General features: G+C 44.6%; 1 protein-coding gene across 2 annotated transcripts; it reads right to left on the reverse strand.

Moving 5' to 3' along the window:
• Nucleotides 1-54,386: 54,386 nt before the first annotated feature.
• LOC141087265 (bone morphogenetic protein 8A-like) lies at nucleotides 54,387-227,951 on the reverse strand. Of its 2 annotated transcripts, XM_073572963.1 has the most exons (7): nucleotides 227,235-227,951; nucleotides 113,524-113,716; nucleotides 112,335-112,483; nucleotides 107,633-107,827; nucleotides 105,583-105,662; nucleotides 98,021-98,131; nucleotides 54,387-54,649 (listed from the first exon to the last, which is right to left on the reverse strand). In XM_073572963.1, exons 1-7 carry the CDS (start codon nucleotides 227,617-227,619, stop codon nucleotides 54,500-54,502), a joined length of 1,263 nt encoding a protein of 420 aa, XP_073429064.1. In that variant the 5' UTR covers nucleotides 227,620-227,951; the 3' UTR covers nucleotides 54,387-54,499. The 2 variants fall into 2 exon arrangements, with proteins under 2 accessions (XP_073429064.1, XP_073429065.1); XM_073572964.1 differs by lacking the exon at nucleotides 98,021-98,131.
• Between the last annotated feature and the right edge of the window lie 60,407 nt (nucleotides 227,952-288,358).

Here is a 288,358-nt window from a genome sequence, read left to right on the forward strand (position 1 = left end):
AATTCTTGGATCCGTGTCAGAGTCTGGGTTCCCTCATGAAAACATTTATTTTCAGGCTTCTGGGGGCTTGATATGGGTTTTTGCCCCCGGTGGCCACAAGTGTCATTACATCTGATACTTTCTTTAGTTTACCTTTTTCCCCCAGTGGTCATTGGGGTTATAGCAGCTTTTGGCCCCTGATCATTTGACCATTCCCTCTTCCTATATAGGGTCACATGGTCTATGAGCAGGTGTTGGTAATAGCAGCATTTTCCTTTTGGATGCAAACCACAGTGAAGTGAGCAGTGGGCTCTGAGGTGAAGAGCCACTGCTGAAACTGGTGTGAACTCTGACTGCCCGGTGTCCACAGCAGGGTTAGATGTGAAGGTGGCAGCTGGCTCTTAGGTGTTGAGCCACTGCGAAAAGTTTATCTGGTGATTCACTCTGCTGCCTGATGACTGCAGCAGAGCAAGATAAGTGTTTTGGTGTTTTTCCCTTTTTCCTTCGTGTGTTGTGCAGTACACTTTATTCTCTGTCTCACCTCCTGGGGAGGGGGTTGGTGGTTTAGCTCAGGGCTAAACAGGAGATAGGGACAGGTCGGGGACTTGGGCCTCACTACTTTCAAATGTACCCCCAAGTTAAGGAAAGTCATGGCACCTCCTTAGTGTTAGGGGTAGTTCAGGTGCCCAGGTTCCACGTCTCCTGCTTTGTCCCAACTGCCCCGTGACATTATTACCAACCATCACAGTTTTTCCTGGTGAGCTATGGCCCTAATGCAGACCTGTCTCCAATTGCTGCAGACCCTTACTGAAGAGCGTGGGGTGCTGCGTGGTTTGGTGGAGCAGCAGTGGGGGGGGGGGGGGGGTACGTGGCCTCAGCTCAGATGCAGGCTCAACCAGAGCCCAAGTTACCTCTCCCAGACAGATTTTCTGGAGGGAGAGAGAATTTTTTGTTTTTTCAGGAGGCCTGCAGGCTACACTTCAGGCTCTGCCCTCGTTCATTAGGGAGTGAGGAACAGCGGGTGGGATTCATTATAGCCCTCCTTAAAGGTGATCCTCAATCCTGGGCCTTCTCCCTGCCGGCCGATTCACCATCTCTACTGTCGGTGGACGAGTTTTGTGGCTTTGGCAAATAAGCCCCCTGTGGTCTCTGCCAGGGAGCAGGACTTGCTCATAGATGCGGACGCACCCAGGCAGGTGGGAGGAGTTGGGGTCCCCATGGTGCTGTCTGGGGTTCCCCGAGGTGAAGGGGTTCGTCCCTGTAGTGAGCACACTGGTGATATGGTCCGCGGGGCTCACGCCGAAAATTCTTTACCATCTAAGAAGCCGTCCCCTCCTGGTTGTGTGGAGGAAGACGACCAATGAGTGTATTTTTCCTCCATATCCCCATCCCCTTCTCCTCCAGTAATGGCAGCAGGGGTGCTGCCAGGGAGTAGGGATAAGTCGCAACCCTCACCTTAAGCTGCCCCTCTGAGTCGGAGTCCTCCTAGGAGGGGGGGGGGGGCAGAGAGGAGAGTTTGCCTCTGAGCCTTGTGGGGGTGTGAATGTTACGACACGGGGGGACGCCTCTGTTGTCGGTGCTGTGAGGAGTTCACCATCTAGTGGCAAGAAAGTGAATGGCAATAAACGTTCAGGTCCGGACCTGGGTGCGTACGTGTTTGCATGGGTGTCTGAGTTATCCTTTGTTATACCCAGGCCTAGCTCGTTCCACAGGTCGGCGCTCTGGAGATTTGTGGTGCCTCCAGAGTATACGTCTTCGCCTCCATCTACCTTCTCTTGCTATGACCCGGAGTGTCAGATGATGGTTGAAGTGAACTCTCATGGAACAAGGCATCCGCACTGTAGGTGTTATGCAGTGTAATACGGTGTTGAGGGTCCAGAGGCCCCTCATTGAAGGAGGGGTACTGTTATGGTCCAATTCTTGGATCCGTGTCAGAGTCTGGGTTCCCTCAAGAAAACCTTTTTCAGGCTTCTGGGGGCTTGATATGGGTTTTTGCCCCCGGTGGCCACAAGTGTCATTATATCTGATACTTTCTTTAGTTTACCTTTTTCCCCCAGTGGTCATTGGGGTTATAGCAGCTTTTGGCCCCTGATCATTTGACTATTCCCTCTTCCTATATAGGGTCACATGGTCTATGAGCAGGTGTTGGTAATAGCAGCATTTTCCTTTTGGATGCGAACCATAGTGAAGTGAGCAGCGGGCTCTGAGGTGAAGAGCCACTGCTGAAACTGGTGTGAACTCTGACTGCCCGGTGTCCGCAGCAGAGTTAGATGGTGAAGGTGGCAGCTGGCTCTTAGGTGTTGAGCCACTGCGAAAAGTTTATCTGGTGATTCACTCTGCTGCCTGATGACTGCAGCAGAGCAAGATAAGTGTTTTGGTGTTTTTCCCTTTTTCTTTTGGGTGTTGTGCAGTACACTTTATTCCCTGTCTCACCTCCTGGGGAGGGGGTTGGTGGTTTAGGTCAGAGCTAAACAGGAGATAGGGACAGGTCGGGGACTTGGGCCTCACTACCTTCAAGTGTACCCCCAAGTTAAGGAAAGTCAGGGCACCTCCTTAGTGTTAGGGGCAGTTCAGGGGCCCAGGTTCCACGTCTCCTGCTTTGTCCCAACTGCCCCGTGACATTGGCAGTCTGCAGAGAACGAATAGTCACTGCCCACGGGTCCTTGGGCTGCGCCTTTATTTGGATCCCAAGGGCTGGCAGCACCTCTTCCAAAGACCTCACAAGCTTCTCCATTTCGGCCCGGTGCCTTAGGACGATGTTATGGTCTTCAATGTTGACGCAGCGCACCAGGACGGTCCCCCTTCATACAGTGGCCAGGCTGCGGTCTACCAGTATGCCAGGGTGCAGGCTTTCTGAAAAGCATGGCTCCACCTGCATCTCCACACCCTCCAGAGGCACCGGATCCCATATAGGTAGGGCCACTACCATCTGCCCAGGTGGCAGCACAAGTGGAGGAGCTGCTGGCGTGATCACTTTTCCCAGTACTTCACCCTACTGGCACTCCTGGAGAATTCGCGCCCCCCCCCCCCCCCCGCACCAACTGCTGGAAGACCTGTCCTTGGGGCGTGCGGGAGCCCCACTGGTTCAGGATCTCTTGTGTGGGGTCATTAAGGAGTACATTGCCAAATTCCGGCAGTATATTCATACCCAGGGTGACTGGGTGTTTGTTGTTGGTCTCCCCCTGGGTTAGGATCACTCCCCTGCGGCCGAGGGATTTGCCGCACAGCGTCATCTGCATCCAAACCACTCCGGCGACAGGAACCGGTTGTTGGTTGGCGGCTACCATTCTAATCATGGACCCCCACTGGGGCCTTACTGCCTCGGGAAAATGCTGCCGAAAATAAGCTGCAGGCATGGTCGTTACTTGTGAGCCCGTGTCTACTAGGCACTGTACGGCATGGCCCCGACCTCCGCCCATACCACCGGACACCTTGTGACTAGGTCTTCGGGACTTCCACCACTCCATGTCGTGGCTTCTGGCTCCGTGTGGCGTCCCCCCAGCCCGGAGCCCTCTAGTTTAACGGCCGCCAGGGTAGGCATCTCCCACGCCGTGGACACTCTCATGCGAAGTGGCCCAGCTCCCCGCACTCATAACACCGGAGTTGCAAGAGCCGGCCGCAGTAATGCGGAGTGGCGGACTGGGATGCAGCGGTGTTCTTTGGTCGGTCGGCTCGGTGCTCTCTCCCTGCGGTCCACCGCGAGTCTCCCTCACGTCTCTCCTGCCGCTGTCTTCCTCTCTGGTGGCTACTGGAGGCTCTTGCTCTCTGGCGCACTTGAGGTCTCCTGCTCCTCCTCTGCCGAACTGCTGACTCACCCTCGCTAGTGTCCTCCGCCCCTTTTATATTAGCTCCTCCCCCAACCGTTCTGGAAGTCTCTGTCATCACCCGTCCTCTAATTCTGTCCCCCGGAAACAGACCCCCTAGGAACCTTGGTGACGGTCCCCTTGGTTCCGGCCCGGACATGCGGCAGGGGCTCTTCCTCCTACATCTCTTACCTCCTATCCTGACAGATCAAACAACCCCATTGAAGGTGGGATGGTGTATAGAGAAAAACATTAAGCAGTGCCCTTATAATAGGGGTTTGGAGATTACAGGTATATGCCAGCTTGGGTCTGTGAGTATAGTTATAAGCATGAAGATATTTTTTCCCAATAGATTATTATGGTGCATGTGCTACAGTTGTGGCCAAAAGTATTGACACCCCTGCAATTCTGTCAGATAATACTCAGTTTCTTCCTGAAAATGATTGCAATCACAAATTCTTTGGTATTATTATCTTCATTTAATTTGTCTTAAATGAAAAAACACAAAAGAGAATGAAGCAAAACATTAATCATTTCACACAAAACTCCAAAAATGGGCCAGACAAAAGTATTGGCACCCTCAGCCTAATACTTGGTTGCACAACCTTTAGCCAAAATAACTGCAACCAACCGCTTCCAGTAACCATCAATGAGTTTCTTACAATGCTCTGCTGGAATTTTAGACCATTCTTCTTTGACAAACTGCTCCAGGTCCCTGATATTTGAAGTGTGCCTTCTCCAAACTGCCATTTTTAGTTCTCTCCACAGGTGTTCTGTGGGATTCAGGTCTGGACTCATTGCTGGCCACCTTAGAAGTCTCCAGTGCTTCCTTTCAAACCATTTTCTAGTGCTTTTTGAAGTGTGTTTTGGGTCATTGTTCTGCTGGAAGACCCATGACCTCTGAGGGAAACCCAGCTTTCTCACACTGGGCCCTACATTAAGCTGCAAAATTTGTTGGTAGTCTTTTGACTTCATAATGCCATGCACACGGTCAGTCAGTCCAGTGCCAGAGGCAGCAAAGCAACCCCAAAACATCAGGGAACCTCCGCCATGTTTGACTGTAGGGACCATGTTTTTTTTCTTTGAATGCCTTTTTTTTTTTTTTCCTGTAAGCTCTATGTTGATGCCTTTGCCCAAAAAGCTCTACTTTTGTCTCATCTGACCAGAGAACATTCTTCCAAAATGTTTTAGGCTTTTTCTGGTAAGTTTTGGCAAACTCCAGCCTGGCTTTATGTCTCGGGGTAAGAAGTGGGGTCTTCCTGGGTCTCCTAACATACAGTCCCTTTTCATTCAGACGCCGACGGATAGTACGGGTTGACACTGTTGTACCCTCAGACTGCAGGGCAGCTTGAACTTGTTTGGATGTTAGTGGAGGTTCTTTATCCAACATCCGCACAATCTTGCGTTGAAATCTCTTGTCAATTTTTCTTTTCCGTCCACATCTAGGGAGGTTAGCCACAGTGCCATGGGCTTTAAACTTCTTGATGACATTGCGCACGGTAGACACAGGAACATACAGGTCTTTGGAGATGGACTTGTAGCCTTGAGATTGCTCATGCTTTCTCACAATTTGGTTTCTCAAGTCCTCAGACAGTTCTTTGGTCTTCTTTCTTTTCTCCATGCTCAATGTGGTACACACAAGGACACAGGACAGAGGTTGAGTCAACTTTAATCCATGTCAACTGACTGCAAGTGTGATTTAGTTATTGCCAACACCTGTTGGGTGCCACGGGTAAGTTACAGGTGCTGTTAATTACACAAATTAGAGAAGCATCACATGATTTTTCGAACAGTGCCAATACTTTTGTCCACCCTCTTTTTTTATGTTTGGTGTGGAATTATATCCAATTTGGCTTTAGCACAATTCTTTTTGTGTTTTTTCATTTAAGACAAATTAAGTGAAGATAATACCAAAGAATTTGTGTTTGCAATCATTTTCAGGAAGAAGCTGAGTATTATCTGACAGAATTGCAGGGGTGTCAATACTTTTGGCCACAACTGTATCTTTTAATTGCTTTGAGGGAATTGAGGGCCCAAAAGGAAGATGTTGCCTTCCTACAGGAGACCCATTATGATGTAGGAGGAGGAGTCCCCTCTGTGTATCTGGGCCGGAACCAAGGGGGCCGTCACCAAGGTTCCTAGGGAGACTGTTTCCGGGGGACTCAATAGGGGGATGGACCACAGATACTTTTAAAAGGTTGTGGGAGGAGCTACTATAAAAGGGGCTGAGGACGCCAGCAGGAGTCAGTTGACGCAGCAGGAGAGGAGAAGAGAGGAAGCTAGAGGGCGCCAGAGAGCCAAAGCGAGAGCCAGAACCAGAGCAAGGAAAGCTGCCACCCGTGGCTGCCATCGCCCGACTCCACCCCACGGGTGCGGCCTGACCGCTCCTGCCCACGGCAGCCGACACCCGACTGCAGCCAGCGGGTACGGCCCATAAGCTGCCGCCCGCGGCAGCTGCCGCCCGACTCCAGCCCGCAGGTGCGGCTCGACTGCTCCTGCCCACGGCAGCCGACGCCCGACTCCACTCCGTGGGTGCGGCCCGTCTGCTGCCGCTCCAATCCAGACCGCAGTTGTGGCCTGTCTGCTGCCACCTGCGGCCCCATCAGCTCGGCTCCGGCCCGCGGCTGCGGCCTATGCCGTCAGGACCCAGGGCAACGCCATCCCACCTCCCCCGGGAGGTGCGACACAGAGGAACTCTTCAGGGGCCTGCTGTGCCCCCACTTCGCCGGGGCGTAGGAACGCCCGAAGTCTCCGCCAAATCCTCATCGGCTGGGCCCAGTGGCTGATACGCCGAAGCATCATCGACCATCACTCTGCCGGACATCAGAGAGAATAAGTGACACGTTGTAGTTAATATTCTGGATCCGTAGTCGGCCATACCGCGGCCCTATAGTGACCGGTCTTTGACGTGTTATCAGTGTATTCTTGTGTTGATCCCTACGAGGATAACTGCTGTTAACTTGTTTGGTTGCTCGAGATAGCCCCTATAGAAAATATATATATATATAATATATTATATTATAATATAATATGTGTTACATCTTAAAGTTCCTCTCGTCTCCCGCCTCGTCACTTCATGCCGCATACCTGCGATTACTGCATTTGGCGTAGTCGGCAGGATGCAGTCTCCGAGCGGAGATGGTGTGGGTCAGGGCAGCAACTGTGGGCCCCTGCCCAGCCTATCCTTGGGGGCTATGCTGGGCAATCTACCCAGGTCTCCGGCATCAATACTATGCTGTGGAACTGGATGGAGCGAATGCGTGGGCTATTTAGGATGCATCCCCTGACCTAGAGGCAGAAGTGGCCCTAATGGCGTTAGACGAGGAGGCCCGGGATTCCGTAATGTTGAGGCTCCCGGGCCAGTGAAACACCTTCATCCGGGTGTTACAGATTTTAGGTGAGACCCATGGGGACCCGACTGATGTGGGAGAACTGAGAACCTGGATGTTTAGTAGCATGCAGAAAGAGGGGGAAACAGTAACGCAATATATGAATGTTTTGCAGGAATTGTTTGTAGCCATTGAAAGGAAGGATGGGGTCGGCGTGGGGACCGTGGACATTACGTGACCTTTTGGTGACTGGGCTATGAGACTCCCTGACAAAACAGGCTCTGCGAGAGCGGGTGCGAGTAGACCCGCATCTGACCTTTTCAGAGATAGGAAAGGAGGCACGTGTTTGGAACAGGAGCAAGGGGTGACGGTCCCTGTGGGGATGGCTCGGAGTATCGAAGCATCCATAAGCGCCCTGCGTGAACCCCACTGGGTACAAGAGATGAAGCAAGAGATACAAAGTATTAAAGGTGAATTGGCCGAAGCGAAAAAAGGCCACAAGAAGTCAGCTAGGGCCGGGCAGAGAAGGCATGAACCATCGCGGCCCTCACCAGAGTCGGTTCCCACGACCACTCGCCACGCCGCCCGAGAGTGCCCACGTTGCAGGAGGAACCTGCCCTGCTGGCCAATAAAATCAGAGGACCCTGAGCTGGGGGGACACCACTCAGGGCCAGATCCCACCACACGGAGTGGTGGAAGTCACGAAGACCTGGTCACGCAGTGTCCAGTGGTATGGCAGAGGTCGAAGGCCGTGCCGTACAATGTCTAGTAGATACGGGGTTGCAAGTAATGACCATGCCAGAGACTTATTTTTGGCAGCATTTTTCCGAAGCAGTGAGACCTCAGTGGGGGTCTGTGATAAAGTTGGTAGCCGCCAACCAGCTACCGGTTCCTGTCGTCGGAGTAATCTGGATGCAGATTTAGCTAAGCACCAAATCACTCAGCCGCCGGGGAGTGGTCCTGACCCAGGGAGATGCAAACACCAAACATCCGGTTACCCTGGGTATGAACATACTGCGGGAGTTCGGCAACCATCTCCTCAATGAGCCCACGCAAGAGACTCTGAGCCAGTGGGGCTCCCACACGCCCCATGGGCGGGTCTTCCAGCAGTTGGTGCGGGGAGCGCGAGTCCTCCAGGACTGCCAGGAGGGCGAGGTACTGGGGAAGGTGATCGCGCCGGCAGCTCCTCCACTCATGCTGCCGCCTGGGCAGACAGTAGTGGCCTTGCCTATCTGTGCCCCTGGAGGGAGTAGAGATGCAGGTGGAGCTGTGCTTCTCGGAACGCCTAACCTCTGGAGTCCTGGTGGCCCGCACCCTAGCCACTGTGCAGAATGGAACCATCCTGGTGCGCAGTGTCAACCTAGAAGATCAAGACATCGTCATGAAGCCACGAGCCGAAATGGCGAAAGTGGTGAGACCTTTGGAAGAGGTGCTTCCGACCCCTGCATTCCAACTAAAAGTGCAGGCCGGGGATCCTTGGGTGTTGTCTATCCGGTCTCTTCAGACCACCGGGACCTCAACCGAAGAAAAGGGCCGAGCCATCCTGGAGAGAATGTGAGCAGAACTCTCTGGCCTAACTCCGGCCCAAATTCTCCAGGTAGAAACGCTTTTGGGCCAGTACCAGGAGGTATTCGCCAACCATGAGGATGATTTTGGATGTACCACAGCCATTACTCACGGCATTCCCATGGCAGGAACGGCTCCCATCAGAGAGCTGTATTGGCAGATTCCCCCACAACTATATCAGGAGGTGAAAACTTTACTGGGCCAAATGCTGCGGAAAGGAGTTATCCGAGAAAGCCAGAGTCCCTGGGCGGCCTCCATCGTGTTAGTCCACAAGAAGGATGGCACCTTGCGGTTCTGTGTGGACTATCGGAAATTGAACGCTTGTACCATCAAAGACTCAAACCCCTGCCTCGGATAGAGGAGTCCCTATCCACCCTGGGGAAGGCGACATACTTCTCGACTTTAGATCTGGCCAGCGGGTACTGGCAGGTGCCAATGTCAGGAAGACCGTGCCAAAACCGCGTTCATTCTCCCCATGGGACTGTTCGAATTTAATCGTATGCCGTTCGGGCTGGCCAACGCCCCCGGGACCTTCCAACGGCTGATGGAGCGGTGTCTGGGAGATCTCAACTTCGAGGCCACACTGATATACCTGGACGACATCCTCATCTATGCCGCCACATTTGAGGACCACCTGCGGCAGTTGGGGCAGGTGCTCGGGCAGCTGCAGAAGTACGGGTTGAAGATAAAGCCCCAGAAATGCCACTTGTTTCGTACACAGATCGACTACCTGGGACATACCGTCTCCGCTGAAGGCGTTAGACCATCCATGGAAAAGGTCGCCGCGATCCAAGGGTGACCTACTCCCGAAACGGTAAAAGATGTACGAGCCTTCCTGGGGCTGGCCGGATATTACTGTCGCTTCGTAAAGAACTTTGCACGATACGCTCGAGCCCTGCAAGACCTGCTGAAAGGGGCCCCTGCCTGATCGAATGGATAGAAGATTCAGTGGCGCGAACCGCAAGAAGAGGCCTTCCGAGATCTCAAAGCCGCCCTCTCGGACGCCCCGGTGTTAGCGTATGCGGATTTCTCGCAGCCGTTCATACTGCACACTTATGGGAGCCTACACGGGCTAGGAACTGTATTGTCCCAAGTCCAAGATAGCCAGTAAAGAGTGATCGCTTACGGCAGTCGATCACTCCACGACTCCGAACGTAATCCCGACAACTACAGCTCCTTTAAGCTCGAACTCCTCGCAGTAGTGTGGGCTATGACGGAGCCGTTCGCAGAGGTGGTGGTACGAACTGACAATAACCCGCTGAACCACCGCAAAACTCCCAAATTAGGGGCTCTAGAGCAACGATGGCTGGCCTGGATGGCCAAATTCAAGTACAAAATCATCTATAAAAGGGGAGCGGAGAATGTGCATGCTGACGCCCTCTCCAGGATCCATATGGAGCCCCCAAGAGGCATGCTAGAACAACCCCGTGATAAGGGAATCCAGCAACAGCAGGAAGATGGAGAAATTGGACCCCTACGTCAATGGGTGGCCACCGGCAAAATACCTAACGACTCCCAGAGGCAGACCTTGACTCAGGACACGTTGTTAATGCTGCGCCAATGGGAGAAATTAGTGATCAGAAAGGGACTATTGTACCGCAAGGCAGTATCGCGGACGACATCAGCAACAGCTTGGCAGGTAGTCGTGCCGGGAGCCCAACTTGAACTAGCTTGAGAGGCCCATGAAAAAGGGGCTCATTTCGGGGCTCAAAAGACTTACAGCAAATGGCGTACCATCCTCGCTTACAAACTGCAGTGGAAGAGGCTTGCTGGGCGTGCCGCCTATGCGAGCTAGCTAAACCACCCGCACAGTGGGCCCCAGTACAAACAATAGTAGCATCAGCACCCCTCGAACTCTTGATGATTGACTATTTGACCATTGGCCCCACGCTCCAGGGGTATGAACACTGTCTCTTCATGGTGGACCATTTCACCAAATTCGCCGTGGTAACCCCTACCCGAGATCAAACTGCAGAGTCGGCCGCCTACGCGATTTGCAAAAACTTTATCCAAGTATATGGCTGCCCCCAACGAATACACTCAGATCAGGGGGCGTGTTTCCTGGGAAAGGTCATGGAAGAACTACACCATCTATATGGTATTGATAAGTCCCGGACCACTCCGTACCACCCGCAGGGGAATGGAGCCTGCGAATGATTTAATCGAACGCTAGTTCAAATGTTACACACTCTGGAGAGCATTCGCTGGCCTGAGTACATCCCTGAACTTGTGTGGGTTTATAACAACCGGGTACACCGAGTCACCGGTTATACCCCTTACTCGCTGCTATTTGGCCAGGAAGACAAGGGGATTACGGAGGTGGAATTTAAATCCAGAAGAGCAACAACCATGGTCTCGTCGTGGGTCCGGAACCACCGGCATCGGCTACAAATCCAACACCAAATCGTCCACACAAAACTCCAGGACCTGGAACATCCAGGGGGACTCTGCCTCAACCCATTGACCTCTGGGCCGGGGATCGGGTACTCGTACGAGATCAGCGCCCTCAGAACAGGCTGGAACCCCACTGAGAAGAGAGTATATATTGAGTGTTGCGCCGAGTAAGCCCCGACGGGCCAGTGTACAAAATACAATCTGAGAAATACGGGGATCTCCCTACCCATACCGTGCACCGTAATATGTTCCGGCCCTGTACTTCCACCGACCCCACACGACCGAGATCATGCCTCGGGTCTCAGAACCTCTGCCAGCAGTATGGGATGAGGACGACGAGGAAGACCTCCCAGGAGTACAAACGGAAACTTCAAGGAATAATATCCCAGCGGACCCAGTCGACCCACCAGGCCCGACCGATCCGCCACCTTCCACCACCCCAGAAGATTCCACCACAATCGAACCAGGACTCTCCGAGCGGTCAACAGCTGGCAAACTCCCAGAACGCTATGAACAGGATCAGTTCATATGGCAAAGGAAACTTTCATCTCAAGACACCAACCCAGGCCTCGCTAAGCCCTCGCCCGAGGACTGGCGAGCATACAGGATGGGGAAGTGTAGGAGGAGGAGTCCCCTCTGTGTATCCGGGTCGGAACCAAGGGGGCCATCACCAAGGTTCCTAGGGAGACTGTTTCCGGGGGACACAATTGGGGGACGGACGACAGAGACTTCTAGAAAGGTTGGGTGAGGAGCTACTATAAAAGGGCGGAGGTCGCCAGCAGACTGAAGGGAGACTCACCGCTAACAGAAGGGAGATGGCACTGAGCCGTCCAACGGAGGGACACCACCCAGCACAGCCGGGTGTGGCCTGTCCGCTGCCATCCACGGCTGCCACTGCCCGACTCCACCCCATGGGTGTGGCCCGAACACTCCCGCCGACGCCTGACTCCACCCCACGGTTGCGGCCGTCCGCTCCTGCACGCGGCAGCTGCCGCCCGTCTCCAGCCCACGGGTGCGGCTCGACTACTCCTGCCCAAGGCAGCCAACGCCCGACTCCACCCCGTGGGTGCGGCCCATCCGCTGCCGCCTGCGGATGCCGCCGCTCCACTCTAGCCCGCAGTTGCGGCCTGTCTGCTGCCGACTGCGGCCCCAGCAGCTCGGCTCTGACCCGTGGCTGTGGCCTACGCCGTCCGGACCCCAGGCTGGGCTCGGCGGCTGATACGCCGAAGCATCATCAACCATCGCTCTGCCAGACGTCAGAGAGGATAAGTGTCACGTTGTAGTTAACATTCTGGACCCGTAGTCGGCCATACCGCGGCCCGATAGTGACCGATCTTTGCCGGGTTAGTTGTGCTTGTGTTACCAGTGTATTCTTGTGTTGATCCCTGTGAGGATAACTGCTTTAACTTGTTTGGTTGCTCAAGATAGCCCCTATAGGCATATATATATAACATCTTAAAGTTCCTTCCTCGTCACTGCATCCCGCGTACCTGCAAATACTACAATAATACGGAACCTTTCAATTTGCTGCTAATCATTTTCCAGTTACATACTCTGTGTATAGTGATAATAAAAAAGAGGTGAGGTTGCTATTTTAATTTCTTTAAACTGCCCCATTCAGGTGATTAGATTCTAGGGGGTAGATTTATTATATTGGAGGGCCTAATTGGGGGCAAGCATATTATTTTATGTAATTGTTATGGGCTAAATACAGGTCTGTTACACTTTATACGTAAAGTATTCTCTGTCTTGCAGAGATTACCTCCTGCAGCCTTGTTAGTGGGAGGAAATTTTAATGTTCCATTTTGGGAAATTCCTGACAAGTTGTCAGTGGGAGGGACCCCTCCAGCGGTAGGTTTAAAAAGATTGTCAGCTGAGTTTAAGAAATGAAGTATAATCTATATAATCTTTTCAACATGTGGAGAATAGACCACCCTAAGGAAAAGGCATACTTCTTGTACTCCCCCCTCCTCACTGTACACGAATACAATAATAGATTTATTTCTTGCAAATATTTTAGCTCTCGGAACTCTCAAAATGATGAAGGGGACTGAGGTGGGTACAATTACCTGGTTGGATCATGCTCCGAATACACTAGGCCTAAAATCAGCATACCTCTCATCACAACCTTGTCATTGGTGACTGAATTAATGTCTACTTATAGAATCTACAATTAGGAGCTCATTGCTTGACCACCTAGAAGAGTTCTTCCATCTCAATACTGGCTCTGTTTCTTCTCCAGCTGTTTTGTGGGAGGCTCGGAAGGTGGTGATGGGGGGTGCTGCATAGTGGAGGGGGCTAGGCTAAATAGAAATGTTAATTTTTTTTACACTCTAAACTTACTAATCAGCTTTAATTACTGGGGAGAAATTGGCCCCTTTACCATTTGTGAAATCCTGAGGAAGGTTATTTCAACCAGAGATAAGTTAAAGGAAATGGCTATGCGCAAAGTCTGGAATCTGCTTCTATACACTAAGCAAAAATATTATGAAAAAGGCAATAAAGATCATTTGATTATTGATTGCCAACTTAAAAATAGATCTGTTGCTTTGGTTCCCCAGGCTTTTAGAGATGATGAAGGTACACTCCATCTGTATAATAAAACATTTGCCAAGGAGATATCTTCACATGAGACCAAGTTGTTTAACTACTTTTTAAATTGTTCTCATATACCGGACACTTTATCCCATTCCTACTTGATTTTAATCCCTAAACCAGGAAGAGATCCTTTGGTTTGTTCTAATTACAGACCAATTGCCCTCCATATTGCAGGCCTGAAGATATTCAGTTGCCTCTTGGTGAAAAGACTTGGTCTTTGGCTCCTGCATGTAATAATTCAGGACCAGGTCGATTTGTCTCGTTCCGTCAGAGTGGGGACAATATCAGGAGAGTAGTTGACTTGATTGATGTAGTTAATAGAGAGAATAACCAAGCTCTCCTCTTAAGTCTAGATGCAGAGAAGTAATAGTTCTCATGTGCAGCACCATGGAATCAATTGTGCTATATAAATAAATATATAATAATAGCGTGGAAACTGGGGAGCAAAATAAGCGCAATAGGATCTTAACTGGTAACACGATAAGGAACCAAATAGTGGTGCTAAGTCACCTGGTATGGCTGCAAATTAGCAACATGTTAAACAGATAAACCAGCTTCAGCAGGACATAGGTCAGGAGACCCGAGAGGATACTTGATCAAAGAAAAAAGTGTCTGAATCTGCGCTGCTGAAGAATCCAGGATAACGACCGTATCTTGAAAAGTATTTGAGGTTTTAAAAGTCAACGCGTTTCAAAGTCACACTGGACTTCTTCCTCAGGACAAAAACCAAACACAGAGAAGGCCTTTGACCGATTTAACTGATCCTTTGTTTGAGATGCAAAAGGCTTTTGGACTCAGGTCCCTTTCTTACGGCTATGAGAGTTCTCTATAGAGCCCCTTCAGCCTGATGTGCAAATGCTGCGCTTTTTTCCACGGCGGAATCGCATCGCGGAAAAAATCGCAGCATGCTCATTCTTTTGTGCGGAATCGCAAAGAATTGCCGCGATTCCGCACCCATAGGAATGCATGAGAATCGCTTACTTCCCGCATGTGGCTATGCCCACCATGCGCGAAGTTAAGCGTCTCATGTACGGTTGGTACCCACGGTGTGGAGGAGAGGAGACTGTCCTCCAGGCCCTGGGTACCATACCCCTGTAAAAAAAAGAATAAAAAATCGGGGTATATTTACCTTCCGGCGTCCCGCGCTGCGTTCCCAGTAATGCCTTGCGGCAAGGCCCTGTAATGACGTAGTCTCGCGTGACTCTAGCGGTCTCGCGAGATCGCTATAGCAACGCGAGACTACGTCATCACAGGTCTCGCAAGGCATTACTGGGAACGCTGTGGCCCGGGATGGCAGCGCGGGACGCCGGAAGGTAAATATACCCCGATTTTAATTTTTTTTAGGATTTTTAACATCCTATCTTTTACTATTGATGCCGCATAGGCGGCCTCAATAGTAAAAACCTGGTCACACTCGTCAAACACTGTTTGACGAGTGTGACCAACCTGTCAATCACTTTCCAAGCGATGCTTGGAAAGTGCTTGAATATCGCACTCGAAAATCGCGATGAAATCGCGCGGAAAAAAACGCGCGATTTCTGGGAAGGAGTCCGGTTTTTAGTGAGCGTTTTAAAACGCTACGTGGGCACATAGCCTTAAAATGTTTTTGTTTAGAGATGACGTTCTGCTAACCCTTACTAGGCTTAACATTACCTTATGCAATCTTAAAGAAGCTCTGAGAGAATTCAGACACTTATCAGGGTATAAGATTAATGTCTCAAAAACAGAAGCCTTAAATGTTTCTCCCGAGAATTTGGAGTATCTTAAAATAAACTATAAATTTTGTTGGAAATATAACTCCATTAAGTATTTCGGGGTCAATTTAACGTCCTCATACAACACTTTGTATTCTGGTAATTTTCCCTCATTATTCAGGGATCTGAAAACCACACTAGTTAAATGGATGTCACACTCTATCTCTTTACTCTTTCGAGTCGCAGCGGTGAAGATGTCCTTGTTACCCAAATTAATATACTATTTTGAAACTCTTCTTGTAAAGATCCCCTTTAGAGAACTTAAGACACTTCAAGCGGCAATAATGAGATTTATATGGAATAATAAATGTCATAGAATTGTTATAGGAAATCTAACTGCTTACAAATCTCGGGGATGGGGGGTGGCTGTCGGTCACGGATATACTTAAGTACTATTGGGCTACCCATTTGAGAAGAGTTTCATCCAATGGGGCTCATTCTCCAAAACATTCATATATGACCAGGTAGGAATTTTTTCTGGGGAAAGAACTGTCATCTCACACCTGGCAGATAATATGGAATAAGGCTGTAAAAGCCTCAATGTGAACTCTTTATAAAGAGAACCAATACAAGATTTTGATGTATTGGTATCTCACACCAGTTTTACTACATAAACTCTATCCACATCTCTCCGATATTTTTTGGTGCTCTTCCACACATTTTTTGGTCCTGTTCCGGTCTGATTGAGTTTTGGGATTTGGTTAAAAATCTGATTCAAAAGGTACTATATATTGACATACAGTTAGACCCATTGATATATATCCTAAATGTTACCCCTAAGGGGATGGATATGAATTCAGCTAAGCTGCTCTTGCATCTTTTAAGAGCGGCCAGGTGTCTTATTGCTCTCTATTGGAAGCGTACTGCTCCCCCTTTTTACCAGGATTTACTTAAAATAATCTGATGCTCGTAGAATGGAATATATGAGATTTATTGGGAGAATCTAGAAAAGTTAATTTATTGTTGTGCACCGTTTCCAGATGGGGTCTTTGCCCTCTTCAATATCAGCTCTGTATAATTCCATTTTTGAGCCACTTCAGTCTACTGACATAAAACATCTACCTCTCAAGGTCCGCTTCCTATTAGCCATAAGCTAAATGGGTTAGTGAAATACAGGCCTTAGCTTCCACTGACCCATATCTGATTTCCTACATTATGTTCTTTGTGAACATTGCCTGTGCTGATTTGTAAGGTGCCGTTCTTCATCAATATAAACCAACAGATTGAGTGTATGTATGTGTGTATATATCAAGCCATGTCCACTCCACATAGCCCCACCCACTGGTGGCTGGAGAGTGGGGTTGCAGAGGGAAAGTGCGGGACGCGGGTGGGGAGCGGAGCTGTGAGGGAGAGAGCAGGACACGGATGGAGAGCGGGGCTGCGGAGGGATAGAGCATGACATCGTGTTGAGTGGGGCTGTGGAGGGAGAGAGGGGGGCTGTGGAGGTGGAGAGAGAGAGGGGGGCTGTGGAGGGAGAGCGGGACACGGATGGAGAGCAGGGCTGCGGAGGGATAGAGCAGGACAGCACGTGGAGATCAGGGCTGTGGAGGGAGAGAGTGGGGCTGCAGAGGGATACAGCAGGATTACTGGAGAGTGGGGCTGTGGAGGGAGAGAGGGAGACTGCAGAGGGATAGAACGGGATGGTGCATGGAGAGCGGGCTGCAGAGAGACCGGGACTACAGGTGGAGAGCGGGGCTGCGTAAGCAAAGAGCATGATGATGAGTGGAGAGCGGGGCTGGTAAGGGAGAGAGCGGGACGTGGGTGGAGAGTTGGGTTGCTGAGGGAGAGAGCGGGAACGGCCAGTGGAGACGGGCTGGGGAGGGAGAGAGCAGAATGGCTAGTGGAGAGCGGGGCTGCGGAAGGAGAGAGTGTGATAGCGGGTGGAGAGCGAGGCTGTTAAGGGAGAGAGCGGAACACGGGTGGAGAGCTGGGCTGCTGAGGGAGAATGCGGGACGGCCAGTGGAGACAGGGGCTGCGGAGTGAGAGAGCAGGACGACGAGTGGAGAGTAGGGCTGCGGAGGGAGAAAGCGGGACGGCCAGTGGAGAGGGGGCTGCGGAGGGAAAGAGCGGGACGGCCAGTGGAGACAGGGGCTGCTGAGGGAGAATGCGGGACGGTGATTGGAGAGTGGTACTGTGGAAGGAGAGAGCGTGATGGTGGATGGAGAGCTGGGCTGTGGAGGGAGACAGCGGGGCTGTGGAGCAAAAGCCGGGCTGCTGAGGGAGAGAGCAGGACATCCAGTGGAGACGGGCTTCGGAGGGAGAGCGCGGGACGGTGGATGGAGAGCGAGACTACTGACAAAGAATGCGAGACAGCGAATAGAGAGCTGGTCTTTGGAGGGAGGAGCGGGACGGTGAGTGGAGAGTGGGGCTGCGGAAAGAGAGAGCGGGACGACAGTTAGTTACTATGCCTGGGCAACGCCGGGCTCCTCAGCTAGTGGTTCATAAAACCACACCCTAAATGGTTACTTTTTAAATCCCAATGGTGCTTCTGCTGCAGGCCAACAAAGAAAGTGTAATTTTTTACTATCAATTCTCTTTCCTTTAGTCCACAGCAGCAGCACAGCTATTCCCAATAAACTCTATTGAGTCAGGGAGGCACTCAAGCTACAACCCTTCTAATAGCAATAGAACAGATTGTGTCTGCTGATTAAATGCAAGAAAATGTGCAATGTCTTACAGCTTAGGTGTTATAAGTACACAGTTAGACTTCTTAGAAGTAGAACTACAGTGGCTTGCAAAAGTGTTCACCCCCTTGGCTTTTTTCCTATGTTGTTACATTACAGCCTTGTATTTAAATATTTTTGTAATACAATTTTTGTGTGATGCATCAGTGCTCAGTAGTCTAAGTTGGTGAGGTGAAGTGAGAAAAATATAGGCATGAATTGGGATCAAATAATTAAAAATTGGCATGTGCATATACAGTATATTCACCCCTTTTGCGATGAAGCCCCTTGCAAATTCTGGTGCTAGCAACTACATTCATAAATCTCATGCTTAGTGAAAGGAAGTCTACCTGTGTGCAATCTAAGTGTCACATGGTCTGTCAGTATATACACACATCTTTTTTGAAAGGCCACAGAGGCTGCAACACCATTAAGCAAAAGGCACCACTAATTAAACAACACCATAGAGACCATGAAGATGTCCAATACAAGTCAGGGACAAAGTTGTTGAGACGTACATGTCAGGGATGGGTTATAAAATAAAGAAGAAAAATCTCTATCTCTGATGACCCCCCCCCCCCCGAGCACCATCAAATCAATTATCATCAAATGGAAAGAATATGGTACCACAACAAAGTTGATGAGAGGGCCGCCCACCAAAACACTCAAGAAGGACATTAATCAGAGACAGCACCGAGACTAATGGTAACCCTGAAGGAGCTGCAGAGTTCCCAAGCAGAGACTGGAGAATCTGTCAGTACCACCACAATAAGCCACCCACTCAATAGATGTGGCCTTAATGGAAGAGTGAGCAGAAAAAAGCCTATCCTTTTACCAAAACAATTGTAATGCTCATTTTGACCTTGCCAAAAGACATGTGTGACACTCCCCAAATGTATGGAGGAAGGTGCTGTGCTCAGATGAAACCAAAATTGAATTTTTTGGCCACCAAGATAAACACTTTGGCATCAAACCAACACAGCTCATCAGCCCAAGAACACCATCCCCACAGTGAAACATGGTGGTGGCAGCATCATCATTTGGAGATATTTTTCAGCAACAGGAACAGGGAAAATGGCCCTAGTTGAGAGGAAAATGAATGGTTGAATGGTGCGAAATACAGAGAGATTCTTGAGAAAAACCTGTTTCAGTAGTTATTTTGTCCTATTTGTTGTTTGCTTCACAATAAAAAGAAAACCAAAGGTTCACAGTTGTAGGCAAGTTCTTTACATGAACTGATGCAAACCCTCAAAGTGTGAAATTCCAGGTTGTGAGGTAGCAAAACCCAAAAAAAGTTCGCAAATGGGATGAAAACTTTTACAAGCCACTGTTTATACCCTGACAATTCATTTCATTATCACCTGTCCTAATTTTTGAGGAGGATTGAATATCACATTGGTGCTGCTGTTTTGGACTAAGAGAATTTGTTAAAAAAAATCTACTGTTGTGAGTTCATTTTCCCCTTCACTACTGAGGCCTGAGGAACTCCCTCTTCTGGTAAAGAAAGGTAGTGAGCCTGATTATCAAACACCTGAGCCTGATGATGATGACTGGCTGAGTGGAGTTACTGACTGGATATAAGGCTGCCGACGCCCTTCTGCCCTGCGGGTGATTTCTCTGTGGGATCCTTGGAGACCAGTCTGAATTCCTGCTCTTCTAAAGCTAAGTTTTCTGCTCGGCTTTTTGCATTTGTGCTTTGACTTTGTTTTGCTTTGTTTTTCTGGATTTCTGCCATTCCCTGCTGGGGTGTGCTGAATTCCTTCTGAAAATACCTGAGTGCTGATTTAGTTTTTGAAGCCTAGCTGCTTCAGGGTCTTTTTCCATATCAGCTTGTTGGCTTATGTCTTTGATAGGGTTTTGGCAGATTGCAGACAGCAACCTTCCTTTCCTTTTCTGTTTAGTTAGCTTGGGCCCCATCGTTTGCTCAGCCTATCTTTCTGTGTGAGTGTTTTTTCATCTTGCTTCACCGTCATTATATGTTGGGGGCTGCCTTTTACTTTGGGGTCTGCTCTGGGGCAGTTTAGATTTCCTTTTCTGTCTTTAGGCTATTTAGCTCTCCGGCTGTGATCGAGGGGTCTAGGGCATCGTAGGAACCCCCCACGGCTACTGCTAGTTGTGTTGATAGGTTCAGGGGTCTGCAATCTGATAGTTGCCAACTTCTCTGGTTTTCTGGACGTAGCTTCTATTTTTGTGTCTGCCTCCTACGGTGACTCAATCATAACAATCTACCTTTGTTCTCGTACCTTGATCATTTGACTTAATGGGTTAGAAGTTTGAGGTATAAATGTGTACAAAACAGTATTTCTAGTACTTTTATCCATATGGCTCACCTGTATCAGGACACACCTTTAAATCATTGAATTTAGTTTTTCATTTAATCACATTGCCGGGTGTATAACATCAAGCTCTTAGTCAGTCGGTCTGACTTTACTAACATTTGTGAAAAAATGGCTCTCTAAGGAGCCCACTGTAGTCAAGCATGACACTAATCGTATGCCACCATTGTAAGAATTTAGCTATAATTTCTTCCCTCCTTAATATTTTATGATAAACTGTGATTGGTGTGAACAATGGGGTATTTAATGGCAGCTCACAATCCTCCATCATCATGTATTGCTGTAACAGAACACCTCTCTTAGCAGGTGGTCCAGCCTCACCAGCTAGTATCCAAGCTCATACAAGTGACCACCTGCGGAGCTCACACTGTGTAACTGCTTTGTCCAGTCAGAGGGGAATTTCATAAAGAAATTTAAGATGAATATGGAATTATTATACATCTTAGCCACATACCGGTTACATTGTTGAGATCTCTGGAACAGGCCGAATACCTGATTCTGCATTGAAGCATTACAATGAAACACTTCAAAGTGCCCTGGATGAATTTTCTCCTCCTATACATAGAACACCACAGCACAGACGGTGACAACCCTGGCACTACCTGCAAACACATTTCCTGCAGCGGTGCTCCAGGTGCGCCGAACGTCTGTGGAGAAAATCCAACCTACCCGAAGATTTCATCCATTATAAGTTTATGCTTCGAACATACAACACTGCCCTTCACCTCTCAAAACAAACCTATTTCAACACCCTCATCACCTCACTGTCCAATAACCCTAAACGTCTCTTTGACACTTTTCATTCTCTACTCAACCCAAGAGTGCAGGCCCCAACCACAGAGCTCCGAGCTGACGATCTGGCCAATTACTTCAAAGAAAAAATTGACCAGATCCGACAGGAAATTATCTCCCAATCCCCTCATACCATGCACTGTCCTCCCTCCCCCACTGCATCTAGCTCACTCTCTGACTTTGAACCAGTCACAGAAGAAGTAAGCAGGCTCCTTGCATCTTCTCGCCCAACCACTTGCACCAGTGACCCATTTCCGTCACATCTACTCCAGACCCTTTCCCCTGCTGTCACCCCTCACCTAACTAAAATATTTAACCTCTCTCTCTCTTCTGGTATCTTTCCCTCCTCATTTAAGCATGCCGTCATACATCCACTACTTAAAAAACCATCCCTTGACCAAAACTGTGCCGCTAGCTATAGACCTGTTTCTAATCTTCCCTTCATCTCTAAACTCCTGGAACGCCTGGTCCATTCACGTCTTATCGGCTATCTCTCAGAAAACTCTGTTCTCGACCCTCTCCAATCCGGTTTCCGCTCTTTACATTCTACTGAAACTGCCCTCACTAAAGTCTCTAATGATCTACTAACAGCTAAATCAAATGGTCATTACTCCATGCTAATTCTCTTGGATCTCTCTGCAGCATTCGACACTGTGGATCATCAGCTCCTCCTCACTATGCTTCGTTCCATTGGCCTCAAGGACACCGTTCTCTCCTGGTTCTCCTCCTATCTCTCTGACCGCTCCTTTACTGTATCTTTTGCTGGCTCCTCCTCCTCTCATCTTCCCCTTACTGTTGGGGTTCCTCAAGGATCAGTCCAAGGCCCCCTCCTCTTCTCTTTGTATACTGCCCCTATTGGTCAAACAATCAGTAAATTTGGTTTCCAGTACCATCTCTATGCTGACGACACCCAATTATACGCTTCTTCTCCTGACATCACGTCAGCCTTTCTAGAAAACACCGGCAATTGTCTAAATGCTGTGTCTAACATCATGTCCTCACTATATCTGAAACTGAACCTGTCAAAGACTGAACTCCTTGTGTTTCCTCCCGCTACTAATGTACCTATACCCGACATTGCCATTTCCGTGTGTGGTTCTACTATTACTTCCCAGCAACATGCCCGCTGTCTTGGGGTCATGCTTGACTCCGAGCTTTCCTTCGCCCCCACATCCGATCACTGGCTTGCTCTTGTTATCTGCACCTCAAAAACATTTCTAGAATTCGACCTTTTCTTACTTTTGACTCTGCAAAAACTCTTACTGTTTCTCTTATTCATTCTCGTCTCGACTATTGTAACTCCCTTCTAATCGGTCTCCCTCTTACCAAACTCTCCCCCTCCAATCTGTCTTGAATGCAGCTGCCAGGATCATATTCCTCGCCAATCGTTACACCGATGCCTCTACCTTGTGCCAGTCATTACACTGGCTACCCATCCACTCCAGAATCCAGTACAAACTTATTACCCTCACCCACAAAGCCCTCCATGGCTCAGCACCACCCTACATCTCCTCCCTTGTTTCAGTATACCATCCTACCCGCGCCCTCCATTCTGCTGATTACCTGAGGTTAGCATCCTCAATAATCAGAACCTCCCAATCCTGTCTTCAAGACTATACACGTGCTGCGCCAATTCTTTGGAATGCACTTTCCAGGTCAATACGATTAGTCCCCAATCCCCACAATTTTAAGTGTGCCCTGAAAACGCATTTATTCAGACTGGCCTATCGCCTCAACATATTAACCTAATCTATCCCTGTGTGGCACAGCCAAAAGTTTTTTTATCATAACCAGGTTCCCCGCATCATGTTCCCACATGCTTTATGCATCCATTAGCCCTCTGCATCCGTACTGTTACACACTTAACATTATGGCTGGTCCATACAATCAGGGCAACTGTTACCATCCACCTTTCGTGTCTCCACTTTTTTCCTCATAGATTGTAAGCTTGCGAGCAGGGCCCTCATTCCTCTTGGTATCTGTTATGATCTATGTGATTATTGTTATGCTGTAATGTATATTGTCTGTACAAGTCCCCTCTGAAATGTAAAGTGCTGCGGAATATGTCAGCGCTATAGAAATAAAATGTATTATTTATTATTACCTTCCAGGGTCTTGTTCCGTTCTAGCATCCCAGGGTGGGGAGAACGCAGAACAACTAATAGAAGCCAGGTAGCGAAGCCGTGTTTGATCTACAAGCGTAATGGGGGCCCAACCGGATCTGATAGTGCCTGAACCACTGCCCTATGATCTTCCGTTGGAAAGTTATAATCCTTCATAGGTTTTGGGAGTTTTAGCTTCAAACACCCAGAGGAGTGGGATAAGGCCGCTCACGAGGATGGAAGGGAATGACCAACCAAGGGGTTAAAAGGATTGCATAAAGCCATGTGTTCTTTGTCATACTTTGTCATGCTCTCCATACCCTTTTCTTATTAGGATGCTTTGGAGAACCCCTTTTTGAACATAATTTAGCGGTGCCCTCCATACCCCTTTTCTTCCTAGCTCTTTGTCATACTTGCTGTTCACATCTAAAGGGGGGTTATATCATGTACCATGCTCGAAGGAACTTAATAAGCTGGCAGCCCATGCCCACATGTGGCCCAGCACACGTGGTTGAACATCAAACCGGTACATGATTTCACCTGCTTTTAACTTTTGTACGATCACCTGTATTTGCATATCTGACCAATGTACGGTATATGTAACACCATTGTGTATATAGTGTATTGTCTAGTGTGCCATTAAGGCAATTAAGTATATAATTTAACCTTGGGCTACTCTTTTATCTCTATCAATAATACGTCTGTGTTCTTGGTTCTAAGTTTCCATGATACAGAAGCTGGTTTCTGGTCCGATATATTCCCGTTAACGGACCGGAATTTTGTCTAACAAGGAACTGGTGGCATTCCTACCAGGCTGATAAGGTTCTGTTTCACTGGTGCTAGTAAAAGGGCCCTCTCAGCCTGTCACTGGTTGTGAATGAGTGTGGTACCACGCAAGTGACTGCGTGGGCCACATCCTTTCACTCCCTGGGCCTGTGTGGATTGGGGGGGGGGTTATCTGTGTAAACTGTGCCATGCTGACCTTACGTGTCCCCATAGGGTGCAAAATGTCACATTAGTGCAAGTGAGGAGACCTTACCATGTGATCCCTCCAACGTAATATTGATGTCAGGCTTGATGGTGAGGTGTGGGTTCTTCACAATTGGTATTGAAACGTTTAGGAACCACAGCAATATATGCACAAAGTGGCAGTTCACTCCAAGTTACAAAGTGAGATCACCGTGGGTTGTATTGCACGCTGAATAAATGTCGACAATGTCAACATGTTGAAACTGTAGAGAATTGAATTACAAATCTGGGTTTGGCAAATGCCATGAGAGCTATGCCTGCCTGACTGCATATTACCAACTGTAAAGTTTTGTGGATGAGGGATAATGGGACATTTTAAAGGTGTTGGCCTAGACCCTTAGTTCAAATAAAAGGAAATATTCATATTTGGGCATACGAAGTCCTTTTTGACAATTGTATGCTTCCATCTTTGTGGGAACATTTTGTATTCCATTTTAAAAGCAAAGGCCATAAAGGCATAGTTGGTTGAACTAGATGTGAAAGAACTTGACTGACCTAAATCAAATCACCTTTGAGATAAACTAGACCGACTGTGGTTGGATTAATTGATAAGCTTTTTGGAAGTTGCCTTAATATATTCACTGTAACTAATAAGCATACAGTGCTATGTGCTTTTATATGTTATAACTTAATTACTGCTATACTATTATTTGGTATCTCATGTAACTCAAAAATGGGATATCTTATTTTTTGTTAAATTAAAATATTTCACATAAATTATAGGTAACCGTTTGTTTCACTGTTCTGAGTGAGCTCTCAGTTTTTAAATGGTACCCACACCACCAATAAAAAAATATTACAGAAATATAAAAAAAAAATCTTATAAATATAAAAACAAAACTATGGTGGACTAAAGCCTCATTGGAAAATTATCTCACTCATAAAATATTCCCCACTGGCCTTCATGTACAAATACGAGTATACAGGACTTTTGATCTTGAAGATGAAGGATTGATTAAAAGGTGGGTGTAAATAGTCTCTCCGTGTTCATTTTCCTTCATATAAATTTCCTTCATATAAATAAATTGAAAGAAATACCACATTTTTAAATTAAATGGATAAGCAACTTGAGAAACTCCTTAAAGTGATGAAAAAGGAAATACAGGCAGATGTGCTCCAAAAATTCTATGTCGATTTGGAAAAAAAATTGGGAATGTGACATTAGTCAAAACAGGACCAAGAAATTTCAGCATGATTTAAAAGATTAAAACCAATAAGATTTTCTGCTGGTATTGTGAATTAAAAAATTATTCTGGACCACCATCAAGGAATACATCCTCAACATTGTTATCATTGTCTTCTGACACTACAAACTCCATCTGTGACCATGGATATAAGAATGAGAGCATTTCAAGAACTAGATATGGAGGAAAAAGAAAATACCATGAGAACAACCTGTGCCAATAAAAATAGACATGAAGATCATCACAAGGTAATAAACTTTTCCACACGTGTTTATCTGAGATGTAAAAGAAAATGTTAGAAAAAGGCTTCACTTTCACTCCCTCCCAATTTAGACTCTTTTATGACCATAAAGGACATTTATCTATTCACCTCAAAATTGATCTTGAAGTGCTTTCATCACAGACCTGACATGGAAGTTCAGTTTAACAATAAAGAAGTAGAGGCTTTGGACATTGCTGAATCATTGACTGATGAAGAAGCCTTCACAAAGGCAAGTACCTTTCACCTATACCTATAACAAATAAAAAAAATTCCATCTCTTCTATTTCCCTGCTGTTGAGATTTTGGTCAAACTAATATCAGAAGACATGAAGCAACTTGAGGAGAAGCCATTGCTAATCTCTAAGATAAGTAAGCAAGAGTGAGGCTTTAAAAGAAATCTTGAAGTGACAGTGTTTAAACCTGCAGATAAGGGTGGTAAATTAGTTATTTGGTTGATATACATGTATAAAGTGAAGGGCAATAAACTCTTAAAAGACTCGATGTTATAAGGGTACCGTCACATTTAGCAATGCACCAGCGATCCCGACAATGATACGACCCGGTCAGGATCACTGGTGCATCGCTAAATGGTCGCTAGTGAGCTGCCAACAGGCAGATCTCACCAACGATGCAGCAGCGGTCGTTACTTACCTGTCAGACGCGGAGATGAACACGTCCTCCCACGCGTCGCTCGTCAGCGCCAGCAGGAAGCCCAGCAAGAAGCCGCCGACGAGAAACTGCCCAGGACGTTCTCGCGCGATCAGCAATAGACAGCGGGGGAGCAAGTCGGAGGTAATTATCACACATAGCGATATCGCTAGCAATATTGCTGCTGCATCACAAAATCGGTGACGCTTAAGCGATATCGCTAGCGATATCACTTACGCGTAGTGTGACGGGGCCTTAAGAAGTTACTCAGTAGTCCTTTGGTTTAATCTGGAGTTGACTTATTGACTTATTTTGTATGTCCAGAGTGTTATCTTAGTTACCAGATGTGTGTCTATAGACTGGAGGGTTTTTTGACTTGATTGAGGCCATCTCATACAACATCAGTGTCTGACCTCACAAATGCTCTTCTGGATGAAAAATATTCAGGATTGAGAGTCCTCAGTAGTTGATACCTTTTAATGGCTAACTGAAAAGATGGTAATACATTGCAAGCTTTCGAGACTACTCAGGTCTCTTCATCAGGCTAGACTAATACAAAATCTGAAGTCACATATTTATGCACAATACAGCCTAGAAAAAATGCAATGGATAAGACAAGTGACGTGAAGCAGAACTATCAATATGGGAGAGGGAGAAACATAAATATAAACATTGGACCAGTTCATAGATAAGGAGTCTGGATGTTTTATGGTCCTCTGATTGGGGTCTAGTTCTGTGTTGCCCCGCAAGGTTTTAAAAGGAAATTCCTTAATTGATGTAAAAAGACATAAATCCATGCGACACATTCATTCCAGCACTGAGAGTGTCAAAGTTCGTCATAAATTTGTACTCCCAAACTCGTCTCTCTCTCTGAGATGTGAAGTTACCTTTCAATACCAGTAATTTCATATCCATGCTGCTGTGATCAGGGATACAGAAATGTTTTGCCACAGGTAGATCCATTCTTTTTTTCTCTTATTGTGTGACGATGAGCATTCATCCTTGTTCTAAGCTTTTGCCCTGTCTCCCCCACATACAGACCCCCAGTTGGACATTTAGTACAAATAATTAAGTACACCACATTAGATGTAATGCAGGTGAAAGTACCTGGGATCTTGTAGTCCTGATGTGAGTTGGGGATCTTTATCTTGTCCGTGGTCATTATAAATGGACAGGTTTTACATTTTTTCTGGTTGCAAGGAAAGGTTCCTGCAGCTGTTGGAGAGGACAGGGAGCTTCTGACAATGATGCTTCTTAAATTTGGGGGCTGCCTAAAACACAGCAGTGGGGGGTCTGGAAAAATGGATTTTAATCGGGCATCTTTTTGTAGTAAAGGTTGTAATTTCCGTGCAGCTCCCCTTAGCACCTCCAGATTTGGGTTGTAGGTGACTACTAGAGGCACTCTGTTATTTTCTTCTTTAGCTTTGTAATGTAGCAAGTGATTCCTTGACAATCTGGTGGCTCTTGTAATTTGGTTTTCAATTGTTCTTGGATGGTAACCCTGATTCAAAAAGGTCTTTTTGAGGCGACCAAGGTGTTTGTCTCTATCCATGGGGTTGGAACATATACGATTGTATCTGATGGCTTGGCTATAGATAATAGAGTTCTTTATGTGTTTTGGATGGAAACTGTCCCATTTAAGGTATGTTGGACGGTCGATTGGCTTCTGATACAGGGATGTCTCTATTTCATTGTTTTTTAGCTTAATGATGGTGTCCAAAAAATTAATCTCGGTACTGGAGTAGTTGAGTGTTAAATTGATGGTGGGATGAAATTGATTAAAATGTTCGTGGAACGTCTTTAGCTGTTGCTCAGACTCCGTCCAGATGATTAAAATATCATCAATGAAGCGGTAGTAGGCCAGGGGCCTGATGGGGCATGAGGACAAAAAATCGCTTTCAAGCTTGGCCATGAAAAGATTTGCATACTGTGGAGCCATTTTACTTCCCATAGCTGTGCCAGTCTCCTGTAGATAGATCCTGTTGTCAAATTCAAAGTAATTGTGGGTGAGGATGAATTTTATAAGTTTCACCACAGCATCAGCATCAGTCCCTGTGTTTTCCATGAAGAATTTGCAGGCATGTAAACCATCTTGGTGTGGGATATTAGAGTACAAAGATTCCACATCCATGGTGGCCAGGATGGTTCCTTCTGGTAGAGGACCTATTGATGCTAGTTTATTCAATAGGTCAGTTGTGTCCTGAATGTAGCTGGGTGTATCCTTCACCAGTGGTTTAAGAATACCCTCTACCCATCCAGATACCTGCTCAGTGAGGGTGCCCACACATGAAATAATTGGTCTTCCTGGATTTCCAGATTTGTGGATTTTGGGAAGCATGTAGAATGTCCCTATTCTTGGAGTCTCTGGTATCAGGTCATCGCCAGCTCTTATGGACTGGTCAGGCAGACAAGAAACCAACTTGTTTAGTTCCTTGTAATAGTCCTGTGTAGGATCCGACTCCAATTTTCTATAGTAGCATGTGTCCATAAGTTGCCTGTTTGCTTCCTTCATGTAGTCTGACGTATTCATCATGGCATCCATTCTGGATGAATGGACTCAGACAGAATCCGAAATCTTCTAGAAAAGGCTCTCAAAAGAATGGAAGCTGTTTTAGCTACAAAGGAGGGGACAAATTCCATGTTAATGACTATGGTTTCAGTATGTGATGTTATAACTGCAGCATGTTTAGCATAATTCTGCTCATGAGAGATTTCAATTTGATTCGTTCATAAAATTGCCAGTGTGTGTTGTCATAGAGAATATTAAAAACTCTACACCACATGGAATTGCAGGGATGAAAATGGCTGACAGTCAGATTCAGACTGATACCAAGCCACATTCACTCAACCCCCCCCACCCTCCTCTCCTGTCTCTTTTGCAGTAGGACAGGAGATGGCAATCTAGCTGACAAGTAGCAAATTGGATGTAGCTAAAAAGTGAACCAGCTTAGCTAAAACCCCGTCACACACAGCGATCTCGCTAGCAAGATCGCTGCTGAGTCACAAGTTTTGTGATGCAACAGCGATCTCACCAGCGAGATCGCTGTGTGTGACACTTATCAGTAACCGGCCCCCCTGCCAGGTATCGCTGATCATGCTCCAATGGCCTGGACATTTTTTTGATCGTTGGTCTCTGGCTGGCCAGCATGCATTGCTGCGTGTGGCAGGCGGGAGATCAGCGAGCTGAAGTTGGTAACCAAGATAAACATCAGGTTTCTAAGCGCCGCGTGGCGCTTAGAAACCCGATGTGTATGTTAGAAACCAGCGCGCTGGTGCAGGGAGCTGGCAACCAAGGTAAACATCGGGTTTCTAAGCTCCGCTCGGCGCTTAGAAACCCGATGTTTACCTTGGTTACCAGCTCCCTGCACCAGCGCGCAGGTTTCTAACATACACATCGGGTAACTAAGCTACGTGCGTCGCTTGTTACCCGCGTGTCGCTGTCCTGATCGCTGCTGAGATCTGCCTGTTTGGCAGCTCACCAGCGATCATGTAGCGACACACCAGTGATCCTGACAAGGTCATATTGTTGTCGGGATCGCTGGTGCATCGCTATATGTGACGAGGCCCTTACATGCAAGAGATCCTTTTGGGACTGTAAACCCTGGTCATACTAACTAATATGTCCATTGTGCATAGACAAAGGGCTATAGCTTAAACAAGTGTTTAAAGCAGGAGGCCTTTTGTTCCCAGGAAATGCATTGTCTTTTCAGGGAGATGTTCTACATTTACACTAGACACCTTTTGTCCATGCAGCAGACTTATGCTTCTGAAAGAAAATATGGAACATTCGAGTTTGTATAAATCCGATAGGGGTGGGACATACATTTTCAGTCTCAGGGCGAACCAGGGAAGAAGATGAATATTTTGTCATAACTGTAATCTATGCCTATAAGTCACAAATTAATAGTGGGCAGACCGCTGACCACAGCCAGATCATTTTTGATCTTGGGGTATCCATAAAATCCCAATAACAAATATGGTGGTGATCTCAAACTTCTGTGATCATCCGGAGAGGAGTTGGCGCATAATTTGGGATTTTCAGGTCATCACAGGAGGGTGTAACTCACATGCTCATCAAAGATCAAGGCAAATCATGATATTGATTCCTGTAGAGAGATCTAAATCATGTATGCATGCCATTAGCTGAACATCCTCCAAATCTAAGTGCTCTCCTTCGGCTAAGCTGGCTCATCTCTGTGAGCAGACTAGTAAGTTCTTTTGTTAATCGATTTTTTTTTTTTTTTTTTTTTGTAACTGAATATGCTGTATTTGTTTCTTTTGCAAAAGCTTTTGTACTTTTTTTTATAAACACTGCCTATCGTTTGTATAAAATATAGAATTTAACCCCTTCACAACATGCGCCGTACATGTGCTGCGCATGTCATGTCTCTTCCTTTGATGTGGACTCCGGCACTGAACCCACATCTTTCCCGATACGTCAGCTGCTTTAAACAGCTGACATGTGCCCCTAACAGCGGCGGGTTGAATCGTGATCCACCCGCGGCTTTTAACCTGTTAAATGTCAATCTCTGACAGCAGCATTTAATGTGATTGCACCGGAAGCGCGTCACTAATCCCACCTATCTGCGCCCATGTAACATGACTGCGGGTCGCCGATGGGTTGGCATGATAACCGGGGTCTGCAGCAGATTGCTATGTCATTGCCGGATTGCTATGAGCACCATCCAGCAGTCAGAGCTCATAGCAAGTGAGCATTTCTGCTACACACAGGTGATCAGAAGGACACCGCTTCTAGTCAACCATGGAGTGAAAAGTAAAAAGTAAAAAAAAAAGTTTTAAAAAAAAATAAAAGTTCAAATGACCCCCCCATTTTCCCCATTCAAAATAAAACAATTTAAAAACGTAAAAAGTAGTAAAAAATACACATATATATCACCGCATTCAGAAATGCCTGATTTTATAAAAATAATTAATCCGATTGGTAAATGGCGTTGAGAAAAAAAAGTCAAAACACCAGAATTACATTTTTTTTGGTCACCGCAACATTGTATGAAAATAAAATAATGGGCAATCAAAAGATTGTATCCACACCAAAATGATATCAATAAAAACGTCATCTCGGCATGTAATTAATAAGCCCTCACCCAGCCCCAGATCAAGAAAAATGGAGATGCTACGGGTCTCGGAAAATGAAACCATTTTTTTTTTCACCACTTAAATAAAAATGAATTTTTACATGTTTGGCATCTGTGAACTCGTATTGACATGGAGAATCATGATGACAGGTCAGTTTTAGCATTTGGTGAACATGATAAAAAAAATCCAAAAGACTGTTGTGGAATTGCACTTTTTTTTTGCAATTTCGCCGCACGTAGAATTTTTTCCCCATTTTCCAGTACACGATATGGTAAAACAAATGTTGTTGTTAAAAAGTACAACTTGTCCTGCAAAAAACAACCCCTCACTTGGCCATATTGACGGAAAGATAAAAAAGTTATGGCTCTGGGAAGAAGGGGAGCGAAAAACAAACGCAAAAAATGAAAAAGGGCTGTGGTGTGAAGGGGTTAATAGTTGTGTTCCTTTTGTTCTGTAAACCGCACCTCAAAGCCATACTCTACCTATCAGGTGCCAGTCAGCCTGTAAAAAAGACTGGTGGTGGCAGTGAGTATTCTTGAGTTATCGTGGAATTCGCAGTGACTGTATTGGAGGGTATATACACTTATTCAATGCATTGAAATCAGAGGGGTTTATACTATACGCTCACTGCTAGTTTCCCAATAACCAGCCTATTAGAGGATACAGCCTGCAGCCTCCTCCATTCATCGCTGGTCAATCATGTAATTGTCCAGACAATAGAGGGCAGCAGAGTTGTTCAACAAAGATCACAGCAGGTGGTTCTGCATGACATTCCAGGGCTGCGATATCGTGACATGTGTAAAATATAATAAATGTGAAGAGGCTTTGTAGAAAACATAGCTTGAAAAGCTGGCCGGGGACCATAGACAGAGAAGAGGAAATTCCGTTGCTGCCCCAGATGACTTTTACCAGTGTTTTCCAGATGATTGAGAGATTTCTCAGGTCTCTTCTTATCCACACATATCTATCAATCACTTGGGGCAGTCCTGGAAAAAGCCAACCAGGCGCAATGCCAGACTAGTTGCCCTCGACTGTTAACCTGTTAAACGCCACTATCATTCTATGAGACCATCTGCACCACCATGACGTGATCAAAGGGATCTGATGAGATGCTATTACTGTAGCCGGTCTGTTCAAGACCTCTGTGACTGTCACTATTGAAACCCAACCTGTTGCTAAGCTTCAAAGGAGACCACGATTTTTACTAAATACTGCCAAACTGTGCTATTGCTGCATAAAGTACAGGCGATCAGATGATCGTCGGTTCAAATACCCTAAAGGGACTAATAAAAACATTAACAACTATAGCAAAGTTTTAAAAAATATGGAGAAAATAAAAAAACACAAGTTCAAATCACCCCTCTTTTTACCCATCAAAAATTATTATAATAGCAAAGAAAAGAGTCCAGAAAAGTCTAATCTATTAAAATATATAAATATATTTATCCCAATTGCTAAATATCGTAAAAAAAAAAAATTAAAAACACCAAAATTGTGGGATTTTTGGTTTTTGCAGTACCCTAGAAGATGCTGTAAAAAATGATCAAAATCTATCCTAACATGATGGCAATAAAAACATTGTCAATCCCCACAAAAACAAGCCCTACGCACAGCTTTATAGATTAAAAAAATGAAAACCTACTGGTCTCGGAAAATGGCGACAAATCAATATAATTAAATTTTACAAATTTCTTTTTCACCACAAAAATAAAAAAATCTGGACATGTTTGGTATGACCATAATCACATCAATAAGGACAATGTTGCCAGGACATTTTTATTACAAAATGTACTCCTTAAAAAAAATTTTCAAAAAAGCAATGTGAGAATTGTGGGAGGAGGGTGGGAGCGTTCACAATTTTACAGCACATGGAAATTTTTTCTTATTTTCCAGTAGACTATGTGGTTAAATGAATGGTGTCGTTCATAACTACAGCTTCTCACACAAAAAAGAAAAGCCCTCATACGTGTATGTGGACAGAAGAATTAAAAAAATGAAAATGGAAATTGGCCATGTTGGGAAGAGGTTAACAATTATAATGACATCAGATAGCTACCAAATTGAGTCATTGGATCACGGTCTATTTTGTATTAGACAGAATGATAAGCTATCCTTTGTGTATACAGTGGGTAACTAAAATTTTGTGAACTCTCCATAATTTTCCATATTTCTTCATAATTTTTACCTAAAACTACATCAGATTTTCACACAAGTTCTAAAAGTAGATAAAGAGAACCAAAACAAACCCCAAACTATTATTTAATTATATAAACAGTAAAAAGATTAAAATTGATGGTGTCGGCCCTTTAAAGAACAATGAGGGTGAAATCCTAGAGAGCGATGTGGGAAAAGCAAATGTTTTAAATACTTTTTTCTCAACAGTGTTCACACAGGAAAAGGATCTGCCAGGGGAAAGGCAGAGTGATAATGTAAACTCCCCATTAACTATTACCTGCCTAACCCAGGAAGAAGTGCAGAACCGCCTTAGTAAGATTAAAATTGACAGATCACCAGGCCCTGATGGCATTCACCCTCGAGTATTAAGGGAGTTAAGTAATGTGATAGACAGGCCTCTATTCCTTATATTTAAAGACTCTATAGAAACAGGGTATGTTCCTTTTGATTGGCAGCAAGCAAATGTGGTACCAATATTCAAAAAGGGGTGTAAAAGGGAACCTGGAAACTATAGGCCGGTAAGCTTAACATCTGTTGCGGGTAAAATTTTTGAAGGGTTTCTAAGGGATACCATTATGGAATATCTCAATGTTAATAAATGTTTAACTCCATATCAACATGGATTTATGAAGGATCGCTCCTGTCAAACTAACCTGATCAGCTTCTATGAGGATGTAAGCTCTCAAATGGACCAAGGAGAATCATTGGATGTAATTTATCTCGACTTCTCTAAAGCATTTGACACTGTCCCACATAAAAGATTGGTAAGTAAGATGAGAAAGCTTGGGCTAGGGGAAAATGTGTGTAGATGGGTAGGTAGCTGGCTTAGTGATAGAAAACAAAGAGTGGTTATTAATGGGGCATACTCAGATTGGGCCAGGGTTACTAGTGGGGCACCACAGGGTTCTGTATTGGGCCCCCTACTATTTAATATATTTATTAATGATCTAGTGGATGGCTTACACAGTAAAATATCAGTATTTGCAGATTATACAAAACTATGTAAGGTAGTTAACACAAAGGAGGACAGTTTGCAACTACAGACAGTTTTGAGTAAATTGGAGAATTGGGCTGAAAAATGGCAAATGAGGTTTAACACAGATAAGTGTAAGGTTATGCACATGGGAAGGAGAAACAGATGCTATAATTACTTACTAAATGGGAAACTGCTGGGGAAATCAGACATGGAAAAAGACTTAGGCATCTTAGTCAATAAGAAGCTAAATTGGAATGTCCAGTGTCAGGCAGCTGCCACCAAAGCAAATAGGGTCATGGGATGCATTAGAAGTAGTGTTGAGCATTCCGATACCGCAAGTATCGGGTATCGACTGATATTAGCTGTATCGGAATTTCGATACTTAGTTCCGATACTTTTTTCATATCGAATACCGGAATCGGAAGTTCCCATAATGCTAGGAGCCCGCTCGATTTGATTCAGCCAATGGGGATCCTCAGAAGTGTGGGCACATCCTGTTAGGCATGTAGGCATGTTAACTACTGGCATGGCTGTGATTGGCTGCTGAAATGATGTCATGATGCACTATAAAAACCGCAGCAGCCGCCATTTCTGGTCACTCTGCTGTGAATTCAGTTAGGGACAGGCTGCTGTTGAAGACTGTGAGGGACAGTTAGAAATAGCGATCATCAAACATAACTATTGCTCTACCCAGGCTACATAATCCACCACTGTAGCATTTTTGTAGCCCAGCAGCGCTGTTTTAATAGCTGTCTGCAAGGGCTGTGTGAGTGCAGACCCACGCTGTGTAGTGTGTCCTGCAGACACGTCTGCTTGTAGGCCGCCCAGCGTGTGTCTCTGCCTCATACACATTTTTCTTTTATTGCTGCTTTTTTTTTCTCCTGTATAGTGTGCTTCCATACGTATCCATATACGTTGGTTGCAAACACTAAAGGAGTGGACAGCGGAGCCTTTCAGCAGCCTTTCAGTGCTATAGCCCATTTCTCTGCACTGTTGATGGGTCTCTCTGTGTGTGAGTGTAGCTCACGTTGCAGTGTGTTCTACAGCCACCGCTCGTTGTAGTCCGCTCAGCGTGCATCACTGCCTCATACATAGTCCTTTTTTTGCAGCAAATTTAGCCAGATTTTTGCTCCTCTATTAGTGTGCTTCCATCTGCATCCATTGTCATTGGTTGGTTGCAAACACTATATAGGATTAGATAGAGGAGCCTTTTTGCTGGCTTGTGCCCTTCAGGGCCAGCCAGACTAGTATCACCCTATTTTTTGAAGCCTCATCAATTGCATTGTAGGTTAGCTTCCTGCATTGTAATCGCTCCAAAAAGTTTGTGATACTATGGCTTTCAAACTTTGGTCACATCCTTTTCTTTCCCCCCCCCCCAAAAAAAAGGAAATAAAGTTCACCAAACACTCCACCTTACAGTTGTGTAGGCCACATTAGATCATATTAAAGTGTAGTACACACACTCTTAGCCAAACTAGTGTTTCTTATACTGGTTAGCAGGTGTTCAGGAATAAGAACACTAAGCCACCCCTTTTTTACTTTTCTGCCTATCTTTATCAGTCTACCAAGATGAAGAAGGCAGGGAGTAAGGCACGTGGTCGTGGAGTTTCAGCAGGGAGAGGACGTGGGGATTCGGTGTCTGCTGCGGCCACCAGTGACCCGGCATCCCCCACTTTTACCAGGCAACAGTCCTTCATGCGCAGCTTTGTAGGACCTCGCCGTACCCCATTGCTGTGTGACAAACAAATTGAAGCCGTTGTCGGATGGATGGCAGCTAACGCATCCACTTCAATGACTTCCGCATCCTCCCAGGGCCAGAGCACTGAAGAGCAACCATCTGTCTCTTCACCACCTGCCAAATTGCCCAGGCAGTCTGAGAGCCCTGGACAGGAGCCATCTGAATCTTTACTTCTGTTCTCAGAATCTGTTGGCTTGGAAAGAGGTGGCCAGCCAAGCAGCATTCTAGAGCGTGAAGAGGGAGTATGCAGTGATGCGCAACTGCTTTGTCCCTCTGAATCTGAAGAGGCGGGTGGGCCAGTGCCTATTGTCAGCACACCTCAGTGCTCATCTGATGATGATGAGACTCAGTTGCCAATTTTTGGTGCATACGGTGCTGGCGAGGCAACCCAGGACCAGCCGTTGCTTGAAGAGGGGAGTGGAGATGATGAGGTCCTTGACCCATCATGGCGTCAGCCACAGGAAGGTGGTGGGAGCAGCACTGAGGAAGAGACTCCCCGAACGGCCAAAAGAGGAGGGAGAGGGCGGGGGCAGACTTGGTTGCCTGTAGCCTCCACTTTGGCACCCGTGAGGAGCAATCCTCTTCCAAAACAGAAAACGGGCGCTCCCAGGACTTGCAGTGCGTGGTCTTTTTTTGACACAGTTGCAGATGACATTTGCTTTGTCAAATGCAAGCTGTGTCATCAGAAAGTTAAACGAGGGAAAAATGTGAGCAACCTCAATACCACAAATATGTGGAAACATGTGCGTACCAAGCACGAGGTGGAGTTACACAGACACACTGAAGATGTAGGCCAACCTTCAGCAGCACCTACCACCTCTTCAGCTCGTGTTGGGGCCTCTTCCTCCAGCTCACACACAGCTGGTTCGGCTTCCTCACTGGAACGCCATGGAAGAACCTCTGCCACTGTTGTCCAGAGACCCAGTGAAATTCCACCCACTGAACCACGTTCTCAGTCATCAGCACACTCCCAGGCCACTCGCCAGCAATCGGTAGCACAGGCATGGGAGAAAAAGCGGCCATACTCGGCAAACCATCCCCGAGCACTGGCTCTGAATGCCGGCATTGCCAAACTACTGGCCCTTGAGATGCTGTCATTCAGGCTGGTGGAGACTGACACCTTCCGGAACTTGATGTCATTGGCAGTTCCACAATACAATGTGCCCAGCCGCTTTTATTTCAGCAGGCAAGCCGTCCCTGCCCTGCAAAAGCATGTGAAGGTAAAAATAAAAAATGCGCTACTAAACGCCGTCAGTAGCAAGGTCCACCTGACCACCGATGCGTGGACCAGTATCCATGGACAGGGACGATACCTTTCCCTCACTGCCCATTGGGTCAATGTTGTGGAGGCGGGTACAGATCTGGAGAATGGCTCTGTACGAATTCTGCCAACTCCAAGGATTGCAGGAATGCAGTCTGTACATATTGAGTCCTCCTCCTACTCTAGTTCCTCGGAATCAGCACTGCATGAGCCTGTTAGGCCAGATATGAGCACAGGTGTGGCCAAACGTGAACAGGCCGTCCTTAAATTAATTTCTTTGGGGAATCGGAGCCACACAGCACAGGAGCTCTGGAATGCCATCAAGCAGGAGAGCGATGTGTGGTTTGTGCCAGCGAATCTCCAGCCAGGTTTGGTAGTGAGTGACAATGGCCTAGGCAACCTCACTCACATACCATGTCTGGCACACGTGCTCAATTTGGTTGTGCAGAGCTTTCTGAGGGACTATCCGGATCTTGATGCACTGCTGCACAAGGTTCGCCTAGAGTGTGCTCACTTGCGGCGTTCCAGCATGGCAAGATCTCGCATTGCATCTCTGCAACGCCGATTCCGCCTGCCAGAACATCACATCATATGTGACCTCCCCACCAGGTGGAATTCAACGTTACATATGTTGGAGCGGTTGTGTGAGCAGCAGGCAGCAGTAATGGAGTACCAGCTGCATCAGGCGCAAACAAGTCGCACTGTGCGCCGGACACACTTCACCACCACTGAGTGGGCCACTATGAGGGACATCTGCCAAGTTTTGCGTGCCTTCGATGACTCCACGCGGATGGCCAGTGCAGATGATGCACTAGTCAGCATGACTGTCCCCCTTATCTGTCTGCTTCAAAAAACCTTACAAGCACTAAGTGAGGAGGTTTTTGAAGAGGTCGAGGATGAGCAGTCAGAAATGCCATCTGCTTCTGGCAAGTCTGCGCAACGTGCCTCCACACAAAGGCCCAGGCAGGGGACACTTAGTGAGGAGGATGACGAGGAGTCAATGGAGGAGGAGGAACACATCTCTCCAGAGGAGGGAGGTACACAAGGCTCTAGTAGTCAGTGTGTACAGCGAGGGTGGGGTGATGCTGAGCAGGCTGAGATGCTGCCTCAAGCTGGGGACAGCGTTTCCGGTCCAGTTGGCAGTCTGCAGAACATGGTTGATTTCATGCTGCAGTGCTTGTTAAATGACCGCCGCATTGCCAACATTCTCCATACGGCTGATTATTGGGTGTACACCCTCCTAGATCCTCGCTATCGGGACAACTTACAAAGCCTCATACCACAGTTGAACCGGGAGCGAAAAATGCAGGAGTACCAAGAAACACTTGTGCAGGCCATCATGTTCTCCATTCCCCCCGCAAGTGTTGCTGGTAGTGCTTTTCAAATGTGGGTGGGTAGAGGCAGTGGAGGAAGCTCTGCACAAAGAGGTAGCAGAGGCAGTGCCGCAGGACAAGGCAAGGCCAGTATGGCCCAAATGTGGAAAAGTTTTGTGGGACCGCCACAAACGGCTACACCATCACAGACTGCTCCAGTCAGCAGGAGGCAATGTTTCCGTCAGATGGTGACAGACTACTTGTCTTGCCCTGTTAGTGTACTCCCAGACGGCTCTTCCCCGTTCAAGTTTTGGGTCTCTAAGCTGGATACATGGCCAGAGCTTAGCCAGTATGCATTGGAGGTGCTGGCTTGCCCTGCTGCCAGTGTATTATCGGAACGTGTCTTTAGTGCTGCAGGTGATGTGGTAACAGACCGTCGCACGCGACTATCCGCCGATAATGTTGACCGGCTTACTTTTCTGAAAATGAACAAAGCCTGGATCTCACCTGAATTTGCCAGTCCTCTTCCAGAATAAATAATTGGCTGGCAACAGGATCCAGGTCTCCTGTTGTGTTCATGTTTCTATGACCTGAACTTTATTTCCTGGGCTACACCAACGCCCGTTGTTGCTCAGAAGTGCTGTCCGCACAGACAAAACACTCGCTCATGTGTAAGTGGGGTTCGGTAACGTCAGCTGATCCCCTGCTGTGTGTACGGCAAACTCTCCTGCTGCCTACAACTTCTGACTACCTCTGATTTAATATGTTCTCTGATTTGCCCTCTGTCTCCACTCTGTTTTAAGTATTTCCTCCGGCCTACAACACCACCTGTTTCTGCTCTCAAGTGCCGTCTGCACAATCCACACTTGTTCCTGTGTTACCTGGGTCCTGTAACATCTGCTCATCTCCAGAGGTGAGTCCAGCAATGTCTCCTGCTTTGTCTACATTCCCACTACTTGTAGTGGAAAAGTGGACAGAGCAGGAGACATTGCCTGACTCACCTCTAGGGAGAAGCTGCTGTTACAGAACCCCAGTAACACAGGAACAAGTGTGGGTTGTGCAGACGGCATTTCAGAGCAGCAACTGGCGTGGTTGGAAGCCAGAGGAAATACTCGAAACAGAGTGAAGACAGAGGCCTAATTGGAGTACGTTGACAGTTAGTAGTAGTCTAGAAACAAACAATCGAAAACTGCCACCAAGTAGGCCTCGGCCTACTACCTGATTTTCCCTGGGCGCCGACACCGCCAGTTGTTGCTCAGAAGTGCTGTCCGCACATACAAAACACTCGCTCATGTGTAAGTGGGGTTCGGTAACGTCAGCTGATCCCCTGCTGTGTGTATGGCAAAGTGTCCTGCTCCCTCCACAGTCAAACAACCTCAGATTTACATCTGGCTCCAAGTAGGCCTCGGCCTACTACTTGATTTTCCCTGGGCTCCGACACCGCCAGTTGTTGCTCAGAAGTGCTGTCCACACAGAAAAACACACTTGTTCATGTGTAAGTGGGGTTCGGCAATGTCAGCTGATCCCCTGATGTGTGTACGGCAAACTCTCCTGCTGCCTCCAAATTCAAACAACGTCTTATCTTAAACTGCCTCCAAGTAGGCCTCAGCCTACAAAATGACTATCCCTGGGACTAGTTCCTGCTCACAGTTGCCGTCCGCGCATTCCACACGTGTTCCTGGTGTTCTGTTACGTGAGCAGATCCCCCAATGTGTGTCTGACACTGTCTCCTGCGCTGTCCACCTTCCCACTGCAAGCGGTGGGAAAGTGGACAGAGCAGGAGACAGTGGCAGACACACATCAGGGGATCTGCTGACATTACAGAACCCCAGTAACACAGGAACACGTGTGGATTGGGCAGTCGGCTACTGTACGCATAAACTGGCGGTGTTGGTGGTCACGTGAAATCCTGGAAACAGAGTGGAGACAGATGCCTAATTGGAGCACGTTGACAGTCTGTTGTAGCCTACAAACAATGTAAAACTGCCACCAAGTAGGCCTCGGTCTGCACCCTGATTGTCCCTGGGCTCCAACAACGCCAGTTGGTGCTCGGAAGTGCTGTCCACACAGAAAAACACACTTTTTCATGTGAAAGTGGGGTTTGGTAACGTCTGCTGATCCCCTGCTGTGTGTACGGCAAACTCTCCTGCTGCCTCCAAAGTCAAAATACCTCAGATTTACACCTGGCTCCTAGTAGGCCTCGGCCTGCACCCTGATTGTCCCTGGGCTCCAACAACGCCAGTTGGTGCTCGGAAGTGCTGTCCACACAGAAAAACACACTTGTTCATGTGAAAGTGGGGTTTGGTAACGTCTGCTGATCCCCTGCTGTGTGTACGGCAAACTCTCCTGCTGCCTCCAAAGTCAAAATACCTCAGATTTACACCTGGCTCCTAGTGCACCCTGATTGTCCCTGGGCTCCAACAACGCCAGTTGGTGCTCGGAAGTGCTGTCCACACAGAAAAAAACACTTGTTCATGTGAAAGTGGGGTTCGGTAACGTCAGCTGATCCCCTGCTGTGTGGAGGGCAAACTGCTGCTGCCTCCAAATTCTAACTACTTCAGATTTAAACATTCTCTGATTTGGCCTCTGTCTCCACTCTGTCTCTAGTATTTCCCCTGACCTCCAACACCGCCAGTTCCTGCTCACACTTGCCGTCCACGCATTCCACACTTGTTCCTGTGTTCCTGATGTTCTGTTACGTGAGCTGATCCCCCAATGTGTGTCCACCACTGTCTCCTGCGCTGTTCACCTTCCCACTGCAAGTGGTGGGAATGTGGACAGAGCAGGAGACATTGGCAGACACACATCAGGGGATCTGCTGACATTACAGAACCCCAGGAACACGTGTGGATTGGGCAGACGGCTACTGTACACATAAACTGGCGGTGTTAGTGGTCACGTGAAATCCTGGAAACAGAGTGGAGACAGATGCCTAATTGGAGCACGTTGACAGTCTGTTGTAGCCTACAAACAATCTAAAACTACCACCAAATAGGCCTCGGCCTTCACCATGATTGCCCCTGGGTTCCAACAACGCCAGTTGGTGCTCGGCAGTGTCTTTGGCACGGGTATTCCCTGTTGCTGAGCCTGGTTCCAGCACGCCAGCTGTTTCCGGGTAGTGTCAAGGTCACTATGCCACCAATCCGTTGTCCTGTCGTCTTGCGGCCGGGTTAGCCGACTCTACGGTGCCTGCAGTTTAGGTGACTCCTATGTGGGCTGCGGGAACTGGCACTGAAGGCTGGATCCGTAGTGCCAATGGGACATGGACCCCCTGTAGGACTGTGGGTTTCGGTAACTGCGGCCGGCTTGCAGCCTGGCTACTTTGCTTTGGATGGGTACCTTCTGCTACCCACCCGGGTACCAGCACTGTCAGCTGGTTCTCGCCAGAGCCTTTGGCCTAGGTGCCTCCATCTCGGTATCCGAAGGTCCAGCTCCGTCAGCTGGTCCTTGGTAGTGCTTTCTAGCACAGGTACCTCCTGCCTAGTAACCGTGGTCCAGCAACGTCAGCTGTTCCTCAGTAGTGCCATTGGCTCTTGTAGCTTTTGCTACCCATCTGGGTTCCAGCACCGTCAGCTGGTTCTCGGCAGTGTCTTTTGCACAGGTACTCCCTGTTGCCCAGCCTGGTTCCAGCACGCCAGCTGTTTCCGGGTAGTGTCAAGGTCACTATGCCACCAATCCGTTGTCCTGTCGTCTTGCGGCCGGGTTAGCCGACTCTACGGTGCCTGCAGTTTAGGTGACTCCTATGTGGGCTGCGGGAACTGGCACTGAAGGCTGGATCCGTAGTGCCAATGGGACATGGACCCCCTGTAGGACTGTGGGTTTCGGTAACTGCAGCCATCTTGCGGCCTGGCTACTTTGCTTTGGATGGGTACCTTCTGCTACCCATCCGGGTGCCAGCACTGTCAGCTGGTTCTCGCCAGAGCCTTTGGCCTAGGTGCCTCCATCTCGGTATCCGAGGTCCAGCACCGTCAGCTGGTCCTTGGTAGTGCTTTTTAGCACAGGTACCTTCTGCTTAGTAACCGTGGTCCAGCACCGTCAGTTGGTCCTCGGTAGTGCCATTGGCTCTTGTTCCTTCTGCTACCCATCCGGGTTCCAGCACTGTCTGCTGGTTCTCGACAGAGCCTTTGGCCTAGGTGCCTCCATCTCGGTATCCGAAGTCCAGCACCGTCAGCTGGTCCTTGGTAGTGCTTTTTAGCACAGGTACCTCCTGCATAGTAATCGGGGTCCAGCACCGTCAGCTGTTCCTCAGTAGTGCCATTGGCTATTGTTCGTTCTGCTACCACTACGGGTTCCAGTACTGTCAGCTGGTTCTCGCCAGTTTCTCAGCCTTCTTGTACATTCTGCTACATTTCCAAGATCAAGCTTTTTGAAATTGTCTTTGGTAATCCTTATTGATCTCCATGACGACGACCCTGATGACGACGACGACGACGACGACCCTGAAGACCACACCAAAGAAGACCAGAAATATGACCCTAAATAATAAGACCAAGAGGACAAAGAACATGAAGACAACCACCAAGATACAGAACAAAAGACAGATGAACAAGAAGCAGAAGAAGCAAAAGCAGAACAGAAAGCAGAAGAACATTAAGCATAAGACTAAAAATCAGCATAGAAGAAATCAAAATTATAAGCAGAAGAAGACTAAGCAGTAAATGGGGGGTGAGTCCGTTCCTCCTCGTGGTGCCCCTGGAAAATGCTTGCTGCTGCAGGCCAAACTGAACGCGGACAAATCCTGTTGTAAATCTTTTGTGACAGGCAGAACGTAAGGTGTAATCTTATAACTTTTATAGATAAGTACTACAGGAATGCCTGTCACCATAAGAAAATGAAGAAAAAGAAGAATAGGAAGAGGATGAAGAAATAGCATATGAAAATTAATAATAGCTGAATAAGAAGAATATGAAGAATGGGAAAAAAAAAATTAATGGGAAGAAGGTGAAGAAGATGAATAAGGTGAAGAAAAAGTTGATGAAAAAAATGCTGCTGCGGATCATGAAGGAGAAAGTGTGGGAGAAGTACAAAAGAACGTGAAGAGCATGGAAGTTGTGAAACATACATATCTGACTAAATATAAAAAGTTAACATAGTCAATATCTTTTTAACTCCAAACGTCTTGAAAATAAAAATTGGAATTAATGCTATGCCATGTGATTTGAATAAACCACTATGCCTTTAATGTCTTCTCCACCTCCCACAATACATTCTACATGATTCTTATTTGTTTTCAATTATGTAGAATTAGCCAACACGGAAATAAAGGGCTTTTTTAAATTCCGATACCGGAAGTCCCATTGACTTGAATGGGACTTCCGGTATCGGAATCGGCGATACCCGATATTTTTTTCATATCGGGCGATACCATCCGATACGATATTTTTGGGTATCGAACGGTATCGCTCAACACTAATTAGACGTCTGGGGACACGAGATGAAAACATAATTCTCCCTCTGTACAAATCACTCGTCAGACCACACTTGGAGTATTGTGTGCAATTTTGGACGCCGGTGCTCAAGAAAGACATTACTGAACTTGAAAGGGTACAAAGGCGGGCTACTAAAATGATAAAAGGAGTTGGTTCACTACAATACCCAGAAAGGTTATCAAAATTAGGTCTATTTACTCTAGAAAAGAGAAGACTTACGGGAGACTTAATATATATGTACAAGTATATCAGCGGGCAATACAGAGATCTCTCCAATGAACTGTTTGTACCAAGGACTGTGACAAGAACAAGGGGGCATTCTCTTCGTTTGGAGGAAAGACAATTTCTGCACCAGCATAGAAGAGGGTTCTTCACGGTAAGAGCAGTGAGGCTCTTTAATTCTCTTCCTGAGGAAGTGGTGATGGCCAACTCACTGACTGAATTTAAGAAAGGAATGGATGCTTTTCTTGTGAGTAACAGTATAGAAGGTTACGAATAACAGAATATTATAGGTAGATGGTTAACCCAGCTTAGGGGAAGGAATTTTTTTCCCTATGGAGAAACTTGGCTTCTACTCTGTGGGTTTTTTGCCTTCCCCAGGATCAACAATGCAGAACAGCTGCACTAAAAATAGGCTGAACTAGATGGACATAAGGTCTTCCTTCAGCCTTCAAAACTATGTTACTATGTATGTTACATGAAACAAACAAGTCAGAAGTAGAAGACTTTTGTACCCTATATACTCAAGTATAAGCCGACTCGAGTATAAGCCAAGGCCCCTAATTTTTCCACGGAATACTGGGTAAGCTTATTGACTCGAGTATAAGCCAGGTATGCATTGTCCCCTCATCCCTGTCCTGCTCTGTGTAGCTCTCCCCCCTTCCAGTATGCATGGCTCGGCTCCCCGTCACGTCCTATGTATGGCTCAGCTCCCTGTCCTCCCCCATGCTCCTCCATGTTCCTCAGTGCACCCCCATCCTCCTTAGTGCTCCCCTGTCCTGCTCCATGCTTCCCCATTCTCCTCTGTGCTTCCCCTTTCCTCCTCTGTGCTCCTCCATCCTCCCCTGTCCTCCTTCTGTCCTCCTCTGTGCTTCCTCTGTCCTCCCCATCCTCCTCTGTGCTCCCACCGTCCTCCTCCATGCTCCGCCATCCTCCCCCGTCCTCCTCCATGCTCCCCCATCCTCCTGCTCCCCCCCGTCCATTCTCACCCTCCTGTGGCAACGCTGAACATCCCCTGCATCCTCCGTTGTCTCAGCACTGACAACTTCTTCCTGCACGGAGCAGTCACATGGTACCGCTCATTAAGGTCATGAATATGGATGCCACGCCTATGGGAGTGGAGTAACATCCATATTCATGACCTTAATGAGCCGTACCATGTGACCGCTCCATGCAGGAAGAAGCTGTCAGCGCTGGGACAACGGAGGATGCAGGGGACGTTCAGCGCTGCCACAGGAGGGTGAGTATGATGTCCCAGCCACCGGCTCCTGCCGCCGCTCCCCCTCCCCCTCTGGTTTCTGCAGAATGACTCGTGTATAAGCCGAGGGGGCAATTTTAGCACAAAAAAAGTGCTGAAAATCTTGGCTTATACACGAGTATATACGATAAGTTATTTTATTATAAAAACGTTAATGACTAGGCCAATTTTTACAATTCTGATTACTGTCCCTTTATGAGGTAATAACTCTGGAATGCTTCAATGGATCCCGGTGATTCTGAGAATGTTTGTTTGTTTTTTGTGATATATTGTACTACATAACAGTGTTAAATTTAATTGATATGATTTGCGCTTACAGTATTTGTGAAAATAAAACAGAAATTTGGCCATAATTTTGAAAATGTTGCAAATTTCCAACTTTGAATTTGTATGCCCTTAACCCCTTCATGACCCAGCCTATTTTGACCTTAATGACCTGGCCATTTTTTGCAATTCTGACCAGTGTCCCTTTATGAGGTAATAACTCTGGAACGCTTCAACGCATCCTAGCGATTCTGAGATTGTTTTTTCGTGACATATTGGGCTTCATGTTAATGGTAAATTTAGGTCGATAATTTTTGCGTTTATTTGTGAAAAAATCAGAAATTTGGCGAAAATTTTGAAAATTTCGCAATTTTCAAATTTTGAATTTTTATTCTGTTAAACTAGAGTTATGTGACACAAAATAGTTACTAAATAACATTTCCCACATGTCTACTTTACATCAGCACAATTTTGGAAGCAAAATATTTTTTTGTTAGGAAGTTATAAGGGTTAAAAGTTGACCAGCGATTTCTCATTTTTACAACAAAATTTACAAAACCATTTTTTTAGGGACCACCTCACATTTGAAGTCACTTTGAGGGGTCTATATGGCAGAAAATACCCAAAAGTGACACCATTCTAAAAACTGCACCCCTCAAGCTATTCAAAACCACATTCAAGAAGATTATTAACCCTAAAAGTTGTTGTCCAGTTTGTCCTGAGTACGCTGATACCCCATATGTGTGGGGGAACCATTGTTTGGGCACACGTCAGGGCTCGGAATGGAAGTAGTGACGTTTTGAAATGCAGACTTTGATGGAATAGTCTGCAGTCGTCATTACGTTTGCAGAGCCCCTGATGTGCCTAAACAGTGGAAACCCCGAACAAGTGACCCCATTTTGGAAACTAGACCTTCCAAGGAACTTATGTAGATGTATGGTGAGCACTTTCAACCCCCAAGTGCTTCACAGAAGTTTATAATGCAGAGACATGAAAATGAAAAAAACATTTTTTTTCCACAAAAATAATTTTTTAGCCCCCAATTGTTTATTTTCCCAAGGGTAACAGGAGAAATTAGACCCCAAAAGTTGTTGTGCAAATTTTCCTGAGTACGCTAATACCCCATATGTGGGGGTAAACCACTGTTTGGGCACACGTCGGGGCTTGGAAGGGAGTGAGCACCATTTGACTTTTTGAACGCAAAATTGGCTGGAATCAAAGGTTGCACCATGTCGCGTTTGGAGACCCCCTGATGTGCCTAAACAGTGGAAACCCCTCAATTCTAACTCCAACCCTAACCCCAACACACCCCTAACCACAACCCTAACCCCAACACACCCCTAACCCCAACACTAACCATAACACTAACCACAAGCCTAACCCTCTTTCCAACCCTAACCCTCTTTCCAACCCTAACCCTCTTTCCAACCCTAACCCTCTTTCCAACCCTAACCCTCTTTCCAACCCTAACCCTCTTTTCAACCCTAACCCTCTTTTCAACCCTAACCCTCTTTCCAACCCTAACCCTAACCCTGATGGAAAAATAAAAATAAAAATATTTTCTTTATTTTATTAGTTCTGCCTACCTATGGGGGTGATAATCGGGGGGTTCATTTACTTTTTATTTAATTTTGATCACTCTGAGTGATCAAAATGAAATAATGGAATCTGCAGCTGTCAGATTCGGGCGGGCGCACTGCGCATGCGCCCGCCATTTTCTAAGATGGCGGCGCCCATGAACCGGACCCGCCGGACACCGGGAGCGACGGGGGGACTTGGAAGGTGCCGGGGGCGGTGAGAGTGGGTGAGGGGGGGATCGGAAGCTGGCGGGGAGCGAAGGGAATGGGAGGGGGGGCAGATGATGACAGCGGCGGCAGATCGCCGCTGTCATTCAGTGGCAGGGAGGGCGATCGCCGGTGGGGGGGTCAAATCGGTGTCTCCAGCCATGTCCGATGCTACTGCAGCATCGGCCATGGCTGGATTGTAGTAATTCATCAATTTTCATTGATGAAATATTACTATCGCTCTGATTGGCTGTTAAAAGTGAAACAGCCAATCAGAGCGATCGTAGCCACGTGGGGGCGAAGCCACGCCCCCTGTGGTAAATTACAAAGCCCCCTGTATCTGCGGGTCAGGTGACCTTTCATTGACCCCGGTCACCCGACCTGCAGGGGGGCTTTGAATTCATGACACAGGGTATGCGTCATAGGTCGGATTGGCACCGACTTTCATGACGCATACGCTGTGTCACAGGTCGGGAAGGGGTTAAAACACAGATATGTCATACAAAATACTTAAGTAACATTTCCCACATGTTTACTTTACATCAGCACAATTTTGGAACCAAATTTTTTTTTTTTGTTAGGAACTTATAAAGGTTAAATTTTGACCAGTGAGTTCTCATTTTTAAAACATAATTTTTTTTTAGGGACCATATCACATTTGAAGTCACTTTGAGGGGTCTATATGATAGAAGATTCCCAAAAGTGACACCCCTCAACGTGCTCAAAACCACATTCAATCAGTTTATTAACCCTTCAGCTGCGTCACAGGAATTTTTGAAATGTGGAAAAAAATGAACATTTAACTTTTTTTCCCAAAAAATTATTTCTGATCCAAATTTTTTTATTTTGACAAGGGTAACAGGAAAAAATGGACCTAATAATTTGTTGTGTAATTTCTTCTGAGTACACTGATACCCCATATGAGGGAGAAAACCACTGTTTGGGCGCACAGCAGAGCTCGGAAGGGAAGGATTGCCATTTGACTTTTTGAATACAAAATTTGCTGGACAACATGTCACGTTTTGGAGAGCCTCTTATGTGCCTAAACAGTGAATATCCCCCACAAGTGACACCATTATGGAAACTAGACCCCTCAGGGAACTGATCTAGATGTGTGGTGAGCACATTGAACCGTCAGGTGCTTCGCAGAAGTTTATAACGTTGAGCCGTAAAAATAAAAAAAATCTTTTTAGCACAAAATATTGCATTTTCATAAGGGTAACAGTAAGGATGCAATTTCTCATGAGTACGCCGATACCTCATATGTGGGGGAATACTACTTTAGAGGCACAGTGCAAAGCTCAGAAGGGAAGAAGCACCATATTGGAGTTCAGATTTTGTTGAAATGGTTTGAGGGTGCCATGTCACATTGGCAGAGCACCCCGAGGTGCCAGAACAACCGAACAGAAACCCCCTTTATGTGAACTTATTTTACAAACTACACTTTCCAATGAATTCATCTAGGGGTGCAGAGATCATATTGACACCACATGTGTCTCACAGAGTTTTATACCACTGAGCGGTGAAAGAATAAATTACATTTTACCACTAAAATGTTGTTTTAGCCCCAAGTTTTTAATTTTTCTTAGGGCTAATAGGAATTCTTTTTACAACAAACTGATGTCCATGTTTTCCTGAGTGCATCAAGGCCCTACATGTAATCAGGAAATAAGGAAATATTTTTCAGGCACAGTGCAAAGCTCAGAAGGCAAGGAACACAATATTTTACTGTTAAGGTTTGCAGGTGCCATGACCCACTGGGAGAGCCCATGAGGTGTCAGAACAGCAGTATCCCCCATAAGTGACCCCATTTTACAAACTACACCTCTCAATGAATTAATCTAGGTTTGCAGTGATCATATTCACACCATGGGTGTGTCACAGAATCTTATACCATTGGGCAGTGAAGACAAAATAACTACATTTTTACCACCAAAATTTTGTTTTAGCCCAAGATTTTGCATTTTCGCACAAGAAGTGGGTAAAAATTACACCAAAATGTGTCCCACAATTTCTACTGAACATGGCAATGCCCCATATGTGGCTGTACAGTACTACTTAGCCATACAGAGAGACTCTGAACAGATCACTATTTGCCTCCTGGAGTGCAGATTTTCCTAGAACAGTTTGCGGACTCCATGTACAGAGCCCTTAAATGCTAGAAGAGCAGCAGAATTCCCTCTCAAGTGACACCATTTGGGAAACTATACACCTTGATGAATTTATCTACAGGTGTAGTGACGGTTTTGACTCTATGGGTATTTTCCAGAAGCAAGCAGCAATGAATGTTGCCAAGTGCAAATTGCAAACTGTTGTAGTGACCAGTACACTGTAGTGACCAGGACATTGCAGTCACCAGTACGTTATTTCCAGCCCGTGCTTTTTAAGGTATGAACCAGTAAGTAAGCCGGGCTCTCATTGCTTCAGAAATGCCAAACGTGAACGTATTATGTGGTTTAGGTACACTGTGTGGCTCGGAAGGGAGGGGGGAATTTGGATTTGGAACTTAGAACTTGCTGAATTTCTTTGCGAGTGAGGAGCCATTTTGCTTTTCAAGAGCCTTTGTGCTAACAGCAACATGGAAGCCCCCTATATTTCCATTGATGGATGATGGATTTGAATGAGGCCTTGCTTTTTATGTGGACCGAGTTGAAGCTTTTACTGGGAACATTTTACATAACCTTAGGGATAACATTTATATGGCGCTCTACGCTAACCACTTACTTTGGGGTTTCCATCTAAATCTCCGAGTGACTTGATTCAGATGAAACCCCCGAGGGATTCATTCACTATAATGAGGCAGCAGAGTTATTCTGGGCTCCATCTGGCTTCTATTCAGTGTTGTCCTTCTTTTCAGAAATGCATAAAACTGTGGACTACGGCATTTTTGTGCAATCCTAAAAAGACAGACACCGCCGGATCACAGGTCACCATCTGCCTCATTATAGGGAATCTTTTGCCAGAGGTTCTGTCTGAATCATGTATTTCAGAGATTTACACAGAAACTCCGGTGTGAGAGCTCAACGCAGAGCGCAGGATAAATGTGCACCAAGCCTTACTGCAATCTTTGATTTTTGTGAGGCAGACGAACAAAAGCCAGCAATTCAAGAATTTTAGGTTTTTTTTCGGGTCTGTACGATTACAGAGATGACACTTTTATATTTTGTTTATGTTTTGGCACTTTTATACAATAAAAACTTTTATAGTAAAAATATTTATTTTTGCATCTCGTTATTGTGAGAGTTATACATTTTTTATTTTTCCTCTAATGGATCTGTGTTATGGCTTGTTTTTTGCGTGACACTACGTTTTTAGCAGTACCATGTTTATTTATATCTGTCATTTTCATCACGTATTGTTTCACTTTTTGTGTGGACCGTATGATGATAAAGCATTGTTTTTTGCCTTGTTTATTTTTTATGGTGTTCACTAAAGGGGTTAACTAGTGGGACAGTTTTATAAGTTGGGTCGTTGCGAACGCAGTGATGCCAAATATGTGTACTTTTATTTATTTACTAGATGGTGGCCCTATTCTAACGCATCGGGCATTCTAGAATATCTCTCTCTCTCTCTCTCCCTCTTCCCCCCCCCCCCCGCGTCGCAGATCTCCCGACGGAGGCGTGCGTTGTTCGAATGCGCTGACTGGTTGCACCCGGCCAACCGCGACCAATCAGCGCCGCGGGATTTCCGTTACAGACAGACAAAATTAGACGATTATATAGATTTTTCAAATATTTATTTAGATACATTATCTTTTGATTTTTTTAATATTTTTTATTTTATATATATTTTTACATTTATTTAACATTTTTTACTTTTTTACTTTGTCCCAATATGGGACAATAATTTTTTGCATGCTGATCACTTCTACAGCATCCCCATGCTGCAGAAATCATCAGCTCTGTACTGACAGACAAACTTGCTCATCATGCACTGGGCATGATCAACAATTTTGCTAGATCTTGATGATATTGGGTCACCATGGCAACGATCAGGACCCCACGTTCGTCATGCCTCGGGGTCTTCGATCCAAAGGCAGAGGGGGGCTGTCAGATCTCTGCTGGCTTCCGGAATGCTGCGATCTTGTTTGTGTTTGTGGGTGATCACTCAGAAGTAATATTCTGTTCCTGGTCAAATAGGCCTAGGGCAGAGGGACGGAATATTACGTTCAATGTCAGAAAGGGGTTAAATAAAAAAACTATTTTTGACGACTTTGTTTTATTTGGTTCTCTTTATCTACTTTTAGGACTTATGTGAAAATATGAAGGTAGTTTTAGGAAAAATTTAGGCAGAAATTTAAAAAAAAAATTATGAAGGGTTCATAAACTTTTAAGTACCATGTACATGAGGAATAACAATGTTTCTGGCCATTAAATGATTTGTATCCTCCATTTTTAGCATTTTGTTTCCCTTTAACATTAGAAGCCTCAATAGTTTCTCCTTGTGCCTTTCTGTTTTCATTTTCCAGCAGCTTCTCCCTTCTCCATAGAGTTTTATAGCAACAGGTTTGATTTGATCCCTCACTGCAGACAGATTTGTACACATATTTGAGCAGTTTTTGAGAGAGAGTGATCTCTCTAATTTCTGGTTTGTTACAAAAATAACCTGCTTTGTGCAGGATATAACCAAGAAAGAGGAGACGCAATCAGTCCGCTATACAAACAATAAAACCCCATGCTCAAATGGCTTTCCAAGCAAACCTTAGAAAATTCTATCCAGGTAAATCACTTCTTATTAAACACTCTTTAACTTTGCTTATAAACATTTGGCAACAATAGATAACTTTGTAGAAGCAAGTGCGCCTGTCTAATCCTGACCATTCATTTACAGACAATTTTTTTCTAGTATTATTACCGGTATTTTAAATTCAACAGGACTTCTTCACCAACTGTCAGTCAAATAAGAATATACACAAAACAATCACGACAGTGATATATGTGATGATTAACTTCAATCTTATTTCAATGTTACTCGAGGCAGAAAAGGCCTTTCATAGGGACACGAGACCCTATCTTTGTCACTTTAATCAGATGTAATTTTTCCTTTTGTTACTTATTTACATAGAAATGAAGGCGCACACACTATCTTGACCATCAATGGTAGAAACACTCAACCGATAGATCTTTTTCTATGTATCAGGCAGTCAGGACTTTTCCATTCACTTCTATTCAATTTGTCTATTGATTCTTTATAATACCATATTGAACGATATAGTCTAGTTTATGCATTGATTTCAGGGGGCAAGAGGGTGTTAAGGTGGTAGCCTTTCTCAATGTACTCATTCCGATGGTTACTGTCAGCTTTCCTATTTCTATAAAAGCTATCCTTTCTATTTCAAATCAATTGGGTAGAAGCCTCTGTACTTAAGGAACCTTGAGTCGAGAATTCATCACAATGAGAGAGCATTTTATAGCCATTCTGCCCTTGAGAATTTAAAACAAAATAAATACACTTTGAAACCACAATCTCATACTTAGAAAGGGAAATATAAGATGGCCCACCCATGTAAATCTTGAAAGGCACCTTTCAAAAAATCACACAAACTTTTCCTTCCTTTTTCCTCTTCTTTTTCATTTAAGGGACTTTATAATTTTCGGAAACTTCAAGATTACCAAGATATATCTTATATTGCTCTTCTAGCTAGAACTTATAATTTGTAAAGCTGCTACATTTCCGACATTATTTCATTCTATGCAATAACAATAAGAACTAATTGAAGTCTAATACACTATATAACACAATGTTTTCCACAGACTCACAGACATGAATCGACAAGTACCATCCGATGATCAGAGGCAAATTGTGCATGTTGCAATTTTTTTCCTCAAACTTCTCAATCTGAAATGTTTTGACAGATCGCACTCAGACCGAAACATAGCATAGCCTTTTTCCTTGAATTCTAATCTGACCTCTTTGAACATGATATCATTCTAGCTTTACACGCACCTTGCAATGTGGCAAGAAATAAGCTAACACAGGATATGATTTCAGGTGATATAATGGCAGATACGGACTGGGACTGAAATCCAGCCCTGGCATTTGTAATCATACAGGCCCATGTTGTACCCGTCTCCAAGCACCAGATGGGATATATTACTAATATTACCCTGGATGGAGGAAAGAAAGATTTGCTACAAGACCAATATTTCCAATGATACCTGTGGCCTGCTGGGGTAAGTGACAGAGTCAGCGACTTTGTGCTCAATCACAACTGTTAAGATTATGGGCATCTTCAGAACAGCGATTCAGTTAACAACTTAGCAGACAAGGCAGCCCATAACCAGAGAGGCCCTTCTGGTATTTGCCAGAATTGCCAGATGGCCAGTCTGGTCCTGTATAACGGGCACTCTGCTAACTCGCTTCAGAACGCAGCTAAAAATCAATCATATATTTATTATTTAATAGATCAGTACATGATCGTTCTTCATTATATTTAAAAACTGAATTTATTCTCTTGATTGATTTATTGCAACATTTTAACAAGTATCATAAATATTTTCAGCAAATCTTTGTATCAGTGCAACTCCCATACATCTTTCCTCTTGTTCAGTGGCATCCACAAGACTTGACCACCATGTTTCTGTGTTTTTTTAGTATTACATTGTTATTGTTGTCATAATAAAGGACTGATGTTGCGGAGAGTTTGGTAGGAGCACAGCATGCTTTGGGAACGCTCTCTGGCTTCATAAGGTGAACCTGGAAGAAAATGCAAAAGTAAAATTCTACAGTATGTATCATTTAATATCTCTTGAAAGTAAAACAATGCATAAATATCATGGGCATTTAGCTAATAAAACACCAGAAGAGGGTATAAAAGACATGCAAAGCATAAAAAGAGCCTTTGTTCTTAGCAAGAAAGGTACAATTCAGTAGTCAGATTATTTTCAGTTGTTTCTTGACTGTTTTCCTTGGCAGAATATTTGGTGGTTTACATTGGATTCCGTGTTCTTTTTAAAAGCCCTGCTCAGTAATATACCGGCAGAGGGCTTCATGCCGACGTGCCAGTGACAGGCACACATGCTGGTTTGTCTCTTGTGTGTTTTTTCCTTTTGTAGTGAATTTATTAGGCTCAGATTCACTTGTACTTTTGGTGAAAAGAGATCAGCCTTTCATGTAGAAGTCCTCTTGGATACTTACAGAATTTGACCGTTTTCATCAGTTTATTTGCTCTCTCCATATTAAATAAAAACAACAAAAATAAACCCTTGCACACTGCTGTTACTGTTTTAACCAGCTTCTATTCATGTTTTATTTTACTAAGTCTGGAGAGAAGTTGAGTAAACGGTACCACCCCCCCCCCCCCCCCCCCCTGAAATGAGGCATATCCTGAATGTAACCTTGTATTTGTATGCAAGGAGAAAAACAACACACTTTCTGATCTTAAACTGCAAAGGAAGTTCTTCTGACCAAAGGGATTAGTCAACCAATGACCACAGTAGCAGTAATAATATTGCAATAGGGAAAGGGTTTGGGCTGCCTGATTTGGTTAGTTGTGACCCTTGTCTGACTATTTTTCTGTGGAAACCTGAGATATTTCCGTCAATGACAGCTATCTTACCAATTGAATACATTTGCTTCACTACTGGCAAAGAACTGTGTTAAAACAAAGTATTCTACAAATCATTTTACATATATAAAGAACAAAGTAATAAAGCAAATATAAAAGAACAACACTAATGTATACATAGTTAGTAAGTAAGGCCGAAAAAAGACATTAGTCCATCCAGTTCAGCCTATAAAATTCTATCAGAATAAGTCCCCAGATCTACGTCCTTCTAAAGAACCTAACAATAACTGTAAGATACAATATTGTTATGCTCCAGGAAGACATCCAGGCCTCTCTTGAACCCCTCGACTGAGTTCGCCATCACCACCTCCTCAGGCAGGGAATTCCAGATTCTCACTGCCCTAACAGTAAAGAATCCTCTTCTATGTTGGTGGAAAAACCTTTTCTTCTCCAGACGCAGAGAATTCCCCCTTGTGACCGTCACCTTCCTTGGTATAAACAGACCCTCGGAGAGATATTTGTATTGTCCCCTTATATACTTATACATGGCTATTAGATCGCCCCTCAGTCATCTTTTTTCTAGACTAAATAATCCTAATTTTTTAATTTTGTTGCCCTCCTTTGTACCCGCTCTAGTTCCATTATATCCTTCCTGAGCACCGATGCCCAAAACTGTACACAGTACTCCATGTGCGGTCTAACCAGAGATTTGTACAGAGGCAGTATAATGCTCTCATCATGTGTATCCAGACCTCTTTTAATGCACCCCATGATCCTGTTTGCCTTGGCAGCCGCTGCCTGGCACTGGCTGCTCCAGGTAAGTTTATCATTAACTAGGATCCCCAATACTCAGAAGGGAAAGATGCATGTTAGACACTTTTCCATTTCATATTAAAAAGTTACCCAGTTACTGGAATTTTGGGAGAGAAATGTTCTTGTCTGATGTAGGATTCTATCTGCTCAACAGTCCTAGGTCGTCTTTTCCAGATATTTCATTTTATAATTGGTGAAAGGTCTGGACTGCAGGTGACCAGTTAATCACCCAGACTCTTTCTCTGTGAAGCCACTGTTGTGATGGGTGCAGTATGTGGTTTAGCATTGTCTTGCTGAAATAAGCAAGACCTTCCCTGAAATAGGATTTGTCTGTATGGGAGCATATGATGGTCTATAACCTCTAATTCCAGTCCTCAAGTGCCACCAACAGGTCATGCTTTCAGGATTTCATTAGTATTGCCCAGGTGATGGAATTATTGCCTGTGCAAGGTACTGCAATTATCACCAGGGCCATACTAAGGAAATCCTGAAAACATGAACCGTTGGTGGCACTTGAGGACTGGAGATGGGGAACACTGCATCTAAATAATGCTCAGCATTGATGTTGCCTTTCAAGATGTGTAAGCTGCCCATGCAATAGGTACTAATACAAACATACACCATCAGATATGCATGCATTTGAACTGGGGGATGATAACAAGCTTGGATGGTCCCTCATCTCTTGAGTCTGTAGGACATTGCATAAAGGATTTAAAATTTTGATTCATGTGAACATGGAACAGTTTCTGTTTTGCCTCAGTCCATTTTCAATGAGCTTTGGCCAAGAGAAGAATACAGCATTTCTTGATTGAATTGATATGACTACTTCTTTGCATGATAGAACTTTAACTTGCATTTGTAGATTGCATGGCAAACTGTGCTCAAAGACTATGATTTCTTGAAGTATTCCTGAGCCTGTTCAGTGATTTGCACAATGGAATCAAGCCTGTTTAAGGCAGTGCCCACAGATCATAAGTATCCAATATTGTCTGTCGGCTTTGTCCCTTGTACACATGAATTTTTTTTTAATTTCTGTATCCCTTTGAAATTATGTGCTGTAGATTGTTGTATATTCAAAGTCATTGCAATTTTACAATGAAGAACATTTTTCTGAAACTGTTCCACAAGTTTTATGAGCAGTTGTTCACAGATAAACCTCTGACCATCTTTGCATCTGAGAGACTCTGCCTCTCCAACATGCTCTCTATACAGTCATGTAACTTATTTCACAGTTGAACCTCCTGCTGTTAGTCATTAGTACCACTTAATTTTGTAGCTTTTTCCTAACCCTGTCACAACTTTTTGAGATGTATTGCTGCCATCAATTTCTAAATTAGCTATTTTTTAAAATTAAATGGAAGAATGTCTAATTACTTCTGATATATGTTCTATGTTTTGAATAAATTATGGCTATAAAGATTTCCAAATAAGAGAACTTCCAAATCATAAAACTGGTGTGTACAGTTGCAAACTAGGAGTAGCCATCTCTCTATATAACAAACAAAGTATCACTCTGAAGTGCTAAAGCATGTAAATGTTATATATGAAATATGAATAGCATTACTGCTCTAGATAATAAGAAAAAATGGAGATACTTAGCACATAACTCGGCCAATTCATGCATGCCCAGCAGCTAACGACAAGACGATCTTCGGTTTGCTGGGAACCAAAGTGTCTAGTATGAATACCTCTTTTAGGCTAAAGCCTGAATTTATGGGTAGGTAGGATCCCACGGCAATTAAAATAGCCACAGGCTGGAGGGCGAAGTGCTTTGTCAGAGAGCTATTATACAAATAACAAAAAACTGACTCAGCAGCAGATCTAGTAGCCTCAGACCCCGCCAAAATGTGATTTGCACTATCCAGGAGGGGTGAAAGTGCATACCCCCATAGAAGTCCAATTGTCTAGACACGTGGTCACATTTAAAATCAAAATAAAATATTGGTATATAGGTAGGAGGTTCTTTTTAAGCTGAGGTTGAGATGAAGTTCCCGAAACTAGCCAAGGAAGCAATAGGCCATGGTAACAATCCCCTGATGAATTGACACACAAGAAATAAATTGACAGGCAAAGTTCCTTATGACAAGGGTTGTGTGGGCATCTCAAATAGGCTCCTACCCCTGGCAAGCCCAAAGAATCATTATTCTACACCCAACAATATCCTGTGGGGATCTGGGTGAAATCTTTCCTTATTTCATTCATCTTATGAAGTTGGTTATTGATTTGATTCCATTAGGCATCTGAACTTGGTTCTGCACTTTGGTTTATGACACTATTGATACTTTGTGATTAAAGTGCCTATGGAGATTCAGGTTGTCATTTTAAATGTTTGTGTATTATATGTCTATGGCTTTTAAGAGCTAATTTTTAATGGCTGAATTAAAGGTTACATTTTATTACCCAACACTTTGCTAAAGCAGATTTGACAGATATGGTTGAGTGCTTCTAGTTTGAGAAACTACCACTTATTGCTTTTTTTTCATCCTTTAAAGAGAACCTGTCACCAGGTTTGATTGATATGAGATACCGCCACCACCTTTCAGGACTGTCATACAGCATTCTGAAATGCTGTATATATACCCCCAAGACAAGGAAAAGACCTATTATTAACAGGGCGGTCTGGTCTGAGGGGTGTCGCTGGTCCTGGTCCGGAGTCTCCCTTCTTCTTGCAATGCTGTCCTTCTTGCTTCGTGTGGATGATGAATCCCTATTTCATCCCAACAGTCTCCCCATCATTGCGCTCCTGCATTAGCATACTTTTCTGCCCAGACTAGGGCAAAGGAAAGTACTGCAGTGTGCAGGCGCCAGGAAACTTCAAAGAGCCTAGGAGCATGCGCACTGCAGTACTTTACTCTGCCCTAGTCAGGGAAGAGAAGTACACCTGCACAAGAGCGTAACTCCAGGGAGACTATGTGGGTGACGTAAGGACGTGTCATACACATGAAGCAAGAAGAAGGACGGCATCGCAAAAAGAAGGAAGGCACTTGATCAGAACCAGCGACACCTCTCGGACATGACCGCCCCGCAGGTAAGTATAAAAAAATAGGTCTTTTTCTTCTCTTACAGGTTGGGTTAGGGGCAGATATACAGCATTACAGAATGCTGTATTTCAGGCCTGAAGAGGGTTGGACTGGGGTGTCTGTGGCTCACGGGAGGAATTGACCCTAGGGCCCACCCTATAGCTATATGCAAATATCTATTAGCCATTTCCCCTGTTATAGTGGAGCATCGACTGTAAACCACATGTGGCTTCTGCACATCTACTGTTCACACACTATTACTGGCTATTCCTTCCTTCAGCGGTCACGTGGTACCGCTCATTAAAGTCATGAATATGCATATATTCATTACTTTAATTAGCGGTATCACGTGACCGCTGAAGGAAGGAGCCTGAGACCATGGGGAGGCTGCAGAGATGCGCCGGGGTGGTAAGTATGATCTGACACCCCCGCTCCCCCTCTGACCCCCTGGCATATATGACTCGCTTATAAGCTGAGAGGGGGACTTTCAGACCAAAAAAATGGGCTGAAAATCTCGGCTTATACGCAAGCATATGCGGTACTGTTTGTGGACAGTAAACTAAAGTATTAAGTATTTGTGGACAATAAACTAAAGTATTATTCTTTTATAGTGAAAAGTGAGGAACATAATTTATTTAGGGTCCAATTAGAGAAATTGTTACTACTGTAATATAATTTAGTTTTTAGGAAACTGCTTTCCATGGGGGGAACAAAAGGCTATTTTCTGTTCCACGCTATCACCACCGGTAAGATACCTTATTGTCACATACTTCTCGACCAGCAGCATGGCGCATATAGGTCACCTGAGTACCTTTTTATTTTTAGGCTCTTTTTAGGAGACAATTAACCCTCTATGCTCTAGCATTATTCTCTATGGTATGTAGCATCATTTTTGATATTATGGGCACATGGTGACTTAGGTATGGGCATACATAATAAACATCTACAATCTTCTCTTTATAGAACAGGTTGCCCTATATACAAGTGCAGTCAGTACACTATATAGGTACATGCGTATATATAATTTTGAGTCTTTCAGGATGTCTGTAATCATTAAATTCTGTATTACAATTTTTGCTATAATCTGTTACTGGTATACGACATAATTTCAATTTTTGCATATATTTTTACCCAAGATTATCTATATTGTATATACTTTGTTTGATTTATTTGAAATTTTGTAATTTTTATTTTCAGTACATTGACGAAGGTCGTTGTGACCGAAACGTTTACTGTATGTACTGCATCTTATTAAACACCACCCTTTCCACTTGCAATCATTCACGTGTGTGTGCCAAGTTTATTTATACTGTTACTGTGCAGGGCAGCACTACGTTACTTTTTTCTTCATCTGATGTAGCGTAGAAGTCAGGGAAAAAGTAGAGAATGTGGTCTGGAAGTGATCAGCTTTAGATATGTGTGTTATTATTATTATTTATTTATAATGCACCATTGGTTTCATAGTGCTGTACATGAGAAGGGGTTACATACACATCACAGATATCACTTACAGTAAACAAACTAACAATCACAGACTGATTTAGAGGGGAGAGAGGACCCTGCTCTTGCGGGTTTACATTCTGCAGGATGGTGGGGAAGGAGACAGTAGGTTGGGGGGTTGCAGCAGCTCCAGTGATGGTGAGGTGGTAGCTCCAGTAGTGGTGAGGAGGCAGCGGGATCATTGCAGGCAGTAAGCTTTCCTTAAGAGATGGGTTTTCAGGTTCCGTCTGAAGGGTCCAAGTGTGGTTGATAGTTGTACGTTTTGGGGCAAAGAATTCCAGAGGATGGGGGGCTATTCAAAAGAAGTCTTGGAGGTGGTTGGGTGAGGAGCGAATAAATGTGGAGGAGAGAAGGAGGTCTTGGGAGGATCAGAGATTACGTGAGGGAAGATATTGGGAGATTAGTTCAGAGATATCTGGAGGAGACAGGTTATAGATGGCCTTGTAGGTCAGTATTAGTAATTTGAATTGGATACGCTGAGGGAATGGGAGCCAGTGAAGTGATTTGCAGAGGGGAGAAGCGGAGCAGTAGAAAGGAGAGAGATGAATTAGTCAGGCAGCAGAGTTAAGGATGGACAGGAGAGGTGCGAGGGTGTTAGCTGGGAGTCCACAGAAAAGGATGTTGCAGTAATTGAGGCGGGAGATGATGAGGGCATGCACAAGCATTTTAGTAGATTGAGGGTTGAGGAAGGGATGGATTCTGGAAATATTTTTGAGCTGGAGGCAACAGGAGGTGGAGAGAGCTTGGATGTGCGGTTTGAAGGACAGGGCAGAGTCAAGGGTTACTCTGAGGCAGCGGACCTCCGGTACGGGGAAAGCGTGATGTTATCAGTTGTTATAGCTAGGTCGTGTAAGGAAGATCTGTGAGATGGGGGGGAAAGATGATCAGTTCAGATTTGTCCACATTGAGTTTGAGGAAGTGGGAGGAGAAGGAGGATATGGCTGATAGACACTCTGAGATTCTGGAGACCAGAGAAGTGAAGTCTGGGCCAGAGAGGTAGATCTGTCATCAGCATAAAGGTAGTACTGGAATCCACGGGACTTTGAGTTGCCCCAGCCCAAGTTGATAGATTGAGAAGAGTAGGGGTCCTAGAACAGAGCCTTGGGGGACTCCAACAGAGAGAGAGTGGGATGAGGAGGTAGTGTGGGAGTGTTATTTTCTGCAGAGATGAGTGCTGGCTAGAAGAAGTGATGTGGCTCTGCACTGGATGAAGAAGAAAAGCAAAAATAAAGGACATCAACTGCAGACGTCACTGGTGAGTCAGTGTATTACATTGTATTCGCATACTATATACAGACCTCTTGTGTACAATGTCACTGGTGATCCCCTTATTACCTGTACACTGACAATATATACAGAGCTCCTGTGTATAATGTCACTGGTGATCACAACATTACATTGGTGGTATTTGTCCCTTGTATATGGTGTTATTTGGTTACTATGTGGTCTGGTCATGGTGTTTCGGTACTCATTCTTTGCAGTGGTATTATTTGTTCACTATGTGGTGGTTATATTTTTTCTGGTCATGGTGTGGTGGTATATGTTCCTCGTATGAGGTATTATTTGATCACTGTGTTCTGGTCATGGTGTGGTGGTATTTGTCCCTTGTATGTGGTATTATTCAGTCACTATGTGGCCTGGTGGTATTTGTTCCTTGTATGTAGTATAAGCCAGTCACTATGTGGTGGTAATATGGTAATAATGGTGGTATTTGTTCCTTGTATGTGGTAGTATTCGATCACTATGTTGTGGTAATATATGGTTTGGTCATAGTGTGATGGTATTTGTCCCTTGTATGTAGTATTATTCGGTTGCTATGTGGTCTGGTCATAGTGTGATGGTATTTGTCCCTTGTATGTAGTAGTATTCGGTCGCTATGTGGTCTGGTCATGGTGTGGTGGTATTTGCTCATTGTATGTGGTATTATTTGGTCACTGTGTGGTGGTATTTGTCCCTTGATTATGGTATTATTCGGTCACTGTGGTGTGGTCATGGTGTTTCGGTATTTGTTCCTTGTATGTAGCATTATTCGGTCACCATGTGATGGTTATATGTTGTCTGGTCATGGTGTGGTGGTATTTGTTCCTTGTATGTGGTTTTATTCGGTCACTATGTGGTCTCTTCATGGAATGGTGGTATTTGTCCCTTGTATGTGATATTATTCAGTTACTATGTGATCTGGTCATGGTGTGGTGGTATTTGTTCCTTGTATGTGGTATTATTTAGTCACTATGTGGTGGTAGTTTGTGGTCTGGTTATGTCATGCACAATGTAGGAGAGACTAAGTGCAACACGAAGGGATGAGGGGAAGGGAGGCTAACACTAGGGCAGGGTGGAGTTACCCACAGGCAGACCTAAAGTCACCCTGTCTGCCCTAAACATCCCTATATAAGTTCTGCACCTATCGCCAAGCAGGAACCTAATCCCTGCCTAACCCTGGCAATAAACCCTGCTTAGGGAAGGATAGGATGGGCACTAATCAATCCCCACTACAACTAAAGACAGCTGGGATAGAAAAACAAGGGGAACACTAATTTTGAGTAGTCTAAGAGAGGTAACACAGATATCCTCCAACAGCACCAAAGAGGAAGATAGCTGACTGCTATAGCCTCAACAGTGGAAAATCGAATTTTCACCAGCGATTCCCAGAAGTAAACAGGAAGTCTATAAACACAACCAGTCCAGGTGTGTCAATCAGAGTCGAGGGGAGGTTGCCACTGGGTCCAAGAGTCAGAAGGACTATGAAGGCTTTTCCAAAGCCATCCGCAGAGACCTTCTGCAGCCAGATTTTGTACCACTGTTTGCAGCCTTTGACACACCCGTGACAGGTCATGGTGTAGTGGTATTTCTTCTTGTATGCGGTCATTTGTTCTCTCTGATATTAATTAGGAAAAGATTCTTTATTTCCATTGGAGAGGAAATACTAGGAACACAGCCGCAGGGGTTCTCCTGTGAAAAAAATAATCACCTCTCCACAGGATAAGTGATAACATATCGATTAGTTGGGGTCTAACTGCTGGGACCCGCGCCAATCAGCAGAATGTGGAGCTTTTATCCCCAATAGACTGAAATGTCATGTGCGACTTGACCACTGATACATTCATTCCCTCAGTGTCAGCGAGCACTGCACTTTTTTTCTGGAAGCCCCAAAGAGAATGAATGGAGCTGCAGTTAGACATCCCACCTGCCACTCCAATTTAAAATGGGGATAAGTGTCCTGTCAGGAATGAATCTTCCCAATTCTTCTGATTGGTGCAGTTACTAATGGTGTTACCTAAATGATCATCTATCCTGTGGAGCCCATGCCATGGATCAATGATAACTTGTTTTAACCATAGGTCCCCTTTAATGCAAACTACCGTAATTGTACATCCCAGTAATAGTGTGTGAAAAGTAGATGTGCAGGAGCCGCATGTATTTTACAGTCCATGCTCCACTATAACAGGGGAAATGGCTAATAGATATTTGCATATAGCTATAGGGTGGGCCCTAGGGTCAATTCCTCCTGTGAGCCCCAGACACCCCAGTCCAACCCTCTTCAGGCCTGATAAACAGAATTCTGTAATGCTGTATTTTACTCTTCGCCACGACAGCACCCACTTGGAGAGAGGGATCCGCCCATAGGAACAGGAAACCTACAGAGATAAAAGAGGGCGGTCTGCCTCTCCTCCGCAGTTGGTTTCCTGTTCCTAAAGGAACCGCAGGATCTCTACAGAGACATACCTGGGCCAAGGAACCGCCTGTGCAGTGTCCATGCGCACGGCAGGAGCTCCGGTCCAGAAGCAGCGTCGGGGGAGTACTGGAGTCCGGCTCCCCCCTCGTCTGAGATAGCGGCAGCGCAAGAAGAAACACCGGTTCCGGATAGAGCCGACCGGGAGTTTTCTTATGTGGATACACATCACCGGGATCTTGGAATACAGCCATCCCGGTCCGTGTGGGAGTGCGGAGCCGAGAGGAATCGGGGGTCTCTGGCGTCCCGGGGCTTCAGCGTCCTGATGGGCGGCGCTGCCAGGAGGTAAGGAGGAACTTCCGGGTTACCGGAGGTTCCTCATTGTAAAGCGCATGCGCGGTCTCGCGGAACCGCGCGAGATTAGAACTGGAGCAGCACTCCCCGCCCCCTCCAAAGAAAAAAAAAAAAAAGGCGTTTAATATGGCGGCTGTATTGCAGGCCGGTTGAAGATTAATTAGCGACGCCGCAGGCAGGCGTACCTGGGAGGGGGGAGGTACCAGGTATAGAAGGGGCTATATAAACCGGTGGGGATAGGGATAAAGCGTTCAAGCATGTCTTCTCCAAGACAGGACACGCATCCCCAGGCAGGTGATACAGCGGCAGCTAAAGAACGTCGTGGCTCCTCGGATAGAAGCCACAGAAGCCATGCCAGCAGAGCCCCTTCTCAGCCTGAGCCGGTACCTACAGCTTCTCTCTTTCTCTTTCTCTTTCTCTTTCTCTTTCTCTTTCTCTTTCTCTTTCTCTTTCTCTTTCTCTTTCTCTTTCTCTTTCTCTTTCTCTTTCTCTTTCTCTTTCTCTTTCTCTTTCTCTTTCTCTTTCTCTTTCTCTTTCTCTTTCTCTTTCTCTTTCTCTTTCTCTCCTCCGCTATGTGCACTGTAGGCTAAGAGGAAGGAGAAAGCAAAAAATAAGGAATGTGCCCTCTGTACGCGTCCCTTACCGGACTCTTGTACAAAGAGACTGTGCAAAAAAATGTATTAACGAAACCGGAAAGCAGGCTTCAACATCAGCCACAGATATAAGGGAGGAATTACAGGCCCTAACCCAGTCAGGCGGCCTACCTAAGGAAACTAAGACTAACAAGCCAGCAACAGTTAGATTAGATACGGACGAGGACGAAGCAGTGGTCTCGGGCAGTTCCAATGCGTCCACATCATCATCTTCCTCTGATATTGAGGGGCGTTCAGGAGATTATGTTTGCGGGATTAACAGATAGGAGGAGGAGGAGAGCTTTTCCCGTTATACCAGCTATAAAAGCCTTAGTGAAAAAGGAGTGGGAGAAGCAGGACCAGAGAGGTCATCTTCCCTCGGCGTCAAAAAGAAGGTACCCCTTCAGCGACGAGGAATTGTCAACTTGGTCTAAGGTTCCGAAGGTTGATGCGGCAGTCGCCTCAGCCTCAAGACAGTCGGCCTTACCAGTGGAGGACGCAGGGATTCTGAAAGACCCACTGGACCGGAAAGCTGATGCCTCACTAAAAAGGGCATGGGAGGCAGCTACGGGCACGTTCAAACCAGCAATAGCCAGTACGTGCACAGCTCGCTCTATGCTGGTCTGGATTGATCAGCTGGACCAGCAGATAGAACAAAAAGTCTCCAGGGACAAACTACGAGCTGCTATACCACTAATTCGGGGCGCAGCGGCATACATGGCGGATGCTTCGGCCGATTCCCTACGCATGGCAGCCAGAACAGCAGGCCTCCTTAATAACGCCAGACGTAGCCTGTGGCTTAAGAGCTGGAAAAGTGACACCCAATCCAAGGCAAAGCTATGTGCCATACCTTGTGAGGGTGAGTTTTTGTTTGGGAAAACCTTAGACGAAATCCTTACAAAAGCAAAAGAAAGGAAAAAAGGATTCCCTAACCCCTCTCTCCCGTTTTATAGGAGGGCGTTTAGGAGACGACCATTTGGCAGGGGAAGACCAGCAGAGAATCAAAATCGCTGGGCCACAAAAGAAGAAAAAGGCAAAGGTGCTATGTTTAGAGGATCCTCCTTCCGCAGAGATCGGAACTAAGGAGCCGGTCCCTCCAGTAGGGGGGAGACTAAAATTGTTTCTTCAGGAATGGGAAAAAAATCACAGCCAGCCCTTGGGTCCTAGGCATTATTAGGGAAGGATTAAAATTAGAATTCCATCACGTACCACGTAATTTAGTCATTGTAACATCCCTCAGCTCCCCAGTCCAACAGCGGGCCTTAGAGGAGGAGATTGTCAGTCTGCTGGACAAAAAAGTCTTGGTCCAGGTACCTAAAGGGCAGGAAGGGAGAGGATTTTACTCCCCTCTCTTCCTGATACCTAAACCAGATGGCTCATTCAGGACAATAATTAACCTGAGGAAACTAAATTCATTTGTAGTAAATCATAAATTTAAAATGGAGTCCATTAGATCGGCAATTAAACTCCTCTTTCCCAATTGTATGATGGCAGGCCTGGATCTGAAGGATGCCTATTATCATCTTCCCATCCATTACAGATTCCAGAAATACCTCAGAGTGGCGGTCTTCCTCGAGGGCACCATACGACACCTCCAGTTCACAGCCATGCCATTCGGCCTTTCCATCGCACCAAGAGTCTTTACAAAGGTGATGCTGGAAGTAATGGCTTTCTTACGCCAAAAGGACACACTGATAGTTCCCTATTTGGATGATTTTCTGATAATAGGGAACTCGGCTAGACAATGTAAAAAGTGAGTGGCTGATGCAATCTTATCCCTACAGGCTCTTGGTTGGATAATAAACTTCAAGAAGTCCAGAATCGAGCCACAGTCAGTTCAGTCCTTCCTGGGTCTCCAACTAGACTCCATAAGCCAAAAATGTCTGCTGCCATAGGTAAAAATTACAGCAATTAAAACGAAGGTCAGGTCAACAATAGACAAGCCACACATATCCTTAAGGGAAGCAATGTCCCTCCTAGGGTCCCTTACTTCCTGCATCCCGGCAGTTCGGTGGGCTCAATTCCACACGAGAGAATTACAGCATCAAATTCTCTTAGAGGAAGCTCAGGACCATGGAAATTTGGGGAAAAAGATCACTTTATCTCACACGGTCCTAACCTCCCTAGCATGGTGGCTAGAGGAGGATAACCTATCGGGAGGAGTACCATGGGTGATAACACCCTCCCGTATAATTGCTACTGATGCCAGCCCCACAGGATGGGGAGCTCATATGGGAAGTACCTTCGCCCAAGGCCTATGGGATATAAGTGAGAATCAGGATTCATCAAACTTGAAGGAACTAAAAGCAGTCAGTCATGCATTATATCATTTTCTTCCGCAGTTACAAGGAGAAAACGTGAGGATCCTGTCAGACAACACCACAGTGGTCGCATATCTGAACAGGCAAGGCGGGACTCGATCAGTCGCATTAATGTCTTCCACAAGAGAGATCTTGTCTTTAGCCGAAAAACATTTTTTGTCTCTCTCCGCCATCCACATAAGAGGGAGAGACAATTCAGAGGCAGACTTTATAAGCCGCCATACGCTTCGGCAAGGAGAGTGGTGCCTGAGCCAACAAATATTCACACGCATTGTGTCACTATGGGGTCTTCCAGAGATAGATCTCTTCGCCACCAGGGAGAACAGGCAGCTGCGAAGATTCGCCTCTTTAAAAATGGCAGACAATCCGGAAATTCTGGATGCCCTCCAAGTCCCATGGCGGTTCAAACTGGCATACGTATTTCCCCCAATCATACTACTACCCTAGGTGATCAGGAAGATCAGGGCGGAGAAGGCACGAGTTATCTTGATAGCGCCATTCTGGACCAGGAGGCCATGGTTCTCTTGTCTCCAAGCAATGTCAGTGACCGACCCTTGGGTGCTTCCTTCAACCCCCAAGCTCCTCTCGCAGGGGCCATTCTATCATCCTCAAGTGGACAACCTCCACTTGACGGCTTGGAACTTGAAAGGGAAATGTTGAGAGCAAGAGGATTCTCGGAGGGGTTAGTCAATACTCTCTTGCAAAGCAGAAAATTGGCTACGACAAAAATTTACACCAGGGTGTGGAGGAAATTCTTGGAGTTTCACACAGCTCCTGATTCCAGAGAAATTACTATAATAGCAATCCTAGAGTTTCTACAGAAAGGGAACGATTTAGGACTATCGGTTAACACACTAAAAGTCCACGTGTCGGCTCTAGGGGCCCTCTATAGTTATAACATGGCAGGCAACAGATGGATAGGCAGATTCATCTCGGCCTGTGAGCGGAGTGAACCAGTACACATACCCAGAGTTCCTCCTTGGGATTTGAATCTAGTGCTGGAGGCCCTAACACGTCCGCCTTTTGAACCATTGGACTCAATATCCCTTAAACACCTATCTCTTAAAACAGTACTGCTAGTTGCACTAACCTCAGCCAGAAGAGTTAGCGACATACAAGCACTTTCAATAGAACCCCCCTTTCTGTTGACATTTCAGGATCAGTTAATATTAAAACCAGACCCCTCATGTTTACCAAAGGTAGCAGGGAAGTTTCATAGATCACAAGAGATCCACCTCCCTTCATTTTTTAGTAACCCTTCTACTCCAGAGGAACAAAAGTTCCATACACTAGATGTTAGAAGAGCAGTATTACAATACATTGAGAGGTCTAGTAGCTGGAGGAAGAGTAGGGCTCTATTTATTTCCTTTCAAGGCCAAAAGAAGGGATATGAGGTCACAAGGGGTACCTTGTCTCGGTGGATCAGAGACGCGATCAGTCTGGCATACTCTGAGAGCAATGAAGATCCTCCGGAGGGTATCAGAGCGCATTCCGCCAGAGCTATGGCTTCCTCTTGGGCAGAAAGAGGAGACATCGCAATCGAGTCTATATGTAAGGCGGCAACCTGGTCTACACCCTCTACCTTTTATAATCACTATAGGCTTGATTTATCATGCTCATCCGACCTAGCCTTTGGTAGAGCGGTCCTCGGCACGGTGGTCCCTCCCAGGTGAAGGCCTCTGAAAGTCTCTCCAAGTGGGTGCTGTCGTGGCGAAGAGTAAAAAGCCTGATTACTTACCGGTAATGCTCTTTTAATGAGTCCATGAAAGCACCCGTTCACTAACCCTCCCTAGAAGTTAACATAATGTATATACACCTTCTTAGTTGTAAAATTAATAAATTTAGAATATTGGATAATAAAATGGCCTAATAATTGGCGGTCCTCTGAGTACTCTGAAATCCAACTGAGGAGGAGAGGCGGACCGCCCTCTTTTATCTCTGTAGGTTTCCTGTTCCTATGGGCGGATCCCTCTCTCCAAGTGAGTGCTGTCGTGGACTCATTAAAAGAGCATTACCGGTAAGTAATCGGGCTTATCTGCACTTAACCCAACCTGTAAGAGAAGAAAAAGACCTTTTTTATTATACTCACCTGCGGGGCCGTCATGTCCGAGTGGCGTCGCTGGTACTGATCAAGTGCCTTCCTTTTTGAGAAGTCGTCCTTCTTGCTTCATGTGTACGGGGCTGCAGAGACCGCGCCATGAGGGGGTAAGTATATGCGATATTCACCTGTCCCCGGTCCATCGCTGAGCGCCGCTCTGTCCTCCGCGTCCTCTGCCAGTGACGTTCAGGCAGTAGAGGGCGCGATGATGTAGTTAGTGCGTGCCCTCTGCCTGGACATCACTGACAGAGGACCCAGCAGACAGAGCTGTGCGCAGCGATGGACCGGGGACAGGTGAATATCGCAGGTGCCAGGGCCCTGAGCTAGCTGTGACACCGGCACCTGTCCCCCATAGCACGCCGGTGTCCCCGCATGCTCTGTACCCTGGCCCCCAACAAGGAGAGGTGAGTATGTCATTTTTTTTATTTGCATAAGCAGCATATGGAGCATCTTATGGGGCAGCATATGGGGACTAATCTATGGAGCATCTTATGGGGCAGCATATGGGGCATAATCTATGGATAATCTTATGGGGCATAATCTATGGAGCATTTTATGGGGCATAATATATGGAGCATCTTATGGGGCAGCATATAGGGCATAATCTATGGAGCAGCATATGGGGGCGTAATCTATGGAGCATCTTATGGGGCAGCATATGGGGGCATAATCTATGGAGCATTTTAAGGGGCAGCATATGGGTGATAATCTATGGGGCATTTTATGGGGCAGAATATGGGGGCATAATCTATGGAGCATCTTATGGGGCAGCATATGGGGCATAGTCTATGGAGCATCTTATGGGGGCATAATCTATGGAGCAGCATATGGGGCATAATCTATGGAGCATTTTATGGAGCAGCATATGGTGCATAAAATATGGCGCATCTTATGGGGCATAATCTATGGAACAGCATATGGGGCATAATCTATGGAGCATTTTATGGTGGCATAATCTATGGAACATCTTATGGGGCCATAACCTTAATGGAGCAGCATATGGGGCATATTATTTTATGAAGCATCTTATGGGGCCATTATTAACCTTTGTGCAGCATTATATGGGGTGTATTTTGTATTTTACTTTTACTGGTATCTATTTTAATTTTTGAAATTTACCAGTAGCTGCTGCATTTTCCACCCTAGGCTTATACGCGAGTCAATAAGTTTTCACAGTTTTTTTGTGGCAAAATTAGGGGGGTCAGCTTATACTCTGGTCAACTTATACACGAGTATATATGGTAATTAAGTCCCTCATCCTAGCCCCCTTTATTTAATAATGTCATCCAGCCTGGTCCCCTTAACTTAATAGTATGCACAAGCCTGGCTGCCTATGTCCCTTCCTTGTCCACTCTGGCCCCCATATGTGCATTCTGGACCCCAGATATTTATCCTGGCCTCTATTTGTGCATCCTGGCCCCATAGGTCCCTTGTCCTGGCCCCCATGTACCCATTGTGGCCCCCATATGCCCCTTGTCCTGCTCCCCCCATATATCCATCCTGGCCCCCATATGCCCCTTGTCCTGGTCTCCCCATATGTCCATCCGTGCCCCCATATATCCATCCTGGCCCCCCATATATGCATTCTGGTCCCTTGTCCTGGCCCCTGCACTATGCCGCATCCACCAAAGGAAAAAAAAAAGATTCCACTTACCTTCCCGTTCTTCTGCCATCGCGTGGCGTTCACCTGTACAGAACCGGTGTGCTCATATTAAAATGGCTGCCGACCTAGCAGAGCCCGGGACAGACGTGAGTGCACCCGTCACACGGGGGCCCGGTGCATGACAGTGACATTATACGCCGGCTACTAGAGTTGAGCGACTTTGGTCGGATCGGGTTTCATGAAATAAAATTTGTTTCAGATGAAACTGGTCCGACTAGGGCATCCGCTCAATGCCGACTTTTAATCCCCATTGACTTGCATTGGTGTCGGGTTTCGGATGAAACTCCGACTTTTTTTGCCCTAGTCGGACCAGTTTCATCTGAAGCAAATTTTGTTTCATGAAACCCGATCTGACCAAAGTCGCTCAACTCTACCGGCTGCATCACTGTCATATGCCACCTGCGACGGGCGCGCGCACACAAGTCTGCTGTCTGCCTTTGCAAGGTCGGTGGTCTATTGCGAAGGGACAATACATTTCAACTTAATGTGCGTCCGAAAACGCACATTTAGTTGACACAACCAGGCCCCCTCTGACTCCTGGGGCCTGAAAGGTGGTGGCCGTATCTCATATCGGCGAAACCTGGTGACAGGTTCCCTTTAAATGTAAACAAGTGTACCATTCACTGACAACAAACATATTGAAAATGGTGGTATAAAAGCAAAATATAAGTGCTGAAATCTCGTGAAAAATTCAGATTGTGAGATCTGAAGAATTTTTAAGCAAACTGTAAACTTTGTAACTAAACTTTCTGTGAAGTCTCAGCTATAATAAAGGTAAATCTGAAACATGCTTGTATTGGACAGAGGCTTCTATGGTAAAAATATGGTGCCACATGGCGACGGGGTAGAGGCACTAGGTGTGTATTCACACAGATAGGATTGGTTGATCACTATGGACTCATGTGTCTTGAATTATTTCCTTGCTTTATAATACAGTTGCATTTCAGTTTCACTGAAGATGCATATTAGTTTCTGATACATGTTGATTATGATGTTTCACTCTTGGACTATGTCAGTAACTCTCATGATGCATATCAAACAAAAACTGAAAAGAGACCAGCTGGGAGTGAATCTTGTAGGTAAAAGTCATACACCCCTAAAGATATGAAGTACATAAGTGAGTTGGATAAATCATTAATTTAAAGGGAATATTTCTTCAGAAAATAACTTACTATTTAAGTCAGGTTTTTGTGTTAAATGTATTCTGTAAAAGTTTTGGACAAAGTTTTTTGCCCTGTATATTACAATCTTTATTAAAAATAAAAATTAGAAATCTATTCAAACTGGCCGCTGGAGCTTTTTTTAGACTCTTGCATCTTGTTGCTTCAGTAAATTCACATGTACATTGGCCGTAATGAACATACTCTATCCTTGGTATTGTAACATCTAATGAGCATGTGCAAAAGTTATTTTGAACAGAGGGAGAGCAGGGTCCTGGGTGACATTGCTTATTGTGATTGATGGATCCTGTGTTGTCAGCTGTATACACAGGCATTATCAGTCATTGTGGTCCTGCCTGGGAATGAAAAGAAAACTACTATAGACTAAGAATAGGGAGTACAGTATGAGTCTAAAATAGCCTCAGTGGCCAGTGTGAAAATTACAAGATTACAATTTATTTTATTTTCTTTTTTAAATAAATCGTGAAATGAAAGAAATTGCCAAACATTTTTTTTAAATCATAATTAGGGATGGGCGGGCCTGTAAGAGTTTGGACCCATCGGGTTCAGCCGAACTTTATAAAAAAAAAAGTTCTGTTTCGGTACCAGAACGGTACCCGAACTTGATCCCGAACCCCATTCAAGTGAATTGGGGGCCGAACATGCAGCGGTGACATCAGTAATGTGACTGCTCAGCATGGCAGCCGGGTCACAATGGCAATAGTGTGTGAATCCAGTTGCTGCGATGAGCACTGACGTCAGTAAAGCCCCCGTCACACACAGCGAGATAGCTAGCGAGATCGCTGCTGAGTCACAAGTTTTGTGATGCAACAGCGATCTCACCAGTGATATCGTTGTGTGTGACACGTATCAGTGACTGGCCCCCGTGCCGGGTATCGCTGATCGTGCTCAAAAGCCCTGGAAACTTTTTCGATCGCTGAGGTCCCTCTGCGTAGCATGCATCGTCATGTTTGACACCTACCCAACGACCTCGTTAGCGACTCAGAAGCGCGAGACAGGCGTGGATTTTCGTTCCCTTTTTCACGCCCCCTCAACTCCGATTGGTGGTCGCTACCGTGTCCTGATTGGCGGCCTTGCCTTTAAAGGAAGGTAACATAGTAGCGCTTCAGTTCTTTGTTCCTGACCGAGTGCGTCCTAGTTTGCAGATCCTAGTAGTGTTTACCGGCTGTGACTCCACATCGTCTCCTATTATTTCATCTATATTCAACGGTACACAAATACTCTGTGTTCACGGTAGGTATGGTTTGGGGTCTGAAATGCGTTTCCATTTTACTTAATTTATAGTATACTACCAATTATCTGCTATCATTGCTCTGGAGGGAGGGAGTTGGTGAGGGCTTGACTCTATCTGTGTACATAGGCTTTTGCATGGGCAGCCATTTTAGGGTGTCTCGAGTGCACACACCCAGCAAACAGTATTCCGTTTCAAACGGAATTTTTTAAATTTTTTTACTTTTTACAATGTTCCATGTATGCTCACTGTTTGCTATTCTTCATTTCTTTATTTCAGATGTCTCACAATAGCGAGGAATTTGTCTGTGAGCTGATTGAGCTGTATCGGTCTCTTCCCTGCCTTTGGCAGATTAAATCGGCCGACTACAGCAATAGAATTAAAAAAGGGAGGTATATGAGAAAATGATTGCCTTCTTTAAGCGGCATAATCCCAGCGAGAAGGTGGATGAAACCCATGTTCAGAAAAAGATCCAGGGTCTATGAACCGTATATAAATAAGAGCTCAACAAGGTGGAGAAGTCAAGGAAGTCTGGTGCCGGCACAGATGAGGTTTATGTGCCCTCGTTGTGGTACTATGACTTGCTTGGCTTCACCCGTGACCAGGAGCTTCCTCGGAAAACAGTTTCTTCGATGTGGCCGACCATGGAACAAGACCCAGAGATCCAGAATGATCCTGACTCCCCTGTTGGAGATGTAAGTACCTTCTTTGTTCCCCAGAAAATAGCATTTTTACTTTGTATGTACATGCCATGGTTGAATTGAAAATAGTAACTATGGTTTTACCTGTTTAATTTAATTCTGCAGTTTACTAAAGTTATCTCTGCCAGTTCAGATAAGTATACTCCTTTACTATTTTCACCCCACTCAGTTCTCATAACGTAGAATGACATTTCATATCCTGTACAGCTAGTGCCTCCCTTAACAATTCTCTCCAGTGCACAATAACCCATGCTGGTCATTTTTTTTGGGTGTGGCACGAAATGTTGTAAAATATTTTTCGGGTTTTGCTTAACCTTTTTTTTTTTTTTATTTTCTTCCCACAGCATCGGCAGCAAGATCTGGCGACCCAAGGAAGTGATAACATCACAGATAGTGAACGGAGTATGGAGGAGGCTTGTGAGGGGTCGAGTCAAGACCCTGCTCCCTCAACTTTATCTCGGCGGCTACCAAATTCCCGTAAACGAATGGGTACCTTGGCGCCATCACCAGATCTAGTGTCTTTGGCAAGCCAAATTTTAATTCATCAGGCCAACACTGGCATGGACAGCTTTGCAAACTTCGCAGCTGATAGACTTGGTAAGCTGGATGCAAGACAAAGGAGCCACGCCGAAAGGGTCATTTTTGAGACTTTAAGTAAAGCGGCAGCCGGTCAACTTGATGAAACATCGACCGTAAAAAGTGGGATCGATCGTGACCCTTGTTGTCAGCATTCATGGACCCAAATGCCAGAGCCACTTCGGAGCACACCAGTGCGGAGGATTGGGCCACCGCAAAACAACTCTCTTCTCTGCCCAGGCGAGGATTTTTCAATGCAGACAACCAATATGAAGATTTCTAGTTTTTTTTTTTTCCCTTTATAAGTTGTATTTTTTTTTAAGTAATTGTAAATGTAATATTTTAAATATACTATGTAATTGTTCGCATATTTGTTTGATTTTAATAAAATATTTTTGCTTAAAATTTGCTGCCTTCTTTCTTTAATTCTGCATATGGTTATTATAAAACAACTAGTCGGGTTAATGAGCTGGTGGGCATCTACACCGATGCATAGCTATATAATGCTTGTGACCGATGTTTTTTTAAAAAAAAGAGAATACACAACAACAGGGGAAATAACATTAAAGTTTTTTAATAGCAACGCTACAATAGAAAAATGAAAAAAAAAAAAAACATAAAAAAATTAGGGTCTGCCGCCCTGCTGTTGGGCCGCCACAGCCCTTAACAACATCCGAGTATGTTGCTCGACTGCTTGGGTCACTCTCCTGAGTGAACCCAGGAGCTCTTCATTACTTGGGTTTCCTAGAGGGGGGAATGGTCAAACTTAAATTCTGTACATGCATCAAATTAAAAGGGACTTGTTTGTTAGTAATCACTTACGGATTTGAGGTCCCTCCTGTTCTTCAGAGGATGATGGGCTGAGGTTCCACCCGGATCCTCTGACATCCTCTGACTCCTGTTGGGGCTCCGGTGACTTCTGCTGGGGCTGCGGGCCTTTCGGTGAGTTCTCATGGTGCTCCGGGTCTGCAGGTGCATGATGAAATAAACCTTATTACCAACCATAGTAAATACATGATCAATAAAAACACTGTGCTGGCCTTTGCAGGTACTTTTCGGGGACTATGCGGGGCTGTGTGGGACTGTGCTGGCCTTTGCGTGACTATGCTGGCCTTTGCATGACTATGCTGGCCTTTGCAGGTACCTTTCAGGGAATATGCGGGGCTGTGTGGGACTGTGCAGGCCTTTGCGTGACTATGCTGGCCTTTGTGTGACTATGCTGGCCTTTGCAGGTACTTTTCGGGGACTATGCGGGGCTGTGTGGGACTGTGCAGGCCTTTGCGTGACTATGCTGGCCTTTGCATGACTATGTTGGCCTTTGCAGGTACCTTTCAGGGACTATGCGGGGCTGTGTGGGACTGTGCAGGCCTTTGCGTGACTATGCTGGCCTTTGTGTGACTATGCTGGCTTTTGCAGGTACTTTTCAGGGAGTATGCGGGGCTGTGTGGGACTGTGCTGGCCTTTGCAGTGACTTTTCAGGGACTATGCGGGGCTGCGTGGGACTGTGCAGCCTTTGCGTGACTATGCTGGCCTTTGCAGGTACTTTTCAGGGACTATGCGGGTCTGTACTGGCCTTTGCAGTGACTTTTCAGGGACTATGTGGGGCTGTGCTGGCCTTTGCAGGTACTTTTCAGGGACTATGCAGGGCTGTGTGGGACTGTGCTGGCCTTTGCAGTGACTTTTCAGGGACTATGCGGGTGTAGTGAAACCTCCACCAGGGGGAGCTGGTGAGGGAAGAGAGGTTACACACTAAGAGCAGCAACCCTGAGCAACAGCACAGGTTCCACAGGTAACGAGAGAGAATAGTCAGACGAACCGAGTCAGAAACTAGCAGGAGCAGACGTACCAGAAGGAGCAGCAATACACGTAGTCAAAATACCAAGCCGAGAGTCAGAAAGCCAGAACATGAGCACGGGGTCCAAAACGTGAGACGAAATACGTGGTCGGGGTACAAGCCGGGGGGTCAGATGCCAGAGAGGGAACGTAACAGCAGAGACGAATACCAAGAGACGGGCTCAGAGATCAGTCCGGGTCATACACGAATATCAGTCAAAGGCAGGAGGATCACCAAGGTACAAGGGTCAGAGGCTCTAAACTGGAAGCTTGAGCTATCACTAACACTGGTCAGCAGGCTGTGAGATACTGAAATAGCCCAGCTAGCTCCAGAACGAGGCTGAGGAGATTAAACCCCACATGACCAGTCCGGAGTGAAGACAGCAGAAGATAAACTCCGGACTGGACCATGACAGTACCCCCTTCTCAACGGGGGGCCACAGGACCCCCAGGCTTCCCTGGATGACGAGCGTGAAAGGCCCGGACCAATTGATCCGCATGGACCGATCGCGCCAGCACCCATGACCGATCCTCAGGACCGTATCCTTTCCAATAGACCAAGTATTGAAGAGAACGACGGAGCATGCGAGAATCCACCACCTGTTCCACCTCGTACTCGGTCTGACCATCTACTATAACAGGCGGCGGGTGCGAGGGAGACTCATCAGAGGAAGGCACCGACGGGTTCAGAAGCACCTTATGGAGCACATTAGGAATCCGTAATGACGGAGGCAAACGCAGGCGAAAGGCCACAGGATTAATCACCTCTAAAATCTCATACGGACCAATAAATTTGGGACCCCACTTAGCAGAGGGAATTCTCAGCCTTGTGTTTTTGGTGGATAACCATACCTTATCCCCCACCTGATAAGTCGGCCCCACCGAGCGTCGTTTATCCGCAAAAAATTTATATTTGTCCTGAGCCTCCCCAATGTTTTTCTGAACCTTCCTCCAAACCTCCTCCAACCGCAACAAGGCCGAATCAGCCCCTGGACACTCTGAATCTAGTCTGGAGAATTCACCAAAATGAGGGTGAAACCCATAGTTGCAGAAGAAAGGAGAAGTACCAGTAGACTGATTGACACAATTATTGAAGGCGAATTCCGCTATAGGAATCACAGAGCACCAATCATCCTGTCTGGATGTGACAAGACACCACAGGATCTGCTCCAAAGACTGATTGGTCCTTTCAGTCTGACCTTTGGTCTCGGGATGGTAGGCCAATGAAAAGGTCAGACTGATGCCCAGCCTTTTACAAAAAGCTCTCCAGAATTTTGCCACGAATTGCACCCCTCTATCAGACACCACACTGACAGGCACACCATGCAACCAAATCACATGCATGCTCAATGAATAGCTTAGATAGAGTCTCAGCATTAGGAAGGCCCGTTAAGGGTACAAAATGTGCTTGTTTACTGAGCCTATCCACAACTACTCAGATCACGGTTTTGCTATTAGAGGGTGGGAGATCGGTGATGAAATCCATGGACAGGTGAGTCCACGGTCTATCCGGAATAGGCAGTGGCACCAATTCCCCAGCCGGCCGGTTGTAGGAGGCTTTAGCGCAGGCACAAATTTCACAGGAGGACACAAAACCAGTGACGTCAGAAGTCAACGAGGGCCACCAGAACTGCCTAGTGATGGCTTTACTTGTGGCCGAGATTCCAGGATGCCCACTCAGAGCTGAGTCGTGGAACTCCCGAAGCACCCTTAACCGATACTGGACAGGCACAAAGAGCTTATTTTCAGGTATGGACAGAGGAGCAATAGATTGGGCCTCACGAATCTCCTGCTCCAATCTCGGGGACACCACAGCCACCACCACCCCGCGCTGAAGAATGGAGGAAGGAGGCTCAGGAGGCGATACCGGATCTAGGCTGCGAGACAAGGCATCTGCCTTCACATTCTTGGAACCTGGTCTGAAAGTGATGGAAAACTGAAATCGGGGGAAAAAAAAGTGACCACCTTGCCTGTCTCGGAGTCAGACGTTTGGCTGATTCGATGTAAGACAGGTTCTTGTGATCTGTAATGACAGTGATACGATGGACAGCCCCCTCCAAAAAATGCCTCCATTCTTCAAAAGCCAATTTAATGACAAACAACTCTCGGTTACCCACATCATAATTTCTTTCAGCAGAGGAAAATTTTTTAGAAAAGAAGGCACAGGGTCTTAAGTTAGTTAATGTGGTGGGCCCCTGGGACAACACAGCCCCCACTCCCACCTCCATAGGTTCAGATGGAAGCAAAACATCAGGGTTAGCAGAGAAAAACGGAAACCCTCGCTGAGTAACCCCTCTCTCCCGCAGTCTCCGATCCATACGGATAGCCTGAGTCATGACCTCCTCCAATGAGCTGGGAGGTGGATGGAGAGCCAGAGCGTCCTTCAAGCAATCCGACAGTCCCTTCCTGAACAGACATCTCAGTGAGGAGTCGTTCCAGGACACCTCAGTGGACCATTGACAGAATTTGGAGCTGTACCATTCAGCTGAGTGCTTCCCTTGCCCCAGACCCATAATAATGTCCTCTGCCACCCTAACATGGTCCAGTTCATCATAGATAGGTTCTTTGAGGCCCTAGGACTTATCTACTGACATACGTTCAGGGGCAGTAGGGGGCAACGAGAAAGCCCAGGATTGGGGACCCTCCCTAAGTAAGGAAATAACAATCCCCACCCGCTGAGTCTCATCCCCAGACGATCGGGGTCCAACAGAAAACCATAATTTACAACTCTCCTTGAATATGTGAAATTTATCCTTTTCGCCAGAAAATGTGTCAGGAAGTTTAACTGAGGGTTCAGGAGAGTGCAAAATAACATCTACAGAGTCACCTGGTGAACAAACAATATGAGAGATGTTTCCCTGCATGGTCTTAATAGTTTCAGTCAGTTCTTTCTGTAAGTGGGTATGAGACATGAAAAGGGACTGATGATTCACAGAAAAGTCCTGCACCATCTCCGTCAAACTGGACACTTGATCTGCCGAGTTATGCAGCAGATCCATGACCAAAGAAAAAAAAAAGTGCAAAATCCCTTTTAAATGTATAGGTTAGTGATAATGTAGTGAAACCTCCACCAGGGGGAGCTGGTGAGGGAAGAGAGGTTACACACTAAGAGCAGCAACCCTGAGCAACAGCACAGGTGCCACAGGTAACCAGAGAGAATAGTCAGACGAACCGAGTCAGAAGCTAGCAGGAGCAGACGTACCAGAAGGAGCAGCAATACACGTAGTCAAAATACCAAGCCGAGAGTCAGAAAGCCAGAACATGAGCACGGGGTCCAAAACGTGAGACGAAATACGTGGTCGGGGTACAAGCCGGGGGGTCAGATGCCAGAGAGGGAACGTAACAGCAGAGACGAATACCAAGAGACGGGGTCAGAGATCAGTCCGGGTCATACACGTCAATATCAGTCAAAGGCAGGAGGATCACCAAGGTACAAGGGTCAGAGGCTCTAAACTGGAAGCTTGAGCTATCACTAACACTGGTCAGCAGGCTGTGAGATACTGAAATAGCCCAGCTAGCTCCAGAACGAGGCTGAGGAGATTAACCCCCGCATGACCAGTCCGGAGTGAAGACAGCAGAAGATAAACTCCGGACTGGACCATGACAGCGGGGCTGTGTGGTACTGTGCAGGCCTTTGCGTGACTATGCTGGCCTTTGCAGGTACTTTTCAGGGACTATGCGGGTCTGTGCTGGCCTTTGCAGCGACTTTTCAGGGACTATGCAGGGCTGTGATGGCCTTTGCAGGTACTTTTCAGGGACTATGAGTGGCTGTGTGGGACTGTGCTGGCCTTTGCAGTGACTTTTCAGGGACTATGCGGGGCTGTGTGGGACTGTGCAGGCCTTTGCGTGGCTACGCTGGTCTTTGCAGGTACTTTTCAGGGGCTATGCAGGTCTGTGCTGGCCTTTGCAGTGGCTTTTCAGGGACTATGCGGGGCTGTGTGGGACTGTGTAGGCCTTTGCATGACTATGCTGGCCTTTGCAGGTACTTTTCAGGGACTATACGGGGTTGGGTGTGACTGTGCAGGTACTATGAGGGTCTGTGCTGGCCTTTGCAGGTACTTTTCAGGGACTATGCGGGGCTGTGTGGGACTGTGCAGGCCTTTGCATGACTATGCTTGCCTTTGCATGACTATGCTAGCCTTTGCAGGTACTTTTCAGGGACTATGCGGGGCTGTGTGGGACTGTGCTGGCCTTTGCAGTGACTTTTCAGGGACTATGCGGGGCTGTGTGGGACTGTGCAGGCCTTTGCGTGACTATGCTGCCCTTTGCAGGTACTTTTCAGGGAATATGCGGGTCTGTGCTGGCCTTTGCAGGTACTTTTCAGGGACTATGCGGGGCTGTGCTGGCCTTTGCAGGTACTTTTCAGGGACTATGCGGTGCTGTGTGGGACTGTGCAGGCTTTTGCGTGACTATGCTGAGCTTTGCAGGTACTGTACAGGGAATCTGGGAATGTGCACTCACCACGATGGGAGACGATCTGGGACCGGATGCTGGCGATGCGATCGCTGGATCTGTACCGCAGATCTGCCAGCTTTTTTCTTATTTGCCTTGTTGAGCGCTGGACCTCAAATCTTCTGGCCAGGCCCCGTTTAATCCTCCGTAGCACAGCCTGTTTGTGGAGGACTGGTTGATCAGGGTGTTCGGTGCAGGCATAATCCCTGGCATCCATCTCCCTGATAAGATAACACATCTCAGCGTCCCCCCATGGAGTTGCACGCCTCCTGGCCGCCATTTTCCCGCCTCAACAGACAAGCTAGGCCGCATTAAGGTCATAAAACCCGCCCACGATGCAACAGCTCCGCCCACAGTGTTATCGACATGTGGCGGCTTGGAGGACGCTACTGCGTTCTCGAAAGAATCGGTGCCATTCGGTCAGTCGCACCGGAGACGCTACTGTGTCCCAAAACTGTAATTTTTTAAAATAGGCGCATATTCATAGGATAAAGAATATATATATGTATGCTTACCTGTATGTGTTTATTTAGGTTTCGGTATATGATTGTATATGTGTTGATTGGTATGTACCTGAATATATATGTGTATATGAATGTATCTGTATATTTTTGAGTAATCTTATGTATATACGGGACCATATTACACAAAGAATGAGAAAAAAGCTTTTTCAAATTAAAACACAAACTTTATACAAATCAGTTAAAATATTTAAACAGTTTACATTAAAAAAGGTGTAGTAGGCAGTTCTGATGCTGCCAAGCAACAGCACCAGGACCATTGAAATAATCACAGTACTTGTCACGGCAGGTCTTGGCATCGTGGGTGTTTCTGCCGGGTCCCAACGGTCGAAGGCCTGCAATTGCGGGTTCGTTTGAATGCCATTCACTCTGCTGCACTTCGCCATTTGTTTGGTCCACAGAGTCCACGAACCCAGGCGGACAGTACGCACTATAATCTCACCGGTGAAGAAAGTTGTGAAGCACACAACAGGCCAAAACAACAGAGTCAATTGGTTCCAGCTTCGTGTCATGATCCAGGTTGGATTATGACAGATTTTGCACAAGTAACCTTTTTTTTTTTCCTTTAAGCTGTTTGCTTAAAGTTAGTATTGCCCACAGTGGCCATTAGGGTCATTACACTGTGGTTGCTTCAGTTCAACTTTTGCCCCTGGTGGCCATTAGGGTCATTACACTTTGGTTACTTTAGTTTAGTTGCCCCCCGGTGGCCGCTAGTGTTATTGCATGTGATAATGAAGCAGGTGTGATTCCCTGGCTGCTACCTATAAAGGAGTAGCAGGTGGTCTCATTCACTGTTGGTGATATTGCTGGGAGCAATAGCAACAGAGCAAAGCTAAGTGGTGTTTTTCCCTGTTTGTGACTTTCCTTGTTCGTGTGTATTGGTGCAGTGGTGGGATTAGTTTCTGCACCGTCCAGTGCACTAGAAAGGGATAGGTGCAGGGCGAGCTAGGGATTTGAGGTATCCAGCTCGTCGCCAGGTGCAGAACCTGCCTAGGGATCGTCAGAAGTGTAGGGACACTGACTCAGGGGAGTGCAGGAGGTCTCCACATCCCCGTTCCCTACTGGAGGTGGTGTATCCAGTCACACGTGACATTACATTATCACCAACCTTGACATTTTTCTCTGGTGAGCCATGGGCCAACTTCAGACCGGTGAGCAGTTGCTGCTGGTCCTCACTGAGATGAGTGAGGAGCTGAATGATGTGTTTAAGCAACATCTGCAGCAGAATTATGGGTCTGAGGCCTACCCTCTGCCTCAACTAGAGGGTCCATTTGCGGCTTTGGCGAAGATGCGCCTTGGAGTCCCTGCTGGGGAGCAGGACTTGCTTATACATACGGACGTACCCAGGCAGGTGGGAGGAGATGGTGTCCCAATGGTGCTGCCTGGTGTTCCCCAAAGTGAAGGGGTACGTCCCTGTAGTGAGCAGACTAATGTTTTAGTCCTTGGCGCGCACGTCGAAACTTCTGTAATATCAGAGAAGCCGTGTCCCCCTGGTCGTGTGGAGAAAGACGACTTGGGAGTGTATATTTCCTCCTCGCCCTCAGAAGGTACTATGTCAGCAGAGGTGATGGTTGGTGCGGTACCTGAGGGCATACCGGTGCTTGTTAACAGTGGAGCAGAAGTCAGTCTACTGGATGCTCAGTTTGTCCAGACTCCTGGTCTGAGGTGTGAGACGCCGGACAAACCCATAAGCGTCCAAGCCATTGACTCTGTCCCACTGAGCCAGGGAGGGTTAAACCAAGTCGTAGAAGACATTGTGCTGCATAGTGGCCATCATGATAATTCCCAGTCATACTACGTCTTGGAGGGAAATCCAGCACCTATTGTTGTGGGCCCCCTTTTTCTAAAAAACACAACCCGGTCTTGGATTGGTGGACTAGGGAAGTAGTCAGCTGGGAGCAGTCGTGTGAAGGCTGCTGCCTAGGGGCTACTGTCTCTGCCGTCTCTCTACAAACATCCCCTTCCTCTCCAGTGGTAGCAGCTGAGGTGCTGCAGGAGAGTAGAGGCAAGGTTCAACCTTCGCCATTAGCCAACCCTGAGAGGCGCAGACCTTGTAGTGGGAGGGGTTGGAGGGTGGTGTTTCCCTTGGTGAATTGCGGGGGTGTGAGTGTTGTGACACAGGGGGACGCCTCTGTTGTCAGTTCCAGAAAGAGTTCACCGTAATGTGACAAATGAATATTTGGCAATAAACGTTCAGGTTCGGACCTGTGTGTGAAAGAGCATGTATGGGTGGCCACCAAAAACATCAAGTGGAAGTGTTGCGGGGGTCAGGAATTTTCAGGTGATCGGGCCGTATCTGGTGTCGGCCATCATCGGCCCGGAGACTTACCAGCTGGAGTTACCCACAAACTTGCCCATACACCACTCGTTCCCCAAATCGGTGCTTTGGAGAGGGGTGGTGCCTCCGGAAAATACATTGCAAATACCAGCGGTGCTCGTTTGTCATAAACCTGAAGTTCAGGTAGTTGTTGGGGTGAACTCTGGATCTGGGCGTCCCCACTGTAGGTGTATTTTTTTTTTTTGGTGAAGAGCGGTCTTGAGGGTCCAGAGGCCCCTCATTGAGGGAGGGTACTTTCATGATCCAGGTTGGATTATGACAGAATTTGCACAAGTAACCTTTTTTTTTTCCTTTAAGCTGTTTGCTTAAAGTTAGTTTTGCCCCCGGTGGCCATTAGGGTCATTACACTGTGGTTGTTTCAGTTCTAGTTTTGCCCTCGGTGGCCGTTAGGGTCATTACACTCTGGTTACTTTAGTTTAGTTGCCCTCGGTGGCCGCTAGTGTTATTGCACGTGATAATGAAGCAGGTGTGATTCCCTGGCTGCTACCTATAAAGGAGTAGCAGGTGGTCTCATTCACTGTTGGTGATATTGCTCATTTCCAACCAAGTCTGGTGAAGGAAGGAACTACTGAGAGGAGTTGCTGGTAGCTCAGGGGAGCTCTGGTGTAATAGCTTCAGGTGGAAGCTGAATTCAGGTGTCGAGCTTCAAGGGTGAAGCTGAACTTTGGTGTTGTACTCTGTTGCTGGGAGCAATAGCAACAGAGCAAAGCTAAGTGGTATTTTTCCCTGTTTGTGACTTTCCTTGTGTGTGTATTAGTGCAGTGGCGGGATTAGTTTCTGCACCGTCCAGTTCACTAGAAAGGGATAGGTGCAGATCAAGCTAGGGATTTGAGGTATCCAACTCGTCGCCAGGTGCGGAACCTGCCTATCGTCAGGAGTGTAGGGACACTGACTCAGGGGAGTGCAGGAGGTCTCCACGTCCCCGTTCCCTATTGCAGGGTCCTCCATTGTAACGGTTTCCCCGGGTTTCTCTTAACTCTGTTTTAAATTCGCCCTGCTGGAGGTGGTGTATCCAGGTTCATGGGTGTTATAGAAATTTACCCTGCTGGAGGCGGTGTATCCAGTCACACGTGACATCACACATGTTTATAGGCGTGTGCAAAACGCGGAAGCGATTGGCCATGATACCGAAGGCATTTTCTACCACCCGACGTGTAATTGAAAATCCTTATTTCCCTGTCAGAGTTTTTTGGGGGAACGGTTTGATCAAATTGGAATGAAGCGGGAAGACCTCGTCACCGACAAACAAAGTTCAGGTTTCCTCTAGTCTCAGAGTTGGGAGGCAAGTGAAGGTCACAGCTACATAAACGTTCTCCAAAAAGTGTATGCTCCAAAACTCCACCATTGGAAACCCTTCCATTCATGCCAACGTCTACATAAATGAATTCATAATTTGCGTTCACAAGGGCCATCAGGATGATGCTGAAATAGCCCTTGTAATTAAAGAAATAGGACCCGCTGTTGGGTGGTTGTGTGATACGGACATGTTTCCCGTCCAAAGCCCCACCACAATTAGGAAACTGCCAAAGTTCCTCAAAATCGGAGGCAATCTTTTTCCAATCGTCCTCTGTATTTGGAAACTCCATGTAGCTCCATAGACAATTGAAAATAGCTTTACATGTCTTCGGAATAAGAGCGCTCAGCAGGGCCCTTGAAATAGCAGCAGAAAAATGCAAGTTTTGAAGTGAGCGTCCGGTGGCCAGGAATCGCAGCGTGACTGCCAATCTTTCATCAGCCGGGATGGCAGCGCACATCGCTGTATCCTTGCGTTCAATAAGTGGAGTAATTTGCTCCAGTAAATAGATGAACGATCCCTCCGACATCCGCAGATAGTTACGGAAATCATGTGGATTTTTGTCCTGCAGCTCTCTCACTAATTGCATGTGGGACAATTCGGACCTCCTCTGCAACCATTCTCTGGTCCAGATGCGACGCTTTCTTTTTGAACGCCTCTCCAGCATCCGTGCCTCATCTCGACGCTGAGCTTCCTCAACCAGCAAGGCAGCCACCACAACAGAACACTGCGCATTGTTCATGATGGTGCAAACTGAAGAAAAAAATAAGAAAAAAGATTATAAAAGTTTCAACAAAACAAAAAAGCAATTATTAAAACTGTACATGCTACGTGTGATGCAAAATTGCATACTATTCTGTTAGCGGGAGTGCCAGTAAACGTGCTTTGACCAACTAAAATGGCTGCCCATGCAAAAGCATATGTACACAGATAGAAGACAAGCCCTCTCTCCAGAGCAATAATAGCAGATAATTTAGGTGTCCTATAAATTAAGCAAATGGAAACGCATTTGAGACCCCAAAGATACCTACCGTGAACACAGAGTTTAGGTGTCTGAAGAACCGTTGAATAATAGATCAATTGATGTGGAGTCACAGCCGGTGAATGCTACTAGGTTCAGCAAGCCAGGACGCACGCGGTCAGGAACAAAGAACTGAAGCGCTACTATGTCACCTTCATTTAAAGGCAAGGCTGCCAATCAGGATGTGGTAGCGACCACCAATTGGAGCTGAGAGGGCATGAAAAAGGGAATTTTTTTTTTTAAAGGTAATAAGTGGGTAAAAGAAGGTTTGAAAGTATTTTGTACAATTAAAGGACTTTTCTGTGTTTGTGTATTTATTACTTTTGACTATGAGGTTACCATTACCCCGCTTGCCAATGCACCAGGGCAAGTGGAAAGAGCCAGGCAAAGGGTCAGAATTGGTGCGTCTAATGGATGTGCCTTTTCTGTGGCTGCAGGCTGCTATTTTTAGTCTGTGGAGTGTCAATATCTGTGGCCCTTCACAGCCTGAGAATACCAGCCCCCAGCTGTCTACTTAAGGGGCACCCCATACCGTTTTTTTAAATTATGTATTTAAATATTTAAGAAAAATACATTTACACCCAGCCAAGATAAACCAGACAGCTGAGAGATGTAGCCTGCAGCTATCTGTTTTACCTGCACTTGATAGCAAAAATAGTGGGGACTGAACATCATTTTTTTTTTTTTTTTTTTTTAATTTATTTATTTTTTTTTACATATTACTCAGGCCACTTACAGCCATGTCAATACGTGGCATGGCTGTGATGGAGCTGTAAGAGCCCACACTGGAAAAGTTGTTGATTGGCTGCGCCCAGCCTTTCAACAAGCTTTGTTCGGGCTGCCGAACCTGAACAGTAACACGGACTTCCGTGAAAAGTCCTTGTTCGAGGTCCATGCATGGCCACTAGATGTCTGATATGGATCCTGAACTTTACTGTTTGGGTTAACACATCATGACTAATGACACATTCCCTTTAAACATATTTACCTTCATATGTTAACTGAACAACCTCTTTAAAAGTAATGTTGCTCCTCATAGAGAATAATTGAAAAATAGTGTATGTACCATAGTTAGATTTCCTTTTCCTATTCTATTACATTTCCGGTACTATGTCTATAATTTTTCCAACATTGCACGATAAACAACCTTTAAATTATAGTATTTTGTCAAATATATGCAAATTATTGTAGAAATGGGTAAAAAGGATGTCTGTAGAACTAATATTGTAGGCACACAATGAATAGACTGATTACGATACAAAATGTTAAATGTATTATCACTAATCCCAGGTATCAATTCTTCATGACTATCTCAGTGTAGATTTTCATGGGAGTCTAGACAACACTTCGGAGTATCGGTAACCTTTGTATCTCAGCTCTGTGATTTGATATAAAAGATCCATTCACCACTATTCAACTCATTTGCAGAGTTAAGATACTTTGTCTCTTCCTTGTTAGAATTTTGTTAAAATCTGTCTCAGAATTTCTTATCAGAAGGATTAGCTCAGAAACCTAGCAGGACAATTATGCAGTTAATACTTGCCATGTATCAATATACAAATGCTGAGCCAAAAGCCTTGCCTTGCTAAATCAATCCAAGTAAGAATGGAAATTGTCTAACACAAAGTAAACCATGAATTATACAATTTGCTTGGCTTTTCCGTTTGTTAACGTTATGTGCACACAGTTTTTTTTAAGGAGTTTTAGGAGCAGAAACTGAGCGGAAGTTCTACAAAATTCTCCTCAAATACTTAAAACTACTCAAAAACTTGGAGTTTCTGTTCACCTTTTGCTCCAAAACGCAACAAAAAGACTCCTTGTGCACAAAGTCTTGAACTGATTTAAGTCAACCACTTCCATTATGTTCTTTTATACCAGTGGATGGATCTCACTTGGGCCCTTTATCCTATAAGCAAGTGTAGGGGGCTGCAAAATAGCAACTTCCAGTGAGCTGGAATGATTTTAGTGGCCACCAAACTCGCAACTAGACGCACAGTAATTTTTGCTGTTTGCTTGAGTATTGTGTACCTTTTATTTCCTTTAGTCTAGTTATCTGTTATCTTATATTAGTTGTTGCCTAAACTAACTCAAATATCCGTATGTTCATGATCTTATCCCTTTGTATTCACATAAAGGAGAATTATTGGAAACTGCAGATTTCCCTGGTTTGTTTTTTGTGTCCCTAATGGGAATTTTATGTTTCTAATTTGGATCCATTTAGTTTTTCTGTTCTGCTTTGTACTACATTGATTTTTTTTTTTTTAAGTGTGACATATTTTTCCTTTTTTACATATTTCGGAAACATTTATAACCAGAGGTCTGTGTCTTTTGATGGCTAAAAATCAAAAATATAAAACAAATAAAGAACACATTATTGAATAGCATCACTTACTAATGATTCTACATACTTAGAAAACTGTAGTCACAAATTTACCATATAAAAATAATGTTATTAAATCATATTAAAACAGAAAAAAGTCTGCATAATAATATTGAGGTCAACAAAAGAGGATAGGAAAAAATAGCAGCATTTCAGCATGATAGTCACAGTATCATAAATATGATTCCATGGTAATTAAAGGATTTATTCAGGACTATTATTCTATTTTTTTTTTACTATGAGACTAAAAATTAACAGGCAGGTAGTTGCTAACTACATGCTTATTCTACCCGGTGAATGCTCCTGTCGGCGATTCAGCTGCTCTACATCAACTGTCACGAGTGGGTCACGCCTTCCTGGGAGATCTGGGGTTAGAAAATCACTATGTGTTGTGAAGCTATATATATATATATATATATATATATATATATATATATATATATATGTTACCATGCTTTAGAGTCTGCGTTCCTTAGAGCTACACTCTATATAATATAAAGTGATGTATATTGATGTTCATGTGTAGTATAGGCTAAGTGCATCCTTTTGGGGATGAAGGGCACTTTAGTACATAGTTCTTATACATAGGTTAAGTGTAGTTCTGTTGTGGGCCACTAGATGGGGGGCATACTAATGGGCCTTATAGGTATAGCTGATAGGATGTTTATAGAGTGTTAATTGTACATGAGGCTGCCGGGGTAGGAAGTTAAGTCAGATGGGGCCAGGGTGCCCTAGTGTCTACATGGGCTATAGGCCCAGACAGCTTGGCAGCCATGTAACGTTAAAGTGCTGCAGCCAATGTTACCCACAGCCACAGTGTTTCATAGCAGTGGGCCAGAACAAGAAAGGAAAGATGTGGCGACTTATCACCTGGGCAGATGCTTTTTTGGGCAGGAGTCAGGTGGACTGAGGAGATGAAGGAAGTTGGAGCTTCGACGAGATCGGTACAGACAGGCCGGATGCTTTAACAGAGGCAACCAAACCTGGTGACTGATGATTTTGTGCCTGGGGCGAAACAGGCAGAAGGAACTGTCATCATGGCGAGGTCAGGCCAGGAAGGAAATGGGGAGCAGTCTAGGATGGTTCAATCCAGGCGTGTACTGCACAAAAGCGACAGCCAGAAAGGGAAAGATGAGGAAACCAGTAATTGTCACGATGTACCAACTGTGGATGTAATGTGTGAAGTACTCAGTAAAGGAAATGTTAAAGTTAACTTGGACTGTGTCTCTATTGCTGGGAGTCGCCTGAAAGAGGGACCGTCATCGACTGGGAAGTGCCCATAGGAAGCTGAATCTGGAGTTGCAGGTATGCTGAAGAGAAGAGTCCAGTTTTCTGTAGGGGAAGGACTGGACATAAATATTGCGGTTGTTCAGGTCACTACTACAGTCCTGTCCCTCCCTTACAGCTGAAGAGGTTAACAACCCTTTCTATGCTGGTTAGAAACTTGCAGATCCATTTCACAGCTGTTCCTGATCTGGTCATTTCCTCTCGCTATAAAATTTGGCCAGACCTTTTCCTCACCAGTGAAAGTTTTACGTGCTAGCTCCTTGGAGTCGCTGTGCTGAGTTGGAGATCATAGTTGCTGCTGGATTTTGAATAAAAAAAAAGACTACAGAAAACACCAATGTGTTATGAATGAGTCACCGTAGGAGGCAAAAGCAGAAATACAAGCTAAGTCCAGAAAACCAGAGAAGTTGGCAACTATCAGATTGCAGATCCCTGAACCTATCAACACAACTAGCAGTAGCCGTGGGGGGTTCCTACGATGCCCTAGACCCCTCGATCACAGCCGGAGAAATACATAGGCCTAAAGAAAGAAAAGGGGAAATCTAAACTGCCCCAGAGCAGACCCCAAAGCAATAGGCAGCCCCCAACATATAATGACGGTGAAGCAAGATGAAAATACTAACACAGACAGAAAGATAGACTGAGCAAAGACGGGGCCCCAAAACTACCTAGATAGGAAAGGACAGGAAGGCTGCTGTCTGCAATCTGCCAAAACCCTATCAAAGACATAAGCCAACCAGCTGATATGAAAAAGGCCCTGAAGCAGCTAGGCTTCAAAAACTGAATCAGCACTCAGGTATTTTCAGAAGACAGAGCTAAATGAATTCAGCACACCCCAGCAGGGAATGGAAGAAATCCAGAAAAACAAAGCAAAAACAAAGTCAAAGCACAAAAGCAAAAGGCCGAGCAGCAAACTTAGCTTTGGAGGAGCAGGAATTCAGACTGGTCTCCAAGGATCCCACAGAGAAGTCACCCACAGGGCAGAAGGGCGTCGGCAGCATTATATCCAGTCCGTAACTCCACTCTGCCAGTCACAATCATCAGCCTCAGGTGTTTGACAATCAGGCTCACTAACTTTCTTTACCAGAAGAGGGAGTTCCTCGGGCCTCAGTAATGAAGGGGAAAATGAACTCACAACAGTACCTCCCCCTTGAGGAGGGGTCACCGAACCCTCAACTATGCCACCAGGGCGATCAGGGTGAGCCCCTTGAAAGGCACGCACCAATCGTTTGGCATGAATATCAGAGGCGGAGACCCAGGAATTATCCTCCTGACCATAACCCTTCCACTTAACCAAATACTGGAGTCTCCGTCTAGCCAGACGGGAATCCAGTACTTTCTCTACCTCATACTCCATGTTACCTTCAACCAATACAGGGTCTGGAGGTGCCACCCCCGGAACAACAGGTTCAACAAACCTCTTCAACAAAGATTTATGGAACACATTATGGATTTTAAATGTGACAGGAAGAGCCAAACGAAAAGAGACCGGATTAATAATCTCCACAATCTTGTAAGGTCCAATAAATCTAGGCTTAAACTTAGGAGAAGCCACCTTCATAGCAATATTTTTTGATGATAACCACACCATATCACCAACCTTAAACTGGGGACCAATGGTCCTATGTCGGTTGGAAAACCGCTGGGCCTTCTCCTGGGAGAGAGATAACTTATCCACCACTTGGTCCCAGATTTGGTGCATTCTCTCCACCACAGTGTCAACACCTGGGCAGGCAGAGGGCTCCACCTGCCCTGAAGAAAATCAAGGATGAAACCCAAAGTTACAAAAAAAAGGTGACATCAAAGTGGCAGAACTAGCTCTATTATTCAAAGCAAATTCGGCCAAGGGCAAAAATGAAACCCAATCATCCTGATCAGCAGAAATAAAACATCTCAAATATGACTCCAAGGTCTGGTTTGTTCTCTCTGTCTGCCCATTGGTCTGAGGGTGAAAAGCAGAGGAGAAAGACAACTGAATTCCCAGCCTGGAACAGAAAGTTCTCCAAAATCTAGACACAAACTGCACTCCTCTGTCAGATACAATGTTCTCAGGAATCCCGTGCAAACGAACCACCTATCACAAATCACCCAAATAACAGTCATCCTCTGAGAGACAGGCATATCAGAGATGAAATCCATTGAAATATGGGTCCATGGCCTCTTGGGGACAGGCAAAGGCATCAACAACCCACTAGAGCGAGAACACGATTTAGACCGGGAGAACGTCCCACAGGACTGCACAAAATTCCTGACATCACGAGACAAGGAGGGCCACCAAAAAAACCGACTCACCAGATCTCTAGTACCAAAAATACCTGGATGACCAGCCAAAGCAGAGCAATGAACTTCAGACATCACTCTCTTCTTCCACTGGTCAGGAACATACAACTTTCCACTGGGACAACGCTCAGGTTTGTCCTCCTGGAACTCTTCCAGAGCACGTCTCAAATCGGGCGAGATGGCGGAAAGAACTACCCCTTCGCCTAAGATGGTAGCAGGCTTGGTCACCACAGGAGAATCAGCAAGGAAGCTCCTAGAGAGGGCGTCTGCCTTGACATTCTTTGTTCCAGGAAGAAAAGAAACCACAAAATCAAAACGTGTAAAAAACAAGGCCCACCTAGCCTGTCTAGGGTTCAAGCGCTTAGCCGACTCTAGGTAAATCAAATTCTTGTGGTCAGTGAGGACCACGACTTGATGCTTAGCTCCCTCCAACCAATGTCTCCACTCCTCAAATGCCCATTTCATGGCCAACAGTTCCCTATTCCCCACATCATAGTTACGTTCAGATGGAGAGAACTTTCGGGAAAAGAAAGCACAGGGATTCAATTTAGATGTTACAGGATCCTTTTGGGACAAAACAGCTCCTGCACCAATCTCAGAAGCATCCACCTCTACCTGGAATGGAAGTGAGACATCAGGTTGCCGCAAAACCGGGGCGGAGGTGAATCTTCGCTTCAACTCCTGAAAGGAAGAAACAGCCTCCGGAGACCAATTTAACACATCAGCACCCTTTTTAGTCAAATCAGCCAATGGCTTGGCAATACTAGAAAATTTTGCTATAAATTTCCGATAAAAATTAGCAAAACCCAAAAACTTCTGGAGGGCCTTCAAAGAAGTGGGCTGAACCCAATCGTGAATGGCCTGTACCTTGGCCGGGTCCATTTCAGTAGTTGACGGGGACAAAATAAATCCCAAAAAGAGATCCTCTGTACTCCAAAAAGGCATTTAGATCCCTTGACATACAGGGAATTCTCCCTCAAGATCCGGAACACAGTCCGAATATGTTCCACATGAGAATCCCAATCCTTGGAGAAGATCAAAATATCATCCAGATAGATAATCAAAAATTTATCGACAAAATCTCGGAAAATATCGTTCATGAAGCACTGGAAGACAGAAGGGGCATTAGTGAGCCCAAAAGGCATCACCAGATACTCAAAATGTCCCTCCGGAGTATTAAACGCCGTCTTCCATTCATCCCCATGCTTAATGCGAATAAGATTATACGCCCCCCTGAGGTCAAGCTTGGTAAACCAGCAAGCACCTTTAACTCTGGAGAATAGATCAGAAATCAGGGGTAACGGATACTGATATTTAACAGTAATTTTGTTGAGGGCACGATAATCAATACAAGGTCTTAATGATCCATCCTTTTTGGCTACAAAAAAAAAACCGGCACCCAAGGGTGACGAGGATGGTCTAATATGACCCTTCTCCAACGCCTCCTTAATATAGGATCGCATAGCCTCGTGCTCGGGTACAGATAAATTGAAGAGCCGACCCTTGGGAAATTTACACCCCGGGCTCAGTTCAATTGCACAGTCATAACTCCTATGAGGAGGCAGAGACGCAGACTCATTCTCACTAAATACATCATAAAAGTCCGCCAAATAATCAGGAACATCATGCGACTGAGGAGAGGTGGAAAACACCGGAGCCTCACTAAAGGCACACCGACAACCCCAACTCACCACAGACACAGATTTCCAATCCAAAACTGGATTATGAATCTGTAACCAGGGAAACCCCAGAACAACAGTATCATGCAGATTATGCAACACCAGAAATCTGCAATTTTCTTGATGGTCTGGGGCGACCCGCATTACCACCTGGGTCCAAAACTGGGGTTTATTTTTAGCCAAAGGAGTAGCATCAATTCCCCTCAAAGGGATAGGCGTCTGCAGAGGTGTCATCGGAAATCCACAACGTTTAGCAAAATCCAAGTCCATTAGGTTTAGGGCTGCTCCTGAATCCACAAACGCCTTGGCGGAAAATGTGGACAGGGAGCAGATCAGAGTAATAGCCAGAAGAAACTTAGGTTGAACACCCCCAACAGAAAACGTGTGTGCAAAGCATTTCTCTCGTTTGGGACAGACAGAAATAATATGCGAGGCATCTCCACAGAAAAAACACAACTTATTACGCCTTCTGAACTCCTGACGCTGCTCTCTGGAAAAAACTCTATCACATTGCATAGGTTCAGACATTTGTTCAACAGGTGGCAACACCTCTCGTGCAGCTTTGCGTTCGCGCAAACGCCGATCAACCTGAATGGCTAATGACATAGAATCGTCAAGACCAGAGGGAACAGGAAATCCCACCATAGTATCTTTTACGGCTTCTGACAACCCCTTCCGAAAGAGAGCAGCCAAGGCATTATCATTCCAGGTAGTAAGTACTGCCCACTTTCGGAATTTTTGACAGTACAATTCTGCAGAATCACGACCCTGGCTCAATGCCAGCAGGGTCTTTTCAGCCTGATCAATGGCATTAGGTTCGTCATACAACAACCCCAAAGCTTGAAAGAATGCATTCACATTAGTCAGAATAGGATCATCTGGTTTCAAAGAAAACGCCCAATCCTGGGGATCGCCACGCAGCAAAGAGATGACAATTTTAACCTGCTGCGCGGAGCTCCCTGACGAGTTAGGCTTCAAGGCAAAAAATAATTTACAATTATTTTTGAAATTCAAAAATTTAGACCGATCCCCAAAAAATACATCAGGTGTAGGAATCTTTGGTTCAGCAGCATGTGAATGAGCAAGGTAGGTGGAAATTCCCCGCACTTCCGCAGCGAGCTGCTCCACACGATCAGACAATTGCTTTATCTCCATTGAGAGAAAAAAAAAAAATTCCCCCTACGGCCTCAGAAATATAGAGGAAAAAATATACACACTTTTTTTTTTTTTTTTTTACAATTCTTTCCTGCTATTGAGTACCCTAGAATCTGCGGTATGGCGGGTGATTCTGTTATGAATGAGTCACCGTAGGAGGCAAAAGCAGAAATACAAGCTAAGTCCAGAAAACCAGAGAAGTTGGCAACTATCAGATTGCAGACCCCTGAACCTATCAACACAACTAGCAGTAGCCGTGGGGGGTTCCTACGATGCCCTAGACCCCTCGATCACAGCCGGAGAAATACATAGGCCTAAAGAAAGAAAAGGGGAAATCTAAACTGCCCCAGAGCAGACCCCAAAGCAATAGGCAGCCCCCAACATATAATGACGGTGAAGCAAGATGAAAATACTAACACAGACAGAAAGATAGACTGAGCAAAGACGGGGCTCCAAAACTACCTAGATAGGAAAGGACAGGAAGGCTGCTGTCTGCAATCTGCCAAAACCCTATCAAAGACATAAGCCAACCAGCTGATATGAAAAAGGCTCTGAAGCAGCTAGGCTTCAAAAACTGAATCAGCACTCCGGTATTTTCAGAAGACAGAGCTAAATGAATTCAGCACACCCCAGCAGGGAATGGAAGAAATCCAGAAAAACAAAGCAAAAACAAAGTCAAAGCACAAAAGCAAAAGGCCGAGCAGCAAACTTAGCTTTGGAGGAGCAGGAATTCAGACTGGTCTCCAAGGATCCCACAGAGAAGTCACCCGCAGGGCAGAAGGGCGTCGGCAGCATTATATCCAGTCCGTAACTCCACTCAGCCAGTCACAACCATCCGCCTCAGGTGTTTGACAATCAGGCTCACTACCTTTCTTTACCAGAAGAGGGAGTTCCTCGGGCCTCAGTAATGAAGGGGAAAATGAACTCACAACACCAATGCCTCCGGTAATTATATCTGCTGGATATTGTTGCATGCTGCTTTTGGGTGCATATTTTCCACATCGTCATATTCCCATTTGGTTTGTAAATTCCTACCCTTCCCTATATACCTCTCTACCATTGGTGAGTGTTTTTTGTTTATTTTTAGTGTTGTTGCTTTTTGTTATCCCTGTTTGTCTTGCGTGTTTATACACTAGTAGTTCTGTCCCATGCCTCCTGGGTAGTGGGAGGGGACAGCTTAGGGAATAACAAGACAACAGTAAGGTTGTTGGCCCAAACCTCCTCACCTTTAGTGGTACCTTTGGGAGCAGGTATTGTTAGGGTCCCAGCCCTAGGGACAGTGCAGGACCTCTTTCTCTATTTATATACATTCACAGCGTGACATCAAAAGAAAGTGACTACAGACATCATGTTGATTAACAGCCTGCTCCCCACAGTTTGGCAGCAGGGAGCTGGTTGTCAATCAGCTTGATTTCGGCTGTCACATCCCTGTGAACAGAGTGACCGCTGTGTGCCAGCATAGATTGGCATCAGGCACAGCAGGTAGATAGTCCTGGATAAATCCTTAAATATCAAGAGGTATACAGTAGAAAGCCCACTGTAAAGTGCAAGTGCAATTAGTGGGAAATTACCCAGCATTCCCAAATTAAGGACAATTTACAGGAATACAAAGTAAATACATAAACATGGTACATGTAAAGTCCAATTGATAGAAGCACAAATCTCACCCATGATAAGTATAAGAAAAGTGCCTCATATGATTGACGCTGCCCCTGTGAGCTATTTGGGGTAATTTCTCTGTAATTTCTCTGTAACTGCACTTACACATTATAGCAAACTTATTACTACAGTATATACCTCTCAATATTAATTACCATGGAATCATGTTTTTGATGTATAGTATATTATACTGATAAGCTACTTTATTTTCCTATCTATTAGACTATGTTCACACGCTGTGTTTTTACTGCGTTTTTTTCCTGCAGTGAAAACCTCCTCCCTTGGCAGTAAGGAAACTGCTTTAAAAAAGCAGATTTTTCTGAGTTTTTTTTGCAATATTTTAATTGTCTCTACTGCATGTTGATAAAGTTTAGTGGCCCTCAAAAAATCATGATGCAACTTCCTCAGGTTTTTGCACCAAAAATGCAGCAAAACCTGATACCTAATTTTTTTGCTGTGTTTTTGAACCTACCCATTGCTTTCTATTGGTAAAAAAAACACTGGAAAAATGCTGCAAAAACGCTGAAAGAATCGACATCGACAGTTTGCAAAAACGCAGAAGTGTTCCAAATCAGTCAGGCAAAAAAAAAAATAATGTGTGTGCATGAGAATTTTGAAATGTCATAACCTTTGCTCTTACTGTAAAATGCAGCATTAAATTTGCATGAAAAAAATGCAGCAAAATCGCAACATGTGAACATAGGCTTGCATGAACTTTAATAAGATTTAATAAAATTTGTATTTTCATATGAAAAGTTTTTGACCCCACTTTTCTAAGTTTGTTTTTATCAGCACAGATCCCTTCTCAGGAGTGTTTTGCTATGTAGGGAAGATATTTTATACATACTTTGTATCTACTCCCCATATATAAATGGTGCACAATGAATAGTGTTTTACTTACTAATGATTGTAAGATGGCATGATTGGTGGCATTCATACAGGAATCAAGGGGAAATGAACATTCTCCCTCACAGTAAAATGCTGAATACCCCTGTGGAGCTATTACCCAGTCCTATAGAAATAAAATTAGAAATTAGTCAAAACATATACACAAGGCAATGGTAGGTAGTTCACATTTTTTATCATATTTGAGCCATACAACTTGCCCCAAACAGATTTTGTCTATTGTTGTTGTTTATTATTCTAACAGTATTTTTAATTTTTCTTCTTTAAATTTTTCTTTTATAGATTATTAGAATATGATGGTGTGTTTTAGTTCATGAAAAAGCAAATACATCCTGTTTAATTTCTCACCCAAACTGTTTGCTTAAGGCTATGTGCCCACGTTAGCGTTTTTAAACGCTCAGAAAACCGGACTTCTTCCCATAAACCGCGCGTTTTATTTCCGCGCGATTTTTGCACAAAAACCGCACGTTTTTGATGCTTTTTTCCCGCGCGGTTTCTGGGAACATTGGAAATAGCTAAAAACGTGGACCTATGTGGAAAATAATGAGCATGCTGCCTTTTTAGCCTCTAAGCTTTTTCTGAGCGGAAAAAAATGCATGCATTGGCCAAAAAGCCAAAAATGCATTAAATTGAATGGGAAGCTTCTTTTAAACATTTCTGAAGCGTCTGATCCGGCACAAACGCTTCAAAAACGCTTAAAAAACCGCAACGTGGGCACACAGCCTAAAGCGTACCTAGCAACTTGAATCAGTAGTTTATGTAAGTTTATGAAACTTGTGTGGAATTTGGGATATATCTTTTCAGATAAAAGTGGCATCCATTCTGACTATAAACTGACTGAATAAAGGGGTCTTCCAGGTTCAGAAAACTCCAGACCTCCAGATGTAGTTTCTTTTAGCCTCTTCTGTTTCACCTTCATGGCCAGGCCCAATTTTACAATTCTGACCACTGTCATTTTATGTAGTAATAACTCTGGAACGTTTCAACGGATCCCTCTGATTCTGAGAAAGTTTTTTATTGACATATTGTACTTCATGATAGTGGTAAAATTTGTTCGCTATGACTGGCGTTTATTTGTGAAAAAATTTGAAATTTGGCGAATATTATGAAAATTTAGCAATTTTCAAACTTTTAATCTTTATGTCCTTAAACCAGTTATGTCACACAAAATAGCTAATAAATAGCATTTCTCATATGTCTACTTTACATCAGCACAATTTTTTAAACAAAATTTTTTTGTTAGGAAGTTATATGGGTTAAAAATTGACCAGAGATTTCTCATTTTTCCAACAAAATATGCAAATTCATTTTTTTTTTTTGGACCACAGCACATTTGAAGTAACTTTGTGGGGCCTATAGGACAGAAAATATCCAAAATTGACCCCATTCTAAAATCTGCACCACACAAGGTGCTTTAAATCACATTCAAGACGTTTATTAACAAAAAATTTACTTTAAACCCCAATTTTCTTATTTTCACAAGGGTAACAGGAGAAAATGGACCTCAAAGTTTGTTGTGCAAATTCTCCTGAGCACGCTGATATACCGTTTGTGGAGGGAATCTACTGTTTGGGTGAATGGCAGGGCTCATAAGGGAAAGAGCACCGCTTGACTTTTTTAACTCCAAATTTTCTGGAATCGCGAGCGGATGCTATGTCACTTTTGGAGAGCCCCTGATGTGCCTAAAGAATGGAAACCCCCTACAAGTGACTTAATATTGGAAACTAGAACCCTCAAGGAATGTATCTAGATGTGTGGTGAGCACCTTATCACCCAGGTGCTTCACAGAAATTTATAACGTTGAGCCTTGAAAATAAAAAAAGTTCCTTTAGCCCCAAATTTTTTATTTTCATAACAGGAGAAATTGCACCACACAGTTTGTTGTGCCATTTATCCTGAGTACCGATACTCCATATGTGGTCGAAAACTACTTTTGAGACACAACGCAAAGCTTAGAAGGGAAGGAGCACCATGTTGGAGTTCAGATTTTGCTGGAATGGTTTGTGGGTGCTATGTCATATTGGAGGAGCCCTTGAGGTGCCTGAACAGCAGAAACCCCCCATAAATAATGTCATTTTACAAACTACACTTCTCAATGAATTCATCTGGGGATGCAGTGAGCATGTTGACACCAATTTTTCTAATGGCTAATAGGAAAAAATGGGCCGCTCAGTATGTTGTGCAATTTTTCTTGAGTATGCCAATACCCTGTATGTATGAAAGATGAAATCGTGAGCACTACTGTGAATGGTGCCTAGGTAGGTTCCCAAACCGTATAGTGATAAATTAATGAACCTGGCACTCAACTTAATGTAGTTTAGCTAATGGACTTATATGAAAAGTCTTGTGAAGAAAGTAGGGTACGAATGGGTATCGGGACACAATATTCACCGCTTGTCTATAAGTCCATTAGCTACGCATTGCATATGGTCCTCACGGTTGCCGATATACCCAGGTGATTACATCACGGTATTCATCTGAATCCTTCTACCACTCTGAGTACGTAACTGAAGAAGGTCGGGTTGACTGAAACGTTTGCTGCTGTACTACTCACTGTGAACTGAATAAAATTTCTTCTCACTACATTAAGTTGAGTGCCAGGTTCATTAATTTATTTAATACCTTACATGTAATCAGGAACTATTTTTTAGGCACAGTGCAAAACTCAGAAGGGAAGGAGCACAATAATTTAGTGCAGATTTTACTGTTATGATTTGTGGATGCCATGATCCACTAGGAGAGCCCCTGAGGTGTCAGAACAGCAGAACCCCCCTTAAGTGACCTCATTTTACAAACTACACCTTTGAATTAATCTAATGGTCCAGTGCTCATATTTACACCATGGATGTTTCACAGAATTTTATATCATTGGGCAGTGAAGAAAAAATAATTAAATTTTTACCACAAAAATGTTATTTTAGCCCCAGATTTTACATTTTCACAAGGTAAAATGGGTAACAATTGCAGCAAAATGTGTCCCCCAATTTCTGCTGAATGTAGAAATAACTCTTATGTGGCTGTACAGTACTGTTTAGCCACATGGCGAGAATTGAGAGGGACAAAGCGCTATTTGCCTACTGGAGCACAGAGTTTCCTAGGATTCTTTGCAGACTCCATATACAGAGTCCCTAAGTGCTAGAAGGGCAGAATACCCCCTCAAGTGACCCCATTTTGGAAATTATACCCCTTTGGGAATTTATCTACAAGTGTAGTGACTATTTTGACTCCATGGGTGTATTCCAGAAACAAGCAGCAGTGGATGTTGTGGAGTGAAAATTGCAAATCTGCAATTGCAAATGCTCGAACATGCTTAGTACGTTGTAATGCCCAGTACATTATGCCCAGCTCATGCTTCTGAAAACATGCACCCGTAAATTAAGCAGGCTCTCATCATTACAGAAATGCCAAACATGTGGACACTAAATGTAGTTCATCCAACAAATAAAGCGGCACTCTGTAGAGCTATAGCATGTGTGGCGCCCCTGAGGGTCCAGTCACCACAGAGGTACTGCACCTCATCCAGAGGTGTGGTATCCCACCCTTAGGTAAGAAGGGAGCACCACCCAGGACTCATAACACTTGCACCCAACACACACCAGGCTGTGTTATGAACGGGTAGCCGAGGAGGAAATAAAAAACAATACATGCTAAGTCTCAGAAAACTAAAGAGGTTGGTAACTATGCAGACTGCAGAACCCTGATCCTAACACGCAACTAGCAGCAGTCGTGGAGTGTTCCTACGGTGGTCCTAGACGCCTCGTCACAACCAGAGAACTAGATAAGCCTAAAGCAGGAAAAGAGGAAAACTAACTGCCCCAGAGCAGACCCCAAAAGAGAGACAGCCCCCCCCACATGTATTGACGGTGAAAAAAGATGAAAACACAAACAAACAAAGGCAGAAAAATAGGCTGAGCAAACGATGGGGCCCGACCAACTAGAAAGGACAGGAAAGGAAAGACACTGTCTGCAGTCTGCTAAAAAACCCTACAAAATGTCCAACACAACTGATAGCAAAACTAACCCTGAAGTCACTAGACTTCTCCCACTATATCAGCACTCTGAAATATTCTGAGACAGAGCAAAAAGAGGCCAATCTAATAAGGGACAAAAAAAGGTAATTTGGCAAATAAGAGTGGAAATTCAGCACAGCCCAGCTGGGCTGGCTGACCACACAAAAAACTGAAAAGACCAACGAGCAAGTGTGAACATTAGCAAAAAACAAACTTATCTTTGGAAGACTGGAACAGAGCTGAGTCCTAGACCAGAGAAGCAAACTGAATCACCAGCACCTGGATAGGGCGTCGGCTGTCTTATATCCAGTCTGATACTCCAGAGATCCAATCATTATCTTCCTCACCAGGTGGCTGATCACTTCCACTCAAGCCAACCTCACTACCTCCTGTCACCACCAGAGGGAGAACGGAAGGGGAACTCTCAACTGATGGAGCAGAAAATGAGCTCATAACAAGGCTGGCCAGGAAAGGGTGTTGGAAGGTGAGTGGGAAAGGTAGGTAGAGGAGGAGGAGCTTAGGAGGTGGTGGTAGGTATGTGATCCAATCAGTGAAAGAGAGGTAACAGTTAGTGGGAGGAGCTAGTTCTGAGGTAGATAGTTTGTTCTAGAAAGAGTCAGTCGGTGACTGGACAGCGGAGGAGCAGGACTGACGTGGGGAGAGAAAGGGTCAGTGAGGTACCTTGAATTAGAAGAAAGCTCCTAAGAGAATAGAAGGGGTCCTAGTGGCAAGGATAGTGCGAAAGTCAATAGTGGGGCCCGTATCCTGGAAAGGAAGGACCAGGTTGCAGTAAAGGAGCTGGCCCCTAAGTCTAGTGGAGAATACCGAACAAGGCAGTTCAACAGCCAAATCCACAAGCATTCCTCTAAAAGGCAGCCGAAGAGATAAAGGACCCTGGGGCCTGACCCACGTAGCTTGGCAAGGTCCGTGGCTGCTGGATTGGGGACACTACTTATGAAGGCGCAGGGCAGGAGAGTAAGGAGAGTAGCCAGAGAGAACGAGACAGCCAAGAAAGGAGAACATAAAGAGGAGTCCTGAAACTGTGTCACCAATCTACCTGTGAGTTTGCTGGACCCCTTCCCCGAAGGACATGGCACCAAGTGGGCACCAAGCGCATAAAAGACTGAGTAAAAATTCTGAAACTACACCCTGCTGTGTCCTTCGTGTTATTAACATCTCGCCTGCTTTACACCGCATTCACCATCACCGTCATCGGCTCAACTGCCCTGGGACACAGCTCTGCCTGTGGAGAGCTTCACCATTTCTGCTGCTCTATCACCGTCCCAGTGCACCTGCATTGCAGTGTCGGCTACCCTTGCCGAATACCACAGGTGGCGTCACGATTCCCCTTTCCCTATAATTATCCTAGCATCTTCCCCCTCATTGAACTTCCATCTACACTGGATGCCCAGGGCCGCCGACCGGGTCACTATCACCACCGTGAAACACTTCCCCTTTAAAAGAGCCTGACCGGCCCAGTACCGAGTAACCCCCGGCCCTGCAGGGCGCTCCACATGCAAACATGAAATATGAAAATTGATTGCATTACTGCAATAGAAAAAGTGAGAATGCTTAGCAAATGAATTGGCCAATTCATTTGTATCTGGCAGCCACGTTAAAGTGATTCTCGTTGCCAGGACCTAATGCCAATCCTCTTTTAGACCATCTACATCTCTCTGGGAACCTAATGTGATTGAAGTCTATATCTCTATGGAGGGGTAGGATCATGTTGCAATCAAAAACACCTGAGGCTAAGGGGCGGAGTGCTCAGTCAGAAGGCTAATACATATGTCGTTTAGGCACACTGTGAGGCTCAGAAAGAAGGAGGGCATTTGGATTGCAGAATTCGATGGATTTTTTTTTGGCAGGGTGAGGAGCCATAGTCCTTTTCCAGAGCCTTTATAGTACCAGTAATATGGAAGCCCCCTATATTTATGTTAACAGATGAATTGAGACTTGCTTTTTGTGTAGATTGAGTTAAAGCTTTTATTAGGAACATTTTACTTAACATTTAGGATCACATTTATCCGGAGCTCTTCGCTGAGCACTTATATTGGGGTTTCCATCTAAATCTCTGGATGACATGATTCAAATGACACCCTCCGAGTGATCCTCTTGCACTAGACCTTAGAAGTCAAGGTCCCAGAGTCTGGAGGAAGAGTGGAGAGGCAGACAATCCAAGCTGCTTGATGTCTAGTGTGAAGTTTCCACAATCAGTGATGGTTTGGAGAGCCATGTCATGTGCTGGTGTAGGTCCACTGTGTTTTATCAAGACCAAAGTCAGTGCAGCTATCTACCAAGAAATTTTAGAGCACTTCATGCTTCCCTCTGCCAACAAGCTTTTTGGAGATGGAAATTTAATTCTACAGCAGGACTTGGCTAGTGTCCACACTGCCAAAAGTACCAATACCTGGTGTAAAAACAACAGTTTCACTGTGCTTGATTAGCCTGCAAACTCGTCTGTCCTTAGGTATTGTCAAGAGGAAGATGAGAGACACCAGACACAAAAATGCAGATGAGCTGAAGGCTGCTATCAAAGTAACCTGGGCTTCCATAACACCTCAGCAGTGCCACAGGCTACTCGTCTCCCTGCCACGCTGCATGGATGCAGTAAATTATGCCAAAGGAGCCCGAACAAGTATTAAGTGCATTTAATTAACATACATTTCAGTAGGCCAACATTTCCGATTTTAAAATAATTTTTTTAAGCTGATGTTATAAAGTATTCTAATTTACTGAGATAATGACTTTTGTTTTTGTATTGGCTGTAAGCCATAATCATCAACATTAACAGAAATAAACACTTGAAATAGATCATTCTGTCATGACTCTATATAATATGAGTTTCACTTTTTGTATTGAAGAACTGAAATAAATTAACTTTTTGATGATATTCTAATTTTTTAAGATGCACCTGTGTCTAAACTGTAAGTGAGGAATGAGGGGGTGATGTGCTGCAGTCTGTATCTCAGTACTTTTCCTCTGATTATTCCTCTCCTGATTTTGGCTTAGAAATGCTGATGTAAAATACTGACCAAATAATGAACATGTGAACATGGCCTATGTGTGAGACTAGTGCTGTGAGAGGAGGAACACACAAATTATACTAATGTTTTCAATAAGGGAAATAAAAAAAAAAAATAGCAATTTACAGGTCGGATACAATTTTTTTTTTATTGTACTACATCCAATGAACATCTACAGCTGCATTAAAAGGTGAATGAGATATGGATTTTTTTTACATCTTGACTACGACAACATCTGCAAGGAGTTTGTATGTTCTCCCCGTGTTTGCATGGGTTTCCGCCAGGTTCTCCAGTTTCCTACCACACTTAAATGACATACTATAGGGAATTTAGATTGTAAGCCCCGATGTGGACAATGATGATGATGTCTGCAATCCCTGTGGTATATGATGGTGCTGTATAACCAAATAACCAAAGCATAATAAACAGAATAAATAAATACATTTTTACATTAGACATCTGAAAGGAAAGAATAGCTAAAAGATAAATAGATGATACAAAAGACAGTAATAGATACTTACCAGCCAACCTAAATCTCGAAAGCTTACATACAGCTCATGCCTTTTGCACACTTGCCTGCCTTCCGGTACATGTACATGATCTAAAATGACACATCACATTTTAAATATGTCTAAAACTTAAATTACCCTAATCTGACATAAAAGTCCATACAATATATATCTAATAAAGCATGGAATTGTGAATATTGGTGCGGATAAAGAATCACTGTACGTGTCTTAGACAAGCATACACACAATTTTAAGCCCCAAATTTGTAGTAGGATATAAACGACAATTTCCAGAAGTTTCTATGTTGAACATAATAACAACAATGCACAAAAGACTATAGTACTAGTGGCAAAAATACAACTAAACAGCAGAAGGTAAAACAACAACGCTGAAGAGATCAATGGATATTATGCTTTGTTCTTTTTAAATATAAGTTATATACTGAAAAATATTTACAAAGCCGCACATATCCGACACTGAATGTAAAGACTTCTGGTTGTGATGGCTGGATTTTTGTATATTTATCTTGCATTTGCTTGAGCTTCGGATGCACAATAATTTTCCTCTTAAGCTATGAAAACATACAGTGATCTTTCTCAAAGCATCTAAAAATTGTTTCCCACCATAAAAATATTTATGAAAAATAAAAGTTTAGAGATTTTGTTAGGATGTATGTCATCACATCAACTGGTCATAAACAGGAAGGTGTCTCGATGTCACTGATGCTTGTAGAGGCGTCTCTCCAATGTCAGCGTGTTGAATTTTGATGCAATACAATCTCACAATCCAAAAATTTTTGTTAGCTGAGGGATTCATGATTACTTAAAATTATATAAAAAAAAAGTAAGGTATGCAGCTGCAAATATGGTATGTGTGACCATGGTTACTCATAGCAGCCAATGTTCTTGGAGGACAAGGTATCAGTTAATCCTGAAGAGATTTAACTGTATGGGTACCGTTACACTTAGTGATGCACCAGCGATCCCGACAACGGTATGGATCGCTGGTGCATCGCTAAGTGGTCGCTAGTGAGCTGCCACACAGACAGATCTCACCAGCGACATAGCAGTGGTCGGGGGTCGCTACTTACCTGTCAGACACGGCGATCCTGACGTCCTCCGCCCGCGTCCACGCGTCGCTCGTCGGCGCCACAGGAAGCCCAGCAGGGAGCGCCCGACGAGAAATGATCCAGGACGTTCTCGCGCGACCGGCGATGAGCAGCGGGGGAGCCAGTCGGAGGTATCAGACATAGCGATATCGCTAGCAATATCGCTGCTACGTCACAAAATCGGTGACGTTACAGCGATATCGCTATGTGTAACGGGGTCATAAGTTGTTAAATATGGTTGTACAGACTGATTGGGACGTGGACAAAAAGATAAAGTGATGTAAGGTCACCTTCATAAGGATCTAATCTGTTATGCAGGCATATTAAAGGGAACCTGCAATGTGAAAAAAACGCTATTAAGGTGCAGCTATAGGGTTAATTTGCAGGTTACTATCCTGCCCGGAGCTGGGAGGAAACAAACTTTATTACTTTCAGTCTTGGCCGGCCTGGCTTCAGTAACAGCTCAATACACAGTGAGCGGCGGCTGAAACCGCTCCCCCGGCACTGACTGACAGCCTGCTCAGTACTGATACACTGAAAAACCAGCTGTCAGTCAGTATCAGGGCGTGGTTACAGCCACTACTCATTATGTACTCTGCAATGACTGTTGCCATACTGGCCACACGTCTATGACTGAAATCCAGAGGCTGCCCTGAGGAATACAGTTAATTTCGTCCTGGTGGCCAGGCTTTCAGTGTAGGCGCCGGGCAGCTTCAGAACGCTAATAAACTGAAGATTAAGCCCATATCTGCAGGTTAGTAGCATTTTTTCACATGACAGGTTCATTGTAAATGGGTTTTGAGCCATCAAATACTGTGTTTCTCAGAAAGTATGCATGTGTAATGAATTAATATTTGAAATACACAAAACAATATAGCATTATATTTTAATTGTATCTATTTTTTACATTAGCCATGAAATAGAGGTCAAAAATTATTTCCATAGAAGACTTACCTAATACACCAGGTAGTTTGTTGGGATGTGGTAGATCGCTATGTTTCTTCTGTTGCCTTTTCTTCAGCTGTTTAATTGCCCTTGTTAATCTAATCTGGTTTTTACTTGCCCGGAAAAATGTAACCATGAACGGCTGTTTTGCACGAGGTGCCCGTCTTCCTAAGATACCTGCCAGACTTGGATCAATGCTTTGCCCTATTATGTTAACACACATCATAATAGAAGATTATAATTAAAGGTGATAACAGAAGGTGGCTCACTAGTTAGTGCTCTAGTCTTGCAGTGTGGTGTCCTGGGTTCTACTCCCACCAAGGACAAAATCTGCAAGGAGGTTGCATGTTCTCCCCTTGTCTGTGTGGGTTTCCTCCCAACACTACAAAGATATACCGATAAGGGAATTAAGATTGTGAGCCACAATGGGAAAAGTGATGATAATGGCTGTGATATTAATGGTGCTGCATAAGCAAGCAAAATAATATGTTATGCGATCTAAGCTTTATAGTATTTTGCCTAATATAGAGTGCCTTGAAAAGGCATTCATACCCCGTCAACTTTTTCACGTTACACTTACAACGTAAATGGATTTTATGTGGCATACCAACACAAAGTTGCAAGTATTTCTGAAGTGTAAAAGAAATTATACAATGTTTCTAACTATTTCACTAATACAATTCTGAAAATGTTAACGTGCATTTGTATTCATTCCCCTGTAGTCTAATACCCTTAAATAAAATGTTGAGTAACCAATTGACTCCAGAAGTCACATAATAGTAAGTTGAGTCCATCTGTGTGTAATTTATTCTCAGTATAACTACAGTTGTTCTGTAAAGACCTCATAGGTTTGTTTGAGAACATTAGGGATCAAACAGCAACAAGAAATTCAAAGAACACATCAGACAGGTCAGGGATAAATATATTATTCCCATAGTCCAAAATTAAGGAAGGCTAAATACACTTCAAAATACTGAGCTTAACACAATATATAATGGAGGGTACCATAATGATATGAAGTGAAAGAAACTAGAAAAATTAGATAAAAGGTATATCTTTATTGGTGTACAAAAGAAATAAAAACATGATAAAAAGACAGGGCAAAGAAATTGCCTCCAATTAATGGGTGGAAAGTGGCAGATGAACAGTATAAGCCAATGCACTGTGGGGAAAAAAAGAAGGGACATGAAAAAATATATGTATAGCAAGTGAAGCAAATCCCTTAAAAAAAAAAACCAAAGCATACAGTTGCTCAAACTACTTTCCATATGTGACTTAAGCCCCCGTTACACACTGCGATATCGCTAGCAATATCGCTGTAAAGTCACCGATTTTGTGACGTTGCAGCGATATTGCTAGCGATATCGCTGCATGTGATACTTACCTCTGACCGGCTCCCCTGCTGGTTATCGCTGATCGCGCGAGAAGCTCCTGGAGCCGGGCGGGAGGACGCAGGATCGCCGCGTCTGACTGGTAAGTAGCGATCCCCGTCCCCAGCGATGTCGCTAGTGAGATCTGCCTGTGTGGCAGCTCACTAGCGACCACCTAGCGATGCACCAGCGATCCTGACTGCGTCATATCGCTGGTCGGGATCGCTGGTGCATCGCTAGGTGTAACGGTACCCTTAGTTTCTCTCTAATCTACCTCCGATGCTTGATAATACTTGTTTCACTTCTGCTACTCAAACAATGATTTGGACTGACTGTTATATTGACCGACTAGATCTACTTGAAACTGTTACCTTGGTTTTCTAGTTTTTATCATACCTTTCTTTCCTTCCTTTTCCACCCTCCCCTCCCTCCCTTTTTCTTCTCCCTTACTTACCCACCAATATATAAGAAAATTCAATAACAATTATTTAAAACAAACTACTTTCCATAGAAATTGAGAACTGCTAACATAAAGCCCAGTGGGCAATGAGGGGTTACATGAAAAAAACTGCCAGTACAGAGTTAGCAAGATCTCAGGGGAAAAGTTGGGTATATGTTGTTGCTGTGGGACAGTGCAGTGGGGTAGGGGCAGCTTTCCCTACCCCACTGCATTGTCCCATGGCAACTCCATATATCCAACAAGTAATAATTACTTCATATAAATGCTGCCATATGGGTGTCTGCCTGTTTTGTTGACTTGCTGTGTAAGGACTGAATATATATTTCTATGGCACAAGGATATATCTCCCTATTGTGCCTCTCATGCACAGGGCTCAACTTTTCCCCTGAGATCTTGCTAACTCTGCACTGGCAGTTTTTTCATGTAACCCATCATTGCCCACTGGACTTTATGTTAGCAGTTCTCAATTTCTATGGGAAGTAGTTTTTTTTTAAGGGATTCTCTTCACTTGCTATACATATATTTTTTCAAGTCCCTTCATTTGTCCCACATTGCATTGGCTTATACTGTTCATCTGCCACTGGCATACACTGTTCATCTGCCACCTTCCACCCTTTAATTGCAGGCCATTCATTTGCCCTGTCTTCTTATCATGTTTTTTATTCTTTTGTAAACCAATAAAGATATACCTTTTATCTCATTTTTCTAGTTTCTTTCACTTCTTATCATTATGGTACCCTCCATAATGGATTGTGCTAAGGCCAGGGATAAAGTTGTGGAGAAGAGTAAAGCAGAGTTAAGGTCCTGTTACATTTAGCGATGCACCAGCATTCCCGACAACGATACGACCCGGTCAGGATCGCTGGTGCATCGCTAGTGAGCTGCCAAACAGGCAGATCTCACCATCTATGCAGCAGCAGTCGGCGGTCGTTACTTACCTGTCAGACGGCAGCTCTGCTGACGACTTCCTCCCACATCCATGGACTCGCTTGTCGGCGCCAGCAGGAAGCTGACGACGAGAAATGGACGAGGACGATCTCGCGCGATCAACGATAGCCAGCGGGGGGGCGGTCGGAGGTAAATGTCACCTGTAGCGAGAACGCTGTTGCGTCACAAAATCGGTGACGCTTTAGCGACATCGCTAGCAATCTCGCTATGTGTGAAGGGGGCTTTAGGTTATAAAAAAAAAAAATAGCCCAAACTCTGAATTTCTCATGGAGCACTGTTAAATTCATCATCTAAAAATAGGAGTATGGCACAACTGCAAATCTAACAAGACATGGTCTTCCACCTAAATTGACATCCAATGCAAGGTGAGCACTAATTAGAGATGCAGCCAAGAGGCCTATTCCCTTACTTAGAAAAACTTTGAAATTGGAACATAAGGTTACACAGGTATTCATTTCATTCTGTGCACTATTTTTCTGATGCCCTGAACCTGCTTTAGGTTTGTTTTGATCACATACGATTGGCTATTCGGAGAACAACTTTTTTTGTGTTTCAAAAGAAATGTATATGGTGTTATCCAATATATGGATTCAACTCTGTATATAATTAGTCTATTCATGTATAATTATTGATGTCCTTTTGCAATGTTATCTTTTTTTTTATGCATTATAAGATGTCTGTCATGAACCTTTATTGTATGATTATCCTGGTAGGATTTCCTAATTTGATGCTATTGTTATTTTATTTAGATAATACCCTTGAAAATGGCCTATTTGGCCGAAACGTTGGGTTCTGTGTGACTGACTGTTCTAATAAAATAAAATATGTGATACCTAGTATTCTACTCTTCATGCCTCAGGTTTTTCTATAATCATAACTATTAGTAGTATACACCACATATCTGAGCTTTATGGAAGAGTGGCAAGAGGAAAGCCATTTTTGAAAGCAAGCCTGAAGAAGGTCCATTTATCGTTTTCAAAAAGCCATGTAGGGGACACAGCTTGCATGTGGAAGAAGGTGCTCTGGTCAGATGAGCCCAAAGTATAAGTTTTGGGGCTAAATGCAAAACGCTTTGTCAGCATACGTGAATCAATGATTTATTAATATTAATTAATAATTAAAATTAATATTAATCAGAATTAATTTCATCCTATTAGTTTGGCCTCCATAACAGTCTTGCTCTCTCATGTGACCCCTTAGGAAAATTAATTGCCCACCCCTGTCCTATAATATACTGACTCAAGGGGGTTGAATACAAAATGCACACTGCAATTTTCAGATTTATATCTTTAAAATAATTAGAAAACCATGTCTCATTTCCTTTACACTTCACAAATGCTACTTTGTGTTGGTGTATCACATAAAATCCCAATAAAATACATTTAGCTTTGTGGGTGTAATGTAAAAAAAATATGGAAAGCTCCAGTGTATGAATACTTTTTCAAGGCATTGTATTTGTTTCCATACCGAAAACAGGGTGCTAGTATAGATGAACACTATTTCTTTTAATTATACTGACATAATTAAATTCAAACTTTTTAGATCACCTAGGCCTACTTTTGGGGTGCATATTTGAAAAGTAAGTCTACGGCATACGTTTAGCTAACAGAAATCTATTGCTACATTGTGCATATAGACTGAACGTACATTTCCAATGTGATTTGAGCACGACAGTAACATAATAAAGAAGACCATTTGTTAGATAGTGATTTGCTCATGTAAATCACAAGAGGATGCCCTGAAGGGAGCTGCTCACTTGATGTTATTACGAGATCTCTCACTTACAATTTTGGGCTACAGGAGCTAAAACAGTTTGTAAAAGTAAAGGACATGTATATAAATTGTGCCCCCCCCCCAAAAAAAAAAGATGAATCAGCCTATCTGTTCATGACCATGAATAATGAAAAAAGTAACTCATAGAGTTTAACCTCACCGTCATCATTCTCTACGCAGAGGCGCAGCCCTGAATTAAATCTTGAGTTAAGTAACCAGTGGTTACTGGCTGCTGTCACATCGAAGACCATCCACCCTTCATCCCCAGGCTGTATGGTCTCATGGTCCAGCAAAGTTAACTCAGGCTGCCTATAGAAGAGAGAGATTGTTATACAGGTGCATCTCACAAAATTAGAATATCATCAAAAAGTTAATTTATTTCAGTTCTTCAAAGCAAAAAGTGAAACTCGTATATTATATAGAGTCATTACAAACAGTGATCTATTTCACGTGTATATTTCTGTTAATGTTGATGATTATGACTTGCAGCCAATGAAAACCCAAAAGTCATTATCTTACCAATGATTTTAAATTCCGAAATGTTGGCCTACTGAAATGTTTGTTCAGTAAATGCACTCAGTACTTGGTCAGGGCTCCTTTGGCATCAATTACTGCATCAATGCGGTGTGGCATTGAGTTGATCAGTCTGTGGCACTGCTGAGGTGTTATAGAAGCCCAGGTTGCTTTGATAGCAGCCTTCAGCTTGTCTGCATTGTTGGGTCTGGTGCCTCTCATCTTCTCTTGACAATGCCCAATAGATTCTCTAGTTAAAGTCAGAGGAGTTTGCTGGTCAATCAAGCACAGTGATACTGATGTTTGTAAACCAGGTATTGGTACTTTTGGCAGTGTGGACAGGTGCCAAGTCCTGCTGGAGAATGACAGTTCCATCTCCAAAAAGCTTGTCGGAAGAGGGAAGCATGAAATGCTCTAAAATTTCCTGGTAGATGACTGTGCTGACTTTGGTCTTCATAAAACACAGTGGACCTACACCAGCAGATGACATGGCTCCCCAAACCATCACTGACTGTGGAAACTTCACATTAGACCTTGGAAATCAAGGTCCCAGAGTCTGGAGGAAGAGTGGAAAGGCACTCAATCCAAGCTGCTTGAGGTCTAGTCTGAAGTTTCCACAATCTATATAATATATGAGATTCACTTTTTGCATTGAAGAAGTGAAATAAATGAACATTTTGCTGATATTCTAATTTTTGAGATGCAACTGTATATTATTATATACATACACTTTATATCATCAGCAAGACTTCTAGCTAGAATTACACCTGAAGAAGTGTTGACTTTACGGGCAGCCTGACACCATTTACTGTTATCAGTAAGATAAAGCCACATACCGGTTTGCATGCTCTCTGCGTATCTCGTAGATGCTGATGCGAAGAGTCCTGTTTAAGTTCCGTAAAAAACTGCGGGTTTTGAAAAGTCGAAACTCTGCTGCCGTCACAGACTCTCCTGTTGGAATCTGAGTCGTGTCAAACTTAAACTCTTTCCAGTAAGGCTTCTGATAAAAGATATCTCTGTCATTTTCAACTGTAAATATAGAAAGTATAATTTTTTTATTCACTTGCTATCCTAATGTGACTATTAATTAGGGTAACTGTGCCTCACTGTTATAAAATACATTAGCATAAATAAGGGATAGCTGACCATGAGCTAAGGGATAACTTACTGATTGCAACTAAATGGGAACCCCAGTGTTCCCAAGAAAGGGGTTCTGAAATCCAGTAAATGACTTTGCAGAGCCCTGTCTTGAATGAAGTGGAGGTGTGTGTGCTTGACCTTCATTTTTCTGTGGAACTACTGTGCTCTGCTTTCTCAAGCAGTCCCACAGACAATTAATGGAATGGGGTCGAGATAACATACCTCTGGTCCATTAAAAAAAAAATTAGGGAGGGAATATATAAATTAGAGGGTAGGAAGGGCAAATGAAGAAAGTTGGAAGGGTGTTTTGTTATGTTACTTAGTTATCTATCTCAGAAGCTGGCACATGAGATATCAATAAGCAAAGGGCCAAAAAGTAGAATAAGTGTCAGTTTGAATACTGGTAAGTAAGCAAATGGAACAGGTCAGATTTCCATCTTCATACATAATAATGAATAGCATAATGGATAGACTGTTCAGCGAGTAAAAAAAAACCAACTAAAATAAGACTGTGAGGGCATGTTCCACAAACGTGTTCAAAGGATGTAATAGGATATAAATGGTTATAAATTAGTAGAAAACTCATGAGTTCACAAAATTCATCATTGCATACTTAGCATGTATCTAAAATTTCCTGATTGGGGTCAGTAAGTATTTGTCAGAGGAAAGTTAAAAAAAAAAAAAAAAAAAAAAAGAGGACAGGGGAAGAAGAGCTGGTGGACCTTCTCAAGTTAATTTGCTCACCACTATGAAAAACAGGGAAAGATGCCTAAAGCTTGGAGAAAAGGGCATTATTGTTCTAAAGTGACTGAAGGTGCAGCCATGGCAAAATAATTTTTGAGGAAAATTTAACTGAACACCATACATGTAGGGAGTGTCAAATTAATAAATGGTGGCTGAGATGGTTGAGAAATCCAAACAAGATGCATTAGGCAGAGTGAAGAGACTTTTTGTTCTAGTGTTTACCACAATGTTAGGGTGGTCACTTAGTAATAGTATCACAGGCATTTTTCATGGGAGACAAAGGAAATATGAGAATAATAATGGGTAGGGTGCTCAAAAAAAGATAATACAGTTTGGGAAGTATAGTAATTTTAGTAGCATAATGATAAATAGTTAATGTGGACCAGAAAGACCTTGTCCTTATCACAACATAGATGTATTGATGTGCAATTAGCTGTAAAGAAATAGTTGTATAAATGGGTGATCACGGTGATCTGAACCTCTAAAAAATCTAGGGGTCTTAAGTCCCACTAAAATGGATGAACTGAATGGAAGAGGGCAAAGGCAACATTATGGGGCATTGAAATGTGGAGGGCATGTGAGCTGTTATCTTTGTCTAATATTTAAATTTGTTTGGTGATCTGAAACATGACAAATATGCAAAAGAATAGGAAATCAGGGAGGGGGCAAACACTTTCACACAACTGTACTTATCTTGAATGGTGTACCACCTTCTAAAAAAATGGACTTAAGAAAAACAAAAAGATAGTTTACTGTTGTTTTTTCAGTTCAACGCCACAAGAGGTTTTGTTTTTACATTTTTAGATACCGTACATTGGATGTTAAATTAATACCAAAAAATAGGTCTCATACAGCTATGCTGACGGAAAACTAGCTTTGAAAAAAAAAATTATGGCCAATCTGTAAAGTGGTCAATGTTAAGGCTAGAGATCTCACCAAGTTAAAATAGAAAAGAGATAAGTAGGGATAAAAGGAGTTGAGTGAGGATCATCAGGATATGAACTCTGAACATGCATAGTTTATAAGCTAAACATTTATCTCTCCATTATTCTTCATCATGGCTGCTGTACATGCACATCAATATTATGGTTATTAATGTAAGTATTGCTTAAAAACCATAATAAATTTGGTGCTGACCATTTGTAACAGAATGACATTTCGCTTAGTGAATGGCCCTAAGCATGTCAACATGTAATGATTTCTTAATTTTAATTTTTTTATTAACCCTTTTCACTGCTTTGTACATTAACATTTACATGTTGCTGGTAATATGCAATTATTGGTATGTAAGTAACATAAATCTGGTATCTTTGATCCTAGGTGTTTAACTCCTCGGGGTATATGCACATGATGCACATGATGTCTTTCATCTTGAACCTGTGTAAAAAAAAGTGCTAACAAAATGGCTAAAAAGAATGAGGTTCCTGTGTGTATATTCAGTCTTTTTGATCTTCTTTTTATCGTTTCAGGCTTCCAAAGTGGTTTAAATAAGCGATCTGACCATGATAAAGGCCCCCGTCTCACATAGCGAGATCGTTAGCGAGATCGCTGAAACGTCACAGATTTTGTGACGCAACAGCGACCTTGCCAGCAATCTTGCTATGTGTGACACATTACTGCGACCGGGCCCCCGCTGCGATGTCGTTGATCGTGCTCGAATGTCCTGGGCCATTTTTTGATCGCTGGTGTCCCGCTGGCCAGCATGCATCACTGTGTATGACGCCAATGAGCGACCTCGTTGGCGACACAGAACTCAGGGACGCAGGCAGGAGTCGTCAGAATAGCTGCTGTGCAGGCCCGGATTGGCAATATAACTAACCGGGCATTTTCCCGCTGGGCCGCTGTCGCGTGGGCCGCGGGCGGCAGCGCCCGATCATCTGGCCGCTTGCCAGCTGCTGCGGCCACTGTTGCTCCTGCCGCCGGCCCTCTGTGGGCACAGCGGTGATAGTTTCAAGTTCCTCCCGCACTGCAGGGAGATAAACCGCCACGCCCCCCATCCTCGCCCTAGCATGAGACCCCCTCCCCCCAGCCACTCACAGCATCGCACTCGCTTGCCTGCTCGCTCTGTTCCCAGGACCTGTGATGAGGTCACAGGAGGGGAGGAGTCAGGGGGGTCACATGATCAGGAGCCTTTGTCCAGACCCCCGATCATGTCACCCCTGACTCCGCCCATCCTGTGACCTCATCACAGGTCCTGTGCGCTCAGCTTTGCCTCTACCGTCTGCAAGACTCTGCTTTGCTGTTGTCATGGTGCTGGTTGAGGTATGTATGTGTGGGGTCAGGATTTACAGTGTGGATGTAGCAGAGCTGTGTGTGTACGAGGTGTACGGAGCGGAGCCGTGAGTGTACGAGGTGTACGGAGCGGAGCCGTGTGTGTACGAGGTGTACGGAGAGGAGCCGCGTGTGTACGAGATGTACAGAGCGGAGCCGTGTGTGTGTACGAGGTGTACGGAGCGGAGCCGTGTGTGTACGAGGTGTACGGAGCGGAGCCGTGTGTGTACGAGGTGTACGGAGCGGAGCCGTGTGTGTACGAGGTGTACGGAGCGGAGCCGTGTGTGTACGAGGTGTACGGAGAGGAGCCGTGTGTGTACGAGGTGTACGGAGCGGAGCCGTGTGTGTACGAGATGTACGGAGCGGAGCCGTGTGTGTACGAGATGTACGGAGCGGAGCCGTGTGTGTGTACGAGGTGTACGGAGCGGAGCCGTGTGTGTACGAGGTGTACGGAGCGGAGCCGTGTGTGTACGAGGTGTACGGAGCGGAGCCGTGTGTGTACGAGGTGTACGGAGCGGAGCCGTGTGTGTACGAGGTGTACGGAGCGGAGCCGTGTGTGTACGAGGTGTACGGAGCGGAGCCGTGTGTGTACGAGGTGTACGGAGCGGAGCCGTGTGTGTACGAGGTGTACGGAGAGGAGCCGTGTGTGTACGAGGTGTACGGAGAGGAGCCGCGTGTGTACGAGATGTACGGAGCGGAGCCGTGTGTGTGTACGAGGTGTACGGAGAGGAGCCGCGTGTGTACGAGATGTACGGAGCGGAGCCGCGTGTGTACGAGGTGTACGGAGCGGAGCCGTGTGTGTACGAGGTGTACGGAGCGGAGCCGTGTGTACGAGGTGTACAGAGAGGAGTCGTGTGTGTACGAGGTGTACGGAGAGGAGCCGTGTGTGTACGAGGTGTACGGAGCGGAGCAGTGTGTGTACGAGGTGTACGGAGCGGAGCAGTGTGTACGAGGTGTACGGAGAGGAGCCGTGTGTACGAGGTGTACGGAGTGGAGCCGTGTGTGTGTACGAGGTGTACGGAGAGGAGCCGTGTGTGTACGAGGTGTACGGAGTGGAGCCGTGTGTGCAAGATGTACAGAGCGGAGCCGTGTGTGTGTACAAGGTGTACGGAGCGGAGCCGTGTGTGTGTACGAGGTGTACGGAGCGGAGCAGTGTGTACGAGGTGTACGGAGCGGAGCAGTGTGTACGAGGTGTACGGAGAGGAGCCGCGCGTGTACGAGGTGTACGGAGAGGAGCCGCGCGTGTACGAGGTGTACGGAGAGGAGCCGCGCGTGTACGAGGTGTACGGAGAGGAGCCGCGCGTGTACGAGGTGTACGGAGAGGAGCCGCGCGTGTACGAGGTGTACGGAGCGGAGCAGGTGTACGAGGTGTACGGAGAGGAGCCGTGTGTACGAGATGTACAGAGCGGAGCCGCGTGTGTGTACGAGATGTACAGAGCGGAGCCGCGTGGATGTACAGAGCGGAGCCGTGTGTGTGTACGAGATGTACAGAGTGGATCCGTGTGTGTGTACGAGATGTACAGAGCGGAGCCGTGTGTGTACGAGGTGTACGGAGCGGAGCAGTGTGTACGAGGTGTACGGAGTGGAGCCGTGTGTACGAGATGTACAGAGCGGAGCTGTGTGTGTGTACGAGGTGTACGGAGCGGAGCCGTGAGTGTACGAGGTGTACGGAGCGGAGCCGTGAGTGTACGAGGTGTACGGAGCGGAGCCGTGAGTGTACGAAGAGGAGCCGCGCGTGTACGAGGTGTACGGAGAGGAGCCGCGCGTGTACGAGGTGTACGGAGAGGAGCCGCGCGTGTACGAGGTGTACGGAGACGAGCCGTGCGTGTACGAGGTGTACGGAGACGAGCCGTGCGTGTACGAGGTGTACGGAGAGGAGCCGTGTGTACGAGATGTACGGAGCGGAGCCGTGTGTGTGTGTGTGTGTACGAGGTGTACGGAGAGGAGCCGTGTGTATGAGGTGTACGGAGCGGAGCCGTGTGTACGAGGTGTACGGAGCGGAGCCGTGTGTACAAGGTGTACGGAGAGGAGCCGTGTGTACGAGGTGTACGGAGAGGAGCCGCGCGTGTACGAGGTGTACGGAGAGGAGCCGCGCGTGTACGAGGTGTACGGAGAGGAGCCGCGCGTGTACGAGGTGTACGGAGAGGAGCCGTGTGTACGAGGTGTACGGAGAGGAGCCGCGCGTGTACGAGGTGTACGGAGAGGAGCCGCGCGTGTACGAGGTGTACGGAGAGGAGCCGCGCGTGTACGAGGTGTACGGAGAGGAGCCGTGTGTGTGTACGAGGTGTACGGAGAGGAGCCGTGTGTGTGTACGAGGTGTACGGAGAGGAGCCGCGTGTGTACGAGGTGTACGGAGAGGAGCCGTGTGTACGAGGTGTACGGAGAGAAGCCGTGTGTACGAGATGTACGGAGCGGAGCCATGTGTGTGTACGAGGTGTACGGAGCGGAGCCGCGCGTGTACGAGGTGTACGGAGAGGAGCCACGCGTGTACGAGGTGGACGGAGTGGAGCCGTGTGTATGGAGTGGAGCCATATGTGTACGGGATGTACGGAGCAGAGCCAAGTGTGTACGAAGCATACAAAGCGGGCTTTTCCCACGGACACAGGAGTACACGGCGGAGCCCCGAGGAGCATTTTAAAACACACACATGACGTTCCACCGGAAGTGATGTGCTGGAAGCTGACCGGATATGAGAATTTCTTGAGGAGATGGTGACGGAACCAGGAATGCTTCAGATCCATCACCGTGTCCTCCTCCGACAGCGCAGACAGCAGGATCGCCTTGGAATCGGGGATGCCGGCCATGTGAGCGGATCATGATAGGTCCTGCACCGGGAGGCTCAGGTGGGCATTACAATGGGAGCCGGGCTGCTATAGTATCTTTGTAGAATCTTTATTTCTTTCTCTCTTTTTCTTTCTTTCTCTGTTCTTTCATTCTCTGTTCTGTCTTTCCCTCATTTTCTTTCTCTCTCTGTTCTTTCTTTCTCTCTCTGTTCTTTCTTTCTCTCTCTAATCTTTCTTTTTTCTCTCTCTGTTCTTTCTTCCCCTCTTTCTTTTTCTTTACTCTCTTTCTCTCTGTTCTTTCTTTTCTTTCCCCTCTTTCTTTCTCTCTCTGTTCTTTCTCTGTCTCTCTCTGTTCTTTCTTTCTTTCCCCTCTTTCTTTCTCTCTCTGTTCTTTCTCTGTCTCTCACTGTTCTTTCTTTGTCTCTCACTGTTCTTTCTTTCCCCTTTCTTTCTCGCTCTCTCTGTTTTCTTTTTTCTCTCTCTCTCTGTTTTCTCTCTTCCTTAGTGCCAGTCAGTGTGCCCATAATGCCAGCCACTGTGCCCTCAGTACCAGTCAGTGTGATCAGCAGTGCTAAATGGGTGCGATTAGGTGTGGACATGGGTGTGACTAGTTGTGAAATGGGTGTGACTGGGCGTGGCCAAAATTTGCAGCGGCGCGCTATGCGCGCCGCAGTCTTTGTTCATCTTTCCCTTCTTCAAAAGTTGGGAGGTATGATAGGGGCAGCTATGACAAGGGGGTCTGGTTGCCCAATGGATAGCAGTTCTGCCAGGAATTCTGTAATCATGCATACAAAAGGGGACAGAGATTTGGGAGGAGTACTGTACCTAAAAGCAATAAATAGGACTGAGCTGAAATACTGGGCACAGCTGTGACTACATGTTATATAGTTGTGTTAATCTCCTCTCACTTCTTGTAAACTACAAGTGTACAAAGATATTATATAGTCACCATGTGACTAGTGGCCTGTGTAACTTCAGATGCCAGGGCTGAATTTTAGTCCCAGTCCGGCCCTGCTGCTGTGTGACAATGTCCCAACGACCGCCGAGGTCATTATACGGATCGCCGGATCACTGCTGCGTCATTGAGTCATTGAGTAGATCTGTCTGTTTGACAGCTTACTAGCGACCATTTAGCGATGTACCAGCGATCCTTACGAGGTCATATCGTTGTCAGGATCTCTGGTGCATCGCTTAGTATAATGGTACCTTAAGACTTAAAATAAGGGCTCTTTCACACATCCTGTCTCCAGTAGGTGTGGTGACAGTTTTCACACATACCGGAGACACTAACACATGCAGACCGATTCAAGTGAATAGGTCTGTGCACATGTCAGTGTGTTTCCATAGATTGCTATTTCAGCCAGGGAAATATAATTACAGTTAGCTCCATATATAGCTGCCAGTGGCACTGGGTCACTAGTGTTTATTGTTGATGTGACACAGGACAGAAGCAGCCGAATGAATTCTGAGGTATTCAGAGCCATACTGTGTGCTCAGATCCACCAAATGCAGCCAAACTGATTGGTCGTCGTTTCATACTACAGATGGACAATGACCCAAAACATAAAGCCAAAGCAACCCAGGAGTTTATTAAAGCAAAGAAGTGGAATATTCTTGAATGGCCAAGTCAGTCACCTGATCTCAACCCAATTGAGCATGTATTTCACTTGTTAAAGACTAAACTTCAGACAGAAAGGCCCACAAACAAACAGCAACTGAAAACCACCGCAGTGAAGGCCTGGCAGTGCATCAAAAAGGAGGAAACACAGCGTCTGGTGATGTCCATGAGTTCAAGACTTCAGGCAGTCATTGCCAACAAAGGGTTTTCAACCAAGTACTAGAAATGAACATTTTATTTACAATTATTTAATCTGTCCAATTACTTTTGGTCCCTTTAAAAACAGGGTGGCACATGTTAAGGAGATGAAACTCCTAAACCCTTCATCCAATTTTAATGTGGATACCCTCAAATGAAAGCTGAAAGTTTGAACTTCAACTGCATCTGAATTGTTTTGTTTAAAATTCATTGTGGTAATATATAGAATCAAAATGAGAAAAATGTTGTCTCTGACCAAATATATATGGACCTAACTGTAATTAGTCCTTCTTAAAACCAATACAATTATTAAAAACCAGTGCAGACTGGCTGTTTTTGATCATTCCTTCTACCATGGAAAGGAATAAAATGGTAATAAGTCATTTGTAACCAAAAATGGTACCAATAAAAAAATCATCAAAAAGGCAAGCCCTCACAAAGTTCAGTAGATGGGAGGGGTAAACTTTTCAAGATGGGTGGTGACCATGGCGGCCATTTTGGAGTTGGCCATTTTATAAGTGGTCATAAACTTGTAAATAACTCATGAAAGAATAAAGTTATGTTAAAACCAAGCACACCATTGTTTTTCTTGTGAAATTCTCAATAAGTTTGATGTGTCACATGACTCTCTTCCAACTGAAAAAAATAAAATTGAATTCAAAATGGCCGACTACCACCTCCAAATCAGCAAGTAGATTCTCTTAGGCCTCATTCACACATCAGTATTTTTGCTCAGTATTTCATCAGTATTTGTATGCCAAACCAGGATTGTCTCCAAAATACAGAACAGGTGTCCAATTTTCAATTATAGTTTTCCTCTCAAAGTTCCACTGCTGGCTTTGGCATATAAATACTGACGCTAACCAAATATTGATGTGTGAATAAGGCCTTATAGACAGTTATTGTACTGCAAAGGGCTCATATACTGTTTTTACATAGGGTCTTTTTTCTATATATGTCCACCACTGACTGTGATAGTACTTGCACATGAAAAAAGACATCTGAATGAGGCATTATAGCACATGGAATAGAAGGAGGGTCATGTTGTGTCTCTTGTTTTGATGTGGGCAACGGCGCTGAGCTCACATTTTTTCCGGCACATGCCAGCTGATTTGAACATCTGACATGTGCCCCTAACAGCCGCGGGTGGAACCGTGATCCACCCGCGACTGTTAACCTGTTAAATGTTTAATGTGATCGCGTTGGAAGCCCATTGGCACCCAGCAGTCATGTGACAACCCGGGGTCTGTAGCAGATTGCTATAAGCAGCACACAGCGGTCGGCGCTCATAGTAAATAAGCATTTTTGCTACTCAAAGCAGGGCTGCAGCCCTGCTCTGTGTAGCACAAGTAATCAGTTGAGCGCAGCTTCATGGATGCTATTGAAGCAAGTGTAAAGTTAAAAAAAGTTTTTAAAAATATTAAAAAACGTAAAAAAAATAAAAGGTCAAATCATCCCCCATTAAAAATAAAAGAATTAAAATAAATATAAATAATATATGACCATTGATAATCACAATGGCAGGTAAGTTTTAGCATTTGTGAATATGGTAAAAAAAAAAGCAAAAAACAAAAAAACTGTTGCGGAATTGCAGTTTTTTGCAATTTAATCGCATTTGGATTTTTTTTCCCATTTTCTAGTATACGATATAGTAAAACCAATGGTGTCGTTCAAAAGTACAACTTGTCCTGCAAAAAACAAGCCCTCACATGGCCATACTGACGGAAAGATAAAAAAAGTTATGGCTCTGAGAAACACAAAAAACGCAAAAACGAAAATAGGCTGCGGTGTGAAGGGATTAAGGCATTTATTTTTTCACCTTTTTTTCTATTAAGTCGGGTAATCAGTCTTTCAATGCCACCAGTATTATATCATTTTGCAAGTCAGAAAAACAGTGCTCTCATATACAGATATATCATACAATTAATCAGCATAAAATTGTGTATAAAAAAAATGCAATAGTGGACATTTGTTTTCTTTGATAATAATGTACTTTTTGCAGAACTCTGTGTGCGGCCCCTTGTAATTTATTCTATGAGGATCGTATGAGTTCCATGTTAATCTCTAACCTGACATTTCCTTCAAATATTGCTAATTTTTTGGGGGGAAAAATATAAAAAAATAGTGGAAATTAGGAAAGGTAGAAAAGAAGTAGAGGTCTTGGATGCCAAAAAATGTTAATCTTTCAGTGATTGACAGCATAATATTTTCTTACATTCACAGGCTATAGAAACATACACCACAATATGTGCTAATTGTTCATTTTTATCAATCATCCATCTGACCTCTATATTAAAAACCCTGGACAGGCAGGAAGGCCAGGAAGTACATATAGTAGTTGTTCGTGAAGTTCTGCTCTAAAATATCACACAGCGGCATAATCGTCAATGTACAGTCCACATATGGCATTTATTACACTGGTTACTTCACACAAAAGAAAAGAGAGTGAAGGAAATTAATAGGGTAATAGAATATGGCAATAAGAAGCAAAGTGAATGGAAAGGCTTTTGTAAGTTATTCACATTTTAGATGGTTTCCTCAGCAATGTGTGTAGAAAGGTTTGAAAGGCTAATCCCACCATTTTAATAACATTTGTAAATGTAATCTCCTATCCATTCATAGCTGAGTTGTCCAAAGCCCCTAAAGCTATTTCCTCACTCGAGCCCTGGGTGGTTATGAAGACACAACGGTGTGATGGTCCGCAGCAAACCTCTCCAAACACTGTTTAATGGCCCAAAAGGAGTAACCACAACGTACAAAAAAATTCAGATAAAAAAAAAGAGAGAAACCTTAATAGCACATTTTAATAGAAAATCGGAGGTACTGATCAGTTTTTGTTACACAATGTGTATATTACAGAACGCCAGTGACTGTCTGTCCTCAGTCTCCAACATCATGTCCGCTCTCTATCTGAAACTTAACCTCTCAAAAAGCTGAACTTCTTCTGCTCCCGCCGTCTACTAACCTCCCTAAATCTGACATTTCCCTCTCCGTGGGTGGCATCATAATAACACCCCGGCAGCAGGCTTGCTGTCTGGGTGTTATGTTTGACACCAATCTCTCCTTCACATCCCATAGACAATCTCTTGCCCGCTCGTGCCACTTAGACCTAAAGAACATCTCCAGAATCCACCCTTTTCTCACCATGGAAACATCGAAAACCCTCACTGTCGCATTGATCCACTCCCGCCTGGACTACTGCAACACTCTATTGGCCTCCCCGTTACTTGGCTTATCCCTCTCCAGTCCATACTTAATGCAGCAGCCAGGGTTATCCATCTGGCTAATCGGTACTTGGACGCATCCGCTCTTCACCAATCATTACACAGGCTGCCCATTCATAGGATCCAATTTAAAGTACTTGTTCTCCCCCACAAAGCTGTCCACAGTGCTGCACCCCCTACATATCCTCCCTTATTTCTGTCTATCGGCCTAACCGACCGCTGCGCTCTGCAAACGACTTTCGACTAACCTCTGCACTAATCCGCACCTCCCACTCCTGACTCCAAGATTTCTCCCATGCTGCGCCAATCCTCTGGAATGCTCTACCCCAAGAAATTAGGACTATCCACAATTTGCACAGTTTAAGGCGCTCCCTCAAAACGCATAAGTTCAGAGAGGCCTATCACATTCACTAATCAAAGTTATTTTATGTGTAAAGCCCCCATTACACACTGCGATATCGCTAGCAATATCTCTGTAAAGTCACCGATTTTGTGACGTTGCAGCGATATTGCTAGCGATATCGCTGCATGTGACACTTACCTCTGACCGACTCCCCCGCTGGTTATCGCTGATCGCGCGAGAAGCTCCTGGACCATTCCTCGTCGGCCACTTCCTGCTGGGCTTCCTGTGGCGCCGTCGAGCGACGCGTGGAGCCGGGCGGGAGGACGCAGGATCGCCGCGTCTAACAGGTAAGTAGCGATCCCCATCCCCAGCGATGTCGCTGGTGAGATCTGCCTGTGTGGCAGCTCACTAGCGACCACCTAGCGATGCACCAGCGATCCTGACCGCGTCATATCGCTAGTCGGGATCGCTGGTGCATCGCTAGGTGTAACGGTACCCTAAGTGTGTGTGTAGCCCATTCACTATCTCCATCTATCCCTCACTCCCTCAAGATTGCTGGACCATCATTATAAATACACACTTGTATTTTGTATCTCCCCCACCTCATTGTAGATGGTAAGCTCTCATGAGCAGGGTCGTCTTATTTTGCTTTAATTATTGTATTGTTAACGTTGTTACTTATGACTTGTGTTTTGAATCTGTTAAACTGTAAAGCGCTGCGGAATATGTTGGCGCTATATAAATAAAGATTATTATTATTTTTATTATTATATTACTAGTTGCTTATTCCTATGAATTCCTGAAGTTTTGCTTTTAAAGGCTATCTATATCTTCACAAAAAATTTTTTAATTTGTTTTATAAATGCAAAGTTAAGCAACTTTCTAAACAGTCTTCATTAAAAATTTTGATATTTTTGCTGCTGCACAATATATGTAAATCCTTTATCTAGCTCAGTGCTTTTGCAAAACTGATACAATTCTGTCAGGGCTCTTGCTCCTGGCACCTCTCTGTACTCTCCGCCTTCCTCATCTCATTGGAAGACGTAGCAGCAAGGAGAGTGAGGCGGTTATACACAGTTCTGTATAATGTGAATAGGGGATACAGCATCCGCAGTCTGTGGGAGGGCAGAGAATACAGTCTAAACTATACATTAAACAACAGAAGGTGATAACTAATATACCGTATGTGAAAATCAAATTTTTCATGTCAAAGGATTCCATAGCCATTAACTAGAGAGCAACTTACAAGCCAATTTATGAACTTATGAATACTTTTAAATTTTTTTTTTAGTGAAATTTTTTGTCACATCATAACTTTTTTCAACTACTGTAACTGCATGAGGGTTTCTTTAATTGTGGAAGCAGCTGTATTTTCTAAGACTATAATGTAAGTGTATATATAACGTGCTAATTATTTTTAATTACTTTATTGTGAATGTAAAAACTCAGTTTTTGTGTTTTGCAATTATATTTTCAGTAGTATATGGCATAAATAATGCATTATTTGTTCTATGCATTTGTAGGATTATAAACAAATGAAACAACATGTCACGGCACATATACATATAAAAAAAGTGTATAATAAGCAAAATAACTAAGGACTCTGCCAGAGTATATTCATGGAAAAGATATAAATGAACCATCCGTAAGATTATGTTGATACAAATGTCTTTCTTTGTGTCTTACTAGTTTTGCATAGCTATAGCACATTTCATTGAACAAAAAATTGTTTTAATCTTGCCATATTCATTTTTTTGCTGGTGACAATATATTTGTCAATAAAACAATTGTGGGGTGCATATAAAGGAATATTTTCATACACTGGTAATGTAAGCAGGTTGCGGGATGCAGTGACGGACAGGAGGCAGAGCAAGGGTTAACAATTTTAATAAACAGTGTAATACTCCATGCAGGGAGGTTAACAGTTAAATGGGGGGGTTAACCAGTACAATTTGCAAAGGGTATTCTAAGCTAAAGGATAAGGTAAAGGCAGTTCCAGTGAATACGCCAGTAAGTCAGAAGTCCCTCAGACTATAAAGTCAATAGCGCCGACAACGGCTGGCATGGTCACTTTTCCAATGAGGTCCTTTGGGAATCAATGCCCCTTCTTCTGGCGGCAGCAGTCGGTCTCCAGTACCTTCTGCTGAGCCCTAGTCCATATGCTGCAGTGCCTGATAACGGTGAGGGCCACAGTCTTGTACGAGCCCAACATGGCTCAGCAAATATACACTAGCAAAATCAGGGCGCAAGTGTCTTTCCCATACCTGGTCACTCTTATGTGGCACGTGCACTGTACTCACGGAAATGGCACATACAGCCCCTTGTTCTCTGGTAGTCACCGGGCACACACTGCACATCTCTCTCTCTGGTCCCCGCTGCTGGTGGCGGTAGACAGCGGACGCTAGCCTGCACGATGCTGGTGCTCCCAGGACGGAGCACTCCTCTCTCTGGCTGCTGCTGAACTTGCGGCTTCCATGAGCGCAGCAGTCCCTCTCTCTCTTGATTGCTGCAGCACCACTCCCAGCATCCCTTCTGGCAGCAGACCCTATGCAGACAGTGGGACCCTGTTGCAGCGCTGGTACTCAGTGGGGAGGGGGAACGGAGCACACCGCTCGCATGACTGCGCTGCCCCCGGTTGGCGCCATCTCAGCTGTGGCGCGCGCTTTTTCCTTTTATCCCCTCGCCAGAGGATGCAGCCTCGATAGTTCCAGCACACCCTGTGTACTTCACTGCACATGTGATCTTGTCACTGCTAGAGTTGAGCGACTTTGGTCAGATCAGGTTTTGTGAAACCCAAATGAAACAAAAGTGGATGAATGTCATCCGCTCAATGCTGACTTTTATTTCCCATTGACTTGCATTGGGGTCGGGTTTCGGATGAAACTCCGACTTTTTTTTTGCCCTAGTCGGACCAGTTTCATCCGACTCAAATTTTATTTCATTCGGGTTTCACGAAACCCGATCTGACCAAAGTCGCTCAACTCTAGTCACCGCACATCTGTACTTCTCCACACATTATGTGACCATGTCGGCATATCGGACTACTGGGCGCTACCACCTCAGCCAAGAAGTTTCATAGCATGCAACAAGTCATTGACTACTCCCAGTTTGTGGGACACAGAACTAAGTCTGTGCGTATGTCAACCTAGGATATGGGATAGTTCTTGGCGTTGCCATCGATACTCCTGACCCTCACCCCAGGGACTAGTATGTGCGAAAGTGTGGCCTTTTACAGGGTCACCAAACTCCCTGAGTCCCAACGTTCCATCACTTGAACACCATAAACTTAAATCCCTAGCCTCGTCCAGGCGCTATCTAAACAGAACAGACCCTGGCTTCTCATGCACTGCTGGGCTAGACTCAGCTTGGTCAAACGAAACAGCCATTGTCAATAGTAACCACTGATACTTGCGGTTCTTTACAAATTGCCTGTACATTTAATCATGATCTCATTGTGATGCTAGCCACTACTCACACACTTACTGTGACTCCGGATATTTGAAGGGACCGGGGTTAGTACCAAGAGAGCTCTTAACCCCTTTCCGACATCGGGCATAATAGTACGCCCATGTCAGACTCCCCCTGTTTGGTGTGGGCTCAGCGATATAAACAACATGATATAAACAGCTGACATGTGCCCGCAACTGTTAACTAGTTAAATGCTGCTGTCAATCTCTGACAGTGGGATTTAACTTGCGCTTCCGGCAAGCGTGTCGGAAATCCCACCCAGCGGTGACCCCGTCATGTGTTCGTGGGTCACGGATGGGTTGGCATAACAACCAGAGGTCTCCTGCAGACCTCTATGGTTATCACTGTTGCTTGCTATAAGCGCCGTCCGATGGTCGGTGCTCAAAGCTAGTGAGCATTTCTACTACATACAGGCGATCTGATCATCAGCTGTATGTAGCAGAGCCGATCAGACAATTGCAGCTTCTAGTCTCCCATGGAGACTTTTGAAGCATGCAAAAAGTAAAAAAGTGTTTTTAAAAATATAAAAAAAATGCAACAATAAAAAAAATCAAATGTACACATTTGGTATTGCTGCATTCAGAATCACCTGATCTATCAATATAAAAAAGAATTAACCCAATCATTAGACGGCATAGCGAGAATAAAAGTCAAAACCCCAGAATTATGTTTTTTTGGTTGCCGCAATATTAAATAGATTAAAGTCCTTTCTCCTGGAGCCAACTTCATACACAGAAGAGGCACAATCCCACCAGTTGTGGTATTCCCTTCAGCCCAAGCTCTAGTGGCCTCCAGTGCCAAACAGAAGTGTTAACTCTGGTCACAGTTCACAAAGAACAGGCTGCAGCTTCCAAGTGGTTCTCTGCAGCTCCCACAAAGAATGTCTCTATCTCTGCTACAGTTCACATTTTGGCTGGCCATTCACCAGCAGCACACTCAACTCTGCTTTTATCCAGCAGATTAACACTTCCTCAGGAGACTGCTACTCCATGAAGCTACTTCCTCCTTCTTAGAGAAGCCCTGTCAGTTCATCTAATCTGATATCACATTTCGGTAAGGGCTTAAAATGGTTGACCTAGCAAGAGTCACTCATGTTTAGACGTGACACTAATATTGTAACATCCACCTAAAACTAGGTAGTAGTGGTACTAGAAAAGTCTACTGACACTGTGCTGCTAGCACTACCTCATTACATACTGTACATCCAAAAAATGCACCCAAATGAAAATAAAATACGATTTATACATCTAAAAAGTTACATGTCATCTTTATGATGAGAATCTTAAAATTAGTTTTTACATGAGGGAAGTTGCTACGGATGTGGAGACGTTTTGTGGCTCTCTTCTGGCATTGTAGAGTTGGACAGCTGCAGTTATAGGATGGAAACAATTATGTCTTATGATCATGCTTTATAATCTTCGGCATCAAAACATTAAATCTGAAAATTTACCTCTTTCTACATAGCAGCTGTTAATTTGCACCATGTATTTCTGTACATTTCTACTGTTCTGTACCTCAATGTATAAATATTTGCTTTTACAGGCAATACAGAAGAGTGGTTCTGTGATCTCTGGTTATGAAATGTGAATAGAAGTAATCTAGGACAAATTATGGTAATTGGTAGAACCTAAACAGAAGTACCCAATGTTCAAACGCCCCCAGGCTATTTCCTCCCACGTGAATAAAGTAATAAGTTTACTTTTCAAGATCTCTTAATGTGGTTTTAATATATAAATCGTTGCCAAATGTTGACATAGAGAGGAGCTAACTGTATATATGAGAAAGATGAAAAGAGCATATGCAAAATCTAAATAATGCTATGTAATTAAAGAGCTGTGAATACACCATGCACAGAACTTTCCCCGAACATTCTGCTTTTGGTTATTTATGATGAATCTGTTCAATCCTAGACGCACTGTTGTAATCATAGACCTAATAGCACTAAAATAAAAAGCTCACACTTATTTTGGCTCTCAAGAGAGATAAATCCATAAATGGGAAATGCACAATGCATGAAAATGGAGGAAAAATAAATCAGATCTTCATATGAAAGTGCACATGAAGGTTTCTGTATAAGGAAGAAACTATTATAGGGAACGTTTCTGACACTGTTTGCATTGAAATAAAATGTGCAGTACTGAATGTACTAGTCTTTGTGGATTTTAATAAATGCTTCTTTCCTCTGATGGCAATCAGAATAAATTCCATAAAACTAATCTACAGCTTGCTGTGGGTTATATATTCTTATTCATTACCACTGCATATATGACTTCTGAAATTCATCTTTATGGACATGCAATTCAACACTAAGTTCATCATAATAATTTTAAGGGAACCTGTGATGTTGAAAATGTTATCTGATCTGCAGGCAGACGGTTATAACGCAGAAGGAGCTGATCAGATTCGTATACATTTTCATGAGCAAAAATTCAGTAAAACTTGCAATTTATTCATTGAAATCCCTGTTTTTATACACATGGTCCAGTGGGTGATGCTTTTCAGTGACTGACAGTCTTCCCTGTATGACTGTCAATCACTAGTAGAACCCGCCAAAACTGAAGGTACAAGTAAGTATTATTTATTAAATGTACTTAACTTTTCTTTTTCCCTACACTTACTCTTTCACTTTGCTTAACTATGCCCTTAGTTTTCGTTCCAATAATCCTCACTCTCCTTCGCTATCCCCACACCTCCGCATCCTCTAACCAAATAAATATCTCTCATTCCCTCTTACCTCACCACCTGACCTCATCTGCAGATCTGCTCCTCAAACTCAGCCCAATGACCCCCGCACAGCCCTGCAGACCCCCCGCACAGCCCCGCAAATCCCCTACACAGCCCGATGACCCCTGCAAGGCCCCGGCAGACCCCCACAAGACCCCTTACAGTCCCGGCAACCCCCGCAGACACCTCCCACACACACATAGGCCCATAGTCACCGCCCACACACCATTCACGCACACAGTCACCGCCCACACTCCACCCACACTCTTCCCCCCTCCTGATCTGCAGCGTTTCATCCGCAGCAAAACCGCAGATCTTTTTTAGACCTGCGGTTTTGCTGCGGATATGCCCGACTCAATGCAAGTCAGTGAGTGCAGAAATGCTGTAGATCCACACAAAGAATTGACATGCTGCGGAAATGAACCCGCAGCGCTTCCGCGTGGATTTTTCCGCAGCATGTGCACAGTGTTTTTCAATTTACATAGGTTATAATGGTACTGTACAATGCAGCAGAATCTGCTGCGGACCCGCAGGGCCAAAACCGCTGCGAATCCACAGTAGAATCCGCAACGTGCGCACATACCCTCAGGATGATACTCTCAACTACTGACTCTGGTCCCAGAGATCTGGAATCTTCCTACTCTTGCCCCGTCTCTGCAACACAGCTTCTATCTACTCCGTGCCCTGGGCTTGCCCATCCAAGCCCTGCACTCTATTCACTTCTTGCTCAGAACATGGCTTCTGCTGCTGCCACCTAGTGACCGTCCTGTCACAACATTCACTTACATGCACAACACATTTGCAGTATATTTGAACACACTTGGGGATGAGTAGCAGGAGAAGAAGAGGTACCATACAACCCGCCACTGGAACAAAACCCACCTGGTCTGGGTGTATTAAGTGAGAGAGGTGAGGTTTAAGTCTATTGGTCAAAATCTTGGCATATAATTTTAAATCTACATTTAATAAAGATATAGGCCTATAACTGACCCCATTTTTTTTAAACTAGACCCTTCAAGGAATGTATCTGGATGTGTGGTGAGCAACTTGAAACCCCGGATGCTTTACAGTAGTTTATAACGTTGAACTGTGAAAATGAAAAATATTTTTTTTATGCAAAAAGGTTGGTTTTACACAAAATTTTTTACTTTCATAAGGGTAATAAGATTAAAATGGACCATAAAATTTGTTGTGCAATTTCTCCTGAGTACACCGATAGCTTATATGTGGTGAAAAACTACTTTTGTGGTCCAGTGCAATGCTCAGAAAGGAAAAGCACCATATTGGAGTGTATTTTTTGCTGGAATGGTTTGAGGGTGCCATGTCACATTGGCAGATCCCCAGAGGTGCCAGAACAGCTCAAACCCACCATAAGTGATCCCATTTTACAAATTACACCTCTCAATGACTTCATATAGGGGTGCAGTGAGTATGTTGACAACTCATATGCCTTACAGAAACATTTATCATTGTTGGTGAAAAAATAATTACATTTTTTACCGCTAAAATGTTGTTTCAACCCCAAATATTTAATTTTTATAAGGCCTAATAGAAAAATAGAAAAAAAAGGACCTCTCAGTTTGTTGTGCAATTTCTTGCCAATACTCTATATGTAATCGAGAACTACTTTTGAGGCACAGTGCAAAACTCAGAAGGGAAGGAGTGACATAATTTAGTGCAGATTTTACTGTTATGGCTTGCAGGTGCCATGACCCACTGGGAGAGTGGACTTTGATGGGACAATATATTGGAAGCTCCCCAAAAATGATACCATTTTACAAACTGCACCACTCAAATACATTAAAACTGTTGTCTGGAATTTTTTTTAACCATTGAGTTGCTACACAGGAATTGATGCAAAGTGGAATGAAAAATAAATACATTTAAACTTTACTTCTAAAATCTTGCTATAGCTCCAAATTTCTCACTTTTGCAAGAGATAATGTAACAAGGTGGCACGGGGTGGTAGTCACGGGCAAGTTCACTAAGGCACAATCAGTCCACACCCTGGCCCCTTGCACATGAATAAGCAGTTCTGATCCTAGCCCCAGATCAGTGTGTTACCTCAGTTCTGCGACTGCTTTCCATGACAGGACAGAGTCCTCCAGATGAACCACACTTCATACCGTATAGGGCCCGACAGTAGCAACTTGTATTTTAATAATGAAAATGTAGAAAGAAACAAGAGATGTATAATTCTTGCTCTGTCCCTAGTCACATCGATGACTGCAACAGCAAAGTCAAAAACTCCCAGTAAGTTCTCCATAGTTAAAAGTCTCTGGAGAAGCACACATTCAGTCCCGGTGCCCGTCAGTCCTGGCAGCCAATATTCTCCCCAGCCAGGGGTCGGCTCCATCCCTGACAGGGACACGGGGATGCACGTCCTGCCTCAGGCAGTCCTGCCTGGGCTCTGACCAGGAATCTTCAGTTTCCTCTTCCCTAGAGGCTGTGGGCTCAGCCCTATAAATTAACCCCTTCTGTAACTGCCTGTAGCATGTGCCTAACAAGGACAGCACAACAGTTATACATGGTAGACACCGCACAATTAACAGTGTAAAACACAAGGGGATAACATAAAGGCACATTACCGAACAACAGCAAAACATTAATATGTTAAAGTGCACGGGACCAGCACATAGGAAAGAGGGGAAGCAATGAAGTTCTCCGCCAGCTCCTTAGAGTATATACCAAAAAGTTGACCTAAAAAATTGTTACCCACTCTTTATGAATGCGATGATAACCCACATGTAGTCAAAAATTTCTGTTTGGACAAATGGTAGGGCTCAGAGCGGAAGGAGCACTATTTGAATTTCAGTACACAAATTTGGCTGAAAGAGATGCAGGCACGATGTCCCATGTACAGGGCCTCTAAGGTGGCTAAACATCAGGAACCCCCTACAACTGACACCATTTTGGAAACTACACCCCTCATGGATTTTATTCAGGGGTATAGTGACCATTTTGAACCCACAGGTACAACATGCAATTTGATAACATTAGGTTGTCATACTGAATATGTCGTCATTAGTGTTGAACGCAAGTGCTCACTACTACAGTATGCATCGGGTGCTCGGGTATGCACTGAGTAACTCTTGAAAAATCTTTAACTCCAACCCTAACCCTAAGCATAACAGCAAAGAATGAAAAAAATAAAAATTATAAATTAAAAAAATTAATTGACTAAAGGGATGACTTACAAATTATTGACTTTTGATCGCTGTGATAGGGTCTATCACAGTGATCAAAAGTAATCAATAGGAAAAAACCTGCTGTTGCCGGATGCCGGACTGCAGATCTCACACTGAGCACACTGTGCATAATACCGCCATTTTCTTACAGGAAGAGGAGGCGGAGGGCCGGGGAATGGAGCAAGATTGCCCGGGGGATAGCAGAGGTACCGAGGGGACTTAGAGACATTATTCCTCTCTCCTCTGATAAGTTTATGATGTCAGAAGGGAGAGATATTATTTTAATAGCAGACACACTTCTTTTTAGCATGATTGCCGTAATTTATTAAATAATGGCAATCACGTGATTGGGCACTGGAAAATCCAGCCCTGATCTTGTTCTCCACGGTCTCAGTTGATCCCCGGTAGGTGAGACTCCAGAGATTTTTTGGACTCTGGGGGGCACTATACACTTATTCCAGATCGAGGTTTTAAAACAGCGATGAGGGAATAAGGCCCCTTAACAGCAGCCGTTTTAATATGTATTGGCAGTCGTTAAGGGGTTAAACTGGCAACTCTGACCCTGGAGGGCCTGAACGTAAATGCTGAATATACTTGCTGATTTATGTGTGAACGCTCTGTGTATACATGAGTAATTTAACATTTTCTGATACACGACATAACAAAAAGAACACAGCCAACCAACCAAATGTTAAGTACTGTATCTAAATTAATAAATAGTCAAAGAATGCAGGTATTTGTTGGAGGCATGTTTTTATCAAATCATATTTTTTTTTAATTCATCTTAAGTACCTTATTAACATGTGTTCTATATGCTGAATAACATATTGCATTGTTTTTAACTGTAAATCTATGTCACAGCGGATTTGTTTAAAATGCTGTGAGTGGTTTCTATCTGTATGCACCTAAACGTCATGCATCTCCTTCGCCTGCTTGATCTCAGCCCCCGGATGATATCCACCATTTTTTTATCCTTTCCAGTTCAGTCTTCACACACAGACTCAGCGATGTTGAGATCATAGCTCTGTGGGGGCCATATCTTCATTTCCAGGACTTCTAGTTCTTCATTATGCTGAAGATAGTTCTTAATGACATTGGTTGTATCTTTGGGGTCATTGTCCTGTTGCAGAATAAATTTGGATGCCTCCTTGATGGTGCAACATGATTTATCTACCAGTATCTTTCAGCATTGAGGACACCATTAATCTTAGCTAAATCCCCAACTTCATCTGCAGAATTGAGACCCAAACCTGCAAGGAACCTCCTCCATGCTTCACTGTTGCATGCAGACACTCATTATTGTACTGCTCTCCAGCCCTTTGGCAGGAAAACAGCCAAATATTTCAGATTTCCCACTGGTTGATACCAGTTCAGAGCTGATGACACTGCTAGACATTTTCCATTTTTGATGGAAGTAAGCATGATATGTATTTCATCTGCTGCACTAAGTTTCTTCTGTTGACCACTTCATGTACGATCCTCAACGTTGTCCCTTTTCTTGGTGTCCACAATGCAGCTAAACACTGACGGATACTTATCCATCATGCAATACAATCAGAGAGCAGTCTGATTGACTTCAAATTTATTCTGCAGCAGGACAATAACACAGAAAATGTCATTAAGAACTATCTTGTATGTAAAGAAGATCAAGGAGTCCTTGGACTGATGATACAGTATGTTCCCCACAGAGCACTGATATCAAAATCATAGAGCCTATGGGGAATTACATGAAAATGCAGAAGGATTTGTGCAAACCTAATTTGATTTACATTTCTCTTTTGTCCATTCACTTTGCATTTTGTTAATTAATAAAAAATAAACTACAGTATACGCTCAAGTATAAGCCGAGATGTTCAGCCCATTTTTTAAGGCTGAAAGTGCCCCTCTCAGCTTATACTTGAGTCATATATGCCAGAGGGTTGGTGGGGGAGGAGGAGCACGGGTGTCAAATTATACTTACCCCCTCCTGGCATGGTCTCTGCATCCCCTGCTTCTCCCATGGTCTCCGGCGCCTGTATTCAGCGGTCACATGGTACCACTCATTAAAGTCATGAATATGTGCATATTCATGACTTTAATGAGCGGTACCACATGACCGCTGAACACTGGAAGAGCTGCGGTGCCGGAGACCATGGGAGAAGCAGGGGCTGCAGAGATCGCGCCAGGAGGGGGTGAGGAGGACGGGGGAGCCATGCTATATTCACCTGTCCCCGTTCCACCGCTGCGCGCCACTCTGTCCTTCGCTTCCTCTGGCTGTGACGTTCAGGTCAGAGGGCACGATGACATAGTTAGTGCACACCCTCTGCCTGAACAGCCACTGACAGAGGAACCGGAATACAGAGTGGCACGCGGCGATGGAACGAGGACAGGTGAATATCGCAAGGGCTGGGGCGTGAGTATGTCATTTTTTTTGTTAATCGCAGCAGCAGCATATGGGGCCTATTCTATGGAGCATCTTATGGGGCCATAACCTTTATGGAGCAGCATATGGGGCATAATCTATGGAGCATCTTATGGGGCCTTAACCTTTATGGAGCAGCATATGGGGCATATTCTATGGAGCATCTTATGGGGCCAAAACCTTCATGGAGAGGCATAAGGGGCATATTATTCTATGGAGCATCTTATGGGGCCATTATTAGCCTTTGTGCAGCATTATATGGGGCTTATTTTGTATGGAGCATCTTATGTGGCCCATCATGAACTGTATGGAGCATTATATGGGGCTCCTGATTCAATATGGATATTCAAAAACATTTAACCTACTGATGTCTCAATTAATTTTTCTTTTATTGGTATCTATTTTTATTTTTTAATTTTACCAGAAACTGCTGCATTTTCCACCCTAGGCTTATACTCGAGTCAATAAGTTTTCCCAGTTTTTTGTGGCAAAATTAGGGGAGGTCAGCTTATACTCAAGTATATATGGTATCTATTTTTAAAAGCACACTTGCCTCAAACTTTTGCACAATATTGTATATATTAAAAAATCCTGAAGTCTTGCCATTTTAACTGTAGTCATTAAGCTTTTATGGTCACCGTCATTTCCGCAAACTTTCATATATCAATATTACAAGCAAATCTAAGAATCTTTTCAGTATAAAATATCTGAGATACATGCTTCTTTCTCCATCTATGAGCCACATTGTATGCCTCCTCTATCCTCCTCCCTCCTGGAAACTGCATAAATACATTTTGGTCAAAACAACTTGGTCAAAATCAGCTCATTCATTGAATAGATTACAGCTGCCTAAAGAAGTCTATGGAGAGGAGAAAGGGGAAGAACAGAAGGTATCAGGGAGAAAATAGTAAGGGAACAACCAGAGCGAGGCACAAACAGATTGGGCTGCTGCTTTCTAGTAAGTGTTTTTATCATCCATAATCTGGATTTATAAGATAAGATAAGATAATCCTTTAATCGTCCCACCATGGGGAAATTCAGAGCATTACAGCAGCAAGGCAGGAACAAGTACAGATACAGATGCATAAAGGCATTACATTGACGGTAGGTACATATACGAGAAAAAAAAAAAAAGAAAAAATGTAACCGGACTGTCACAACTTTGGATCTATCAGTTCTCTGTTTGGGTCGTTCTCCGTTTTGGACAGTGCTGGTTATACAGCCTAACTGCAGCAGGAAGGAAGGACTTTCGATAGCGCTCCCTCTCACATTTAGGATGAAGTAGCCGGTCACTGACAGTACTGCACATCTTTGTCACGGTCTCATGCATGGGATGGGAATCATTCTGCACCATGTAGCTCACCTTGGCCAGTATCCTCCTGTCGCCTACTTCCTGAACTGGGTCAATGGGGCATCCCAGGACAGAGCTGGCCCTTCTAATCAGTTTGTCCAGCCTATTATAGCTACACTCTTCAATATTGCTGTATTTTCCTCCTTCGGAACATGTGTTACAAAGAAATAGTAGAGCAGGAATTCTTCATATTTGTGTTTGCTCTGTATCGGATAAATCATATCAACTACACTCCACCCTCTAACTCAGAGACAACAGAAAATCAAAGGAAAGTATGCAGAGGGACTAGTGAGAATGCAAAATATAAGATATAGAATAGTCAAAAATAGCGTCATTCTTCATGTACATGTGAGGAGGCCAGTGTGGTAGTCATGGTGAGGAGCTGTTGCGTCGCAACACCTTGGCACCCCACAAAGGAAACACAAATTCCCGTCTGTTGTTTACCAAGCTGTTAGGTGTTGGGTTCCTGCAGCTGCACAGCAGGAATCCAGAGCCACGCAGCCAGCGGTCTCTTATTCCCCTCCAACTTCTCAGGGACCTGCACAGCAATCTCAGCAATCCAGATGCCCTGCTCAGCCCAGTTCTCTGGGTCTGGTTGTTGCTGCCACCTCTGGACCAGCAATAGTAGCGCAGCCTGCTCTGCAGCAAGCCACTCCAGATGCTAAGTCCTCTCGCCGCGATACTGGGCATGCTCACGAGATGATCTCCCAGTGGAGATCAGGAGTCAGGTGCTCAGGTCCTTCTCCTGATCTGATTGGTCCATCTCAGAGATCTGGAAGGTCCCGGAAGCGCACGGCTATAAAAGGCCCGCATGGCCACTCGGCCATGCGCTAGTATAGACTCTTATTGCTATCTGTGTGAATGATGATGAATACATATGCCTCTGAATGACTCATTAAGATCCACTCCCTCTGTTATTACATGTATGGATAGGGACTTAGTCATACAGTCAGCGCCAGTCAGTGGCGCGCTACATGCCACAGTTCACATCTTACAGCACTAGCGTCCGACAGTGCGCCTCCTCTTGGGCATTGTCGTGTGGCGGCTGGGTGGGTCGCCGCGCTGCAGTCAGCAGCACTTGTTGGCGTCCGCGGTAGCAACGCTGCATGCACGGTAGGTCTAGACGGACATTGACCCTGAGTCATGGGCCTAGTCCTGTGACCGTATACCGTGTGTGCACACCGCTGAGACCTGTGAGGTCAGCAGGCTCAGCATTTACATTTAAGTTCTAAGTGTCTCTGTGGTGATAACAGAGTACGCTCAATGCACACCGGGTGACGTTCAACCCGTGTGCGATATACCGCCATATTGTGTGTCTGCCATTATCTAGCAGCGGTGTAACACCTACTGCACGGTGGCCCCCGGGCGGCGAACCCACTTATTATTTATTTATTAGTGCATTCCGCCATCCCTAACACAAGCAGAGCACTTACATTAGATTCCAGGGCTCCCTCGGATAATGCAATCCCAGCTCCAGTTTCACGGTCCACGTAAACAACTCCAGACTCCATGTTCATACTCAATAGTTCAACTTTACTTGAAAACAGGGTTCTTGAAACAGACGTAGCACAGTTCACATACATTGGCATGCCTTGAGCTTTCTCTGTCTTCTCTGACGCAGATTCCATTCTGAAGGCACTTGTATCCCTGTCCCTTCTGACAACTCCTGTCCTGTCCTACAGATAGTCCTTTCTCTTCTGCGTCGTCCGTGCCCCTAGGTCCACATACTTCCTCCCATTTCCCTTGTCCAATTTCAATAGGAAAAGGTAAAAGGCATGCTCAGCTCTGCCTAGTCTTGGTCATAGGCCCCGGATCCTATTTGAAATGGTTGCTGCCTAAGATGGTGACCACTCGCACGCTGCTCAGCCTGGGGTCCCTTCTTGCCTCAGCAACTTCACCCCCACGGCTATCTGACTGCCTTCTCTCACTGCTGCATCACTTCTACCCACAAAACAGGAAGTCTCTATGCTAGCACTCACTACACCCATCTCTGACTCCTCCCAGTCTGGAAAGCTCCTTATGCTAACTATGCCTGTGTTGGTACTTTTATTCCCTATCTCTAGTGTGCCCCACTGTTGTCCTATGCTACCCTTCTATTCTATCTTCTATCCCTAATCCTAAACACAATACATGTAAAGTACATACACCGTAAAATAACAGTAAACAAATACATTAACATTCATAAACTCTATGGAACCACATGGATTTAATGTGAACACTGTTCAAGGAGGGGGAGGCACATGATGGCCTCTGGCACCCCCTTACATACACATATGGCAGCCTATTTTGAAGAGTTGTCGGAATGGATAGCTATGCTTTAATATTAGTCTGATGCTTCCTGTTCTGTACGCCCTGACGAAGGACGAGCATCTGAAACGCGCGTCGGGGCAGATGCGCAGACCCCTGCGACCCCTATTGGGCCGCTCACTAAAGGTAATGTGAACAGTAAGATTGGGCAATTTACAGCATCGTATAATATACAAGACTCTTGTCACTGATTTTAAAGTAATTGCTAACAAGCATGGCCCTGGCTGGTAGTCAATTGTTGACAGGATATTTATAAGGCAGCTATACTTAACCCATTGAGTTGTAGTAGTGACTTTGTCACTATTTTGAGGCGTAATTATCACCATGGGTTTATTATTATTTTTATATCTAACTAATTGATGCATTGGGTCTTGGGGGTCTAAGCGTTTTTCTCCCAATATTGGCGGGGTTTGTCCATGTCTGCATCCACTTGTGACTGTCTTTGTCTTTTTCCTGCATAAATATTTAATAAAGTTGTATAATATTTTTATTACTGGATCTTTAGTCGTTTATTAGTGGTTTTCCACTACCCCCATGTTGATACTATATTGCGATAGATCTATATTGGATTTCCTGCACAATGGTTCTTTGGAGGTACCTTGGTATATAGCACAATGCCAGGGTCATGCCTTTTATTACTGGTTGTGTTCATGAGCATTTTGTATGCACAACTACTAAGTGAGCCTGCAAAAAAGATGTGCCAGCTTTCACAGATTGGGTAGGCTGCTTTTCTTAGGCCTACATGCCAGAGCACTTTTTCATGAGCTGCAGTGGATCAGTCTGTCATGAATTTAATTCACCACTCCAGCATTTTTTGTTTTTATTTCACCGTTTTTAGTTCACTAGGTGGTTTTATAAAATGCTCATCTTAATATCAGTGTTAGGCTCACTAGGTGATGTGAATCCTCTAAGCCTCAGGTCCATGTCGGCATACGGCATTGATGCAGGAAGTAGGAAGCACGTGCATGAGGACTCTCAGGAATCTTAAGAGCAGCAGTACAGATGAAGAAGAACCCAGCAGGAATGGAAGCAAGTTAAAACACAATATGCACAGAAGGTGGAGGACATAGAGGTATAGAGTCTCAATCGCAAGGCACAGGTGCATGTCTTAATGGGTCTTAAATAGGTCTTGGGAGATGATGTAATTGATCCATACAGGTCTACTTGCAAAACCGTGGAGCAAAACAGAGGGCAGCAGACCCAGGGGAAGGAAGCGGAGCCTGTGATACCCGCGACAGGTGTATAACTATTAGGCAGGGAAACTTTCAAAAAAGGATTCTACAGCTTTCTAACATTTAATTTCAAAGTAAGTACACCAGTCTCACCAAGTCTAATAGATTTATATAATAATGTATGCAGTTTGTATTGTGAAATCTGGTGACAGCTATGCTTTAAAATCTTAGCTGCAATCATTCTACCAAGGTGGAGGAAGAGAGAAGACACTTGTTCAACAGGAGAAAACTGTTAGTAAAAACAAAGTTCTGCAACTAAGAAAAATTATTTTAAAGGCAACAGGACATTACTGGTGGCACAATACAAACCATTACACTAAGCCACTTCTCTATATATACACTGATGAAAGTTTTACTGGTGTATGAGTACACAGTGACCAGTCTTAAAGAGAAATAATTCATTGTTTAACCACGTCTAAGTTTAGTGGAAACCTCTGCTATTTGCACATACGTTATGACTAAACATCGTGTTTTTGTAGTTACTTCATGCTATTAGGAACATGTTTAATTGTGGGAAGAAAGGTAGAAGGAAAGAATAGTGGGCACCACAAAAAATATATAAACTATAAGTAGGAACTAGGAATGCTACAACTAACTGTGCAAAAAAAGGTAGTCAGTAGGGATGAGCGAGTATACTCGTTAGGATTCGGTACTCGGCGAGTAATGCGGTACTTGCGGTACTCGAATCCTGGCGAGTATTTCACTACTCGCCTCGCAATATTCGGCACAGCCCGCACAGTTCCTTCACAGTCCCCGCACAGCCCAGCACAGTCCCGCACAGCCTGGCACAGTCCCACATAGCCCGGCAAAGTCCCAGCACAGTCCCCGCACAGCCCAGCACAGTCTCGCACAGGCCACCACAGTCCCAAACAGCCCGGCATAGTCCCCACATAGTCCCTGCACTGCCTACCACAGTCCCACACAGCCTGGCATAGTCCCTGCACAGTACCTGCAAAGCCCAGCACAGTCCTGCACAGCCCGGCACAGTCTTCGCACAGGCCAACACAGTTCCGCACAGCCCGGAACAGTCTTCGCACAGGCCAACACAGTTCCGCACAGCACGGCACAGTCTTCTCACAGGCCAGCACAGTCCCGCACAGCCCGGCACAGTCTTCTCACAGGCCAGTACAGTCCCCGCACAGTCCAGCACAGTCCCACATAGCCCGACATATTCCTAGCACAGTCCCCGCCCAGCCCAGCACAGTCCCGCACAGGCCACCACAGTCCCACACAGCCCGGCATAGCCCCCACATAGTCCCCGCACTGCCCAGCACAGTCCCGCACAGGCCAGCACAGTCCCACACAGCCTGGCATAGTCCCCGCACAGTACCTGCAAAGCCCAGCACAGTCCTGCACAGCCCAGCACAGTCTTCGCACAGGCCAACACAGTTACGCACAGCCCAGCACAGTCTTCGCACAGGCCAACACAGTCCCGCACAGCCCGGCACAGTCTTCTCACAGGCCAGCACAGTCCCGCACAGCCTTCTCACAGGCCAGCACAGTCTTCGCACAGTCCCCACCCAGCCCAGCACACACACAGCCCATTACTCGCATTTCCCATAGACTTACATTCGACTCGCTACTCGTTACAAGTACCCAAGTATTAAGAGGTACTCAAAATGAGTACAGTGTGTCCGAATACTTCACTACTCGTTCATCCCTAGTAGTCAGGTGAGCAAGGAAGATGCACAGAAAAACCTGATGGCGTATAAAAAGGTGTCTCATTACCAAGATGCCACACAAGAAACATCTCATTATGGGTAAAACCAGCGAGCTGTCTCAAGACCTTCGCAACCTTATTGTGCAAAACATACTGATGGCATTGGTTAGAGAAGAATTTCTAAACTACTGAGCATTCCAATGAGCACTGTTGGGGTCTTAATCTGGAAATAGAAAAAACTAAATTTCAGCATAAACCGGCCACAACTAGATGCTTCTTGCAAGATTACAGACAAAGGAGGGAAAAGAATTATCCAAGAGCCAAGGACCAGCTGTGAAGTGCTACAGAAAGACCTGGAATCAGCAGGTACAATTGTTTCAAAGAAAATAATAAGAAATACACTTAACCTCCATGACCTATATGCACGCTCACTAGGCATGACTTTATTGCTGAACAAAAAGCATGTTTAAGAAGATTTCAAGTTTGCTCAACAACATTTAGACAAGCCTGTGAAATGCTGGCAAATTTCATAACATTGAAAGAAGGATGAATGGGCAAATGTAACGAGACATTTTTGAAAAATAACTGCTGCCATCTACCAGGAGGAGGCACAGCAAACAATGGTGCACATTTCAGCAAGACAGTGATCCCAAGCACACAGCTGAGGAAATTCTCAATTGGTTTCGGAGAACGAAAATAAAATTTCTAGAATGGCCCAGCCAATCACCTGACCTGAATCCAATAAAAAAGTATGGACGGAACTAAAGCGGAGAGTTCATAGAAGCAGTCAATGGAACCTTCAGGAATTGAAGAGTGTTTGTATGGAAGAAGGGGCCCAAATCACACCTGAGCAATGCATGCAACAATCCCCCTCACATAGAACTTATGGGAATAATTATACCTGAGGAAGAGAAAAAAAAACTAATTACAGCAGGAGAAGCAAGAGAGAGATCTGACACTTCCATCTCAATTGAAGTAATGGCCCCCTGAAGTGACCAAATATTACAACAGGCATTTTTTCTGAAAAAGAGACAATGAGTCTGAGATCCATATATTCAAGAGGCAGAAAAGTAAAAAATCACCTCCAGAGGTAACTTGTTCTCTTCAAAGAAAAACTGGACAATATTACTTACATGCTCTGTCTCTGGTGTCCAGATATGAATATTGAGCTTTGTACAGATCTGATAACTATGGAAGATGTATTTTCTGGCTTCGTAGCGAAGGGACGAACATAACATATTTTATGCAATTGTATATATTGTATCGTTTTATTCCCATTTTGTATAATCTTTGTATATTTTTAGAAACACTGCCAACCTTTCTGGATTAAATAAATTGCATAAAATTTAATAGCTGTGTTCCTCTTGTTCTGTAAACTGCACCTCTGAAGCCACTCAGTATGCCACCTGTAACGTGTTGTTCATGAAAAGGAACCAAAGAGTATATTTAACCAATAAAAATACTTTTTTATGTAGATAGAATAAAATAAAAAAATAATACAAATGAATTCATACAATAAGACAGAGGTTGCTGTCCTCAAAGCAGGGACATTAGGCACCTAAACACATGGTGAAAGAACTCACCAATTCAATTTAAATAAACTGCCTGACTGTAAAAGCTCTAATACCCTGGGAAATGGATTTCCCTTGTTATCCAAGCAGACAAGCAGTGTAACAGAATAATGATTGAAAGTACTACTTACATGAGATGATCACCAGGGTGGTGGTACAGCAGGGTATTAGAGCATTTAAAGCCAGGCAGCTTATTTGAATTGCTGTTTGGATTAGTGAGTGCTATCACCATGTGTATAGGTGCTTAATGTCCCTGTGTTGAGGACAACAACCTCTGTCTAACTGTATGTATTCATTTGTATTCTTTTTTATAACTAAAATAAATAATATATGAGCCCTTTGCAGCCCAAGAGCTTCTAAAAATGCAAAATTGCACTTGCTTTGGATGTAGAAATGGGGAATGTAAGGGAAAGCACACACACGATAGAGAGGCCAGGGGATACGGATATCCCCCCTCTGTCAACAATGTGTGACAGAGCTTATGCGTCGCCCTCCCAGGGCTGTGGGGTACTCGGTACCAGGCCAGTGTCAGGGGAATGTGTCACAGCAGCGGTGACCCGGTCCGTGGCCCTGGGCACCCAAGTAATGGGGGAATGTAGTTAATAAAATGGAATAATTTGTGACGCCACCTGTGGTGTTTGGCAAGCAAGATGTTAAGCCAACGCTGAGTGCAGATCCTCTGGGGATGATGGTGTGTTGCAGCATAGATGGTGTAGCTCCCCACAGGTGAAGCTGTAACCCCAGGGCAGTGTATAGGCGCAGGCGGTGTGAGGAATGTTGGTACCCAGATGTAGCAGTGCTGACGGTGTTGGCGCACAAAGGAATGGAAGACACCAGGGCTTGTAGTTCCAAAGCTTTACTCACAGTTCGTGGTACACACTGGTGCCTGCCTCCGTGCCGTGTCCTCCGGGGCAGAGACTCAATCAACCTCCCGGGCAAGTCAGGATTCTCCTCTCCAACACTCCGCCAACATGTACCTTTCCTGAACGACTCCTCTATTGTGTCTTTTAGTGTGAAGAGCTCCAGTACCGTGGTACTCTGAAGTTCCTCCTGTCAGATGTTCCTAACAACTCTACTTGTATGACAGACAGCTGTAGCCTCTCTCAGGGCCTCCCCTCTCTGGAGTCCTGGCTCTCTATTCAGTTGCTGTTGTGCCCCAAGTCTTGGATGGGAGTAGTGCATTTACAGCCAATTGCTCCACCGGTGTCTGCTGCAGAACCATAAGTGTCCATACAGCCTCCGGGACCGGGCCCCAGTCTTGCGCTGAGATCCTATAGGCAGGGTTCCTCTTCCAACCCACAACTCCTCTCTGTTCTCCTACTCCTTCGTTCCGCGCTGTTCCTTCTCTCTCTTATGGAAGCTTAGGTTGCAGTTCTATGTCTTTCTCCTTCTGTTCCTTTCCCCTGCCAGCTGGCTCAGGTCACTGAGGCAGCTGCAGCACTCCTTCCTCCATCCCTTCTTCCAGGCATCCTCACTCCTCTCTGAGTGACTTCCTACCCGACTGACCTTCTGTCAGACTGACCCCCAGACTGATCTGTAATTCTAAACTTTCCCACTCTTTTATATCCAACTCCACCCACCTCCCAGCACATCTCGTCTTACGAAGCAAGGAACCACGAAAGGTGCTACCTTCTGCTACCATCTAAGCATGAAACCGCGGACGTGCTGTGTTTAACGGGGAGGGTATGTGGCGCCCATGAGGCTCAGTCACCACAGAGGTACTGCACCTTCTCCTAAGGTGTAGTGCCCTACCACCTAGGTAAGTTGGGAACTCCTTTCCGCACTCCAACACCTGCATCCCACACACAGGATAGTTCAGCACTGACCACATTGCGGCTTCATGCTACATTGCGGCTTCATGCTTAGAGGGTAGCAGTAGAGGGTAGCGGTAGAACCCGCCTTCTTCTGGACCGTGAAGAAGGCGGGTTCTACCTCTGAAACGCGTAGTCCTATCTGCACGACTTTCCTGCGTTATTGCTGTTTTGAACTGCTTGGACCATTGCATTTTAATGGATTTCTGAATAAAAAGAAAAAAATTTTTAACAGCATCCTGGATTGCTCATGTTATTGCTGGACTTTGCTTTGTCGTTGTTCACATTTGTATGGATGGACTCCTACATCCAGATCCGGGCACAACGGAGTTAACCAGGTCAGCTGAGGTTCCAGGTGGTTCACAGGAGTGAGCTGGTCTACATTGTTGGATATATATATATATATATACAGTATATATATATACTTTATATACCTCCGGTCCGTCACTGCCACTATCCCCCAACAACACCAGAATGGTATGCTGCCACAAGTTCCTCTTTACATATAAGCTCGGTCCCTTATCAAGCTTATATTGGGTCAGAAACCAACCCCAGTTAGCCTATAAGTAATAGCCGGACTGACGGACATGGGAAATCAGGTTTCCAGACAAAAGAGCAGCCAAAATTAATTTATATTTTAATTGCCGAAAGGCGTACTAGATACTACAAATATATGCAGAGAAATATACAGAAATTACAGCCAGAAGTACAACTAAAAGTAGGGTATAGGTTGTGATAGCAGTTAGCTGTATGTGTCACGTTACTGTTCTTATTACTTGTGGACGAAGGAAGTGGGTCGCCCTCCCAGGGCAGTGGGGTACTTGGTACCGAGCCGGCGTCGGCGGGATGTGTCACAGCAGCGGTGACCCGGTTTGTGGCCCTGGGCACCCAATTAATAGGGGAAGTTTGAATGGTGGAATGTAGTTAATGGAATAGTTCGTGACGCCACCTGTGGTGTTCGGCAAGTGAGGTGTTAAGCCGACGCTGCATGCAGATCCTCTGGGACTGGTGGTGTGGTGCAGCTAAGATGGTGTAGCTCCCCACAGGTGGAGCTGTAGTCCCAGGCAGTGTAGATGTAGGGGTGGAGGAGAGGCACAGGCGGTGTAGAAGCTGGTACCCCGATGTAGTGGTACAGGGTGTGTTAGCGCAGGAATAATTGGAGGACACCAGGGCATGCTGTTCCAAAGCTTTACTCACAGTCTGTAGTACACACAGGTGCCAGCCTCCATGCTGTGTCCTCCGGGTCAGGGACTCGGTCAACCTCCAGGTCAGATGGAATGCTCCCCTCCAACACTCCGTCAACATGTGCCTTTCTGAACGTCTCCTCTTATAGCGCCTTTGGTGTGAAGTACTCCTAGCACTGAGTTACACTGGAGTTCCTCCTGACAGATGTTCCCAAGAACCATACTTGTACGGCAGACAGCTGTAGCCTGCTTTGGGGACTCCTTACTCCTGAGTTCCGGCTCACTATCCAAGTTGCTGTTGTGCCCCCAAGTCTTAGATGGGAGTAGTGCATTTACAGCTCACTACTCCACCGGTGTCTGCGGTAGGACCATTAGTATCCATACAACCTCGGGGACCGGGCCCCGGCCTTGAGCTTAGAACTTCTAGGCAGGGTTCTCTCCTAACCCACGTCCTCTGTTCCCTTTTACTCCTTCGTTCTGTACTAGTCTCTCCTTTTTATGGAAGATCAGGTTTCTGTTCAATGTCTTTCTCCTTCTTTCCTTTCTCGTGCCAGTGGACCCAGGTCACTGAGGTCCGCTGCAGCACCTCCTTCCTCCATCCCTCTCCCAGGGATCTTCTCTCCTCACTTTCTCCTACTGACTGACCGACTGACCTGAAATCCTAATCCTTCCCGCTCTTTTATGTATTCTAACTCCACCCGCCTCCCAGCACGTTTCGTGTTCCAAGCAGGGAGCCACCAAAGGTGCTCTGCTACACTCCAAGCAGGGAGCCGCAATGTGGCTTTGCTGAACTACTGTGTTGTGTGGGATGCAGGTGTTGGAGTGTGTTCAGGAGCCTCCAACCTACCAGGATGGTGGGGCACCACACCTCAGGAGGAGGTGCAGTACCTCTGTGGCAATTGAATCCTCAGGGGTGCCACAGAAGCTCTCGTATCCAGACACCTTCTTAGTTTCTGGTCCGTCTCCACACTTAACGGGGGACGTGGCTTCCATGGTAGAACAAAGATGGAGACTAAAGGTGTGTAGCTAGCTCTTAACCCCTAGCTCTTCCCCTCCCATATTTGCCACCGCCTATCTGGGTTGGACTGAATTCTCCCTTTACCTCCTCGCTGAAATAATTACCAATATCTAGGATGGGTCATAACTTCCTAACGGGAGGACCAACCGGGACAACTGACGTCTCAACGGGTTCGTTGGAGCTGGACCGATACAGAGAGTCCAAACTTGGGTCGGCTAAGTGGTTCTGGAGAGCAAGTCTCGATAGTTCAGTATCCAGGACAGCTAGAGAAATATGAGACGCAGGGGTGTGTGCAGGGGGCTCCGAGGGTTTTGGTGGTATATTGTACTAAACCCTGAGATGCATGGTACTTTCATAATTCATCTATAGATGTCGGTGCCAGAGTCTAAAGTTTTCCCTTGAAGTAGGCAGATTGCACAAAAGACAGCAGGGGGTCCTAGCTCTGCTCCTCCCTGCCTTCATTAACATGTGGTTTATAATTCTCTGGCCATTTGGCAAAAGTTCTGCTGTTTTGGGAATTGTGTACTTTTCCCAAAGGTGGGGGCCACAATTCAGGAGTGGAGGGAGCTCTGTGGACAATATATTGTGCCTGAGTTGATAAATCCAAAATGGAGTCTCCCTCATCCCTCACAGGCCCCCTTACCTCTTGGTTGCACCAATGATATGTCCGCCCCTGAGGAACTCATCCATACTCATGCTTATTAGGAGCAGTCCTCTAAATTGAACATCTATTTACAGTGGATACGGAAAGTATTCAGCTCCCTTTAAATTTTTCACTCTTTGTTTCACTGCAGCCATTTGGTAAATTCAAAAAGTTCATTTTTTCTCATTGATATACACCCTGCAACCCATCTTGACTGAAAAAAAAACAGAAATGTAGAAATTTTTGCAAATTTATTAAAAAAGAAAAACTGAAATATCACATGGTCATAAGTATTCAAACCCTTTGCTCAGTATTGAGTAGAATCACCCTTTTGAGCTAGGACAGCCATGAATCTGTGAGGGAGTCCATGGTCATAGCACCCTGGCCCTCCGTCATATGCACACAATGTCCCATTTGTAGCGTACCTTTCTTCCCGCTTTTGGATCCATCAGGGTCCCCTCTGATCTGCTGAGGATCTCCTTCTGATGGTTTCATACAAAGAGAGACAGAGTCCAGTTCCAACTTGAAATAAACATTTTTACTAGGTTCCAATCTCAGCATGTCCAGGTCAGTCACAGCAACATCATAGGGAACATCACAGAGCACATTCCTTTCTTTCCCTGTGCTTTCCCTTGCTTCGTCCAGAATGTCCCAGGGTCGTACCGACTCGTCCGGTACCGCAGTGCTCCTTCTGGCCAGCTATTTTCAGGAGTTCCCCTGTCCGTTTCACCCCAAACAAAAGGGCATCAGCCCATGTAGTTAGCTGCTGCATATTGGAGCTGCCCTGCATTCCGTTACTGCTTTGACCTTCGGCCCACAAGCCCTGGACGACTGGGCTACTGTCATGTCGGACACGGTTCGCACCAGGTTGTCCGGCAGACAGCGGTAATACCCCATCCTACCACTTTGTTCTCAGCGGCGCCGGTTGGTCTTCGGATCCGGCTTGGATTGGGTTAACAAGGTTGTTAGTCTGGGTGAGGGATTAGCCACGCCCCCTACTTTTATATTGTCCTGTGTGACTATGGGCGTCGCCAACTATAGCTCTTGTCTTGTGCTAGCGTTACCGGTCTGAAGGGGGCATCTTAGGAGCATACAATATCTGGTGTAGGTATATTCCGTTGTTGCCATTATTTCGTCCCTGCGTGGTATTATTTGGTTGCCCTTGCACCTTATTGTTTTCTCTTGTGTTTATGCGGTGTGGTGCATTTCCCTTACCCTTGTCCATACTTATTTGTGGGGTCTGGTGTTTGGTCTCTTCACTGGGTGGAGGGTGGTGGGTTCAGCTTAGGGCTGGACAGGAGACAAGGACAGGGTGGAGGCCCAGGCAGGCACACCTTCAGTGTAAACCCTGGGTTGAGGGAAAGTCAGGGTTTCCTCTAGTCTGAGGGACACCGCAGGGGCCCCGAGGTTCAGCCTAGAGTTACCTAAGCTTCCCGTGACATTATAGTTGGCCCAAGAATTAGTTACCATGGATCCTATAGTCTCCATAACCAAACAGCTGGAGGCTCTGTCCTTATAGGTCACTGAACTGAGGGGGGCGGTCCAGCAACAAGGCCTGTCAGTTCCTGCTGTACAAACTGAGGCAGCAGTCAGGGCAGTTGAACCCAAGTTGCCTCTCCCTGAAAGATTTTCTGGTGATCGCTGTAAGTTCGTTGTATTTCGTGAATCCTGCAAATTGTATTTTCGTATGCGTCCACTCTCCTCAGGAAATGAGGCTCAGCGTGTGGGCTTGGTAATTTCCTTGCTGAGTGGTGATCTACAAGCATGGGTTTTTTCACTACCTTCTAATTCACCTGCATTTGAGTCTGTAGACCTTTTTTTTTCTGCTCTTGGTTTAATCTACGACGATCCTGACAGACTGGCGTTAGCAGAATCTAAAATACGCTCTCTGCTCCAGGGTGAGTGACTGGCGGAGGATTACTGTACTGAATTTCGTCGCTGGGCTGTGGACACTCAGTGGAATGACCCTGCACTAAGGAGTCAATTTTTGCATGGGGTTTCTGGAAGGGTTAAACAGGCTCTGTTAATGTATGAGACTCCCGCCTCTCTGGAGGCTGCTATGGTGCTTGTAGTACGCATTGATCGCCGCTTTCATCAGAGTTCGCAGGAGACATTTCCTGTGGGGGGGCAGTTTTTGGTGAGGCTACTTCGGGTGAATCCGCTGAGCCTATGCAGATCGCTGGTATATCACATTCACAAAGTAACAAGCATAAATGTCCCTTGCCCAGAAAGCAAGGGGTTTGTTTTTTTTGTGGCAAGAAGGACATTTTATTAATGCTTGCCGGCTGGTACCTAAGAAGGACGCGCCGGCGGAAAAACTGCTAGGCTCAGAGGGTTTGGAGGAGTCTAATCTGAGCCTTTGCATATCCTCCATGCTGGTCTCCCAGTGTATGCTCCCTGCTAAGGTAGTAGTCGGGGGCCAAGAGCTGTCGATTACTGTATTTGTTGATAGTGGTTCAACTGCAAATCTCATTGATGAGAGATTCGCGTGGACAGCGGGATTGTAGGTGGAGAAGCTGCCTAATGCTATCCGGGTGGTTACCATCAATGCCTCCCCACTCTCACAAGGGGAGATTAAAGAGTTTGTGGCTGATGTACAACTCCACATTGGGGTCTTACACTCTGAGTGGGTAACATGTAAGGTGCTCCGTAATTTACCTGCTCAGGTAGTTCTGGGGTTTCCATGATTGTCTATGCACAATCCGGTGATTGATTGGAAAACCCAGGACATAATTCAGTGGAGCAGAGATTGCCAGGAGAGTAGTCTGGCCACTTGTATTTCCGCGGTGACTCCCAGCATCCTGGAGCCACTGCTGGACTTTGCTGATGTATTTTCTGAAAAGGGTTGTTCAGAGCTGCCACCGCACCGACCCTATGACTGTGCTATTAGGTTAAAACCGGGAGCCAAGTTACCGAAAGCCCGGATGTTTAATATCTCACGTCCGGAGAGGCAAGCTCTCAAAGAATACATTGCAGAAAGTCTAAGCAAAGGGCACATTAGGCCTTCATCATCTCCATTGGCGGCAGGGTTCTTCTTTGTCAAGAAGAAAGATGGCGGATTACGCCCGTGTCTGGATTTTAGGGAACTCAACCAGATTACGGTTCGTGACCCATACCCGATGCCACTCATACCCGATTTGTTCAACCAGGTGTCTGGTACCAAATGGTTTTCCAAACTTGACCTCAGGGGGGAGTACAATCTCATAAGAGTCTGTCAAGGGGATGAATGGAAGATGGCATTTAATACCCCTGAGGGTCATTTTGAGAATTTGGTGAAGCCATTTGGGTTGACTAGCGCGCCAGCAGTATTTGAACATTTCATAAATGATGTCTTTTCTCATCTTTTGGGGAAATTTGTTATCATATACCTTGATGACATTCTTGTTTACTCACGCGACCGTGATACACACATAGAGCATGTTAGGCAGGTATTACAGTTGCTCAGAGAGAACAAGCTCTATGCCAAGCTTGAGAAATGTGTAGTTGTCGTCCAAGAATTACCTTTTTTGGGTTATGTTTAGTGTTGAGCTTTCCGATACCGCAAGTATCGGGTATCGGCCGATATTTGCCGTATCGGAATTCCGATACCGAGTACCGATACTTTTTTCGTATCGGATACCGGAATCAGAAGTCCAAAATGCAATGAGCCACTTTTGTGGCTCTGATTGGCTGCCGAAATGACGTCATCATGATGCGCTGTCTGTGCGCATCATGATGCGCCGTCAGTTCGGGCCTTCAGGGGGGCTGTGCCGACTGTCCGGGGGTCTGTGCCGGCCTGCCGGTGGTCTGTGCAGGCTCCAGGGGTCTGTGCCGGCCTGCCGGGGGGCTGTGCCGGCCTGCCGGTGGTCTGTGCAGGCTCCGGGGGTCTGGGCCGGCCTGCCGGGGGGGCTGTGCCGGCCTGCCGGTGGTCTGTGCAGGCTCCGGGGGGCTGTGCCGGCCTGCCGGGGGGCTGTGCCAGCCTGCCGGTAGTCTGTGCAGGCTCCGGGGGGCTGTGCCGGCCAGCCGGTGGTCTGTGCAGGCTCCGGGGGGCTGTGCCGGCCTGCCGGGAGGCTGTGCCGGCCTGCCGGTGGTCTGTGCAGGCTCCGGGGGGCTGTGCCGGCCTGCCGGTGGTCTGTGCAGGCTCCGGGGGTCTGTGCAGGCATCGTCCGATGGGACTACAAGACCCATCGGGCGATGCCTGCTACCATGACAGTGATTGACACATTAGCCAATGATGGGACAGTAGTAGTCCCATCATCCGGCTAATGTGTTGAATGTAAAAAAAAAAAAAAAAAATTTACATGCTACATACATGCTACATACATACAACATGCATACTACATACTGTATATACTACATGTAACATACATACTACATGCAACATGCATACTACATACATGCTACATACTACATGCATGCTACATACATGCTACATACTACATACATGCTACATACATACTACATACATAATACATATATACTACATGCATGCAACATACATACAACATATATACTACATGCATGCAACATGCATACTACATATATACTATATATACTACATGTAACATACATACTACATATATACTACATGCTACATACATGCTACATACTACATACATGCTACATACTACATACATAATACATATATACTACATGCATGCAACATACATACTACATATATACTATATATACTACATGTAACATACATACTACATGCTACATACATGCAACATACATACTACATACATGCTACATACATACTACATACATAATACATATATACTCCATGCATGCAACATACATACAACATATATACTACATGCATGCAACATGCATACTACATATATACTATATATACTACATGTAACATACATACTACATATATACTACATGCTACATACATGCAACATACACACTACATGCTACATACATGCAACATACATACTACATACATGCTACATACATACACACTACATGCTACATACATGCAACATACATACTACATATATGCTACATACATACACACTACATGCTACATACATGCAACATACATACTACATACATGCTACATACTACATACATGCTACATACATACTACATATATACCACATGCATGCAACATGCATACTACATATATACTGCATATATACTACATGCATGCAACATACACATATACTACATACAATACATACATATAGACATACAGTACATATAACATAGAGTACATACTCACCGTCACTTGTCACTTTGATCCCCGAAGCCATTGTCCCCTTGAGGAATAAATATCAAAATAAAAAAACACCAATATACTTACCCCGATCCGCAGAAGTCCACGAGGGTCCCACGTCCATCTTGCGTGGAGAACAGCAGCATCAGCTGATGCTACCGTTCTCTACCAGCTCCAGGAATACAATGACGGAAGGTAGGTATCCTTCCGCACTGTATTCCTCCACCACTTTAAAAAAAAAAAAAAGTCCCTAGTCTCACTTTATGCCATTGCTGCGTGGGAAATTCATCATTGTCAGGAATCGTCTGGGGAATCTCCTTTTTTGTATTTATGGTCTACATCCCCAATTCTGTACCTTGCGCCAGGGGTGCTCGGTTGGCGTCCCTGAGGAGGACCAGTTGGGAGCACAATTGTCATCCGTTTGGAGGAGACTAAAGCAGCGCTTGCTGAGTGTAGGGTCTAAGTCTAGACGTGTGGCTGACCGTAAACGTGTGCCAGGTCCGGACCTGTGTGTGGGTGATCGGGTATGGTTGTCTACAAGGAACATCAAACTCAAATTACCATCGCTTAAGTTGGGTCCAAGGTTCATTGGTCCGTTTAGGATCTCCGCAATTGTCAACCCTGTGGCATTTCGTTTGGAGTTACCTGCCGTATACAAGATACATAATGTGTTCCACAAGGCGTTACTTAAAAAGGTCGTGGGTTCTGTGGATGTTTCTCCCATGCCACCGCCTCCCGTCTTAGTGGAGGGCACGTTGGAGTTCGAGGTGTCCAAGGTGGTTGACTCTCGGGTAGTGCGTCGCACTCTACAGTACCTGGTTCACTGGCGTGGCTATGGTCCGGAGGAGAGAACTTGGGTGCCGGCTTCGGACATACATGCAGACTGACTGGTTACGATGTTTCATCGCCGTCATCCGGACAAGCCAGGCCCTCGTCATTGTGAGGTTCCTGGGGTCCCTCATAGAAGGATGGGTACTGTCATGTCGGACACGGTTCGCACCAGGTTGTCCGGCAGACAGCGGTAATACCCCATCCTACCACTTTGTTCTCAGCGGCACCGGTTGGTCTTCGGATCTGGCTTGGATTGGGTTAACCAGGTTGTTAGTCTGGGTGAGGGCTTAGCCACACCCCCTACCTTTATATTGTCCTGCGTGACTATGGGTGTCGCCGACTATAGCTCTTGTCTTGTGCTAGCGTTACCGGTCTGAAGGGGGCATCTTAGGAGCATACAATATCTGGTGTAGTATATTCTGTTGTTGCCATTATTTCCTCCCTGCGTGGTATTATTTGGTTGCCCTTGCACCTTATTGTTTTCTCTTGTGTGTACGCGGTGTGGTGCGTTTCCCTTACCCTTGTCCATACTTATTTGTGGGGTCTAGTGTTTGGTCTCTTCACTGGGTGGAGGGTGGTGGGTTCAGCTTACGGCTGGACAGGAGACAAGGACAGGGTGGAGGCCCAGGCAGGCATACCTTCAGTGTAAACCCTGGGTTGAGGGAAAGTCAGGGTTTCCTCTAGTCTGAGGGACACCACAGGGGCCCCGGAGTTCAGCCTAGAGTTACCTAATCTTCCCGTGACAGCTACTTGCTGAAACATTACTGTAATGGTGCTGCAGTGCAGTACAGTGCAACCTCCACCAGGGGGTGTAGGTGAGGGAAGAGAGATTGCACACACAGCGCAGCACCACTGAGCAGAAGCACAGGCGCCACCTGGTGGCGAAAGAGAGGTCAGATGAGCCGAGTCAGAAACCAAGAGGGAACGAAGTACCAGAGGTCACAGCAATACACGTAGTCAAATACAAGCCAGAAGTCAGAGCCAGATGAGAGTAGAGGTAACAGAGATGTAAGACAGTCAAACAGGTCAGAAGACAAGCCAAGTTACATAGCAAGAAGTCCAAACACAGGGATCGAACACTAAGGCAAGTGAGGAGGCAGGAAAGGAAAGTCATGGGATCAGAGTACACAGGCCGAGGATAAAATACAGTATCAAAGGGTCATCTGCTCTAGCCTGGGAGCATGAACTATCACTGACATTAGTCTGCAGGCCACAGCAGACTGAAATAGCCCCACAGAACCCAAAACGAGGCAGAAAAGGTTAACTCCCGCACGACCAGACTGGGGAGAGAATAGCAAGAAACAAACTTCGGCCTGGATCATGACAGTTAAGTGTGTCAACTGCCCTGTCCGGGCTCTCAGGCCCTACTGACTCAAATGCAGGAAATTCTCTGCCTTACCCACAATTGGCCCCTCCTAATTTAACTACTTCCTATCCTATTCTAAGTGTGTTAAGTGCCCCCCTCTAGTGGGCTAACATGATCACTACACTTTCCCTGAACAATAATACAATATACACAAATGCATGCTCAATTGGGTTTAGGTCAGGGCTCTGGCTGGGCCAGTTAAGAATAGTCACAGAGTTGTTCTAAAGCCATACCATTGTTATTTTAGCTGTATGCTTAGGGTCATTGTCTTGTTGGAAGGTGAACCTTTGGCCACGTCTGAGGTCAGGAAAAATCTGGAAAAGGTTTTCATCCAGGATATATGTACTCGGCTGCATTCATGTTTCCTTCAATTGCAACCAGTCATCTTGTCCCTGCAGCTGAACAACAACCCCATAGCATGATGCTGCCACCACATTTCACTGTTTGGATTGTATTGGGCCGGTGATGAGCAGTGCCTGGTTTTCTCCACACATACCGCTTAGAATTATCACCAAAAAGTTCTATCTTCGTCTCATCAGTCTAGAGAATCTTATTTCTTATAGTTTGGGAGTCCTTCATGTGTTTTTTTTTTTTTTTTAGCAAACTCTATGTGGGCTTTCATATGTCTGACACTGAGGAGAGGCTTCCATCAGACCACTCTACCATAAAGGCCCGACTGGTGGAGGGCTGCAGTGATAGTTCCACAAAGTCAACTTTCTCCCATCTCCCTACTGCACCTGTGGAGCTCAGCCACAGTGATCTTGGGGTTCTTATTTACCTCTCTCAGCAAGGCTTTTGTCCCACAATTGCTCAGTTTGGCTGGATGGCCAGGTCTAGGAAGACTTCTGGTGGTCCCAAACTTCTTTCATTTAAGGATTATGGAGGCCATTGTGCTTTTATGAACCTTGAGTACTGCAGAAATTCTTTTGTAACCTTGGCCAGATGTGTGCCTTGCCACAATTCTTTCTCTGAGCTCCTTGGCCAGTTCCTTTGACATCATGATTCTCATTTGGTCTGACATGCACTGTGAGCTGTGAGGTCTTATATAGACAGGTGTGCCTTTACAAATCAAGTCCTATCAGTTTAATTAAACACAGCTGGACTCTAATGAAGGAGTAGAACCATCTCAATGAGGATCACAAGGAAATGGACAGCATGTGACTTAAATATGAGTGTCTGAGCAAAGGGTCTGAATACTTATGACCATGTGATATTTCAGTTTTTCTTTTTTAATAAATTTGCATAAAATTTCTACATTTCTGTTTTTTTCAGTCAAAATAGGGTGCAGAGTGTACATTAATGAGAAAAAAACATGAACTTTTTTGAATTTACCAAATAGCTGCAATGAAACAAAGAGTGAAAAATTTAAAGAGGTCTGAATACTTTCTGTACCCACTGTATTAATGCCATTTGTAAATTATCCTACTTTCCATTTATTAAACTTGAAATTAAATGCACAGTTGAAGATACAGAACACAGATTACACAGGTCATTTGAGGTCATTTGCGTTAGTAATTCACATGAAGAACCTCAGGCGTGTACAGTATTTGTGGACTATGACATTTGTGTTAGTCTTACATCCTGCTTGCGGCAGATATGACGATGCCAGATATGGATATTAAAGGTCTCTGTGGGAACCTCCACTTGTCACATTTTGTTCTTACTTTAATGCTGGTCATTTAATAAAGGTTTCCTCCTACACAATGTCAGCAAAATGAATTTTCTCTGAAATGTGGTCTGGATTTCATTGTAAGCGTACTGTGCAGACTCTTCCTTACTATAAATGACACATCGTCTGTAATTACTAGTCCTGGCTTTCTTTTTCTCAGACACAAAATTAAAAGGAGCTTTAGCGTGATGAACCACATCACATATAAAGAGTCCCAAAATAAGTGGACAAAATGCACTGAGCATCATGCCAGGAAATGCATAAATAGAACTGATTTATATAGATTGACATGGGATTTTTGCCCCATTTTCAAGGCATAAGCCTCGCACATATTGGAAACCAGACTTGTCTTTAATGAGCACTATTCACAGTATTGAGAATAGATATTTAACATGATGTCCTTGTAGGACACCTATAATAGTTACTTAGATATGGAGTATAAAGAAACCTCTTCTAATTGAAGAGGGAATCTCTGATCCCGATATATGAAATGTTTTGTAAACAGAATGCACAATAATATAATGTACCCCTATAGGCAAGGCCACTCAGTATGTACTCAGCAATGCATGCAAACAAATCGATTACCGTAAGTACCAAAATATCCAACCTCACTGCTGTGTGTCATGTATCATTCTGAGACTATATTCTCCTGGTTTTATGCTAAATCACGAAGGGAACAGATGAGGTTCAAAATGTATAAACATGTCAATTTTCTCAGGAATTAAGACAAAACTTTAGTGTTAGCAGAGAGCAAACCCACCTATGCCAAACTTTAATCCCTTAGTGACCTTAATAATCAAGCCAATTTTTATAATTCTGACCATTGTCACTTTATGAGGCTATAGCTCTGGAATGCTTCAACGGATCCCACTGGTTCTGAAATTGTTTTTCTGTGATATATTTTACTTCATGTTAGTGGTAAAATTTCTTCGATAAGATAAAACGGAAATTTGGCAAAAATGTTGAATATTTTCAAATTTTCAAACTTTTAATTTTTGTGCCCGTAAATCAAAGAGTCATGTCACACAACATACTTAATAATTAACATTTCCCACATGTCTAGTTTAGATCAGCACAATTTTAGAAACATAATTTTTTTGTTATGAAGTTGTAAGGGTTAAAAGTTGACCAATGATTTCTCATTTATCCAACAAAATTTACAAAACCATTTTTTTTAAGGACCACATCACATTTGAAATGATTTTGTGGGGGTCAATATGACAGAAAATATCCAGATGTGACACCATTTTAAAATCTACAACCCCCAAAGGTGTTCAAAACCACATTCAAGAAATTTATTAACCCTTCAGGTGCTTCACAAGAACTAAAGCAATGTGGAAGGATAAAAATAGCATTTAACTTTTTTCACAAAAAACTAACTTTAGATCCTGTCAGTGTATCACCGGAGCAGTGTAGAGCGATCACATCTCCCGATGTGACTGTTCTACACATGAGATCATTGTGGGACACTCGGTAAATGGACTATGTCAGACAGGGAGTATTCGGGTTCGGTGATTAGGCAATGCAGTAAGTATAGTTAATTAAGATTAATAAAGGAGTCTGTGTGATTATTTCAATTAAAGGACTTTATTCTGGCTGTGTTTATTTACCATATAACTATAGAATTAGTAATGGATAGGTGTCTTATAGACGCTTCTCCATTACTAAGCCATGGGCTTGATGTCACCGGACAATACAAAGGTGACATGAACCCCACAAATATTAACCCACTTGCCACCGCTACAGGGCGAGGCTAAGTGCCAGAATTGGCGCATCTTTAAGATGCGCCATTTCTGGGGTGGCTGAGAGCTGATGTTTTTAGCCTGGGGAGTGCCAATATCAATGACCCCTTCCTAGGCTATTAATATCAACCCACAGCTATCTGTCTAGCCTTTGCTGGTTTGATTATATAGGGGGACCGCATGTCAATTTTTTCTGGGGTTCCCCTGTAAAATTGCCAGTAAAGGCTAAGCAAACAGCTGTGAACTGATATTAATAGCCTGGGAAACTTTATGGCTATTGGCTCCTTCCCAGAATATTAACATCAGACCTCAGCCATCGGCTTTCCCTCTACTGGTTATGAAAATTACATGGGAGCCCACACAATTTTTTGAAATTTTTTTTTGAAAAAGAAACAGATATTGCATTTCACGCACTATAAAATGGTATGTGAGCATTATATAGCAGTGTGTGAGCACTATATGGCAGTATATATGCACTATATGGCAATATGTGAGCACTATAAGATGGTACAGTATATTAGCACTATATGGCAGTATATGAGCACTAAATGGCAGTATATAAGCACTATATGCAGTATATAAGCAGTATATGGCCATATGTGAGCACTATATGGTGGTATATGAGCACTATGACTGTACAGTATGTGAGCACTATATGGTGGTATATGAGCAATATATGGCAGTATGTGAGCACTATATGGTGGTATATGCACTCTATATGACAGTATATAAGCACTATATGGCAGTATGTGGGCACGGTATGGCAGTATATGAGCACTATTTGGTGGTATATGAGCACTATATGATAGTATGTGAGCACTGTATGGCAGTATATGAGCACTATATGGCAGTATGTGGGCACTATATAGCAGTATGTGAGCAAAAATTGAGCTCTTTGGCTTTGGCATTAACTCAACTCACTGTGTTTGGAGGAAGAGTAATGCTGCCTATGACCCAAAGAACACCGTCCTCACTGTCAGCATGGAGGTGGAAACATTATGTTTTTGGGGTGTTTCTCTGCTAAGGGCACAAGACTACTTCACTGCATCAATTGGAGAATGGATGGAGTCATGTAACGTAAAATCCTGAGTGACAACCTCCATCCCTCCGCCAGTACTTTAAAAATGGGTCATGGCTGGGTCTTCCAGTAAGATAATGACCAAAAACATATAGCCAAGGCAACAAAGGAGTGGCTCAAAAACAAGCGCATGAAAGTCATGGAGTGGCATAATGTTGTGAATTCGCTTTCTGGCCTCCCTCTGGTTATTGATGAAGGTAGTGGAACTGGTCAAATTGACAGAGGGGTTGCGAGTTCTCTTTCTGGGCTCCCTCTGGTGGTTACTGGAGGTAATGGACCCTTATTTCTGATTTATTTTCCAGAGTTAAAAGTGCTTGTTGGTTTACCAAGCTTGACCTCAGGGGGTCGTATAATCTTAGTCGCATCAAGCACGGGGATGAATGGAAGATGGCGTTTAATACTCCGGAGGGACATTTTGAGTACCTTGTGATGCCTTTTGGGCTCACTAATGCCCCTTCTCTCTTCCAATCTTTTATGAACGATATTTTCCGGGACTTTGCGGATAAGTTTTTGATCATTTATCTGGATGATATTTTGATCTTTTCCAGTGATTTGGATTCTCATGTGGAACATGTCCGGACTGTGTTCCGGATTTTGAGGGAAAATTCTCTGTATGTTAAGGGATCGAAGTGCATCTTTGGTGTACAGAGGATTTTATTTTTGGGATTCATTTTGTCCCCGTCTGCTATTGAAATGGACCCGGCCAAGATACAGGCCATATATGATTGGGTTCAGCCCACTTCTTTGAAGGCTCTCCAGAAGTTTTTGGGTTTTGCTAATTTCTACTGTAAATTTATAAGTAATTTTTTTGGTATTGTCAAACCACTGACTGAGCTGACCAAAAAGGGCGCTGATGTGGTGAATTGGTCTCCAGAGGCAGTCTCAGCATTTCAGGAGCTTAAGCGGAGATTCACTTCTGCTCCGGTTCTACGGCAACCTGATGTCTCACTCCCATTTCAGGTGCAGGTAGATGCTTCTGAGATTGGTGCAGGAGCCGTTTTGTCCCAAAAAGATCCTGTGACTTCTAAGATGATTCCCTGTGCCTTCTTTTCTCGAAAATTCTCCCTATCTGAACGTAACTATGACGTGGGGAATTGGGAATTGTTGGCCATGAAATGGGCATTTGAAGAGTGGAGACATTGGTTGGAGGGAGCTAGACATCAAGTTGTGGTCCTCACCGACCACAAGAATTTGATTTATCTTGAATCAGCCAAATGCTTGAATCCTAGACAGGCTAGGTGGGCCTTGTTTTTCACGCGTTTTAATTTTGTGGTCTCTTTTCTTCCGGGCACTAGGAATGTAAAGGCGGACGCCCTTTCTAGGAGTTTCTTTGCAGATTCTCTTATTGTGACCGAGCCTACTACCATTCTAAATGAGGGTGTAGTTCTTTCCGCCATCTCAGCCGATTTGAGATGTGCCCTGGAGGAATTTCAGGACAAACCTGAATGTTGCCCTATGGGAAAATTGTATGTCCCTGACCAGTGGAGGAAGAGAGTAATGTCTGAAATTCATTGCTCCACATTGGCTGGTCATCCAGGTATTTTTGGTACCAGAGATTTGGTGAGTCGGTGTTTTAGGTGGCATGCCTTATCTCGTGATGTCAGGAATTTTGTGCAGTCCTGTGGGACTTGTTCTCAGTCCAAGCCCTGTTCTCATTCTAGTGGGTTGTTGATGCCCCTGCTAGTGCCCAGGAGGCCATGGACCCATAACACAATGGATTTTATTTCTGATCTTCCTGTCTCTCAGAGAATGACTGTTATCTGGGTGATTTGTGATAGGTTTTCTAAGATGATCCATCTTGTACCACTCCCAAAGTTGCCATCTTCTTCTGAGTTGGTGTCCTTGTTTTTAAAACAGGTGGTTCGGTTGCACTGGATTCCAAGGAACATTGCGTCAGACAGAGGAGTCCAGTTTGTTTCCAGATTTTGGAGAGTTTTTTGTTCCAAACTGGGAATTCAGTTATCTTTCTCCTCTGCATTTCATCCTCAGACCAATGGGCAGACTAAAAGAACAAACCAGACTTTGGAGTCCAATTTGAGATGTTTCATATCTGCTGATCAGGATGACTGGGTCTCATTTTTGCCCTTGGACGAATTTGCGCTAAACAATAGAGCTAGTTCTGCCACTTTGATGTCGCCCTTTTTCTGTAACTTTGGGTTTCAACCTTGATTTTCTTCTGGACAGGTAGAATCTTCGACCTGCCCAAGTGTGAACACTATGGTAGAGAGAATGCAGCAGACTTGGGACCAAGTGGTGGATAAGTTGTCCCTCTCTCAGGAAAAAGCCTAACGGTTTTCGAACAGGCATAGGACCATTGGTCGCCGGTTTAAAGTGGATGATATGGTTTGGTTGTTGTCAAAGAATATTCCTATAAAGGTTGCGTCTCCAAAATTCAAGCCAAGATTCATTGGACCTTATAAGATTTTGGAGATCCTTAATCCTGTTTCTTTTCGATTGGCTCTTCCAGTTACGTTTAAGATCCATAACGTGTTTCATAAATCTTTGTTGAAGAGGTTTGTGGAGCCAGTAGTTCCTATGGCGGCACCTCCTGACCTGGTATTGGTTAAAGGCAATGTGGAATATGAGGTAGAGAAAATATTGGATTCTCGTTTGGCTAGACGGAGACTCCAGTACTTGGTCTAATGGAAGGGTTATGGCCAGGTGGATAATTCTTGGGTCTCGGCTTCTGACATTCATGCCGAAAGATTGGTTTGTGCTTTTCACCGGGCCCATCCTGATCGGCCTGGTGGCATGGATGAGGGTTCGGTGACCCCTCCTCAAGGGTGGGTACTGTTGTGAATTCGCTTTCTGGCCTCCCTCTGGTTATTGCTGAAGGTAGTGGAACTGGTCAAATTGACAGAGGGGTTGCAAGTTCTCTTTCTGGGCTACCTCTGGTGGTTACTAGAGGTAAAGGAGCTGATCTGATTAACAGAGGCTTGCCACCTGATAATGAGGACGATGATTTGAGATCTGGGGTTTCAGACTGGGATTTAAGACAGCTGACTCCCTCTATCCCTGCTGGTGATTTTCTTCCTGCCTCCTGAGGTCTTTATTTCCAGCTCAGTCCCTGCATGTTTAGCTAAGTGTTCATTTGCTATTCTGTTTACACTTGATCTGGTTTTGTCTATCTCAATTCTGTGTGGGTCAGCTGGCTCCGGCTGGGGCTGTGCTGAATCACTGTCCACATGTTACTGCTTGTGCCAGTTTGTTTTTGTCCCTTATTAGATTGGCCTCTTTTTGCTCTGCTTTCAGAATATACCAGAGTGCTGATATAGTGGGCGAAGTCGTGCGACTTCAGTATTTTTTGAATCAGACGTTTTGGACTTTTTTGCAGGGTTTTTTGTGTGATTGCAGACAGTGTCTTTCCTTTCCTGTCCTGTCTAGTTAGTGTGGGCCCCATCATTTGCTCAGTCTATTTTCCTGCCTGCGTTTGTGTTTTCATCTTGTCTCACCGACAATATAAGTTCCTTTGAGGTATGCTCTGGGGCAGTTAAGATTTCCCCTTTCTTGGTTTAGGCTTAGTTAGCTCTCTGGCTGTGCCGATGCGTCCAGGATCATCGTAGGCACGCTCCATGGCTACTGCTAGTTGTGTGATAGGATCAGGGGTCTGCAATCCACTTAGTTACCAACCTCTCTGGTTTTCTGTGGCTTAGCTTGGGTTTGCTCTCCTCCTCGGTGACCCAATCATAGCAGCATAGCCCTTAATCCCATAAAAAACTTATGGAGGGAATTGAAACTCCGAGTTGCCAAGCGGCAGCCTCAAAATCTTAATGATTTAGAGATGATCTGCAAAGGGGAGTGGACCAAAATTCCTCCTGACATGTGCGCAAACCTCATCAACTACAAAAAAGTCTCACTCCTGTGCTTGCCAACAAGGGTTTTGCCACCAAGTATTAAGTCTTGTTTGCCAGAGGGATCAAATACATATTTCTCACTGCAAAATGCAAATAAACTTATATAATTTATACAATGTGATTTTCTGGATTTTATTTTTAATATTCTATCTCTCAATGTTAAAATTAACCAGCCCTTAAAATTATAGACTGTTCATGTCTTTGTCAGTGGGCAAACTTACAAAATCAGCAAGGGATCAAATAATTATTTCCTTCACTGTATGCCAAATTTTTGATAACTTTTTAAGGTAAAAATACGGAAAGTTTCATAACTTTGCTTGTCATCTTGGTTTGAGTTCATGCTAATATTCTCTATATCTATATATATCTAAAGCTGAGTGTATGTATGTGTGTGTATGTATCAAGCCACGCCCACTCCACATAGCCCCGCCCACTGGCGGCTGGAGAACGGGGTTGCAGAGGGAAAGTGTGGGACGCAGGTGGAGAGCAGAGCTGAGGAGGGAGAGAGCAGGACACAGATGGAGAGGAGTGCTGTGGAAGAATAGAGCGGAATGACATGTGGAGAGCGGGGCTGTGGTGGAAGAGAGCAGGGCTGTGGAGGGAGAGCGGGACATGGATGGAGAGTGGGGCTGCGGAGGGAGAGAGCGGGACAGAGCAGGGAGAGCGGGGCTGTGGAGAGCGAGGGAGAGAGCGGGGCTGTGGAGGGAGAAAGCGAGGCAGTGGAGAGAGAGCAGGACGCCCAGTGGAGACAGGGGCTGCAGAGGGAGAAAGCGGTATAGCGAGTGGAGAGCGGGATGGCGAGTGGAGAGCGGGATGGCGGAAGGGAGAGAGAGTGATGGTGGATGGAGAGCTGAGCTGTGGAGGGAGACAGCGAGGCTGCAGAGCGAAAGCGGGGATGCTAAGGGAGAGAGCAGGATGGCCAGTGAAGACAGGGGCTCCGGAGGGAGAGAGCGGGACGGTGGATGGAGAGCGGGGGCTGCTGAGGGAGAATGCAGGACGGCGGGTGGACAGCTGGGCTTCGGAGGGAGAGATTGGGACGGCGAGTAGAGAGCGGGGCTGCGGAGGGAGAGAGCGGGACGGCAGTTAGTTACTATGCCCGGACAACGCCAGGCTCTTCAGCTAGTCATTTATAATTTTAGTATATGTGCTGCCAATGCAATTGCAGTAATGGTCTCAATTTATAATATTTCACTGACTTCCCAAAAAAGATACGGTACATGCCCAGCTAAGTGTGCATGTCTACTGATACCAATCACCATGGGCACAAATGACTGAGATATTAAAAAACAACACGCCACAACCTTATTTTTATAGGCAGCAGATGGCAGGGTTACAATCTTGTGTAATTTTGCTATCCATGGACCTATCCTGCTTTGTGTGAGTGGTGGTGGTAGTGTAATGGTGTGTGAAATATTTACTTGTTACAGATGAATACCAGCTAATCACATTATTCCCACAACCTATTTATACGTCTCATAGTATTAATTCTGTGATAGCTTATCCCTATATGAAGAGAGTACAGCGTACATGGCCTACTATGTTTTAGCTGCATAACACTATAAGTGATAAAGTGCATGCCCCCTCAGGTAGATTCAACAATGAGTCCAGTCAGAATAATACATAAAAATCATGAGTACCCACAGCAATAATCCATATTGCCCCTTCCCCCACCTCCTACCACCACTTCCTACCTCCCCCCAAAAAATGTTCATTGGGGACAGGGCACTTAGGCACAGTCATAGAAGAGAAGATACCTCCATCTTTTAGCCCCCTAACGACCGTTGATACCCATTAAAATAGTGTTTGTTAAGGGACCTTATTCCCTCATTGCCATTTAAAAATGGCAATCAGGAATAACTGCCCGCAGGCAAAATTCCTGTAGGTGACAGCTGTATATGACAATTCACATCCTGCAGCATCAGCTTTGACAGGTTTTGGAACCGATCAGACAGATTAATCCCTTAAATAAAATTGTCAATCACAACAGTGGTATATAAGTGGTTAAAAGGGGATTAAAAGACCCCCTTTGACACCAACGCCCCCCAATGGTTGCTGTGGTACCTAATGGTCAACTGATGATGTCAGGTTATGGTGGCCTGTTAGATCCTACTATAAGTGGAGTCTAACAGGCTGAGTCAATGACACAAGATTACGGCAATGCACGAGACAAGCAATCACAGTAAAAAAATATTTATGTCCCACAGTAGGACTAAGTGAAAAGTAAAACATAGTTACATTAAATATGTAAAAAAGTAAAAAAAAAAATGCACAAAAAAATCATGAAAAGTTGTTTCACCACTAAAAATGTAGCCTTTGTGATAAAACAAAAATGAACAAAAAAGTACACATAAAGCCAAAAATAATGATTTTTGATCATACTGACACACAATAAAATGTAATAAATTGTGATCAAAAAGACTTTTGTAAAAGAAAACGCCAAACAATCTCACCAAAACCAAGCCCTCATTTGGCGACGCAAAGACAAATCAATTTTTGTAAAATATTGTTTTTAGTGTGCAAAAGTAGCAAAGCATAAAAATACTATATAAAACTGATATTGTTATAACTGTATTGACCTCAAGATTAAATCGACCTTATCACTTTTGCTGCACAATGAACTTTAGAAAATAAATAAATAAAAGCAATAAATGAATTGCTGTTTTTTGTTCATTCTGTGTGTGAAAAATCTGAATAAAAAGCAATCAAAAAATGTTATATACCCAAAAATGGTACCAAAAAAATCTCCCACTTGTCCCGCAAAAAACAAGCCCTCATACAGCTTGGTTTACTAAAAAATAGAAAAGTTACATCTCTCAAATATGGTGCCGAAAAAACATATAAATTATTTTTTTAATTAAAAGCACATATGCTGTGTGATAGTAGCAACACAAAAAAAATACAAAAATCTGGTATCCCTGTAATCACACTGACCAGAAGCATAAAGTCGTCTAATCCCTAATACCACAGGGTGAACCGTGCAAAAATAAAAATGAAAAATAATCTTGTGCTGCTGTCGATTTGTTCATTCTACCTCCCAAAACTCAGACTAAGGCTCTATTCACATTTATCATTTATCCTGTGCTCTCCGCCAAGCACTTATGTTGGGGCTTCCGTGTAGATCACAAAAATTCTGATTCTGACAAAAGCCCTGATGGAACCACTCACTTATGAGGCACATGGAGTCGCTTTGGACTCCATTTGGTTTCTTTTCTGGCAACCCCCCATAGTTTTAGGTGTCTTTTTAGCACTCAAGTGTGATCAACTACAGTTCTCTGCATGTCTAAAAAGATGGATACCACTGGAGCAGACACCAAATGGAGTCCAAAGTTTCTCCATCTGCCTTACTATAAAGAGTGGTTTCTTTGGGTGTTTTGAGTTGTATTTTTGTGGGATTTACACGTAAACCCCGAGGTAAGTGCTCAGTGTAGAATACAAGAATGTGATCCAGCCTTATACTAAAAGTGATCAAAAAATGTTATGTAGCCAAAAATGTTACCAATAAAAACCCTAACTTATCCCGCATAAAACCAGCCCCCACCCAGGCCTGTCATATGTCACTGGAAATAAAGGGTTTCCCACTTTACTGGTAAAACAAAGACTCTGTAAAAGTGATGGTGCCCACCTCCAAATCCAAATAATCCCTCTTTCTGAGCCCCACTGTACCTAAACTGCAGTAAGTGGCCACATTTGGCATTATTGTAATGGAGAGAAGGCAATTAATTTACAGAGTGAGTATCTCCAAAATTACAAGCTGGGCACTGCAATATATGGGGGCTCTAAACTGTATGGGGCACAATGTATGGCCACTAAACTGGCAGATTTTCTATTCTCCAGAAAGAAAGCCTGGCGTGGATGCTACAAAATTGTCACTACAGCCATAGATGAATTCATTGAGAGGTGCAATTTATACAATGGGGTCACTTTGAGGCTTTTTATTTGCTGTTCTGGCACCTTAGGGGCTCCGCAAATGTCGCCCACAAAGCAAAATCTGCACCAAAAGCCAAATAGCGCTCCTTCCTTCTCAGCCCTGACGTGTGGCAAAACAGTAATTTCTGACAACATATACATTTTGGGGTCTAGTTTCACCCAATTAACCCTTGTGTAACTGTCAAATTTGCAGCAAATAAAAAAAATTACATTTTTAGCATTAAAATGTTATATTTCCATTTTCCAATGTCATGAAATTCTGTGAGGCATCTGATGGCTCTAAATACTCACTACACTCCTAGGTGAATTCCTTACGTAGTGAAGTCTTCAATATGGGGTCAACTTGGGGGAAGATTTGTACTGATCTGCGACCTCAGAGGCTCGGCTAATGGCATACAATCGATTCATATGGAATCTGGGTTCTAAAAGCCAAGTAGCGCTCCTTCCCATCCAATCCCTGCAATGTGCTTAAACAGTAGTGTGTTACCACATATGGGGCACTGTCATGTTCGGTAAAAATTGTATAACAAATTGTTGTGTCCTTTTTCTCCTAGTATCCTTTAAGTGAATTAAAAATTGAGGCTAAAGAAAAATTTTAGCAAAAACACATACGTTTTTCATTTTCACAATCCAAAAATAAAATTCAGTGATGTAGTCTGTGGGATAAAAATGTTCAACATACCCTTAGAGAAATTCCTTATGGGATTTAGCTTGCCAAATGGGGTCACTTTTGGGTGTTTAGCCTTTTTGGCACCTCAGGAGATCTGCAAATGCAACTGGTGTCCAAATTTGCATTCCAAAAATTAAATAGTGCTCTTTGTATTCTGATTTTTGACATGTGCCCAAACATTAGTTTTTGACCACATGTAGGGTATTAGTTTGTTCGGGAGAAATTTTGTTTCAGATTTTGGGGTCCATTGTCTCCGATTACCCATCATGAAAATTATAAATTAGGTGCTTTGGTGCTAAAATAGTATTTTAGTGGAAAAAATTAAATTTTTTGTTTCCACATCTAAATATTATAAAGTTTTGTGCATCACCTATAGGATAAAAATACTCAGTACAACCCTTGATGATTTGATTGTGATGTCTAGTTTCCAAAATGGGGTCAATTGTGGGGGGTTTCTGCAGTTTTGGCATGTCAAGGACTCTGCCAATGTGAAATGGCATTCACAATCTATTCCAGAAAAATTTATGCTCCAAAAATCAAATAGTGCTCTTTCCATGTGCCCAAACAGCAGTTTTTGAGGACACATGAGGTAAAATTGTGTAACAAATTGCAGCTACCATAAATACTTGCGTATAAGCCAGGATTTTCAGCTCATTTTTTTGGGCTGAAAGTCCTCCTCTTGGTTTATACGTGAGTCATATACGCCAGGGGGTCGGTTGGGGAGGGGGAGCAGGGGTGTCAGATCATACTTACCCCCTCCTGGCACGTCTCTGCAGCCACCCGTTTCTCCAGGTCGCAAGCTTTTTCCTTCAGCGATCACGTGGTACTGCTCATTAAAGTTATGAATATGTGCATATTCATGCCTTTAATGAGAGATACCACATGACCGCTGAAAGAGCCTGAGACCGGGAGAAGCGGGGCTGCAGAGACACGCCAGGAGGGGGTAAGTATATGCAATATTCACCTGTCCCCGGTCCATCACTGCACGCTGCTCTGTCCTCTGCTTCTTCTGGCTGTGAGGTTCAGGTCAGAAGGCACGGTGATGTAGTTAGTGCACGCCGCACTCTCTGCTGCCTGAACGTCACTGACAGAGGACCCAGAAGACAGAGCAGCAGCAGTGGAGCGGGAACAGGTGAATATCTCAGGTGCTGGGGCCCTGAGCTAGCAGTGACACCAGCACCTGGCCCCCAGCGATGGAGAGGTGAGTATATCATTTTTTTTTATTTGCAGCAGCATATGGGGAGCATAAAATATGGAGCATATTATGGGGCAGCATATGGGGCATAATCTATGGAGCAGCATATGGAGCATTTTATGGGAGGCATAATCTATGGAGCATCTTATGGGGGCATAATTTATGGAGCATCTTATGGGGCATAATCTATGGAGCATCTTATGAGGCATTTTATGGGGGCATAATCTATGGAACATCTTATGGGGCATCTTATGGGGCATATTCTATGAAGCATTTTATGGGGCATAATCTATGGAGCATCTTATGAGGCATCTTATGGGGGCATAATCTATGGAGCATCTTATGGTGCATTTTATGGGGCATCATATGGGAGCATCTTATGGGGCATAATCTATGAATCTATGTAGCATTTTATGGCACATCTTATGGGGGCATAATCTAAGTAGCATTTTCTGGGGCAGTATATGGGGCATAATCTATGAAACATCTTATGGGTCCATTATTAAACTTTGTGCAGCATTATGTGGGGTGTATTTGTATGGAGCATCTTATGGGGCCATCATGAACTGTATGAAGCATTATATGGGGCTCCTGATTCAATATGGATATCCAAAAACGTTAACCTACTGATGACTCAATTAATTTTACTTTTATTGGTATCTATTTGTATTTTTGAAATTTACCAGTAGCTGCTGCATTTTCCACCCTAGGCTTATGCGCAAGTCAATAAGTTTTCCCAGTTTTTTGTGGCAAAATTAGTGGGGTCTGCTTATACTCGGGTAGGCTTATACACGAGTATATACGGTAATATTCATTTTCACTTCTACATTTTAAAAAGTTCTGTGAAGCACGTATAGGTTCATCATGCTCAACACACCCCTAGATGAATTTTGTAACTGGTCTTGTTTCTAAAATGGGGTAGCTTATGGGGGTTTCTGCTGTTTTGGTACCTCAGGAGCTCTGCAAATGAGACATGGTGTCTGCAATCTATTCCAGCCAAATTTACATTTCAAATACCAAATGTCGCTTCTTTCTTTCTGAGCCCTATCATGTGTTGAAACAGAACTTTTGGGATATGAAAATAAGAGGAAATCCAGCACATCATCCGGGTAAGTATTAAAAGTTTTTTTATTTATCGTTCAATAAAGAAAAAACTTTTTTATACTAATGTAAAATGCTGCAGAGCTGTAGTTGCAACTGAGCTGCTGTCCGGTTGTGCTCTGGCACTTTACAGACAAGGGGTGTCCTAGTTCCAGTGAGTTGCAGGGTGAGGAGTGCATCACCCTCACTTGTAGGCCGCAGGTCTCTGCTTCCTCCATGCTTCTTTCCTCAGGATCCGCCGCACACAATGCATAGGACACCAGGTTTTTTCAAATTTTTCAAAATTTTTGGCAAAATTCTGATATTTTCGTAAATAAATGCAAAACATATTGACCTAAATTACCACTAACATAAAGTACAATGTGTCATGAAAAAACATTCTCAGAACCACTGGGATACATTGAAGCGTTCCAGAGTTATTACCACATGAAGTGACTCTGGTCATATTTTAAAAATTTGCCTTGGTCAATAAGATCAAAATTATCTTGGTCACTAAGTTGTTAAACACAGGTAAAGAGGCATATTTTGAAGTTTGTACACAGAAATATAGCTCTGGCAAAAATTAAGAGACAAAATCAGCTTTTCTACATGTCTGGCAGCCATTCCTTTCCAGTGACAGTTGAATTACAACCAGAGTACACCTCATTCTACTTAATGTGCTTCTGATTAGATGATCACCTGAACCAAATTTTATTTAACCAAGGAAAGCATAAAAAACCCTTCTGTGGTGTTCACAATCCTCTTGCAATAGGACAAGCTGGAGGGCAATACAAGTTCTAGTAATATCCCAAAAGTAATGGGAATGAAAAAATAACTTTTCGCCATGCCAAAGGAGTTGAAAAGAAAAGTCTTGAATGAGGAAAAGAAGGGCTCAATTCTGTCTTTACTAGCAGAGGGATACAGTGAGTGCCATGTTGCTTCCATCCTTAAAATTTCAAGATGGCAGTCCATTACAACATGGTCAAGCAGCAGACATTGGGGACAACAAAGCTACAGACCGGCAGCGGGCGAAAACGACTCGCCACTGATTGGGGGCGACCGTCATCTTATTCGAATGTCACCCTTCGAATGTCACTCAGCAACTGCAGGATGACATCAAGTGACCTACAAATGGAATGGCAAATGGCAGCTGGGTTGAAGTGCACGGCAAGAACAGTTCATAACAGGCTCCTAGATACAGGGCTCAAGTCATTTAAAGGTAGAAAAAAGCCTTTCATCAATGAGAAGCAAAGGACAGCCAGGCTGAAGTTTGCCAAAGACGATAAGGATTGGACCATAGAGGACTGGAGTAAAATAAGCTTCTCTGATGAGTCTAATTTTCAGCTTTGAACAACACCCGGTCATTTAATGGTTAGCCGGAGACCTGGAGAGGCATACAAGCTACAGTGTCTTGAACCCACAGTGAAATTTGGTGGAGGATCGGTGATGATCTGGGGATGCTTCAACAAGGCTGGAATTGGGCAGGTTAATCTTTGCAAAGGACGTATGAATCAAGTTGCATACAAGGTTATCCTGGAAAAACAGTTGATTCCTTTTGCTCAGGCAATGTTCCCCAACTCTGAGGACTGTTTTTTCCAGCAGGACAATGCGCCATGTCACACAGCTAGGTAAATCAATGTGTGGATGAAGGACCACCACATCAAATCCCAGCCCAATCTCCAGACCTGAACCCCATTGAAAACCTCTGGAATGTAATCAAGAGGAAGATGGATAGTCACAAGCCATCAAACAAAGAAGAACTGCTTATGTTTGTACCAGGAGTGGCATAAGGTCACCCAAAAGCAGTGTGAGAGACTGGTTGAAAGCATGCCAAGACGCATGAAAGATGTGATTAAAAATCATGGTTATTCCACAAAATATTGATTTCTGAACTCTTCCTGAGTTAAAACATTAGTATTGTTGTTTCTAAATGATTATGAACTTGTTTTCTTAGCATTATTTGAGGTCTCTATTTTTTTGTTATTTTGACCATTTCTCATTTTCTGAAAATAAATACAAAATTTAGAGCTTGGAAATTCGAAGACATGTTGTCAGTAGAGTTGAGTGACTTTAGTCGGATCGGGTTTCATGAAACAAAATTCGTTTCAGATGAAACTGGTCCGACTAGGGCTAAAAAAGTCAGAGTTTCTTCCGAAACCCGACCCCAATGCAAGTCAATGGGAAATAAAAGTCGGCATTGAGCGGATGACATTCATCCACTCAATGCCGACTTTTATTCCCCATTGACTTGTATTGGGGTCGGGTTTCGGACGAAACTCCGACTTTTTTTGCCCTAATCGGACCAGTTTTATCTGAAACGAATTTTGTTGTATCAAATTGCAGGGACTCCTGCTGACGTCACTGAGGCTGCAGGGAGTCCCCGTAATTTACTACAACGAATTAACCCCTTAAATTAACCCCCACAACTCCATAATTTTACCCACAAACACTCATCTAATTAATAGTGATAGACATAACAAAAAAAACATGAAATTAAATGGTTAACTATACAGTCATGGCCAAAAGTTTTGAGAATGACACAAATATTATATTTTCACATGATCTGCTGGCCTCTGGTTTTTATGTGTGTTTGTCAGATGTTTTTATCACATACAGAAATATAATTGCAATCATATTATGAGTAGCAAAAGGTTATATTGACAGTTAGAATGAATTAATGCAGCAAGTCAATATTTGCAGTGTTGACCCTTCTTCTTCAGGACCTCTGCAATTCTCCCTGGCATGCTCTCAATCAACTTCTGGATCAAATCCTGACTGATAGCAGTCCATTCTTGCAAAATCAATGCTTTTATTTTGTCTGAATTTGAAGGTTTTTGTTTGTCCACCCGTCTCTTGATGATTGACCACAAGTTCTCAAAGGGATTAAGATCTGGGGAGTTTCCAGGCCATGGTCCCAAAATCTCTATGTTTTGTTCCCTGAGCCATTTAGTTATCACTAGAGTTGAGCGATACCATCCGATACTTCAAAGTATCGTATCGGATGGTATCGGCCGATCTTTAAAAAAAGTATCGGTATCGCCGATTCCGATACCGGAAGTCCCATTCAAGTCTATGGGACTTCCGGTATCGGAATAAGAAAAACCCTTTCCTGCCCTTGTACAGCCTCTCTGGGGTCTGTACGGGCCTTTCGGGGGGCTGTGCCGGCCTGCCAGGGGGTCTGTGCAGGCTCCGGTGGTCTGTGCCGGCCTGCCGGTGGTCTGTGCAGGCTCCGGGGGGCTGTGCCGGCCTGCCGGGGGGCTGTGCCGGCCTGCCGGGGGGCTGTGCAGGCTCCGGGGGGCTGTGCCGGCCTGCCGGGGGGCTGTGCCGGCCTGCCGGGGGGCTGTGCCGGCCTGCCGGGGGGCTGTGCAGGCATCGTCCGATGGGACTACAAGTCCCATCGGGCGATGCCTGCTACCATGACAGTGATTGACACATTAGCCAATGATGGGACAGTAGTAGTTCCATCATCCGGCTAATGTGTTAAATGTAAAAAAAAAAATAAAAAAAAAATTACATGCTACATACATACAACATGCATACTACATACATGCTACATTCATACTACATACTACATACATGCTACATTCATACTACATAAATACTACATGCAACATACATACTACATATATACTACATGCATGCTACATACATACTGCATGCTACATACATACCACATATATACTACATACATACTACATGCATGCTACATGCATGCTACATGCTACATACATAACACATATATACTACATGCATGCTACATACATACTACATGCTACATACTACATATATACTACATGCATGCTACATACTACATGCTACATACATACTACATATATACTACATGCATGCTACATACATACTGCATGCTACATGCATGCTACATACATACTACATACATACTACATGCTACATACATACTACATATATACTACATACATACTACATACATACTACATGCATGCTACATGCATGCTACATACATACCACATACATAACACATATATACTACATGCATGCTACATACATACTACATGCTACATACATACCATATACATACTACATGCATGCTACATACATACTACATGCATGCTACATACATACTACATGCTACATACATACTACATATATACTACATGCATGCTACATACATACTACATGCTACATACATACTACATATATACTACATGCATGCTACATACTACATGCTACATACATACTACATATATACTACATGCATGCTACATACATACTACATGCATGCTACATACATACTACATGCTACATACATACCACATACATACTACATATATACTACATGCATGCTACATACATACTGCATGCTACATACATACTACATATATACTACATGCATGCTACATACATACTACATGCTACATGCATGCTACATACATACTACATACATACTACATGCTACATACATACCACATATATACTACATACATACAATACATTCATACAATACATACATAGACATACAGTACATATAACATAGAGTAACATACTTACCAATACTTGTCACATTGTTCCCCGAAGCCATTGTCTTTTCCGGAATAAATATTAACATAACAAACCACAAAAATACTCACCCACGATCCGAAGCAGTCCACGAGTGTGTCCCACGACGATCTTGGGTAGAGAACTGCAGCATCAGCTGTTGCTGCCGTTCTCTACGGGCTGCAGGAATCCAATGACGGAAGGTAGGTATCCTTCCGCACTGTATTCCTCCGCCACTTAAAAAAAAAAAAGTCCCTAGTCTCACTTTATGCCATTGCTGTGTGGGAAATTCCCACGCAGCAATGGCATAAAGTGAGACTAGGGACTTTTTTTTTTTTAAGTGGCGGAGGAATACAGTGCGGAAGGATACCTACCTTCCGTCATTGGATTCCTGCAGCCCGTAGAGAACGGCAGCATCATCTGATGCTGCAGTTCTCTACCCAAGATCGTCGTGGGACACACTCGTGGACTGCTTCGGATCGTGGGTGAGTATTTTTGTGGTTTGTTATGTTAATATTTATTCCGGAAAAGACAATGGCTTCGGGGAACAATGTGACAAGTATTGGTAAGTATGTTACTCTATGTTATATGTACTGTATGTCTATGTATGTATTGTATGAATGTATTGTATGTATGTAGTATATATGTGGTATGTATGTAGCATGTAGTATGTATGTAGTATGTATGTAGCATGCATGTAGCATGTAGTATGTATGTAGCATGCATGTAGTATATATGTAGTATGTATGTAGCATGCATGTAGTATATATGTAGCATGTATGTAGTATGTATGTGGTATGTATGTAGCATGTAGTATGTATGTAGCATGCATGTAGTATATATGTAGTATGTATGTAGCATGTAGTATGTATGTAGTATGTATGTGGTATGTATGTAGCATGTAGTATGTATGTAGCATGCATGTAGTATATATGTAGTATGTATGTAGCATGTAGTATGTATGTAGTATGTATGTAGTATGTATGTGGTATGTATGTAGCATGTAGTATGTATGTAGCATGCATGTAGTATATATGTAGTATGTAGTATGTATGTAGTATGTATGTGGTATGTATGTAGCATGTAGTATGTATGTAGCATGCATGTAGTATGTATGTAGCATGCATGTAGTATGTATGTAGCATGCATGTAGTATGTATGTAGTATGTATGTAGTATGTATGTAGCATGCAGTATGTATGTAGCATGTATGTAGTATGTATGTAGTATATATGTAGTATGTATGTAGCATGTAGTATGTATGTAGCATGCATGTAGTATATATGTAGTATGTATGTAGCATGCATGTAGTATGTATGTAGTATGTATGTAGTATGTATGTAGCATGCAGTATGTATGTAGCATGTATGTAGTATATATGTAGTATGTATGTAGCATGCATGTAGTATGTATGTAGCATGTAGTATGTATGTAGCATGTATGTAGTATGTACAGTGGGGAAAAAAAGTATTTAGTCAGTCAGCAATAGTGCAAGTTCCACCACCTAAAAAGATGAGAGGCGTCTGTAATTTACATCATAGGTAGACCTCAACTATGGGAGACAAACTGAGAAAAAAAAATCCAGAAAATCACATTGTCTGTTTTTTTTTCATTTTATTTGTATATTATGGTGGAAAATAAGTATTTGGTCAGAAACAAGCAATCAAGATTTCTGGCTCTCACAGACCTGTAACTTCTTCTTTAAGAGTCTCCTCTTTCCTCCACTCATTACCTGTAGTAATGGCACCTGTTTAAACTTGTTATCAGTATAAAAAGACACCTATGAACACCCTCAAACAGTCTGACTCCAAACTCCACTATGGTGAAGACCAAAGAGCTGTCAAAGGACACCAGAAACAAAATTGTAGCCCTGCACCAGGCTGGGAAGACTGAATCTGCAATAGCCAACCAGCTTGGAGTGAAGAAATCAACTGTGGGAGCAATAATTAGAAAATGGAAGACATACAAGACCACTGATAATCTCCCTCGATCTGGTGCTCCACGCAAAATCCCACCCCGTGGGGTCAGAATGATCACAAGAACGGTGAGCAAAAATCCCAGAACCACGCGGGGGGACCTAGTGAATGAACTGCAGAGAGCTGGGACCAATGTAACAAGGCCTACCATAAGTAACACACTACGCCACCATTGACTCAGATCCTGCAGTGCCAGACGTGTCCCACTGCTTAAGCCTGTACATGTCCGGGCCCGTCTGAAGTTTGCTAGAGAGCATTTGGATGATCCAGAGGAGTTTTGGGAGAATGTCCTATGGTCTGATGAAACCAAACTGGAACTGTTTGGTAGAAACACAACTTGTCGTGTTTGGAGGAAAAAGAATACGGAGTTGCATCCATCAAACACCATACCTACTGTAAAGCATGGTGGTGGAAACATCATGCTTTGGGGCTGTTTCTCTGCAAAGGGGCCAGGACGACTGATCCGGGTACATGAAAGAATGAATGGGGCCATGTATCGTGAGAATTTGAGTGCAAACCTCCTTCCATCAGCAAGGGCATTGAAGATGAAACGTGGCTGGGTCTTTCAACATGACAATGATCCAAAGCACACCGCCAGGGCAACGAAGGAGTGGCTTCGTAAGAAGCATTTCAAGGTCCTGGAGTGGCCTAGCCAGTCTCCAGATCTCAACCCTATAGAAAACCTTTGGAGGGAGTTGAAAGTCTGTGTTGCCAAGCGAAAAGCCAAAATCATCACTGCTCTAGAGGAGATCTGCATGGAGGAATGGGCCAACATACCAACAACAGTGTGTGGCAACCTTGTGAAGACTTACAGAAAACGTTTGACCTCTGTCATTGCCAACAAAGGATATATCACAAAGTATTGAGATGAAATTTTGTTTCTGACCAAATACTTATTTTCCACCATAATATGCAAATAAAACGAAAACAAAACAGACAATGTGATTTTCTGGATTTTTTTTCTCAGTTTGTCTCCCATAGTTGAGGTCTACCTATGATATAAATTACAGACGCCTCTCATCTTTTTAAGTGGTGGAACTTGCACTATTGCTGACTGACTAAATACTTTTTTTCCCCACTGTATGTAGTATATATGTAGTATGTATGTAGCATGTAGTATGTATGTAGCATGCATGTAGTATGTATGTAGTATTTTTTTTTTTTTTAACATTTAACACATTAGCCGGATGATGGGACTACTACTGTCCCATCATTGGCTAATGTGTCAATCACTGTCATGGTAGCAGGCATCTCCCGATGGGACTTGTAGTCCCATCGGACGATGCTTGCACAGACCCCCGGACATCAGCACAGCCCCCCGGCAGGCCGGCACAGCCCCCCGGCAGGCCGGTACAGACCCCCACAGGGTGCACAGACCACCGGCAGGCCGGCACAGCCCCCCGGCAGGCCGGTACAGACCCCGGGCAGTCCACACAGCCCCCCGGCAGGCCGGCACAGCCCCCCGGCAGGCCGGCAGAGACCCCCGGAAGGCCCGAAATGACGGCGCATCATGATGCGCACACACCGCGCATCATGATGACGTCAGGCCGTCAATCAACTGAACTTCCGATTCCGATGCCGAATTCCGATATTGAAAAAATATCGGAAGTCGGTATCGGAATTCCGATACAGCAAGTATCGGCCGATACCCGATACTTGCGGTATCGGAATGCTCAACACTAGTTATCACCTTTGCTTTATGGCAAGGTGCTCCATCATGTTGAAAAAGGCATTGTTGATCGCCAAACTGCTCTTGGACGGTTGGGAGAAGTTGCTCTTGGAGGACATTCTGGTACCATTCTTTATTCATGGCTGTGTTTTTAGGCAAGACTGAGAGAGAGCCCATTCCCTTGGCTGAGAAGCAACCCCACACATGAATGGTTTCAGGATGCTTGACAGTTGGCATGAGACAAGACTGGTGGTAGCGCTCACCTGGTCTTCTCCGAATAAGCCATTTTCCAGATGTCCCAAACAATCGAAAAGGGGGTTCATCAGAGAAAATGACTTTACCCCAGTCCTCAGCAGTCCACTCCCTGTACCTCTTGCAGAATATCAGTCTGTCCATGATGTTTTTCCTGTAGAGAAGTGGCTTCTTTGCTGCCCTCCTTGAGACCAGGCCTTGCTCCAAGAGTCTCCACCTCACAGTGCGTGCAGATGCACTCACACCTGCCTGCTGCCATTCCTGAGCAAGCTCTGCACTGCTGGTAGCCCGCTCCCGCAGCTGAAACACTTTTAAGAGACGGTCCTGGCGCTTGCTGGTCTTTCTTGGGCGCCCTGGAGCCTTTTTGGCAACAAGGGAACCTCTCTCCTTGAAGTTCTTGATGATGCGATAGATTGTTGACTGAGGTGCAATCTTTCTAGCTGCGATACTCTTCCCTGTTAGGCCATTTTTGTGCAGTGCAATGATGACTGCACGTGTTTCTTTAGAGATAACCATGGTTAACAGAAGAGAAACAATGATGCCAAGCACCAGCCTCCTTTTAAAGTGTCCAGTGGTGTCATTCTTACTTAATCATGACAGATTGATCTCCAGCCCTGTCCTCATCAACACCCACACCTGTGTTAATGGAGCAATCACTGAAACGATGTTAGCTGGTCCTTTTAAGGCAGGGCTGCAATGATGTTGAAATGTGTTTTGGGGGATAAAGTTCATTTTCTAGGCAAATATTGATTTTGCAAGTAATTGCTGTTAAGCTGATCACTCTTTATAACATTCTGGAGTATATGCAAATTGCCATTAGAAAAAATGAAGCAGTAGACTTTGTAAAAATTAATATTTGTGTCATTCTCAAAACTTTTGGCCATGACTGTATGTAAACCATGTGTCATTTCATGTCGGGCAGGAGCATAATTATACAAAAGGCGGCAAATGTTTCTGCGGCTATTCTGCTATGATGAACTGTATGAATGTCAAATATTTGTATAAACGTGTCTCTATGACATGTATAAAATATATATATATATATATATATATATATATTGTGTCTAGATATATTCATTCTTTCTTTATTTAACCGGTCTCTGTGATTTTACTGTATTGGAATAAAGAATTGTTGGCTTTTGCTAAAGGACACCGGGTGCGATTTAATCGCAAGTCACACATCGGGTCCGTTTTTAGTCCCATTTTTTCTCGCCCCCATAGACTTGTATTGTCGAATCTGATCCGAAAATCGGTGACAATCGCAGCATGCTGCGATTGTCTCGGTCAGAGGATCGGATACGATAAAAAATCACATGATGGGAGCTGCCCCATAGAATAACATGGGTTCGAATGCAATGCGATAAGACAAGTGACATGAAGCAGAATTGTCATTATGGAAGACGGATAAACATAAATATTGGAACAGTTCAAAGATAAGGAGTGTGAAAGTTTTATTGCCCTGTGATTGGGGTCTGGTTCTGTGTTGTGTGATGACCCCAGAAGGTCTGAAGAGCAAATTCCTTAATTGATGTAAAAAGACATAAATCCATGCGACACATTCATTCCTGCACTGAGTGTGCATCTCGTGAGGAAGAAGTTATATGAACTTCGAAACGCGTTGAGAGAATAGTGAATAAAATACCATCTTTTTCTATCCATATGCCTGGATTGTTATTATCACAGCAGCACGGGTAATATCCACGTCTTCTTCTATCTGGTACTTTGAATTGGTCAGTGGTTTGACCTGTGCATCCATGGCAGCTGTTGGCTCTGATGAGTCCTATATGCTTTTGCATTGTGGAATAATAGGTGAGTGCAAACTGAAATTAATTTTGAAACTATCATCGGATAAGACCCTATTTGCGCTTTTCTCTCCTATAGTGGTTCTTGAAATCTTTGGATTGTGTACTTCAGATGTAGCAGATTGGAGTGTGTTGTATGATCAGACTACACAGATATAGCAGAGCAGAGTTTACTTTTTGCATGCTGATGATGTGACAGAATCACTGCTCAGCTCTGCTACATCTGTACAGGTTTGATACAGAATATATAGATGTAGTAGAGCAGACTGTGGTTTATAATCAGACTACACAGATATAGCAGGGCGGACTTTGCTGTCAGCATGTTGATGAAGTGACAGAATTATTCAGCTTTGCTACATCTGTATAGGTTAGATATAGAACATAGACAGATAATAAATAATAATAATCTTTATATAGCGCTAACATATTCTGCAGCGCTTTACAGTTTGCACACATTATCATCACTGTCCCCAGTGGGGCTCACAATCTAGATTCCCTATCAGTATGTCTTTGGAATGTGGGAGGAAACCAGAGTACCCAGAGGAAACCCACACAAACACGGGGAGAACATACAAACTCCTGTTGTCCTTGGAGGGAATTGAACCCAGGACCCCAGCGCTGCAAGGCTATCCACTGAGCCACCATGCCGCCCTAGACAGATATAGTAGAGCGAAGTGTGTGGTATGATCAGACTACACAGATGTAGCAGCGGGGAGTTTTCTGGGTGCATGCTGATGAATTGACAGAATCACTGCTCAGCTCTGCTACATCTGTGCAAGATAAATATAGATGTACAAATGTAGCAGAGCTGAGTGTGTTTTTGTTATATTTCCTGTATTGTCTGTATGTATGTGCTCTGTGTAAACATGTGTATCTGTGTCGCCCCTGAGGGTTCAGTCACCACAGAGGTACTGCACCTCCTCCTGAGGTGTGGTACCCCACCATCCAGGTAAGGTGGAGACACCTGAACACGCTCCAACACCTTCATCCCACACAACATAGTAGTGTAGCAAAGCACCCTTTGGTGGCTCCCTGCTTGGAACACGAAGCGTGCTGGGAAGCGGGTGGAGTTGAGTCTGCACTAAAAGATCAGGAAGAGTGTAGGATTTAGGGAGTTAGTCACAGGAGTCTGACGAGGTCAGTCTGTGAAAGAAGATCCCCGGAGTGGGATGGATGAAGGAAGTGCTGCAGCCGACCTCAGTGACCTGGGTCCGCTGGCACAGGAAAGGAACATTGATAGAAAGCCTGACTCTCCACAAGAAGGAAAAGGATTAGTATGGAACGTGAGGAGAAGAAGAGAACTAAGGATTAGGGTTAGAGGAGAACCCTTCCCTCGTTCTAAGCGCAAGGCCGGGGTCCAGTCCCCGAGGTTGTATGGATACTAATGGTCCTGCAGCAGACACCGGAGGAACAGAAGTTGTCACCACTTTATTCCCACACGAAACTTGAGGGCACAACAGCATCGTGAGTGAGCCGGGACTAGGTAGTAAGGAGTCCCCGAAGCAGGCTACAGCTGTCTGCCGTACAAGTAGAGTTCATAGGAACATCTGACAGGAAGAACTCCAGTGTAACTCAGTACTGTGAGTACTTCACTCTTGGTGCTAAGAGGGAGACGTTCAGAAAAGGCACATGTTGGCGGAGTGTTGGAAAGGAGTACTTCATCTTGCCTGGATGTTGGCTGAGCTCCTGACCCGGAGGACACAGTACAGATGCGGGCCCTTGTACCACAACAGACTGTGAGTAAAGCATTGGAACTACATGCACTGGTGTCCTCCACTTATTCCTGTGTCAACCTGCCCGGCACTGCTACATCCCCTGCGCCTGACACTACACCATCTACGTGTCACTTCACCTACTCTGCCCTGGGACTACAGCCCTGCCTGTGGAGGGCTATAACATCATTGCTGCACCACACCATCTGTCCCAGAGGATCTGTCTGCAGCGTCGGCTTAACATCTTCATTGCCGAACACCACAGGTGGCGTCACGAATCACTCAGAAACTTTCATCACCATAAGCACTCTGAACATTCCCCTTTTAAAATGGGCGCCCAGGGCCACGGGCTGGGTCCCAGCTGCCGTGACATCTCCCATTGAAGCTCATTGGGCCCGGTACCGAGTACCCCGCCAGCCCTGGGAGGGCGACCCATATCTATGTATGTGCTCTGTGTATACATGTGTCTGTCCGTTTCTATGTGCTCTGTGTATATATGTGTTTATATGTATGTGCTTTTGTATATACAGTATGTGTCTGTATGTATGTGCTTTTTGCATGTATGTAGTATGTATCTGTATGGAGGTGCTTTGTGTATACCTCCCTGTGCCCTCTCACGACCCCCTAACCATGCCCCTTGCTTCTTCCTCATCCCCGGGCCACTTTCCTCTCCTCCCCCTCCTGCCCTCTCCCCAGGCTGGGCTGCACATTCTCCAGCCCCCTCCCCTCTTAGGTGAGCACTGGCTTCAAGCACTTATTGCTGGCCTCGACGTTTGCTTCCATATGCCCTCCTGGCCCCCTGTTGCTGTACATGTGATGCTCCCCTGATCCCCCCCGGACCTCTTCATTGCCTCTTCCACGGCGGCCTTCCTGCCAGGCAGCGACTTCTCGTTCCGGGCCCACCCATCTCCTCATCTGTCCTGTCCCGTCCTGCTTGCCCTCTGCGGCCTGTCACCTGCCCTGGGGGGCCATGATAAGCGTGTACACCGATAGCCCCTCTTTGGTCAGCGATCCAGTGGTGGTGCGGTTCTGCGTGATGCCCCCTCGTCATCGTCCGCACACTTCCGGGTTGTAGGCCTGGACGTGCCAGGCACAGGCCACCGTGAGGTGCCGCCCACTTCCCCTGCATCACCACGAGGCTCCGCCCACTTCCCCATGTCATTGCCAGGCCCCGTCCACTTCCCCTGCGTCACCGCGATACTCCACCTACATCCCCCATCACTTCAGCCAAGTCCGCCCACTCCACAACATCATTTCCGGTCCCCGCGGTGGGGACGTGATGCGAGCCCAGGCCCTGTCTTCTGTGTATCTCCTGCAGGCGCTGCCACAATGCCTGCAGGAGAATACTTGGAGACAGGTCACATACCCTTTAATGCAGCTGGGGAGTGTGCTGATCGGTCCAATGGGACCGAGCAGAGCGCTCCACAGCTGAACAATGTACAAAGTTACAAATTACGGTTATTGCACCAAACACACCACCATTAACCGCTTTAACTACTCATTTATCTAATAAAGAATTATTAACCGTCTCCTCACCACAGTCCACCAACAGTTTTGAGTATTATTATAACCCCTGTGGTAAACAGCACAACGTTACCAATTATGCCTATTATCCCACCCCTGGCGGCCGATTTTAATGCTCCCAACATACCCCATAGCCATAGAGGGCGCAGGCGTTCCATCACAGCCCATAGTAGCAGTGGTCCCAGGTGTAGACGCTGCAGGACCTCCCGCTCCTCCTTAGACAACTCCATTCCTACTATCCCTCTAAGAGTCATTCATCACACTACCACCGCAGATACTGATCACATAGGAGCCGCCACAGATCTTCTTCCGCTAGATGGCATTCCCCATCCATATCCGATCGGTCCGATGCATCTGAGCGTCACGACAGGTGGTCGCGCAAGCACACGACAAACGCCAGAGGTCTCGTGCTCCATCAATGACTGACAGCCGGAATGATTTTTCACCCAGGGCTACCAGCCAGTCCAACCACCAAAATTAACCCCGGAGTTCCCCCGTCAACGGGAGACACTCGGGCTTGGGCACACGTCAGAGATCAGATGTCATGTGCTCCATCTCTGGCTGTCAGCCTGAGAGAGCTATCCTAATCTCCCAAGGCTTCTGGCCATGGCAGACACCAAACCTCAACCAACAATACAGTGTGAGCCGGAGTTCCCCTATCATCTGGAGTCACCAAAACCAGGGGAAGAGTCTTGAGGAGATCATTTGCATATTCCCAGTGCCTTCTGGGATAAGTGAAGAGTCTCCGAGCTCAACGATCACTGGGTTTTGGCTGTTGCAGCTGAAAAGAGGAAATCGGAAAACCAGGGGAAGAGTCTTGAGGAGATCATTTGCATATTCCCAGTGCCTTCTGGGATAAGTGAAGAGTCTCCGCGAGCTCAACGATCACTGGGTTTTGGCTGTTGCAGCTGAAAAGAGGAAATCGGAAAACCAGGGGAAGAGTCTTGAGGAGATCATTTGCATATTCCCAGTGCCTTCTGGGATAAGTGAAGAGTCTCCGCGAGCTCAACGATCACTGGGTTTTGGCTGTTGCAGCTGAAAAGAGGAAATCGGAAAACCAGGGGAAGAGTCTTGAGGAGATCATTTGCATATTCCCAGTGCCTTCTGGGATAAGTGAAGAGTCTCCGCGAGCTCAACGATCACTGGGTTTTGGCTGTTGCAGCTGAAAAGAGGAAATCGGAAAACCAGGGGAAGAGTTTTGAGGAATTTTGGCTCATCTTTCATCGTTTCTAAGAAATCTCAAGATGGAAGAGGCCAGGAGCCATTTGGTGAGCTGCATTTCTTGCTACATGTTCACAGATTTACCAGTGGAAAAGCCAAACTTCACATGCCACAAATGCAAGCTTGTGTCCCTGTTGGAGGAAAAGTTGCAAAATCTCGAAGAGAGGTTAGCTATGTTGAAGATCATTAAGGAAGGTGAAGAGTTCTTGGACAGAGCAGAATTATCTCTTCATGTTACAGAAAGAGAAGAAATTCGAAGTGCACCTGAAGAAACAGAGGAATGGAGACATGTGACCCAGAGAAGCAGGAGGATCAGGAGGCAGTCAGCACCCATACTGCTCAGAAACCAGTACCAGGCTCTCACGCAGGAAAACAATGAAGAAATACATCAGGATAAGACTTTGCCAACAAACAGCAACCTTGTACGCCTTCAGAGTCCTCCTGGATGGAGAAAGAAAAATGTTGTGAAGAAGAAACGGAGAGTGGTGGTCATGGGGGATTCCCTGTTGAGAGGAACAGAGGCCGCTATCTGCAGACCGGATATAACTTCAAGAGAAATGTGCTGTCTTCCAGGTGCAAAAATTAAAGATGTGTCTGACAGGATATCAGGACTCTTCAGACCTACAGATGACTACCCATTCCTGCTACTACATGTGGGGACAAATGACACCGCAAGACACGACCTGGAAACCATCTGCAGAGACTTTGAAGACTTAGGCAAGGAAGTGAAAGAACTGGGAGCGCAGGTGGTCTTCTCTTCCATCCTCCCAGTGGATGGCCATGGAACAAGGAGGTGGAATAAGATTCTGCAGGTGAACAACTGGCTACGTCGATGGTGCCGTCAGCAACGATTTGGATTTCTGGATCACGGAGTGAACTACTTATACGATGGACTACTTGCTAGAGATGGGGTGCACCTTACGAAGACTGGAAAGCATGTATTTGGAAGTCGCCTTGCTACACTTGTAAGGAGAGCTTTAAACTAGAACAACATGGGAAGGGAAGCAAAAGACCAGAAAAAGCCATACACCTGACAAATGCTATTGAGAACTCTGCTATTAGAAGTGGAAAGGAAGAACAAAGACAAAAGAATCTAATTAATAAAAATATTGGAGAAAGAGAAACCAATCACAAACTAAAATGTTTCTATACTAATGCACAAAGCATGGGCAACAAAAAGGAGAATTGGAACTACTAACACAGGAAAAGAAATATGATGTCATTGGAATCACTGAAACTTGGTTGGACAATACACATGATTTGAATACAAGACTAGAAGGATACAACTTATTTGCAAGAAACAGACTTGATAAACGAGGAGGGGGTGTTGCATTGTATGTTAGAAACGCGTATATCTGCACAGAGATTGAAGCTTCAGAGACTGGGAGTTCTGTGGAAACTGTTTGGGTAAGAATACAAGGACAGAACAATGGAAAGAACACCATTGTAGGCATTTACTACAGGCCGCCTGTGCAAGCTGAAGATATGGATGAACTCTTTATGCATCAAATGGCCAAGTTCTCCAAAAAATATGACATAGTTGTCATGGGAGATTTCAACTATCCAGACATTTGTTGGGAATCTCTCTCAGGCAAAACTAACAGGTCAAGGAAATTCTTATCCTCTCTTGCTGACAACTTTATCTTCCAAAAGGTAGGGGAGAAAACAAGGGGAACTGCTACCTTGGATCTAATCCTTATAAACAGGGAGGAAATGGTTGAGGAGGTAAAAGTGGCTGGAACCCTAGGAGGTAGCGACCATGCTATTTTAGAATTTTGGATAACTAGAGGCGGAAGACCTGTGAAGACTCAGACGTCAAGGTTAGATTTCAGAAAGGCAGATTTTAAGGGATTCAGAAAGATAATTGGAGGGATCCAATGGCTGGATATCCTTAAAGACAAAAATGTCCAGGAAGGATGGGAAATCTTGAAAAATGAAATTCTCAAAGCACAGTTGTTAACAATTCCGAAAAGAGGGAAGAATAGGAAGCATTTAAGGAAACCAGGATGGGTGAACACAGAACTTAAGCACATGCTAAAAAGGAAGAAAAAAATGTTTATAAAATGGAAAGAGGGAGGCATATCTAAAGAAGAATATAATGCTGTCTGCAGAACCTGCAGGGCACAAATCAGATTAGCTAAAGCTGAAAATGAATTGAGGCTTGCAAGAGATGTCAAAAGCAATAATAAAGGATTTTGGGGATATGTCAAAAGTAAAAGAAAAGTCAAAGATGCTATAGGATTTTTACAGGATGAAAATGATGAAATGGTAAGACAGGATGTTGAGAAGGCTGAACTTTTAAATTCCTATTTTGCATCTGTTTTCTCTCAGAAAGGAATTGTAACACCAACTGTTATTCACTGTCCTATTAAGGGAATAGAAGAATCCAGGATATCTATAAACAGAAAGATAGTGAGGAAACACTTAGCTAACCTAAATGAATTCAAGTCTCCAGGTCCAGATGAATTACACCCCAGAGTACTGAAGGAGATAGCAGAAGAAATTTTTGAACCCCTCTCCATAATCTTTGAAAATTCTTGGAGAACAGGAGAAGTGCCAGAAGACTGGAGAAGAGCAAATGTTGTTCCCATCTTCAAAAAGGGGAAGAAGGTGGACCCAGGCAACTATAGGCCGGTGAGTCTGACTTCTATACCAGGAAAGATCTTTGAACAAATTATTAAACAACATGTATGTCAATACCTGGATAAGAATGAAGTGATCAAACAGAGTCAGCATGGGTTTGTAACTAATAAGTCATGTCAGACTAACTTAATTTCCTTCTATGACGGTATCACTGATTGGGTGGATCAAGGAAATGCTGTAGATATAGTATATCTTGACTTCAGCAAAGCATTTGACAAAGTCTCTCATACAATCCTTATTGAAAAAATGACTAAGTATGGAATGGACAAGGCAACTGTTAGGTGGATTCATAACTGGCTTAGTGATCGGACCCAAAGAGTGGTCGTAAATGGCTGCACATCCAGTTGGAAGAATGTCTCAAGTGGGGTACCACAGGGCTCTGTCCTGGGCCCTGTATTGTTCAACATCTTTATCAACGATTTAGATGAAGGAATTGAGGGTAAACTGATTAAATTTGCTGATGACACAAAGCTAGGAGGGATAGCTAATACTAGAGAAGAGAGAGAGAGGATTCAAAAAGATTTAAATAAACTGGAGAAGTGGGCAGCAACTAACAGAATGGTTTTTAACAGGGAGAAATGCAAAGTACTACATCTGGGCAATAAAAATGAAAAAAGTATATATAGAATGGGAGGAATAGGGCTAAGTGACAGCACATGTGAAAAAGACTTGGGTATACTAATAGATCACAGACTGAATATGAGTCAACAGTGTGATGCAGCAGCAAAAAAGGCAAATGCAATTCTAGGATGTATTAACAGAAGCATACAGTCTAGATCACGTGAAGTCATTATTTCCCTCTACTCCTCTTTGGTCAGACCTCATCTGGAATATTGTGTCCAGTTTTGGGCACCACATTTTAAAAAAGACATCAACAAACTGGAGCAAGTTCAGAAAAGAGCGACCAGAATGGTGACCGGTCTGCAAACCCTGTCTTATGAGGAAAGGTTGCAGGATTTGGGAATGTTTAGTTTGCAAAAGAGAAGACTGAGAGGAGACTTAATAGCTGTCTACAAATATCTAAAGGGCTGTCACATTGTAGAAGGATCAACTTTATTCTCATTTGCACAAGGAAAGACTAGAAGCAATGGGATGAAACTGAATGGGAGGAGACACAGATTAGATATTAGAAAAAACTTTTTGACAGTTAGAGTGATCAATGAGTGGAACAGGCTGCCACGAGAAGTGGTGAGTTCTCCTTCAATGGAAGTCTTCAAACAGAGGCTGGACAGACATCTGACTGGGATGATTTAGCGAATCCTGCTTTGAGCAGGGGGTTGGACCAGATGGCCCAGGAGGTCCCTTCCAACTCTACGATTCTATGATTCTATGATTCTATGATTCTATGATTTGGCTGGAGTCGAATAGCGGTGAGTGTTCTCATCCCTGACCTACATGTTGTACATCACTCGGGAAACAACCAGCTAGTAATACGCTAGTTCAACACTTATCCCACCCATGAGTGGCAACTGAAAGCAAAGCTACAGTACATCTAAATTAGCGAGCCTACGCAAAGACGTATTTTTTCTGTGGCGTTAACAGGCGTTTGCAGTATTGGGTTGTATTGTGGGCCAGAGGCTTGAACATTGCTCCGAATTATTTATATATCAGGATATCATATATAAGTGAAATAAATAGCCCCCCCCTTTTCCATAGAGACCACTAACAACTGCGGAATTCAGTGGTCGCACATGAACCAGGGGCCTGCTAACTTTTTAGGGAAGGATACTGCCGTTTCAACTTGTCTTGTTAATATTGACACGAATGCTCACAAGGTGTACCCGCCAAGAAAGTGTAGCGCTTGACAAGCACAAATCAGTACACCAAGCTATATATGCGTCCCAAAAGTGGACTCAGTGGACGGTGGAATAAGAGTCCCTGGGGTGGACCCAGCGGACAGCGGAGTATGGGTCTCACATATAAAGGTGGAATATGGGTCCAGGAGTTGGAGTTACATTAGTTTCAGGTATCAACTCCTCCTGTGACACACATTGGTGAATGTTGCAAAATTGATAATGAATCAATGTCGAAAAAGGTATCAACTGCGAAAACAAAATCAATAATGATTCAACGCAAATCAAGAATGTTTCAATGCCGAACGAGGCATCTATTACAGAAGCAAAATCAATAATGAATTAATGCCCATTTATTTATTACCCTCTGCTCAGCCTGCGGAGGCGAACACCCTGCATCAAAGGGTACCCGCAAAGTAAATGGAACGATTACGAGGCATAACCCCGGTGAGTACAACTGCTATGGGCCCCTGGTTAAGCCCTTATCCCAATAAAGAAGCTACTCTGCAGCTATATTACAGTTTTAAAAATGGCTTTTTTATCCCCTTTGTAATGGTAATGTAAAATATGACGTAAGATTCCCCGGATTAACACATTGTAGAATCTTCTATTTACACACTGAACTATGCTATGTCAGTGTGGGGGCTTGACCCCCCCTTCCATTTCTTTGCTTGTCACACATTGCAGCCTCTCCCTGCAGCTTCATTTACAGCTTGTAACACTACATTCCCTCCTTCCTGCTCTTCCCCCCCTTCCGAAAGGAATGTTCTTTGTTTAAGCACATGTGGTTGTATATATATATAGGAGATAGTAAAATGGGCATACCTCGGACCCCATCCATGACAGAAATATGAAAATACATATTGGGACGTGCGCCGATCAGGATTTACTACTGTTAGGCATCGGATTCCTACCTCTGCACTGGAAAAATCTCAAGCCTTGCCTTCTGCGGTCTCCCATTCAGTCCCAGCCACAGAGGAGCCTGCTCAGCAAAGATGTCGTTCCTAGCGTCTAGCTCAAGCTAGTGCAACCTCTGGGTCAGCTTTGGCAATCCGCACTAGCCAGCAGTGAGCAGCTCCAGAGGCTAAGTCCTTTTTGCTGCCTTCTGAGCATGCCCGTGGGACGACCTCTCATTCGAGGTCAGGGGTCACACGCTCAGGTCCTCAAGCAGCTCAGATTGGGCCATCAGGAAGGTCCTGGAAGGCTGTGCCTATAAAAGGATTGCATGGCCACACGGCCGTGCGCTAGTATAGTCTGTAATTTGTAGTGGTATGTGTGAACCGCTGACTGACTCATTATGAAACCCCTTCCCTCCGTATGTTAGTAGGGTTTAGAGGTTCGAGTCAGCGTCAAGTAGTGGCACTGCCTAGTGCCGCAGTGCTCCCAGCTGCTATCACATGTTGGTGCCAGTGTGCGCCACGCTACATTAGGTACTACGGTACCGCACTTTCAGCAGCATCAGTCAGAGCGGCGCCGTGCGCCATTAATGCGCTTTTTAGGCCAAAGCTTAGGCTGGTTAGTGGTGTCCGCCAGAGCTGCGCTGTACGTACTTCGTGCGATATTCATCTGTCAGCTGCACACTGTGACTGTTAACTGGGCAAAGCGTTCAGTAAGGGTCTCTCCCTGGCATCGCAGTTGCGGTACCGAACGCTAGTGGGTCTAGAGGGACTCTAACCCCATGTCCTTGGGGCAGGGTCCTGTGAACAAAACACTAGCGTTCACTCTGCGTTATTGCGGCCCTGTGAAGCAACAGGGTCCGCCTCCTATTCACCGGGTGAAGTTAACCTATGTGTGTTTGCTATACCGCCAGTTTCTGTCTGCCATTACCAAGCAGCAGTCTACCATCTCTGCACGGTGGACCCCAGGCTGCGAACGCACCTCATTACCATCTTTTATTATTTGGTCCATTCCGCCAGCCCTAACAACTACAGTGGTTCTTGCTAAATTCTAGCATCAACAGAACCAGAGAAACAGAGTTCTCCTGAACAGAGCGGAATAAACAGCTAGTGTTTGATGTCATTACAAAGCTAATTTCAATATAAGATGAATGATGGTTCTGCCGATATTCTGCTAGGTTCTCAAGCCCAGACATGATGGTTATAAGTTTTCAGAATACAAATCTGTACTTTGAGAATGGGGAGGACCATCACCTGCCAGCCCCTTTGGTGATGTCACAAGCCCAGACTTATAAGTCTGCATCTGAGCCCCCCCAATTAGTTGCTGCTTTGGAGCTGTTGCCAAAACACCTTATCCATGAATTATGATGTCTGGCTCCTCCTTCACCCCCTGCATGGTTCTGCCTGAAATGATCCAAGCTGTTAGGAATGGGTTACTGAGGAGGATGGCAGGAACAGGCTAAGCCACCAGAGAACCAGAGAGGTTGGTAACTAAGCGGATTGCAGACCCCTGATCCTATCCACACAACTAGCAGTAGCTGTGGAGCGTACCTACGATGCCCTAGACGCCTCGGCACAGCCGGAGAGCTAACTAAGCCTAAAGCAAGAAAGGTGAAATCTAAACTGCCCCGGAGCAGACCCCAAAAGGAATCGATAGCCCCCCAACATATATATTGTCGGTGAGACAAGATGAAACACAAACGCAGGCAGAAAAATAGACTGAGAAAATGATGGGGCCCAAACTGACTAGACAGGATAGGAAAGGAAAGACACTGTCTGCAATCACGCAAAAACCCTGAAAAATCCAACACGTCTGATGTACAAAAAAACACTGAAGTCACACAACTTCGCCCCCACTATATCAGCACTCCGGTATGAACTGGAAGCAAAGCAAAAGAGACCAATATAACAGGAGACTGAACAAACTGACACAGGCTGTAACATATGGAGCGGTGGTCCAGCACAGCCCCCAGAGGGGCAAGCTGAACCCGCACAACAAGCAGAGAGAGACCAAACCAGATCAGATGCAAAGGATTAGCAAATTAACCACTTAGCTGAACAATGCAGGATCAGAGCAGGAGACATCAGACCTCAGAATGCACAGGAAAGCAATCACCAGCAGGGATTGAAGGAAGTCTGAAGACTTAAATACTCCAATCAGTAACCCCAGATCTCCAATCGTCATCATCATCATCAGGTGGCAGACCTCTGTCAATCTGGCCAGCTTCATTACCTCCAGTAACCACCGGAGCGAGTAGGGGGAGCTTCGGCTCAGAAGTCTGAGCCAGGGAATTCTCAACACTAAGCAATATGTAAGTTCCTCTATTTTTTTAAATCCCTTTTATTTGTAGTTGCATTGTACTTACTATTATTGTCTCATTTCGTAAAGCCTTTTTATCATCTGTAAACATTGCCCATCTTTTGGGAATAAACTATAAAATTTATTAGTTCTGCCTCCTTGCACTGTGACGAATTCATACGTGCCTATAAGCTAATTACGCTACTGATTTGGGTTTGTTTCGAACCCCTCTATTAATTTTAAATATTAATATGAGGAATCTGAAGCTGGTGGCAGCAAAGTGTGTTCTGGCTAGGCGGGTAGCGCTGGCAGTGACTGAGCGGGTTGTGTAAACTGATTGTGTGGCTGCGGCCAAAGCATTTATAACTCCCTCACTGCAAGCGGGCATAACAGCCATAGCACAGCAAGTAGCCTTCCGGCGACCAATTATCCTAGGTGTAGTTCCCTGACTGACCTGAGGGTAAGGGGGGCGCCGGAGAGCTTCAAGTTCCAAAACTGGAAGACTGGAACTGGAAAGTGGGATATCCATAAATCTTGACAGCTTGTGACATATTGTGGCAGTCGAGGGATAACTAAAATAAACCCCCCTGCGGTAAATTGTTTGGGCAAGACTAGCTTGCTGTTTTTATCACATGGTGCCAGCGGTGGGATAACAAAGATAAGCCCCCCTGTGCCTGTGATAGCCGTGTGCGGCCAAAGGTCACACCCCTGATCATGACACCCTTCAAATCTAGACAGCTTTTATATCCCCTTCAAATTTAGTCAAATACCAACGTCTGCAAATAATGTAAAACCAGCGTGCGAATTCCCCGACATTTTACATTAGAAAATAAAAAAAAAGGTAGAACTAGGCAGGATAGCGGCCCCATTTAAATCATTGCCATTCAAAAATTTTATCGTCTCACCTTTAGGTATTGTCCCAAAAAAAAACAAAGCAAAAAAAGGAACCAGGTAAATATCGGCTAATACATCACCTTTCCTACCCTAAAAGCGATTTAGCTAATGACACAATACCCCCAGAAAACTCGTCCGTAACCTATGCTTCGCTTTACAGAGCAGTCGAACTCGTGCGTGCAGCGGGGCCTGGTGCCCTGCTGGTAAAATCGGACAGTCAGCTTTCCGCCTATTGCCTGTGCACCCCAAATGCACCCATTTGTTGCGCTGCAAGGTGGACCAGCTGTTTTATTTCGACGTGTGCCTACCAATGGGCTGCTCCATTTCCTGTCACTATTTCGAGCTTTTCAGTACCTTCCTAGACTCGGTAGTGCGATACGAAACAGGCAGCAATTCAACAATTCACTACTTCGACTTTTTGTTCGTCGGACCCAGAGACTCTAAACTCTGTTCCTTCCTTCTCCAAAATTTAAGTTTATATCTCGACATTTTGGAGTACCAATATCAACAAAAAAAAAAATGATCGGTCCGTGCAACGTGCTCCCTTTCCTCAACATCGAAATAGACACCAATTAAATGTTTTTTCATTCGAAATAGATACCAATCAAATGGTTTTTCGTTTACCTGCAGATAAACTACAAAAAACACTGCAAACAGTTGAAAGTTTCCTTGAAGCTAAAAAAGTCACCCTACAGCAGATGTAGTCTTTGCTACGTTTGCTCAACTTTGCTTGTTGGGTAATGCCAGCGGGCAGAGCTTTTTTGCGCCGATTATCATCGGCAACAAAGTGCATCGCCCAGCCAGGCCACAGAATTAGACTCAACCGCTCTCTAAAGGCAGATTTGTTAGTTTGGAGGAAAAATATTCAGAATTGAGAGTCCTCAGTGGTTGATACCTTTTAATGGCTAACTGAAAAGATGGTAACACATTGCAAGCTTTCGAGACTACTCAGGTCTCTTCATCAGGCATAGACTAATACAAAATCTGAAGAGTCACATATTTATGCACAATACAGCACAGAAAAAATGCAATAGATGAGACAAGTGACGTGAAGCAGAATAATGATTATGGGAGAGAGAGAAACATAAATATTGGACCAGTTCATAGATAAGGAGTCCGGATGTTTTATTTTCCTCTGATTGGGGTCTCCTAATGTGTTGTGATGCGCCCACACGGTCTTAGGAGCAAATTCCTTAATTGATGTAAAAAGATATAAATCCATGCGACACATTCATTCCAGCATTGAGAGTGTCAAAGGTCGTCATAAATTTATACTCACAGACTCTTCTCTCTCTCTGAGATGTTAAGTTACCTTTCAATACCAGTAATTTCATATCTATGGTGCTGTGGTCCATCATACAAAAATGTTTTGCCACAGGTAGATCCATTCTTTTTTCTCTTATTGTGTGACGATGAGCATTCATCCTTGTTCTAAGCTTTTGCCCTGTCTCCCCCACATACAGACCCCCAGTTGGACATTTAGTACAAATAATTAAGTACACCACATTAGATGTAATGCAGCTGAAAGTACCTGGGATCTTGTAGTCCTGATGTGAATTGGGGATCTTTATCTTGTCCGTGGTCATTATAGATGGACAGGTTTTACATTTTTTCTGGTTGCAAGGAAAGGTTCCTCCAGCTGTTGGAGAGGACAGGGAGATTGTGACAATGATGCTTCTTAGATTTAGGGGCTGCCTAAAGCACAGTAGTGGGGGGTCTGGAAAAATGGATTGTAATCCGGCATCTTTTTGTAGCAAAGGTTGTAATATCCATGCAGCTCCCCTTAGCACTTCCAGATTTGGGTTGTAGGTGACTACTAGAGGCACCCGGTTATTTTCTTCTTTAGCTTTGTAATGTAGAAGGTGATTCCTTGACATTCTGGTGGCTCTTGTAATTTGGTTTTCAATTGTTCTTGGATGGTAGCCCTGATTCAGAAAGGTCTTTTTGAGGCGACCATGGTGTTTGTCTCTATCCATGGGGTTGGAACATATACGATTGTATCTGATGGCTTGGCTATAGATAATAGAGTTCTTTATGTGTTTTGGATGGAAACTGTCCCATTTAAAGTATGTTGGACGGTCGATTGGCTTCTGATAAAGGGATGTCTCTATTTCATTGTTTTTTAGCTTAATGATGGTGTCCAAAAAGTTAATCTCAGTGCTGGAGTAATTGAGTGTTAAATTGATGGTGGGATGAAATTGATTAAACTGTTCGTGGAACGTCTTTAGCTGTTGCTCAGACTCCGTCCAAATGATTAAAATATCATCAATGAAGCGGTAGTAGGCCAGGGGCCTAGTTTGGAGGACATTCTTAGAATCCTACAATGGCCATACATGTGTCATGTCACAGGAAATGCCAAACAAGGATTTGGGTCTAGCAGTTGGTGGAAATTTCACAATCGGTTTTGTCTCAATCTACAAGGACCAATGGTGCAAAAGCAGTTAAAAAATGCTAACATCGGATTCTTTACCAAAACCCAGAAACCAGAAAAAGCCTAAACAGCATGTCCTCTTCATCCCCTCCCGTTCTCGCACTGTTGCGCCACCTAGCTCTGTTATGCCTTAGACACAACATATGGTGCCGCGCCAGAGTAACGTCTATTGCAGATGATAAGACTGTTAACTCTTTGTTATCTTCCAATTGGCAGGCCTTAAAGTCTTCCTCCCTGCGCACAGCCATCAGGCTTACAGTGTCCTCCTTCCCTTTGGGACACGGTGGCCAATCACTGATGCCCTTAATCCACGCCTCAGTGACACCGGCTACCTGGCAGGTTTATGCTAAGGCATGGGAAGAATGGTGCTAGCTAATTAAAGGAAGACCAGTCGATATGTGTGATCGGGAGAGATGCGATATGCTAGTAGAACTTTTGAATCAGCTCAAGTGTAGAGGCGCGTCAGGTACATTAGCGCAACGGCATTCACCGGGAATAGTCTTTTTCTTTCAGCTTTTTGGATGGCCAGACGTAACAAATATTTTTTCATCAAGCAAGCGGTTAAAGGCTGGAAAAGGCTTCAACCTAGTCAGGAATGTCATCGCTCCATTTCTTTATTAAGTCTGTTACATGATATTATTGCAACCTCTAAAACAGTGTGCAAGTCACAATACGAGTCAACCCTAATATATACAGCATACACAATCGCTTTCTTTGGCGCTTTGCATTAGAGAGCTGGTGCCATGGTCAAGAAACAGCATCAGTAGGCGGGTTAATCAACGAAGATCCCGTTATATGCGGTGATGCTCTGTGCATTAGGTTTCAGAAGTCAAAATGCGATCCTATCGGTAGAGGGATGTGGGTCCTGGTCAAGGTGTTAGACGGCCCTATATGCCCAGTAAAAATAGTCAGAAGCTATTTTTCAGTTATAAGACACGAGAGTAAATTTTCTCTCCCACACCGACGGGTCCCCGCTTATTAAATACCAGTTTCACGCAATCTTTAAATAGTGCTTAGAGGCAGTTGGCGTTAATCCAAAGGAATATGAGACACATTCCTTCAGAATAGGAGGAGCCACCGAAGCAGCTACGGCCGGTGTACCGGAAGTCGAAGTATAGAGATTAGACCGTTGGAAATGCGCATGTTTTGCAAGATATATAAGACCAGACCTGCTCTAACAGATCTTGTCTCTTACAGGTGGCTGTAAGCCCACAGTTTGGGTAGTGGAACATTCTTTTGTCTATTGGGTCTATTGGGTGTGCAAAAGGGCCAAACTACGCCCGAAAAAAAAAAAATGTTCCTACAGTTAAAGGTCAACTGGAGAGGCATCAGAGGGCTCTGGTGGCAGCTGATCTTCCCGGAGATGGTCAATATTGCTATGACTGCAAAAGGGCCGGTGATACTTCCGGCGGTTAGTAATTTGGGCAAGAAGAAAGGTGCCGAGCTCTACACAGAGTGTTTTGTCTGTTGAAAACCAGATATGGTGGTAGTGTGGTCAGACATAATACTATGAGCGGTCTGGTATGGAGCTAAGGCTGCTAAAGACATTGACAAATCAAAGAAAAAGATTAACACAAAGATGGCAAAATTTGTCAGAGAAAACTATGGCATCGTGGTTCGTTACCACGGACTGGAGAAAGACAACTCTGATTTACTGAGACCGGATGGCATTCATCTCATGGATATCGGGCTCGATATATTTTTAACTAATTTGCAGGATGGTGATGAAAAGGCCCTAATGATGTTGTGTAGGGGTCGTGTCACGGTCACGTGTGTCTGGACGCAGCGAGTACCGCAAGGCGAACCCATAACACATGTGACCCTGGAAACACCACCTCCAGGGGGGCGAATTTAAATAATAAACACGTGCAGCTGGATACACTGCCTCCAACTGGCGAATTTAGTCATTACACGTATATACAAAAGTCTGGAAACCCCGCCTCCAGTAAGGCGAATTTAAATAATAAAGGGAAACCTGGGTAACATTAACAATGGTGGGCCCTGCGATAGGGAATAGGGACGTGGAGACCTCCTGTGCTCCCTGAGCCAGTGTCCCTGCACTCCTAACGTTCCCTATGCCGGTTCCACACCGGGCGATGCACAGGAACCTAAAAACCCTGACTCGCCCTGCACCAAAACCCTCACTAGGGAATTGGTCGGTGCGGAAACTAATCCCACCACTGCACTAAACACGCATGAGGAAAGATGACAAAACAGGGGAAACACCACTTAGCTTTGCTTTGTTGCGTACGCTCCTAGCAACAGAGCCCACCACCTGCGTGCATCTTCTCCTCCACCCGGATCCATCCCCATAACCGGATCCATCACCATAGTGCAGCCTTGGAGCAGAGTCCACCACCAGTTGCAGCTGCCCAGTAACCAGAGTCCCAAGGATGAGTCCAGCCTCTGCCAAAAAGTCCAGCATGCTCGAGTCCAACTTTTCTGCCAAGAAGTCAAGCATGCTTGAGTCCAGCTTTCAGCAACCAAGTCCAGCATGCTGAGTGCAACTCTCACCATAGTCGCCACTCCACCAAGCCATGCAAGCACTTCCTGCTGACACCATAAACTGCGACTCCACCACGCCATGCCAGCCCTTCTTGCAGACACCAACGATGAACTCCACCAATGCATGCCAGCACTCCTTGCAGACTCCATCGCTGACTCATCCCCTCTGGCTGCGCTGCCCAGGACTCTCATTCAGCTCCTTCATCACCCAGGCTCGCTTCCCAAATGACGAACTAACAATATCACCAACACTCATTGCACACACCTAACACTCCTTTATAGAGCATCACACCTGCTTTATAATTAACGTGCACTTTAAAACTAAAGTGTGAACGAACGAACGACACCACAGTGCAATAATTCTAATGGCCACCGGGGGCAATCACACCACTTTGGCACCCAGCCAAAGGAAAAAAAGTTCACTTTGTGCATTTAAAACTGTCAGATCCACTTCGGATCATGACAGGTCGTAGTCCTGTGTAGGTCATACACATGATCCTCCGTGGCGGTAGTTAGAGGGGGGCAAAGGTTCGTAACTTCTCATCTGCTTGCATGCCCAGCGGTCAGTGACGGGGATTTCAGCGATGAGTCCTTTGCGAATTGTACTTGCCTCTCTCTGCTTATAAATTTAATAAACTGTGACCGACCTGTTCAACCCTTCCATGCCTGTTGGTGTTTTTGTTATTACGGGATTGGTGGGAGGCGGGAAGGCACTGGCTACGACACACGAGTCTCTGCAGTCTTGTTAACCTGGGTAAAGAGGCCAGTAAGCAAGCGCCAAAGAACTTCAGTATTATCAATTGTGCTCATTTAATGGTCTGAATTCAGCTCATATAAATGCAATGTAATTGTGCCTCTGAGAAAAGATAATCAAGATATCTCACTACTGTGTAGTCAATTTACTATACGTGAGACCTCCAGCTCCCCAAACCTTTTTACTACGGCAATGAAGGCACCATCACCATCACCAGCAAACTCTAATATTTCTTTTTTAGAGCTGGTGGTAAAACGCCCCCCACTAACAGAGATATTATTACCAATTATTGAGAATGGTTCACAACTAGCAGCACCGCTAACGACCCAAGGAGGAGAAATAAATACGATCCCCCAAACCTCCACAAAATCATTAAAAAGAAAAGGAGGCCCAGAGGGTCCAGAGGAGGTAGAAAAAAGAAAAAAACTGCCGAATTTAGAAAGGGAAAAGAAATTATAGAGGACGCTAATAATACCAGAAATACTATCCAGATTTTTAATTTATCTGAATACTGTCCAACAGAAGTTGAATTAGCGTTTCTTTCCAAAGGTCTGGGTTTTTGCCCAACACAAAAAGCAAAAGCCTTTGACCTTTTTTTGGATCTCAATAAATATGTATGCAAATTAACAATAGCACGCCATTTTTCCATTATGGAAAATATAGAAGGGCAAGATTTAGAACAGAAAAAAGAAGAAACTACAGATCAAAAAGATAATTTTTTGCACAAGGAAGTACGTCTACAGTCTAATTTCAACCTGATTCATCATCGGGGTGGCAACTTGGAAACATTTTTTTCAATGGTAAACGAAGAATTCAGACACATGAGTGACGAAAAAATAATTTTACCAAAGAATCTTATTTTTCTAAAAACAAAAATTTTAAAAATAAAAAATAAAAGGTTATAAAAATAATATCTTTAGGGAAGAAAGAAGTGCCATAAAAAAATCTTAAGCATAATGCCAAAATAGTAATAAGGGAGGCTGATAAAGGGGGGGATAGTGCTTCAGGATAGAGAAATATATTTGAAAGAAGCAAATAATATACTTGCCGATGAAAAATATTATAAAAAATTAAATTCGGATCCTTCCAAAAAATTTACAGATGAATATCATGATTTAATTAATGAAGCTTTTGGTAAAAATATTATAAATAAAAAAGAAAAGAAATTCCTGACAAATAAGAATCCCAACACTGCGAAAGGTTTAAAATGTATTCTTGAACACGTTTTTAAATTTCAGGATCAGATATACATACAGCGGCTCGGCACTGCGATGGGAACGCGGGTAGCCCCAAGTTTTGCTAATTTATTTATGGGGCTATTCGAGTCCTCATCGCCAATCACCCAATGTTATAATCCTATACAGTCGCTTTATAGACGATCTGATCATCATTTGCAGGGGAAGTCAGGAGAAAGCAGAGCAATTCATCAGTGAGATGAATGCGAATCAGTGGGGAATAACATTCACCGCCAAGATAAGTAATGAAAAAATAGACTTCCTAGATTTGGAATTGTCTCATAATAATAAGGAAATTATTAGTAAAACTTAAAAAAAAAAAACTGACAGTAATGGCTTTCTACATTACAACAGTGCGCATTATAAAAAATGGAAAACAAATATTCCCTTCAGTCAATTTCATCGAATTAGAAAAAATAATACAAATACAGATTACTAGTCCAAAATTTTAATTAAAAAATTTTATGATAAAAAATATCCGAAAAGAAATAATTCTGAGTGCAAAACAATAATGGAATTAAGAAAAATAACAGATGGCAATACAATTTCATAACAGCATACAATCAGAACAATAATGATATTAGGAGGATACTCAATAAATATTGGTATCTATTGAAATAAGATGTATATCTGAAAAAAATTCAACCAGAAAAACCTAATATCACGTTCCGTAGGGTACAAACTATAAGAGGCTTTAATGCCCCCAGCCACTTAAAACAATTATCACAGGGGGGACAGAAAATTAATCTAACAAAAAAATGAATAAAAATAACAACAAAAAATCTAGTGTTTTGCGATGTAATTCAAAAAAGTGCTGTTGCTGTAAAAGCATAGATTCACAATGCGACCGGGATTCACTGTAACAGCACGGAAGAATTTTTCCCAAGTACACAGAAATTATCCCAATACAGCCAATTTGTGGTATATGTCATTACATGCGCCTGTGGCGTTCAATGCGTGGGACATACTACACAGTCCCTGAGAACACGTATGAATGGCCACAGGCACAATGCAATAAATGGCTTCTTGAAACATAGTTTGTCTCGACACTTATGTTTGAAGCACAACAAACAATTTAACATAAAAGTTACACCAGTTGAGCAAATTCCGGAGAACTGCTCTAGCCGCACTGATAAATTGAATTGCAAAGAATCCTATTGGATTTTTAAAATGGGGACTTTACATCCGGATTAAATGAAGTCACTGAGGGAGTCTTGGATGTAGGCGCGCTGAGCACGCATGCGCAGTGGAATTGAAGCAGGGCAGAGGTCTGAAACACATGACGTCGGGAAAAGTTCGCGCCTGCGCAGTGTGCGACAGCTGTTTAGCAGGGAGAGGGGAATGAGATATGCGCTGATATCGGCGCACACGTGTATTGCGGTCTCCGTGCTTTTTATATAAAAGATCTGTGTGAGAAGGGGAATGTTCTGAGAATATGTTGTATGGAGTGTGCCATAAAATGAGGAATAAATAGATGGAAAATCAAAATGAAAATGAATAAAATAGAAATGAAAATGTAAACTAGGGGATGAAGTATGGTAACTGTGGTATAAGAAAAGATAAATTAATAAAATTAATTGAAAAATAATGCAAAATGGAAAAAATAATGGAAAAAATGGAAATAGGGAAATAGGAAAATAACATTGACTTTGAGTCAATGGATCTATTCCTGTAGGATCTTCATTGTGTCTTTTCAAACTTGTATAAATTTGTATAAATTGTACAGTACTATTAGATTTATTTGTGCATGTTTCCTTGTACATTTTTTTCCTGTATATTTTTTCTTGTAAATATCTTTATTATGTTTATTTATACATTCTTATTCTCTCCAGCAAGGTTTGACAAGGACCTGGGATATGGACGAAAAGTTACTTTATACTTCGGAAATATCTTGCCTTTTTCTAATGCGGTGAAGCATTTTCATTATTTTGTGATTGAAAGAAAACTTTTTATGCAAATTATATGAGACTCTGAGTGCGACTGTTTATCTTTTGTATCACGGTCAGTGGAAAATTCCATGTTCAGTCAGCACCTCCGTAGCAAGAGTGTGTATCTTTTTTTCCTTTTTCCAAAGCTGATAACAGACAAAACAGAAATGCATCTGGGTACTCTGCCCCCAGAGCAGGAGGAAAACAGGCATCAGCTCACTTAGGACTGTAGGTAGGCAGAACAGGCGCTGAACACCAAACACACATAGCAAGACTCAGGAGCTTAATGCAAAACTCTGGCAATGCCCCACAGGGCAGGGGAAATTTATATAGGAGCTGCCTCACAGCGATAGGCTGGGAGCAGCAATTCAATCACACACCCATTCCTCATAAAAGCAGGGGAGGTGTGGCTGTGCACACCTTTAGAACAGCCAGAAACAAATCAGCATAGCAAAGGAAACCTGGCAGTGGTAAGTCATCAACAACTGCAGAGGACCTTGCATCCCACGGGTAGCTTCCACAGCGGCAGCCAGGGACCGCACATGCAGGTGGTCATGCAGCAGAGCCGGGAACTGAGCAGCATCCATACAGGTAACTGACAACAGCATTCCAGCTCATTAGAGGGAAAGGAGCGAAGGGCTAAAGCAGAGATATGCAGAGTAACACCAGGTAAACAGAGTACAAACACAGCGGCATTACACGCTCCACGCAAGATCTCACCCCGTTGGGTCAAAATGATCACAAGAACAGTGAGCAAAAATCCCAGAACCACATGGGGGGGACCTAGTGAATGACCTGCATAGAGCTGAGACCACCATAACAAAGGCTACCATCAGTAACGCACTATGTTGCCAGGGAGTCAAATCCTGCAGTGCCAGACGTGTCCCCCTGCTTAAGCCAGTACATGTCCCGGCCTGTCTGAAGTTTGCTAGAGAGCAATTGGATTATCCAGAAGAGTAGTGGGAGAATGTCATATGGTCTGATGAGACCAAAGTAGAACGGTTTGGTAGAAACAAAACTTGTCGTGTTTGGAGGAGACAGAATTCTGATTTGCATCCAAAGAACACCATACCTACTGTGAAGCATGGGGGTAGCAACATCATGCTTTGAGGCTGTTTCTCTGCAAAGGGACCAGGACGACTGATCCGTGTACATGAAAGAATGAATGGGGCCATGTAGCATGAGATCTTGAGTGTAAACCTCCTTCCATCAGCAAAGGAATTGAAGATGAAACGTGGATGGGTCTTTCAGCATGATAATGATCCCAAGCACATTGCCAGGGCAATGAAGGAGTGGTTTCATAAGAAGCATATGAAGGTCTTGGAGTGGCCTAGCCAGTCTCCAGATCTCAATACCATAGAAAACCTTTGGAAGGATTTGAAAATCCGTGTTACCCAATGACAGGCCCAAAATGTCACTGCTCTAGAGGAGATTTGCATTGAGGAATAGGCCAACATACCACCAACAGGGTGTGCCAACCTCGTGAAGACACAAAGAAAACTTTTTATCTCTGTCATTGCCAATAAAGGATATGTAACAAAATATTGATATGAAGTTTTGTTAATGACCAAATACTTATTTTTCCACCATCATTTGAAAAACTAATCTTGTCAAATCAGGCAATGTGATTTTTTGGATTTGTTTTCTCATTTTGACTCTCATAGTTGTGGTCTACCTATGATGTCAATTACAGGCCTCTCTCATCTTTTTAAGAGGGAAAACTTGCACAATTGGTGGCTGACTAAATACTTTTTTTGCCCACTGTATCTGAAGACAGATTTTTCAAAGGTTTTATGAACTGATGAGTTGAGAGTGACTCTTGATGGACCAGATGTATGAGCACTGTGGCTGAAACAGTAATGGGCAGAGACCTCCACTTCGAATCAGACACCAGAAAGGTGGATATGGGGTACTGCTATGGGCTGGCATTATTAAAGATGAGCTAGATGGACCTTTTCAGGTTGGAGATGGACTCAAAGTCAACTCCCAAACCTGTAGCTAGTTTTCAGAAGACACTTTCTTAAAGCAGTGGGACAAGAAAAAGTCTGCATCTTTCAAGAAACCCATGATTTTTATGCAGGACAATGGTCCATCACACGCACCAAAGTACTCCACTGCTTGGCTGCCAGTAAAATCCTTAAAGATGAAAGAATAATTACATGTCCTCTTCCTTGCTTGACCTAAACCCTATTGAGAACTTGTGAGCCTTTCTAAAACAGGAGCTTTATGGTGAAGGAAAACATTCATCTCTCTGAACAATGTATGGGGAGATGCGGTTGGTGCTGCCTAAACAGTTGTTTGTCAACAGATTAAGAAACTACTTGACTCCATGGATGGAGCTTATGACTGTTATTGAAAAGAAGGGTGACTATATTGGTCACTGATATATATTTTTATGTATTTTGTACATTTTCTAGTTTTATCACTATTCTCAATTTAACAGATGAAAAAAAAATTGAGATGAGATCATTTATGCTTTTCAATTAGCTGCATATTAATTCTGCCCACAAATAGTTGCCCAATAATTCTGTATACATAGATATTCTCATCACTTTTAGTTTCATAAATATTCAGATTTATTAACCTTTTGGACTGATCGACAGCAGTGCATTTGTTCAATACTAAAAATAATCATCAAAAATATAAAATTCCTAATAATTGTGTATAGTGTGTAAACCATCAGATGGTCAATTTTTAAGTCACAAGACAAAAAAACAACACAATAGTATGATGACTACGATAGTAATCATATCTGAAGTCTCACTGTTCTAGGTCAATGGTATAGCTTGCTTGGAAAATGACTAAATTACCCAATGTTTTCTTGTGCATTGCCTACATGATTTAATCCATCATTGAGAAGAAGACATTTTAGAATTTTTCAGTATCTTTCCAGTTCTTTAGTACTTGCTTAGGAAGAATGTGGGTGGGTGGATTGTGGTAACCTGTTCTTTAGAATGACCGAAGTCACCACAAGAAAATTACAGGCTGAAAATGCCAAAATATGCTGCTTGGGTTTCTATTTGCATAAGGAACTCAGGTAAATATAACCCTTTGGCTTTTGGCCATTTCCTATTTATGGCAGAAAGTGTATTTCCAATCTATTGCGAGCAGAAAGGTTACTTACTATAATATCACTATTGCATTATTTGTAAAAATGAAAAAGGGTTAATATGAATATTCTTTGTTGTTTAAAGGAACTCTGTCAGCACAGAATGACTTTTCATACCAAGTACAGTGGCTCGGTGCATCATGGCGGCCAGTCATTTATATACAGCTTCCCGCCTACTTGGTTTCCTTCTATCTCCACCCTTCTCTGGCCCTAGGAAGCCAGAGCTGTCAATCAAAGAAGAGGGGGTTTGAGACTAAGGAAAAATAAGCAGGCGAGAAGGTGTATTTAAATATTTAGCGCCACTATGATGCACCGAGCGGCAGGACTTAGCTTGAACCATCATCCTTTGCTGCCAAAGTTCCTTTAAGTTAGTTATAGGGTTAATGTAAATTTTCTGTCTAGTGACATGAAATGGTCCATGTATTCTCTCCAGGTTAGGTGATCTAGAGTACCCGATACCAAAATTACTGGTCTTCTAACATTATGGATCGCAAACGTGGAAATATGCTAGGACATTTACTGAATGAATTGATGTGCTGTGGGTTTAAAAATCCACAACACGTTTCAGTTTCCACAGGAGATTTTTTCTGAAGTGGATGAGATTTTGTTAAATCTCATTCCCAACCACTTTTGTACTTATAGCGTAAATGTATTCAAGTTAGTGACAGGAGTACCGTACATCATCTGATGCTGGCACGTGGGCAGCCAAAAGATGCACCAAATGGTTGATGAGGGAACCTGTTAGCTTGATTGACAAGCTGTATACCTGGCTGTTACATGACCCCATAATGACCGTCGATACGCCTTTTAACTGCTGCAGTTAAGAAGCCTTATTACTCAGTGCCGCTTTTTAACGACATTGAGAAATAAGTATATAGCGCCCCCAAGCGTCAAAAAATCTCAGGGGTTTACTGTGTAGGGGGTAGCTGTGACCCTGGAGAACACGATCAGGTCATTTTTCTGGTCCTGCACTCACGGTCCGATTTAAAAATCATTTCTCTGTCCTCTGACATGTTAGAAATTATGCCCCTAGGACCTCCACAGCACCTTAGTACTGGGCCCTCCATCCCCCAGCCCTACTCCTGTTCCTGAAGCTATATGGCGGGCGCATGCGCAGTGCGCCCACCGAGATCTGGTTCCTGACTTTTGATCCCTGTGTGATTTCCCTAGTCAGATATATATATATATATATATATATATATATATATATATATATATATAAAGAGAAACAGCACAGTACTTAGCTTCGGGTGCACGGCCCCAGGCAAATAGTCCAGTATCAGCCACAATATCCAATATTCATTCCAAAAAAGGCAGCACTCCATAGTTAGTCTTTCAAATGAAATGGTAGTGAGTTTATTAGACCCAAAGGCTTGAGAAAAGCTCATTTGAGCCGAAACGTTGCCTGGCTATGTGGGTCTAATAAACTCACTACCATTTGAAAGACTAACTATGGAGTGCTGCCTTTTTTTGGAATGAATATATATATATAGCTTTAGCTTTATATAGCTTTATATATAGATATATAGATATATATATAGCTTTATATATATAGAAAAAAATTGGAACAGCACCAAAATATTTCCTCTGATGACGTGCACCAGTAATCCAATGGTTTCCAACAATAGAATAAAAAAGGAAAACAGCACAAAAAGATGAAAAAAGTGGCCTTAATTGCCAATGGCATGGTGACGTTTCGTATACAGTATCCTTTCTCCAGCCTATATATATATATATATCTATATATATCTAGATAGATAGATAGATAGATAGATAGATAGATAGATAGATAGATAGATAGATAGATATACAGCTCCGGCAAAAATTAAGGGACCACTTTCAAATGTTCAGTTTGTCTGATTTTTCTCTTTATAGGTATATTTTTGAGTAAAATGTAAATTGTTCTTTTAGTCTACAAACTTCTGACATGTCTCCGAATTTCCAAGCAATAATTTATTTTTTTTTCTGAAAAGGAGAAATGATCAACATTAAAAAAAGCAACAAAAAACAGCGCTTTCAGACTTCAAATAATGCAAAGAAAACAAGTTCATAATCATTTAGAAACAACAATACTAATGTTTTAACTCAGGAAAAGTTCAGAAATCAATATTTTGTGGAATAACCATGATTTTTAAAAACAGCTTTCATGCATCTTGACATGCTTTCCACCAGTCTTTTACACTGCTTCTGGCGCAGAAATTTAAGCAGTTCTTCTTTGTTTAATGGCTTGTGACTATCCATCATCCTCTTGATTACATTCCAGAGGTTTTCAATGGGGTTCAGGTCTGGAGAATGGGCTGCCCATGACAGGGTTTTGATGTGGTGGTATCTTAATTTTTTCCAGAGCTGTATATATATATACACTGCTCAAAAAATAAAGGGAGCACTTAAACCACAGAATATAATTCCAAGTAAATCAAACTTCTGTGAAATCAAACTGTCCATTTAGGAAGCAACACTGATTGATAATCAATTTCACATGCTGTTGTTCAAATGGAATAGACAACAGATGGTAATTGTTGGCAATTATCAAGACACACTCAATAAAGGAATGGTTCTTCAGGCGGGGACCACAGACCACATCTCAGTACCAATGCTTTCTGGCTGATGTTTTGGTCACTTTTGAATGCTGGTTGTGCTTTCACACTCGTAGTAGCATGAGGCGGACTCTATAACCCATACAAGTGGCTCAGGTAGTGTAGCTGATCCAGGATGGCACATCAATGCGAGCTGTGGCAAGAAGATTTGCTGTGTCTGTCAGCGTAGTGTCCTGAGGCTGAAGGCGCTACCAGGAGATAGGCCAGTACACCAGGAGATGTGGAGGGGGCCGTAGGAGGACAACAACCCAGCAGCAGAACCGCTACCTCAGCCTTTGTGCAAGGAGGAACAGGAGGAGCACTTCCAGAGCCCTGCAAAATGACCTCCAGCAGGCCACAAATGTGCATATGTCTGCACAAATGGTTAGAAACCGACTCCATGAGGATGGTCTGAGTGACCTACGTCCACAGATGGGGGTTGTGCTCACAGCCCAACACCGTGCAGGATGATTGGCATTTGCCACAGTACACAGTGTTTAGCAGATTTGACATTGACGCCCTGTGCTCTTCACAGATGAGAGCAGGTTCACACTGAGCACTTGTGATAGACATGACAGAGTCTGGAGACACCACGGAGAATGTTCTACTGCCTGCAACATCCTCCAGCATGACTGGTTTAGCAGTGGGTCAGTAATGGTGTGAGGAGGCATTTCTTTGAAGGGCACCACAGCCCTCCATGTGCTAGGTACGCTGGATGCATTAGGTGCCAGGAAGAGATCCTCAGACCCATTTTGAAACCACATGCAGGTGCACTGGGCTCTGGGTTCCTTCTGATGCATGACAATGCTAAACCTCATGTGGCTGAAGTGTGTCTGCGGTTCCTGTATGATGTAGGCATTGATGCTATGGACTGGCCTGCCCTTTCCCCAGACCTGAATCCAATGGAATACATTTGGGGCATCATGACTCATTCCATCCAATGACACTGTGCACCACAGACTGTCCTTGAGGGGTGTAATTTCCAAAACAGGGTAACTTGTGGGGGATTTCTGTTGTTTAGGCACCTTAGGGGTCCTGCAAATGTGACATGGTGCCCGCAATCTTTCTCAGCTAACTTTTTGTTCCAAAATTCAAATATTGCTTCTTTCGTTCTGACCCTTGCCGCATGTCCAAACAAAACATTTTTACTATATGTGGGGTATTGCCACTCTCGTAATAACGTGGGTGACAAGCTTTGGGATCCACTTTTTGGAGTTACCACTTGAAAATGTGAAAAAAATTGGACTAAAGCAACATTTTAGAGGTAAAATTAGATTTTTGTTCCATTACTGTGCAGCATCTAAAGGGTTAAATAATTTCCTGACAACACTTTTGAAATTTTGAGGGGTGCGGATTTTAAAATGGTCTCACTTTTGGGAATATTCCTCCATATAGGCCCCTCAAAGTTCACTGAAATCTGACTAGGTCCCAAAAGAATCAGATTTTGTAAATATGTTGAAAAAATGAGTAGTTACTTCTAAAGTTTTAAACCTTTTTACATCCAAATAAAATGACATTTCAAAAATGATGCAGATATAATGACATGTGAGAAATGCTATTTATTAATTATTTTGTACAGCATGTCTAACGGATTTAAAATATAAAGAATGAAAGTTTGAAAATTGTGATTAAAAAAATCACGAGCATTGCACTTTTTTTTTTTACAAATAAACATCATATTGAACAACTTTTACAATTATCATAAAGTACAAAATGTCATGAAAAAACATTCTCAGAATCACTGAGGAACGTTTAACTCCTTATGGCCAGCAGACGGAATAGTACGTCAACTGGCAGTATCCCCCGCTTTGAGGTGGGCTCCGTCGGTGAGCCCACCTCAAAGCCGCAACATGTCAGCTGTTTTAAACAGCTGACGTGCCCACAATAGGCTCGCATTTAACTAGAGCTTCCAGCGCGTGGCCGGAAATACGCGCATTGCTAAACCCTGTCACGTGATCGGGGGTCAATGATGCATTGTCAGAAAAATTTAAAAAATAAATGAATAAAAGTTTAAATCACCCCCCCTTCTCCCCAATCATAATAAAACAATAAAAAGATATCAAACCTACACATATTTGGTATTGCCACATTCAGAATCGCCCGATCTATCAATAAAAAACGGATTAGCCTGATCACTAAACGGCATAGCGAGAAAAAAATAAAAACGCCAGAATTACGTTTTTTGGTCGCCATGACATTGCATTAAAATGCAATAACGAGTGATCAAAAGAACGTATGTGCACAAAAGTGGTATCATTAAAAACTTCAGCTCGGCATGCAAAAAATAAGCCCTCATCCAACCCGAGATCACGAAAAATGGACACGCTATGGGTCTCGGAAAATGGCGCTTTTTTTTTTTTTTTTTTTTAAGCAAATTTTGGAATTTTTTTCACCACTTAAATAAAAGAGAACCTAGACATGTTTGGTGTCTAGGAACTCATAATGACCTGGAGAATCATAATGGCAGGTCAGTTTTAGCATTTAGTAAACCTAGCAAAAAAGCCAAGCAAAAAACAAGTGTGGGATTGCACTTTTTTTTGCAATTTCACAGCACTTGGAATTTTTTTCCAGTTTTCGAGTACACTACAAGGTAAAACTAATGGTGTCGTTAAAAAGTACAACTTGTCCTGCAAAAAATAAGCCCTCACATGGCCATGTTGACGGAAAAATAAAAAAGTTATGGCTCTGGGAAAAAAGGGAGCAAAAAATGAAAACGAAAAAACGAAATAAGCTCCGGTCAAGAAGCGTTCCAGAGTTATTACCACATAAAGTGACACTGGTCAGAATTGTAAAATGTAACCTAGTCAATAAGATTCAAATTAGCTTGGCCACTATGGGGGTAAAAGGACTTTGTCAGCACAGAATGACTGTTCCAACCAAGTGCACGACGGTCAAACATTTAAGTGCACCTTCCCACCTGCTTGGTTTCCATCTATCTCAGCCTTTCTCTGACCCTATAAAGCCAGAGCTCTCAATCAAAGAGAGGGGGGTGTTGGAGAAAGAAGGAAACCAAGTAGGTGGGAAGGTGCATACAGGGCTGTCACTGGGAATTTCGGGGCCCCATACTGACAAACTTTTCAGGATCCCATTGAGACTCCACCCATTCTCCATCCCAGCCCCACCTCCGCCCCTCAAACTGTCCACAGTACCATCGCTGTCTCTTGGAAAAACTCCACTTCTCACCAATAACACATTAACAGTTCCCATCACAGATCACACATATAGCCAGCAGCTTTTGTTTTGGCCAAAAGATTTTTTTAATCTGCCACCACGACACGGTAGACTCTTTTGGCTGGGCCCTACTCTACTCTGACCTATTAACCAATTGTTAAAATATGCAATACAATTTAGGTATATTTTTATTCATTTTTCAATTTTTGAAATGACCAATAATATCACATACAAGGGACAAATACCACCGCACCATGAACAGACACCATATTACCACCACATAGTGACCTATAATACAACATTCAAGGAACAAATACTGCCACACCATGTCCAGACCACATATTACCACCACATGGTGACCAATAATAGCACATACAAGTGACAAATACCACCACACCATGACCAGACCACATATTACCACCACATAGTGATCAAATAATAACACATACAAGGAAAAAATACCGCCACACCATGGCCGGACAACATATTACCACCAAATATTGACTGAATACTACAATACTGATCATTGCATACAATAACCATAAATGCCATTATACACAGGAGATCTGCAGTTAGTATGCAGTGCCTGTGTACAGGTAATACAGTGATCACCAGTGACATTATACACAGGAGCTCTGTATATACTGTAGTGTCAGTGCACAGGTAATACAGTGATCACCGGTGACATTATACACAGGAGCTGTGTATTTAATGTCAGTGCACAGGTAATACAGGGGTCACCAGTGACCTTATACACAGGAGCTCTGTATATAGTGTCAGTGCACAGGTAATAGTGATCACTGGTGACATTATACACAGGAGCTCTGTATATAGTGTCAGTGCACAGGTAATACAGTGATCACCAGTGACATTATACACAGGAGCTCTGTATATAGTGTATAGTGTACAGGTAATACAGTGATCATCAGTGACATTATACACAGGAGCTCTTTATATAGTGTCAGTTTACACGTAAAACAGTGATCAACAGTGACAATATACATAGGAGCTCTGTATATAGTGTTAGTGTAAAGGTAATACAGTGATCACTGGTGACATTGTACACATGACCTCTGTATATAGTATACATTGTATAGTGTCAGTGTACAGGTTACACATGAACTCACCAGTAACATCTCTAGGTGAAGTCCTTCATCTTAGCTTTTCATCTTCATCCAGAACAGACCACCATCACTTCATCCAGCCAGGGCTCGTCTCTGCAGGAAATAACAGTTATCTAGCGCTCCGCTTCCAGAACACATTACTTATTTTTTACCAACTTCTGCCCCATGTCTCCATTCTGCCCCATGTCTCCATTCTGCACCATGTGTTTACATCCTGCCCCCTTGCCTTCCATCCTGCCCTGTGTCTCCCATTCTACCCCTGTGACCCCCATTCTGCCCCTGTGTCTTCCATCCTACCCCCATGTCTTCCATTCTGCCCCTGTGTCTTCCATTCTGACCCTGTGTCTCCATTCTGCCCCATGTCTCCATTCTGCCCTGGACAGGATGGAGACACATGGTACATGTGTCTACATCCTGCCATCAAAACATATTGCAGCTTGCAGCTTTGATTAAAAATAAATACAAAAACTTTCTCCTTACTTGGCTGCATTCCTGTGGTGATGTTCCCTCCAGGCATTACAAGCGCGGACTCACCGGCAAATGACAATGAAGTTATACGTCGGAGACGTGCGCGCTGACATCAGCTGCCAGCCTCCGATTGGCCCACACGGCAATAGAGTTTAACTGAACCTGGGACTCGAACTCTGGTTCAGTTTCTGCTGCTGGAGCCCGATGCGGGCCCCTCTGCTCATTGGGCCCCATATGCCAGTCAGGGCAGTAATGCCCTGATGGCAGCCCTGGGTGTATATAAATGATTGGCCCCGCCATGAAGCACCAAGTGCCTGTACTTGGTCTGAACAATCATCCTGTGCTGGCAGAGTCCCTTTAAGGTGCACAGGAAGTGATAACAGTGTGCTCGCTGTGTGGTCAGCAGTGTATCTCTCAGATGACTGGAAACAAGAGGCTGCAGGGAGAATATAACTTTTTACCTGTAGCCATGATATGTTAAAGGGAACCTGTCACCCCCCAGGTGGTTTTAAGTAAAAGAGCCACCTTGTGTAGCACTAATGCTGCATTCTGTCAAGGTGGCTCTTTTATTTAGCGTCCCTTCCACCGCCGAAATAATCACTTTTAAAATTGGTCAGACATACCTGAAGTTTGACCGGGGTGCAGGTCTTTCCCCCCTGGACTCAGACGCCTCACATCCGTCAGTCATGTCCTGCTTTTGAATTTGGCGCCACTTCCTCAGCGGGACCGGTGCTAATGTGACCAGCCCGCTGTAAACCACTGCCAGAATGAATTAGTTCATCTCAATGACATGTGTGTATATATATATATATACACAGTGTATATATATATATATATATACAGTGTATATATATAATATATATGTATTCTATGTGTCTATATCTATTCTTTCGTTTGTGTTTTAACCTGTCATTGGGCTCCATTATATGTCCATTTTGCAAACAAAAATCTCAGCATACGGATGCAATATGGATGTCATACAGATACTTAGGCTAGTTTCACATTAGTGTTTTTTTGCGCAGCGCATCGGGCGCATAAAAAACGCAAAGAAAAACGCAAAACAAACGTGCGTTTTTTTAACGTCATGCGCACGCTGATGCGTCAAAAAAACACAGCGTTGCTTGCGTTTTACATGCGTTTTTGCATGCGTTTGCGTTTTTTTAAGCACATGCGTTGCGTTTTTAGGTGTGTCATTTTTTCCATTGTCTAGAGAACATTCTAGACTTGTTTAACTCAAAAACGCATGCACAAAAAAATGCAACCGTGCGCAAGACCATGCGCACGCATGCGTTTCCATAGACTTCAATGTGTTGTTTTTGCGCATTCCGTGCGCAAGCATGCGCATGCGTTTTTTTGCCGAGACTGGGCGCACCAAAAAATGCAACATGTTGCGTCTGGCGCGCCTGGCACAAAAGACAAAAAAACGCATGCGCACGAAAACGCAAGTGTGCGCAAGACCATGTGCACGTCATGTTAAACATAGGTGCGCAGTGCGCATGCGCACGGGTGCGCATGATGCGCTGCGCACAAAAGCGCAAATGTGAAACCAGCCTTACATGCACAAAAAACACAGCCACACCTTGACAACTGATGACATGCGGATCACTGTTCAGGGAACATTTCTGTGTATTACGACCGTAAAATATGGTCCATATTTTTATACGTTGTGTCTGACTCTAGCCTAACAATGCTACTCACTTGGGAGCCACCGGAGATATCACAAGAACCGTTTCTATTTCAAGTCCAGGTGGTTTATTTCAATCCTCATAAACCACTGGCACAAAGTGAAAAATAAAGTAAGTCCATATAATAGTGCTGGTTAGCTCATTTGGCTTAGAGTCCATCTTCTTAGTCCTTTAGCAAAGGAACTCAATCCAGGAGATCTGTACACCTCCATACACAGCTCATTTTACAAAGTGAAGCACCCTCAGAGGTGGAGACATGTTGAGCAGCCGTCTCTCCCAACTCTTCAGATGCTCACAATCAACCTGTCATGGCCGATTAACCCCTTCTAGACCTATATGCACTAGAGCATTACTCCAGGTTTATCTTCCATCCATTAGGTGTCCTACAACCTCCTTGCAACACACATGGTCAAAATTGTAAGTATTCTTCTGTAGGGATGGGCGTTCAGGTCCATAGGATTCAGCAGAACTTTATGAAAAAATTCAGTTTGGGTACCAGAACAGTACACGAACATCATCCTGAACCTGGAGCCCATTCAAATGAATGATGGGCTCAAAACATCCGGAGGTTCCTACTGTCATGATCCAGGCTGGATCTGACAGTTTAAATGCACAAAGTAACCTTTTTTTTCCTTTGGCTGTGTGCCAAAGGTGGTTTTGCCCCCGGTGGTCATTAGGGTCATTGCACTGTGGTGGTTTCAGTTGTTGTTTTCCCCCCTGTTGCCATTAGGGTCATTGCACTCTGGTTACCTTAGTTTGTGCACGTGATTATGTAACAGGTGTGATTGCTCTATAAAAGAGTGTCAGGTGTGTCAATCACTGTTGGTGATAGTTCCTCATTTGCAAGCAAGCCTGGGTGAAGAATGGAGCTGAAGGAGAGTCACAGGCAGCTCAGTGAGAGTCCTGAAGTAGCAGGTATGGTGTCTGCAAGGAGGGCTGGCATGGTTTGGTGGAGTGTCAGCTATGGTGTCTGCAAGGAGGGCTGGCATTGCTTGGTGGAGTGGCAGCTGAAGGTGTAGAGTTGCACACAGGATGCTGGACTCGGTTGCTGGAAAGCTGGACTCAAAATGTTGGACTCTTTGGCAGAAAAGCTGGACTCATTTGCTGGACTCTGTTTCTGGACAGCTGCATGCAGGTGGTGGACTCTGTTTGCTCCAAGGCTGCACTATGGTGTTGGATCCGGTCGGAGGAAAAGATGCACACAGGTGGTGGGCTCTGTTGCTGGCAGCGTAAGCAACAGAGCAAAGCTAAGTGGTGTTCCCCTGTTTTGTCACTTTTCCTTATGTGTGTTTAGTGCAGTGGTGGGATTAGTTTCCGCGCACCGTCCATTTACCTAGTGAGGGTTTAGGTGCAGGGCAACTCAGGGTTTTTAGGTTCCTGATCAGCGCCCGGTGCGGAACCGGCATAGGGAACGTTAGGAGTGTAGAGACACCTACTCAGGGGAGTGCAGGAGGTCTCCACTTCCCCGTTCCCTATCGCAGGGCCACCATTGTTATTGTTACCCAGGTTTTCCCTATCCCCTGTGTCTGGTTGTATTAGTTACCGGCCTGCGGGCCGCGTCACACTGGACAATTACACGTGCCGTGTCCTGTTTTATCAGTTACCGGCCCGCTGGCCGTGTCACACAGGACAGGGCACGTGACACCTACGCTGTCATCTGTGTGATATCGGCTTTGATCAGCGGTAACTTTACTGACTTTACCGCTGGTCACAACGTTGTAGTTCCCATGCTGTCAAACAGAGGACAGCGTGTGAGCCAGCAACTGTGACTGGTAGTGAAAAAGCTACCGCCAGTCAGACGTCAGCTGATGAGTTCTACTTTCATCAGTGTTCGCCTGGTCTCACCGATAGCAACGAGAGCAGGTGACGCTGATGAGAGAATTCACTAGCTGGCTCCTGTGCATAGCAATAAAGATGTCAGGGTGATATATAATTAGTTCAGTTTGTGTGTAGCTTACTGTACTTGTATTTAGCTAATAAATAAATAACTGAAAAAATTGGCATGAGGTCCCAATTAATTTTAATATGCAGACGGGCTGCTATAATTAAGGCTGGGGAGGGCCAAATATCCATGGGCCTTCCCAGGCTGAGAATACTAGACCCCCGATGTTTGCTTTAGCTTGGCTGGTTATCTAAAATAGGAGGACACCACAACATTTATTTTATTTATTAACATAATTTAAAAAATGGTGTGGGGTCCACCCTATTTTTAATAACAAACAAAGGCTAAGCAGACAGTTGCAGGCTGATATTAATAGGCTGGGAAGAGGCCATGACTAATAACATTAGCCCTCAGCTGCCCCAGAAATGGCACATCCATTTGATGCACCAATTCTGGCGCTTAGCCTAGGCTCTTACCATTTTTTCTAGTGTGTTGGCAGGTGGGGTAATGGGTTTTGGGTTGATGTCAGCTGTTTTATCTCTGCTAACATCAAGCCCAAGGGTTAGTAATGGAGAGGCATCTATCAGACACCCCCATTACTAACCCCGTAGTCAAAAGTAAAAAAGACACACAGAAAAAAATCTTTTAATGGAACAAAACACTCCCCGACAAATCCCCTTTTTCCCATTTATTATCATAAAATTAATACATAAATGTAATACTCACCTGTTCGGCAATAATTTATAATGATGATGTCTATCGACGAGCAACAATTCTGCTACATCTGATTGCATTGTTGAACGGTCACATCAATAATGTGACCGTTGAGCATGGCAGTCAGAACACACTGAGCTTAGCGTGAGACTGTGGCTACGTGTGACTGGCAGTAACCTTAATGATGTCACCGCTTGTCACTGCAGCTGCATTTTCACGCTAAGCTCAGTGTGTTCTGGCTGCTGGGATGAACGGTCACATTACTCATGTCATTGCTCAGCAATACATCCAGATGTAGCAGAGTTGGTGTTCGTCGTGGGCCATCATCATTATGGATTAAAGGCGGACAGGTGAGGATTACTTTGATTTATTTTTATTTTAAAAATGAAATAAAGGGGATTTGTCGGGGAGTTTTTGTTCAATTAAAGGACTTTTTCTATGTGTCTTTACTAATTTTTACTATGGGGTTAGTAACGCTAGGGAAAGCGCAAGAATTGTCGCACCTAACAGATGCACCTGTGACGGCTAGGGGCTGCTATTTTTAGGGTGGAGAAGGCCAAATATCCATGAGCCTTCTCAGCCTGAGAATACCAGTTCCCTGCTGTCTGCTATAGCTTGATTGGTTATCAAAAATTGTGGGTACCACACACCTTTTTTTTAAATAATTTATTTAAATAATTGAAAAAAACAGTGTGGTGGCCCCTCTACTGTACTTTTGATAACTATTAATCCATAATGATGATGTCTAAAAATGAACCCCCATCAACTCTGCAATATCTGGTTGCTTTGCTGAGCAGTGACATCAGTAATGTGACCACTCAGCCCGGCAACCAGAATACACTGATCAGCCAGCAGTTGTTGACTTGTTATGAAAAATAAGGAGGACTCCACATATTTTTTTATTATTATTTATTTTAATTTGTATGCAGTGCCCCAGCCAATAATTGACATAGATCTAATGATGCCAGACAGGGCCAGTTTTAGACAAAGTATGGCCCTTTGCAAAAGTTTTAAATGGGGCCTCAAATGCTCACATATTGCACGTCACACAGGGGCATCACTGTTGTATATTTACATGCGCTGTGTTCAGGCCTCTAAACGAGTGTGATCGACAATGTTGAAGTTGTTCGCTTGTTTCCCGGCCTCTTTACACCAACTGAGAAAGAATGATGGGAGCAGAACAATCACTATTAGATCAATCTGTCCCCATACAGTATCATGTTATCAGCAGCATATCTACAGTTTACACCGGCGATGTACTGCTGAGAACAATGATTTTTGTTCCGGCATAAACAATCCAATCACTCAGTGAATATGCAGCATTTTGCTTGTTTAGTATAATACACCCCATAGTCCTCCATATATTATAATGTGTACCACAGTCCTCCATATTGTAATATGCACACCCCATAGTCCTCCATATAATATAATGTGCCCCATAGTCCTCCATATAGTATAATACACTTCCTATAGTCCTCGATATATTAAAATACACTCGTCAGTCCTCCATATAGTATTATACACTTGCCATAGTCCTCTATATAGTATAATGCACTCCTCATAGTCCTCCATATATTCAAATACACTCCTCAGTCCTTCATATAGTATAATACACTCCTCATTGTCCTCCATATATTCAAATACACTGCTCAGTCCTCCATATATAATGCTCCATATAGTATTATATACTCCCCATAGTCCTTCATATAGTATAATACACTCCTCAGTCCTCCATATAGTATAATGCATGCCTCAATCCTTCATATAGTATAATACACTCCTCAGTCCTCCATATAGTATAATACACTCCTCATAGTCCTCCATATATTAAAATACACTCAGTCCTCCATATAGTATAATACACTCCTCAGTTCTCCATGTAGTATAATACACTCCTCAGACCTCCATATAGTATAATACACTCCTCAGTCCTCCATATAGTACAATACACTCCTCATAGTCCTCCATATATTAAAGGGAATCTGTCACCTCGTTTTTGAGCTATGAGCTGCGACCACTGCCTTTTGGGGATTATTTACAGCATTCTAGAATGCTGTAGATAAGCCATCAATCTAACCTGAAAGATAAGAAAAACAAGTTTAATTATACTCACCTGGGGTCGGTCTGGTCCGATGGGTGTTGCAGGTCCGGGTCCGGCGCCTCCCATCTTCTTGTGATGTCCTCATCTTCCTTGCTTTGTGTTGTGACTCCTGCACAGGCTTACTGATCTGCCCTGTTGAGGGCAGAGCCAAGTACTACAGTGTGCAGGCGCTGGGCCTCTCTGACCTTTCACGGCACCGCTATATAGTATAGTCCTATATGTACTATAATACACTCCTCAGTCCTCCATATAGGATAATACACTCTTCAGCCCTCCATATAGTATAATATACTCCGTAGTCCTCCATATAGTATAATGCACTCCTCAGTCCTCCATATAGTATAATACACTTCTCATAGTCCTCCATATATTAAAATACACTACTCAGTCATCCATATAGTATAATACACTTCCGATAGTGCTCCATATAGTATAATGCACTGCCATAGTCATCCATGTAGTACAATTCACTTCCCATAGTATAATGCACCCCATAGTTCTTCACATAGTATAATGTATTCCCCATCGTCCTTGATACAGTATAATGCAGCCACCCCACAGAATATAATGTAGCCCCCCTGAGTGTAATGCAGCCCCACCATACAATATAATGGAACCCCCATTGAATAAAATGCATCCCCCCTCATATAGTATAATGCAGCCCCTCCATAGAATATATGGTAGCTCCCTCATAGAGTATAAAGCAGCCCCCATAAAATATAATGTAGCCCCTTCATAGAATACAATGTAGCCCTCCTCATATAGTGTAATGCAGCCCCCCATAGAAAACAATTTAGCCCCCTCATATATATAATGTAGCCCCTCATAGAGTATGATGCAATCACCCCTCATAGAGAATAATAAATTTAATACAGCCCCCATAGAATGTAATGTAGCCCCCATAGAATATAATACAGCCCACCTCCCCAAAGAATATAATGTAGTCCCATAAAAGAGTATGATGCAATCCTCCCTCATAGAATATAATACAGCCCCCCATAAAATATAATGTAGCTCCCCATAGAATATAATACAGCCCACCTCCCTATAAAATATAATGTAGCCCCCAACCCCCCCCCGAGATTGGACCCACAGTCCAGTACTCACTCACTGATATATTTTAATAAAACACACAATCCTCACCTCTCCTCGTTCCCGGCGCTGCTCTAGACTCGGCTTCGGTCTCAGGGGCTGCAGTCTGCCCGGCACACAGCGGGTGCGTGATGAAATGACGTCATCATGCACCTGCAATGTCAGAGGCAGAGGGGAATGATGGGAGAGAGAGCATTACACGACGCTCTCTCCTCCATCATTGCTTTGAATTGTACCGGCATCATAGACGCCAGTATAGCTGAATGCACCGGCCCTTTCCGGGGAGAGTCAGCGATGGCAAGGGGGAGTCGGCGCTGGCGACATGCGGGCCCCCTTGACTTATGGGCCCCATAGTGGATGCGTGCCATGCCGCTATTAGTGGCTGCGTCACGTGCCGCTATTAGTGGCACGCCACTGGCTGGGGGCCCCTGGAGGAGCGGGGCCCTAGGCAGCTGCCTTGTCTGCCTGTCGCTAACACCGGGCCTGGTGCCAGAGGTGCCCACACAGGAAAAGCTTATTGATTGGCTGCGCTGCAGCCTTTCAGCAAGTTTTGTTGGAGCCAACAAACCCGAACAGTAACATGGACTTCAGGGAGATAACCTGAAGCTGACAAAAGTAAGATTCAATTTAAATTTACAGAATATCAACTAATATTAACTATGGTAATTAAAATTAGACATTGTTTTTGAACTGTGGTTTAATAAAAAATAAATGAATGAATGAATGAATGAATGAATGAATGAATGAATGAATGATTAATGAAAATGCCCTGGGAAAAAATGATTGCACCCCTAGAAAATATTGAAAATAATTTAACCATATGGGCATGTTAAATTAACGTGTGACCTGCAATTAGCAGGTGTCTACTAATTTGTAAACAGTCAGTCTGACTATTTGGAGGGTGAAAAGTAGTCATTGTGTTGTTTGGTATTATGTTGTGTACCACACTGGGCATGGCTCAAAGAAAGCCAAGGAGAGGGTTGCTTCTGGAGATTAGAAAGAAAATTATAGACAAACATGTGAAAGGTAAAGGCTATTGGAACATCTCCACACAGTTTGATGTTTCTGGTTCTACAGTTGTACATGTTATTCAGAAGTTTAAGGTTTATGGGTCTTTCTTTAGTTAATCTCCCTGATCTTGTCAGAAGGGGAAAATTGATAACTAATTGAAGAGATGGATAATATGAATGGTAACAAGAGAGCCCAGAACAACTTCCAAAGGTCAAGTTGCATCAGTGTCTGATCGCACCATTTGTCACTGTCTTGGCCAAAGTGGACTTCAAAGAAGACGACCAGGGAAGAAACCACTGTTGATGCAAGTCATAAAAAAGTGAGACTTGAATTTCCCAAAATAAGCTTCTGGGAGAATGTGCTTTGCATTGATGAGACAAAATTGGAGTTTTTTGCCAAGTCACATCAGCTCTATGTTCACAGATGCAGAAATTAAGCATGGAGGAGGCTCTATTATCTTCTGGGACTGCTTTGGTGCATCTGGCACAGGGTGTGTTGAATCTGTGCAGGGTATAATGACATTTCAAGACTATCAAGGTATTCTGGAGCAAAATGTGCTGCCCAGTGGTAAAAAGCTTGGTCTGAGTCTTAGGTAATGGGTCCTCCAAGAACATAATGATCCAAAATTAAGCTAAAAACATCAAATAATGGCTAATAGCAAAGCATTGGTTTATTCTGAAGTGGCTTTTTATGAGCCCTGATCTGAATCCTATTAAACATCTGCAAAAGGAGCTGAAGCGTGCAGTCTGGAGAAGGCGCCCGTCACTCCTGGAGCAGTTTGCTCATGAAGAGTTTGCCAAAATACCTATGGACAGGTACAGAAGTCTCACTGAGAGTTACAAAAATTGTTTTTTTGCAGTGAATGCCTGAAAAGCTTGTACAACAAAATATTAAATTAACGGTGCAATCATTTTTGTCCAAAGCCATTTTCATTAGTTTGTATTTCTTATTTTCCTTTTGAACCACAGTTCAGAAGCAATGTCTGATTTTCATTAGATGATATTCAGTAAATTTAAATTTGAAAATTATTTTTGTCAGTCTGAAGTAATATCAGTGACTAGTGTGGGTTATTCTTACGTTAACAGAAGGTTAAACATGCTTCTTCCCCCAGGAAGAAGCTAACGCGAAACGTGCGTTGGGGCGTCATTACTGCATGACAGGTCATCACACAATTGTGGTCATTTTGTTTGATGTTCACCTTCCTTCTAGTAGTGACTTGTTCACATTAATGCGTTCTCTACTAACTTTTGCTGTTATGTACTCTGCACTTTGCTAGCAACTCAACACTCTCTTTCAAACCACATATCAAAGCCCCCGCCTCCTCCTGCCACCTCAAACTCAAAAATATTTCCTGGATCCGCTCATTCCTCAACCACAAAACCACAAAAATACTAGTGCATGCTCTTATCATCTCCCACCTCGACTACTGCAACCTCCTACTCTCTGGCCTCCCCTCTAGCACTCTGGCACCGCTCCAGTCCATCCTACACTCTGCTGCCTGACTAATCCACCTGTCACCAGGCTATTCCCCAGCCTCCCCCCTATACCAGGCCCTTCACTGGCTTCCTATTGCCCAGAGGCTCCAATTCAAAACATACAAATTCAAAACATACAATTCATGACATACAAAGCCATCCACAACCTGTCTCCTCCATACATCTGTGACATGGTCTCTCGGTACCTACCCACACGCAACCTTCGCTCATCTCAAGATCTCCTTCTCTACTCCCCCCTTATCTCTTCTTCCCACAACCGCATACAAGACTTCTCCCGTGCTTCCCCCATACTCTGGAACTCTCTGCCACAACACATCAGACTCTCACCATCAATGGAAACCTTCAAGAATAACCTGAAGACCCACCTGTTCCGACAAGCCTACAGCCTGCAATGATCCTCACTCTACTGAACCACCGCACGACCTGCTCTACCCGCTCCTACTGTATCCTCACTCATCCCTGTAGACTGTGAGCCCTCGCGGGCAGGGTCCCCTCTCCTTATGTACTTGTGTGTCCCTTGTCTTACACATGTTTATTATACTTGTCTATATTTCCCCTTTTCACATGTAAAGCGCCATGGAATAAATGGCGCTATATAAATGCATAATAATAATAATAATTTTGCACTATTAGAGAGTGTCTCAAAATGGATGATTTTCTATCTACTATAGATTAAACATAAATGCAATAAGCACTTTGTCTTCTGCTAAAGGGCAGGCATTAAACTCAGTTTGTCATAATGAATAACCTTTATCTGCATACAATTGTCACTAAACATGTTTCACATACATGAAATATGGAGTATAGGTTTTTCAAAGCCATATGTACTTAACATTATGACATTTTGACCTTATATAAATTACTGTATACAGTGGGAGTTATTTATTTACTATTTTGTTTAATCTATGACTAGCAGTATATATTTGTACTTGTATCTCTGTTATCTACTTTTTAATATAATTTTTTTAAATGTCTTTTCTCAATAAAGTTGTAAATAATTTTTTGTGACTACTTGGTGTAAGCTTCCAGTTGTTTTGTAGGGTTATATTGTACTTGGAGGAAGTGCCAGTGGTAGGCCTGTCTTTTTGATAAAGTTACACAAGGTCCAACACTTGAGCTCTGCGTGATCTACAGCAGAGAAAACTGTGATTCTATCACAACTGCTGCACCCAGTAAACTGATACATCACTGGAGTCAGGGTATCTGTCCTTACCTTTTGCTGCTTCAGATTACATAGAAAACAATCAGCTGACAGATTTGCTTTAAATCTTTTTTGGGGCATTTTTAAGGGTTTTCTTGATATTTCTTCAAAATTATTCAGCAATTAAGAAAAGTGCTAGCATATTTTATGAATGAAAACCTAAAAAGAGAATCACAAAAAAAACACCCAGGCATCTTACGAGCGTAGTTTTAGTCTCATATTGACTTGTAATGAGATTTTTCCTAGTGGAAAACACCTGAAGAATACACATGTAGCATCTTTTAAGCACTTGACGTCTCTTGAAATCCTGAGGTTTAAAACGAAGCTCAGAAGAAGATGTTTTTATATAAAAATTATTATGTTCATTGTTTTTTAGATTTTTTTGTGATTTTTGAACAAAAAAAATTTCAGAAAAAGATGCAGTGTTCACTCATGTGTTTTTCAGGAGTTTTTGGACTTGAAACTCTCCAAAGTCCTAAAAAGTCCATCTCGAAAACTTACTTAAAAATTATGTTTATTGAACTCCTGAAAAAAATAAGTGTAAATGTAGCCTCTGGGTATGATCACACTTCATCTTTTTTCCAGCTGTCAAAAAATGCTTTTAAAGCAGAATACACTTCAGGAATCATTTTCTCTGGAGTTTTCTAAACCTGAGGCATCTCTTTTCCTAGCTCTTGTCAGTGTTTTTTTTTTACATTTTTTTCCTCTTGATTTATTAACTATTTTTGAACCTTTTAAATAAACAAAAAAAGATTGTGTTTTTTATGCAAAAACACTGACAAATTGCTCAAAAAGATGTCCTGGCGTCTCCAGGCATCTTTAGAGCCTTCCCATTGTCTTCTAATGTAATGTATTGAGCGTCTAGAATACCCCAATACATTACAAAGCACCCGAAGATTGTACATGGCAGCTTTGATTGTAACATTCATTGGGGTAACGGCGAAAATGTGAAACTTCTCTGATCTCTGCAGATAAATTTCCATCACGGTCAGAAAAGTACATTGCGGAACTTGAATTACTCCCACCCATGACACATGTTCATTCATCATGAGGTGTAAGCAATTTAAGAGAATGTGTCCCAGAAACAGACCTCTTTAAATGTGTACAACCCTTAACACTAACATCAACTCGTTTAAAATGTATAATTTGTATTTTATGTTTATAGCTTATTTTTGGGTAGTTCTGACATTTATGTGGTCATTGACTGTAAGACACATTCAACATACAAAGAGATGATCTAGTGAGAATAGAAGCATTGATATCTTTACAATTCATTGATAAATTACCTGTCCACTCAACACTTGAAGCAGTGAAGCCCAAAACATTTTTGAGATATTATATATAGTAAAAAGGATACAAAAAAAGTTCTTACCCATATTGACAAAACTCATGACTGTATCAGCCTCGCTGATGACTGCTCCCAGTGGAGGGCTTTGGGTGCTTAGAGTAGTGAACAGTGGCCTTGATACCCCTTGCCCTCCATCATCTTCTTCTTCACTGCACATAGCATGATAAAGATCCAACATAAACAACGGTGCTGATGATGGGAACTGGCCACCATTTGCAGGTCTGGGTCTTCCAGGTAACCCCAAGATGGATAATATCTCTCTCTGCATCTCACGCTTCTCCCTACCACTTAACTTCCTCTGGATGAAACTTGATCTCAGGTGATTTTTGACAAAACTTCCATTACCAAAATGGCACAAAAATCCAGTAATACATAGCATGGTCCATATATAATGTAGAACACCGGGCATCTTAGCAGATAAAAGAACTGCCAATTATATAAAATAAACACTATATCACCATCCCGGAATCCAGAGGGAACTGTTCAAGTCTACGATCTGAAGCCTTCTCTTCAGTTATGCTGTCTGGATATTTCTTATATATTATTCCCACTATATTTCTAGGTACAGGAAATCCACGAGTGCTGGATCTGAACTTTCCTCCCGTAACAGGTAAATCTTGCTTCCCCAAATAGAGAATGTATACCTAAGAAGAGAGGGAATTCCTGGCAGAGCTGGCTTTCATTTCCTTGAGTGATTACTAGTTCTTAAGCCTCCTGCCTTTTCCAAGCAGTCTAGCAGAAACCTTCTCCTGCAATGTGCTCTAGAGGTCTCCAGCTCTCACTATTTGCTCTGTAACTTGGCAAATTAAATTATAGGTGTTAACTTGTAATCTACCCAGGGAATGATTGGCTAAGCATTTGGTCAACATGTTTTTTCATTTATGATGAGACAGAATTTTTTCCTAGGTGCACGCATCTTGTGCGAAATAGTCATTGCTGGAAATCATCCCTCCTTTTGATAACTTTGTACACTTTCTCTAAGAAGAATAAGAAATAAATGAAATTTTGTAATACACATACAGCAAAAGTAAAATCAATTCTACTGAAATATTTTCCATATATTTTTCATAATTGTCTGTCAATTAGGTGTTTATTTTTCAGTTTAATATTTATTACAAAGTATCAAGCTTCCTTTCTCTATGGTAAGAATCGCTGAAGAAGCATGCTACACTTGCAATCAAAATTATTCAGCCCTCATTGCAAATTAGGTTTATTTGCAAAAGGTGAAACTTTCTGCTGTTTTCAATAATCAGAAATAATTGAAATAGTTCAACAAAACTAAAATAACAAGTGGTTTCTGCAAATTCAACAAAAATTGCCACTACTGCAGTTTCAGAATTATTCCACCCCTTCTTGAAAAGCGTCTTTATTACCTAGTAGAATACCCATCTGGTAATATGACTTGCTGCAAATGTGATGAATAGTCAGACACCAGCTTCTGGCAACGTTCCAGAAAAATCTTAGCCTTTTTCTAATGGGTGCTGGCCTCAATTTCACTAATATTCTTGTGTCTGCATGCTAAACTCCTTCAAATCCCACCATAGATTTTCTATGAGCTTTAAATCAGGCAACTCTAGAATCTTCCAAAGCTTCTTCTGAAGACTTGGTGGACTGTGAGTTATGCTTGGATCATCACCCTGTTAGAAGGTCTAATGATGCCCAAGCTTTAGCTTTCTTCCAGAAGGCATGACTTTTTTTTTATAGGATTTCCTAATACTTGATCAAATCCATGTTGCCTTTAAAACACAGCAGGCTTCCAGTGCCAGAGGAAGCAATGCTGCCCAGAGCAACACCGGATCTTCAACATGCTTCACTTTAGGCAGGGTGTCCTTTTCAACATACGTTTGTTGGTCCAGTAGCCCGAAAAGTTCCAGTTTTGTTTCATCGGTCGAAAGAACAGAATCACAAAACTTCTGAGTTTAATGTACATGGTTTTCAGTTTATTGGAGAGGACTTTTCTTGGCAATTTGCATCAGTAGAGATATATGTATTGGAGACCTTCAATGTTTAGTAAGCACCTTACTGTGCAAGCTGAACCATCAGTGCCTGTTGCCAACATACAATCTCTTTCTTCAACTCTTTTGCAACCACTCCAGGGTTTTTCACCACCCACTTCCTAAGTAATCTGATGGCAGCTGGTAATAGTTAACTCTTTCTGTCATGTCCAGGTAGTGTAGCCAATGCTTCTTTGACAATGTGTACTATGTCTCCCACAGTATGTCTTGGAACATTATTATCTTTGCTATCTCTTTATATGTTTTTTATCTTTATTCAAGGCAATCTCTTAATTTAAATTTTTGGACCACTATCTTTACTTAAGCCCCCGTTACACACTGTGATATCGCTAGCAATATCGCTGTAAAGTCACCGATTTTGTGACGTTGCAGCGAGATTGCTAGCGATATCGCTGCATGTGATACTTACCTCCGACCGGCTCCCCCACTGGTTATCGCTGATCGCGCGAGAAGCTGCTGGACCATTCCTCGTCGGCCACTTCCTGCGGCGCCGACGAGCGACGCTTGAAGCTGGGCGGGAGGACGCAGGATCGCCGTGTCTGACAGGTAAGTAGCGACCCCCGACCCCAGCGATGTCGCTGGTGAGATCTGCCTGAGTGGCAGCTCACTAGCGACCACATAGCGATTCACCAGCGATCCTGACCGCGTCATATCGCTGGTCGGGATCGCTGGTGAGTCGCTAGGTGTAACGGTACCCTTAGCCATATTTCAAAAATGTAGTCAAATGTCCAATTCTTCAAATGTCTAGCCAGCCCAGCTATTTGATGTGGTTTTTATTTCTCATGATTGGTTAGTCTCTTGATTAGTTGCATGAGGCAGCATCTGATTTTCAAACATTTGCTCTTATGATTGATTTTATTCAGGGGGAGGAATAATTTTGAGACTGCAGAGGTTATTAAAAATGTCATTGTCTGCTAAAATTGGAGAATCTTCTTGTTCTATTAGTTGTGTTGATGTATTTAAAGAGCACCCATCACCATAAATCTTGTTTTATTAAAAAATAAAATTATAAGTTTGCTTTTAGTTATTTTAGATAAATACTGACTTTTAAAACAGTCAGTATCTATGTAAAATCTTTTGTTTTTTGCACCTATTTTTCAATGGAAGCGCAGTGCCATCTTGTGGATGGCACAGCTTCTCGCTTATCCCTCTGCACCATGCATGCTTCTAATGCGCATGCTCAGACAGAGAGATCGGAAGCACTCTGCTCCCGGGAAAATACTGCAACTTTTTTAGACTTTTCCATGAATGCTTGCAGCTTCACTATCTACCATTGTCACGCTGCTCTGTGTTTTATAGCAGTGAATACACTCTAATCAATGCAAAGACCAGTGTCACAGTGATAGACTGAGAAGCTGGTGGAACAACTGTAATATACTTAGCGCTAGTGAAGGGCAGGGTAGCGATGGTGATTGGTCTTCTAATACAGTGCAGCAAAGTCCCTGGGAGCCGGGCGTGTGAGTACACTTCTTGGTCTTTCTCTCCTCTTTAAAGGGAACCTGTCACCAGTTTTGGCTGATATAAGTTATGGCCATCACCTTCCAGGGCTGATATACAGCATTCTATAATGCTGTATATCTGCCCCCAAACCGACCTGCAGGAGAAGAAAAATATTTTTTATTATACTCACCTGTGGGGCGGTCAAGTTATAGGGGTGTTGCCCTTCTTGGTCCAGCACCTCCCATCTTCTTATTATCACCGCCCTCCTGCTTGCTTCATGTGTATGACATGCCCCTGTATAATCCACGCAGACTCCTCAGCACCACATTCCTGCGCAGGTGTACTTCTCTGCCCTGACTAGGGCAGAGCAAAGTACTGCAGTGCACAGGTGCCGGGAAAGGTCAGAGATGCCCAGCACCTGCGCATTGCAGGACTTTGCTCTGCCCTCAGCAGGGCAGAGAAGCACGCCTGCACAGGAGCGCAGTGCTGAAGAGTCTGTGTGGATGATGCAGTGACGCGTCATCCACACAAATCAAGCAGGAGGGCGGCATCGCAAGAAGATGGGAGGTGCCAGACCAAGACCTGGTGAATTTTGTAAGTAGCCTGGCACAGAAGAGCAGATCTGAATACACATATACTGGTTTAAGGGGTTTAGATATAATTTAAGGATGGTGTGCTGGAGATGATACTACTGGTCAGAGGAGGTGCTTGAAGCTGGATACAACAGTGTGGTGGGAGTGCTTGATGGGAAAATACTGATGTGGGGGATTGTGGGAACCATTGGATCTTGGTTTACTGCTTCTGTGGAAAAGCTTTAGCTGTCATTATACCCATAAAAGGGGCTTTGGTTGCCAACTTGCCACTAATGTGAAGGAGTGTGGGTGCCGGATGTGGCTTGCGATCATCTTTCAAAGCTGAACATGGCTGGCGACCCTCTCTGAGAGCTGGATGTGGCTCGCGACCCTCTCTCAGAGCTGGATGTGGCTTGCAACCCTGTGTCTCTCTTTGGGTTCCTCTATGACAACCCTGACCATATATTATTACGAGAAAGTAAAATACAATCTTTATGCAAGGGACAATGTATTGCTGAGGATTAATAAACTGAGCTTTGGAGCTGGGCAATAGACTCTCAATGGAATGACCATGCCCTTCGTAATCTGTACTTTCATACCAAATTAAGGACATATTAGTGCAGTTGCCTCCTCTTGATTCCCTTTACTTTGCCTTGTGTTTGAAAATGCATGTTGATAGGCGGTTGTGTAAAAAAAAGACAAGAACACACTGCTGACTCTGCACCTTCACTTATGACTCTTGTGCCAACTACACTGTGGAACCCATGGAGTCTTGGACTTCAGCTCTCTTCCAGTCTTCTTAAGTTAAATTTGTTTTTTGCTAATGTTCACACTTGCGCTTGTTAGTCAATTCAGTTTCTTGTGTGGTCAGCCTGCCCCTGCTGGGGCTATGCTGAACTTCCACTCCTATTTTTCTGTATTTGACAATTTGCCTTTTTTGACCCTTATTACATTGGCCTCTTTTTGCTCTGTTTCAGAATATTTCAGAGTGCTGATATAGTGGGAGAAGTCTAGTGACTTCAGGGTTAATTTTGCTATCAGAAGTGTTGGACATTATTTTGGTAGGGTTTTTGGCAGATTGCAGACAGTGGCTTTCCTTTCCTGTCCTTTCTAGTTAGTCGGGCTCATCGTTTGCTCAGCCTATTTTCCTGCCTTTGTTTGTGTTTTCATCTTGTTTCACCGTCAATACATGTGGGGGGCTGTCTTTCCTTTGGGGTCTGCTCTGGGGCAGTTAGTTTTCCTCTTTTCCTGCTTTAGGCTTATGTAGCTCTCTGGTTGTGACGAGGCGTCTAGGACCATCATAGGAACGCTCCACAACTGCTTCTAGTTGTGTGGTTAAGATCAGGGATCTGCAATCTGCATAGTTACCAACCTCACTGGTTTTCTGAGACTTAGCTTGTTGTTTTTTTCCTCCTCTGTGACCCATTCATAACAGTTTTGTATATCTGCTGTTTGATGACGGTCAAAACTAGACAGAGACAGCGTGTGTCAGTCCGTATACAAATAGACGAAGATTGACAATTTTCCTTACAGACACCGTATAGCGGTGTACGCTCCTCACACACTACCGTGTACCGCCTTCTAGCACGGAAAAATAGAAGCTACCTGTGTGTGACTCTGGAAGAAAAAGCAGAGGAGTTTTTCCATTTTTCCAGACCTACACCTTAGAGTGCTGTCAGCTTTTCAAACAGTTTTGTATATCTGCTGTTTGATGACGGTCAAAACTAGACAGAGACAGCGTGTGTCAGTCCGTATACAAATACACGGAGCTTGACAATTTTCCATACGCACGCCGTATAGCGGTGTACGCTCCTCACACACTACCGTGTACCGGCTGGTATCACGGACAAATAGAAGCTACCTGTGTGTGACTCTGGAAGAAAAAGCCGAGGAGTTTTTCCGTTTTTCCAGACCTACACCATAGAGTGCTGTCCGTTTTTCAAACAGTTTCGTATATCTGCTGTTTGATAACGGTCAAAACTAGACAGAGACAGCATGTGTCAGTCTGTATACAAATACACGGAGCTTGACAATTTTCCATACACACACCGTATAGAGCTGTCCGATTCTCAAACAGTATTATATATCTGCCGTTCGCATTGCAGTCACCTTTATACAGAGTCAGCGTGTGTGTGTGACACTCCGGAAATACAAGTACGGAGATTGTTAGTTACACAAAAAACGTATACAGCTGTACACTTCTGATACAGTTCCATATATCTCCAAGTAGAGAAGAGGTCACACTCAATGAACTGGTGGATTAATGACTTGATTTATTGTTACATGATACACATGTCAGGCCGGGGGAGTGACATCAAGAGTGCAGAGGGAGCTGACAACGATCGTTTTGCGCTATCCAAGTGCTTCGACGGGTCATAAAGTGGAAGGGAGTGACGGATTCATATAGAAATTACGTCACCTGATACCTCCTCCTTCCACAGCTGCTGTCTAAATAACATGAGTGAATTAAAAGCAAACAATAGTACATCAAGATACAAGGAAGCACACATACAGATAGATACAATTAGATATCAATATGGGCAAAGAGAGCGACTTAAGAGAGAAAAAAATAATTATTACAATCATCTTATCATTATGACATAATTATGTGGCATAATATGGACTATATAACTATAAGATAATTATAGCAAACATATGTATCTAATCGCTAACACCTTTTCTCATTCCTGAAAACGGAAAAGAGTATATGAAAAGTAAATACAATACATAAATATGCTTGGAAACATGTACGGACACCGAATATATTAATCTAAAGCATTCTATGCCTCAGTAATATACACTGAGGCAATTAAATGTAAACCAAAATACATCAAAAATATGTCACCACGGCAGAAAAAATACCGCATGCAGGATTGACCAATCATTATAAGAATGAAAATGCAGATATATACAGAAAAAAATCATACATGAAGTCAATAAATATATCTGTGAAAATTCCAATAAGATGTAACCAATAAAAGGAATAAACACCTTAATAAATGCAAGATTGTAATACTCAGTGCTGTCATATAATTATTTGGGACTGACAAATAATTGCATAAAATGGTAAAACCTGAGAACATGCAATAATATCTTAATGTAAATAGTGAAGCAGTCCCAAAACAAAATACACAACTATACGAGTATATCTACTTGTTCCTCACAAAAAGACAGACATGTCTATTCTATCATTAAATCCAGTCGGACCCATGGCACAGGTGTCCATGATCCACTTGGATTCTCGTCTTACCAGAATCCTGTGTAAATTTCCTCCTTGAGGGGGCAAAACCGCCTTCTCAATACCAGCAAAAGAGAGGACAGATAGATCAACTCCATGTACGTTCCTAACATGACTGATTAAACGCGGAACCCCTTTCCCTGTTCCAATCGATTTGTAGTGTTCCCTAAAGCGGACGTATAAGGGGCGTATGGTTTTACCCATGTAGTAAAACCGACACGTGCAAAAAATGACGTATACCACATGATCTGTCTTGCATGTAATGAAATCAGGAACCATGTGACTGATCGCACCCATGCGTATGGTGCGGTCAGTACAATGGAACTTGCAATACGGACAGTGACCACACTTAAAATTACCTCTAGGGATTCCCTTACTCAGCCAATTGTCATGTTCTGTAACCATGCGATTTTTCACCAAAACATTCCTAATTCTTATACTACGTTTACATGAGATTAGGGGCCCTCTGGATATTATATCACTTAAATCTCTGTCCTGCTCTAAAATATGCCAGTTCCTTCTAATTGCCGATCGGATCTGTTGATCCATAGAACTGTAACGAAAAAAAAAAATGAACCTTTTCTCATTCTGGACCTTCTTGCTGCTGCTAGATATCTCTTTATTATTCTTCAACCTATATTGCTGTTTCACTTTTTCAAGTGCCGTGTCTAAAATGGTATTAGGGTACCCCCGTTGTCTGAGCCTGTCGTATAAATGTTAGGATTGTATCTCAAAACCCTCTGCGGTGTTATTGAGGCGGTGTACTCGCAGGAACTGGCTGTATGGTAGTGATTTTATAGTATGGGAGGGCGTGGAAACTATCATAATGCAACACCGAATTAGTTGCAATCGGTTTCCTAAAAACTGACGTACATGTGTTATCATCTTTAATCTCCACTAGGACAACCAGGAACTCTAACCGAGAGCCTCCATAAATGTATGTGAACAACATGTTCATCTGATTGATATCATTCAGCTGGTTAACAAATCCTTCAAACAGTTCTCTGGAACCATCCCATATGATGAACACATCATCCACATATCTGAGATATAGCTTAATGTGTTGGAGGAAATTATTGTTATTATAAATATATTTTTCCTCAAAAGCGCCTGGAAACAAATTAGCAATAGTACACTCTGCCGGAGTTCCCATCGCAGTACCCACATTCTGAAGGTACCATGTAGAATCAAAAGTGAAAGCATTATGTGTGAGTATGAAATGAATAGCTTCACATACAAAATCAATAAAGCCCTGCTCTTTATCTGTAGTGTTGAGAATTTCTCTGATGATCTCAACCCCTAATTTTTGGGGAATCCTCTTGTATAAGCTCTCTACATGACTTATAAAGGCATTAGTGTCTTTGATGTACGAAGGAAGGTCTTTCAACATAGGACAAAGCAGCCAATCAATATACTGGGATAGGGGTTCTGTAATGGATCCTACCCCAGATATGATTGGACGTCCTGGAGGGCAAGATAACGATTTATGAATTTTCAGTACATGGTACCAATGGGGTCGCGTAGGGAACTCCGGCAGCAATTTCTCTGCCTTACTCTGAGTGATGACATTCATCATAACATATTTTCTGAGAAGAGACCTCAAATCGCTAATGTATCTAAAATTGGGATTGGCTCTTAATTTGGTATACAGTGCCTACAAGTAGTATTCAACCCCCTGCAGATTTAGCAGGTTTACACATTCGGAATTAACTTGGCATTGTGACATTTGGACTGTAGATCAGCCTGGAAGTGTGAAGTGCACTGCAGCAAAAAAGAATGTTATTTCTTTGTTTAATTTTTTTTTAAATTGTGAAAAGTTTATTCAGAGGGTCATTTATTATTCAACCCCTCAAACCACCAGAATTCTGTTTGGTTCCCCTGAAGTATTAAGAAGTATTTCAGGCACAAAGAACAATGAGCTTCACATGTTTGGATTAATTATCTCTTTTTCCAGCCTTTTCTGACAATTTAAGACCCTCCCCAAACTTGTGAACAGCACTCATACATGGTCAACATGGGAAAGACAAAGGAGCATTCCAAGGCCATCAGAGACAAGATTGTGGAGGGTCACAAGGCTAGCAAGGGGTACAAAACCCTTTCCAAGGAGTTGGGCCTACCTGTCTCCACTGTTGGGAGCATCATCCGGAAGTGGAAGGCAAATGGAACTACTGTTAGCCTTCCACGGCCTGGACAGCCTTTGAAAGTTTCCTCCCGTGCCGAGGCCAGGCTTGTCCGAAGAGTCAAGGCTAACCCAAGGACAACAAGGAAGGAGCTCCGGGAAGATCTCATGGCAGTGGGGACATTGGTTTCAGTCAATACCATAAGTAACGTACTCCACCGCAATGGTCTCCGTTCCAGACGAGCCCGTAAGGTACCTTTACTTTCAAAGCGTCATGTCAAGGCTCGTCTACAGTTTGCTCATGATCACTTGGAGGACTCTGAGACAGACTGGTTCAAGGTTCTCTGGTCTGATGAGACCAAGATCGAGATCTTTGGTGCCAACCACACACGTGACGTTTGGAGACTGGATGGCACTGCATACGACCCCAAGAATACCATCCCTACAGTCAAGCATGGTGGTGGCAGCATCATGCTGTGGGGCTGTTTCTCAGCCAAGGGGCCTGGCCATCTGGTCCGCATCCATGGGAAAATGGATAGCACGGCCTACCTGGAGATTTTGGCCAAGAACCTCCGCTCCTCCATCAAGGATCTTAAGATGGGTCGTCATTTCATCTTCCAACAAGACAATGACCCAAAGCACACAGCCAACAAAACCAAGGCCTGGTTCAAGAAGCAAAAAATCAAGGTGTTGGAGTGGCCTAGTCAGTCTCCTGACCTTAACCCAATTGAAAACTTGTGGAAGGAGCTCAAGATTAAAGTCCACATGAGACACCCAAAGAACCTAGATAACTTGGAGAAGATCTGCATGGAGGAGTGGGCCAAGATAACTCCAGAGACCTGTGCCGGCCTGATCAGGTCTTATAAAAGACGATTATTAGCTGTAATTGCAAACAAGGGTTATTCCACAAAATATTAAACCTAGGGGTTGAATAATAATTGACCCACACTTTTATGTTTAAAATTTATTAAAATTTAACTGAGCAACATAACTTTTTGGTTTGTAAGATTTATGCATCTGTTAATAACTCCTGCTCTTGGGTGAAGTTTGAAGGCTCTAACTTATTTGCATCTTATCAAACCTGCTAAATCTGCAGGGGGTTGAATACTACTTGTAGGCGCTGTATGTCACCGAACCTGACAACTGTCGGTGTGCTTCAGAAAAATACATGATTTTCGGCAACAACACTGTGTTGCCTCCTTTATCGGAAGGTCCCACAATGGTGTCAGACCATTCCTTAATTTCTTTCATTGCTTTCCTTTCTGACACCGTTAAATTCGGAGACGATACAGGATATATAACGGCTTCAATATCCTTTAAGACCTGCGTCTCAAAAAGATCTATAAGGTTACCTGGAGATACTGGTTGCATATATTGTGAGGGAACCCCCCCTGTGAACGGTGTATGTTCCTTTTGTATATTACTACCAATATGTTCACTTGAACCTGTGAGACTGAATAAAAGCATAGCATCCTGATGTATGTCAGCTAATGCTCCTGCACCCGCCATAAATCCAAGTGGACCAACTGTACATTGTACTTCACCTGATAATGCAGCATTAGTGGAAGGTTTAGACATGAAATTTTTATACAAGTGAATCTTTCTAATAGATTTCAATAAATCAATTTTAAATTCTGTCATATCAAATGCTTGTGGTATACAAAAATTTAAACCTCTAGATAGTAATGCAAGGTGCGCGTCATTCAAAACACATCCTATCAGAATTAATTACAGAAAATGCATTTGAACTGGTTAACTTCTCTGTCTCCAAGAGACCTGCTTTCTCTTGCGGTAACGGCTCGTGTTTTTTCCTCCCTCCTCTCCTGATTCCCCATCTAAAGGGGCACTGGGTTCGGCTGTAGTTTCATCAATCAAAGATTGCTGGACAGGTGAGACGGCTGTGCTGCTAACCCCCTCACTCAAGCTGGAGTCAGAATCTGTAGTTAAATAGTCTCTTCTTTGTGAGATCTGTTTGTATTTGTTAAAGGGATGCTTATATTTGCCTTTTCCAAACTGTCCAAAATTATTATTATTATTAGACCGCTGCTTATTCCAATTAAAAATCTGCCCACTGGCAAAGTCATTTTTATCCCGCAAAAATTTATCACGTTTTCTGGATTTAATCTCAGCTTGTATAGGTAAGAGTTTACTGTCCATCCTTTTATTAAACTGTGTCCATTGATTTTCTGTCAATCTGGATTTCAGTTCCTCTTTGGATTTCAATAAATCTGTTTTAACTATATCATAATTTTTTCAGAAAATACACCACTGTTTGTTGGCTTGTTGGATTACGGTCCAATACATACTGTGAGAGCGTCTGTGACTAACATAATATATACGTTGATTTAATTTTTTTAATACACCTTACACAGCTGGACGCTCCTCATACAGTACCATCTCTCTGCTGGTATTTTTGGTACATTTTCACAAACATGAGGAAGTATGGTGGAAGAGGCCACGGACGTGGGCAGGGGGGCGCAGCTGGTACTGATGGTGGTGGTGCATCGGCTGGTTCTGGCAAAAGCACAATAGCAGCTAAGGCAGGAGGTGTTGAGCCTGCATCATCAGTAGGAAAACCGCTTTTAAAGCCGGAGCATCAGGAACAGGTTTTGGCGTACATTGCCGGAACAGCCACCAGCTCTATTGCCTCCTCTTCTGAACGTTCGAAACCTGCAAGCACAGAGTCATCAGTGCAGAGTTCTGGTCAGAAAAAACACCTTTCCTTGTGTCCTTCACCCCCACCAAAAGTTAAGGATGCAGCAGCCACACTTAAGATTACTCTATGGAGCTCTTTTCACATACCATGCCTGGGTTATCCAGTCAAATCCGATATTCCACAGTCCAAGATGAATCTGACATGGAGTGCACTGATGCACAGCCACTGCTAGATGATTCTGCTGGTACATTGACCCACAGAACTACATTGCCCTCGCAGTCTGTTGAGCCAGAATCTGACCCTGATGAAACTCAGGTGCCCCTTCCCGCATACTATACCACCTTACACGGTGACACAGAGGAAGGTGCAGATGACTTTGAAGAGGAGGTGATGGATGACCCAGTTCTGGACCCGGATTGGCATCCATTGGGGGAGGAGGGTGGCTCTGGCAATAGTTCAGATACGGAGAAGGATCCACAGCAGGCATTGACATCGCAGCAGCGGTTATCTGGCTGGTCCGTAGCTGTCCTAAAACGTAGAACAAAAACTAAAAGAGTTGCATGACAGCTTGACCAGACGGTCAACTTAGCACAGCGTGCAAGGCCAGAAAATGTTTACCATAGTAGGAAGAGTGCAGTGTGGCACTTCTTTGTCCAAAATCCTACTGATGAGGCAAAGGTTACCTGTAAGAAGTGCGGAAGGACCTTTAGCCGAGTTAAGCAACTCAGAAATTTGAATACCAGTTGCATGCATAGACATTTAATCAACATGCACTTGCAAGCGTGGACGGACTACAAAACCTCAGGTAGCACATGTGCACCTGCTCCGACTGAAGGTAGACAACAACACTCCATCGCTTCCCCCACTGTAAGACCACTGCCACCGTTAAGCACACCACCAGAACTAAATGTGGAGGTGTCGTCGCAAGGCCAAAGCACTCAGGGAATCACAATGGTTTTGCAACACAACACTGAATCTAGGCAAACACCACCAATACCATCACCAACCCCCTCTCACTCCATCCGGTCCACTGCTACTTCCCCCATATGCAGCTCTCCAGTCCAGCTCACCCTACCAGTCACTCTGAGGAGGACAAGAAAGTACTCATCCTCTCATCCGCGTATACTTTGCTTGAACGCCTACATTGCCAAACTAATCTCATTAGAGATGATGCCCTACCATTTGGTTAAAAGCGAAGCTTTCTGCGACCTCATGGCCTCTGCTGTCCTATACTATGTCCTACCCAGTCGGCACTTCTTTTCTCGAAAAGCCATCCCTGCCCTCCACTGGCATGTGAAAGACCGCATTGTCCATGCACTAAAACAGTCAGTGAGTGGAAAGGTGCACCTCACAACAGATGCATGGACCAATTCAAAGGAGAAAATATGGAAGCTTAGGGCCATGTAATAATTATATCAAAAAAGTTTTATTAAATCTGATACAAAACACACCAATTTAAAAAGAGAGGAATATCCCATAAAACAAAAACCACATCTGGCATATGCAAAAAACTGCTAGATGAAAATTTGCATACAGAAAATTTGCTGAAAAAGTACTATACATAATGATGCAGCACATATCATGACAAAATATCCAAAAATATATGTATATGTATCATACCCATATTAATTCATGTAAAGAGTCCGTGTTAAAAAACATGGAACTGCAAGCCATGTGTCCTCAGACAGCTATAAATCAAGCAGAAATCTGCTAAGCCAAGCATGAGAGTTCAAATGGCTATCTAACATTGCCCCAAAAATAAAAGTAAAATAATGAGGTTGAATAGGGCTGCAGATACATAGCTAAATACTGTATGGGTTAGTGAGAGGAGAGAGCACCATGTATGGATTAGCCATTTAGTATTAGTAGTTGGAAATAGTACCATAAAGTTCCTACATTATGCTACTCCCATTTCCTCTAAAAACCAACAAGACCCATAGAAAAATGAACAAATAAGTGCAGCATATGACCTGAGTGGCGTTGTAGATCCCCAACGCGCGTTTCGGGATCTACAACGCCACTCAGGTAATATGCTACACTTATTTATTCATTTTTCTATGGGTCTTGTTGGTTTTTAGAGGAAATGGGAGAAACTCTGTCAGAGCTGCTCTCCAGCTCCTTCATCCACCAAGGATGGTTGAAATGAACACTATCACCAACACTGATTGCAACACCTGTGACTCTTTTATAGCAGAGCCAGCAATCACACCTGCATTATAATCATGTGCACTAAACAAAAGAAACTAAAGTGCAATGACGCTCACCACCACCGGGGTTAAACTTAGAGCAAACGACACCACAGTGCAATAATCTTAATGGCCACCGGGGGCAAAAACACCTTAAGCACAGCTTAGGGAAAAAAAAAGGTTACCTGTGCTTTATATCAGTCATGTTCCAGCATGGATCATGACAGTACCCTCCCCTTAATGAGGGGCCTCTGGACCCTCAAGACCTCTCCCCATCAGGGAACCACCTACAGCGGTGATGCTCAGACCCAGAGTTCACCCCAGCAACTACCTGCATGTCAGGTTGATGAGAAACGAGCCCGCTGGTATTGGCAACGTATGTTCTGGAGGCAACACACATCTCCGAAGCTCTGACCTGGGGAACGGGTTGTGTATGTGTATGTTTGGTATGAGTTGGTAACACTCCACAACACACTTCCACTGGATGTTTTTTGTTGGCCACCCATACACGCTCGTTCACACACAGGTCCGGACCTGAAAGTTTATTGCCACTCGTTCGTATGTCACCACTTGGAGAACTCTTTCTGGGATTTACAACAGAGGTGTCCCCCTGTGTCACGACACTCACACCCTCGCACCTCACCAAGGGGTACACCACCCTCTAACCCCTTCCACCACGAGGTCTGCGCCTCCCAGGGTTGGCCAATGGCGAGGGTTGAGACTTGCCCCTACTCTCCTGCAGCACATCTGCTGCCCTCACCGGAGAGGAAGGGGTCCGTTGAAGAGAGATGGCAGAGACAGTAGTTCCTAGGCAGCAGCCCTCACACGAGTGCCCCCAGCGGACTACTTCCCTCATCAGCACATACCAGGTGTATCCAGTCTAGGGGTAAATTTCCATACTTCCAGAGTCAGACACAGACACTCACAGGGTCACTATGTATTACACCAGAATTAAAAAAGTAGATAAAGAGAAAGGTATTCAAAGCGTACACCAGTGTACAGTGTTGTGGTACTTTTAAATCTTCGTATATATTTCAATCTCAGTAAGCCAGTCCAGACTCCCCGCTAATGGAAACTACATGGATACAAGTAGAGACGGAAAGTCGAGTGTTAGCAGAAATTTTGGAATTACTCATCGCGAGAAAACCTCCCGGTAGATGTTGCAGAGGCGATGCAGACCCTCAATTACTGTGTCTGTGGAGAAAGCGAAAAAGGTTCTTTGTGAAGAAAGGATTGCTTTATCGCAGTAGCGTGGATCACATCACCTTTACTCATTTCCATCAAATTGTGATCACAGGGAGAGATGTACACATGGTCCTCACTGCCTATCATGATGTGTCTGGTCATTTTGGAGTGCAAAAGACAGAAGCCACAGGCCGTAGGCGATTCTATTGGATTGGCATGAGAGGAGACATTGAAAAATGGTGGCAGGAATGTCACACGTCTGTGACTATCCCAACTGTGATAGGTGATCATAAACCACCACTGCATCCACTTCTAAGTTGACGTCCATTTCAAATGGTAGCCATTGATCATCTGAAAGTAGAGGCCAGCAGGACAGGCCATAGCTACATCTTAACCATCATCAATCAATACACCAAATTTCTAGTGGCCGTCCCTGTGTTGCATTTAACTGCCCAGACTACACAGCAGTGGAGCAGGGAGAGGTAAGTATTGCAACTTGCAAATGCTGGGGCCATGACCATCACAGGGGGCACACTCATGGGCGACGGTACTGGCACAGGGCCCCTCATAGTACGCTGGTGTGTCTGATGGCGAGTGGGCCTCCCCACTGTCAGAGACACTGTATTGTACTATGAGGGGCCTTGTGCCAGTGCCGTCGGCCATCAGTGGGCCCATCCACCTGTTCAGAGCAACAGCACTTGCCCGGGTGCGCCAGGTCTTGACCCCAGCCGTTGGGGGAGGGGTGGGCAGCCCAGTTAGGGAGGTTTAAAGAATGGCATATGTTGATGTGTTGACTGGCCATTCAGCTGCTGCAAAGGGCGTAATTGGGCAAGTCCGAGGAAGAGGAGGACAAAAGTGAGGCAGTTTTCTGGCAACCTATGAGTCATCAGGGGAAGGTGGGACAAAATCCTTTGAAACCCATGCATGGTTCATTTTAATGAAGGTTAGATCATCAACATTTTGTCATGATCCATGCTAGATCATGACTGATATAAAGCACAGGTAACCTTTTTTTTCCCTAAGCTGTGCTTAAGGTGTTTTTGCCCCCGGTGGCCATTAGGATTATGGCACTGTGGTGTCGTTTGTTCTAAGTTTGCCCCGGTGGTGGTGAGCCTTGGTTCAAAAATTTGTATTACGGTATCATCTGTAGGATAACCAACTGGGGGGGACCCTCTTCTTGCCGCAGACAAACACGAGACTCAGACAGAGTTTGTATAGAACAGGTCCGTTTTTATTGCCCATCCTTCTGTCGACCACTGCAATTCACCACAGCCATTTCACATTTCTCTGTACACAGTCCCCGGTACCTTCACTTCCTTTGTTACTATAATCGTGGCGTCCTCTGTGGCTCTTCCACTGGGGCTGCCCTAGGCCCATCCATAATAGCACTTCACCAGTCTGAGCACACCATCCGTATGATAGCCCCAGGCCGTCTTCGTCTGCGGCTACTGTCCTCTGGACCACCCCCCGTGACCGCCTCATCTGTCAGTCCTCTCTGGAGCCTTTCCACTGTCTCTATTACCTCAGCATAACTTCCTTTTTACTGTGCTCCCTTCGCTGACTGACTCTTCCAGAACCTTCCCTCAGCCTTTAATACTTCCAGCTCTGGTAATTCCGCCCACCATCACCTGACAGTTTCTTTGACCAATGGCAGTTATTCAGTCCCACTCCTACACTCTCCACTGCCCTCCAATGGGCAAGCTAAAACACTGCACCCTTTCTCTTTATCTTAGTGATTTCACACCTACACTGTGCTACACCTCTGCTTCTCACTACAGGCAGGTTTGTCTGTCAGTCCACCTTCCCTACATCATCCATAGTGAGTGAGCATGTGTGGGTTACGCCTTCTATATATACGGTGAATCGGAGATACCAATTTTTACACTATACTCGATACTGCTTGTATCTTGTTATACAGTACCTTTGTTCGACATTTAACATTACGGTCAAATCCATACTGAGTAAGCATCTGAGAGTGACTACAGGACTATTTAAATGGAGATTTCAATTGTACCCAAAATATAAATACTTCCTATCTTGTTATCCAGTACCTTTTTTTACAACATTTTTTTTATGGTCAAACCCAGACTGAGTGAGCGTCTGAGGGTGTCTCCGGAAATATATACCAAGATTTTCAATTTGGCCAAGACTGTATACAGCTGTACGCTTCTGATACAGTAACCTTTTTAGCTATTTAGATTCTGGTGTAATCCATAATGAGCCTGTAAACGTCTGTCTGTTACTCTGGCATTATATTTAGAGCTTTAAGCTTTTACCCCAAAACTGTATACAGCTGTACGCTTGTGTTACATTACCCATTTACAGCTTTTCATATTCTTGTGCAATCCATACTGGGCCTGAGAGTGTTTGTGTCTGCCTCCTGAAATGTATATGGAGATTCAGAATGTTTACACTATACTATAAATACCTTGTATCTGGTGATACTGTACCCTTTTCAGCTTGTTATTTTATTAGGTAATCCATACTGAGCCTGTGAGCGTCTGTGTATGACTCATGAAATATATACGGAGATTTACTGTTATCCATAGACTGTATAGAGCTGTACACTTCTGATACAGTACCATATATCTGCTGGTATTTTAGGTCCATTTTCCAAAACATGAGGAAGTATGGTGGAAGAGGATGCAGATGTGGGCATGGGGGGGCCACCTGGTACTGATGGTGGTGGTGGTGCATCTGCCGGTAGTGCCAAAAACACAATAGCAACTAAGGCAGGAGGTGTTGAGCCTGCGTCATGGTGTAGCTATGGAAGGCCTGTAAGGCTCCCTTTTCTGGGAGTAGGTAGACTGCTTTTAAAGCCGGAGCATCAGGAACTGTTTGTGGCTTACATTGCTGAAACACCCTCCAGCTCTATCGCCTCCTCTTCTGAAGTTGTAAAAAATGCAAGCACTGAGTCGTAACTGCAGGCTTCTGGTCAGGAGCAACCCCATTCCTTGTGTCCTTCACCCACACCAAAAGTGAAGGATGTGGAAGCACACACTTCAGATTACGCCATGGAGCTCTTTTCACATACCATGCCTGGGTTAATTAAAAATAGGGCCCATCAGATACTGGAGCATTATAAATGGGGCAGATCAGACACTGGAGCAGCATCTAAGGGGCCCATTATACACTGGAGCATTAAAAATAAAATGGGGCCCATTATATATGGAGCATTATTAGAGTCCATCATACACTGGGGCATCATCCATGAGGCCCATCATGTACTGGAGCATTGTAAATGGGGCAGATCAGACACTGGAGCAGCATCGAAGGTGCCCATTATACACTGGAGCATTACAAATGGGGCCCATTATATATAAAGCATTATTAGAGCCCATCATACACTCAAGCATCATCCATGAAGCCCATCATGTACTGGAGCATTGTAAATGGGGCAGATCAGACACTAGAGCAGCATCTAAGGGGCCCATTATACACTGGAGCATTACAAATGGGGCCCATTATATATGGAGCATTATTTGGGCCCATAACACACTGGAGCATCGTCCATAGGGAGGAGCATTATGTGGAGCTCATCATATGCTGTATGGAACATTATATGTGACTAATTATTCTGTATGGAGAAATATATGGGGCTCATTAATCTGTATGGCGCACAATGTGATGACCATAACACTGTATGGAGTAATATACTGTCCTGTTTTTGAGCTATTGTACAATTTAAAATAGATCAGTCATGTCATGTAAGCAGTGAAGTATTTGTCATCGGAGGATCATGAGTTGTGGTATGTGTTAAAGGGGCGCACTGACACTCTTTGGCCCAGGGCACACAAAAACCTGGAGCCAGCCCAACCCCCCCAACAACTATAGCCAAATAACCCCCAGTTTTCAAAGCATAACTATTATTAGGAAGTAAATTAAGGTTGACAGGCTTCAGTAATAAGAATTGATGTTTTTGGCATTGAAATGAGCACTGTAGGTGTGTTTCCTGTCCTCCACTCCCTTCTGACTTTGCTTCCTCATTGGCTTGCATTGGGATTCGTGTTTCAGTCGGCCTCCGACTTTTCCCTATAGTTGGCCGATTTCGTTCGACCCGACTTTTCGTAAAGTCGGGTTTCATGAAACCCGACTCGACCCCAAAAATGGGAAAGTCGCTCATCTCTAGTGGTGAGCACTTTGAACCCCCAAGTGCTTGACAGAAGTTTATAATGTAGAGCCATAAAAATAAAAAATCTTATTTTTTTCACAAAAATGATCTTTTCACCCCCAATGTTTTATTTTCCCAAGTGTAACATGAGAAAATTGGACCCTAACAGTTGTTCTGTAATTTGTCCTGAGTAGGCTCATACCCCACATAGGACTACGGGCTGAGCTGCAGGTGGAGACAGTCAACATGCTGGTACTGTGAAGCACAGTCTGTTCTGACTAAAAGTATAGGACTGCAGGCTTAGCTGCAGGTGGAGACAGTCAACATGCTGGTACTGGTCAGCACAGTTGTGCTGACTAAAAGAATAGGACTACAGGCTGAGCTGCAGGTGGAGACTGTCAACATGCTGGTTCTGTGCAGCACAGTTTGTGCTGACTAAAGGGATACGACTATGGGCAGAGCTGCAGGTGAAGACAGTCAGCATGCTGGTACTGGTCAGCACAGTCTGTGCTGACTAAAAGAATAGGACTGCAGGCTGAGCTGCAGGTGGAGACAGTCAACATGCTGGTACTGGTCAGCACAGTCTGACCAACTTTTATGCGCTATGGAGCCAATAAAGCAAAGATTATATCCCCATTTTTCTGGTGTAAAACACTTTAAAAAGTTGCAACTTTTCGTGCAACACAAAGTTTCACAAAAAGTTTTTGACTTTTAGCGTTTTCATACTTTATTGAACTGCTCCACAAAAATGGGCAAACATGGGAGGAACCAGGGTGGGATGGGGTGTGACTACATCCAACCATCAAATTCAGGAAGAGTGCCAATGTTTCTTATGCTGCACAGGGGAACATGCCTCCGATAAGATGTGCCAAATTCTTTAAATGGCATGTACCTCTTAAAGTGGTGGTCTAATACATATAAAACCATTTTTAAATATCTATAAGCTTTTAGCACTTTTATAATTAGTTTTATTATTACATTTTCTACGCATCTCTCTATCCTGTATGACACGATCCACAACTCAAAGGACAAGCCGTGAGGCAAGATAGTCAAATGTATTGTGGTACGATACCAAGAGATCTCATCATAAACCAAAGGGGAAAGACAAAGGCATAGTCAGGTCACAGTCCAAGGTCAGAATATCAGGAAGATATCGGATCAAAGCAAAGGGGCTAGGCAAACGGATGGTCAGAATAAGGTCTAAGGTCAGGCAGCAATAGATCAACAAACAGAGCACAGAAATATAAGCCAAGCAGCACCACAGAGCAAATACTACAATTGACAGAGATCTGGGACTAACAGCTTAGCTAAGTAGCTGAGTAATCACTTAGAACAGGGAATACCTGAAGGGAGCTCACACATCCCAGTCTCAGATTGGACAGCTGAGTTGTCTATCAAAATACCGACAGCTCGTCTCAACCCTGTACTAGATTGGAAAACTGAGCTGTCACTCACTGTGTCCAAGACACACCGAGCGGATGAATCTTGACATTTTAATTTTTCGCATATGTATTATCTTAACCTCCTGTGATGTTTCGTATGAGAAGAGTATTACAATGGTCGTCACAGGAGACTGGGGCTGCACTCTCTTCTCTGCAGTGAAACAGGCCATCATCAGCGTTGTGTTCACTTACCACAGATTCTATCCTCTGATCACATCCTGGATCAGTAGAGGTGATTGAGAAGTGGCCACATCTTCAGTCGCCCCTGATGGCGTGATACATACTGCAGAGAAGTGAGTGCAGCCCCAGACTCCATTTGAAGGTAATATCATACAAAACATCACAGTAGGTAAAAAAAACAAAACACATATAGTAAAAAGCAGGATAAGGAGAAGTGTAGAGAATTTAATAATAAAGCAAAATAAAAAAGTGATTAGGGCTTATAAATAGATGTTTATAAAGGGCTTTATCGGTATCAGAGCACCCCTTTTATGAATTTGGCACATCTTATTTCTGCTCGTCTTTCATTTAGATTGGCATTATATACACTGGTAGGGAGCTTTTATGTCTCACCCCTCGGTGACCTCGCTCAAACTTTATGTGGTTCCAACTTCGTGGCTGAGTTGCTTTGATTCCTAAACGCTTCTACTTTTCAATAATATCACTCATATTAAGGAAGATATTTCACAAGGTGACTTCTTACACCGATCACTTCCTAGTACAGGACCAGGCAATAATTCAGTCATGGCATGATGGACATTAAATTACTTGTAATAAAAGGTAACTTCAAGTCTCAGAGAGACAGAAGAGTCTGGGAGTATAAATTTATGACAACTTTTGACACCCTCAGTGCAGGAATGAATGTGTCGCATGAATTTATGTCTTTTTACATCAATTAAGGAATTTGCTCTTCAGACCTTCTGGGGTCATCACACAACACAGAACCAGACCCCAATCAGAGGGCAATAAAACTTTCACACTCCTTATCTATGAACTGTTCCAATATTTATGTTAATCCCTCTCCCATAACGACAATTCTGCTTCACATCACTTGTCTTATCTATTGCATTATTTCTGTGCTGTTTTGTGTATAAATACGTGATTCTTCAGATGTTGTATTAGTCTAGCCTGATGAAGAGACCTGAGTAGTCTGGAAAGCTTGCAATGTGTTACTATCTTTACAGTTAGCCATTGAAAGGTATCAACCACTGAGGACTCTCATTTCTAAATATTCTTCTATCTACTGGCTAACACGGTCCAAAGATATACATCTTTCCTTTATCAATATGTTATTAGGCACTGCCCTCCGCCCCATCCCCCTCTCACCAATACTAATGAAAAGGTGTAAATAGACTGTATGGATCATAACTGATATACACCTGATGAAGGCTAGTCAGCTGAAACGTGTTGTGTTTATGCTTTATTAAGTTTTTTACATTTATTGTATGCAATCTAGCAACCCTTGGCTAGGTTTATAAAATTAAACATTTCAATCCATCCATACAAGTGGATCCTTGATGCATCTGAGCCCGTCCTTCTGTTTCTTTGCTCTTGGAACCATTCCCAGGAATTATTCACACGCTGGCATCAATCCACCATCAGCGATCCATATTGTAGTCACTTTCCTTTCAGTGTTGTGCCTGCTTGCACAACTCCATGAGGGGAGTTTAATCACTCACAACCCACTTTTATGTTACACTTTTAATATTACAGTTTGATAGTGCTCCCATTTTCCCCATCTTTCTTCCCAGAATTTTTTAATTCTCAAGCAAGATCTTATCTGTATTGTGATAGTACATCTCAAACAAATCGGCGGTGTACCTCAACTTCCTTCCAAACCACATGACTACTAGTTCCATGAGTTTGCATGGCCAATAATCCAGATTCAAATCCACTAAAATAGTACCAGTAAATCACAGGTTAACCTTGATGCCTTGAGTAAAATCATTAGATAAAAGTCGACTGAACCCAATGATTTCGAAGATGATCATCTATGTTTAAGAGGGCTTCCTGACTGTCCCCAACAGATTATGTTGTAGGACGCATTGATTGTAATCCAATCACTCCATCATTTTGTTCAGTGAGGAGAACACAGCAGAGTAAAGCGTTTTAGTGTATGGGGCAGATGGGAGCGCTAGCTGTCAGTTGATACTTTGGCCAAAAGCTGATTTATGACTATGTGCAGCTTAAGGCATGGGTCAAATGCAGAGGAAAGGTCCAAGAAACATCTAGAATCTTAAGGCTATGTGCACACGTTGAATAAATGGATGCACCATTTTTTGCCTTGCTTTTTTTGACTGATTTGAGTGAGATCAATGGTGAAAAATGCTGGCAAAAAACACACAAAGAATTGACATGCACCAGATTATTTTCTCCACCAAACCTGCAAGTCAAAAATACTCGATGAAGGTATGACACTTCAGGTTTCTCACTCACTTTGCTGGCATCAGGATTGCTTCAGGTTTTGCTAGCAAAAACGCACCAAATCTGCAACGTGTGCACAATCCCTAAATCCTTATGTGTCCTATGTCAGATGCAATTGTATGGATATGGCATAGGGGGTAAAACGGCTCCATAAATGGTAGTTGTGGCCAGTTGGGCTTCCTTAGCTTAGAAAAAGATGCCACAGAGGTGATCTAATGTATAAGTATAAAGATATGTGTGGTCAATACAAAGTACTGGCACACAACATATTCCTTCATGGACTTTACAAAGGACCAGGGCACATTTATTACATGTATAGGAAAGGTGATTCCGGCATCAAAGTAGGAAAGGATTCTTTACAGCTAGGGTATGTGCACACGTTGCGGATTTTGATGCGGATCCACGTTTTTTGCCGCGCGGATTTGCATCAATCCGCAGTGTAGTGCGCAGGCAATGTTGGTCTATGGTAAATGAAGAATTGCTGTGCACATGCTGTGGAAAAATCCAAGCAGATTTGTTTTCCGCAGCATGTCAATTCTTTTTGTGGATCCGCAGCAGCTTTTTCCAGTCTGGCACATATCTCTCTCTCACAGATCCAACACCACCTAACAAATCCACACACCAAAAACGCATTAGAATCCGCTGGAAATCCGCATCAATTCCGCAAGAAATCCACAAGGGTTTTCATCTGCGTTTTCTGCCAAGAGATGCGGATTTTGTGCAGAAAATTCTGCAGACTAATCTGCAATGTGTGCACATACCCTTAGAGTAGTCAGAAAGTCAAATGACCTACAGCAAGAAGTAGTAATGACAGATAGAAATAAGCGACTTTGCCTTTTTTCGGGTCGAGTCGGGTTTCATGAAACCCAACTTTCTCAAAAGTCGGGTCGAACGAAATCGGCTGATTATCGTGAAAAGTCGAAGGCCGACTGAAACACTAAACCCAATGCAAGTCAATGGGGAAGAAAAGTCGGCAGTGAGTGGAGGACAGGAAACACACCTACAGTGCCCATTTTAATGCCAAAAACATCAATTCTTATTACTTAAGCTTGTCAATCTTAATTTACTTTATAATAATAGTTAGGCATTGAAAACCGGGGGCTATTTGGCTAAAGTTGTGGGGGGGGGGGGTAGGGCTGGCTCCAGATTTTCGTGGGCCCAGGGCCAAAGAGTGTCAGTGGGCTCCTTTAACACATGCCACAATTCATGATCCTCTGATACGGCAGAGAAATAGCGGTATAGCGATTTCGATTTTTTTTCTGATTATGCTTTTTACTGATCAGATAAATTTATTTTAGATTTTGATAGATCGAACTTTTACAAATGCAGAGGAAAAAAATATGTATTTTTAAATTTTTTTTATGTGTTTAATTTTTAAGGAACCTTTTTTTTCCACTTTTTACTGTATGCAATAGTCCCCTTTAGAGACTTGAAGCTGCGATTGTCTGGTTGATTGTGCTATGCATAGCAGTCCATAAACACTGCTAAGTATAGTAAAAACCACACTCTCCTATGAACGCCAGCTACAGGCTGCCTTTCACAGGAGGATCCTCATAATAACAATCTTTATTTTTATATAATGCTAACGTATTCCGCAGCACTTTACACACACTGCCATTGCTGTCCCTATTGGGGCTCACAATCTAAATTCCCTATCAGTATGTCTTTGAAATGTGAGAGGAAGCCCACACAAACACGGGGAGAACATACAAACTACTTGCAGATGTTGTCCTTGGTGGGATTTGAACCCAGGACTCCAGTGGTACAAGGCTGCAGTGTTAACCACTGAGCCACCATGCTCATGACAAACACTGAGTCTTCAGCAGACCCTCAACTGTCATGGCAACCCATCGGTGCCACGCAATCATGTCACAGGCATGCCGTTCAGCTTGTGATATTATCCCCCCAGTGACACGTGTTAAATGTCACTGTCAGAGATTCATAGCGGCATTAAACAGGTTAACAACCACGGGTGGAGCTCCATTCCACCTGTGATTGTTAAAGTCACATGAATCACCCATTAACTGCTGGGAAACATGCAGACTCGGCATGCAGACCGAATCAAAGGCAAGGACACGACCTTTGAAATACATGTACGTCAAAGGTCTTAAATGTCCTCATGCTAAATCAGGGTCGGACTGGGGTGCCTAGGGCCCACCAGGGGAATTGACTCTAGGGACCCACCCTATGGCTACCATAAAGGGTTTTAGTACGTGTTCATTTTTTGGGCTCTCCCACTAAAACGTGTGCCATTTAGCAAGCTGTACAGTGTGCAAAAGAAAACGCTCTCAGCCTCCTATATATCGTACACACTGCACTCTTGGCATCCTATATATCATACAGACCACACTCTCAGCCTCCTATATATCATACACACTGCACTCTTGGCATCCTATAGCACATACAGACCGTACTCTCAGCCTCCTATATATCGTGCACACTGCACTTTTGGCATCCTATATCACATACAGACCGCACTCTCGGTCTCCTATAGCAGATACTTTCTATAAGAGGTTGAGAGTGTGGTATGTACAGTATATAGGATGCCGATATTGCGGTATGTATGGCATATTGGCCTCGTATATGACATACAGGCTGTTGGTCTCCTATTACGCCCCCTATAAGACAGAGTGTCTGCCTTCTATTAAGCCTCCTATGAGACATGCAGACTGTTAGCCTCCTATTAGGCCTCCTATAAGACATACAGAGTGTCGGCCTCCTATAAGACATACAGACTGTCGGCCTACTATTAGGCCCCCTATAAGACATACTGAGTGTCGGCCTCCTATTAGGCCCCCTATAAGACATACTGAGTGTCGACCTCCTATTAGGCCCCCTATAAGACATACTGAGTGTCGGCCTCCTATTAGGCCCCCTATAAGACATACTGAGTGTCGGCCTCCTATTAGGCCCCCTATAAGACATACTGAGTGTCGACCTCTTAGATACTGTACAGACCGCACTCTCTGCCTATGTACGGCATACAGGAGGATGACAGTGTGGTCTGTACAGTCGGTACATAGGCCTCATAAGACATACTGCATTAGGCCATATAAGAGTGTGGTGTGTGTGTATCTTATATAGGAGGCAATGGCAGAGATTGTGATCTGTGATGCTGCATCATGTCATGTGTATGAGCAGGGCCGGTTTTAGGCAAAGTGGGGCCCTAGGCCAATTTTAAAATGGGGCCCCAAATGCTAACATATTGCACATCACACAGAAGCATTTCGATTGTAGTTACATGCGCTGATTTCAGGAAGCTAAATGAGTGTGATCGACAATATTGAAGTCATTCAACACTTGTTTCCCGGACTCTTTCCACCGTCTGAGAAAGAATGATGGGGACAGAAAAGTCACTAATGGATCAATCTGTCCCCACACAGTATCATGTTATCAGCAGCACATCTACAGTTTACACCCCGTAGTCCTCCATATAATATAATGTCCCCCATAGTCCTCCATATAATATAATCTGCCCCATAGTCCTCCATATAGTATAATACACTCCTCAGTCCTTCATATATTAAAATACACTGCTCAGTCCTCCATATAGTATAATAGACTCCTCATAGTCCTCCATATATTAAAATACACTGCTCAGTCCTCCATATAGTTTAATACACTCCTCATAGTGCTCCATATAGTATAATATACTGCCAGTCATCCATGTAGTACAATTCACTTCCCACAGTATAATGCACCCCATAGTTCTTCATATAGTATAATGTATTCCCCATAGTCCTCGATACAGTATAATGCAGCCCACATATAATATAATGCAGCCACCCCATAGAGCATAATGCAGCCACCCCACAGAGTATAATGCAGCCCTGTCATACAATATATTGTAACCCCCATACAATATAATGCAGCCCCCCTCTTATAGTATAATGCAGCCTCCCCATAGAGCATAATGTAGCCACCCCACAGAATACAACGTAACCCCCCGTAGAATATAATGCAGCCCCCCTCATATAGTATAATGCAGCCCCTCCATAGAATATATGGCAGGCCCTTATATAGTGTAATGTAGCTCCTCCATAGAATACAATGTAGCCCTCCTCATATAGTATAATGCAGCCCCAATAGAATATAATGTAGCCCCCTCATAAAGTATAATAAAGCCCCCCTACAATATAATCTAGCCCCCCATAAAATATAATGCAGCCCCCCCGTAGAATACAATGTAGCCTCCTCATATAGTATAATGTAGCCCCTTCATAGAGTATGATGCGATCACCACCATAGAATATAGTAAAGATAATACAGCCCCCCCATAGAATATAATGTAGCCCCAAATAGAATATAATACAGCCCACCTCCCTATGGAATATAATGTAGCCCCCCATATTATATAACACAGCCTCCACCATAGAATATAATGTATAATGTACCCCCATGGTATATAACACAGCCACATAGCATATAACACAGCCCCACATGGTATATAGCACAGCCCCACATGGTATACAGCACAGCCCCCATTGGTATACAGCACAGCCCCCCATTGATATTCAACACAGCCCCCCATTGGTATACGGCACAGTGCCATGGTATACAGCACAGGCCCACATGGTATAAAGCACAGCCCCACATGGTATATATCACAGCATCACATGGTATACAGCACAGCCCCACATTGGTATACAGCACAGTCTCTCATTGGTATGCAGCACAGCCCCATTGCTATATATAGCACTGCACCATGGTATACAGCACAGCCCCACATGGTATAAAGCACAGGCCCACATGGTATAAAGCACAGCTCCACATGGTATATATCACAGCATCTCATGGAATACAGCACAGCCCCCCATTGGTATACAGCAAAGCCCCCCATTGGTATACAGCACAGCCCCCATTGGTATATAACACTGCGCCATGGTATACAGCACAGGACCACATGGTATAAAGCACAGCCCCACATCGTATATAGGAAAGCATCACATGGTATACAGCACAGCACCACATGGTATACAGCACCATGGTATACAGCACAGCCCCACATGATATATACAGCACTGGCCTCTTCCTCCTCCAGACCCCTCTGGCCTCCTCTTCCTCCTCTGGACCCCTCTGGCCTCCTGCTCCATCTCCAGACCCCTCTTCTCTCCTCTTCCTCCTCCAGACCCCTCTGGCCTCCTCTTCCTCTTCCAGACCCCTCTGGCCTCCTCTTCCTCCTCCGGACCTCTCTGGCCTCTTCTTCCTCCTCCGGACCCCTCTGACCTCCTCTTACCCCTCTGGCCTCCTCTTCCTCTTCTGAACACCTTTGGCCTCCTCCGGACCCCTCTGGCCTCCTGCTCCATCTCCAGACCCCTCTTCTCTCCTCTTCCTCCTCCGGACCCCTCTGGCCTCCTCTTCCTCCTCCGGACCCCTCAGGCCTCCTCTTCCATCTCCGGACCCCTCTGGCCTCCTCTTCCTCCTCCGGACCCCTCTGGCCTCCTCTTCCTCCTCCGGACCCCTCTGGCCTCCTCTTCCTCCTCCAGACCCCTCTGGCCTCCTCTTCTATCTCCGGACCACTCTGGCCTCCTCTTCCTCCTCTGGACCCCTCTGGTCTCCTCATCCTCCTCCAGACCCCTCTGGCCTCCTCTTCCTCCTCCGGACCCCTCTGGCCTCCTCCGAACCCCTCTGGCCTCTTCCATGGAGACTATTTGTTTCCCCTCCTCTCCAGGGACACAGACCACCCATCACCCACTCTCTAGACTTTACTCAACCAGAGCAGAGTAGGAGCAGGAGCAGTAGCAGGGAGTGCACAGCTCGGCGGCGTCCTCGTCTCACATGCTGGCAGCCGAAAAGCAGCCCTCAAGAACAGCGCTGTCTTGCTGACGTCACGACTCACGTGGCAAGGTCCTGGGGCTGCGTGAGTCATCAAAGAGAGCCGGAGCCAGAGCCAGCAAGGGGGTCGTCCAACGCCACCTCAGTGCCTCAGACGGGGGTACATCGAGCCCGCACCGCCGCGCGCTATGGTATGAGCACGCTCGCGTCCCTTCATGGGACGCGCTTTTAAAGGGCCCACGCACTTAAAGGGGCAGCATTTTTAAAGGGCCCCCAGCAACCCCCAGGGCCAACCGGGCATTTACCCGGTACCCCACAAGGCCAGACCGAGCCTGTGCTAAATATACAGCCATGACTGATTCATGCACTTAGTCAAATAATATACAGATAAGACATTGAGGTGTAATAATCCGAGCTGGATACAATAACTTCTACATATAACAGAATGAAGGTATAGGAAATACTTGTCACTTCTCATTTTGTCAGCAGAGATCTTTAGTGTTATATAACATTTATTGAGTGGCTGAGATTGTAAATAAGTCACATGATACATTTCATGGAGTAGTCTTCATGTGTTACCCTCTCCCATCCTGTGTTCCCTATTCCTGGCTCTCACACTGATTGTAAAGCCCCTGTCTCACATAGCAATATTGCTAGTGAGATCGCTGTTGCGTCACCGATTTTATGACGCAACAGCAATCTCGTCGGCGATCCCGCTATGTGTGACACATAGCGGCGATCGGGCCCCTGCTGCAATGTCGCTGATCGTGCTCGGATGTCTTGGGCCATTTTTCGATCGCTGGTGTCCCATTGGCCAGCATGCATCGCTGTGTTTGACAGGGACAATGACGAACGACCTCAATACTACAGGTCTGAGAGACAGGGTCCCAATGACCGTCGTATTGTTCCGTATCATTGCTGCGTCACTGTTGAGATCTGACTGTTTGATATCTCACCTGCGACCTCGTAGCGACGCACCAGCGATCCCTACCAGGTCGCATCGCTGTCGGGATCGCTGGTGCGTCGCCAAGTGTGATGGTACCCTAAGAGTAAATATAGATCTTCCTGTAAGGAATAATGGAGTCACTTGTGTCTGTGATCTTCAGTCTTGATCTTCATTACCACTGGGGAAATTATACAGTTTTATGACTAACAGGGACTAATTTGTCCAACATGCTGGGCTTTCCTATAATTGTGATCTGAGCAGTCCTAGAGTTACTCATAAGAAATGGTCCTAGGTCTGGATAAGTAAATTAGGTGCAGTGAATAATGTACAGTATATGTTAGTAGCTGTAGACATCTGATGTTCTTCTCCACTAGAAGATTACCAAGAATTACACTGATACATTGAGATAAGTTCCTACAATGTTTTCCTACAACTAATTGATGTCTCATTTATTTTTCATGCTTTGGTACCAGGGTGGTCTCTAGAACCAGAGTCTGCATAATTGGACAGGACAACTGTTTTCTCCACACGGAACAGTTCAAAGGACCTAAGGATTGTGGATGTAAGTCACATAGTTACGTGGATAGGTTACCTATTATCTGTCAGTGTTAATTTGAAGTCAACCCTATATTCTGTAGACAATGTTTCTTCCTAATAAATACTGCAATTAGAGTACACCCCTGGATCAACCCCTCTTCTCCAGTAATCTAGAGCAACTATCTAGTAACATCATCTATTTATGGAAAAGCCCCCAGATGTCTAATAAACTTTTATCCTCTAGACACACAGGCCCTTTTGATATGTTTACATGCCAGGATATAGAAGGATAGATGCAGGGGCATAACGATCGAGGTCACAGTGAGTGCGACCAGGCCTGGGTAGGTGAGCCCTGCAGACATACATTGAGCTGAAATTCTCTGCGGCAAAAATATCTGCTCCGGCTATGGAAGAAGATGTCACAAGTAGTGGGAATGGGTGAATTTGAATAGAATCATTTCATTTTTTTTTCTTTTGTTAGAGAAGAGCTCTAGAACATGGACATTATTACTGGAAAAATATACCGGGATGGGGGATATATATTACTGGAAGGAGCCCAGAATGTGGGCATTATAACAGGAAAGGGTGAAGGATGAAGGACATTATACCAGGAAGAGGCAAAGGATTGAGGACATTATTGTTTACCAGGAAAGGGAGATATTATACAAGGAAAGGGCCAAGGATGGACGACATTATACCAGGGAGAGGCAGAGGATTGAGGACATTATACCAGGAACAGGACACATTATACCAGGAAAGGGCCCAGGATGGAGGACAATATAACAGGAAGAAGCAAAGGATTGAGGACATTATACCAGGAAAGAGAGACATTATACCAGGAAAGGGCCAAGGATGGATGACAATATACCAGGAAGAGGCAAAGGATTGAGGACATTATACCAGGAGAGAGACATTATACCAGGAAAGGGCCCAGGATGGAGGACAATAAACCAGGAAGATGCAAAGAATTGAGGTCATTATACCAGAAGAGAAAGACATTATACCAGGAAAGGGCCAAGGATGGATGACATTATACCAGGAAGAGGCAAAGTATTGAGGACATTAAACCAGGAAAGGGAAACATTATACCAGGAAAGGGCCCAGGATGGTGGACATTATACCAGGAAAGGGAGACATTATACCAGGAAGGGGCCAAGGATAAAGACTTTATATCAAGATGGTGGATATTATTACTGAATGAGGTTCAAGATAGGGAACATTATTACAGGAATGGGTTAGGATGGGGACATTATTACAGGAAGGGTGCAGGATGAGTGATATTATTATATGAAGGGCCAGAATTGGGGACTTTATTACAGGATGGAACATTGTACATGAGGGGGCAAACATGTATGTCTTCACAGGATCTGGAATGCTACAAGGCACCATACATCTGAAAAAAATGGAGGTGGGGCCCTGGTCAAAATTTTTCACCGGGACACATCGGCCTCTATCTAAGCAACTGGATAGATCTCTATATTGTCCATAATATGTATTATAGAGGGTGGGCCATTTATATGGATACACCTAAATAAAATGGGAATGGTTGGTGATATCAACTTCCTGTTTGTGGCACATTAGCATATGGGAGGGGGGAAACTTTTCAAGATGGGTGGTGACCATGGCGGTAAATAACTCATCAATTAATAAAGTTACGTTAAAACCAAGCACACCATTGTATTTCTCGTGAAATTCTCAATAAATTTGATGTGTTACATGACCCTCTTCCCATTGGAAAAAATAAAGTTGGATCAAAAATGGCCGAATTCAAAATTGCCGCCATGGTCACCTCCCATCTTGAAAAGTTTTCCCCCTCCCATATACTAATGTGCCACAAACAGGAAGTTCATATATCACCAACCATTCCCATTTTATTTAGGTGTATCTATATAAATGGCCTACCCTGTATGTTAATAAGGCATCATCCCTGAGACATAATTTTAAAGTCCCATATTTTTAATCGTCTTGCCGGGTCCTACAGTCCAATAGAATATATAATAGCATAGGTATATGTCTGCGCTGAGATATCCTTAACATATCACACTAAATTAACCCTGGATAAAATATATGAACTGAATGGTGGGACTGTAAGGTTCTATAGTGGTAAATGAATTTAGCATATGTGCTGCCGAAGCAATATAAAAATATAAATATATAAAAAATATATGCAGAGGCGTTTATATAAATAAAGATAAAGGTAGAATTTAGAAGCACTAAAATACACAAAAGAGCCTGATGAAGATTTACCTCAAATATGTCCAGCACAATATGAAGGTTTGCATTGAAGAAAGCGGGTGATACCTCTGATGTATGTTGCACTTGCTTGTGGACAAAACAGGGTTAAATCTCCAACATACAGTTAGTTTCTAGAGCACTGCCCCGGCAGCTAACAGGCTCTCATATTACTCACAGATCCCTCATTGCACTAGCGTGGTTCACAGCGTGGAGCTGCTGGCTGCAGAGTGTCTGCAGGACCTTGGTGACATCAGTAGTCACGTGGTGGGATCCGGAGAGCAATGTGGACCAATTCCTTTCCTTCCTACCGGTTTCGGAAATGCTCGGTTTCCTTCCTCATATACTAAGTTCATTTACCACTATAGAACCTTACAGTCCCACCATTCAGTTCATATATTTTATCCAGGGTTAATTTAGTGTCATATATTAAGGATATCTCAGCGCAGACATATACCTATGCTTACAATCAATTTTCTTTTACAACGGGGGGCGTTTTGCAGGTCACCTCAGGCAGCAGTGAGGCTAGGTTCACCCCTGATCAGACTGATAAGTTCACCTGTTGTATGAACATTAATTCTCTTTCCGTTACTTTACTGAGTATTATCCTTTATAACCCCCGTACAGTCTCCCTGCATGGAGTATCCCCTGTAATAAACCCGTGATCTCTTGCTCTGCCTCCTGCTCGTCACTGCATCCCGCGTTCCTGCTACATCTCACACTTGGCGTAGTTGGCAGGATGCAGTTTAAAAGCACGGGGGCGGCAGATCAAGCAGTTGGGGTCGACCAAAGGTCCACAGTTTCTCTGGTGGCAATATTGAACAATCTCCCTAAGTTTACACGGACCAACACTATGTAATGGAGCTGGACTGAACACATTAGCGGGATGATGAGAATGCACCCAATGATGCCTGCATTGGAAGCTGAAGTGGCCATGATGGCTTTAGATGGGGAGTCCAGAGATTCGATTATGCTACAACCCCCCAGAGAGCGAGACGCCTTTAACAAGGTGCTTTAAATTTTGGAGAAGACCCATGGGGACCTCACGGACGTAGGGGAGTTGAGGATGGATCTATTTAGCCGTATGCAAAGGAAGGGGGAGACTGTGACTCAATACATGAATGCCCTCCAGGAGTTACATACTACTATCACTAGGAAAGACGGCATAGGCCCTTCTGAAGTACTGCTGCGAGACCAATTGGTGACAGGCTTACGAGACGTACTGACGAAACAGGCTCTGCAGGAGCGCTTGCGGGCGAACCTTCGCATGACCTTTTCTGAAATAGGAAGCGATGCATGTACATGTAAACGGGACTGTCCATGTGGACAGTCCCGGCAGGGAAGGTCCAGAACGGAGAGGTATCCGTAAATATGATCACTGAGCCACAATGGGTGGACGAATTGCGGAAGGAACTTCAAGATATTAGAGGGGAGCTAGCCGATGTGAAAAAGAAGTCAGGAGGTACTTTGAATATGCCAAGGGGCAGAGATGACCCAGATCTCCTTTGTGAATCAAGGACGCTCCATCGACAGAGACCCCTCACCTGTTTTAACTGTGAAGAGATTGGACATTTGGCTCGGGAGTGCCCACGACGGGGTAGGCCCCAACAACGCTGTCCGTTAAACTAGAGGGCTCCGAGCCTGTGGGACGCCGCCCGGGACCTGAACAATCACAAAGGAGTATTAGAAGTCCCACAAATTTAGTCTCAATATGCCCTCTTGTCTGGGCCGAAATGGACGGTCGAGCTGTACATTATCTGGTGGATACGGGCTTGCAGGTGACTATGATGCCTGAAACCTATTTCCGGTGATATTTTCCTGAGGCAATACTGCCTGAGTGGGGTCCGGTGATAAAGTTGACAGCGGCAAAGATCTGGGACGGAAGGGTGTGGTGCTGACTCTTGGAGAAGTAAGTAATGGATATGCCATCACTCTGGGAACGAATGTGTTAAAGGAGATCGAGAGCCTCCTCATCAATGAACCCTCTGATGTATCTCTGAAGCAGTGGAGCCCGCACACTCCCCAGAGAAGAATTTTCCAACAGTTGATCCGTGTGGCTCAAGCTCAGGAGCCCTCCAGTGATGGAGGAATGTTGGGAAAAGTGATCGTTCCATCCTCTGCTAAACTCATTTTTCCACCAGGGCAGACCATGCTGACCTTGCCCGTCCAGGCCCGTACACTAGAGTTGAGCGAAATGGGTCGGTCAAATTCAAAAGTCGGCGACTTTCGCTGAAGTTGGGTTTCATGAAACGAAACCCGACCATAGCGTGAGGTCGGCCACGAGGTCGGCGACCCGAGCGCCAAAGTCGCGTTTCAAATTATGCTTCCAGCGCCCTTTTTCAGCCAATGATGGAGGACGCACACTGTGGGCAACGCGATGACATAGGCATCGGTCACCACCATCTTTGAGAAGGGCATGCAAGTGATTGGCTGACTTTGTGTGGCATCACAGGGGCTATAAAAGGGCGTGCACACCGACCGCCATCTTAATTCTGCCGATCTTAGCATTAGGGAGAGGTTGCTGCTGCTGATTCAGAATAAGGGAGAGCGTTAGGCAGAGAAGAAGAACCAAAAAACTGCTTCTGCTGTTAGCAATTTCCACTGTACAACACAACAGTTTGTGTGCAGTGACAGGGGAGGCTATATTTTTGTGCATCAGCTCTGTTGGTTTTTTAGGCTGCCTTATAAGGCTCCCTGATAGCTGCATTGCTGTTTGCACACTGCTGTGCAAACTGCTTTTTTAAAAGCAAAAATACTTTTTTTCCTCTTTTCTGCACAGTTACCAAGCGTTCATTTTTCCACCCTTTTATGTGCAGCAGTCCTGCTTATTAGGCTGCCTGCGTCCATACTTGGACTGAGAGCATCATTGCCAGCGTCCTCAAATCTCTAGTGAGATCCAAATTCTCACCAATACTATATACACCCTCCACCTTGTCATACACCATCCAATTTCAGCCTGTTACATTGAGGTGTGATCTCTACTGGGCCTGAGACAATAGTTCAGTGTCCTCAAATCTCTAGTGAGATTCAAATTCTCATCAATACTACATACACCCTCCACCTTGTCATACACTGTCCAATTTCAGCCTGTTACATTGAGGTGTAATCTCTACTGGGCCTGAGACAATAGTTCAGAGTCCTCAAATCTCTAGTGAGATTCAAATTCTCACCAATACTATATTCACCTTCTACCTTGTTTTACAGTACCATATAGCTGGTGGTATTTTGGGTACATTTTCACAAAAATGAGGAAGTATGGTGGAAAAGGCTGTGGAAGTGGGCGGGGGTTGCCAGCTGGTCCTGATGGTGGTTATGTTGGTGGTGCATCTGTTGGTAGTGGCAAAAGCACAATAGCACCTAAGGCAGGAGGTGTTGAGCCTGCGTCATCGTCTGGCTCCGCAAGGCCTCGAAGGCTCCCTTTTCTTGGAGTAGGTAAACCGCTTTTAAAGCCGGAGCTTCAGGAACAAGTTTTGGCTTACATTGCTGACACAGCCTCCAGCACTATCGCCTCCTCTTCTGAAGTTTCAAAAAATAAAAGCACTGAGTCGTCAGTGGAGGCTCCTGGTCAGGAACAACACCTTTCCTTGTGTCCTTCACCCCTACCAAAAGTGAAGGATGCAACAGGCCATACTACAGATTACTCCATGGAGCTCTTTTCACATACCATGCCTGGGTTATCAAGTCAAATCGTGAATTCCCCAGTCCAAGATGAATCTGACATGGAGTGCACTGATGCACAGCCACTGCTAGATTTTTCTGCTGGTACATTCACTCAGAGCACGACATTGTCCTCGCAGTGTACTGAGGCAGAATCAGACCCTGATGAAACTCAGGTGCCCCTTCCCGCATACTATACCATGTTACACGGTGACACAGAGGAAGGTGCACATGAAATTGAAGAGGAGGTGATGGATGACGTAGTTGTTGACCCAGATTGTCATCCATTGGGGGAAGAGGGTGCCGCTGCCAATAGCTCAGAAGAGGAGGAGGAGGATCCACAGCAGGCAACGACATCGCAACAGCTGCTATCTGGCAGGACCGTAGCAGTCCAAAAACGGGTTACAAAAACCAAAAGAGTTGCAGGACAGCTTGGCCAGACGGTCAAATTAGCACAGCATACAACGCCTCAAAATGTCTTCCATAGTAGGAAGAGTGCAGTTTGGCACTTTTTTGAACGAAATCCTAATGATCAGGCAAAAGTTATCTGTAAGAAGTGCGCAAAGACCTTTAGCCGAGGGAAAAATCTGAGAAATTTGAATACCAGTTGCATGCTTAGACATTTAACCACCATGTACTTGCAAGCGTGGACGGACTACCAAACCTCACGTACCACATGTGCACCTCCTCCGAATGAAGGTAGTCAGCAACGCTACATCGCTTCCCCCACTTTAAGCCCACCGGTTAGCACACCACCAGCAGCAAATATTGAGGTGTCGTTGCAAGGGCAAATCAGTCATAGAATCACAATGTTATTGCTATGAAAGACTGAATATAGGCCATCAGCAACAGCACCAACACCATCACCAACCCTCTCTCAGTCCGCCATGTGCATCGCTAGTTCCACCATATGCAGCGCTCAAGTCCAGCTCACCCTAACAGAGACTCTAAGTAGGACAAGAAAGTACTCATCCTGTCATCTGCGTACACTGGCTTTGAACGCCCACATTGCCAAACTAATCTCGTTAGAGATGATGCCCTACCGGTAGGTTGAAAGCAAAGCTTTCGCGAGCTCATGGCCTACGCAGTACCACGCTAGGACCTACCCAGTTGGCACTTCTTTTCATGAAAAGCCATCCCAGCCCTCCAAGTGCATGTGAAAGACCGCATTGTCCATGCACTCAAGCAATCAGTGAGTGGAAAGGTGCACCTCACAACAGATGCATGGTCCAGTAGGCATGGCCAGGGCCGTTACATGTCCATCACTGCGCACTGGGTTAATGTGGTGGATGCAGGGTCCACAGGGGACAGCAGTGGTGGGACAGTGCTGCCTAGCCCACGGTATAGGAAACAGTTGGATGTAGGCGTTCGACCCTCCTCCTCCTCCAGAAGCGAAAGCTCATCCACAGAGCGCAGTCGCATGAGCACTCCATCCGCAGCTGCCAGTGTTGCACACGAGGTGTCCCACTATCGAACAGTTAGTGGTAAGCGTCAGCAGGCTGTGTTGAAGATGATGTGTTTGGGCGACAACAGACACACCGTGGAGGTACTGGCCGACTACTTGCAGAGACAAACTGAGTCATGGCTGGGCAGTCTACATCTTGAGGCAGGCAAGGTAGTTAGTGATAACGGCCGGAATTTTGTGGCAGCCATAGCCCTTTCAAAACTCAGACACATACCTTGCCTGGCTCACACCTTGAACCTGGTGGTGCAGTGCTTCCTCAATAATTATCTGGAGTTAACAGCCCTGCTCCATAAGGTGCGAAGACTGTGCTCGCACATCCGCCGGTCGCCCGTACACTCCAGTCGTATGCAGAAGCTGCAGCGATTGCTCCACCTTCCCAATCATCGCCTAATTATCAACCTTGCAACAAGGTGGAACTCCACCCTGCACATGGTTCAGAGGCTGTGCGAACAGAGGCAGGCTGTAATGCATTTGTGGGAGGATACACGGGCAGGCAGTTTGCAGGCAGACATGGAGTTGTCTGGTGTGCAGTGGTCGAAGCTGAAAGATCTCTGTAAAATCCTTCAGTGTTTTCAGGAATGTACACGGCTGGTAAGCGCAGACGACGCCATCATAAGCATGAGCAACCCACTTATGCGTCTGCTCATGCAAACTTTGACGCACATTAAGGAGCAGGCGTCTGCAGCCGAGGAGGAAGAGGAGGAGGGAAGCCTTGATGACAGTCAGCCATTGTCTGCTCAGGGAAGTCTCGTGGACGAGGTGGAGGAAGAAGAGGAAGAGGAGGAGGAGGATGTTGGGGATGATTATTTAGGGTAGGAGGATGCTTCTCAGGGGACAAGGCAAAATGTTGGTGGGTCGCCCTTCCAGGGCTGTGGGGTACTCGGTAACGGGCCGGTGTCAGGGGGATGTCACAGCAGCGGTGACCCGGTCCGTGGACCTGGGCGCCCAAGCAATGGGGAGATGTAGTTAATGGTAGGATAGTTCGTGACGCCACCCGTGGTGTTTGGCAAATATGGTGCTAGGCCAACACTGCATACAGATCCGCTGGGACTGAGGGTATGTGCAGCTTAGATGGTAAAGCTCCCCACAGGTGGAGCTGTAGTCCCAGGGCAGTGTGGATGTAGCTGGCACGGGGATGTAGCAGTGCCGAAAGCGTAGGGAACAGACAAGACACAGCGGTTGTAGTTTCTGTACCTTTACTGAGTATATGCCATCCAGAGTCCTGATTACAGATGGTATTGGAGCAGGTTAGCCTGGAAGCAGATCAGGATTCTCTCTCAGCAGAAGGGCTGTGCAGTCTCCTTCCTAGCGCTTTGTAGTGTGAAGCACTCCAGTACTTAGTTACTCTGAAATAACTCTCTTCAGATGTTCCTAGAACTTTACTTGTATGACAGACAGCTGTAGCCTCTCTCGGGGACTCCTCTCTTGAGTCCTGGCTCACTAGTCAATTGTTGTTGTGTCCCAAGTCTTTGCTGGGAGCAGGGCATTTACAGCCTCCTACTCCTTTGGTATCTGTGGTAGGACCATCAGTATCCGTACCACCGTGGAGACCAGGCTCCAGTTCTGTGCGCTCTCAAGCTGAGGGAGCTCGCCTTCTGCAGCTCAACCTCTCAGCTTCGCACCTCCCGTCTGCACACTTCACCCTCCGCAGACTATCTGATCCTTCTTCCTCCTGGCCCTCAGAGGACACCCCTTTCCAGAATCCTGGTTCAGAGTTCCCCCTGCTTGCCTGGAGTGGAACTGTGTTGCATGCATTAGGTTAACTGCTGGAGAGACCCATCACTGCTTCCAAGCCTGGCATTACCCTCCCCTGGAGGAAGGCAAAGCCAGTGTGGCGACCATACCCCTGGGGGCGACACATTGGCGTGGCAAGGTCAGGTACAGGGTTTGTGCGTGACTGGAGGGATGTTGATTTGCCAGAAAGTGCTCCTCCACCCAGCACTCGCAGTGCATCATTGACACCTGGAACGTTGGCCCACATGTCTGATTATGCCTTGCAGATCCTAAAAGGGACCCCCGCATTGCCAAAATGATGAACGATGACGACTACTGGTTGGCCAGCATCCTGGATCCACGCTATAAAGGCAAATTCCAAAACATCATGCCACAGGAGAGCCTAGAGCTAATATTGGCTAACAAACAAGCAACTCTGGTAAACCGTTTGTTTGAGGCATTCCCAGCACACAGGGGCGGTGATGTTTCTCCCACGAGCCGTAGGGGTCAACATGGAAGAGGTGTTCGTGGTGCACACAGGCGTAGTGGCGTTGGACACAGGGGTTTCATGACCGTGTTGTGGACTGATTTTTCAAGTACCGCTCACACGACTGGTAATACTGCATTGATTGAAAGTGACAGGAGACAGCAATTGTCAACTATGGTAACAAACTACTTCTCCTCCCATACCGATGTTCTCCCTCACTGTTCATTCCCCTTTGACTATTGGGCCAGTAAACTTGACACCTGGCCTGAATTGGCACAATATGCCTTACAGGAGCTCGCTTGCCCTGCTGCTAGTGAGTTATCTGAAAGAGTCTTCTGTGCTGCTGGATCAATCCTGACTGAAAAAAGGACCCGTCTGTCGACCCAAAATGTTGATGATCTAACCTTCATTAAAATGAACCATGCATGGGTTTCAAAGGATTTTGTCCCACCCTCCCCTGCTGACACGTAGGTTGCCAGAAAAATGGCTCGCTTTTGTCCTCCTCTTCCGCGGACTTCTCCAATTACTCCATTTGCCGCTGCTGAACGTCCGACATCAACATATGCCATTTTTTCCACCTCCCTAACTGGGCTGCCTCCCACCACAAGGTCGGGGTCACCACCTGGCGCACGCACCCATGCGAGTGCCGTTGCCCTGGACATGTGGGTGGGCCGACTCTTGGGCAACGGCACTGGCACAGGGTCCCTCATAGTACAATCAAGTGTCTCTGATGGTGGGGGTGCACACCTGCTGTCAGACACACCGGCGAACTATGAGGGGCCCTGTGCCAGTACCGCCGGCCACAATTGGGCCCCCCCGCTTGCTCAGGGCACCAGCACTTGCAATACTTACCTCTCCCTGCTCCACCAATGTGTAGTCTGGCCTGTTAAATACTTCACTGGGACTGCCAATACAAATTTGGTGAAATGATAGATGATGGTTAAGACGTAGCTATGCCCTGTCCTGCTGGGCTCTATCTTCAGATGATCAATGGCTTCCATTTGTTATGGACGTCAACTCACAATGAGATGCAGTGGTGGTTTATCATCAGCTTTCACGGTTTTCCGACTCACAGACGTGTGACATTCCTGCACACATTTTTAAATGTGTCCTCTCATGCCAATCCAATAGAATCGCCTATGGCCTGTGGCTTCTATCTTTTGCACTCCAAAGTTACCTGACAGATCATGGACAATGTCTACCTCTTTCCCTGTGATCACAATATGCCTTACAGGAGCTCGCTTGCCCTGCTGCTAGTGAGTTATCTGAAAGAGTCTTCTGTGCTGCTGGATCAATCCTGACTGAAAAAAGGACCCGTCTGTCGACCCAAAATGTTGATGATCTAACCTTCATTAAAATGAACCATGCATGGGTTTCAAAGGATTTTGTCCCACCCTCCCCTGCTGACACGTAGGTTGCCAGAAAAATGGCTCGCTTTTGTCCTCCTCTTCCGCAGACTTCTCCAATTACTCCATTTGCAGCTGCTGAACGTCCGACATCAACATATGCCATTTTTTCCACCTCCCTAACTGGGCTGCCTCCCACCACAAGGTCGGGGTCACCACCTGGCGCACGCACCCATGCGAGTGCCGTTGCCCTGGACATGTGGGTGGGCCGACTCTTGGGCAACGGCACTGGCACAGGGTCCCTCATAGTACAATCAAGTGTCTCTGATGGTGGGGGTGCACACCTGCTGTCAGACACACCAGCGTACTATGAGGGGCCCTGTGCCAGTACCGCCGGCCACAATTGGGCCCCCCCTGCTTGCTCAGGGCACCAGCACTTGCAATACTTACCTCTCCCTGCTCCACCAATGTGTAGTCTGGCCTGTTAAATACTTCACTGGGACTGCCAATACAAATTTGGTGAAATGATAGATGATGGTTAAGACGTAGCTATGCCCTGTCCTGCTGGGCTCTATCTTCAGATGATCAATGGCTTCCATTTGTTATGGACGTCAACTCACAATGAGATGCAGTGGTGGTTTATCATCAGCTTTCACGGTTTTCCGACTCACAGACGTGTGACATTCCTGCACACATTTTTAAATGTGTCCTCTCATGCCAATCCAATAGAATCGCCTATGGCCTGTGGCTTCTATCTTTTGCACTCCAAAGTTACCTGACAGATCATGGACAATGTCTACCTCTTTCCCTGTGATCACAATTTGATGGAGGTGAGTAACGGTGATGCGTTCCACGGTACTGCGATACAGCAAACATTTCTTCACAAGAACTGTTTTCGTTGTCTCCACAGACAAAGTAATTGAGGGTCAGTATCGCCTCTGAGAATTCTCCCGGGAGTTTTTCCCGTGATTAGTAATTCCAAAATTTCTGCAATCACTCGACTTTCCGTCTGTACTTGTATCCATCTCGTTTCCTCTTGCGGAGAGTCTGGACTGTCTTACTGAGACTGAAATATATATGAAGATTGAAAAATACCCCAACAGTGTATACTGGTGTACGCTTCGAATACATAACCCTTTTTCTACTTTTTAGATTCTTGTCTAATCCATACTGAGGCTGTGAGTGTCTTTGTCGGACTCCGGAAATATACACGCAGATTTTTAATGTTTAAACTATGCTATATATACCTGCTATCCATTGATACTGTACCCTTTCTCAACTTTCTACAATCACGTCGAATCCATACTGGGCCTGAGAACGTCTGAGTCTGCCTCCTGATTAGAGATGAGCGGTGTTCGAGTCGACCTGTTCGCCAAGTTAAAATTCCAGCTTTTTTGGGTGGTGTTCGTCGAACTCGAACACTTTGCTTAAAATTCAGCTGTTCGAGGTTCCATTCGAGAACGGTTCGTTCACCAAAAGCGTAACTTCATTTTCACATCAATAATGGTTTTCAATGTTAATAGACTGTTTCATGGCATAGTAGCGGTGTGTGGTAGCAAGCGGTGTAGTGCACCTGTCAAGGAGCTACACCGTGTGTGTTTCTAATAATTTTTTACCGCATCTTGTCCAGAAAATCCTTTAGGGCCTTGTAGCACGATCTGCTACTCAGCAGAGGAGCCCACCAGTGAAACTAGCTATGCCGCCTGTTTATGAAAGAACCAGTTTTTGACTGCATTTAGCACAGTTAATACTTTGGGCCTAGTAACTGTGTCTGCTACTCAGCAGAGGAGTCCACCCGTGAACCAAGCTGTGCCGCCTGTTTATGTAAGAACCATTTTTTAACTCCATTTAGCCCAGTGAATACTTTGGGACTAGTACCCGTGTCTACTGCTCAGCAGAGGAGCCCACCTGTGAACCTAACTATGCCACCTGTTTATGTAAGCACTGTCTGCTACTCAGCAGAGTTGCCCAGCCGTGAACCAAGCTATGCCACCTGTTTATGTAAGAACTGCGTGCTACTCAGCAGAGGAGCCCAGCTGTTAAGCAAGCTACAGCACCTGTGGTTTGGACACTTAATTTTGTCATTCTTTCTGGAATGCCGGTTAGGCCGAATTCCAGTTGACCTGCACTTACTGGGAAATCCTCGTTCGCGGGGAAGAATTGGAATCCCAGATCCCCATCACTAACGGTGTTCAGCGGGTTATCTGCATCTGTAAGCGACACACGCTGGTCCTTTCAGTGTAGCGCGCATGCAGCCCCGGACATGTAAGGGCATGACAGACCTGTTATTGCTCGATCTCACGTGCCAGAGCCTCGCGTGTCCCTCTAGTAAGCTTGACGTGTACCGAGGGGGCATGCCGGAGTCTCGTTCATTAACGGAATTAAGCTGACAAATCGCTAGCACAACTAAAAACGGACATCCACCACCATCCACTGAATCGACAAAGCTTGCAATCTGTCCATCTTTTCTGTAGCTGGCATGGTTGAGGTTTCTCAGGTGGAGTCGAAATAAGCCGCAGGCTCCACTCCTGGTGGTTCCCTTCTGGACATTCCTTTAAGGTTCAGCTTTGCAATCATACTGCCCCCGGAAACCAAACACTTTGCCTTCATGGACGCTGTTCGGAGGTTCGTGGGAATAACGCTGCCCGATCGGCAGTTGGCATAATTTATGGTGGGAAGTTCGACGGTATATGATCGTCTTCGATTTCAGATTTTTTTTTGTATTTTACATTTTTATTCCAGCCTTTCTTGACTTCATAAGGGCATGACATGCCTATATCTGTGCCTCCTCCTCCTTTTACTCCTCCACCTATTTTCTATATGTAGTTGCCCTTTTCCATGTTATTTTTGTATTCTGAGCATTTTGTCTGCTTTGGGACACCTTTTAAGGTGTTTTGTAATTGTTTTCTATGTGTTAATATGTGTTTGTGTTTGCCTGCCATTGTTTTCAATGGTGTTCGACGGTGTTCGTCGAACGTTCGACGAACATTCGACGAATTTGCCTTCTGTTCGACGAACCAAAACGAACTCGAACACTAGCGGGGTGGCTCAACACTACTCCTGATATATAGACGTACATTTTTAATGTTTAAAATATGCTATATATACCTGGTATCTGGTGATACTGTACCCTTTCTGCCAGGAAGTCCTCCTCCACCCACCACTCTAAGTGTATCATTGACACCTGGAACATTGTCCCACATGTGTGATTATTTCTTGCGGATCTTCTTGTTATATCGTGGTGTGATCCATCCTGAGCGTGTGACAGTCTGTGGGTTACTCCTGCAATTTAGATGAACATTTAAAAATTACCCCAACACTAGTGTATACAGCTCTACGCTTGTGATACATTACCCATTTCCTGCTTTTTATATTCTGGTCTAATCCAAACTGACCAAGTGAGAGTTATTTTCTGACTGTGGAAATAAATACTGAGATTGACAATGACCCCTACACTGTGTACAGCTGAACGCTTCAGATCCATTACCGTTTTACGGCTTTTTATATTGTGTTGTAATCCATACTGAGCCTGAGAGCGTCTGTGTCTGCCTCCTGAAATATCTACGGAGATTTAGAATGTTTAAACTATACTATATATACCTGCTATCTGATGATACTGTACACTTTTTCTACTTTTTATATTTTTGTCTAATCTATACTGAGCCTGTGAGCGTCTCTGTGTGACTGATGGAATATATAGGGAGATTGACAATTATCCTTTGACTGTATAGAGCTGTACGCTTCTGATACAGTACCATATATCTGATGTTATTTTGGGTTTATTTTCTGCAAAATTTTGAAGTTTGGTGGAAGAGGCCGCGGACGTGGGAGTTGGGGGGCCAGCTGGTGCTGATGGTGGTGGTGCATCTTCTGGTAGTGGCAAAAGCACAATAGCAGCTAAGGCAGGAGGTGTTGAGCCTGCGTCATGGTCTGGCTCCGGAACGCCTCGAAGGCTACCTTTTCTGGGAGTAGGTTAACCACTTTTAAAGACGGACCATCAGGAACTAGTTTTGTCTTACATTGCCGAAACAGACTCCAGCAAATATGCCCTTCTCTTCTGAAGTTTCAAAAAATGCAAGCACTTCGTCGTCAAGTGCTGGCTCCTGGTCAGGTATAACCCCTTTCCTTGTGTCCTTCACCCCCACCAAAAGTGAATGATGCAGCAGGCCACACTTCACATTAGTCCATGTAGCTCTTTCTATCCTACCATGCCTGGGTTATCAAGTCAAATCGTGAATTCCCCAGTCCAAGATGAATCTGATATGGAGTGCGGGAGGCCAGTCAGGGCAGTGGGGTTAATCGGTAGCGGCCGGTGTCTCAGAGGGATGTGTCACGTTGGTGGTGATGACCCGTTCCGTGGCCCTGGGCGTCCATGCAAAGGGGTGAATAACATTTATAGGTGAATGATACGTGACGCCACCTGTGGTTTCTGATCAGATTGATCCGTGCTGCAGTGTCGCTTCTCTAGGACAGATGTTGTGGTGCAGCTAAGATGTAGAATCCCTGCACAGGTAGGGCCGTAGTCGCAGGGCAGATGAAAGAGTTGGTAAATGGTGTGCAGTGTAGGATGAAGCAGAGCCGTGCGCCAGGCGCAGGAGAAAGATGACAGACACAGTCGTGCAGTTCCTTTACCTGTACTTGGTAAGTGCCATCCAGGACCCAGAGTACAGATGGAGGAGTTGGTCAGCCTGGAAGCAAATTTGGAATTCTCTCTCTGCAGATAGGTAGTGTGGCCTCCATACTAGCGCTTATCTGAGGTACTCGCAGTACTGAGTTCACTGAAGTTCCCCCTGTTGACTCTCTTTTGGAACTTTCTCGTATGGCAGGCAGCCATAGCCTTTTCCTTCTGGCTCACACACGTCGCTACTGGGGCCTCCGAGCCTTAGTTGGGAACAGAGCATTTACAGCTGCTACTTCCTCCGGTTTCTGCTGCAGGACCGTCAGTGTCCCTACAAACTCGGAGACCGGAATCCCGACCATGCGCTCCAGCTAGGAGTGAGCCTTAACTCTGCTCATCCTCCAGCTCCCCTTCTCATGTCCACACACTTGCCCTTCCCCCTTCCCTTCACAGACTGCCCTAACTTACCTCCTCCCGACCACAGAGAGCAGCTCCTCAGCAGTCAGGTTCAGAGGTCTCCCTGCTGGACTGGAGTGGGAACTGTGTTGTGTGTTGGTTTAACTGCTAGAGAGATCATTCATTGCTCCCAAGCATGACATCACACTCCCTAGGAGGAAGGTAATGCCACTGTGGCGACCGTACTCCTGGGGGCGCCACAAGTGCACTGATACCCAGCCACTGCTAGATGATTCTGTTGGTATATTGACCCAGACCACTACATTCCCCTCGCACTCTACACAGTCAGAATCTGACCCTGATGAAACTCAGGTTCCCCTTCCTGCATACTATACCACCTTACACGGTGACAAAGAGGAAGGTGCAGATGAAAGTGCAGGTTCCTTGAGCAGGTGGGGGGGCATACTCATGGGTGACGGCACTGGCAAAGGGCCCCTCATAGTACGCAAAAGTGTCTCTGCCGGTGGGAGGGGGAGGGCCCACCATCTCTGCCGGTGGGAGGGGGAGGGCCCACCCGGGGAGGGGGAGGGGGAGGGCCCACCCGCCGTCAGACACACCGCCATAATATGAGGGGCCCTGTGCCAGTGCCGTCGCCAACGAGTGGGCCCCCCATTTGCCCAGGATCACAGCACTTGCAAAGTTGAAATACTTACCTCTCCCTGCTTCACCGCCGTGACGTCTTCCGCGTTTCCTGACAGTGACATTCTGGTCAGAGAGCGCGATGACATCACGTCTGTACGCCCTCTGTCTAAACAGTCCTAGTGCAGTGAGATGGAAGATGGGTACGACGAGGAGTCCAGACTAGTACAGGGATTCCCTAGCGAGGAGACTTATTTAATTGTTTTCAATGTTGGGACAGCAATTTTTGGGGAGCACGATACTCTGGAGAATGATATATGAAGCCCACCATACACTGGAGCATTCCAAAGGTGGACATCAGACACTGGAGCAGCATTTACAGGGCCCATTACACACTGGAGCATTAGAAATGGGGCCCATTATATATGGAGCATTATTTGGGCCCATAAGACAGTGGAGCTTCATCCATGGGGACCAACATATACTGTAGCATTATGTGGAGCTCATCATATACTGTATGGAACATTATATGGGACCAATGATTCTGTATGGAGAAATATATGGGCCTCATTACTCTGTACAGCGCACTATGCGGTGTCCATAATACTGTATGGAGTAATATACTGTCCGTTTTTGGAGCTATTGGAGAATTTAAAATGGATATCAGTCATGAGATGTAAGAAGTGAAGTATTTTTAATTGTACTATACTGCTATTTCTCTGCCGTATCAGAGGATCGTGAATTGTGGCATGTGTTAAAGGGGCCCAGTGATACTCTTTGGCCCAGGGCCCACGAAAATCTGGAGCCAGCCCTACCCCCCCCACTACTTTAGCCAAATTACCCCCAGTTTTCAATGCCTAACTATTATTATAAAATAAATTAAGGTTGACAAGCTTAAGTAATAAGAATTGATGTTTTTGGCATTAAAATGGGCACTGTAGGTGTGTTTCCTGTCCTCCACTCCCTGCCGACCTTGGTTCCCCATTGAATTGCATTGGGTTTCGTGTTTCAGTCGGCCACCGACTTTTCACAATAATCGGCCGATTGCGTTTGACCCGACTCGACAAGAAAAAAGGCAAAGTCACTCATCTCTACCATACACCTCTAGAAGCTGTGGAGATCCAAATTGAGCCATCCACACCGGAACAACTACCCCCAGGTCTCCTTGTGGCCCGTACATTAGCCAATGTTAGTGACGGAACGGTCCCCATACGCTGTGTCAATTTGGGAGAACAGGACATTACCATATGTCTTAGAAGTGAAGTAGCCTGGATTATGGGCATGCCAGAAGAAGTGACACCTCCTCAGGTGGTGCAGCTGACGGTATAGCAGGGAGATCCTTGGACTGTGACAGTAGATACTTCTCTGACGCCAGAGCTTCAGCATATCCAGGAAGGACGACAGATATTGGAACAGATGTGAGCCGAGCTGACAGACCTTACTCCTCTACAGAATCAGCAGATGGAAGCCCTACTGGACCGGCTCCAGAACGCTGCGATCATGTTTGTTCACAGTGTTCTAGGGGTTAAAGTGCCAGGAGCGGTCTGTGACCACTCCTGGCACTTAGTGCCTGGTGTCAGCTTTGAGAATCAGCTTACACCCGGCCGCGATCAGCCGCGATCCCCCCCATGAGCGCGGCTGATGGCACCTGAAGTACTATACCGTCCATGGGCATTATGGCCCAGGGCACATGGACGGTATAGTACGTCAAATGTCACAAAGGGGTTAACGGGGATAAATGTAAGGTCATGTACTTGGGCAGAAGAAATAAGATGTATAATTATGTGCTTAATTGTAAAATTCTGGGCAAAACTGTCACTGAAAAAGACCTGGGTGTATGGGTGGATGACAAACTCACATTTAGTAGCCAGTGTCAGGCAGCTGCTGCAAAGGCAAATAAAATAATGGGATGCATTAAAAGAAGCATAGATGCTCATGAGGAGAACATAATATTACCTCTATACAAGTCACTAGTGTGACCACACTTAGAATACTGTGTACAGTTCTGGTCTCCAGTGTATAAGAAAGACATAGCTGAACTGGAGCGGGTGCAGAGAAGAGCGACCAAGGTTATTAGAGCACTGGGGGGTCTGCAATACCAAGACAAGTTATTACACTTGGGGTAATTTAGTTTGGAAAAAGGAAGTCTTAGGGCTGATCTTATTACAGTGTATAAATATATGCAGGAACAGTACAAAGACCTTTCTATTGATCTTTTTACGCTTAGACCTGTGACGGGGACAAGGGGGCATCCTCTGGAGGAAAGAAGGTTTAAGCATAATCACAGACGCAGATTCTTTACTGTAAGAGCAGTGAGACTATGGAACTCTCTGCCATATGATGTTGTAATGAGTGATTCCCTACTAAAATTTAAGAAGGGCCTGGATGCCTTTCTTGAAAAGTATAATGTTGAAGGGTATATATACTAGATTCCATGATAGGGCGTTGATCCATGGAACTAATCTGACTGCCGTATGTGGAGTCGCGAATGAATTTTTTTTCCCCAATGTGGAGCAACATGTTAGGCTATGGGTTGAACTAGATGGACTTAAAGTCTCCCTTCAACCTTAAATACTATGTTACTATGTTACTACTAATCCAGTAAGTGAATAGTTAAAACACAGACACACAAGGAAAAGTACTTTATTTGAATAAAGACTGACCCACACTTTATCGTTTATCCATTTATTAATTAAAAATAAATTCAGGAAGTTACGACAGTTTTCCAATAGTGAAATGTGCCACGACGCCCATCAAATCCAATGGAATCTCGTGAAACTTTTGAAAAGAGTTCATAGTTCACTCTTGTTCAGTGGCAGGCATGGAAATTCTCATGCTCCTACATGCCGCTGACCGCAAGTAACCATATTGAGCCTCGTTCTCCTCGTGAGAATTTCTTACAATCAGAATCCATAGGATTCAATGGTAGTCATGGGACATTTCACTACCGTCAGATGATTACCGTCAGAGCTTCCTGGATTTATATTTAATTAATAAATGGGTAAATGAGGGACTGTGGGGAATATTTGTTCAAATAAACTATTTTTTTCTGTTTGTTTATTTATTTCTACTACTAGGTTAGTAATGGGGGCGTCGGTCAGACACTTCTCCATTACTAACCCCTGGGCTTGGTGTCAGCCCAGTGCTGACATCAACCTGAAAAGCAATTACCCTGATTGCCACCGCATCAGGACGGTCAGGAAGAGCTGAGGCTAAGCATCAGAATTGGTGCATCAAATATGATGTGCCACTTCTGGGGTGGCTGAAAGCAGGTATTTGTAGGTTTGGAATGGCACAATAATCATGGGCATTTCCAGACAATTAAAATTAACTTGCAGTTGTCTGCGTTCCCTTTGCTTCTTATTAAACACTAGAGGTGTGCCTGATGCTACCACATCGGGAGGGAAGCGTATGTGTGAGTACGTGTGTGTGTGAATACGTGTGTGTGTGAGTACGTGTGTGTGTGTGTGTGTGTATGTGAGTACATGTGTGTGTGTGTATGTGAGTACGTGTGTGTGTGTATGTGAGTACGTGTGTGTGTATGTGAGTAGGTGTGTGTGTACGTACGTGTGTGTGTGCGTACGTGTGTGTGTGTGTGTGTGTATGTACGTGTGTGTGTACATATGTGTGTGTACATGTGTGTATATGTGTGTGCACATGTGTGTGTATGTACATGTGTGTATGTACATGGTGGTCCGGCGGGGGGGTCCGGTGGGGGGGTTCAGCGGTGGCAGAGGAGGGCCACTTTATTGTGACTGGATGATAAGCAGATAACCCGGAAATCCTCCTTTCTTTCATCCTACACCTGGACTCTCAATGGGATCCAGTGGGTGGAGCAGCAGCTAATAGGAATATACATCTAACTTCAACCAGTGTTGTGCCTGAGTTGTACAACCACTACAGGTGAGCACCTGCATAACTGTATAATATTTCTTGGTCTTGTTTGATCCAGGTGCGGCATACAGATGACAGCATGGGAATCGCTGGATCTTTGGCCCCCCCTATTGACTTGAATGAAGTGCGGGTTCAGGGTCAAGTTCGGTTACCGTTCTTACACCCGATCTGAATTTTTTTTAAGTTTCGAAGAACCCGGACACTCACGGGTCCGCTCATTCCTAGTCAAAAGTGATGTACTGTTATCTGATGCACTGGCAACCCAAAGCAGCCAAACCAGAGAGCAGACATTAATCACAGGAAAAGAAGAGACGGGCACTGCTGGCTCTGCAACTAGATAGCTGAAAGTGGGAGTGCACATAGAGATGTTTTGTTGGCATATAAAAGAAGAAAATAGATGTATTAAATGCCTGTAAGAAGAGATGTAGTCCTACTGTGCCCCATCTACTTTGCTACTAGGTCGCAATAACTTGCACGGGAGTCGCATCTCTAGAGAAACTGCAAATATGAGTGAGGAAATAGTCCATGGAGTGTAACAATGGTAGGTATTTTGTCCATGGTTGCAAAATCTGGCACCATAATGTGGAACCATTTTGAACATTGCCATGTGGCCGCCTTCTGTTGTATATGCACTACATACTGCATAGGGCAAGCATAAGGGACTAGGATTAGAGAAGTGATTCAGGAAAGGTTATGTCACATGTCGTTAAGGGGTTAAAAAGCCACCTGGGAACTACAGCTAGATCCTGTGGATGACAATTCCTCATTACCACCACTGGTGACTGAGAGGTCCCTGTACTGTGTGTATATAGGGAGAAATACATCAACCAATTGCAGCAGCGAGGGGAAAAGTGCAGAAGTAGTCTGGTCTTCAGTGATACTCCCCAAACGGTTCTCCTTTTTTTCAATCTTTGTTTATTAGGTCTTTAAACAATAGAGATACAAAAAAGGAATCAGATATATTAAGTTACATATTACCTGATAACATCACAAGGCCAAAGTCTTCATGACTTGGTAAAGTTCTAAATATCAGTGGAGGATTACCTTCTAAGAATAATGGACTAGTGAAACAAGGAAGAGTTGTGGACCAATAGGAGGTAAATCAGGTTCCTTTCCTGTCTCTTTCTGTACCTGGTCTCTTGGCCTGGCTGTTGTCTTCCAAGAGCAGTCACAATCTGTCACCAGTTCTCCGAGACACTGCTGATGTGGCCTGCTGTCTCCACCAGTTGTTGTGATTCCTCTCACTCTCAGTTCCTCAGGCCACACCCTTTTACCTGTGCACCTTACAAAAAGTTCTAAAACCAGAAGTAAAGTTCCTGTCTTCTTTACTCGGTACTACAGGGCCGGTTTTAGGCAAAGTTAAAAAAATGGCGCCCCAAATGCTAACATATTGCACATCACACAGAAACATTTCGATTGTATTTACAATGATCACTAATGGATCACTAAGGGTGTGTGCACACATTGTGGTTTTTGCTGCGGATCCGCAGCGGATTTGGTCCTGCGGATCCGCAGCAGTTTCCATGGTTTACAGTACCATGTAAACCTATGGAAAACCAAATCCGCCGTGCACATGCTGCGGAAAATTCCGCATAGATTTGCTGCGGTTTATTTTCCGCAGCATGTTACTTTTTTTTTGCGGAACACACACACACAGCTACAGTGTACGTTTCGGGTCATACAAATCAATCAATCTCTCTCTCATCCGCACTGCCAAATCGCACTAGAACCAGCATCAAATCCGCTGTACACATGCTAGGAATCCACAGGAAAACTGCATGTGTTTTACCCTGCGGTTTCTGCCAAGAGATATGGATTCTCTGCAGAAAAATCCGCAGACTAATCTGCAACGTGTGCACACGCCCTAACACATCACCATACAGTATCAAGTTATCAGCAGCACATCTACACTTTACACCCCATAGTCCTCCATATAATATAATCTTCCCCATAGTCCTCCATATAGTATAATACACTTCTCAGTCCTCCATATAGTATAATACACTCCTCATAGCCCTCCATATATTAAAATACACTGCTCAGTCCTCCATATAGTATAATACACTCCTCATAGATCTCCATATAGTATAACGCACTGCCATAGTCACCCATGTAGTACAATTCACTTCCGATAGCATAATGCACCAAATAGTTCTTCATATAATGTATTCCCCATAGCCCTCGATACAGTATAATGCAGCCCACATATAGTATAATGCAGCCACCCCATAGCGCATAATGCAGCCACCCCACAGAGTATAATGCAGCCCCGCCATACAATATAATGTAACCCACATAGAATATAATGCAGCCCCCCTCTTATAGTATAATGCAGCCACCCCTTAGAGAATAATGTAACTACCCCAGAGTATAATGCAGCCACTCCACAGAATATAATGTAACCCCCCATAGAATATAATGCAGCCCCACCCCCCATATAGTATAATGCTACCCCTCCATAGAATATATGGCAACCCCATCATAGGATATAATGCAGCACCTTATATTGTATAATGTAGCCCCTCCATAGAATACAATGTAGCCCTCCTCATATAGTATAATGCAGCCTCCATCGAATATAATATAATACAGCCCCCCATAGAATATAATGTAGCCCCAAATAGAATATAATACAGCCCACCTGCCCATAGAATATAATGTAGCCCCCCCATATTATATAACACAGCCTCCCCCTATAGAATATAATGGAAAAGGTACCCCCCATGGTATATAACACAGCCTCATAGTATATAGCTCAGCACCACATGGTATATAGCCCAGCACCACATGGTATATACCCCAGCACCACATGGTATACAGCCCAGCCCAAATACAAACCAGACAGGCCCAAATGCATCTGCACTAATCCAGGGTGCAGCAGACCCAAGTAAAATGGCAGTTGCACAGGTGCATAAATACCAAATGAAACAGCCAGCCTACAATCAGGGATTGGCCGTGTGGTACACCAGTGCAGAAAAAATAATCCGCATGTGGCAGTGTTCACACAGGGAATGCAGGGCTTCTGGCTCACAGCCTCTTAGTAACACCATATAGGGGGGCTGCCCAGTGCCAACTAGAATGCATCCCGTGTGAACAGAGGCCACAAGTTTGCAGAACCATTTGGGCCCAACTGCACCCTGGAAAAAATATAAAAAGTGCACAAAAAACATATCGGAAGTGAAATTAGGCAAAATGCATGACTCCGGACCTGCAAGCGCAGGCTGGTCTCCCATTTGAGTCCAAGCTGCTAAGTGGCCACCACTTGACTAATGCACTCACGCTCAGCCTAGAAGGGCCGGTGGCGCTAGACCAGCATCTCTTTGGGTCTTTTCAAGACAAAAAAAATCGGAAGTGAAATTGGGCAAAATGCATGACCCCGAACCTGCGAGCGCGAGCTGGTTTCCCATTCAGGTCCCAGCCCAGGCTGCTTAGTGGCCGCCACCTGATGAATGCACTCATGCTTGGTCTAGAAAGGCCGGTGGCACTAGCCTAGAATGGCTGGTGACACTAGCCCAGAATGGCCGGTGACACTAGCCCAGCACCTTTTTGGGTCTTTTCAAGACAAAAAAAAATCAGAAGTGAAATAGTTCAAAATGCATGTCCCAGCTCTGGCTCTGGCTCAAGCTGCTTAGCAACTGCCACCTGACAAATGCACTCACACTCAGCCTAGAATGGCCAGCAGCGATAGCCCAGCACCTCTTTGGGTCTTTTCAAGACAAAAAAAAATCGGAAGTGAAATTGGGCAAAATGCATGACCCCGGACCTGCAAGCGCGGGCTGGTCTCCCATTTGGGTCCCAGCCCAGGCTGCTTAGTGGCCACCACCAGATGAACAAACTCATGCTCAGCCTAGAATAGCCGGTAGCACTAGCCAAGCACCTCTTTGGGTCTTTTCAAGACAAGAAAAAAATTGGGCAAAATGCATTAACCCGGACCTGCAAGCATGGGCTGGTCTCCCATTTGGGTCCCAGCCCAGAATCAGGGTGCTTAGCAGCCACCACCAGACAAATGCACTCACGCTCAGCCTAGAATGACCAGTGGTGCTAGCCCAGCAACGCTTTGGGCCTTTCCAAGACAAAAAAAAAATCAGAAGTGAAATTGGGCAAACTGCATGACCCCGGTCCTGCAGGCGTGGACTGGTCTCCCATTCGGGTCCCAGTCAAGGCTCTAGCTGCTTAGCGGCCACCACCTGACAAATGCACTCACGCTGAGCCTAGAACAGCCTGTGGCGTTAGGCCAGCACCTCTTTGGGTCTTTTCAAGACACAAAAAATCGGAAGTGAAATTGGGCAAAATGCATGACCCCAGTCCTGCAAGCACGGACCAGTCTCCCATTCAGATCCCAGCCCAGTCACAAGTTGCTTAGCGGCACTCTCCTGACAAATGCACTCACGCTCAGCCTAGAAAGGCCAGTGGCGCTAGCCCTGCACCTCTTTGGGTCTTTTCAAGACAAAAAAATCATAAGTGAAATTAGGCAAAATGCGTGACCGTGGACCTGCGAGTGGGGGGTGGTCTCCTATTCGGGTCCCAGACCAAGCTCAAGCTGTTTAGCAGCCACCAACTGACAAATGCACTCACACTCAGCCTAGAATAGCCAGTGGCACTAGCCTAGCACCTCTTTGGGTCTTTTCAAGACAAAAAAAATCGCAAGCGAAATTGGGCAGAATGCATGACCCTGAACCTGTGAGCGTGGACTGGTCTCCCATTCAGGACCCAACACAGGCTCAAGCTGCTTAGTGGCCTCCACCTGACAATTGCACACACGCTCAGCCTAGAATGGCCAGCTGCACTAGCCAAGCACCTCTTTGGGTCTTTTCATGGCAAAAAAAATCGGAAGTGAAATTGGCCAAAATGCATGACCCCAAAACTGCGAGCGTGGGCTGGTCTTCCTTTTGGGTCCCAGCCCAGGTTCAGGCTGTTTAGCAGCTGCCACCAGACAAATGCACTCACGCTCAGCCTAGAATGGCTGGTGTCACTAGCCCAGCACCTCTTTGCGTCTTTTCAAGACAAAAAAAATCAGAAGTGAAATTGGGCAAAATGTGTGACCCTGGACCTGCGAGCATGTTTCCCATTTGGGTCCCAGCCCTGGCTCAAGCTGCCTAACAGCTGCAACCTGACAAATGCACTCACGCTCAGCCTATAACGGCCAGTGGCGCTAGCCCAGCACCTCTTTGGGTCTTTTCAAGACAAAAATAATCGGAAGTGAAAATGGGCAAAATGCATAACCCCAGACCTACCAGCACGGGCTGGTTTCCCATTCAGGTACCAGCCCAGGCTCAAGTAGCTTAGCAGCCGCAACCTGACAAATGCACTCATGCTCAGCCTTGAATAGCCAGTGGCACTAGTCCAGCACCTCTTTGGGTCTTTTCAAGACAAAAAAAATCGGAAGTGAAATTGGGCAAAATGTGTAACCCTGGACCTGCGAGCATGTCTCCCATTTGGGTGCTAGCCCTGGCTCAAGCAGCCTAGCAGCTGCAACCTGACAAATGCACTCACACTCAGCCTAGAATGGCTGGTGGCGCTAGCCCAGCACCTCTTTGGGTCTTTTCAAGACAAAAAAAATTGGAAGTGAAATTGGGTAAAACGCATGACCCCATACCAGCAAGTGTGGGCTGGTCTCCCATTTGGGTGCCAGCCCAGACTCAGGCTGCAACCTGACAAATGCACTCACGCTCAGCCTAGAATGTCCAGTGGCAGTAGTCCAGCACCTCTTTGGGTCTTTTCAAGACAAAAAAAAATCAGAAGTGAAATATGTATGACCCCAGACCTGTGAGCGTGGGCTGGTCTTCCATTCGGGTCCCAGCCAAGGCTCAGGCTGCTTAGCAGCAGCCGCCACCTGATGAATGCACTCATGCTCAGCCTAGAATGGCCGGTGGCACTAGCCCATCAGCTGTTTGGGTCTTTTCAAGACAAAAAAAATTGTAAGTGAAATCAGGCAAAGTGCATGACCCTGGGACCTTTGGGCGTGTCTCCCATTCAGGTCCCAGCCCAGGATCTAGCAGCTTAGTGGCTGCCACCTGACAAATGCACTCACGCTCAGCCTAGAATTGCCAGTGGCACTAGACAAGCACCTCTTTGGGTCTTTTCAAGACAAAAAAAATCGGAAGTGAAAGCCCAGGCTCAGGATGCTTAGCGGCTACCACCTGACAAATGCACTCATGCTCAGCCTAGAATGGCCGGTGGCACTAGCCTAGCACCTCTTTGGGTCTTTTCAAGACAAAAAAAATCGGAAGTGAAATTGGGCAAAATGCATGACCCCGGACCTGTGAGCGCAGGCTGGCCTCCCATTCAGGTCCCAGCCTAGGGTGCTTGGTGGCCACAACCTGACAAATACACTCATGCTCAGCCTAGAAGGGCCAGTGGCGGTAGCCCAGCACCTCTTTGGATCTTTTCAAGATGAAAAAAACTCAGAAGGGAAAGACAGGAAAACACATGACCCCTGACCTGTCAATTAGCCCACTGGTATCTTATTCTGGTCCCAGCCCAGATGCAACCTGCTTGGCAACTGACACCTGACAGGAGCACTCACACACAGCCTAAAAGAGCTGCTGGTGCAAGCTCAGCACCTCTCTGGGTCTTTTCAAGAGGAAAAAAACTCAGAAGGGAAAAACGCATGACCCCGGAATTGTCAATTAGCCCGCTGGTCTCGTATTCTGGTCCCAGCCCAGCTTCAACTGGCACAGCAAATGACACCTGACAGGAGCACTCACACACAGCCTACCTAGAAGGTCCGCTGGAGCAAGCTCCGCACCTCTCTGGGTCTTTACAAGAGGAAAAAAACTCAGAAGGGAAAGACGGGAAGAATTAGAAAAATACATGACCTGTCGATTTGCCTGCTGGTCTTCCTTTCTGTTCCCAGCCCAACTGCAGCCTGTTTAGCAAATAACACCTGACAGATGCACTTACACACAGCCTAAAAGGACCACTAGCACAACCTAAGCACCTCTCTGGGTCTTTTCAAGGGGAAAAAAACTCAGAAGGGAAAAATGCATGACCCAGGCCTGTCGATTTGCCCACTGATCATCCCATTTTGGTCCCAGCCCAGCTGCAACCTACTTAGCAAATGACACCTGACAGGAGCACTCACACACAGCCTAGAAGGGCTGCTGGCACAAGCTTAGCGCCTCTCTGGGTCTTTTCAAGAGGAAAAAACTCTGAAGGGAAAGATGGGATAAACACTTGACCCCAGACCTGTGGATTTGCCTGCTTGTCTCTCATTCTGGTGCCAGCTCCACTACAACCTGCTTAGCAAATAAGACCTGAAAGGAGCACTCACAAACAGCCTAGAAGGGTCACAGGCACAAGCTCAGCACCTCTCTGAGGAAAAAACTCAGAAGGGAAAGATGCATGACCACAGACCTGTCAATTTGCCTGCTGGCCTCCCATTCTGGACCCAGCCCAGCTGCAACCTGTTTAGCAAATGACACTAGACAGGAGCACTCACACAAAGCCAAGAACAGCTGCTGACATAAGCACAGCACCTCTCTGGGTCTTTCCAAGGGGAAAAAAAACTCAGAAGGGAAAACCACATGAACCCAGTCCTGTTGATTTGCCTGCTGTTCTCCCATTCTGGTCCCTGCCCATCTGCAACCAGCTTAGCAAACGACTCCTGACAGGAGCACTCACACAAGGCCTAGAAGGGCCACAGGAATGAGCTCAGCACCTCTCTGGGTCTTTTCAAGAGGAAAAAAGACTCAGAAAGGAAATTGCATGACCCCAGACCTGTCATTTTGCCCACTGGTCTCAGCCCAGCTGCAACCTGCTTCGCAAATGACACCTGACAGGAGCACTCACACACAGCAGACAGGCCACTGGTGTAAGCTCAGCATCTCTCTGGGTCTTTTCAAGAGGAAAAAACTCAGAAGGGAAAGATTGTAAAAACACTTGCCAGCTGGTCTCCCATTCTGGTCCCAGCACAGCTGCAACCTGCTTAGCAAATGACACCTGACAGGAGCACTCACACACAGCCTGGAAGTGCCACTAGCACAAGCTTAGCACCTCTCTGGGTCTTTTCAAGAGTAAAAAAAACTCAGAAGGGAAAGACAGGAAAACACATGACCCCTGACCTGTCAATTAGCCCACTGGTATCTTATTCTGGTCCCAGCCCAGATGCAACCTGCTTGGCAACTGACACCTGACAGGAGCACTCACACACAGCCTAAAAGAGCTGCTGGTGCAAGCTCAGCACCTCTCTGGGTCTTTTCAAGAGGAAAAAAACTCAGAAGGGAAAAACGCATGACCCTGGAATTATCAATTAGCCCGCTGGTCTCGTATTCTGGTCCCAGCCCAGCTTCAACTGGCACAGCAAATGACACCTGACAGGAGCACTCACACACAGCCTAGAAGGGCCGCCGGCGCAAGCTCTGCACCTCTCTGGGTCTTTACAAGAGGAAAAAAACTCAGAAGGCAAAGATGGGATGAATTGGAAAAACACATGACCTGTTGATTTGCCCGCTGGTCTTCCTTTCTGTTCCCAGCCCAACTGCAGCCTGTTTAGCAAATAACACCTGACAGATGCACTTACACATAGCCTAAAAGGGCCACTGGAACAACCTCAGCACCTCTCTGGGTCTTTTCAAGGAGAAAAAAACTCAGAGGGGAAAAACACATGAACCTGGACCTGTCAATTTGCTCACTGGTCTCCCATTCAGGTCCCAGCCCAGCTGCAACCTGCACAGCAAATGACACCTGACAGGAGCACTCACACACAGCCTACCTAGAAGGTCCGCTGGAGCAAGCTCCGCACCTCTCTGGGTCTTTACAAGAGGAAAAAAACTCAGAAGGGAAAGACGGGAAGAATTAGAAAAACACATGACCTGTCGATTTGCCCGCTGGTCTTCCTTTCTGTTCCCAGCCCAACTGCAGCCTGTTTAGCAAATAACACCTGACAGATGCACTTACACACAGCCTAAAAGGACCACTAGCACAACCTAAGCACCTCTCTGGGTCTTTTCAAGGGGAAAAAAACTCAGAAGGGAAAAACGCATGACCCAGGCCTGTCGATTTGCCCACTGATCATCCCATTTTGGTCCCAGCCCAGCTGCAACCTACTTAGCAAATGACACCTGACAGGAGCACTCACACACAGCCTAGAAGGGCTGCTGGCACAAGCTTAGCGCCTCTCTGGGTCTTTTCAAGAGGAAAAAACTCTGAAGGGAAAGATGGGATAAACACTTGACCCCAGACCTGTGGATTTGCCTGCTTGTCTCTCATTCTGGTGCCAGCTCCACTACAACCTGCTTAGCAAATAAGACCTGAAAGGAGCACTCACAAACAGCCTAGAAGGGTCACAGGCACAAGCTCAGCACCTCTCTGAGGAAAAAACTCAGAAGGGAAAGATGCATGACCACAGACCTGTCAATTTGCCTGCTGGCCTCCCATTCTGGACCCAGCCCAGCTGCAACCTGTTTAGCAAATGACACTAGACAGGAGCACTCACACAAAGCCAAGAACAGCTGCTGACATAAGCACAGCACCTCTCTGGGTCTTTCCAAGGGGAAAAAAAACTCAGAAGGGAAAACCACATGAACCCAGTCCTGTTGATTTGCCTGCTGTTCTCCCATTCTGGTCCCTGCCCATCTGCAACCAGCTTAGCAAACGACTCCTGACAGGAGCACTCACACAAGGCCTAGAAGGGCCGCAGGAATGAGCTCAGCACCTCTCTGGGTCTTTTCAAGAGGAAAAAAGACTCAGAAAGGAAATTGCATGACCCCAGACCTGTCATTTTGCCCACTGGTCTCAGCCCAGCTGCAACCTGCTTCGCAAATGACACCTGACAGGAGCACTCACACACAGCAGACAGGCCACTGGTGTAAGCTCAGCATCTCTCTGGGTCTTTTCAAGAGGAAAAAACTCAGAAGGGAAAGATTGTAAAAACACTTGCCAGCTGGTCTCCCATTCTGGTCCCAGCACAGCTGCAACCTGCTTAGCAAATGACACCTGACAGGAGCACTCACACACAGCCTAGAAGGGCCACTAGCACAAGCTCAGCACCTCTCTGGGTCTTTTCAAGAGTAAAAAAACTCAGAAGGGAAAGATTGGAAAAACACATGAACCCG

The sequence above is a fragment of the Dendrobates tinctorius genome, unplaced genomic scaffold (genome assembly GCF_039654945.1).
Source record: "Dendrobates tinctorius isolate UK_male_01 unplaced genomic scaffold, ASM3965494v1 ptg000007l, whole genome shotgun sequence".
Taxonomy (NCBI): Eukaryota; Metazoa; Chordata; class Amphibia; order Anura; family Dendrobatidae; genus Dendrobates; species Dendrobates tinctorius.

Excerpts from the sequence above, each read along its gene's own strand:
- LOC141087265 (XM_073572963.1), bottom strand. The coding sequence starts at position 227,619 with ATGCCCGGTGTTCTACATTATATATGGACCATGCTATGTATTACTGGA. Across the intron at positions 113,717-227,234 it reads CATGAGTTTTGTCAATATGG|TTGAAAATGACAGAGATATC; the intron begins GTAAGAACTTTT and ends CTATATTTACAG. Across the intron at positions 112,484-113,523 it reads CGCAGAGAGCATGCAAACCG|GCAGCCTGAGTTAACTTTGC; the intron begins GTATGTGGCTTT and ends TCTCTTCTATAG.